Raw genomic sequence first — 288,358 nt, forward strand, 5'->3', positions numbered from 1 at the left:
CATTAATGTATGAAAAGTAAGAGCTGCATGCTGATTAATAATAATCTAAGTGATGCAGTTTTATTTGTATAGTCCTTTGGACATTGTCCCAAAGCAGCTTTGCAGAAATATATACATTCAGGAAATAGATTTTAAATGTATGAATTTAAATGTGATGCGTTATAGTGCTGCACAATGTCTGTCCAAATAGATATTAACAATTAATTCAATCACCCCACATGCTTTCAGCATGCCATTGATGTACTTGTTAATCCTGTACAACAGAAAGTGTCGTTTAATTTTACATCATATCAAACCACCGAATGCTATATATATATATATATATTTGGAAAAAAGCCACAACATTAAAATCTAAGGGTGCACCAATAGCAAAGGTGCTCTCACAGAATGTGGAAAATTCACTTCTGTGGCTTGAAGCACATTAATTTGGGACGCCCTGACACAGAAGCAAATGTTTGCTGCAGACCTCAGTGACAGTCTCAGGGCTCAACTGAGAGGTCAATGCACCGGTTCATTTAAAATTAAATGTTTTCAACCTTTGGTCGACATTCTCCAAAGGAATAATTAATAGACCGATAGGGAAGCAGTAGGCATATTTTTAAGCAATGTTTTCTCTTTTTGTATATTTATCAAAGCTTCAGCAATAGTTCAACATGTGTAAAAAGCACCAGAATCTGATGCAATAGAAACACTTATGTTTTTACAAGCTCAATTGCAACACTTCCTGTTGCTTAGCAGATATGCCTTAAAGATTTTTTAAAAATTCTTTTAAAAAGTTTTTAAAATCTCAAGGCTTGCTTGAACCAAATCCCCAGGCAGCAATTATCAACAAATTTCTTATTCTATAAATGATAGAATAAAAATGAGTTAGGAATCTGACCTGGAATGGCATGCCACACCATGGCCCGTACCGTCATAGCATGCACATTTTCTATTAGACTGAAAACAAACGTTTACTATATACAGTGCCCTCCACTAATATTGGCACCCTTGGTAAACATAAGCAAAGAAAGGCTGTGAGAAATTGTCTTTATTGTTTAACCTTTTGATCTTTTGTTTAAAAAATCACCAAAATGCTCTGCTCTCATGGATCTCAAACAATTGCAAACAAAACACAGGTTTATAAAAAAAAATCTTTGTGAAATATAGGTGTGCAACAATTATTGGCACCCTTTTAGTCAATACTTTGTGCTACCTCCCTTTGCAAAGATAACAGCTCTAAGTTTTCTCCTATAATGCCTGATGAGGTTGGAGAATACATGGCAAGGGATCTGAGACCATTCCTCCATACAGAATCTCTACAGATCCTACAAATTTCGAGGTCCACGCTGGTGGACTCTCCTCTTCAGTTCTCCCCACAGGTTCTCTGTGTGTTTCAAGTCAGTGGACTGGAATGGTCATGGCAGGACCTTGATTTTGTGGTCAGTAAACCATTTTTGTGTTGATTTTGATTTATGTTTTGGATCATTGTCATTTTTTGATCATTGAATTTTTTTAACAAAAAGATCAAAAGGTTAAACAATAAAGACACTTTTTCACAGCCTTCTTTGCTCATATTTACCCAGGGTGCCAATTAGTGGAGGCCACCGTAAATGTGAATGAAATATTATAATAAATCTGTCAGATTGTTTCCCCAGTGAAATATGAGCCGGACTACCACTTCAGCTACACGATGAAGGAAAAATGAAAAAAAAAAAACAAAAAAAAAAACCACAAAAAAAATAAACCATTTCATGATGGATGTGCTTTCACAGTTCTACTGAACCACCCTGATGTAGCACTTTGCATGGCACTTCACGTCATATGGCCCAGTGGCTTCCCTTGATATTTAGTATAATTATGTCATGCACATTATTGTAGGCCGAGGCCAAGCCCTCTTTTTTTTACTAGGCCTCACAGGTAGGGGCCATGTATTTGATATCACTGTCATGGACTTCCATTGCTCATTCGATGTTAATCTTGCATTAATGTGCACAAGCCACAGTACTGACCCTTCCCCCACCATCCTTGTTTGTTTTAACTGCTGCTTCATTATTAGAAGGCTAACAGCTTTACAGCGCCTCCTGCTGCTCTCTCTGGAGGAAACGTGGGTGTTTTCAGAATCTAGTTTTCTGATTAAAAAGCCATAAGAATGGCTGGTCTCATCACGTTTCAGATTTTTGTAATTTGGTATTATGTTATTTACCAAAATAAGCTGTGGTCAGTTCACTCCATGATATTTAATTGAATATTTTGTAATAATTTGCACAGATTTTTCAGTGCCTAAGGGGTTGTATGCCATGAGATATTGTCAGGAATTTGCTGATCAATTTCACAGCGGAATTTTTGTACATACTTTCACAATTTACAAAAATACAAGACCTCTTGACAACATTTACAAAAGCATTCCTTTTTGGGTAATGAATCTCAGATAATAAGATATGGTCATTTATTTATGGGATGGAAAATCATTTTATTATAAACTACAGACCAAATGTTTGATAGCAATATTAGCTTTTAAAAAGTAAACATACAGTAATATGTGCCTTTACACAAAAGGTTCTTAACAAAAGAATACCACTTGTTAAGTTTTTGCATTTTGCATTTGGAATTTTATTACATCTATTTGATCATTACTTTCGCATCCGCTTGAAGATTTGAGTAAAAAAGTTTTTTTAGTAAAACCATGTCATTAAATATTTTGTTTTGGTTGTTCAAAAACAAATTGAAACATTACAAATCACTTGCTTGATTCCATACTTTTAATTCAAATCCACACAGTAAGGGTTTATCAGGTATTTTGTTAATGAAGTCATGATTTTGAACTTGATTTTGAGTCTTCACTTCTGGCATATGTGAAATCACCTGTACTCATTGCAGTTTCAACAAATTTTGTGTGAAATCAGGTGGATATTGTAGCGCAGGTTGACTGAGCAGAGTGGCAGATTCAGCCATGCGTGATTTCTAATGAAGACACTGCCTGGTAGGACCCCATCACCCTGGCAACAAGATGTCACCATAAACAAGCTGCAGGATGTTGGCAGGCCACTTCCTGGTTATATAATGATGACCTGCTTTCTGCAAAGGCCAGGTCATAGGCTTCAATCAGAGAATCTGAACAAATTGAAGTGATAGATGAGAAAAGTAAAAGCAAAAAAAAAAAGTATGTATTTCCTTTAACACAGATTAAATAGAAATAACCCATTTTGTGTATGATTGCCCCATTAGCTTCCTTATCTTTACTTCTCAGCATACATAATTAATACATCTGGTGGTCTGTGCTTTTTCCTAAACACACAACCTTTTATGGAAATCAGCAGTCCTTACAGTGTAACTGCAAATGGACCTACTTATCAGCATCTCTCTCTTATTTGTTGATTTAACTTCTCCTCTGCTCAGCTTGTTCACATCCCAACATGTCACCTATTGCACACAGAGTGCTTGATATTAACAGACAATGAAAATGTGTTTAGGACAAATCTAAAAGAAGCATCATGGCGTCTGATGTTAGGATATATGGAAGCGGAGTCAAAATAGTTGAATAGGTGATTCCTCTCCCGACACATGCAACCCCTGGTTTACATTACGGCATGAGAAAAAGCAGTACCTGCTTTTAGCATCATAGTGGACTGAGGTCTTACTATAAGTGTGTTAGGTAGATTAATATTCACTTTGTGTGTGTTTTGATAAAGCCAGATTAGCTCTCCTTGTTTGCATCAACAGCGAGCCTGTTGTATGGAGACATGGCTTACAGCACCTTTACCCCCTTTTTTTTTTCTTTGCCTAATTTTTGTATTTGTTTTAAATTAAGCTAGGTAAATTAGATTAAATTAGACTTTATTTAAATGAGACCTTTAGTATTTGCATTTTTTGTGTACTGTTTTACATAAGAATTCTATCCTTTTAGAGTTCTACATTCACTGTAAAAATATCTAAAATAATAATAATGAAATATTGGTAAAAGCATCTTTCTGTAAATGTACTGTATTACAAACATGTAACTGTTGGATGGAACATGATTATAATTATTTTGTTTCTAATATAAATATTAATATAGTTGGTATAAGATATAAACTCCCTCTTATTTGTACTCCAACTCAATTCCTAATGAAATCAGGTTCTTAAATGCCATACACTGTAGTATACATTAATTCAATGTGTCTAATTCTGAACATTAAATTTTTTTTAATTATATTATATTAAAAAATTTAATATTTAATTAACCTAACAAAATTTTTGGGTGTTTGTATAAAAATGGATTTTAATATTAAATAATATAACATACAAGTTAAAGTTTATGCATGTAGTCTTTATCCTAATATATACACAACAAATATGTAGAAACATTTGGAGAATGAAGTGGTGATTTTATACTATATTACAACAGGGTTTCCAGTTTCTATGAATTCCTATAACCTATAGAAACTTTTACAAGCCCAAAACATGCCAACATGTCTCCTGTGCAGCAATAATAATAATGAATTAGTAAAATCTAATAAGTCAGTAAATTAGTTAGTAAATCTATTAAGTTATAATTATTAAAAATAACTATATATATATCCTCATATATATATATATATATATATATATATATATATATATATATATATATATATATATATATATATATCCTCATATATATATATATTACTTCTTAAGCAATATTTCAATTTTGGTTATAAATTCAAAATGTTACATCATTGTATTAAAAAAAGAAGTTTTGTTCTGGTAAAACCATGCTATCATAATTTGTATTGCAAAGAAACATTTTTTGTGAAATTTTGATCTTAACAATAGAACTATTGATCACAGAGAACACATAGCTTATGAACATTTGCTATGATAAGTTTTGGCTTATGATAATTCCACCCTCATTTGTTGCTGATGAAGTTCTTGCTCAATTTTTATTCTTTCTGAAGATTTCTGTGGATCAAAAGCTATCGAATCATTAGCTGTTTCATTTTGAGAGATCATTGAGAGAAGTTGTACATTCCAAGAGCATTCTTTAGTTTTTTATGAAGAGTAGTCATGCCTGACATAAGCTGATTCATAAATGAAATAAAGCATAAAGCTAGTGAGAAAGGCTGATTAAACTGCTATCACATTCTGTGGTCACTGTGAGTGAGAGTAGAGAAGCAGAGAATGGCGAATGAAAGTGTATCATCTGTTTTTACATGTTTCCTATTACTGGGGACATCAAAATCTCTTCGCTTGTTTTTCCCTGTTCACAAAATTATATAACCCATTGAAACATGTAGTTTTATTAGTATAGCAGCTCACTAATCAGTGCTAAAAACTAACTGATCAAGAAAATTATTCATACATTTTATGAAGTGTTGTACTTTTATTTTTATATGAAAAAATGACATGGAATCAGGCTTATGACAAAGAGGGAATGCAAGTTACAAAATTCCATATCATGTTAATAGACCATTTGTAGTCGTGTGTGAAAAGCTAAAAGTGAATATTATCTCTGCTGGAGTTTCTGTCTGTCTTGTCAAGTTCTCCAAACCTGAGAGCACTGTGAAAAGTGCTGGAGAGAAAGTTCCTACTCTTTTCATTTCCAATTACACCTGACTGTCACACGATTTCCCAAAGTTAATGAGGGAAGATATACAGCTCTCACCTTCCCCTGAATACTATTAAAGCTTTCAAGAACAAAGGCTGAAATATACTTTTATGTGAAGCGTCCATATCTTGCAAACAAATACACATTAATGAATGGCTACAGATGTTGGCTAATGTCGTCCTGTCTATACACTTGTTTGCTTTAATTTGTGAAAGATTGATACTAATGAAAAGCACGAAACATCTGTAAAGATAGAGTGTAAACATCTGATGATTACAGGTGAAAGCTACTTACATCTTTTTTGTGTTTCCCACTGCAAATATGGTTTGAGCATGTCTCTGAAAACATAAACAACAGAAATTTGCATAACCACCTTGTTGAATAGTAGTAAGAACTGACAGTGTTACCTGATGAGCCTTTCTGATTTCCAGTTCGAAAATCTGTCTTGCTAATAGGTTGCATCCTTAAGTCACTAAATCCTAAATACTTCAGCTGAACATAACAATGATCCAAAAATATGGTTATGTATGTGCCTCTGTGAAATAACATTTGAACTGTGAATGGAAATAAAACAATAGTAGATGCACTATTATATCCACCTACAATCCATAAAATGTTCTCTGCTTTAAACCTCATAATTAGTACGAGATGCACTATACTCCATTTCATATGCACAAATATAAGCCATGTTCACGTATATGCAAACAAGTGTAATTGTTTCACTCTGTCTTAATATGCATATATTCCAATCCAGCAAACTTGTGATTGTCCACATATGAAAAAATGTTTAGTCTGGAAATACAGCCTGTGACCATACATGTTTTTATAGCTTTCTTTTTGGATTTCCAAAATACATAATGTAATACACTCTGCATATGAGTGATGTCTGTGCCACTGCCTACGTGCCTCATTCGCTTTAAAATGTTTTAGACACATTTGAGCAACAGTCCGTCCCCCTGTTTCCTTTTTACTCACTCTTACACACAGGCAGACACATACAGGCATACTCCCATTTCAAAGCACACAACATGGGCTTAATATGAGTGTTAGTGAAGAAACACCTGCTCCCCCACATGTCCAAGTGCAACTGGGAGAAATTATACAAACCAGACACAAACCTGTAAATTCAGTATGAAACTGACACATTATTCCAAAATTGATCAAATTTCACAGTTGATTTATGGATAGATATGCAAGGTTTAGCATCCTGTTTTAATAGCCTTTCAATGAAGAAATGTTTTTTTCTTTTTTCTTTCTTTTCTTTTTTTTTTTTTGTAACAGCCTCTGCTGTTTGAATACTAGGAAAGGATAGTTTACTTGATTTTTTCTTCTAATGAAAGACTTAAAATCATTTTCAAATCCCTTTGAAAATGTTTCACATTTTTAATTAATTTTAGATCTGCCAAATTGCATAGGCGTAATGTCTTCGTAACTAGAATATATGAAAGCCAATCAGTTCATTTTTTATTCATTTTTCTTGAGGAGGTAGGCTAACTCTGAAGATTCATGATGATAAGAGAACAGCAAATTCATATGGCCACACACTTTTTAAAAGGATTTTTGACTATACTATACTAATATTCACCCCATTTTTATTTGTCTTCTTTAGTAGTTAGTAGTACATTGTAAGAGTGGTACACTCTTGCAACCTCTTGTCTTGCAACCTCATCAGTAATCCACAGGAACAGATCTGCTATGGAAAGCCTGTCATCCTTGGTGGAAATATAGGTGTCTGTTTCTCACAGACAGACCGACACACACACACACACACACACACACACACACACACACACACACACACACACACACACCAGCTAAACAGACACACAGACACATTTGCTCAGCTGCCCAGCTTGACCCAGCTTCACCAACCTGCTTAGCCAGGCCTGATATAATGACTCAAATACACAGCATTTTACTTAAGAATTACATCACACACACCAGCACTCACCTTGACCATGCGTTGTCATGTACTCTCCATATATGTTCTCCCTTTATTTTGAATTACAGTATCCATTATTATTGCTACTGGCTTTCAATAAAAAAGAACAACAAAAAAACCCAGATTGTGTTTATTTAATCCCGTTGCAATTTGTGAAAACCTGGTCGAAGTTGCAGCACCAAATCCCTTTGATATGGCAAATAAGGCAACAATCTGAATACTATAAACCTACTCAGGCTGAGCCAGCACCGGTGGGGAACGGCATGGGAGTGGCAGGCGATTCTCCACTGGCTTTTTTGGGGCAGGATTAAGGATTGAGATGTACAATTGAGAGAGTAAATTTACACTTGTTTATTCAAACTTTTAGGAGGTCTTTCTGCCTGCTGCTTGGATTGGACACATTTTTTCCCCAATCAAATACCATTCCAAAATCATATTTAATTTTTTATCACAGACTATTATTATCGACTTATGCTGGTAATAATCAGACAGTTTGCTTTAAGAAATGAGGTAATTTGAGGCTGTGTCCTTTCTTGCTTTTATGCTTTTCACAAAGAAATAGCGGAAGGAGGGAGGAAAAAAGCAGAGGATACATTGAAAAGTCATCATTCACCAAAGCTCCACGCACAGAGAGTGCAGTGTGCCCCCTTCTGGCTCTTCTTTTTTCTCATCCCTTTCTACTCACCCCACCCCTGTCTGGAGATGTCTTTTGATTTTTGTGCTTTTTTATCTGCAAAAGCATAGGCACTTACAAATGGCAAGAACGATTTTGCCAGCTGATATGGAGAGAGCAAGAAAAATCAAACTAATAAGACATTAGACAAAAGTGAGGCTGTAATAAACACTGTGTATGCTTGGTGTCACTGACATGATCCCCACTCCCCTAAAGCCCAATATCCTCCCCAGTATCGTCTGTGTTGCATTGTGATCTGTGAGATCTTCCTTTGAAAAGCTGTGGTGTAGTGGCAGAGCAATTCAAGGGGCCATCTCAATATTGATATGGTCCTCTAATCTGCCAGCTGAATGGAAATGAAGACGTTCCTCAAAGGAGTTGTTTGATCTTGCCCAAATCTGGAAAAGGAATTCATACATAGTTTATGTGTGGACAATCATGCACGAGAACAAATTGTTTTGTAAAAGCTCAAATATACTTCAAAAGACAAAATCTCAGTAATAAAGAAATCATTTTCTTAAGCAGGTAAATTATGTGAACCACAATACCTTTTTTCTTTATGACTGAGTGAACAGAATTATGTCCTCAGAAGGCCAGCTGACACACTGTGTTTTTGCTTTGTTACTGTGATAGAGATGGCTGCAGCAGCTGTGCCTTTCTAGTTATACTACATTTCCAACTAAAATAGACTCATCATCCCTGGTGTTTATGTGTGCAGTTTGTGTTGGGGCGTGGGCCGGGGGAGGTAGGCAGTAGTTGGGGGGATGGGTTTGGAATGAGAAATGGGCACCTCCCTCTGTCCTTTGGCACTACCAGTGCTCCAGGGCAGGACCATCCAAAGCAAGGCTTCTCTAGGAGCCAATGCCAGGCCAAGGACATCAGTGCCAGCATATGCTCAGGTTTGTGGGCAAAGGGACGGTGCAGCTGCATCAGACCTGGCCTGAGTATGGGTAATTACGACAGGGAGAAGCCGATTAGCCTGTGCCTGAGCAACACAGCGAGGGGGACGAGCCTTCCACAGTGACAACCAATCGAGTGTGAAGCCCAGCTCAGACCCCCAGCTTCCTTGATTCAGTGGGAAAAGGCTTGGCCGGGGGTTCAGAGCCGCGCAACTTTCATGGATTAGTTGAGACACTATTCTGGCGTCTGAAAAGGGAACAGCACGGGAGCAAAGCTTCAATGTGTGCTTGGGCCTTTACGAGCACAAAACCTCCCAACAGCTGGGAAGAGGGCCGGAGTTTGCACCATGGTAACGTCAGATCCCAGCTCCAAATCAAAATGAAGACACTTTAGGCGTTTGGAGTTTCACAGTGTTTCACCCTTCTAATGTGGCATTACTAAATTGCGTCACATATTTAGTAAAAGTGTTTTAACTCTGATTTGTAAATTACACAAAGAATTAAATTTCAATTACTGCGTGAATTGAAATTCAATTATACATTTGGAATGCATATAAAGGGATAGCAGAAAATAGGTGCAACCCTGAGACACTAATTTGCTAATGCCACAAACAAGTTATTTTACATTTAGCATTAACTTTGTGTGATTATTTCAGTAATTCTATGTATTCAACTATTGACACAGAGTTCTGACTTGAATGGAACACAGCAAATAACATTAATATGTAAAATAACTTGTTTGTGACATTAACAAATAAGTGTCTCAGGGTTGCACATATTTTCTATTATCCCTTTGCATTCATTCCAAATGTATAATTTCAATTAAACCTGGAAAAAGAATACAGTATGCCCACCCCCCTCCCCTCCCAATCCTATGAGATGGCACCACTTCTTACTTCTAAGGAAGCACCTTGAGTCCCAACCGTTCAAAGAAGACCTACAATCATTTTCTTACATCTGATAGGCTGAAATCAAAGTGCTTCATTTCTTTTTCAGTGCTATTTCTTTTTGCCAACATTGCTGAGATTATTGTCTTTTTGTTGCCATGTTGGAAATTGTTTGTTTTAATGGATGCCCTTACACTCTAATAACATTTCAACCACAGATGTATCAGCTTTTAGAGTCAAGAGGTTTAAACTAGATCATTGATTTCTAAACTTGCTTTAATACCTGATTGAGGAGTTGGGATTTATTTGTATGAGTGTTTCTTTCACATCATGTATTCAGAGAAACAGTAAACAAGCAGGTGGTGTTATTAGTCGATTTGAGTGTTATGCGAGAGTACCCCTGTTCTCACTCTGCTCCATTGTGTTTGATGGTGGCTTTTCAGTGAGCTGCTGATTGTAATTTGGCATTCTGTGAGATTAGATGAAGAGAGAGGCCACAAGCTTCGAGGGGGCTCCCTTCACTCAGTCCTAACATCATGAGCAGTGCTTTCTGTGTGCAATGCTCACTGCGCCCAGACTTTGAAGTACCATTGCGCTCTCTCTTTCTCGCCTTTCCCTCTCTCTCTCTCTCTCTCTCTCTCTCTCTCTCTCTCTCTCTCTCTCTTTGCCTCTCCCTCCAGAAGTCCCTCTCTCTCTTCTGCATGGCTTTGATGCGCTTACATTCTATGAATAGTTTTTTTAGTGCTTGCTTTTGCGTACTCCCTCCTCTCCCTGTAAAACAGTGAATTTCATTCCTTTGAAATGTCATCCATAAATTACAAGTTGTCAAGTGTCATTTCCCTTGTTTACTGCCATTTTGGGCATACCCCCTTCCGCTCTCCCAGTGTTTCACGTTTAATTGCTGCTTAAATGCCGCTTCAGGAGTGCAGCACATACAGCTTGTTGCTGCTGTTGAAGACGGAACCTATTAAAATATTTTCCAGCCTTCAAGTTTGCATGCATATAGATGTGTATTTGTGTGGCTATATCCTACTGTGTTACCACTAGTTATAAGCATGTAGTATAGTTTATGCAAAAAACCTCTGACACAGTAGAGAAAGAGGAAGGGAAAGAGAGAGGGAGTGAGTGAGAAAGAATAGGGGTCTACATGAGAAATTTGAGTATTTAGAGGAATGCTGTACCACTGCTATACAAACAGTTTCATTTCTAGCATATCAGCATTTTTCATATGTTTAGTGTATATTACGTTTGTGGGAACAGAACAGGGATAGAAAATGTCTTAGTGTTGGTGCATGGCACATAAAGACATGCAAGGCAAGGTGGAAATGTTCTGTTTCAGAAAGCAAGCTCCTACACATGCACTGTGAAAAATATTTAACCATATACTCTTTAAGGCCCAGGTTGGCAAGCTTTTAGGTTTTTCTAGCAAAGGTGCTTCTCTGCTTTATTAAAAAAAATTCTGCCTGAAGTCTTTAGTTTGTCCTTGCCAATAGTGACAAGTGAGGACAAGCTGAGTGACTTGTTGGAAGTAAGAATTGGGAAGCATTCGAGTCAGATGCTCTATTGTGGAATACACAGGTTTATTAGAGGGACACTGAGATTAGCCGTAGCTGGTGGTCCATGACACTGCTTTTCGGGCTAGCATGTGTAAAGCATAAACAGAAGGGGTTTGATCGAGTGGGACGTGACCTTCATCCGTACTTGGAAGAAGCAGGGACCAAGCCTGAGCTATTGAAAAGGAATCCTGCAGTGCTGATCGATCAGCCAGCAGCAGGGGGGCTGGCTGTGGAACATTGCCGTGCACTCCTGAACCTGAACTGACTGCCAAACATTCCTGATATTTCACAGGCCCTGTAGGTTAGCAGTTGAAAAAAATTAAAATAAATAAAATAAAACACATAATTAAAAAGTTATGGGTGCACACACATGCAAACATTATTTTGCTGAATATTTACACACATAGTAAAATAAATGCACGGATACACACTACTGTAGTTGCTGACAATTTATTAATGGCTGCCTGTTAAATATAAAATTCACATACAAAGACAAAAAAGAAAGAATTCAAGTATTAAAGAAAAACTCTTCTGCTGTGTAAGACATTTAATTTGCTACCTCATTAGGTCACAAAATGGTGTCATCTATGACCATCATGTTCACAGCACCCAACAGAAACAGAGCTCTGGTATTCAGTTTACAGTCCATTTCATCCAGATCCCCCTCTTGTGCTGGAAATTGTTCTTGTTCAATTACCAGACATGTACAGTAACTGCTGTTGGGTGTGTGCCAACTGTGCTTCAGCAGATGTCACATGACATGATGGGCATAAGAGTAAAACTTCTGAAGTTAAGCATGTGGATGTGTGGTAGTTTGAATCATCAGCTGCTGCTCTGAACATGACTCAAGCTGATGAATTCCTTATTCATGAAGAAATAAGTTAAGCCTTGATGTTTAAATCAGAGGGAGAGAGAGGAAGAATCTCTTATAAGTCATTAATGGACAGAATTATCTTATTATTGTTCTCTGAGGTGAATGTTATTGTGAGTATAAATAAGCTATGTTAATACACCTGAGTATAGTGGATGTTTCAAAATAAGCACTGCCTACAGAGTCTCACACGCCAAGATTAGAGCTTATCGTATTTTTAGCCTCTCACACATCACCCAGTTGGACTTGAATTGCTGTTGAATATCTTCTTATGTTTTGTGCCTTGCATTCAGACAGTATACTTTTAGTTCACATCTGTGTTGTAGTAAGGTGTAAAAGTGGCAGGCCTTAGCCAGGGTCATGGGGGAGTTTTACAAGCCTGATAAAATGAAACAAACAGGCTTTATTTGGCTTTTCCTACTGGGACACGGGGAAATTATTATTCTGAAAGTGTTGCAAGAAAGACATGATTTTCCAGACCTGATGAATTCAGCATATCCCAGCTGAGGCTGCTTCTCATGTCAAATAGAGGTTTTTGCAGACTGAGTGCAAGGGAAGTTGGAGCATTAAAAAAGCCTTAACATGGATTGTTTTGATGTCAGCAACCCCACCATGTGTTAAATTTTAAGTGGTTTCTTATGTCCATTTAGCATACCGATAATGTGTGATTACTGAGAATGTGTTGAGATTGTAGTTGCTAATTTTATTGACAAAGCATGGCAAGTACAAATGCACAAGTGCTTGTTAGAGGCAAAGGAATTATAGGCTACACTAATTTAAAATGAAAATGACAAATATTATTTATTTATTTAACTATCTCTATAATCACACATTCATAATAATAATAATAATAATAATAATAATAATAATAATAATAATAATAATAAATACATTACAGTATGAGTCCATTGATTCTCTGTCAGTAGTTTTCAGTTAGTACCTAGTTGAAGCATGTCTGTTTTATATGGAGTCACTGTTTCAATAGCCTTTGACATATACGTATATGCACACACAGGCTTACAAAAAACCCCAGCAACAACACAATCACAGCTTTAAAAACACATTCTGTAGAAACCATTCATGTTTCAGCTAAACATTTAGCCACTCTACATAATTAAGGACAGTGAATGAGCAGACATCAAAAGACTTGGTGAATTTGGAGTCCGTCATGCCTCCCCTTGGGTGTAGAGGTCAGCCCTCTTGGATAGAGAAGTTAGGATGTCCCAGCTCCTGCCCACCGCCTGCTAACCCCTCACCCCACTGCAGATATTAAAGCCTTGAGAGCAGTGGATATGCAGCCATCCGAGAAGAAAAACAGGGACACTATGAAGCGCCAGTTGGAAAAAGACAAGAGGGATGATAAGTGGAGAGAGAGAGAGAGAGAGAGAGAGAGAGAGAGAGAGAGCGAGCACGGTTGGATATTGTATTATTTTGAACTATTGAAGCATATTTCAGAAGGTAAATAGAATTAATCACTCCTATTACTGAGTATGAGATGTCCTATGTCTGAAGGGTTCTCTCTGAGTCGCAACCTCCTCAGAACACTTGAAGAGTATTATGTGACTATCCAGACCTGAAGATCCTGGACTGGGATGGAGAGAAGACGGCTTCTCCGTCATAATGCCACTAATGAAGTGGCCTTCAGCTGCTTGTTTGCAATCTGTCTAATGGTTGAGTGGGGGCTGTAGAGCTCACCAACATTTCCCAATGAACCACAAAGGGAGATCACACACCCCACACTGACCAGGCATCAGCTCAGTGAACCTGTCAGCCAACAGTCCATTTCCTTTGATGCTATTTCATTGTACTGAAAACGATAATTTTTCAATAGCATGTTTATTCTATCTTTCACATTTGTGCAGTCCTCAATATGGTGATGGTGAAAATAGGTATCTCAAATGTTATTATGTTGACATACACAATTGAGTGTGTAAAAAAAGTTTGTAAATGAGAGTGTATGCAGTGGCACCCGGCTACACACAGCTGGCTAAAGATGCAGCATCCTAGTGCTTTCATCTCTAACTTATGACCATAACATCTTCTTTATCCAAGCATTTTTATTCCAAAAAGCGATGCTTCCACTTCCCTTACCACCTGTTCTTAATATTCAGGATGCTACATTTACACATTAGCACTGATTCTATTACCAGATCAGTCAACTGACTTGTAGTACTCTATTATAAATCCTTCTATCACAGTGATGGCCAGACGAAAAAAGCAAAGCAAACAGTCCATTTTTTTCTCCTCCTTCAGTTCTTTTCTACTCATTGTTAGCAGTGTGTATAACATGGCACTGAGGAGGTGGGGGAGTGAGGGTGCAGCAAGAAGGGGGTTAAGAACCCGATTGCTTTAATCTCAGTGTTGTGTGGCTCAGGCCTTTCATGGGGTTGTGGGACTATGTGATTCAGGACTTGAGCCCTGGCTCTTTGCACCCACTCATTGTTCTCCACTGAAAATCAATTCCCTTTAAGTCCCTTTCTTAATCCCATTTTTCACCAGCCACAATGGTCACTTGTATGTGTGACCCTGCTGGACTACGGGCTGGGATGATGTGGCTGTCTGCTCGGATTCAAACCCTTTCAGGTAACGCCAGTTTGCCCCACTTTGTAGTGCCAAGTGCAGGACTCGACAGGAAGACATTTGTGATCATAATTTCCTGTTGAGCTTCAGCTGGCTCCTCCCACTGGTCACCCCATGCCCCCCAGAATAGTTTTAATTAGGCCCGACAGCCACAGAGAGGGGGATCAGCCTGCAACAATGACTGTCCTTTTTGAACAGGAGATGCTAGAGAGCTTTTACTCTATAGACAAACAGAGAAAAGAATTATTATGGACTTTATAACCGACATCTACAGAGGAAAAAAATACATAGATAAAAGGCAGAGCTGATAATGTGTGAGCAGAGTGGCTCCATAAATGAAAAATGAATCAGTAGATATCAGGATTTTCTCAAGTTTGAAAATATAGATGTGTCAGTTTTAAATTAGCCTCTCTGTATACACTCTGAGAATGTCCAGGGATCAAACACATTGCTTGAAAAATATAACAACACAAACCAGTCTTTGGAATGGTTTGGTGAGCTTGTTCATGTTTCAGGTAGAATTTTAAATGTGTCTGTTTGTCTTTTGTAGGAAGAGAGTCTTCTGGACCTGTCAGAATTGCACTTTTGAAACCACCTGATGCCCACTGCTCGAATTCATACATCAAAACCGGCAAAGTTTAGCAATTTCTGGGGTCTGCAGTCATCTCTGATTTAGCATTGTTCCAGCTAGGAAAGACTAGAAGAAGTAAAGAACATCACTGAACAATTCCCTTTAAGTTTTTTTTAAACCATTAAATACCTTAAAAAGAACCCCCAACCATGTTCAGGAAGAATAAGTTTTTATATTTCATATTTATATATTTCATTTTTTAAATATGTTTTCTATTACATTAGTCTTTTGTTTCCACCCTTACCAATGTTTATCTTATTATTTCCACTGTAATGAAGCACAAGCAGAAATCTACTGAATGAAAATGAGCAGTGAAGAAAATACAACTAAAGGAACGTGAATCTAGCATTTTTCATTTTTTTGAGATGGGAAAGGATGAGAAAAAGAAAAGGCAAACCCAAAAACTGATAAATAAAGATATACAAATAGAGGCAGTCCATACGCGTCCACACACACTTTTCTTTGAAACACAAATATAAAAGGTAGGGCTAGGCACCATTAAGTACCTTTAAGAAATTGATAACCATATAAGCAATAATTCATACTATACTGTATTATATACTTATTTGCAAGTGACTGTAATTTGTGTGAATCACACTCCATGGGAATTTTGTCATGGTGCAAGAATGGTGTATTGTGATTACGGTTGACCAACTGGCTTGTGAAGTCTTCAATGACACACCAGCTAACAAGACAGCCGTCCTTTCAGGCCCCGCCTGTACTAAGTGGAAATAATCCAGAAATACTTTGCACGCCTGGTCTGTCTTGGCCCTTTTCCAAATTGAGCTCTATTCTTTTTAATCTCCTTTAATAAAAAAGGAGGGAAGAAAGAAAGTGATTAACATCTGTGCTTCCCTTTTTTACTTGGCCTCATTTGAGTGGGCAAATGTGAATGTGGGGAGGTGATGACAAGCCCTTCTTTGACGCTGGCACACTCGAGTGTTCTACACAGCTGCCGTGCTGATAGGCGTTTGTAAAAGAAAAGTCAGTGGAGCATTGGGGTGTGTTGGAGGCTCTTCATCTGGAGTTAGAGCGTGACAGGTTGTCTCCAAAGGAAGAGAGTATAGCTTAGAGGTTACCACCAATCCAGAGATCTATAGCAGCAATCGAGGGCATGAGTAGTTGGTCTCAGTAACTCTCAGTAATAAAGTTAAGTTTTTGTAACAAAATACCAAACCACTTAACTCGAATTCTTTTGCATTGTTGATAGAAAAATAGATAGAAAGGGCTTCCTATAGCCATTTTACACATTCACAAGGTGCCTAATCGTCATATCACACTGTAGAAAACGTGGTCCAATGACCTGAAACCTGGGCTGATTCTAGCTCTAATATGCTGGTCTGGAACCAAGACCCAATGACCACAGGGGTTTAGGATGACATCATATTATAACCAAGACAGCAACTCAAGGGACTGCCATCAACAAAGATTTTGGAAGTTTTGAATTACTGTTGAAAAATGAACAATTGTTGTCTATGATGACAACAGTGATTATTAATTTTTAGACTATGAATAAACCATGAATAAACTACAGTGCTGGTTTGCTCCAGCACCAGCACTGTGTCAGTGATATACTACACCTTCTTATATAGAGAAAACCTTTACACAAGTAATATTAGAATATTCAGATAATGTATCTGATGCAGCTGATGGATTTGCATTTTTTAAGCAATGTCTGGAGCTACAGGTTTACCACCTTGGTATAATGGTTTACAATTTCACTATGGATACAACTGCAATATCGCTACTCAATAACAACGCCAAAGGACTAATGCTTAAATGTGCATACTTCCCATTTTTTTCTCTAAACTGAATGCATAGTTACATTTTATTAGTTTAATTTAAACGTGCAAAATAAAATACACTAGCTTAAAAATTATCATAAATTGCACATTTGTATAATATTTATTCACATGTTGCCAGGGTGATGAGTTTTAATTGCATGACATGATATGTTGATATAATATCTCACATACTGTATGATAAGCTCATCATTTAGCAGTTACAATGAATTTTTGTTCATCACTCAACTGCTATTTTCATGTAGCATACCAACAATTTGGAATTATATACAGACAATGTATATTCCTACTTAAAAAAGCTGTGTGTACCATACAGCTATAAGAGCTGAGGCGTAAGAGCTATTGGACATAAGAGCTATGGTAGAGAGTGAAGGATGAACTGTTGTCTATGAGTTCACATGATATGCATATGAATAGAATATAATATTCTAAAAATAATGCCGTTTGTCATGCTGTACTTGACTTACTAATAGTTTAATTACTAATAGTAAATCTAAAGATACACAAATATGGCTATTCATGCACACTAACAATGAATATGACCGACTATACTATCATCTAAAATCTCCTGGAAGAAAGTAAATGTTTCATTATATCTTTGACAGGCTTAAATTGACGGATGTTGCTGTTTATCATTTAACAGTTTGAGAACCACGAAGTGTCCCAAAAAGCACTTAGTGTAAGATTCCCATAAGACTGCCACAGGCTCAGTAGTCATTGCTACATCCATCCAGGATTGCTGACCTTTGAACTGCTGTCCTATTGTGGTGGTGCTCAAGGGACAACAGAAGTCTCCACTCACTGTGCTGACTAGAGAAACGAGTTTAGAGATATACTACACAGCACATCATGTAACATCCTCTCACAGTGGTGGGCTGTGGGTACCTCCTTAACCCCCCTATAAGCCCCACTTCCCCCTTGTATGCTGATAGGCACTTGCCTTGTGGCCTAAGGGGAGTAGGGCCAGGAGTCTAATGAACTGTAGCATCATGCACAGAGAGGAGGCCTGCTGCATAAGGGGAAATAGCAGGAAGCAGAGCTGCGTGGCTGGAGCTCCTGCAGTCAGGACTACTGGGGGTTTTTCCTCAGGGGTCAGTGTGTAGGAGGCTCAGTCAGCAAAGGTTCTCAGAGACAGGTGGCCCTTTTCTGAGATATCCACAAGTAGACTTTAGCCAACAAGCTTTCCTCTGCTATCAGAGAAAGGTGATGCTGCATCAGCAGACCAAAATGTCAATCTCTGTTTTTCTCACAATCACAGGCAAAAAGTGTTAAGACACATCCAGCAACAGCAAGGGTATCTGAAGGGTGCTGAATTGTGTTTACTCTTTATTACTTTGAACAAATTCATGAATTGCATGTATATACAGTAAGTGCCTTACATTTTTGTCACTGCTAACATTATCATAACACTGATTTGTGCAAAATTATTGCTTATCAATACTCATGCTCATTCACTATCCCAAAATGTTGGAGTAGCAGTGACTGGTTACTAATAGATAATATTTTTATCTTACTTATCAGTTACTTAATAGCGATATTCATTGTAATTGACATAGCAAAATACACAGCTTTTGAAATTTTTAAGCTAGTTTATTGCAACTCTTACTCTAACTCCTTTTCTCTATGCTATGGTCCAGCACAAAGTATAAGTATGCATGGGCACATGAATGGTTGCATAGCTATTTTTTTTTTCTAGTCTTACCAAGTGTTAGTTAGTGACTCATGCTACCATACATAGTGTACTGTAGATCTTTGATTATTGTGCAGTGATGTGTCATAAAAAATAGCTACTCTGGATGACAGATTAAGACGTAACTTACAATTAAAAATTTTGGTTCTTATTCATGCCAAAAAACATCTTGTGTCTGTGTTATTTTGAATGCTTGGAAGTCTACAGTCTGGCTAGGATAAAATGCTTCACATTAATAGTCCATTGTCTATGTAGAACTACATTTTCAGTTCCATACTTAAGCTTCACACATTATAAATGTCAGGGTAATCTACCTTGCATTGTTGTAATAGAGCAGAGCCAAAACCTCCTACCTAATGAAGTTGTGCTTTCACTGCTAGCAGACAATCAAAAAACAAGAGCACAAAAGCCAGAGGGTGTGTGAGAGGGAGTTGTGGGCAGATGGGTCACATGCTGTCTTTTGAGTGCACAGCCTATCAACCCCATTCACAGAGCACTATAAAACCGACAGCCTGCTTAAATACCTGACATAAGAAAAGAGGCAAAAACAAAGAGGAAAAGAGGAGGGAACAACAGTTAAAATAAATAAGACGGCCCTCTGTGACTGATGTGTATAGATAGTGTCTGATGTCTTAGTGACCATTAATAAATGTGGCTGCGCCCACAAAGGAGCCAGGAAAGAAAAAGAAAAAAGAAAAACAGTGAATGTTGCCTCCAGCCCTGAATTCCACTGCTTATTCTTCGTAGTGCAGGGAGCTCACTTTTTTTTTTCCTTTGCCACTCTTTCTTGGACTCTCTTTGTAGCCTTTGTTTGCCTTTTGAGTCCATGAGTAAAGTCAATTATGGATCAACAACCATACTTAGTTAACATATCATACAGTGATTTAAAAGATGGCATTACTCTTAATCATGCAGATAATGTCAGAGATGAGCTCTGGTTTAAATTATTGTGAAAGGCATTGAGATTCAGTGCTCTTTTTCCTTCCTTCAAATGAGGAGAGTAAGATGTTAGACACATCTGGGCCAGTGCACAAGGCGACATCAAACAGGGCGAGGCACAGAAAGATAAATACTGGCTAGCGATTAAAATCCATATTTATGCAGCCCCAATTTACTGTGCAAGATTAAAAAAAAACAACAACAACAAAAAAAACAGCACATTGGTTTGCTGGCTGTATTTAATCTGAGCCGAGGGGAGAGTTAAACACATGCATAAACCTCTGGGCCTGTGCACTAGACTAATGCACTGGCAAAAACAGTTAATTATATCGTAAATTGCAGGGAGAGGAGTATCAAAATGTTTGAACTGTAAAGTAACTCTGCAAATTAGCAAGGGCAGTTAGACGCATAAAATCTGAAAATAAAAATTCCGAGTGGCAATGAGGAGGCTTGTCTTTGGGACACAGAAACCCAGTACGAAAATGTTAATAGTACAAGCTCTCCAGAGCTTGAGCAGAGAAACCAGGAAATGAGCACAGGCAGTGTTCTGTACTGTAACCTGTAACTAAAATCTTAATTTCAAATGCCATACATTACTAAACATATACTGTATTTATACCATAATTAAATGTTTTCTGAAAAGAAAAACTACATATTAAAATAATGCACATTCAGTACAGTGATATATACTTAGTATTAATACAAATTAATATATACATTATAATTTCCTATCTTGCTGTGGAGGATTTGTATATCACAGCACACTACTGTTTTTATGACTAAGAGGCAAAATAAAGTTCAAGGGTTAAAAACAAGAAAAATGAAGAGTTTCCTTGTGTGCCATCCCTTTGAGAGCATGCTATAAATCAGAGTGAAGCTTCCATACGGCCCTGCAGAGAGGCTCATGCTCAGGCGTCACAGTAAACCTTTGCAGAATCCATCTGTGTAATCTCATCTTCATTATACCCCTGCTGCTAAGGGCACCATAAATCATCCAAACAAACTTTAATGTCGGAATTTGTCGTAGAGTCCAATCTGCTCATAGGAGTACATGCTCGGTGTTGTTTAAGATTTCTTTGAGTTTCTCTGTGATACTGGTTTCCAAGGATGCTAGCCGCTGAAACACTCTCACTGTGATCTGTTAGAGAATTTCATATTCGTTCTGACACTGTTGATTTTGAATAAATACAGTCATCCCCTGTCCCATTCAGAGCTCTGTAATTATACTCATTACGGTCAGAACTAGAGAGAAAATACATTGTCTTGGGTTTTCATATTATATTTCAGAAATTAATAGTAATTCTCCATTATGCTTAGTGTGCATTATTTCTACTGAAAGGCAATTTGGTTTCTGTGAAATGGAAATTTATTTTGGATTTCAGTGGATGCTGCAGCTTGCCTAATGAGTGCCAAAAGCTAAATTAAGCTAATGACCTGCTAAACGAAAGCAACCTAATGACTCACTTGTTTATTTTTGTCATTTCACTTGTGATTGGTGACATCCTGTAGTTTTCTTTTACTGCTTTGTTTTCTCCGAATAAAACTCGAAAACGAGAACCTTCTCATATTATGTATTTGATTTAAAGAAGAAAAAAAAATCTCTGCATTTGTATCTTTTTCATGGTTCAACGTGTATATTATGAGTGTGTGCTGAGATGGCAGACTCTCTCTTTAATTGGATGCTCTCGCTGGGGAAAACTAGATTGGAAGGTTCACAATATTGAAATGGTCTGTATCTCAAAGTGTGTTTAGTGGAAAATGGAGTTAAAAATGAACCTTTGCAGTGGGACCTTGAAAATGCACATAAGTAGATTAGTCACTGGAGGTTCTGTCTGCGATTAGCCTAAAAACCTCCAGCATAGAAAAGCTCTGCATTCAGTTAATGAATAATATTGCTAATGCTTACATTATGTTTTAAGCAGCAGTCAATCTGCCTCATCTCATAAACCAATCATTGTTCTAAAAAAATGAAGCAAATGAACTAGATATTAGTGTAAGATATGCACTTAAGATGGGGAGGATGTCTAAATATCATAAAGTTGTGAATTTCATGTAAAAAAAGAAGTTTTTTTCAAAAATATTTTGTAGCATTGAGACATACTGTAATTTAGTAGTCTGTAGTCTTTAAATAGCACAAGAGATATTGAATGAAACTGATTGAGATCATACACTGTGAACACCCTGTATGTTGCTGTATTTTAGTATGGAGGTGTATTTATTGGACCGATCTAGAATTTGTTACATTTATATTTCAATTTATAGCATTTGACTGATTCCCTAATCTAGAGGGATTCACAGAAGTGCTTTATAGTTTTCAGTGGAACAATAAGCTTGTACACTTAAGTCAGGGTCTAAGAATACTATCAAGATAAAAACCCTGTTTAAGCTTGTTAAATTTGTTTCAGTTTGTTAAGTTAAAATAACTGGCTGCAATAAAAAAAATTTAAATCATAGTATGGTGTATTTTTTCTTTTCAAATGTTTAAACCCTAAAACCGATGCTGAATTCAGATGGCTCACTGTCCATTATCCTGAGATTAGTTGTGATTCACACATGGTTGAGTCATGTTGAGTGTGCTGATAGTCTCTGTGCATGAAAACACTACACAGGTGTTGAGAATGCTTTGGACAGATTTGACATGTCAAAATACCATAATAACACAGAGAACCCAGTAGGGGACAAACATGCGTTATTGTGCCCTAATCCATAGGCTCATGAGTGTGAGGAGTGTGTGGCTTTGCTGTTTGTTCACAGTGCACATGGTGTGTATAGAGTAATGCTGAGAACAGTGTGTCAAACTCAGGCTTACTCTGCTGCCCCTCACTGGCCAACTGCGCTCTCTTCTGCCAGACAGGACGAAGGACATGATATTCTCATCATAGATTTCCATTCAACAGGCTCAATTACATTAAGGACAGATGACATGATGGAAGTTCAGGTAAACCATCATGTTGTTATTAACTTTAATAAACTTTAATTAAACCCCAGTGAGAATGGGAGTTAATTTTTCATTAGTGACAAAGTAAAGCAAGTAAAACATTTGTCTTTTTATATCCATTAATCGAGTTATTATGAATCATGGTATTAAGGCATTTAAGGCATTTATTTCGAATGCTGTTGTTTCTCAAGGCAACTGTTCAGCTCACACGTTAGATACTGGGGCATGTGCTAAGCGCATTTATGTTCATATAACACATCTTCTGACTTTTAAGTAAGAAAACAACACTTGCAATTGTTATGAGAAGTGTGCGCTGGCTTGGTACGTGTCATGTGTAACTTCCAAGTATGCACATCTTTCACAGTTGTAAAAAGGAAAGTTTAATGCAGAGACAAAGATATTATTCCAATGCCCTGGCCTTCTCAGGTAGTGATAAGAGCCTGGGTTTACACTTGACAGGTTAGAAAGAAAGTAGAGGTTGTGCTTTGTTCCCTGTTTCCACATTGTATGCAGTGCTTTTGGATCTTAGTCTGTTTGAACATGCAATATTTTAAAGCTGTGAACAGCATGGGGCCCCAAAGTGTGCAAGATGAGTGAGCAAGAGGAAGAGGGAGGTGTGTGTGTGTGTGTGTGTGTGTGTGTGTGTGTGTGTGTGTTTGTGTGTGTGTGTGTGAGAGAGAGAGAAAGAGAGAGAGAGAGAGAAAGAAAGAGAGAGATAGGGGGTAAGAAGGGAGGGAGGGAGGGAGGGAGGGACGGAGGGAGAGAGGATGATAGAGTCACAGCAGTGTTTATTCAAAGATGACTTGACATAAACTGGCTCCCTTGTTCCGTGCCTGTTAATGCATGACAGCAGTGTTATGAGGAGCAGGGGAAGACGTGGGAGGAGGTTAAAAAAAAAACTAGAACAGGAGTCCCTTGACTTTGACACTCAAGGAGAAACTAGAGCCTTCTGTCAAACTGCTGTCTCGCCCTGTCTCATCAGGAGTGCAGCTGAAAACATGACACACTTTTCCTCAGCTCACTTCAGGTTAAAGGCACAGTGAGCCATTGTACCATCCATCACATGGTCAGGTTAATTAAATTCATTTTTATAATTCATTGTAGTTAATTGCAATTCATTGGGAGTGCAGTCATCTTCATAATCAGAGATACACTAGTGATTCATATTCAGGTCAACAGCTTGATTACAAAGATCTTTATTGAACAAAATTTAAGAAACATCACACAAGCAGCTCATATACAAGTACCACACAAATTTTTCAGGTAAGGGCATGTCATGTAAGTAAGAGATACACTAGTGATTCAGAGATGTACTAATGATTCACGTTCATGTGAACAACTTGGTTACGAAGGCCTTTACTTATGAAACCTTGCACGTAGTGTGAGAAACATTAATTTACTTTGTGAATATTTATTTCTGTATGCTTTTGTAAAACCATTGTAATCGATGCCTATGACGTCCCCTCAGTCCCTAAATCCAAACCTCTCTCCAAAGCCTTGCTACGCAAAGTGTAATGGTAACCAGTATTACTGTGAGAAATTATTCCACAAAAGAAGGATGACATGTGGAAACTTGGCAAAACTGTCAGAAATATCAGCATTTTCTCAAATGGCATGAGTCTGATTCATGAGTCTGATTCTGTCAGAAAATTTTCACTTCTGAACTAGTGAGTAGCACAAGACTAGGCCATTTACTTGTGGCCTCCGGGGGGGGGGGGGGGGGGGGGGGGTTGGTTGGCGATGGCGATTGCCCCTTAAAACTTAAAATCTGGTTGTACCACCTTTAGCAGCTATAACTGTAACCAAATGCTTCAGATAACTGGAGATCAGACTTTTACTTAATTCTAGGGCTAGGGCTTACAACTATACTTTGATTCATAGTCTTGCTGCATAATCCAGTTGCGCTTGAGTTTCAACTTATGGACTGAAGACCGGACATTCTCCTTTAGGATTTTCTGGTAGAGAGCAGAATTTATCTTTCCCTTAATTACTGCAAGTTGCCCAGGCCCTGAAGTAGCAAAGCATCCCCACACCATCACACTTCCACCACCATGCTTGACCATATTATGTTCTTTTTGTGGAATTCTGTGTTTGGTTTACGTCAGATGTTACAGACCCACTGTCTTACAAACTTTTGAGACATCAGTCCACAGAACATTCTCCCAAAAGGTTTGAGGATGATTAAGGTGTGTTTTGGCAAAATTCAGATGAGCCTTAATGTTCTTCTGGGGTAGCAGTAGTTTTCGTCTTGCCACTTTTCCATGGATGCTATTTTTGCCCATAGTGTTTTACGGGGGAAGACCTTTAAGCAACTTCATGATGCTGAAAAAGTTCCATTTAAGTGTTGATTTGATTGAACAGGGTTTACAGTAATCAGGCCTGGTTGCATCTAGTCCAGCTGAACCCCATTCAGAGTGCAGTTTCATAGATTTGGAGAATTAGTAACTATGGGGCTAAATACATTTTCACAGAGGCCCAGTTGGTATTGAATAACTTTTTTGCTTCAAAAACTGTACTTTGTGTTTACTCGGGTTGCCTTTGTTTTCATCTTAGATTTTGTTTTGATTTCTGGAACAATTTAGTATGAGATATACACAAAAACAGAAGCAATCGGCAAATACTTTTTCCACAGCACTGTAGAACTTATATTGACTGCCCATACATGCTGAACATAATTGTCAAGCAGGGAGGACTGGCTTTTTGCAATAATGTTTTAAGGTGAATAACAGGAATTTGAAAATTTAGTTGCTGTTTACAGACCCTAGGACAATCACAGAGATGTGGATCAGGATATAAGGACAAAACATTTTGTTGAAATCTATTACCGCACCTTTAAGTTCATAAAAGCTCTTCTTTATTGTTTTCTCAAAAGAATAGCAGATAATTTGAAAATAGGGCACGTTACCTTTTACTTTCCTATTCAATATTACAAAATACTGGAGGCTACTTTACATATTCAAGAGTTTGATTTGACTATTGATTATTTGATAGTATAATATACATGTTTTCAAGGTGCTGAATATTAACAGTTGATTTTTATAACATAATTATTGGAAACATTGACTATGCAGACTAAATTTCAGAAATGTCATTTAAGGTAATGAAATTATTTGAAAGCACACATGGTGACTCAGCACTAGAGGGTGCTGAGTTAACACTGCAAAGGACATGGAAAATCATTTGGGCAATGCTTTTCCTTGTGTAGTGGTTTAAGCATTTCTGAAATTATACCTTTATGTGATTGAATTGCTTAAACGGATTTTTGTAGGTCATGATGTATAGCTGTGCTTGTAGGGTCATGGCTTGGTGTGATATATTAATCTGATATTACACTTTGTAGAAGTAACATTTTTAAGTTCATAAATGGCTAAATTAAGATGTTTCTGTTTTACTTTGTACTCCTTGCACAGCCTTGAACATGTGTTATTCACAGATGGATATGGTTTCAGTGCAGCATTTAAACATTTTCCGCAGATAAACATCACTTTTGTTTGGTTACATAAGAATACCCTATGTTTATTTAGGAATGAGTGCTCTGCTCTTGTATCTTTGCAAACATGTCCTATTGAGGGTTACTGTAATCGAGAAGTAGAGATATATACGTAGATTGATTGTAATGCAGAGGGCGTGACCACACAGCTGAATGCAGATTCATGTAATTGGATCAGATTGTTGACAAGCGAAAATGATCATAAGTACCTGTCCAAGACAAGTCTAATCTTGGTATATTAGAGCAATTCAATTCAATTCAATTCAATTTTATTTGTATAGCGCTTTTTACAATAGACATTGTCTCAAAGCAGCTTTACAGAAATATCAACATGATAAGCAATGTTTTTTGTATTTTTCCTTTGTGTTGACTGGATCACAAGAGACATAGTGATAATTAGCAATCGACCATGCTTTAACAGTGGAAATATCTCATTTGGCTTGGGCTTATAAGGTAGATAAGCATTTCACTCATCTCTTTCCCCAGCTTGCTGAAATTTTGTCACAATAAATAATAAGAGACAAATATATATTTTTCACTTTAACACTTAACTAGCTTTTATTATTTGCCTTACTTTGTACTGGCACATTACATTTATGTTAGTTTTATCCATCCATCCATCCATTTTCTATACCGCTTATCCTACAGGGTCACAGGGAACCTGGAGCCTATCCCAGGGAGCATGGGGCACAAGGCGGGGTACACCCTGGACGAGGTGTCAATCCATTGCAGGGCACAATCACATACATATTCACTATGGACCTGCCAATCAGCCTACCCTACATGTCTTTGGACTGGGGAGGAAACCGGAGTTCCTGGAGGAAACCCCCTCAACACGGTGTAAACTCCACACACACAGGGCAGCGGCAGGAATCGAACCCCCAACCCTGGAGGTGTGAGGCGAATGTGCAAGTCACTAAGCCACTTGCCTACTTTTTGACTAACTTTTGTTTCTTTCGTCCTATTTTTTATTTCACACTCACACAGTAAAACACTTTGAGCTGCATTTTAAATGAATAGTGCTCTGCAAATAAAGTTGTTTATTATTATTATTATTATTATTATTATTATTATTATCAGTAGTAGTAGTAGTAGTGGTGGTGGTGGTGGTAGAAGGAAACCACGTATGAAAGTGCATTCAAGAACTATAACATAAACACTTGTATTATTCAGCAGTGTATTACTGAGACTTAAGAATCAGACAGACGTTTGACATATGCCCCTCAAACATGCAGGTTTTATTACAGGCCAGGCTATTTAAAAGGCTTTTTGAGGAGGCAGACGGTAAATCAGCTACTTGATGCCAGTAAACATCTCTAAAAGCATTTGAGAATCTCTCCACTCTCATGCTAGCCAAAGCAACTGGAGCAGTTTACTACTGTGTGGAAACACATATATACATGAAAACTCAATCGTTCAAGCACAAAAGAAAGAAAGCTTGCAGTGTTATTAGCAGGTATATATATGAGTTTATAAAAGGACCCATTGTATCCTTTTCTCTAATCCAAAAGAAAAAAGAAACAAAAATTGCTTATTGTAATGAATAAATTCCCATAAATGTGTATACAATCTACAATTTATATAAAAATAACAAATCTTCCAGAGAGTATGTAACACTTACATTTAACAAAAGGTGGCAGTATTGCTCACAGTATCCGCTCCAACCCAAACAGAATCTTGCCTCCGGTTAGGAGATCCAAAATCTATAACGTTAGATTATCCATGATTGCATCCATCTAGCAGCCTATATTTATACTTTCAGCACCATCAAGGCAGATTGACATCTTGCGACTAAAGTAGTTTTGATTTTTTTTGTTCTATTGATATCTTTTCAGTGTTATACTGCAATATGATTGTCAATGTCAAACATATTTTAGGGAAGAAAAGAACACTGTAAAAAAGGAGCCAGAGTTATATCTCAGTTGGCTATAGTCCTGGGAAAATCAGATGTCTTAAGATCCCACCACTACATCTGAGCAAAGAAGGCTTGCAATTGTCTGATATCCATGACAGCAGAGTATTTTTGTGAATTTTTTTTTAACAAAAGATCAAAAGGTTATCCATTAATCCATTTTCTGTGCCTCCTATCCTTAGAGTGTTGCGGGGAACCTGGAGCCTATCCTAGAGAGCATGGGGCACAAGGCAAGGGACACCTTGGACAAGGTGCCAATCCATCGCCGGGCACAATCACACACACCAGAGACTTTTGGATTCCAGTCATCCTACAATGCATGTTTTTGGACTGGGGAGGAAACCAGAGTACCCGGAGGAAACCCCCGCAGCACGGGGAGAACATGCAAACTCCGCACACACAGGGACACAGCGGGAATCGTACCCTCAACCCTGAAGGTGTGAGGCGAACACTCTCTCGCTCTCTCGCTCTCTCTCTCTCTCTCTCACTCTCTCTCACTCATATCTGACAATTATACAATCTTTGTACTGGACTGATTTTGCTGGACGCCCACTCCCGGGAAGATTGACAACCGCCTTGAAGGCTTTCCATTTATAAACAATCCTTCTCACTGTAGCATTGTGAATTTTAAATTGTTTGACGATGGCCTTATAACCCTTCCCAAATTGATGAGCAGCAACACTTGCTTCTCTGGAGTCATGACTGATGTAATTTCTTTGTGGCATGATGTAGACACACACCCGAGTGCTCCAGAACAACCAAACTGCCACAAGTTCTGCTGTTATAGAGGAAGTTCTTCTTGATGATTAACTAATCTTGTGCATTTCATTAGTAACATCTGGCTGCTAATTTCTCTCTTAATGATTTGGAAGTAGGAAGTGTGTTCCCCAACATCTATTTGAATGTTGTTTTACTTTTTTGAGGGGGAAAATTATTGTATTTTTTGTTATCTGAGATTATTTGTTTGTTTATAGAAGTCGGTGAGGACCACACAATTATTAATTGGGCCATGATATATAAAAACATGGAATTGAAGGAGGGTGTACTTTCTTTTTCCCATGACTGTATATACAATATAAATATACAGGTGCGGTGCATCTAAAAAAATTGAATATCGTGGAAAAGTTCACTTTTTCCACTTTTAATTTAATTCAAAAAGTGTAACTTTCATATATTCTAGATTCATTACACACAATGTGAAATATTTCAAGCCTCTTTTTTTTTTTTTTTTCAAAAATCCAGTATCTCAAAATATTAGAATAAAGAATTTATAATACAGAAATTTCAACCTTCTGAAAAGTATGTTAATATATGCATTCAATACTTCGTTGGGGCTCCTTTTGCATGAATTACTGCATCAATGTGGTGTGGCATGGAAGCAAATCAGCCTGTGGCACTGCTGAGGTGTTATGGAAGCCCAGGTTGCTTTGATAGCGGCCTTCAGCTCGTGTGCATTGTTGGATCTGGTGTCTCTCATAGATTCTCTATGGGGTTCAGGTCAGGCGAGTCGGCTGGTCAATCAAGCACAGTAATACCATGGACAACAGACCAGTTACTAGTACTTTTGGCACTTTGGGCAGATGCCAAATCCTGCTGGAAAAGGAAATCAGCATCTCCATAAAGCTTGTCAGCAGATGGAAGCATGAAGTGCTCTAAAATCTCCTGGTAGACGTTGCATTGACTCTCGACTTGAGAAAACACAGTGGACCAACACCAGCAGATGACATGGGACCCCAAATCATCACTGACTGTGGAAACTTCACACTGGACTTCAAGCAACTTGAATTCTGTGCCTCTCCACTCTTCCTCCAGACTCTGGGACCTTGATTTCCAAATGAAATGCAAAATTTACTTTCATCTTCCCCATGATTGTGTTTGTGTGTACTGAACCAGACTGAGAGATTAAAGACTCAGGAAACCTTCGCAGGTGTTTTGTGTTAATTAGCTGATTAGAGCTCTTCTCGGGTCAACATTTCTGTATTATAAATTCTTTATATGAATATTTTGAGATACTGGATTTTTGATTTCCATGAACTGTAAGCCGTTATCATCAAAATAAAATTTTAAAAAATCTGAAATGTTTCACTTTATGTGTGATGAATCTAGAATATATGAAATTTCCACTTTTCAAAGTTCCACAAGTTTTTACATACCTGTTTTATATTATATTGAACAAATGAATGAGCAGATTGAAATCAGAATTGAGTGTTTGTGCACAATATTATGCACAGACACACATACACACAAAGAATTAATAACTGAAAGAATTAAACTAAGAAAGGAAGACACTTGTAAAATGCATTCAGCACACAAAGTGTATATTAATAAAACTGTTTTGTTTACCATCACTCCGTTCAATGCAGCATATCACAAAAACTTTGGTACTCTAAAGTAATTGTTTCCATTGGCAGATAATGTTAACATCAATCCAGCACTTAGTGATATGGGACCTGTTTTAAGCTTCCATTCCAGCAAGCCAGTGTGCAGCCACAGGAACCACCAGTTATCATGTAGCAGCTTAGATAACTCAGCTTGTATTGCAACTTACGGTATCTATTAGATATTTTAGCAGAAGGAACATAAGCATTTTTAAAGCTGCTTCAGCTCTGCATCTTATCTCTTGTAGACAGTGTTGACCCTATGTATGTAATGGATCTGCCTGTCAGGCGTGACTCCACAGGGAATGTTCCAAGTGATAGCCTGTGGTGGGTGTAAACGTCTCTTTTTCCCTTCTCTCAAGAAGTAGCCTGACTCAGGATGTGATTTTAATGTACCCAGTGGAGCCAGAAAAGGAAGTATGTGTTGGGGGGGGGGGGGGGGGGGGGGGTGTTTTCATATCTTGGTGGGGACCAAATTTCTGACATTTGGCTTGCCCCAAAAGGAAGATGGCTTATTAATTAATTTAACAAAGGTTAAGGTTATAGTTAGATTTAGGTGTAGCTGCATTAATAATTCATTCTCTCTCTCTCTCTCTCTCTCTCTCTCTCTCTCTCTCTCTCTCTCTGTGTGTGTGTGTGTGTGTGTGTGTGTTTGTGTGTGTGTGTACTTTCTCATATTAGTGAACAGTATGGGCAAAAATTTAGATTATGGACTGTGGTAATCCTTCAGCTTCATAAGGACCTGGTATTTTGGTATTGGCAGGTATCATTGTTGTTTAGTTACCTATTGAACAAATAAAAAAAAAAAACCCAAACTGAACTTAGATATTGCACAATAATGTAAACAAACGTGCATCACTTTTTAATCAGAAAAGACCTGAAACAACAAGGAACAACACAGCTCCACTGCTGAGTTGTCTTATTTCTAAATGACAAGAAGAATATTTGAAATATTTTGTGGATATAGACACCAATATGTTGAAATAACCAGTGCTGACTGGTGTTAAGTGTTCATTAAAGCTAATTATTTTACCGACTGTAACCTTTAGTGCACCCGTAGATAATGGACTACAGATCATTAGCTTCACCGATCAGTACGAATACATTTTGACAATATATAAATTTTGTTAGATCAAGCTGATTACTGAGTGATTAATGACACTACTTTAGGGTTTTAGAAACAAGAGTGTAAAGCCAACAAAGTGGAGTCAGCACGACGTGTGTGGAACGTTGCCACACAACCAGTGTGGAAAACGCTTTAGTCTTTTGCTGTCCCATTGCATCCTGGGGGATTATGTGTAATATGTTGCTTTCCCACATAAAAGTTTTCTATACTGGTGTAATGGTACACACAAAATCCATACTTTAAGAATCACCTGTCATACAGACCACTGCTACTTTATCAATCAGTCTGTACAAGATTTCACAGAGTTTTTTTTTTATGATTGTCATAGCCAAAAACGCTTGATTTTGCTTTTTTGTTTTGTTTTGTTTCACAGTGATGTTTGTTGGTAAACACGACCTTTTAGCTGTACTCATATACGACGCACATGAATCAAAGGGGACTTTGGCTGAATGCACATTGTGATGACGTCTCATGGGCATGTTGTGATGACATCACATGACGCATCTTGGCCCAAATCTGTGGTAATTTAGAAAAAATGCAAGCTCCTGTGAATATTGCGGCGTTTCCTTGATTTTGTGTTACTTTCTGCCATTGTAAAAATGCTAAATCCTGGAGGAACTGATCAATACATGGGTTTAATGACAGTAAGTCGGGCTGTATATCAGTACATCAACATTTCTAAGCTTTGTTGATCTTAATCACTTTACCAGGATTCATTCTTAGTTCTTATGGAAACATCTAATGCCATACCATTGCCCTAAGCGTGATGGAAAAACATGATGAAATGGTCATCTTTATCCATCACCTCCATTCGCCTTTCTTCCTCCTCCTTTCACAACAGAGGAAAATAAAACAGTCAGGTGACCTGGCACATCTGCTTATTTTTTTTGGCAAACCATTGAAGATGAAACATGCATTCTGAATCCTCTTTCCTATCCCTGGAGACACATTTTCCAGAGGCTTGAGCAGCAGCACAAAGCCAGCCCACATATTTACATAAATCCATCAGCATTGCCCCTCCAGCAATGTCTCTTGGGCTCTTGACATATTCAACAAAGCTTCCTGACAAGCAGAGGCTATTTAAAATAAATAAATAAATAAATAAATAAATAAATAATAAAAATAAAAGTTTGGGTTTTGTTTACTTTCTCTCACTAGGATGATTACAGAGACAAGCCATAGTGTGCTTTTCAGACATGAGTTTGAAAATAAATAATGACTTTTTATTGTGTTTAACCAGATGTCCCTGTTCTAATACTACTTGATTTTTTTATGTATTCATTTTGTATGTATCCAAAGAAGTCCACATTCATGTGTTTGAGATCATGTTCATGTATGTAGAATAAAAAGGATATTTTACCTACATGCAGTAGTTAATAATTACAAACAGGCCTAAAATGGAGCCATTTGTCTGCCTTTGTATGTGGCTGCATCTCAACTGTCATTCTATTCAGAATACAGTGAACAGCCTCATTGATATTTGAATTTTAAAAGACTTTTACTGCCCTAGTTTGTACACAGAGAAGTTACATGATCAAGATGTATCCCAGAACAGTGTATTTCTCTGTGAGAGGAACCCACACTTGCAATAACTTATTGTAACTCCAGTCTGTGAGTCAGTGCCAAAGAAAAGGTCTTTGGGCGTACTTGGCAGAGGATTATTTTGATTTTTACCAATGTCACTTTGAATTTAATCACCAGCACTTTAGATATTGAACTTCAAAACAGTTTTAAACCAAAACACCAATGTTATCTTTTCACTGCTATTATAATACAAGCAGGCACACTTTTAAATTAAATTACACTTTTATTTACGGAAAACCAAGTTAATTAACATTGTCAAAGAGATTTCCTGTTAACTAACTTCTTTTTAGTTTTCCTCAATTTCTACTGCAGCTCTATCTTGACCAGGTTTGAATTGGTATCTAATTTGTCCCCAGTAGTCAGTAAATACACTCACTTTATCATACAGCAGACAAAAGACCACAGTTGGTTCCATTCCTGTCAGCCAGTGAAATGAATCTGAAGCTACAGTGTGCAAAGGCTCACTGAAACTGGACAGTTAAAGGTAAGAAAACATCGCCTAGCCTGTTTCCAGTGTTCAACTTCCTAGTTTTAACGAGCCTATGCCCACTGTAGCCTCAGATTCCTGTTCCTGGATGACAGAAGTGGAACCCGATGTGGTCTTCTGTTTCTGTAGCCTCAAGGTTCGTTGTGTTTTCCGAGATGTTTTTCTGCTCACTACAGCTGCTGCTGCATGATTGGCTGTTTGTAACATTTGAAAATGTCCAGGTGTTCCTAATAAAGTGGTCATGAGTGTAGTTCTTAGCATGTGTCCAGTTGTTGTTTTCCAGTGTTCCTTGGCTAGCTAGTGTTATTATTATTTTTTTTTTTTAAATAAAGATTTCACACAAATGTGGAGTAAATAACAGCAACACAAAAACCATGGACTCTTTAGTGATAGATTATAAACATACAGATTCATTTCATTTAAACAATGGGCAGCTGGCAGTGAGACAGATCACCCACTTGTGTTCTGTCTCCTAAAGCTTATCAATATGAACAGCCTGCAATATCAAGGCTCTGTCAGGCCAGGCACACTGCAGTTATATAACTTCACTTTCCATCATAAGACAAGGTGAGGACAGAGAGAGCAGAGGTACAGGAGTGCAGAACAACACTTCTTCCTTGCTGTATATATAAATATATAAAGTTGACTGCATTTCACTTTTGCTGCATTTTAGAGTTTTATGTAAAGATTATGTAAGCTCCATTAGTAGACTCAGGAAGAGTATCGATATTTTTTATAATTCCAATATTGAAGTATTATATCAATTTGACGTTTTCCAAGGCTTTAATATATGGCGTGTTTTACCAAAAGGCTAACACAGTGATGTTTAAGTATTTGAAAAGCTGATATGAGTATTTATATTGCCAGAAAATTTCGAACACTTAAGGGTTCTTTGGTTGTCCATCTGGTAAATGGTTCTACAACATTGTACCTTTAGTTATCCAGTGAACCCTTAAAGAAGTATGAAACTATTTTTGAAAGTAGAGGTTATATAACTATTTATTACATAAGGTTATTACAGATGTAACTGGTTATTATTGCTGGTATTGCTTGAAAAGTTTTTTTTTAAAGTTTTTTTTTTATTGAATCTGTGACTTTTACACATTTGTATTAACAATACTATGGTGGTATTATCAGGATGTTGATTCCAGACTGGATGTCTGTTTTTGACCTGGAAAGAGTGTACAAAAGTGTTTCATTGATTTTCTGACCAAGGTTTTTCAGCAAGCAGTGGTCCATTTTTTTTTTTTGTTCATAACCTATTGATTAATTGCAATAACCTCCTTATGCAGCTGAAGCAGCTGTCAGCTTATTGCACAAAATATGAACTGCTGAACACAAGCTCTGCATTTACTGTGTACTGTGAATACATATTTATTCATTCATGCATATACTGCGTGTTGGTATATATTGTATGCTTAAGACTGTGTGTTGCATAACCCCTGTTCACAGCTTTGATTATAATCATAAGAAAATAACTCACTGTCCTATGGACTTTAGGTGAGAGCACTTTAGCCATTTCTTGTCTTTCTTCTGGCCAATTAGAGAAAGAATAGATCCTGAACCTTTAAAAATCCTTTTATCCCCCAATAGTTTCACAGAAGCTTCCTGTGCATAATATGAGGTCAGACATTAAGCACAGTCACATCCTGCCACTGTTCTCACTTTGTACAGAGACAGAGGCTTGGTGCATAAAAAGCTTAATCATCAAATTAACAACAGATATGACCAAATCCATATAGTCAAATGAAAAACACATTTACACAAACATAAAGCACATCATGAAAACCAAACACAAGCCACACGGCGGTGGTAAATCTCAGTCCTACCTCACCTGTTAATCCACTATCCGAACTCAGCATGCAGATCCATTCTGAAACTAGTGATTCACCACTGAGTCACACATTTCTTCTGCTTAGCAATTAATGATGCCACCTCAAAAGGTCAGCTAAGACCATTCATCCAAGAAGTCTAAGACTACATGACTGCGGTGTGCGAATTTGAAGCTAGCAGCAGGTCAGACTGATTACAAACGAGGGACACAGTGTTCTCTTGCCATGCTGCTTCACGATGACTGCCTTTCTGATGCTCAGTGCTTTTGCCTCAAACTTATCAAGACAGAAGGAAACAGCCCTCATTAGTTCTCATTAAGTAAAAGTCTAAGAAATAATTATGTGGTGCTTTTTCCTTGTTATTTATTTCAGCCTGATATGCCAAGGTGCTGAGGCAGTGCCATTGCCACATCAGGAATGCCACATGCAATTGTAGTCTGGATGAGTTGCAGTGGAGTCTTATGACCACTACTGTGTTCTTGGAACTCTGCTATTAGCTGACAGGGCATCAAGCTAGTAGAGAACATTAGTGAAATTTTATTCTTCCTAGTTAACAATACAGTGAGACAAGGAATACAATGTAATAAAAAAAGATGCTGTAACCAAGGACAAAAGCTTTTGCACAAATTGTACTGAGATGTCAGTCATATTTTCTCATACAGTACGAGACAAAGGGAAAAAAAAAGAGGGCTGAAGGAACATGAGGCTTATGGTTGACACATCAGTGGCATGCTCTGAGTTGATTAGTTTCTGGATGATTTGTGACATTTAGCTGGACTCTCTATTCACTGGTACTTTTCTAATTTATATCAATCTTTTGTTGATTTTGAATAAAACTAAATGAAGATATCATTAGCTTGTTTTACTGTTATGCTAAAACCTTAGGAACAGTGCAGGAAGTAATCGCTGCACTTCTAGACCCCATTGACCTAACGACATTGGTTTGATAAAAATATAGTTGAAATTAAATAGTAATAAAATATCTATCTATCTATCTATCTATCTATCTATATATATATATATATATATTATATATATATATATATATATATATATATATATATATATATATATATATATATATATACACTGTATCTATATACACTCGCTTGCCACTTTAATAAGAACACTTGTGCACATGGTCATTCATGCAAATATCCAATTAGCCAAAAACTAAAACAGACTAAAAACTTCACTTAATCTTCACATAAAACATCAAAATGGGGGAAAATGTGATCTCAGTGAATTTTACCATGGTATGGTTGTTTACTGATATTTATAGATGGGCTGGTTTGAGTATTTCAGAAACTGTTGATTTCATGTGATTTTCATGCACGACAGTCTCTACAGTTTAGACAGAATGGTACAAAAAAGAAAAAAAATGAGCAGCAGTATGTGGTTAGAAATGACGTCTTGACGAGAGAGATCAGAGGAAAGTGCCTACACGGGTTCAAGCTGACAGGAAGGCTACAGTAACACAAATAACCACTCTTTACAACTGTAGTGAGCAGAAAAGCATTACAGAATGCACAACACATCAAGTCTGCCTGGGGTTCTTCCTGATGGCAGATGGTATTTATGATGGTATGGGAGGTTTGCACGGGTGTAAGTGCAAATAGAAGATAGATAGAATGCAGAGGTGTAAAGTGTTTTAATTTCACCTAATACTTTAGACTTTTACATTTCGTTCTCACTACATTTTACATTTCACTCACTACATTATCAAACACTACAACAGCTTACTTACTGCTTAGCATTCAGCTAGTTCGTTTCATCAAGATTATTACTAACTAAGTTTTAGAGATTAGTAACAAATCTGAACAATGTTAGCTGATATTTTCCTGCATTCTTTGGCTCCTTGGCAAAAGAGGCACTAATTTACCATCAGTGTCAAAAATCAGTGTGCAAGTTAAGGCAGAGGTCTTTTTCTTTTTGTGAATCTTTTTTTCAACTACTACTTTTATACTTTAAGTAATTTTAAGAGTTTATACTTTTCTACTTTAGTGAGGAAAACATGGAACTCATGTCTAATCACACAGCATGTTACTAAATTGGTATTCAGTGTTTGTGACCCCTTCTAGGACCTTTACTATCATCTCTAGTTGGAGCAAGAAGAATCTGGCATGCAGTCACTCATTTCTCTCCTCTTTTCTGTCTCATTTGAGAGGGAGGGTTGTGTAAATGAAGTGATTAGGCAAATCATAATCAATTAAGTGGATGCCCCTACCTCTGAATGTTCTCCTCATTAGTGAGGAGCAGAAGGCAGCTGTGAGGGCTTGTACAGTGTCTGCCCAGGCACACTCCTGGTTGCAGCCATCTGTTCGTCTCTCAAAGGAGAAGCAAGGAGACTGATGTCACTGTCACTGATGTCATAACCCTGCACAGAATACCACAACAGCCTGATCTGAAGCACTTCTCACAGCTTTGAGCAAAATCACTGATGTTTTCATGCCTTATTCCTGCCTGCATGTAACAGTGAACAAACATTTCATGGTAATTTATATTGGAAGCAAATCCCGTGTTGCGTATTTTAAGAAATCAAGAGTTGCTTGAGTAGATTTGAATTTGGATCTTGATATAATATGTAATACTCAAGGAATCTCCAGAGTGATCAGTATTTGTTTTGAAAGGGTCATCTCTTTGGTCAAAGATGAATTCTTGGTCTAGTACTCTGCCCTCTTGTGGTAATATGTTATAGTGTTATAGCTGACTGTCTTCTATTAAACTTTAATCTGTCTTCTGTTATACTTTTGTTACAATTTAAACTTATTCAGAGTTTCTTGAATTCTCATACTTAGTAGAACACTTTCCCTAAACAACAGATGCCTTAGTTACAAGCATACCAACAAATACCAACATGTTAATGATTAAGGATTTGCACTCAAGTCAATATTGTCTCTGTATCCTCTCACTCCACTCACCAACTTTTTCAACCAGGGGTATGATACCAGACCATGAAATCAAAAGCTTCCAGACATAAAGACAGTTTCTTCACCTGAGCTGTAGCCCTGCTGAATAATGGACAAGACCCATTAACACAAACCAATGTACTGCTGAAATACTGCACTGTATCCTCACAACTCATGCAGATCCTCTTGTATGATGTGTATGATACTGTATGATTTTCTTAATCGCTCTTGTTTGTATAGGCTACTTATCTTTCTGCAAGATGTGTGGATTTGTTTAGAGCTCTAAAGTATTACTGTAATTGTACATCATTGTAATCAATACTCATTATCTGTTAAAAGAAAATATCATTTGAGTGTGACCCCATGCCACATGTATGCGAAGCATGGCCAATACTATTAATTCTGATTCTGATTCATGGATCTTACAGTATCTGTATTATGTTTGCCATATTACTACATTAAACTAATAACTTTAAGCAATTGGATATCAGTTCTTTCAAGGGTGTATTCCTGCCTTGTGCCCAGTGTTCCTGGGATAAGCTCCAGATCCTCCAGTTTCTGAAGATGAATAAATACATTTTGGATTGAAAAGAACAAATAGAAAGGCTCTGAAATGGGATACAGAACCTCTGTAATGCTTAAGCATCTCAGAAGCATGTTGTATAAAGTTTATAGTGTGAGGGTTTGACTGCTTGTACTGCATTTAGCTTCAAACTCTCTATTTGTCATGTTGCATAACAGATCCCTGAACCACAATCATTCATTGGGTTGACTTGCTGGGGATTTAGGTCATTTTAATTCTACTTGAAAGTGTATTAGAAAATAGAGGTGTAAGACATCCCATCTCGAAGAATGTCGATGGAACTCATTTGGAAATTTAGCAACGTTTAGTATGGCCAAAGTGTAACTATAGGTTGTATTTTCTGTGATTTTTCATGTACTGCAGCAGTGGTTACCTGTGCATGATGAGCTTTGGTACATCTTTGGTGCACACTTTGCATTTTCTACACTATTCTAAAGATTCTTCCATCATCAACTGCAATATTGTTTATTACTGTACTGTCCACCTTGCCACTGCTGAGCTCTGCAATGGATTCTCAGTTTATTTTCCCATCTTTGTTAATGAGAGTAGGTTTTGTTTTCTTTATGGGGTTTCACATCAAAGCAATAATATATCAAAGCAGATGGCAAAAACAATAATGATACTGTAATTCCAATAAACGTGTGATTTAAATGGTAATAAGATATAATGGCACTGGTTTGAATCTGCATGAATACAGTCGGGATGCAGTGACTCATTCTCTTGTACTACTCTCTCTGAAACACACACACACACACACACACACATTTTCAATATCTCTGTGGCTGGGTTGGAAAAATTTTCTTTGGCTCAGAAATGCAGTATTATATGATGAAAGGTGCCCCAAAATAGGAGGCTGTGGCAAAGGCTTTTTTTTCTTTAAGAGCCATGTTACTTGGGTTTAATGAACTGCACTTGCTAGTTTTTGATAATTGCATTGCAGAACTTGAACAAATCATTTAAACTGCCTATTTCTCTCTTTCTCTCACACACAGCCTAATACAAACATGCACAACTTCACACTCTCTCACACATCCTTTCATTAACTGCATTCCCTAGTGTGATCATTAAAGTGATGATTGACAGACCATGGTTTGGACCCTATTCATACAGTAGGTATTAAGAAGACCTTGCAGTCAGCTTCCTGGTTTAATTGGATGCTTATAATATGGTCATGGGAGAGGGACTAGGCCTTGCTCTGCATTTCTTGTAACTACAAGAAAACGGACTGAGGATAAATGACATGGCTATGCTGGAGATGACACTGCATAGTAGGATTTTAAGGGTCGTTTGTTAATTCTCAAAATATCAGTCTCTGTTGGTTGGAATATGCGAATAACCTGAATGTTTTGTTGTGTGCTGTGTGGATGCTGACTAATCATAGATACTCCAGTTAAAATGGGTGATTTTGATGAATCACAACTACGTCATCCAACAAATGTAAATCATTTTAGTCCCAGATGAGTTTTAATGTCATGCAAGGCATATAGCGATTGTTTAATAGCACAATAAGATCATAGTGTAGTTAATTTACACTAGATGCAAGTTAACATACACTTATTTAAAAGCCAGTTTTTCTTTTATTTAACACGGTTCTCTGACATATTCTTAAAGGCATATGCTCTGAGTAATCATCAGGCCAAGCTTTGGAATCAGCCTTGATTGAAAAGCTTTGTTTCATGAAAAGGATACTAATATAAAACACATCTGCCAAAATGTCCATGGATGATTAACACATAATATATTACTGAACTCTTTTCTTGCACATAGACCTTGACAGTCTCTGTTTTCCAAGATCAAGACTCCTGACCCTTTTCTTGTGACAGGGTAAGGAAAGGGTGGGGCATGTAATAAACGTATTCCCATTGAAAGAGTTCATTTATAAGGGATGGAGCATCAGTCATTACATTGAGGAATTAAAAAGGGTTCAGTTAGGCTAAAAACAGCAGCGTGGAGACAGAGATGGAGGAGCAAGCACAGATTCCATAATTTTTTTTTTAGAAATACATGTACCATGATACATTTACCGATACAAACGTATAAATTTAGCTATATACAGTTACACTGACAGATTCAGTTACATTGTATTGACCTGGTCATCCATTCACACTAAACAGTACCTTAGAAGAACTGCACAAAATTGTACAAAGATTGGTGAAACATGTCTTCTCATTAAGTGGTATTTGTAAGCTTGTATTAATGTGAAACAACATCTCAGTTTCTTATATGTCTTTTATTCTTGGACTAGTCCAGAAATAGCCTTGTGTTTGGAACTCAAGGAAGGAAATGATACTGCAGCTATTTTCTGGATGTAATGGTGCAGAGGGGAGTGAGTGGTATGTGGTTTATATGCGTTGTGTAAATGCATGTGCAGACCTGGGTGCGGATTTGTGCTTGTGTTTGACTCAAGACATCAGGGATCTCTCCATGTCTGATAGCATGGCAACGGTAGTGAGCTGGACTCTGCAGACTGTCGTTCGTGTTTTCTTGAATATATGCAGCACTGTATTCAAAATTTAGATGAGCCTTTAGAATACTTAAGCACTCTACCTATTGTATAATATTTCCCTCTGAAATATCAGGCTTATGCTGTTTCTTTCAGCCTGAGAGAGAGAGAGAGAGAGAGAGAGAGAGAGAGAGAGAGAGAGAGAGAGAGAGAGAGAGACACAGAGAACAGAGCTAAAATGGTTGAGACCTTGTGCGGTCAAACTGAGTTTTATTTCCCTCCTTCACTCAGCTAGCGCTTACATCACTGATGTAGTGTATCAGTGGAGTAGAGCCACAGAATCCATCAGAACTCAGAAAGTAATAGAAATCCAGTTAACCACATCTAACCCCAGTATCCCTATAACTTGGGGCCATATTCATAGTTGGTGACTTCAGTCTAAATGATACGTTAATATAAGTTAATACATGTGGAACATTTACTTTTATTCATAGATGGGAGCTCTATGAATTGATAGAGATCACGTCTCTGAGGTTTTCAGGTTTCTTGAGTAGAAGCATCCAGAACAATTTCAATAGAGTCTAGACCACTAAAAAAATGCAGACTGAAGAAGGAAATAGTGATTTTCTTATTTTGCTGTCAAATTTCATACAATGTAACATAAAAGCAAGATATAATGTAAAAATTTAAAACTTCACAAAACGATATATGAATGAGGCTATTACAATGAAGCGTTGAAATAAACATCTAATAGGAGTCTAGTATATTGCAGATTTGTAAACGCTTATAAACTAGCACTTGATCCAGCACATCCTTTATGATTTGCATTTTGTTTTTTATATTTTGCTGCAACAGTTCATCATGCACACAAATTAATGAAGCCACAGGATACTAAATTGAGGTCATGAAATCACATGTGAATGGGATTTATTTCTTTTACATTACATTTTAATTGGCTATTTTGAGTCAAATGAAGCTCAAATGAATAAAATTATGTATTTTTCTTTATTTAATGCACACACCTATTTAAAAAAAAAGTGTCCACGGTTTGAAGGCTAAGCCGAGTGATCTTCCACTCTTACACAATAAGTGTTGTTCATAATTTTATTCATTAAAAAAATGGTCATCAACATCAAGCAGTGTCTACAGTTTAGATGCTTTTCCCTCCAATGTTGCCCATGTGAAAAAAATAAAAATCCTAAAATATCATTCACAATCTAAATTTCAGTATTGTGGTTACATGAAACTGTCAGGCACTAGCACTGGACTGGATACTGCACTTCACATGAAAATAACTGTGTAAGAGTCGAGCATTCCAGACAAGACCATTATATTCCTTGGCGTTCCAGTTCATCTCAAAGGTGTTAAGTGGGGTTGAGGTCAGGGTTCTCTGCAGGCCACTCGAGTTCTTCCACAGCATCTTGGCAAACCATGTCTTCATGGACCTCACTTTGAGTATATGGGCACTGTCATGCTGGAACAAGTTTGGACCCCTTAGTTTAAATGAAAGGACTTTTCAACACATACAAACACATCCTATCCAATTGTGTGCTTCCAACTTTGTGGAAAAAGTTTGGGGAGGACCCACATATTTGTGATGGTCAGGTGTCCAGAAACGTTTGGCCATATAGCATTTGATAGAAATATTAGTTCAGTAGCTTAGCATTGGATCTTGAAAGAATTAAGGTTTAATCAGGACAAAACATGTGAGAAGAAAACATGTGAGCAGAGAGGGCTAGAGCTCTCAGAATGAATGAGTGCTTATTAAAAATGCAGTGGGGAGCCTGTGAATGTTAAAACATTAATTAAAGAGGGTTTATTATTCCTTTTTCCCCCCACTATGCTGGTTCTGCCTTTGTTTTGCCTGCTGTGCTAGACTACTACATTCTTTCAGAGCATTTGCATGTTTATTTTACAGACTAACAGCCTGTAATTCATAGTTATTACAACCTGATCTTTTTTAGAGGTTGGACTTACCCAGGACCTGTTCTGTTATTCTATTTCATTTGTGTCTCTGCCATTAAAACAGACAGCTAATACCTGAAATAGCCCTGTCTTCCTGACTGTGAACTCCATTAATCCATTTATGTGCCAGAACTGTACATGTTGTCTTGTAATAGTTGTTTATTTTTTCCTGAATGCAAAGTAAAACCTTGCACACGCTTTTCTGCTGTTTTTTATTCATCGCCCATTGACCTGACATAGTGTCTCAGGGGAAAGGCACAGAACAGTGGGAAGGGAGCTAGAGGAGCTGTGGCTGTGGTAGGAATGGAGGACTATGAAAGATGAGTGCTCTGTGCCTTTACCTATCAGTTCTGTATCCACCTCCTACAGTCAGATGTATGTTGTGGCATGCTCTCAGGTTAGAATTCAATTCAATTCAGTTTTATTTGTATAGTGCTTTTCATAATGGACATTGTCACAAAGCAGCTTTACAGAAATATATAAATTTCAGATCTAAATTTTAATCTAATGAATTTGTCCCTAAGAGCAAGCCAGAGGTGACGGTGGCAAGGAAAAACTCCCTGAGATGATATGAGGAAGAAACCTTGAGAGGAACCAGACTCAAAAAGGGAACCCATCCTCATCTAGGTGACACCGGATAGTGTAATTATAAATAAATCTCTTCCATAACTGTGTGCTATACGATAAAACAAAGAGTGCAACTGTGTAATCACGAGATTCAGCACAGTCTCAACATGAAGTTTATTCTGCTAAAATCATGAACTGTCCACCGATGGAGACCCGGGCGCAAAGTTTGTTTGTGCAAATGTAGTCCAAAACTGTCAACGCAACCACAGTCCCAAGACATGCACCAAAACTGCCCGCATCAAATGTAGTCCAATGGAATCTCCAAGTCTTCCGAGTGTCCCCAGGATGAACATATGGGGCCATCCTCAGCAACAGTGTCTGGCCTCCAAGCAACTAGAACTCCAGAAGCAGGGCACCAGGACAATCCAGACCGGCCCAGGGAGCAGAACGGGTCAGGCCCACTGCTTCCCCAGAAGCAACACATGTAGAGCTTGTGAGTGTGATGATTAGACTGCGTTGCCATCATCTGGAATCTTCGTAGAGGCTGGTTCTGAGCTGGAGCTGGCTCATTCACTAATTACCTCAGGATGGGCATCCCGAGGTAGGAACAGGAAACAAATGGAGAAGGATTATCTTAGCTGCAGTTCATTGAATTTCAGGCAGTGATGACCATGTGCATTTGTTATCATTTTATCATAGAAGACTGGAGTACCAGTTTATGAGATGCGTTATGTGAATGCTAGGCTAAAGAAATGTGTATTTTAATCTGGATTTAAACTGAGAGAGTGTGTCTGAACCCCAAACATTATCTGGAAGGCTATTCCAGATTTAGGTGCTAAATGTGAAAAAGCTCTACCTCCTACCTACTCCAAGTCCAGAGTTTTATGACCTTAAAGAGAGTGAAGGATTGTAACGTGATAGAAGATTAAATACAAAGGAACTTGGCCATTTAGGGCTTTATAGGAGAGTAGCAGTGTTTTATAATCAATATGGAACTTAACAGGTAACCAGTGTAGAGATGATAAAATTGGGGTAATATTTTCACAATCTTGTAAGCACTCTAGCAGCTGCGTTTTGGACTAACTGTAGCTTATTTATTGAGGAAGCAGGACAACCACCTAGCAGTGCATTACAATAATCAAGTCTTGAGGTCATGAACACATGAACTAGTTTTTCTGCATCATTTAGAAGCAGTCTTATTCTCAGTGCCCCCTCTCTGTCGTCACTGTCTGATTGAGAGATGGTCCTTCACTGTAGTGTCAGGGGACCCCTTTAAACATCCTCTGCTTAATGCCTTAATCAGCCCCCTGCTGAGGCTCTCAGGACCCCTGGAGAGGGCTGAGAGTGTGCCACACAACACAAAAGAGGCCATGTGTGCGTGTGTGTATGTGTGTGTTTGAGGGCTTTGTGGCACTGTGGAATGCTGTTGGGCTCATGGTGATTACCCTGACCAGGGGTTCAGTATTGTAGCGCTGCACCCAAGCACCTCACCTTTACAAGGCCCCCCTGCTGAGAACCAGCAGGATCCCAATGCAGCCCCGCCAATCATGGGCACTTAGAGTGGGCACAAACATTTATCTCAGCCACTTAAACAGTGATACGTACACTGAACACACACACAGCCACACAAAACGCGACATCGCTATTCACTGCTCTTTGAGCACACAAAGACATTTATCACAGCCACTTAGCCAGTGAACACACCCTAAACACACACGCACACACACACATGAGCGCACACACACACACACACACACACATACACACACATACCATAAAAATGGTAACGAAAATTCATAATATATAACTATTTCAATTATCGAACTCCTGGGAACAAGATACATAAAAATATTGAAACTAAGAGAAAACAAAAAAAGATAAACAATCCAGTCATAGTTTTATTTATTCAAATCAGCTATTCCTCTTCTATTTTGTTTTAATCATGCTTTCATTTCTGTTTTAGATTTAAATGACAATATTGCAATATTAATGTTTTAATTCAATGAAAGTTCTGAAAATGTCATCGTTAGATTTTTTTATTCTATGATATTTCTGTTGTAGAAATATTTAACACAATGCCATATTTAACACACTGCCAATCAGAGAGCTAACATTAAAGACTTGCCTGACTACTGCACAGCCTTTCATCATATGATCAGTCGGTCTTTTCCAGTTTTCTTCAGTGATTCTCTGATAGACCTCTTCTGGACCAGGTTGAACAGCTCTGAATCTTTTCCATCAGACAATTTGGTATAGAATTGTATAGAATAGTATTACCTTTTTTGTGAACTTTCTTATTGGATAAATTTCTTTGTACTTCAGGTTGAGGTGTGATAATGTGCTCGAGGCCTATAAACCCTTGAAAGTGCCTCTTTTCATGGATGACTTGGTATCTTCATCTGACTCAGGCAAACTGTTCTGTCTCTCTGCTGATGCAAACACAATGCAAAATCGCTGATGTTCTCCAGCACCTTGGTGGTGGATAACTATGTGCTCCCCCATTGACACCCATGCCCTCTAGACTGCCCCCTGGCATTGCTCAGCCACTCTCCCTCAGTGGTCTGTTCTGCTCCAGAGATTGTCCACACAGGTAGCGCTAATGAGAAGAACTGGTCCTCACCTACACAATTCAATGTCAATATGTGTTGCTCTGATGTGTGAAGTACTTGTACAACTGGCAGAACAACCTTTTCGGTCTGTAAAGTTGCTCCTATGCAGAATTAATTTTATTCTTTGTAAGTTAAAGGTGAGGTCAGTGAATTTAAATTTAGAATACTCCGTAATATTGGCAGATGTTTTCAAATTCTTGCAGCTGGGTGGAAAAACTTGGGTAAATTTTACCCCATGTTTTGTTGAGTAAGATTTAACTTATTTCATTAATTAATATCTGCAATGAAATGCAATGTAGTAATGTTTCTAGTTCATCAATACATATCAAACATGTCAGTTTTACATAAGCCTTTATCTACATAAGTGTCTTTATTACTAATATTACTAGTTACATAGGCTAAGGAGCAGTAGCTTACGAGCTATACATGGCCAAGTTAGTCCCAAAATTTAATGTTACATAAATATTTTACAAAGGCTCATAAGCTATTTATTTAGAAGTATATGTATAATTGACTCTAATTTTAGCCCAAAATAGCATACTATGTGAGTAGTCATGCACCATGAGAGGTAGCTATTTTAATATATCTAAGCTGGCTGCTATGCAAGCTTACTAAAGGATGGCAAATAGCATTAACTAGCAAGTTTGTGTTAGTTTATCCACAGTTGTGCTAGCATTAATTGACATTCGCAAATGAACTGAAACTATATTCTTTGTCACAGAGGCAAAACATCCCTTACCCTAAATATCACACTTTTGAATGTCACATCCTGTAAATATCCATTGTGGCAAAAAAATCCAACTGAAAAACTGAACCAGACAGAACCGGCTTCCATCATGATTACGTAATGCACATGTCTGCGTGATCGATATTTAATTGGATATATATTACAAGGCTTTTGCATGTGGTAGATTTTACTTGAAATTGTGTACTACATAATATGAACAATGTTAAGTACATTTTAATCACATTTTTAATCACATCAAGTGTGTTCTTACTGTACAAAATTAGGCAACTGGTGTGGATTTTACTCAATTATTTTAAGCAAAAGTTATGTAATGTATATGTGTGTGTGTGTATATATATATATATATATATATATATATATATATATATATATATATATACATATATATATATATATATATATGTATATGCACACACATACACACACACACACACACACACACACACACATATATATATATATATATATATATATATATATATATATATATATATATATATATATATATATATATATGTATATATATTTCCCTTTCCCCCTAACCAGTTCAGGTATTTCATGTATTCCAGCTCAGGCACACCTGGTGCAAATAATGAAGCCCCTTGATTACTTGCATCAGGTGTGCTTGAGACAACACCTATTTTGCATATTTGTGCTGTTGTGAGGTATTCTATTCAGGGGGTTGAATAATTTTGAAACTGGATAAATCATTATAAGTTGCATTTTCAGTTGAATTTGGGGAAACCACTTGAAGCATTTGTTGTGCTGAACTATTTCAGTTGCTTTTGTGTGATTTGTTCATTGCAAACAGCTGATAGTCTGTAAATTTTGACAATAAACCTGATTTGCAATGGGGGGTTGAATAAGAATGATTTTTTCACAATTCATTTAACAAAAAACTGATCAGTCACATGGAAAAAGTAAGTACACCAATACATTGATCACACCTTCAAATCCATAAAATTAGAATAAGGTTTTCACGATTGGGTATCAGTGATTAGAATGCTTACAAAAAGAAATTATTTCTGCTACAGGGGAAAATACTAGCTTCTGAGGTCAAGGGTGTACTTACTTTTTCCACAGAAGAATATCACATCTTTTGATATTTCTTTTGAATAAATAATTGAAAAAGCCAATGTTCCTTGCGTTTCAGCTTTATTAATAGGCACTGTTTCAAAGATGATCAAATGTTTGCTTGTCCAAATATGTCAAAAAAGCCATGGGGTGTACCCAAACACCTCACCTGGTGCTACACCGTGCTGTCTATCAAAAATACTGAGATTATTTTTGCACACTAAAAATAAGCCTGCTATCTGAGACTGGTCTGAACTTTCCACAACTTTTACAAACATTTTTATTTAAAATGTAACAAAACTGATCAAAACAGCACAAAGAAGAAATTCCAGAAATTTTCAAAGACCATCTCTAGGGCATCAAAAGTGAGAGAGAATAGAAAAGTTTGCCTGAATTAAATAATATCACTCTCCATGAAGAAGATGAATATACTGCATCCTTGCTTAGAAACACGGTTGTCTTCAGCATGAATACATGCTTAGTGCACTTGACTCAAGTGTTCTGGGACAAACATGGCTGTATTTGGCAGTGTGCTGGGGAAAATTTTGGCAGGCAAAGCACACTTCAGGAGCCTAGCTGGCAGGATCTAAACAGAGATTGTCATTATGCTAATGCCAAATAAAAGTCCAGTCCCCCACACTGTTTCTGTAGCGACTCTGTCTAATGTATCAGTGCCATAATGGAGGTCATCCTTCACTGCAGCCCACTCGAGCCGCTGCCATCTATGCACAAGCCAATTCTCAGCTCCTAACCCTTGTTGGATGCCAAATGGCTTTAAGTATCCAGTACATTTAGTTAACTTTGCAAAACTTCATTAAGTGGTACTCCAATGGCCTGATTTGCTTTGCTCTATGCTTACATTTTTATAGTGCTTAGTGGTAGGGGTGGAAAACATACTGAGAATTATACTTAAGTGAAAGTGTAGATATTGTGTCAAAATCTTACTCAATTTAAAGTGGAAGAATACAGCCAGAATATACTCAAATGAAAATAAAAAGTTGCTACTCAAGTATTTCAAAAGAAAAAAGTAAATGTGATTAAATTAAATAATTAAATGATGTGTTTTCATGTAAAAAGTAACTTTTATAACTGAAAACATGAGCCAATCCCTCTAAGTTTGCTGGCTATATGCATGACTAGCGATATATACAGTAATTTGAAAATGAAATAATCAGAAGTAAAATCTTTAATGAAAAAAAAACAATGAAAAAACAAAACAAATAAAAGACAGAAAAAGAACCAAAAACTAAAACACTGGACTAGACTATGGAATACAGGGCAAGGGAAATTCAACATGAAAACAAAAACTACTCACGATACAAATACAACAATACAGAGGTAACCATACAACATATAATGCTTATTAGAGGAACACAAAACAGGTGTGCACAGAAGCAGGAAGTGAGGCAAAGGAAGAAATGTGAAAAAAATGTGAGTGAGTGTGCCCCCTCATGGTCTGGGGGGGGGGGGGGGGAATTGTCCACGTGACAGCAAGAAGCTAGCCAACTAACTGTGATGAATGATGTATATTGTCAAAACAACAAACTGTATTGTCAGTGTTATAGATTTCCATCTATCCATTTTCTGTATCACTTATCCTTACTGGGTAGCTGGGAACCTGGAGCCTATCCCCGGAGGCATGGGACACAAGGTGGGGCATTCCCTGAATGGGGTGCCAATCCATCGCAGGGCACAACCACACACACATTCACACACTCATTCATACACTACGGACACTTTTTTTTTGACATGTCAATCAGCCTACAATGCATGTCTTTGGACTGGGGAAGGAAACTGGGGTACCCAGAGGAAACCCCTGAAGCACGAAGAGAACATAAACCCTCAACCCTGGCGGTGTGAGGCAAACGTGCTAACTACTAAACCACCATGCCCCCCTTTTATATCTGTATGTTGATTAATCTAAAGCAAATACTTGTATATACAACATAACCCATTTAAAGCTAAGAAGTGCTACTTTGTTTATTGTTGATGCTTTGTGAAGCCATGTTAATTTCACATCACTTATTGAACTCAGACAATCTTGAAGACCAGAATTGCAGAAACGATTCCGAGTTCCTAAGTAGGAATACTGAGTTGAGGGGGTGTTTTCTTTGGTTTTTACTGGTTGGAGGTCAGAAACCATGAGTTATGACCTTGAATGCAGTCAGTGCAGCATTAGCACCAGTGGCAGAACTATAAATACTATAAACAATATAATATCAATTTGAACTTTCTGGACGATGTCTTGAGCTGTTGCTTAACATAATCCAATCGAATCCAACATGATGCTGCCACCCCCATGCTTCAGATATGGGCTGATGTTTGTCTAATTTAAAGCCTTGCCCTTTATCTTCCATACGTGGCACTGACAATTATGGCCATACATTTCTATTTTTGTTTCCTCTGACCAGAGAACACTCCCACAAAATGCTAGGTCTTCATCCATGATTACATCCCTTATCACCTGCAAAGTTCCGTCTGGCTTCGTCCTTATGCAACATCCTTTCAGGGCATGACTATGTAGGGCTCTCTTTGGTATCTGATGCTTCCAACTCCTTAGTCAGTTTCTTTGTTGTTCAGTTGAATCTTTTGGACTAAAGTGCATTTATCCCTGGGAGTTAATTTGTGCCTTCTTCCTGAATGTTGGAGTGTCTGTGTGGTCCCAAGATATTTGCATCCAATTATATGTACAGATGCTCATGATACCTCCAGTTGTTTGGAAATTGCTCCTAAGAAAGAATCGAGGTCTTGGTTTCCCACGAGTTCCTTGGATTTTCCAATAGTATCAAGGGCAAAAAGCCCTTAAATATGTTCTAAAAGTCATTTCATACAGTACATTTCTAGTATCTTTTATACTGTTTAAAGAGAGAGTTTACTTGATGTATGTAAATTTTTTTCTCACTGAAATTGTGATTGAATTAAAGCTGAAATAAATCTGTGTCCTATTGATTGTTTTCAAATGGCCTTTGATGTGAACAGAGTAGATGTAGTAATTGAAAAAGAATAATGGTAACATGAAACATGTGGAGCTGAAAAACTGAGAGTGAATATGTTTAGCCTAGGTGTATGTAAACTTTTGCCCTTAACTGTAATTATTTATTGCTTACCTCACTTCGTTAATACATGGTTTGCATTTGCTATCACTCATGCATTCCTGTGTGTAACATATGTGACTAAAAACCAGAGGAAAAAATCCTTGTACTGACTTACCAGGTTAATGGAAAGGGTGAGAAGAAATTTCTTGACACAGCTTTTGAAAAAGTCAGGAGGTGTATTTGAAAGAGCATGTCTCATTTCAGCTGTCATATTCAGCTTCAAATGATATGTAAGAAAGAAAATATAACAGGGTGTGATGTTATGGGAAAATAGTCCATTCCAGGGTGGTGATATGTGCTTAGATGAAGTGAATTTACTGTTACCAACCTGAAGTGGATTATGTCCAATAACAGTATGGCCTGAAGTATATTATTCCTCTAATACCATGACAGCCTTTTGTGTGTCATTCCTTATTTACTACAGGTAAGGAGCACTGAATTCAGCCTCACACTGATATGAGTTTCCAAATGGGAAAATCACTTTCAGTGCATGCACAGAATTATCTGCATACTCTGCATACATTGTAGTGTACCAAAACTCTGCCACACATGTTTGTTTTGGCACATTTTTAAATGTTTTGTTTTGGCATATTTTTCCAAGTTAATTCTGTTTCTCCACTTAGTCAGTAATTTAAATGTGGCTTGTTTGACTATGACATCCAGAAACATTTAAAAATAGTAACATATTTATATAGAGTGATATTTGTAATATTAATCTGTAAAGTAAATCAATACAACAAATTATGCAAGTGTGTTTCTCTCATGACCCCATTTGTGAATTGAGTGACCCCATGTGGGGTGGTGACCCCTAGTTACCTTGGTGCTGGTAAATATGGTCTTGCTCTAAGCTGGACAAGCTTTATTTTCTGCTAAAAGAAAAGATGGCAGAATGTATATTCAAGTAACTCGACAAGTTACAGAATAAATCTGAGCAGTAAATATTTTTTTGCCATTTGTTATAATATTCATGCTTTACCTGTGTCAGAACGCACCAGCCACTGGCTAGTAAGTAATAAGTAAGTGATATTAGAAATGCAACTTTAACTGGGTTGTGATTTATAAATCTCATTGGACACAAAGCCACAGTTTTCTGACATTGTGCAAAAAATTGTGCTTTTAATGTAAATATATTTTTTGTTAAATGTTTTTTTTTTTTGCTATTTATTTACACATTGTATTGTGACCTGGAATGTTACCTCAAGAAATCTCTCTTATAGGCTTTTTATTTATTTATTTTTACATTTCTTTCTTTCCTTTTTTTCAGAAGCAATTTCAAACATAACCATAGAAGCAAGTGAAGGAATATGTATGTATGCAAGATAAGACTCACAAAGGCTGGGTGTGAGAGGCAAGGCAAGGCAAGGTGGGGCAGTAGCTGTTCTAATGACAGTTGCTCCTTGGATCTGTGCCGGACAAGTGATCCCTATGCATTTGCACTGCACCAAGCCTCATGAATGCTTCTTTAGCTCCTGGGAGTAGGGGGATTGGCTGTCTGCCTCTCTTACATAACCATAGTGCACTCTCACATTCTGGAACAATGGTTACGCAGACTGGGATTCCCTCTTGAACGAAGTGAAAGAGAGAGAGTGAGAGAGAGATGTTGATTAAATTGGGCAATGGAGTAAGTGAGATTGCAAGACGTGGGAACAGTTGGAGGCAGAGGATGGAGAAGCAGAGGTGACCAAAAGGGACTTCCATTGTATTCTGCTATAGTGTGCATTGTAGTAAACTCTCTCAGTTCCTCATCTGATATTGATGTGTGTGTGTGTGTGTGTGTGTGTGTGTGTGTGTGTGTGTGTTGGAAGATGATTCATCAGTGAAGATGATGAAACGGACAGTTTGTGAATGGAGCAGGAAGGAAACAGAGCTTAAACAGCCACACAGTGTTAATACTATGCTTTCAGTGTCATGATTACATGATTAAAAGGTTAGTAGTAATAGAGCAAGGAACAAGTCACTCCAATATTTAATTAAATATAGTACCATACTTTTAAAATTTAAGCTGAATTGAAAATCAGTGTTGTGTAACTGCAAAGACATACTATTAAACACATTTTGCAAAGTATTTTCCTAATTTTTTTTATATCCTTCCATCCATAAATAGAAACATATGTCATTACCCTCAGCAAATGAGCATAAGTATGTAAGTAAGTAAATTTTATTTATATAGCACGTTTCACACAGCAAAGCTGACCAAAGTGCTGAACAGAGTATGGAAAGTAAATTAGAAAATAGAAAAAAACCCAAAATAATAACAGACAATAGACAATAGTAAAAATTAAAAATTGGATTAAAACGCCTGGGAGAAGAGATATGTTTTAAGCCTCTTTTTAAAAGTGGTAATAGAAGGTGCAAGGTGGCTGTCCAGTGGCAATTGATTCCATAAATGAGGGGCAGCAACTGAAAAAGCTCTATCCCCTTTGTTTTTAACCGGGAATGAGGGACATGCAAAATATATTCTCTATATAATTAGGGAATGATTTAATATTCATGACTTTGATGAAGTTACAGAAGCATACTATGTTACACCCAATGTCCAATGCAGAATAAGTTCACAAGGAAGAGGTCAATTTGATTAACCTTGAATAATGCATTGAGAATGGATAGAGAATTTGTTCTGGATTAAATGACAATGTTAATCACTGCATCAAACAGAGATTTAGACAGACATCCATAGGACTCATAAGACTTAACCTGCATTAAGATGGCAGCATTCTGACAACTCAGGCTGGAGAATAGCATTAGCACTATGAAACACCCACTGAAATGCTTACATAATATCTTGAGGCAGAGGGAAATGGATGCAAGTACCAGCTATTTAACTAACAATGCAAATTGTTAAGCAAAAACATAGTCATATAGGTCAATCTGTTGGCAAGCAGTGCATGATAGAGAAGGCGATATCGAAGTTGAAGACAAAAACCAAAATCAAATGTAGAAATGCACAGTTGGCCAAAGATCTTGCAGGATTTAAAATTGTGTGGCGTAGTAAAAATACACAGAGTTGAGGGATAGGAATGAGAAACGTGTGTGAATCAGTATGCTGGTGAATGAGAGCATGTCCATGCTCAAGTGAATTGTAAAATCACACTGGATTGGTAGTGCATCCAGACGTCTCATTACATCATCCAATCTTACCCCACACCGACGCTTCTCTACAGAGGTGCTTGATGGTTGGATCGAAGGTTGGCCAATATGTCAGTCTATATCCAGCTTCTGTCTTCTGGGTCATATCCCATATTCTGGGTCAAAAAGTACAAGTATATTGAAGATGGTCCCTCTGCCACAATTCAACAAGGAGCAGTGGTGGAACTCATTCATAAGGCTGGATACTAATATGTCATTAGTCAGTTCCTCTCTTCTGGGAGGATCCCTCCTAGTCCACCAAGAACACTAGAGTATATGGCCAAAAGTATGTGGATACCTGATCAACACACCCATATATGGTCTGTCCCCAAATTCTTACCACAAAGTTGTCTAGAATGGCTTTGCTTGCTGTAGCATTAAGATTTCCCTTCACTGTAACTAAAGGACCCAAATCTGTTCCAGCATGACAATGCTCATGTGCATAAAGCAAGATCCATAAAGACATGGTTTGCCAAGGTTGATGTGGAAGAACTTGGTGCCCTGACCTCAACCCCACTAAACACCTTTGGGATAAATTGGAACGCAGACTGTGCGTCAGGCCTCTTCACTTGACATGAGTGCCCGACCTCACTAATGCTCTTGTGGCTGAAAGGGCAAATCCCCACAGACATTCTCCAAAATCTAGTGGAAAGCCTTAATAGAAGGGCATCTGTTATAACAACAAAGGTGGCATCAACTCCATGTTAATGCCTATGGTTTTGGAATGTGCAAATATGGGTGTGATAGTCAGGTGTCCACATATTTTTGCCCATATATTGTATATTAAAGACGTATACCCATTCAACAATGAGCAAATGGTGCAGGTGGTTGCCCCATATATGTTAATGGAGTTACTGCATTAATTCTATTTCTAATTTTTTCTTTGGATAGAGAGAAGTTGAAGATCCTGTGTTGACAGCCACACCCTATTACTAAGCCTGAACTGAGAATGTCTCCACTGGTGATCTGCCTGTGACTTGTGATGTTGTGAGAACCAGTCCTGGTGGGTATGTGCTCTCTCCCACACCTGTTCTGCCTTCTGGAACCACTTGTCTACCACTTGCAGGTGCTTTAGTCTGTATGAGAACACAGGTGGCTGGTACTTACACACTGGGAAGGAGTATGAAAGAGTGTGTACATACTGCCATGTTCATCAATAAGTCAGAAATCTCCAGAGTTTTTGGTTATTTATGTAAACTTGGAAGCAATGATACCCTGCTCAACACAGCATCACACTGAACTTTTCCTAGGAAGGCATGCCATAATCTGGATGTGAATTGGCCTCAGTTTGTGTCTATATCCTATGGAATGCCATAGTGACTAAATACTTCCTCAAACAACACCTTGGCAACCTGGAAAGCCAAATATAGAGTTTTGACAGCCATGCAGGTATGCATTTTTTAATGTAGGGGTTGTGGTTAATCTCTTCTTAAAGGTCTAGAAGACCTGAGAAACTGTAGGGATCATAGGTTTTTTGTTTTGTTTTGTTTTTTTAACAGAGAGCTCCAAGGAGCTGAGATGGTACTGAAGTTTCTCAAAAAGCGAGGATAGAAGTTTGCAAAGTGTAGAAACCTTTATAGAAGCTTCTTTATAGTTTGAGGTTAAGGCCATTCAGTTACTGCTGACACCTTCAGCTAATCCATTTGCACTATTAATCATGGATTAAATAGCTAAAAAAGGAGATCAAGTTTTGATGGAATTATTATTATTATTATTATTATTATTATTATTATTATTATTATTATTTATCAAACAAAGTTCTCAGAATCTTATGAATGGCTGGTTATCTGGTTATATTCAGACAGAAGAGTGAATTAAGATGTCTTCAATGTAAACTATCACCCAAGTTGTGAAAAACACCATTGACAAATGGCTGAAAAGTGGATGGTGCACTGATCAGTCTGTATGGCATTACTAGGTATTTGTAGTGCTCTCCTACTGGCAGTAAAGGCTGCCTTTCACTCATCCAATTTTCTAATGTGAAGGATATTATATGCACTTCTGAGATTTAGTTTGGCAAAGAAACATGATGTATTCTATATGGAAGAAGGTCCAAAGGAAGAACCTAGTATTTAACTGTGATTTTATTCAGCCTTCATAGTTGATACACAGAAACAGGCATCTTTGTGTGTTCTTGGTGAAAAAGAGTCCAGCTGAGTCCAGGGATGTAGAGAGGTGGAGGGGCTTGCTGAAGAGCCTCCCTAATGTATTGTTCCATGGCCTGAGTCTCCTCAAAGGAAAGAAGATTAATTTTGTTCTGAAGAAGCATTATGCCCTCTAACAACTCAATAGCACATTGTCACATTGGAGGCTCTGATTTTACTAAAGGCCATCTTGAGGTCAGAAAACATGAGGGAATAGCAACGCTGCGAGAGATTCTGGGCTTTCCAGGGAGGTAGTGGAACAGGGAAAGTTCAGAGATAATTGCAGACATTTAGTTTTATTAGAGGATAGCCATGACATTATGTCCTATAGTTTATAGTTGAATTGTAGAAGTGTAACCAAGACAGGCTAAGGACTACCACATAAGAGGCTTATTGTATAAAAAAAGTATAAAAAAGTATATAAAAAAATGAATTCTATTCACCATTTGTATTATGTTACACCTATTGTCAGACACAGAGTATCAATAAACTTTTTTTTTTGCTTTGAGCAGCAGCTTTTTTTTTCTTTTTGAAAAATCTAGTTTCATAATTTTCAAAACTTTACCATTTCAAATATTTCTTTGCCTGTATGTAATTCCAATGATCAAAAACAATTGTCTTAAATTTCATGTGAATGGAGAAAAGGACGACAGGACCTAACCCTAATTTTACACACTTGACACATGCTGATTTCAATTCATTTGGAGTACGGTTAGACCTTTTCATACGGTCGATAATGTGATCATTTATATGTGTCCCAATGTGTTTCAGCCTTAGAAGTGAAAGCACTTTAGAAAGGCTGGTCCTCAGAGATGTTCTTTACTTGAAGTGGATCAGACTTTGAGATGCTGGTTTTTTAGGATCCATGAGAAGAGCCTGTCTTGTTAGTTATCTCCAACAGAAAACAAGCTGTAGGAGAAACTTAAAATCTCTTTTAGTGAATTACAGACAGAGACATAATGAATAGGTTTGTGGAGCAAACAAGTGGAACAACACTAGTGCAAATCACAGTGAGATGAACTATCTTATTCACTGAACTCTATAATTAGCCTTCCTCTTGCTCTCCTGTCTATAAATGTAATGTATCATAGACTACCACAGACATAGATGACAGGAGAGAAGATGTTATGGTGTACAAGCTGAAGCACAATACCAAGCACACACCTGTATATTGTGTGCAAAAATTATTTATTTTCATTAATTCATTTATTTAGTATTTAGAGATTGTGGAATGTTTGGCTGAAACATTTTTTTTCTTATTTTTTTAAGATGGCTTTGCCTGTCTTTGCAGCACATTACTGGCATAATGATATTGATTGCATATGAACATATGCACTCTTTAGAAGCCTTGTCTCTGAAGGCAATAAGAGCACAGAGGTTTCTAGTGGTGATTCATCTTATGACGGCAGAGTCCACAATGATTTATAACAGCCAACTTTATTGAACCTCATAATGGGTAAACAAACCAAAATACAGCATCCAGGAAATATAGAAAGGTGGGATTCTTATCAGTGGTGGTTCATCCATAGGGGCACACACCAGGCACCATCAGTCATTCTCATTTACAACTCAGATAACATTTTAAATTCAGTTGAAATACTAATGACCTCTTTTGGGTTATCAAATATTAAAAAAATACTGCTATGTGACAGATATAAGCCAACATTACATTGATTTGTTCACCTTACTAGATGCCCCACTTAGTGCCATAGAGTTATTATTGCACCTATTTTATCAACTCTATACCTATTATGGGTTTACTCTAAAAATTCACTAGAGTAGCCTTTATCATTAGTCAAGTGTGATAACCTTTCAAGTTAAATTTGTTTGAGGCTATGTCGTTATTAATGTCATCCTGTCCCACTAAAAGCTATGGTCACAAGCATCTTCTGAACAATCAATCTGTTGCAAGTGACTAGTTATTCAGCCATGCTAATTTAGCCTTTTAAATTTTTTTGTAATATTAAATTTTTTAGATTTTAAAACAAAAATAAATTAAAATGAAAATTTTAATTTAGAATGAAAGAAATAGAGTACATTGGAAATATCAATTAGATTTCCCACTAAGTAGTTTAATAACTGTTGAGCACTGCATATCATGGGTTTGGCATTTAATAAAATAGAAATAGAATGAAAACAAATAAAGCAAGTACACATGTTTTAAAAGTATAGCTTAATATAAACATTTTATTCAGTGCATTTGGCGTATACAACAAATAAGAAACAACTGGAAGGTAATGGGCATAGAACCCTTAGGGACATGGTTTTCTGGTTTATCCCTGGTAGAACATGTAATCCAACATGGGTTTAATGCACATAGCCTACATCATGCAGCTCTAGTCCTCCAAATCCAATGTGTCCCATGCAACAGATATGTTCACCTAAAAAAAATACAGAAAAGCCCAGAAACAAACAGCCAAGAGAGTCCCCCAAAGCGATTTTGATTAAATTATGTTTTCAGAGTGAAAGAGTACATACAGTAGCCCAAAAAAGGGTCTTCATTTGTACACAACTTGGGTTTGTACATGCCCTGTACAAGAGAGTTTACTTTTTTTCTTTTTCTTATTTTGCAAGATTTTTTTTTTTTTTTCACTTTTACAAATAAGACATATAAAATGTGAAGCCACCTAAAATTCCACAGAATTTCTTTTCTTTATATAGAAAACCATCACCACAATAAGCTACTCATACACGAAATGGAGTCGGGGGTTTGAGGTGGGATATGTCCTGGCAGTCTTAAGTACTGATGACCAGGTTCAGAGAAAAAAAAGAGAATAGATATGAGCAGGCAAGGCAGACACTAGAAAGGGGCCGTAGACAAAGACTATGTAACCCAAAGAGACAAGAAGGCAAATGCATGTCAACAAAAGCACTTTTCCAGAATACTGTGCCCTCAACTCTACAATGCAAGTAGCCCACCTCAAACACCTTTCTTAGAGAAAAGTCAATCTTTCCCTGTCATGGTTAGACTTATTAAAGGGACTTTCTTACACTTCTGTCTTTGGTGTGCTGGAATCTCCATTTACTGATAGAACCATGAAGAACATTGATTTTTGAAAATGGTGAGCAACACAAAGGACAGAGAAGGAATAAATGTTAACGGCTAATTCAAACTATTAGTAAACAGCATTAAGTCACATATGCTGAATCTGATAGGCTGCACTCTACCTTTTTTTGTGAAGCAAGCAGAATATAGGCTTTAAGAATTCCATAGTTGAGAGGGCCAGTCTTCTGATTCACTGCATTCATATACAGCCCAGCTAGTGCCTGCCCTTCTGCATGACCACTTCACACACAGGAAACACGAAGGGCAATGGGGTTTTCTCCACTGCTGAACCGAAAGTAGTCACAGCCCTTACTCCCTGCCTGGAACTTTTAACAAGGACATCACTTGGTTGATCAGGCCCTAGATATGTCATCTAGTGATTCTCATAGACCAAAACAAGCCAAACCAAAACAAAACCTGACTCAGTTTGGTGCTAGAACCAACCTGAGAGGGGCTAATGCCCTGTAATATCAAAGGCTACAATTATCAAGGTTTGCTCATATGCAAGATGCTGTTACTGTGGTGAAAAAGTAAAAGTCTAAAAACTACAGCAGTCTAATTTCAAAACAAACCAATCAAATGTCACCCTAGGTTGAGAGAAGGTGTAGTGTTGCTATGTCAGCTGTCTTTGTTTTGAACCACCAAAAGTATCTTTTTTGTTACATTTATTTTTCTTTTGGAGAGAAGTCTGCGTGAAGTCACGAGCATCCGGAGATTTTGGTGAAGGCGTAGGGTTAGCGGGCCAGAGCAGCTGGGCTACGTGGACTCATTCTGACTCACAGCCTTGCCTCCATTAAGGACAGCTGATGCACTCCGGCTCTTAGTGGGCGTACCACTGCCAGAGCGCGAGAACTCAGTCAGGTCATGCAGAGAGGGCTCCCGATACATGGTCACTGCAGAGACACAAATTGGGAGAGAGTATTCTTTATTCAATGAATCCCACCAATATTACAGAATAACCAGAAAAATCAGTATTTAGAGCACTGTGACAAACGTTCAGTGTAAAGACATATGGCCACAGAGCAAGACTGCTGCCAGTACAACTGTCAGATCATGTATTTATCAGAAGCTCTCTGCCAAGAACAGTGTGTTTTAACGGCCTGTCTACACATTAACAGAAACACTTATTTTTAAGCGAACTTTGTACCACCCTCTTTGCAGGCAACATATGTTGCCTAAGCTGCTGGCTTCAGAAGCATAGTTATATCTATGGACCACTAAAGCAGGCATGTCCAATCTTATCCACAAAGAGCTGGTTGTGCTGTACATTTTCAATCCAATGAAGCAGGAGCCATGGCTCCTTATTCACCTATAATTAGTTCATCTAGGCCTTCAGTTGATTATCAGGTGTGGATCCCGCTTAGTTGGACTGAAAAACTGCAGCCATCTGCAGGCCATTTGAGGATAAGATTGGAGACCACTTTAGAGCACTGCCCTAAACTACAATAGATATGGACTGATCTTCTAAGCTACGGCTGCAGCACTAAAGGAGACTTACTTTAACCACAGTAAAAGCTGCCTTCCCTTCAACATGCAATCAATACAGCACTTCAGTGGAAAGCTGTTAGAATCAATACTTCATGTACTAGCAGGGTTGCAGGGCAACCATGCATGGAGCTGCTCTCCAGGGGATGTGGAGGAGACAGCGAGACTGGATGCTCATCATTATCAGTGCACTTAGTAATGATGTCTGACCACCATAGCGTCATTAAGATTAAGCCATATATCCTACTATTGGTATGATTTTGAGTGTTAGGAAAAGGAAAAAGCCTGCTAATTAATGGCTGAGGTGTAGATGGCATCCTTTGAAAGCACTTTTCTGGAGGTTTTTCATAACAGGCGAATTGCTTGAGCATGTGAGTACAGACATAGTGCAGAGTGGCAGCAGAGAGATAAATGCATTTCTTGAAAATGACGGAGGTATCCAAGAGCATCTTCAAACTCTACACTCAGTGACTCTTTCATACTCCTTGTAGAGAGAATTCATAATAAATTTCATGCTGCAGAACTGTGACAGTTCCTTAATTGGTATAACTAGAATACCAGCATAGTGAAAATTCATGTGCACGTTTCTGCAAAAATATCCTAAATAATTGTTTTTGTTACAATTTAGAATATAAAATCAGAATAAGGAAATGACTGGGTTACGCATGTAACCCTGTTCCCTGAGAAAGGAACGAGATGTTGCGTGAGCTTCACACTGTGGGGAACACCCTCACGCATGAACGGTATTTGAAGTCTGTGTGAAATCACACCTATTTATAGGCCTGCCATGGTCAGGTGATGTGGCATTTTGCATGTCACATGATTATAAAATGGTGCCTGTAAACAACGTCATCAGCCTCTATTATCTGAAGCGAAGACACGATTCACAGGCATGCCTCAGTATGACAAAGCTATGCAACACCTCATTCCCTTCTCAGGGAACAGGATTACATGCGTAACCCAGAAATTCCCTTTCAAAGGGAATTCGACATTGTGTGAGCTTCACAATGTGGGAATGAGTATACCCACTCAGTCATACTGAGGGTATGGCCTGTTAAAAAAGGTCCGAGCCTGAGGGTCACTGAATGACACTCAAGCCCAGGGTGGAATCCATGTCCAAACTGTAATATCGTATGAACGTGTGCGGTGTAGACCACCCCGCCACAGCACACAAATCCTGAAAGAATACCCCTTTGGATAACGCCTTCAAGGAGATGGCATATAAGCAATTGCATAAGCAATAGAGATTGGCCCCACTATCCAATTAGAGATGTGCTGCTTTGACACAGCATCACCTCTACTGTCTCTGCCAAAGCAGACCAGCAACTGCTCTGACTTATGCCACTGGCTGGAGGGGTGGACATAAGTAGAGAGAGGCCTTACTAGACATAGTAGGTGCAATTTCTCTTGTTCCGGTGTGAGTAACGGAGGAGGACAGAAAGCCTACAACACTACCGGCTGGGCAGCAGACGTAGGCACTTTAGGAATATAATCTGGCCTAGGATATAGGAAGCCCTTGGCTAATCCTGTCAAGGAAAGTCAAAGTCAAGGCTGGAAGGGGCAACAGAGAGAGCTTGTAGATCTCCTACTCACTTGAGAGATTCCAGGCCAGCAAAAGAGCTACCTTTAGAGCAGTGGTTACCAACTCTGTTCCTGGAGATATACCTTCCTGAAGACTTTAGCTCCAACTATAATTATGCCCACCTGACCATCTAATCATTGCCTTAGGCAGTTCCTGATCCACTAAAACAGGTGTGTTAGATTTTGGTTGGAGATTAAACCTGCAGGAAAGTAGATCTCAAATGAAAAGGGTTGGTGACCAATACTTTAGAGTCAAAAGCATATCTGAGGCTGACTCTAAGGGCTCAAACGGGGCACCTGACAGACCTTCCAGGACCACAGAAAGGTCCGAGGAAGATATGCATGGTTTGCAGATGGGCCTCAGCTACCTGACACCATGCATAAACCTCAATGTTAGAGGATGTTGCCCCACAGATGCTCTATCAGTAGGGACGTGGCTGGCCAAAATAGCAGCCACATAGACCCTAAGTCTAGAGGGAGCCAACCCTGCTGAGAAATGCCCCTGTAAGAACTCCAGGACTGTAGCTATTGCGCAGTTTACTGGGTCTAACTAACATTCCTCACACCATGAGACAAAAAGTTGCTACCTGAGCACATACAATTTTCTCATGGATGGTGCTCTAGCATTCAACATCGTCTCTACATCCTCAATTGAGAGACCAGAATCTATGAGCTAGTGCCCCTCAGGGGCCAGACCCACAGTTTCCATAGTTCCAACTGAGGGTGATAATCAACCCACTGGCTTGAGACAGTAGATCCATTCAAACGGAAATCTCTCAGGGAGTGCCGTCTAGCAGGGTTATTATCTTCCAAGAACCATATACGAGCTAGCCAGTAAGGTGCTACTAGCAGCAGTCACAGACAGTCTTGGCAAACTCTAACTAGAACTTGAGGGAGCAAAGAGATCGGGAAAGGCGTACAGACGTGACCTTGGCCACATGTCTACCATGGCGTCCAGCTCCAACGATGTGGGAGGAGTAAGGGTGAACCACCGCAGGCAGTGTGTTGTCTCCTTGGAGGCAAACACATCCATTTCTGCTTGGCCGAATCTCCACCATATGGACTCCACTATTTGTGGATGGAGCCTCCAATCCAGGAGCCTCAGTCACTATCTCAGCAGGATGTCTGTCCCCACATTCTGGTTGCCCGGAATGTACATTTGCACTCATTGACAAAAACTTTCTCTCCACCCAGAGAAGAATTAGTTGTGCCTGCCTGAACAGGGGGCGCAAACATAACCCTCCCTGGTGGCTGATATACTAGACCACTGCTATATTGTCTGTCACAACTAACACATGGTGACCTCTCAACTGAGGAAGAAAGAATTTCAGTGCTAGGAATACGGCCTGCATTTTTAGGTGATTTATATGCCACTCTAGATGAGGGCCGCTCCAGAGACCGTGAGCTGGACGGCCATCTAAGTCCACACCCCAGCCTGAGAGGAAGGTGTCTGTCATTACAGTTTTGCGATAAGGAGATGCTCCTAGAGTTTGACCCAATGCTAGTAACCGTGGTGAGCTCACCTCTGAACCAGGGGGTCGAGCTCGGAACTGAACCTGGTAACCCTTTTCTATGGTGGACAGAACCCATGGAGACACATTTGGCAGTAGTTTTTTTTCCCACTTTTCCACATTCTGTTGGAGGGAAAGCATCAGACTTTCATTGCCCTGTGACAGCTCACTGACCTGAGAAGATGACATTTGCTGGGGGGCCCTACAGTCATACTGGGGGCTAACTGCCCTGACAACCTAATGTCCCCTGATACCTCCTGCTGTGGCCCATCAGGACCTCTCCTTCTTTGCCTGCTAGGCATTAATGATCATTGTTAGTCTACTAGTAGACTGCGACTGTGGCCACTTAGTCCCCCTGGCTTTCCACGGGGGCAGGTGGGCCACAACAGTCACCTTCTGTGCCTCCCTTGCATTAGTGAGAGGTTGAGCTATAGGTGCCTCTCCGTGGGTTATAAATATGGCTGGTATATGGTTTTCCCCAGAAGCACGATATTTCATCATGCACTTCTGGGGGAAAAAAGGGGAGTTTTCTGCTGTGTAAGGGAGATTTATTTTTACTGGGGAGTAAGTGTTCATTCATCCTGCTATGAGCCACTTCCTCTTCCCTGGGCTTTTTATGTATTTTTTATTTATTAGTATTATTTATTTCTTTTCTACAGCCCTAATGATTACTTCAAGCAGCTTTTTATGTGATTGAGAGCTGCTCTCTATTTTTGGTGCACTGGCTCCCCCTCTGGCTCCTTGGAGTCAAGAGAGATAGAGAAGAGAGTGAGCTGAGAGCGGAGCTGCCTAATTGTGAAGCATTTATAATGCTCTTGGTTAAACTGTTTTCCCTTCAACTAGAGCTTAGATTATAGTTAGCCAATGTTGGGTGAGTAGATTGTACTGTATATGTGCTAATACAGCCCCAGGTCAGTGATGCATGGGTACTGCTGCTTGATCAGGCAGTCACAGTAAGACCTAACCTGCTGACCTGCTAAATCATAAGTTCTTGTTGACAGCTTTTGCTGTTTCATCTGGTACTCACTCAAACCAGCTAAGATCTACCCAAGATCTTAGAAGTTACAGCATTACACTGCAGTTGGAGTAAACACTCCTGTTCCCATCAGTTTTCCAATATGCTTATAACATAAAAAACTAACAAATAACATTTGTCAAGTAGTAAGCCATTAATATTTAATAATAATTAAGAATTACACATAAACTGACAGCAAACCCTGGGCAAGGTAATGTAAAAGAGCAGCTGACCTTTCAAAGGTTTGGGCAGGAAATGTGCGGCAGGCTTGTTCTTCTTTACATGGTTGCCCTTCATGATTTCGCCTTCTTTGTTCAGGCCCAGGTACCAGCCTCTGCCTGACTGCTGCTGTCTGTATATCATGGAGGAATATGTCACATAGTAGTTCTCGAACACTGATTCTTTAAATTTGCACTCAGGTGTGAAATGTTCCTGCAGAAAAAGAGAGAGTAGAAAAGGAGAGAGTAGAAGAGGAGAGAGAAGAGTGGGCGTGAGGGCCTTCAACTAACTTCAACAGGAGGTTGAAATCACATTTTTTAGTTCACCAGGTGAGATAGAGGGCTTCTCGTTCAAGGAAGAGGCATAGTATAGCAACTCAGAGGCATAAAATATGCATGTAGATCCACACACATGTTGGCACACATACATTTAGCTGATATGATTTCACCCTCTTTGTGAAAGATTGATGCTATTTTGGTTAACATTACTTTTTTGCTCTCCTTCACTTTTGGATTCCCTTCATATTACTTCTTGCTCTTACTTTTCCACTCTTTCTGAAAAATAACATCTCCAGTGTCTCGTAGCATTTTATTTTGTAGGATTTTATAACCAACATCTTCATTGCTAACTGTCTTCCTAAAAGAATCAATCCCCTCTATGGAATTGTGAAAATAGGTAGCACTACCTTAACAAACATAGCTTTGTTGAACCTGCACAACCACAGTTCCTCATTAGCACACAGCTTCCTTTCCAACAATGTTAATCTAATACCGAATCACTACTGCACTGAGCAACAGCCAGTCTAAGAAAAGAGAATGTTGATATCATATAGAGAGAAAAACTCTGCACTTTATTACCTCACATCCTCTCATTTACTTTTACTCACTAAAGCTTACCTGTCAGGAAATGCAGGAGCAAGTGGATGCACATGCAGAATAAAGTTTACTAAAAAAAAATAAATAAACACTGGAAATACCAGAAACTTGATCTATGAATATAAGGCATAAACACGACAACGAGCAGAGAGACAAAAGCAAGCCAGCACGAGAGGTGCAAAACACAACTTAAATACAAGTGCTGATTAACCAAAACATGTGAACAGGTGCAAGTGTTCATGTGACGTACTCCTGTGGTGCGCAATGGTTGGTGGATTATGTAATCAAGTCCCATCTATATAACAGAGCTAAAGGGAGGAGCGGCATTCTTTGCGAGGCAATAGGGCGAATGCTGTTCTCTGAAGCAAGAGGGGGGAGTGATATCCTTTGCGGTGCAAGAGCAGGGACTGACACATGCTGCATAACAGAGGGAAGGAACGTCCTCAGCGGAGCAGGGAGGTAGAACAAAATCCTCAGTGAAGCAGGAAGTTGGAGCAACATCCGAGGCTGAGCATGAAAGCAGAGCACCGACCACAGTGTAGCAAGGAGGCACAGCGATGTCCTCCATGGTGTGACAAGGCAGAGTGACGTACGAAGTGGAGCCTGGCATAGTGATGTCTGAGGAGGAGCAAGTAGGTAAAGCGGCACTCTCAGCTGAACATGGAGGTCAGAGTAATGTCCTCAGCCGAACAGTGAGGCAGAGCTACATCCTCACCAAAACAGAGAAGCTGAGTGACATCCTCAGTCGAGCAGGAGGCTGAGCGACGTTTTCCTTCGAACCGGTAGGCTGAGAAAAATCTGCAGTAGGGGAGGGAGGGAGGGTGGGGAAAGGTCGTTTGCATGGCCTCCAGCCTTGCCTCTGTAGCCCTGACCCAAGATAACTTTCCTTCCTGTTCTATTCTCTGGTGCTCTCTCTCCAGAATAGCTTCTTGGGTGGCCAAAAATTTTGCTGAATCCATTTTAGTTGGTCTTCTTGTCTGTCAGTGAATGCAGGAGGAGGCGGATGCAAGTGCAGAAGAAAGTTTAATAAATAAACAAAAACAAATAACAAACACTAGATATACCAGAAATTTAAGCTATGAATACAAGGCATAAGCAAAATAACGAAACGAGAGTTGAGAGAGAGACAAGACAGCGTGAGAGGTGCAAAACCTAACTTAAATATAAATGCCTATTAACCAATCTATGTGAAACAGGTGCAAGTGTTCATGTGACGTGCTCCTGTGGTGCGCAGTGGTTGCTGGGATATGTAGTCAAGTCCCAGCTACATGACGCAGCCCCCCTCCTAACATGCAACTCCTGACATATGGGACACAGTCTATAGGGAGTCTGGGACAGTCATGAACAGAGTTCATGTGCATACACAGGTGCTTATGTCCACAAAGTTTCTCAAAAGAAACAACCTTAGCATTGCAAGAAGAAAGCCCAATGTTCTTCAGTCAGCGAGGTGGAACGATTTCTTCTGCCTGGCTAAGGGATGGTGCGATGTCCAGGGTGAAGCACAGGCACCTGACAACGACCAATACGAAGCCTGAGGAGAAATGGATCACAAGGTGGAGCCAGAGAGTGGAGCGACATCCTCCAAGAAGCCAAAGGGGGAAGCGATTTCCTTTGCAGAGCCAAAGGAAGGAGCGATATTATTTCCGAGGCCAGGGGGGGGGCGCCACTCTCAGCAAAGCAAGAGGGGGAGTGAAACACGGCACATAACAGAGGGAAGGAATGACTTCCTCAGCGGAGCAGGAAGGTGGAGTGACGTCCAAAGCTGAGCATGAAGGCAGAGTGACATACAAAGAGGAGCCTGGCATAGCGATGTCTGAGGCAGCGCAGGGAGGTAAAGCCGCACTCTCAGCTGAACAGGGAAGCTGAATGACATCCTCAGTCTATCAGGGAGGCTGAACGATGTTCTCAGTTGAACCAGCAAGCTGAGAGAAATCTGCAGTAGGGGAGGGAGGGTGTGGAAAGATCTTACGTGTGGCCTCCAACCATACCTCTGTAACCCTGATCCAAGATCCCTTCCCATCCTGTTCCATTCTCTGGTGCTCTCTCTCTAGATTGGCTTCTAGATTTCTGCTGCATCCATTTTATCAGTCTTGCTTTCTGTCAGGGAATGCAAGAGGAGGTAGATGCAAATGCAGAATAAATGTTTAATAAAAATAAACCAAATAACATAACACTAGAAATACCAGAAATGTAAAGCTATGAATACAAAAGGCATAAGCAATATAACAAAATGAGAGCAAAGAGAGACAAAGGCAAGACAGCATAAGAGGTGCAAAACCTAACTTAAATACAAGTGCTGATTAACCAAAAGATGTGAAACAAGTACAAGTGTTCATGTGACATGTTCCTGTGGTGCACAATGGTTGATGGGATATGTAGTCAAGTCCCGGCTACATAACATTACCAAAGACAAACCAAACTAAAGCAACATTCTGTATTCAGATATTAGCTGGATGCCCATTCTACTGCCATCCAACCTTGCAATTATTTTCACATCTTAAAATGTTCCAGGATCTGCATCTCACAGGATCAGTGTTTTCCACCCACCAATTTTGTCACTGTGCACTGACACAAATGTATATGTTGTGGGGGGATCTGAATTCATATGAAAGATACAAAATGTACACGCTAATTATTCTTCCATTTAACATATTAGGCAAATTAGGTATTTTTTCAATGAATTTAATTCAGTTCTTCTCATTTGTGAACAGTTTTCATAAGAAAATAGTAACACAGGTGAGAAGGAACTGTAGTATGATGGTGATAGAGATATACAAAGAGTTAGTGTGATTAAATAGTTTGCAGCAGCACTATGAAAGGACATCATCAGCAAACAATAATGTAGTAGATAAATACATACAAAGAAACAATAATTACAGTAGATAAATACATAAATAGATAGAGTAAATGTGTGCATTTACTGTAGAGAATGTGCTTAAGGATCATAATGCATGCATTATGAATGGCTGTAAACTACTGTATACTACCAGTCAATTTGAGTGTCCCTCTAAATGGAACGTATTGAGACTGATTAATGAGATTGGAGAAAAAGCTGTTCATGTATTTTGTGGTCTTGTCTCTAATTGCCCTGTTATTGTTTCCAAGAAGTGATGGCTTGAACGATATAATAGCCAAATTGAATGAGATCAGCAGTGATTATGCCAGTGCTACTGGAGTGTGGGTGGTTGATTATTTTCTCTGCTCATACTCTGGATGCAAGTGTATTTCGACCAGACATCTTCCTTCTTTTTACTTTAAAACCTCTTACTGGTTTTTCAGTTTTTAAGAACCATTTCAGCAGAGTTAGAATTTAGAGAATTGATGGGATGTAAATTCAGGAAGTGATGGGATGTAATTTTCTATGGAATAAAAACTGAGCATTAATCTGTTGGAGCTATGATGAAATTATTAAACAGCAGTAGCTGGGGATTCATATACAGTATACATTATGTGCCTAGGCAGTTGGTGCACTACCTATATATCTACTGTACATATATCTGCATCGTGTACAGATGTGTGAGCTGTCAACAAAAAGTGGGAGGTCTAGCATAAGTCTTAGTCTTGTGGTAGAACAAGTTTCTCATATGTTATTACTATAGAAGTAGGATATTGTGATTAGTACTTAGTCAGGTCTTTGTTCATTTAGGCCAGGGATCTTGGAGTTAGCATACAGAGCCAGAAACTATACAGAAATTCAATAACTTGGATAGATGCCTGGGAAGAGTTGTGATCTTTGCAGTGCTTTGAAAGCTTTCCTGTTTTCTAACGCTTTTTTTCTAACATTTTTCTAACTACAGTGTTGGAAAACCTAATGCTATGTTGGTTGACTTACTATGTGATACATCACATACTGTAGATGCAAAGTGCTCTTTTACTGTAGTGTTCATGCACCCATAATGCTCTGTACCTTGAGGCTGGTTTACAGTAGATTTCTACAGAAGCAAGTTTCTGTATCTGTTTCAGAAAGTAATTTATTTGTGCTTGTCTAGTGTCTATGTTATAGACCACTGATGCCAAAGAGGAAGCAAGCATACTTGCAAGTTTTTTGTTACATTAAAAATATATATATATATTTTATGCCCCCTAGAGGACATGTCAAGTTATGTGCAACTTTTGGCAGCTATGTCACCGCCTACGTGAAACAGCCTCATGTTCACAGACTCACAGACATTAAATTATCTCTAAACATCCTTGATTGAAAGCGATCCTTCATTGCATCTCCTTAAGATGCTCATCTCTGGGAGCCCCTATTTCTGTCATGTCACTGGCATTGTATTGACAAGTGTTTCAATACCAGGTGTCGAGAGTACAGGCTGTTTCAAATTATTCACACATACGAGCCGAGCACCCACATTCCCTGACAGGAACACAGCTGTGGACATTTTGCCTTGCCAGAGACAGGCTTGTCAGATCTACACTGTGCTGGAAAATCCACAGGATTGCCTTGGACAGTATGAAGGGACACTGATAGGGAGAGGATGACATTAGCAGTAGCTGTCCTTTAGAGGTAATCTGCTGCATGAAAATGGTGTGCAGATTAAGAGGGACACATGTGAATATCACAGGCCAAATGCAGAGGTTCACCAATAACAGTTGTTTTTTTCTGATCTTCAGTACTAATGTGAAGTCCATATAATTCAGTAATACTGTTTCAGAAAATACCAAACTATGACAGTCTAAATATTCCTTTAGACAAAAATCACCCTTTAATATTACACTTTAAACATACTAGAGTACAGTCACAATTCTACTCACTGCATTTATGAGTGACTAAGAATTACACGTACAATACTAGAATTTGGAGAAAGTAGAGTCGGCTCTGCTTTGTTATTGTGTTGGTGCTGATTCTATCTGCATGCATAATTGTATCAGCAGCTGCAGTCACGCTGCTTAGAGCTTTGCAACCAGGGAAATCCTGCATTGCCCCTCCCCTCATTCATTCTGTCTGGTTACAGGGCTTCCCTAACGTCATGGCTGAGAAAAAATGAGGGTTTGTGTATTTGAGAAAGAGGTTATATGCCTGCATGGAGAAGTGCGGTGTGCTGTAAGGGTGGTCTTAAGATAGGAACAATGCATTTTCAAATGTCTCAATTTCCGTAATGTCTCCATCCCTTAATTTTCACAAATGGTGCTTAATACCTTTAGTATCTCAACCTTAGCCATTTTTCCCCAGCAGAACTCCCTTCTTGTTCCTCAATATCTTTTTCAATACCACATCCGCATTCAATTTCTCTGTGTTCTGTTCACCACTTCCACCATTCCACCTACATCACCATTCCCCATTTTTCACTTGCTCTATCTCATTTCTTTCTTCTACCCTCCCCCTCTTTCTCTCCAACACTCCTGTTCTCCAGTTTCCATCCAATTGAATAGTGAAAGCTGACAGAATCTATTCCATTCAAGAGCTGTACCTCTTGGTTCCCTCTGGCACTGCTGAAAGGCATCTCCATTTTGATCATTTACCACTCATACTAATTCTTCCTTCCACATAACCCTGTCTTTGGACCCACATTGTCTGGACAGACAGGCAGGCAGACACACACACGAATGCACACAAACACACACGCACACAGAAAACATGAAAAACAATCCAGTGACTTTGAAATTCAGCCCCAGCAATGGCCAGTATTTTAAAGCTTTAGGGCTCAGTGCTTTCAACAATATAGCCAGATCTGATGATCTCAGAGATATCACAGTGCAGTGTATTATAAACCAGGAGTGCTGCCAATAGTCTACAAACAGCTTCCTATATCTCTTTTTATGGTACAAACAAAATCTACCTTAATCGCTATATAAATTATCCATATCTGAATACATATTGTCCAGAAACCATCATATATGTGTATCATATATAATGCATCAAAGATAAATGTCCCCACCCCTGAATTGAATTTCTTTGTAAAATGCTGGGCAATTATATTTAATTTCATTAAATAAATCAAACCACTTACTTATACCTGTCAGAGGAGCAAACACATTAATATAGCAAACACAAACCTGTAGTTCCCTTAGCTTGTACATGTTTTTTCTAGTCCTATATCTGCCTAAGGCGATGATATTGAGCTGTGCTAATTGGTCTCACTTTCACAGAAAGATATGCTGGTGGGTGTAGAGCTGCACATCCACGTACACAAAACACAAACGCACAGAGAGAAGGGTGCTGCATAGAGAGCATGTCTAGCTCTATAGGGGAGGGCAGTAACTGTAAAGAAAGAGCAAAAGAAAGCTAAAAGGGGATCAGAATCATTTTTAATTGATTATCTCTCTCCCACTTGTTGTCACACTGATAGTTGAACACATTTGCATTGGGTACATTCTGACTCACCCACACATGTACTCTATCTGTTTCTCTTTCAATCTGTCTCTTGATTTTTTCAGGCTTTTCCTCTCCTTTTCACACATGCAAACACATTTGTGCACAGAGGCTGTATACAGAGAAAAGTATACAGACATACTGCACACTTAGATGGGAGGATTTAAAGTGTTTGCTGGTGGGCTTCAGCTCAGACTATTGGCACACTTAATGAAACTGAATTTTATTCAGTACATTTGAGGCTATGATAGTTTATTTCAAAACAGTGTTTTTTTTTTTTTTTTAGATGGTCTTGACTAATTCCCACCCACTGGACTGCTCTCGCCTATCATTCAACAGCACCAACCGGAAAGGGTGAAGGCTAACGTGCTTTCTTCAAGACACGTGAAGCCAGCCATACACATCTTTTTGAACTGCTGCTCATGCTGCATCACATGGCAGCTTAACACCCTCAGAGGAAATCGCTATCTGTTGTCTTCCACATATATGTGCTCACAGACACCCACAATTGGCTAGTACTGCTGTGATTGACAGGGAAGAGAGTATGCCGTACCTCACACCTAGAGATCACAGCCAAGTTTGCTCTCATCATCGGAATTCAAACTCATAATCTCCAGAAGATAGGGTGAATGCTTTTCTGTTGCACCACTCAAGAAGCCCTCAGCAGAGTATTTTTTGAGCATCTTCTTTTTTTGCAAAAAAAAAAAAACAAAACAAAAAACAACTGTTTTCAAAACTATACTCTCAATGACTATGTTTACATGGACAGCAGTAATTTAATTATTGACCTTATTCTGAATAAGACAATATTGTGATTAAAGTGTTTACATGAGTCGCGTTTAGAATATTCCTTTCATGTTCCTGTTTTACATGTTATAGAACATAGATCGATTAACAGCACACATCAATATGTCCCCACGCCACGCTGTCGACGTTCCCTCCAGAATTTCACGTATCAATATACAGTTCGTCTTCGTTATGGTACCGTATACAGTTTTGAGTGTTTCCTTTTAAATTTTACAAAAGCTTCAAGTGCAGTTAATTATTTGTCATGCTACATGTGCAAATAGACGACTGCTTAAAGCCGTGGATTGAGTCTGATATCGCGTACTTACCTACTATATAGTAGCCGAAAAACATGTATTTCACCTTCTATACAGTAGGTAAGTACGCGGTTTCGGACGCAGCTGTGCTCTCTTTTTTGTCGTTAAACGGTTCAGCACTGCTGTGTGTGTGTGTGTGTATGTGTCCTGTCGCAAAATGTTGTGAAAACTCCCACACGATGTTAATAGTGTGATTAAGGTGTGTACATGTCTATAATGCACTTCGATAATGCGACTAAAACAGGAATACTCCACATGTTTTAATTCAATTAGTGTTTACTTATAGTATGACTTTAGTTGGATTAAGGTAATAAATAATCACTGTTTACATGATAATTTCTTAATCGGGTTAATATCGGATTATAGGTGTCCATGTAAACGTACTGTATTTTGTACGGTCTAAAATGCTGGTACGCTTGTGGACTACATTTTTAAGCTCCTTTCATAATATGTTTGTGGACTATCCTCTTCAGTTTAGATTTCAGTTTTTAAATCTAGAGATTCATTGCTAAATGGCCATTGCTTAACACTGGTTGTTTTTTGGCAAAATGTTGGCTATTGAAGGGTAAAAAATATTTCTGGAGTTTAATCTGAGCTCCACACACACACACACACACACACACTCACACACACTCACAAAGTAGGTGTGAGCAACCCAGAAATCACTCCATTGGCCATGCTAGTGTGAGGCTTCATTGTAGCAGAATAAGAAATAAGAAGGCAGAGCAGACTCACAGAAAACACACACACTACAGACCATTTTCTACCTCTCAAACCATTTGAAAGCTCTCCATCCATTGAGCACCTGATCATCTCAGACCTACATCAGAGGGTTAAACAAAACTCCACAATCCACAATAATTCATTTTCAATCGACATTCAACAACAATGTATTATAGTTCTTACTCATTGGCGCTATCAGATAACTACTTGCAAAATTACAATGAAGGAACAGGACACAGTAGATGCTGAACAGTACTTTAAATGCAAATAAGGGTGAGCTTGTTCTATATATTCCCTGAGGATGATGAACAGAAACTGGACAAACTTTCTAATCCTTGTGTGTATCTTCACCTCTCATTGTATTGTTTAAATAATAATATAAATCATAAATACCTATATAATTGTCCAATTCAGTTGCTTGCTACACAGCTGTCAGGTAAATACAGCCTGTCTGTACCTAACACAGGGTTGTCCTGGTGTAGCATAATGTTGCAGATAAGGAGATTAGAGTGTCTATATTCAATTTAATGAGCATGTCTGCACATACAATTTATTCACCCACACTGCGGCTCACATCATTAAAAAGAACAAGGACTGGTGGTGTTAAGTATTGTGTGTGTGTATGTGTATTTTATTCAATTTCTGTTAGCCCATTTGTGTAGTACTGATCTTTATAGATGCTTTGTATAGATGCTTTGTTATCATTTATTGCAATCTGGTCACATGCCTTTTCACAAAATTCAGAGACAAGTCACAATACACTGCATAGCATATAGCAGAAATAGCATCAAAGCATCATGAAGCATCTGCAGCTCCATTAAAGTGTGTTATTGAGTTTGTAAGAGATGCACTAGTGCTATAATTAGATCAGTGTAAGGAGTCTTCACTCCTGTTTCCTTATACGGTAAAAACGCAAGCTGGTTATACTCCACTGCGTTTCAATCTCATCCACCTCATCACTCTGATGATTTATCATATGGAGGGTATTTATTAAATGTAGGAGAAGAGGGAAATAATAATGTGTGTATGTGGTAAGGAATAAGCCACTGCAGTAAACAGCAGCCACTTCGAGATCTTTTCTTAGAAACTCTTTCTGTGCTTCAGTCCTGTTAGAATCATGGCTTGCTGTCATTTTCTCAAGGTACGCCCACCACAGATGCATGGACGGAGGAAGTTCTTTGCAGTATGCAGGCAGATGATTGTACTATTTATGCCTGAGAATGTTTTAATCAGGCATGCAACGGTCACAAACTTATTCCTGGTGGTCTTTGTTATTTAAAAAGTCCTTCATCTTTTTATTGACAGTCAGCAAACATAGAGATGCATGGCAATCATTTTCAGTCATAGGAGAAATCGAGAGTCTGTGTAGGTCTTCATGAAAATGTGGTGCATGTTTGCATCACCATAGCAACTAGTGCAAGTGCCAGAGAGCCAACTTTTGCGCTGTTCAAAGTGTGCTTAAGATATTCATGTCTCTGTTTACTACTCCCTCCCTCTTGTTTCTCAGAAGTGGTGGTTCTCAGAAGCCAACCATAAACCAGGCTTCAGAGGAATCAAACAAAAAACATGGGCAGACATGAGTTAATAAACACTCACCTCCACAACTAGAAAAGTGCTGTGTGTCATCTACATAAATACCACCAAGATATAATGCATTCATATGACTGATGCTTAAAGGATTTGAGGTTGTTATGCAGTGCATCCATATTCTGATTCACAAACCCAGCTGTACAGTCTTCAGTACTGACTGGCAGACATATGGAGTGAAGGAGTAATCAGGAGAACATGCATCTTTTTTTTTTCTTTTTTACAGCGATGTAAATGCGTAAGTGAAGTGAGAGAGGGAGGAGTGTTTATAAGAGTCAGTGTGCATGTACACGGGTGTCACCACATTTGACATTTGCAGAATAATTTATGTAACCACACAGGACTGATGAATGTTTTCAATGCAGATATACCGTATGCGTATGTATGTTTGTTTTGTGTGCACATTTGTGTCTGTTAACAGGAGGCTAAACTATATCACCTAAAATGTCATTGGCGTGCATGCTGTCTGATGTTTTTTAATTTTATTGTATACACAAGGAAGACCACCCTGCATTACTTGCCTGTTGTGCACCTCCCATACGCTACTAATACATGCCTCTTGTTTAAGAGGCTGATGCTACTTACTGATGTGTACAGGTAGCCTTCACTGTTCATAGCCAGGTACAGTTTGGTCTGGACACCCTGGATGGCTACTACTCGCAGACCCACTGGGATGAGGTTGAACATAGCTATACAAGAGACAGAGAGACAGAGGCATTAACTAATTTACATAAAGAACGATTAAAAATAGCACACTTCCAACAGTACAGTCTGTGTCCATGTAGCTCTCAGTACAGAAGTGTTCAGGAGGCTGTAACACATAAACAGCCTGAGTAATTATCAAGTGCTGACATCCATATTGACATTCAGCTCATGGAAGGCTACATGCCCACTCATATAAACAGTAAACAAGATATTTTACCAAATGTTTCTCCGCATCATATTCCCACGAGTTTGTGTACAGTACAGTGGTACAGGTCTGTTCATCAAATCTTTCCGGTTCATTTAATCTGCATTGATTATGTACAGAGGACAGCAAAAATTTAACATATCCTTTGGTCAACAACAAAAGCAAAAAGATATTTGGTTTCACAGATGTTACTGTATAATCACAATTAGAAATAAGCATCAAAATGATGTAATAATAAACAAACATTCTCTAATAACTTTACAACCCTTTATCACCCTTCATAATTCCCTCCAACATTTTTTGTATCCTCCTTCTTAACACAACCTACACACATACTTCCTTACATATCTGTTCTAACTCTACCAGATTGTTTGCCAAGTTTTTACTTTTTTATGACATCTGTTATACTGTAACACTGCCATGTGTCATATAGCGAGTCATGGCAAAAGTCCTTTTCAAAATAGTTTTCTGTTGATTTTGACTTCATGTTGTAGTTGAACATAATTTTTTTTATTTATTTATTTTTTTTTTAAAGAAGTTGGAATTGTTGATGTGTTATGTGTGATGTGCCTACGAAATCTGTCCAAAATTATTTTCTTCCTTTTTATTCAAATATATTTCTTATAACCCTAGTAAAATAACTGCTTTATCGCATTTAAATAGAATTTAATTCACTTTACATTTGGCAAAGTGTTTTGTAAACATACTGAACTCAGATCCTAACAAGTATAGTTGTGCTCATCAATTTACATACCCCTTGCAGAATCTGCAAAATGTTAATAATTTAAAAACATTCAAATAAAAGGGATCACCAAACATCAAAACAGTCAGTGATCATCCAGGAAACAACACACAGTATTAAGAATCAAGGGTATGCAAACTTTTGAACTGGTTCCTTTGTGTACATTCAGTTATTATTGTGTCTTGTGAACTGTTAAAGGCAACTTGAGTAAACACTTTCGACTATAAAAATGTATTATATTTATTATTTAGTTTTTAGAGTTATTGTACATGTTTCAATTTAAATTGAGCCTAATATGTGAATAACTGAATTATGTTCTTAAATTTCTACTGAAGGGGTCCATGGAAAATATTGTCCACTTAAGAGGGTCCCCCTGCTTGAGTGAGACTTCAATATCAAAATATTAATATAAAAATAAAAACAACTAAAATGTATTATTATTTGCCATGACAGTGTACCTTTTTAACTGCCCCTTTAAAACAATATTATTCAGAGCCAACTTGTAGGTAAGGCTAATCCTTAGTACTTCAGTACGTAATAGCACTGTCCCACCAACAAGCCACAGTGATGAAGCAGCTAATTAAACCAAATTGATGCAGTCTGACAAGACATCAGCAGAAGAGATGAACAAAGCCAAGGCAATCAGGATTAGAAATAGGCCTAACGTAACACCAAGCAGAAAACAGCTGCTCCATAGAAAATGGGAGCCAAATGTTATGCTGGTTTCAGTTACAGTGCAGGATACATTTACAGTACATTTCCATCCATCCATTTTCCATACTGATAATCCTACACAGGCTCACTGGGAGTCGGGAGCCTATCCCAGGGAACTCGGGGTACAAGGCAGGAGAAACTCTGGATGGGGTGCCAATCTATGTGTGTCCAGGGCACAATCACACACACATTCACACACTCCGTACAATTTGGAAAATTTGGAAAATGCCAATCAGACTCATGAGTGGGGGAGGGAACCGGAGTACCTGGAGGAAGCCCCTGGAGCATGGGAAGAACATGCAAGTGCGGCACACACAGGGAGGAGGTGGGATTTGAGCCCCCAAACCCAGAGGTGTGAAGCAAACCTTTTAACGACTATGCCATCGTGACCATGAGCCCTGCTGGAGCTCTGCCTGCCTGGAATCACTGAAACTGCCAAATTGCCTTGCACCTTTGTCTGTCTCCCTTGCCATGAGCCAAAAAGCTAACAATCTCTCCCTTTCACACCGTCTCCATGTGCCAGGGGGGAAAGTAGAGCAGCCAGCTACCCAAGGCTGTGCTGGCATGCAGAGAACATTCAACGACTGACATCAGCTTCTGAGAAATAAGAACACATTACCATGTGTGCCTAATATGGATTATATAACATTCTAACCTATGAGCTTTATATAACAGAAATAACATCTTTGCTCTGGTCTCATGTGCCATTAATTGTTTCTCCTTGAACTCTCAAAAACCACCACAGCACAATAGTTAATGTATTCATGATTGAAAAAGCGTGAAAGCGCGAATCTCATTGGTCGGTGGAAGTTTTTGAAGCGGCACACCAAAAAAAAAACCTTTAAAAAAATTTGACGCTTTGACGCTACGTGTTTTACGCCTGGGTGTGAACACTCTCATTGGGGTATTAAACGGACCGTTCTCCCGCTGTGGAAATCGTCCCGGTGTGAACGGGCCTTCACCCTAACTATATTTTCTTGGCACAAGCTTTTATATTACATATACTATGTACATGTATATTGTAGTACTGTACACAACATATTTTGTAATATTTGGTGAATTTCTCCTAACATTCTGACAGCTGTCAATAAAAATATTTTTTCTATTTGCTTGTCAGTAATTTATGTCAATTCAGAAATGTCTGCTCTTACACTAGCATTCAGGCATTCTGGACAAGGATGAAGCTTTGGAGAGAACAGTGATGGGACTGTTGGTTTTGAATGATGAATTTCATCTCATTTCTGCTCACTTTTTTTTTTTTTTTTAAATAAAGTTCAACAATGCACTAATCAAGTTAAGGATAAAGCGGATAATTTTAGATTAATTACAAATAAATAGTCTTTTTCAGGACCACACCCATCGGTTCATCTCTTATGTCTCCTCTCTGTAGCAGCAGTTCATGTTGGGTTGCACCCGGCATTTATTTCCCCATAGCTTTCATCAGAGAGATGAACAGAACTGGTTAATATTTGATGCGGAGCGATGACTTCAGCAGTGCTGCTCTTACACACTGTGGCTGCATGCAGCAGCTCTACCCAGGCTACTGTTAGGGCAATTGGGTGGAGCTCTTCCCCCTTTTCAGCCTCAACCTGCTTCACTAATCCCACATCAAGAGCCTGTCTCAGCTGTGCTGAGCTCCACCTGCAGAGATCACTCATCTGTCTGGCCTGCCCTTTAGAGAGGCGAATCTCCCTGGACTGGGGAAGGGGGAGACATTCTCAAAAATGAATGAGCTATATAGGGTGTGGTTGTTTCATAGCAGCAGTTTCTAGCTAGCACTGACTGCTCTCATTCTGAATTACTTATACATTTACAGCATTTGGCAGGCAATCTTATCCAGGGCAACTTACAGAAGTGCTTTATAGTATCCATCAAACACATGCAAGTACAAACAAATCAGAGTCTAAGAATATTATCAAGCTGGAAACCCAGGTAAAAGGGGGTTAGTACTATAAGTTAGCACAGCAACAAAACCAGTACAAGTCAAGGTTTTTATTTTAATACAAAAATACAAAATACAACATGCAATAAACCTCACACACATACACACCACAGAGACGCAGGTGTATCTCTTTCTGGAGGGATTGCTATGGCTTTGCTTGTGGGGGATTTAGAAGAGAGAGTCAATTACCTGCAGCTAATAGAGCACCTGAGCACAAATTCAGCAGGATCTCCAAAGAGCAAGTAGAAAAGAAAACCGCCACATGCTTCCTCCTGTACCTCAGAAAAGCATCTACAAAGAAACAGCTAAGGGATATGACACACTAGTCCTATATCTCCAACACTATATTTGAATAAATCAGAACTGGACTGATTTCAAAATCTATAATAGCCCCACCACACATGATTACAAATAATGTTAAGTCTAGAACCCTTAACTTTTGGCACTATCCCCGTCTTTTTCAGATACACCAATCAGTCATAACATTAAAACCACTGACAGGTGACATGAATAACATTGATTATCTCGTTACAATGGCACCTGTCAAGGGGTGAGATATATTAGGCAGCAAGTCAACAGTTGGAGCAGGAAAAATGGGCAAGCGTAAGGATTTGAGCGACTTTGAAAAGGACCAAATTGTGATGACTAGATGACTGTATCAGAGCATCTCCAAAATAGTTAATATCTATCAAAACTGGTCCAAGGAAGGTCAACTGGTGAACCGACAACAGGGTAATGGGTGCACAAGGCTCAATGATGTGTGTGGGGAGCAAAGACTAGCCCATCTGATCCGATCCCACAGAAAAGCTACTGTAGCACAAAATACTGAAAAAGTTAATGCTGACTATGGTAGATAAATGAATCAATTAGAGAAAGGCGTTGGAACACACAGTGTATCACGGCTTGTTGCGTATGGGACTGCATAGCCACAGACCAGTCAGAATGCCCATGTTGACCCCTGTCCACTGCTGAAAGCGCCTACAATGGGCACGTCAGCATCAGAAATGGACCATGGAGCAATACAAGTGTATGGCCTGGTCTGATGAATCACCTTTTCAAAAGATGGCACCAGTATGCACTATGAGAACAGGGCAAGCCAGCAGAGGCAGTGTGATGCTCTGGGCAATGTTCTGCTGGGAAACCTTGCATCCTGGCATTCATGTGGATTTTACTTTGACACATGCCACCTACTGTAGCTAAACATTGTTGCAGATGAAGTACACCCCTTCATGGCAACGGTATTCCCTAATAGCAGTGGCCTCTATTAGAAAGATAATGCGCCTTGCCACACTGCAAAAATTGTTCAGAAATAATTTGAGCAGCATGACAAAGAGTTCAAGGTGTTGATTTGACGTCCAAATTCCACAAATTGCAATCCGATCCAGCATCTGTGGGATGTTCTGGAAAAAAAAGTCCGATCCATGGTGACCCCACCTCGCAACTTACAGGACTTAAAGGATCTGCTGCTAATATATTGGTGCCAGATGCCACAGCACACCTTCAGAGGTCTTGTGGAGTCCATGCCTCAAACAGTCAGAGCTGTTTTGGCAGAAAAGGGGGACCAACACAATTATTTAGCAGGTGGTTTGAATGTTATGGCTGATCAGTGTGTATGACCTCTAACAACAGAGATAAGATAGATGTAGAAACCAACATTACAAATGGTGAAAAATACAAGTTGGAGGGTTCCTCTGAGGGAACACTTAAATATTGAATCAGACAGGGTTCCAATTTGACTACCAAAGTAACCAAAGAACCTCTGACGTCCCCTTTTACAAATATACTGTACATTTAGACAATAAATTAACTTCAAACACACTGTATTTTGTATAGTGCATATTTTAATCACGTTTTATCTTCTGTTGTGCGTGTTGTTAATTTTTATTTTATTTATTTATTTACAGTTCCCTCACAAAGTATTGGAGCAGCAAGGCCAATTCTATTGTTTTTGCTATACATTGAAGACATTTCTGAAGATCAAAAGATGAATGAGACAATAGACCAGAATTTCAACTTTCATTTCCTCATAGTTACATCTAGATGTGTTAAACAACTTAGAACATGGCACCTTTTGTTTGAACCTACCCATTTTTCCGGGTGATCAAAAATAATGTAAACTATGAACGATAGGTGTCACTGGCTTCATGCAGTTATTGCCAGCAAGATATATGCAACCAAATAATAAGTGTTTTATACTTTTTGCTCGTATAAAAAATTGGGTGGTTAGCCACCAAAGGTGCCATGTTTTAAGTTGTTTAATACTTCTAGATGTAAATATCAGGAAATGAAAGCTTAAATTCTGACCCATCTTCTCATATTCACCTTGGGATCTCAAACCAAAATGTCTGCAATGTACAGCGAAAACAATAGAATTGGCCTTGCTGTTCCAATACTTTCAAAGACGATGGTATTATTTATTTATTTGTTTCTTTGTTTGTTTATTTATGTCACTTTGTTAGTAAACGTTAATTAGGGACAGACCTTTTAACATATGAGAGCGAAAAAACTGACATCAGAAAAGGTGAAAAAGACAAGTTAACACTAATTGGATTTCAGATTAACAGAAGGAAAGGCCTCTAGTCCAGACACATTGATTGGAAATCGAATTAAGTTCTCAGTAGAAAGAAACATAATGCAATAAAGCAGACAAACATGGCATTTAGTGACCAAGATGAGTGTTTGCTCTACTCCAAACACAAATCTAATCAGAGCTAAGGATGGAAACAGCTGACTTTCAGGAAGATTTCTTTTCACTCTTTATGTTCATTCAACATTCACTGGTTCAACTCATATAACCCTGGTTTTACCTATTCTGATGAAATAGATTGCTGGAGACCATGAACAAGATGTAATTGTTCAAATATAGGATTGCTTATTCATAAATACAATGCATTGTACAAACTAATTTAGGATTATTTAATTGAAAATCACTCATTTTAGCTGAAAATGAATTTGAAATGCTTTCTTAAAATACAAGCCCAATTCCAAAAAAGTTGGGATGCTGTGTGCAATGTAAATAAATGTAAATAAAAACAGAATGCAATGATTTGCAAATGTCATAAACCCATATGTTATTCACAATAGAACATAGAAAACAGACAAAATGTTTAAACTGAGGAAATGTACCATTTTAAGAAAAAAATAAGGTCATTTTGAATTTGATGGCCGCAACACGTCTCAAAAAAGTTGGGACGGGGGCAACAAAAGGTAGCAAGTAAACAAAAGTAAGTGTTACTAAAAAGAAACAGCTGGAGGAACATTTTTTCAACTAATTAGGTTAATGGCCAACAGGTCAGTAACATGATTGGGTATAAAAAGAGTATCTTAGAGAGGCAGAGTCTCTCAGAAATAAAGCTGGCATGGAATCTGGATAGAAGAATATCTTGCTCTAAAAGCTGTATATACTTTTCAGAATTGATGGTGCCTTTCCAGATGTGCAAGCTACCCATTCCATAGGCACTAATGCACCCCCATACCATCACAGATGTAGGCTTTTGAACTGAGTGCTGATTAAAATCCGGATTGTCCCTCTCCTCTTTAGTCCTTTAGTTTAGAGTAGTGGTTCCCAAAGTAGGGGTCACAAGACAACATGATTTCCAGAAATCAAATAATATTTTAAAACGATTAGAAATAGTATATTTTAGCCATAATTCTAACAAAAGATACAATAGTAATTAAATTAAAAAATAAAACCATGCAAATAAAATTTTCCTTGTCTCCTCATGACCCCGGAGGTAATTAGACAGATTAATGACATATTAGCATCAGCATCAGTTGCAGCAGGTCAATTTATGAAACAGCTCAAGAACAATATGACTGGATAAAATCACCATTCACTGTAACGAGGGCAAATCATCTGACATCCGACTTGGAGGATGCACTGGTTGAACTGTCAAGCGACCGAACATTAAAGACAGGGTTTAATTCCAAGACGCTGGCTGAGTTTGGGATTTCAATTAAGAGGGAATACCCACAGTTATCCAAGGCCGCTATGGATGTACTGATGCCGTTTGGCACTACCTACTTGTGCGAAAAGACTTTCTCGGCACTCACGTACCTTAAAAATAAATACATATTGCGATTGAACATAGAGGATGATCTCCGAGTGGCGGTCTCCAAAATTAAACCAAGAATGGACTTGCTGTGTTGCAAGCATTGTGCACACCCATCTCATTAGGTGAGGTTAACACTGAAATGAAAGTAATGTCTAAATTAGGCTACTTTTAAATAATATTATAGTTGTTAGGCTATTGTGTTCTGTTGTGTTGTTGTCATTATGCTGTTTGGGTAAGCCAATTACATTTGTATACTTTAACCACCTCTGAGGATAGTGGTGGGGAGTTGCGAGTCACTGGCACCGTAATTTTGGGGCTTGTGGGCTGAAAAGCTTTAGAGGATGTGGCGTCCATGGTTTCCAAAAGGAATTTAAAATTTCGATTCGTCTGACCACAGAATAGTTTTCCACTTTGTCTCAGTCCATTTTAAATGAACTTCGGCCTAGAGATGTTGGCAGCGTTTCTGGATCATGTTCACATATGGCTTCTTCTTTGCATGATGGAGCTTTAACCAGCATTTGTGGATGGCACGGCGAACTGTGTTCACAGACAATGAGTTCTGGAGGTGTTTCTGAGCCCATGCAGTGATTTCCATTACAGAATCATGCCTGTTTTTAATGCAGTGCCGCCTGAGGGCCCAAAGATCACGGGCATGCAATATTGATTTTCACCCTTGTCCCTTATGCACAGAGATTTCTCAAGATTCTCAGAACCTTTTGATGAGATTATGTACTGTAGATGATGAGATATTCATAGTCTTCGCAATTTTACGTTGAGGAACATTATTCTGAAATTGTTCCACAATTTGTAGACACAGTTTTTTGCAGATTGTTGAACCGCTACCCATCTTTACTTCTGAAAGACTCTGCCTCTCTAAGATACTCTTTTTATACCCAATCATCTTACTGACCTGTTGCCAATTTACCTCCAGCTGTTTCTTTTTAGTAACATTTACTTTTCCAGCCTTTTGTTGCCCCAGTTTTGCAACCGTCAAGTTCAAAATTACCTTATTTTCCTTAAAATGGTACATTTTTTCAGTTTAAATATTTGATGTTTTCTATGTTCTGTTTTGAATAACATGGGTTTATGAGATTTGCAAATCATTTCATTCTGCTTTTATTTACATTTCTCTACATTTCACACAGCGTCCCAACTTTTTTGGAATCAGGGTTGTAGAAATTCTGCTCAGAAAAAAAAACCCAAAAACACCATCTGACTGGGCCATTTTTAAAACCATCAGTAATACACTTGCATTTCTTTCAGTGTTACTTCATCAAAAAACTTATTTAATACCTGTAAAAAAAAAACCCAATAAAATTGATATATACTGATGTTTGCTAGCTGAAGTATATAAATATTATCCAACTAGAAATAGATGCTAGTGCATCCTATAGCACACTAGTCAGTTAGCTTACTAGCTACAGTCTGTACTCTAGCAGGCTGTGTATACTGGTTGTCAAGCATTAATGTTAAAAATATATGATAGTATTTTCTAAATAGTATATTCACATTTGTTCTTGGAATCATCAACCTTGTCAGGGTGAGACCTTTTAAATGGTATTAACCCTAAGACCAGTCTTGTGGGCTAGGTGAATTCACCTTTAGTCATCAAATCAGACACCCAAAGGAACCAGCTTCCTGTAATGTATACAGATTTGTATCATACTTGGAAGCATCAACTCGGTTAATGTTAGCTGCCATTAGGAGGCTTTTTATGTGCTCTTTAGTTTTATAACCAGCTTTGGAGGCCAGACACTTTTACATTCATGCTTGAAACAGATACTGCAATGAACAAGCTTCTTGTAAGGCACACATCATCTAAAATGGTCTTTGGCTTGCCGATCAGACTGTCGGTGTGCTTGCATTTCTGATCAAGCATAGAAGAATCTCCCTTAAGTTCATTGAAATGTATTTCAGCATCTATCTTAAATGTTAAGTGTAGTAATTACATTATCATGATGAACTAATTAACCAGTTAACTCAAGCAGTGCCAGTTGACTAACATTAGTGACTAACATTAAAAAGAGAGCTAACTACCAATCTTGTTGTTAGCCAGTTAAGTAATATAGGAGAGCACTAGAACACAGAAACCTATTAACAGTTACCTAATATTTAAATGTTTCTGGTTCTTTTACTGATGAATGTTTAGCTATTTTTACATGGCTATAGTTGATTTGTTTTCTAAGAACATTTTAGAAAATAGATGCAGGCCAGCAGCTTTGTCAAGGTTTTTTTTTTTTTTTTATGGCCCAGTCAGATTGGCTTTCATTGTATTTTCAGAGGTGATACAAAGCCATATGGTTGGCATTGATCTTTAGTGATGGCTTGCAGTCCCAAATGGCCAACTTGCAGTAATTACTTGTGCATGCCCCTGAGATCCACAAGGGTCGTGGCTGTTCTGTTTCTTGTTCTGGGGTTTGAAATGGTGTTGATATGTGTCCTCTGTGCCCGGATTTCTCATCTGCAGTCCTGGAGTCCCACTGCCACATAGAGTTTCAAGTGTTGGGAGCAGGAAAAAGTAAGAACTCCGTTGGGTGAGCCTCCAGTACTGAATTTAAGGATCCATGCTCTATGTTTATAGCCTGCATTAATATATTCCTGCATTAACCAAAACCTTTTCTGATATTCACAAGGACCTATTATAGCAGATATGATTAAACAGCGGAGAGCCACATGATGGATGTGACATCAAAACTAACTTTATAGAATAATATATTCAAATGTGTTTAGAAGTGGCTTTTGTCATTAATTGTACTTATCATTAAGCACCATTAATGTTGCATCTATAAAACAGGTGACTAAATAGAGCATGTTTTATTAACTAATTTAATCTATAGGTTACATCCTTTGATATGCAACTACAGTACAGCATAGACATATCCAATTTTGCCACGTCATTCATATTTGTCAGTGTGATCTTCTGTTTTGGTGAAGGGACTAATCCAAAAATATTTGGGCATTGTTATTGAACAAGTGATTGTTATTTTATCTGTATACCACAGGATATCAGAGTTGAAATTAAATAACAAATAGTGCAGACTTTCAGCTTTAATTTGAGACTAGTTTATAAAGAACCAAAAGTAATCGGTCAAACTAACATAGTCATAAATACAAATTTTAATACTTAGTTGCAAATCCTACAGTCAATAACACCAGACACTGGGTTTCTTCCCTGGTGATGCTCTGCCAGGCCTCTTCTGCAGCTGAATTTGGTTCCCGCTTGTCCTGCATGGTGCCTTTCGCATGCTCAATTGTAGTCAGGTCAACTGAGCGACTTGGCCACAAAAAAATCTTGGGTTGCTTTAGAGGTATGCTTTGGGTCATTGTCCATTTGCACTGTGAAGCACCCTCCAATGAGCAGTTCTTATCCTTCTCTATACTCTGCTCTTCCCATAATTCTGGTTCAAGTTCTAATTCCATAGGATGTTGTTGGAACACTAATTTTGAGGTTTACCAATGGTTTACATCTTGTGGTAAACCTTCTTTATTTACAGCGGTAATGTTTTCTCTGGATTGTTGATATCGACACAGATATGCCTACCTCCTGGAAGGTGACCTTAATCTGGCCAACTGTTTTGAAGGGTTTTTTCATTACCAGGACACCTGTAAATAAGCCTTTTCTGGACCTTTAGGTGTTTTTTTTTTTTTGGCTTGATCTTTTTGATGAGTTTGCTTTGGTTTTTCAGCCTAACGATGGCTCGCTTCACTACTAGTGACAGCTCATTAGACTTCATATGGAGAGTTAACAGCAACAAATTGCAAATGCAAATGTCACACTTGAAAACACCTCTATTCATCTCCTCATTTGTACTTGAAATAATTAGGGAATAACACACGCCTGGGCATGGAACAGCTGAGCAGCCAATTATCCAATTACATTTCGTCCCTTAAAAAGTGGGGACTGCACATAGAAAGTGCTGTAATTCCTACAATGTTTAATTGATTTACTTGTAGATAGCATCAAATTAAAGCTGAAAGTATGCACTTCAATTTCAACTCCTATATACTGTGGTAGACAGCTAAAATACCCAATAATTTGTCAATGTCCAAATATTTATGGACTTGAGTGTACGGTATATAGTTCACGTCTGTTATCTATCTAAACTTCTTGTTCCTGCATAACATTACACTTGTTGACAATCCTTGATGAAGGATTCATTTCATGATGAAATGAACTTTCTAACATTGTTATTATTCAAACTAGTCGATCACAATGAGATTTAAAAGTCATTCAGTTTTGCATCACGAGATATAACTGCAATGACTAATAATAATAATAATAATAATAATAATAATAATAATAATAATAAATAGCGATTATCCAGAACAAACATTAAATGTTACAGAATAAGGGTTGTATGTCAGCAAAGAAGGTCGTATATTATCTAATATACCACTTTTCAGACAAAAAAAAATAAAATAAATACTGGCTCTCAGGGATTATAGAACCTAGAAGCAAGTGTGAAAGTCAAAGTCTCCAGAAGAACTGTGGCAGGTTCTCCAAAGTGCTTAGAAAAACTTACCAGCCAACATTCTGAATGTTCAGAAAACTGTATGTGTAAACTGTAATATGTACCTGAGAATACTGACATATTTAAGGCAAAGGTTCATCACACCAAATATAGACTCATGTAGAAAATGTGTCATTCCATTATTTTTAAAGATATCTTTTCTTTACATGTGCCTGAACAGTACTGTATATGAAACATCAAGGTTAATTAATCACTGTGACAGACCCTGAATATTAATATTTACCTCTCTCCACATGATCACACACTAATATTTTAATGAAGAAGAGAACATGAGGATTAAGTAACAAAAACAAATACATTTGGTGCATGTGAGCAGACCCTTATCCCTCAAACACACACTCTCTCTCTCTCACACACACACAGACACACACACACACACACACACACACACACACACACATTCACACCAAGAGGACTAAATTGCTGTTGCTATGGAGACAAAGGCAGCCAGCTCCTAACAATGCTATTTTGGCAGTGTGAGAGATAGAAGCTATCATTTTTCCAACTTCTCCACTCTAGCAACCATGTTTCTGTCTCTCCATATTAGCATTAGCATGTTACATAATTCAATCATTTTCACTCCAGATAAATTGCCCAATCTTGTTCAAGGCTTATAAATAGGGAGTGGCTGATAATGAGGACAGACTTATGCATAAAGCCTCTAGTCATTTAACAAATACATGTAGATCCCATTCATCTCTGTAATATAATGCCTCTGGTAGGTCTAGTAGCTGTAGCCATAATCTAAAGTAAATAACATGGGCTTTAACATAAAGGCAGGTGCTATTTAGTGTTAGTAAAGCAGATTAGTCCAGGTACGAAGTCAGTATGCAATTAGTACTTAATTATAAAACAGCCATAAAACTTGATGAGCTCTACCTTTTAATGTTGTGAGCCTCTGCCTCCTTGTCCTGAGAGGAACAAAATTAAATACCCCATACGGCCATCTAATCTGCTCATAACCCATGTTTAATTGCAGAAGATAAGTGACATCATGGCTCAGGGAGCAACAAAAAAGCATCAGCTCATTTACAGGCTGCAGGATGTCATATCCACTTAGTGGCGATGTGATATAGCACAGATGCCAAACACAGGTGCCACTTGCTTTATGTCTCAGCCTGAGTGGCTCTCCTGTCTCTCATAGGTCACGTTCTGCTTTTGGGAGGCTGACAAAGATAACTGAAAGTGCAAGGAACATGACTCCTGTCAGTAAGGAGATAGCAGTCTTCACACTATTGACTACCCACCCAATGCCTAAGAGCTGAAATCAGCATAGAGCAGAGTGAAGAGTGACTTGGGGTTCTTTTTCTGGCCAATGATGCCTGTTTTATCAGAGTTGATAAAGCACTATGAATCGGTTTTCCAAGCGAATCAATTTTTCACATTTGAGTCATATTTGCAATATTTGCTCTAGACACATTGATCAATCAAAATGTAATGCTGGGTTTCTGAGCAAATATTTCCTGACATGACATCAGCAAACAAAAGGTACTGACTGGAATGATGATTACTTAAAATTCCTTTACAAACAATTTTTATTTTGGGTCAGTAAGGCTAGTGTTAAGCAATGTTAAGAGCAAAAAATATGCTGTAAAATGAAAAACCCCTTTATACCAGTATTTACTTTTAAATAAATGCAATTATATCATCTATACCCATAACTCTTTTAGGTTAATTCAGGTCATGAGAGTTTCATTTTTCTTTTGCATGTCTTCTGCACCAAAGTGAACTAATCTATAAAATAAAAAGACTCTTATTCAGCAATGCTCCAAAAGATCAATTTTGATTATAAAATAAGTATACACTCTAGAAGTGCTGGTATTCATCCATTTTTATCTTGGGCATATTTGTCTTTTTGAGATGAAGTCAATTTTAGTGCAATATTTTTTAAAACACAATTTAATTAGCTAGATTACCATTCTCATCAATTGCAAGATCAACAGTACCAGTAATCACAATAATAATAGTGGAATTGTTTTGAACTGCAGATTTATATAGAAAATATGAAAACTAAAATCTCTAAAGTAAATATAAAAATTTTGGTACCAAAATGAACATTTCTGCTGTTCTTAATCCTTCTTGTTTTATTCCTTTCTACATTTCTAATACACTTTTAATCATTTCTTTGATTTATTCATTTAAATAGAGTTTCTCTTCCATTCTCCCTTGTTCTCTTTCTTTTGAATAATATCCTATTGTCTTTTATATTCTTAATAACGAACTGTAAAGAGATGACATACAGTAATGTGAGCTTTTCTGCGAGTTTCATTGCAATGGCAGGCTGCTTTTTCTTGTCTGAACAAAGACCCAGAATCTCCCATAAGATTATACTGATAATACTATATATATATATATATATATATATATATATATATATATATATATATATATATATATATATATATATTCCCCTAGAAATGTTTTGCACCATGATTTCGGTTTTCCTACTACACTTTATAAATTAGGTCATGCTTTGTGTACATGATGAGGCATGCATGGTAAATGTGGCATAAGCATGTGACATGTAAATAAGGGACTGGTGGAGGGCAGAAATCTACTCCATATGACTGTTTCATGAGTCGGAGCTCACAATTAATTCCAGCACTCAAACATTTGCTTGTTTGATGAATAACGCCAGTGCTTCTGCCATTTAAGGGCAAAGGATTACATTTTAGCTATTCAACTGATACTGATAGTAGCACATTCACCTTAAGTATTTTCGAGAAATAAAAATGTTATGCATGTTTGTGTGAAGGTGTGTGTGTGTGAGACAGCATGAAAGAGAGAGTGAAATGGATGCACGGAAGAGGCAGGGCTCCCTTTCAGAGAAAACACCAGCACCACCTAACAATGCAAGGCAGACATATTAAAGGGAACCTCTCGCTTTTTTGAAGTACCATAAACTAGGTGTGTTTATGGGAAGTGATTACATCAGTGCATAGTGAACAATGGATTCAGAAAGCTGAAGGAAGTCTCTAGGGGACTTACTGAAACTGCTGTCCTCCTCTTTAGTTCCATCAATGGTTCCATCTGCCTGGAGTTGCAAATGGAAGCCCTGCCGACTGTACAGCTTCGTGACAATCCCCTTCAGCTGGGGCTCTAAGGGATAGACAGAGAGAGAGAGAGAGAGAGAGAGAGAGAGAGAGAGAGAGAGAGAGAGAAGGTGAGATAGGCTCTTTTGTATTAAGTGTTGAAGTGTAACTGGGTGTGTAGCATCAGGCAGAGCAGGATTACACGTGCTTTAGGGCAATAAAAACGGAACCAGAGCACAAACAAACCAGAGCTAGAGAAAGAAAAAAAATGTACATACATTGCATAATGAACCACAAATTTCAAAGCCTTTGGAAAGATATACAGCTTTTGCTTACTGTTTGCCTGTAATCACGTGAGTATTTCGCTACTTTTCACCATTTTTAATTGGCTTAACTTCCTTCGTTTTTCACATTGGTGTTTTCTACCATATTATTCAACCCCTTTTATATCCTGTCTTCTGTCCTACCTTTCATCCACTGTTTCTTCTCCAGGGAGACGCCCTGGTAATTCACATGCCCTAGCTACTTTCTGCTCCATTAGCTCTGTACAGAATCTTGCTCCGGATCTGAATAGAGGCAGATGTCTTTTCAAGTTCAGCTTTCCGTGACTGGGACTAAAATTCCAAGAGGAGCTTCAGACGACTTTGCTCCATCAGAAGTCCTGCAATTCCTCAGTAGGTACAAGTCATCCTGGACTAGCAGATGAAGCTGGAAGATTGTCTTTATTCTCTAAGGAGCTGACAGGACAAGCATCTACACAATTGCATTATGGTGCCTGCTTTTGAGATTGAGCAAATAGCATCTGAAATAAAATGCATAAGAAAATGTACTGTGCCAAGGCTTGTGCTCCTATTAACATGAGGCCTTAGAGAAAAGAATTGGTCATCTCAAAAAACCCTCACCATTCAGAACTGTGGGTGAAGTGGAGTTCAAACTGCGGTTTGCCAATCTCTGGGAATGTTTGTGCATGCATGTAAGCCTTGGTATCAGAGCCATGCGGGATGATTACAACTCACTTTCTATCTATGGGCTTGTACTGTAGATGTTAAATTTGTTTGTTGTTGTTGATTATTCTGATAATCTTTCTATGAGTACATAGTTCTGAATATGTTTACATGGCACAGGCCCAAATTTAGCATCATTTGCATGCCATTAGCATGGCATATTCATATAAATTTGTCAATGTCCAAATATTTATGGACTTGAGTGTACAGTATATAGTTCACGTTTGTGTTATCTATCTAAACTTGCTTGTTCCTGCATAACATTACACTTGTTGACAATCCTTATCCTTGGACAATGATGAAATGAACTTTGCTTCATGCTGCATGCTTCATATAGATGCATATAATGTTTAAAAAAAAGTGTTTAGGACCAATGTATATACTAAAAATAACAGTTTCAATACAATATTATGAAAATATGTTTGTATATGGAAATAATGGTGGAATTGTGGATACATGTGCTGTAAAATAGTAAACAGCAGCTTTATCAATGCATTCCAAAATGAGGACCATATTTTAAGCTACTCTAGTCTAGCCTTTACAATAGGAAATACAAGAAAACTCCTGTGTGCTGAGAGCTGAGAATAAAATTAACTCCTCTCCCCACGAGATACTTATGCCGATAGCCAATATATTCAAATACATGTTTTTTGGTTTAAACCCTAAGTTTACTACAATCACCTTAGATGTACAATGGAGGAAGGAAACAAAGATAATACTTTTATAATAGTATGCAAAAGATAATCATTTACAATGGCAGAACGAGAAAAGCTTTGTAATAAATAGCTTGAAAATGGTACGTGCAAAAAGGTCCAGTCACACCATTATTTGGCTCTGTATTAAATACCTGCCTTTTAATTGACACTATTATAGAATTGTGTAAAAAATAAATGGCTGTAATAAAACGAATGGCACTCAGTTTACCAAGTTAAAAGAGAAAGATGAGTCATACTATGAACTCTGCAGCACCCACTTAGCTACCTCAAGGAACCAGTGTTAGAATAATTAAATTGTGCTTTAACATTCTATAAGTGAGTTAACGCTGCCAGAGAATTCTGTACTAAACACACGGACACTGATGTGCAATATCTGTCTGTGTGTTTTATATTGGGAGTGTCCATGGACTGCACACTCTTAGGATAAAAACAGGACAAAAAAACAAAAACAAATTAACCCTCATTACATACTTTAATAAATCATGCACCAGGAGGGTAATCATATGTTTTTGAACCTGTTCAATTCTGAATAGTGCTGATCAAGCCATACATCTGGGGTAATTTTTGTCTCAACCTCATCTGACACACACACATACACACACAAACACATACACATACACGCACAAAGCAGTGTCCACTCCCTTTGCTAGGATTCTCCCTGCAACCAAACAACTGCAAGTGAACATTGTTTAAACTGCTTTAGAACAAATATTTATATATTGACTTTCCTATTTTCATTTCTTGTCACCCTGAGATTAGTGAAAGCTCTGCTTTGGCGTTACATAATATTGCTGCATGTTCTGCACACGGCAAGCAAGCTTTCACCCTCAATCCTGATAAAGTTTATGCTGTGTAAGTTCACAAGCACAAGCGAAACACTGCTACAGACAGAGAACTGATGGAGATGTAAAATGATGAGCTGAGATGGTGAGAAATTAGTAAAGAGAGGAGCTGTTGAATTGATGGGGATTAGTCTGGGATGAATTGACAGATGCACACATGAGTAAGAATGTGATGGTGTGTATGGGAAAAAAAAATGTAAGAAATCCCATCATGGTTATGGAGGTAATGAACAGGATGATGGTGATGACATGAGCATCTGAGCACCTGGTCGTCTCCTCCGGCGCTTCTTAGAACCGAAGAGCTTGACCCGGGAGAAGACGCTGAGGCGACTTGGTTTCTCGCATGCACTTTTGGCTTTGTTCGGGCTGCTGGCGCAGCGGCAGGCGTTGGACTTCTCGCGCTCCCTAGCCTGCCTTTTCTGCCGAATCAGGGAGCTGGCGATCACCGCCGCCATAGCCAGTGTGGCGACGAGCCGCCCAAAAGCGCGCGCTGAGAGAGGCTGATTTCGCCCCTCCTCTCTCCTCCTCAGCCGGATTTCTACACGGATCAGTTAACCCGCTCACATCCGACTTCGCATAACAGAGCAACCGGCATCGTTCGTTGTGAAAAGGGGGAAAGAAAATCAGACAATGAACTCAAAGTTGCGCCAGAACTGTAAAGTCTAACTAGTTTACACTCCTTTCAGAGGTGAAATGGAAACTGCGCTCGGATTCACGCGCGCGCCTTCCGAATTATGCATTTTAATCTTCTGGATAGGATCAACGCGGCGTCCACATTCAACACCCTGCAGCCTTCCACTCCAAAAGATATCACTCTCTGAGCACAGCAGCTAGGAACCGTGCTTTTGTTCTGTCCAGATCCCCAAAACGCGTTTCACAAGATGCCACCAAAGACATTTACGGCATCACATGGGAGGAACAGGAGCACTGAGGCAGAGGGAGTGAGCGAGTGAGAGAGAGAGAGAGAGAGAGAGAGAGAGAAGGTGAATGAAGCGAGTGAGGGAGCGAGTGCGCTGTAATGCGCAGCCACAATAAACACCTGTTAACGAGATCGCATTTTCTGCCGAGGTGTGTTTCCCCTCTATAGGTGGTTCTTATTCAGAGAATAAGCCTGTTGTTATGTTAAAACTACCTAACTCTAGCAAGAGCTTGAGGCGCGAGCGCCCCATGTTTGCATTAATATGTGCTCGCTCTCTATCTCTATCGCGCGCGCTGTGCGTCATGGACTCTGTGTTGACATTTGCGCTTCTCGCAATGCCTCTCCACTGAGGCATATCTGACTCTTAAGGCATGCACTAGTACTTCGCAGATGCGGGCAAGTGAGTGAGGAATGAGGACGCGGCCCCATATATAGCCTACAAATGCCATTTCGATTTTCACGCATTTAAAGTTCAAAGTTCAGCAGTCCCGAAGCTTACTGCCAAAGGGAGTTGTTTGCGCGAGGGAATTACAAAAGTGGAGCTCAAATGAAGATCTCAGATTGCCAGTGCATTCTTCTAGACGCATGAGATCAACTCGCCAGAACAGGAAATGAGTTGCTCCTCAAAAATGCTGTTTCTTGAGGTGGGAGTGGGCATGGTGGTGCTAGGCTTCTTCATGCCTTTTTTTTTTTTTTTTTTTTTTTTTTTAAAACTCTGTTATAACGCATGCACTTCAGTCCTTCATCATTACTCCAGTTATCCTGATATCATACCAGCAATCATTTTTCATGCCTCTAGTCCCTCATATCGCTTTACCACATTGCAGAACCAAAAGTCCATGGGGTGGAGCTGGACCTGATCCAACTCCTCATATAAGCTTAAACCTTCCCATGAAGTGCTGTACAACTTAGAATAACAACAACGTGATCCAATATGAAACACACTGAGGTGTCTCCACCCCTGGACTTTTGGTCAGGTAGGAGAACCGGGATCAGGTCCGACTCTCTGGACTTAGTTGCGGCGGCAGGTGTTCCTGTCTTTCAGTAGGACTTCTTGTATAGGATCCATCCATCCATCCATCCATCTTTTATACCGCTTATCCTTTTCAGGGTCACGGGGAACCTGGAGCCTATCTCAGGGAGCATCGACCACAAGGCAGGGTACACAGTGGACAGGGTGCCAATCCATCGCAGGGCACACAATCACACACACACACACACACCCATTCATACACTATGGACACTTTAGACATGCCAATCAACCTACCATGCATGTCTTTGGACTGGGGGAGGAAACTGGAGTACACGGAGGAAACCCCCGCAGCACGGGGAGAACAGCAAACTCCTCACACACAGAGCCACGGGAATCGAACCCCTGGCCCTGGTGGTGTGAGGAGAACGTGCTAACCACTAAGCCTTCGTGCGCCCATCTTGTATAGGATGTATAGGATATTTTATGTTTCTGTATGCTGTAGCATTAAAAATTCCCTTCACTGGAACTAAGGAGCCCAAACCTGATCCATTATGACAATACCTCTGTACACAAAGCGAGGTCCTTGAAGACATGGTTTGGCAAGTTTGGAGTGGAAGAACTTGAGTGGCCTGCACAGAGCCCTGACCTCAACCCCACTGAACACCTTTGGGATGAACTGAAACACCAACTGCACACCAGGCCTCCTCACCCAACATAAGTGCCTGACCTCACTAATGCTCTTGTGGCTGATTGAGCACAAATCTCCACAGCCACATTCCAAAATCCAGTGGAAAGCCTTCCCATAAGAGTGGAGGTTATCATACCAGCAAATGTAGGCAAACTATATTTTTTGTCTAACACATACAGTGGCGGAAATAAGTATTGTATTAGTATTGAAATAAGTATAGTAACACCTCAACATTTTTTCAGTAAATATATTTCCAGTGAGGCTATTCACATGAAATTTTCACTGGACATCAGTATTAACTCAAGAAATCCGGAAATATAAAGAATTCACAACATTGAAGTCCATAAATAAAGTTATGTGTAATAAAGTGGAATGACACAGGAAAAAAAGTATTGAAAATGCTAAGAAAAAGCAGTTTTCCAAGGCAAGGTAAGGCAAGGAAACAGCTGAAATCTGTAAGAAGTTAGAAAGTAATTATACTCCCTATCTGTGCAAATTAATATCAGCTTGTAAATTGATGGTCTATAAAAAGGCTTTTTATTACCAAGGTATCACACAAGAAACATCTCATGATGGGCAAAAGCAAAGAGATCTCCCAAGGGCTTCACAACCTTATTGTTGCAAAACATATTGATGGAATCGGATACAGAAATATTTCAAAACTTCTGAATCTTCCAGTAAGCACCATTGGAGCCATTATCCACAAGTGGAAGCAACGTCACTCCGTCATCAACCGGCCACACACATGAACTCCTCGCAAAATTTCTGACCAGGTAGTCAGAAGAATAGTCAGAAGAGTAGCCCAAGAGCCAAGAACCACTCGGAGCTCCAGAAACACTAGGAGGGAACAGGTGCCATCGTCACAGAGAAAACAATAGGCAATGCACTCCACTGCTCATGTTCACCACGCAAGACTCCATTACTAAAGAAAAGGCATGTCAAAGCTCGTTTAAAGTTTGCTACAACGCATTTGGACAAGCCTATGAAATACTGGGAGAGTGTAGATGTCCATGTTTGGAGAAGAAATGGCACTGCACATCATCCTAAAAACCTTATACCAACAGTGAAGTTTGTAGGTGGAAGCATCATGGTGTGGGGCTGTTTGTCATCGCATGTACTGGCAGACTTTATATAACTGAAGGAACGATGAATGGAGCCCTTTACCGGGAGATTCTTGAGAAGAATCTGCTGCCATCCACCAGGATGATGAAGATGAGACGTTGGTGGATCCTCCAGTTGGACAACGATCCAAAGCATACAGCAAAGGAAACTCTCAATTGGTTTCAGAGAAAAAAAATCAAGGTGTTAGAATGGCCCAGTCAATCACCTGACTTGAATCCAATTGAACCAGATTTAAAGACAATGTGTTTAGAAGAATGCACCAAAATCACACCGGAATACTGCGGCCGATTAATTTCTTCATACAGGAAGCGTCTTGAAGCGGTCATTATAAACAAAGGCTTCTCCACTAAGTATTAAATTAATTTCAGTTAGCATGTTCAATACTTTTCTCCTGTGTCATTCCACTTTATTACACATAACTTTATTTATGGACTTTAATGTTTGGATTTCTTTATATGTGTGGATTTCTTGAGTTAATATTGATGTCTGGTGAAAATTTCATGTGAATAGCCTCATTGGAAATATATTTACTGAAATAAACGTTGACGCGTTCAATACTTATTTCCCCCACTGTATAATCCATCCAGCCATCCATCCATCTTCTATACCGCTTTATCCTTTTCAGGGTCACATGGGAACCTGGAGCCTATCCCAGGGAGCATCAGGCACAAGGCGGGGTACACCCTGGACAGGGTGCCAATCCATCGCAGGGCACACTCACATACACATTCACACACACACCCATTCATACACTACGGACACTTTGGACATGCCAATCAACCTACCATGCATGTCTTTGGACTGGGGGAGGAAACCGGAGTACCCGGAGGAAACCCCCGCAGCACGGGGAGGACGTGCAAACTCCGCACACACAGGGTCACGGTGGGAATCGAACCCCCAACCCTGGAGGTGTGAGGCGAACGTGCTCCACTGTATAATAATACTCTATATTACTCATTACTTATATGTGGGTACATTGAAAAGCCAAGACTCCGTTTCCGTTTTCTGTGTTTCTATGCTAAAATCCCACAATGTTATAAACAGAAAAATCAGACAGTTAATCTGATCTTGCCAAGCTTCACAGACAAAACAAATAGTGAATGAATCATAAGCCAGTCACTACTGTGTGATAGTAGGCAGGTAAATAAGAAGACATTGGAGCTCATTTTAATGATAAGCGCACTGGTTATGCATGTTGCAGTGCTTTGCTCTGCTGTTTAGTGTAGCTTTTTAAACTAGTAAGGACAAAGTAGCATTGCACTGATATTTTACCTTATTTTGACACTTTTTTTGAGAACCATGCCAATAGAATTAAAGTAAAAACAAATGTGATGGTTAGTGATATACTGTACTGTATACTTTTTGTTATAATGACAGAGATTTAGTATCACAATTTTTTTTGTTAACAGTTGTAACTGGGTTGTGATGGATTTTAAGTTCATCATTCCATTTAAATTTTGGAAATGATAAATGTAGAAGGTGGGGCAGCGGTCTAGTGTGTGTATGTTCACTGGAAGGGTGGTGTTTGGGGACGAACTAGAGGGATACTGACTAATGTGGCACACCTGAGCACTGCTCATGTCCTATGTCTCTCTCTCTTTTTCTCTCTCTCCCTGAGCAGTGAGCTGAATGTGTGTGTGCTTTTGAGAGAGCAAAGCATAAAGCGGTGAGTGAGCTGTAAAGCTGCCAAGATATTTGCCAAAATAAAAAAGCTCACAAGCGTCTGCTGTGTTCTCTATACAGCATACTGCCAACATTGTTACAGTATGAAACCGTCATCTGATTCTTTTCTGGCAGAGATATGTGATACAGTAAAATCTAAACTATTGAAACCAACAAATCCTGCTTTAATGCTAAAGTATAAGCACAACCTTTAACAACTGCCTCTAATGAGCAGAACATTTCCAATCACACTGCCTCTGCCGGCTTAGCTTCTTCGCATAGTGCATCCTCATCCCATCTCTTCCCCAGGTAAGCGATGCACACACACCCGGCTGTCCACCTCATGTAAAAGAAAACGTGATTCCGTTATTCAGACCAGGCCACTTTCTTCCATTGCTCCATGGTCCAATTCTGATGCTGACGTGCCCATTGTAGGCACTTTTGGCAGTGGACAGGGATCAGCATTGGCACTTTGACTGCTCTGTTGCTATGCAGCCCCATACACAGCAAGCTGCGATGCACTGTGTGTTCTGACACCTTTCTATCATAGCCAGCATTAACTTTTTCAGCAATTTGTGCTACAGTAGCTCTTCTGTGGGATTGGACCAGACGAGCAAGCTTTCACTCCCCACCCACATCAATGAGCCTTGGGCGGCCATGACCCTGTTGCTGGTTCACCGGTTGTCCTTCTTTTGACCACTTTTGGTAGGTACTACCACTGCATTGTACTACCACAGGTACTACCACTGCACTGGAACACCCAACAAGATGCTCTGACCCAGTTGTCTAGCCAGCACAATTTGGCCCTTGTCAGAGTCGCTCAGATCCTTTTGCTTTTAAGAACTAACTGTTCATTTGCTGCTTAATATATCCCACTCCTTGGCAGGTGTGACTGTAATGAGATAATAAATGTTATTCACTTCACCTGTCAGTGGTTTTAATGTTATGACTGATCTCTCTCTCTCTCGCTCTGTGTGTGTGTTTTCATGTTGTATTTATAGCATTAGACTTCAGAGGGAAATCATACAGCAGATCAGTAGGCTATCCAGCTCAAGTCAGAGCTGGCTGAATACAAGAATATTAAAGTATTTGCTACCTCATTTTGTATATCTGTTTGGAAATGTTCCATGCCATCATTTTTGCAACTACAATTCACAGCTAGTTCACATTTCAAATTAAAGTTTAAAATGGATATTTTTCTTATGTGTGTTATATTTTCTTTCATTAATCAATATATAAATTATCTTCTTTCAGTAGTTCATTCAGTAGTAAATACAAAGATGCTTTGAAAAGGTGAAAGGAAAAAAAATAACTGCTTGAGGCAGATAGAGGCATACCTCATAGGCAGGATTGAAAAGAGCAGCACAACAGATAACACATGTCATTATGGTACAATACAGCAATTATGGTACAAAATGCTAATAACTGAAGAGTTGAATTAGAAGCTTCCCTGCTTTACCCTGCTCTATGATTGTAGAGATATATAATTGAGCTATTGCTCTAACATTGGGCATAATCAATACAACAATTTGGAATGTTCTGAAAAAGAAAGAAACCACTGATGTACTAAAAACCAGACGTGGAACAGGTTGGCCAAGGAAAACAGCAGCAGTCATTGCGAGAGTTGTGAATAAAACCCCAAAAACAACAGTTAGTGACATCACCAACAACCTTCACAGGGCAGGGGTGAATGTATCACAATCCATCATTTGAAGAAGGCTTGAAGTGCAGAAATATAGAAGCAATTCCACAAGATGCAAACCACTCATCAGCAGTAAGTTTCAGAGCCACAAAAGTTCTGGAACCTCTACCAAACCTCTACCAAAGTGATGGAAAGGCCAAAGTGTGGAGAAAGAACAGATCTGCTCATGATCCAAAACATATAAGCTCATCAGTCAATAGTTGGTGGAGGTGGTGTCATGGCTTGGGCTTGTATGGCTGCTTCTGGAACAGGCTTGCTAAACTTTTGATGATGTAACTCATGATGGTAGAAGCAGAATGAATTCAGAAGTCTACATAAACAATCTGTCTTCCAGAGAAATGCATTCAATCTAATTGAGAGGAACTCCATCATGCAGCAAGACAATGACCCAAAAAGCACTGCCAACACAACAAATGAACTTCATCGGGGGAACAATTGCAAGGTTTTAGACTGGCCAAGTCAATCACCAGACCTTAACCAAGTTGAGCATGTATTTCACCTCCTGAAGAGGGTCTGAAGGGAGAAATCCCCCAAAACAAACAACTGAAAGATGCTGCAGTGCACACCTGGAAAAGCAACGGAAAAGAAAAATGCAACAATTTGGTAGTCTGTGGCTCACTGGCTTGGTGCAGGTATTGCAAGCAAGGGATACGCAACCAAATATTAAGTGTTATTTACTTCCATTTAATTTAAGACTATCTGATCCTATATTTTTGCTCACCTACAAATTGGGTGGTCTGTCATCAAAGATACCATGTTTTAATATGTTCAACACGTGTATATGTAAATATCAGAAAATGAAAGTTGAATTCTGATCGATTTTCTCATATTCTTCTTTTGCTCTCAAAACCAAATGTCATCAATAGCCGAAACAATAGAATTGGCGTTCTGAAACTGTTAGAAACTGTTCCAATACTCTTGGAGGGGACTCTAATTATAATAATATAAATTCAAAATCAATCTAATCATATAATATTGTGTATTTTTTTTTTTTTTTTTTTTTTACGTTTTTTGCTTGGAAACACAGCCCTTCTCTACACAGCCCTGCTGAAATCACTTGCAGTTCTATGCTGAATCCAACCTTTCCTTCCCTGGTCACTTCACTTGGGATCTAAACACACAAATATGTGCATAAGTGAATTCTTCACCTCTATCCACGAAGAGTAGTTAAGAAGTTCTGCTATAGTGCCATCTACTGTACAAGAAAGCATCCATTAATTTGAAGGCCACTTGCCTTTAACCCACAGCATTAGTGATGAGTCTGTTTAAACAGACAAATCTGATCACAAGTCTAAGATCACTTGCTGAGGGGTTTCACTTTAATGATTGTTGAAATTATATCTAATTTTTGTCCCAATCATGCTCTTTTAGTACTGTTGCACTGCACATTGTAATGTTTAGCTGATAAACAAGCCCTTCATGTGTCTGAGCTGAAGAAGGGTGTGTTTGAGCAGCAAATAGGAAAACATGCTGCGCAGGGATACAATAAGGACAGGATTAACGAACACTGAGGAAAACAGACAGTGCATAGAATATGACTAAACAAGGACACACTAAAACGCACTTGAAATTAAATGGAAAATAAATAGTCCTATGCATGATCACAAATTTCAGAGATTCCACAGATTCATTCCCTACTACTACCACACAATGAAAGCATAATTAAAGGTTGGAAATTGGTCAATATTTCTATTTCGAAAACAATTTGAACTCAATAGGAGATAAATAATTGATCTATGGACATAGCTATAGATATTTATCGTTAGATATATGAACTTTAGATAAACTAACTTCCCAGTGTCCTAAAATCGGATAACATGAATGCCAGCAGAGGTGCAGTAGCTATGTGAGGAGTTCTTTTTCAGCACCTTGGACAGCTACCCCGAATCTCACTGTTTCCACTGCTATGTGCGCATAATGTTTACAAAAAGTTACAAATAAGGACATATTGGTCAGTATAACCTCACTGTAAGAAATGTAAACTACGTGACCATGCAACTATTTAGAAAGTCGTATTTCTCATCTGAAATAAACATTCGTTCATGAGATGTGATCATCATTAGCTACTTCTCAAGGTTAATTCTTCGGCGTAATATTTTACAGCATGTAAAACAAGTAAAGTAAATTCATACCTGATGTAGATTTTCTAAGAGGAAAAGTCATGTTTATCGGTCAGAAAGCGAAGACGATGTGTGGAAAGGAAAGAACAGTCCAGCGATGGTTCACTGCGAGCAGGATGTTTTCAAAGTTTTAACCATATTAAAAAAAGTCACAAGGGACCAAGACGAGAAGCCATCGAGGCGGGGCCTGCTGCATTCGGAGATCATTAATGGACATTAGTGACATGCCATTAGGACTTCTAAAGCGATCATTAAATATTCATTGGGGAAGCGTTGTGGATGCGGCGAGCGCGAGGGCACGCGTTCACTGAAACTGCGGCGCTCTGGCTCAAAAAAACTGACAGAAAGCAATTGAGCGATGCGCACAAACTGGGCTTCCTGTTCAAGAGGAGCCTCCTCTCTTCTCCTCTCCTCTCATGTTACACACAAACGACTGTAAAGTGATCCGTTAATGCGCCGCATAAACCAGTTACGCTGGAGCGGCCACTTTGCGCTCAAAAACATCAGCGCCTATATCTATCTGGCGATATGACAGCGGCCAATCCCTGCTACTTCAGTCAACTCATCCTTTCACTCAAGCAACAGTCCTCAGGATTGACAAAAACATGTATTATTATTATTATTATTATTATTATTATTATTATTATTGACGACTAAAAATCAACAGAAGTGAGAGACCGAGTTTTAAACTGCGTTTAAACTTTTGTGTTATCACCACTAGATGGCGCGAAAGAACCATACTTTTCAACTCGGTGTGTTTCCCAAATGTAAAACGCGTCACATTACATGGATTTAAAATAAATAAATATATACATAAATAAATAAAAATAACATTGGATGCAGGGTAAGATCTGGGGAAGAGAAGGGAGAATGTTATGTTTCATGTGAGCATTAATATTACTTATATAGGCTACTATACTAAATTATAAATGACTGTAATCTGAGGCTAAGTATAAAGTAATAGCAGGGGGAGAAACGCTTATGTACAATAATTATAAACATAGCCCAAACCAAAACATAATAATTAGACATCAACCAAAACATAATTAAAAAAAAATCTTAAGAATATCTTGGTCAAATCTCTTTCTGTCATATTTTCATTTAAACAAACTGTTTCCTCACTTTTCTCACCATTTGGTCTTTAAATCTTTCATTAACTGATAACAGGACAGGCATTAAACATTTGAGTCATAGTTTAAAAGTCAAAGGATCTGACATCGGAAATCTGGACTAAAGACACAGACATACTTCAATCAAGTGACAATGAAAACTCCTTCTCCATCCATCCATCCATCCATCTTCTATACCCCTTATCCTGTCCAGGGTGTACCCCGCCTTGTGCCAGATGCTCCCTGGGATAGGCTCCAGGTTCCCTGAGGCGAACGTGCTAACCACTAAGCCACTGTGCGCCCAAAACTCCTTCTTTAAATGTTAAATAAACTTCTTCTTAAAGCTTAATAAAGATATTCTACAGTTTTAATCATATTATTTTATAACATGGTTTTAAACCTGTTAACCATAGGCTTGGATTATGTGAAGTGTCTTTCATACAAATAAACATGTGCTTTGCCTTGCAGCCAGAACTATTGTCAGAGCCATGCTCTTATAGAAAATTTGTCAATACCTTCTGACCAATCAGAGTCCAGCATTCAAGAGTGCTGTGGCATAACAGAAAGTAATTCTAGACAACCTCACAGTTCATTTACTTCAGCACCAAGCTGCAAGTTCACTTTGCCAGGCACCTGCACCCTTTCCCGAGTGAAAGAATGCCAGGCCTGCATGATGCTTCCTGATGACACACACAGGCACACAGATGGCCATATTGATCTCTCCTACCCACAAATTCCCCACCCCCTCTATCTCTCTCTTTGGGCCTCACATTCTGGGATGTCTTTTCAACAGCTCCTGCTGCCAAGAAAGGATGACATCATCCTTGATAGTTTAAGCATGTGAGCACCCTTGCTAGTCACTAGATGGTGGCATTGTTAATGGTGGACATGATGGTGGACATGTTGTTATGTGACATGATATGATGTCTTAAAATTCCGGATGATGGTGATGGTGAATATTATTATTATTATTATTATTATTATTATTATTATTATTGGCTTTCAGGCTGCTAATAGGGCATATTTTGGGGATATGTGTATTTTGAATATGAATAAGAAATATATATTATACAGCCAAAAGTATGTGGACACCTGACCATCACACCCATATGTACTTGTTGAACAGCCCATTCCAAAACCATGAGCATTAATATGGTCCCCAATTTTGCTGCAATAACAGCCTCCACACTTCCGGGAATGCTTTCCAGTAGATTTTTGGGACATGGCTGTGGAGATTTGTGTTCATTCAGCCAGAAGAGCATTAGTGAGGTCAGGTATTCATGTCAAGTTATAAGGCCTGGTGCATAGTTGGCATTACAGTTCATCTCAAAGGAGTTCAGTGGGGTTGAGATCAGCGCTCTGTGCAGACCACACCAGTTCTTCCACACCAACCCTGGCAAACCATGTCTTCATGAAGCTTGCACTGTGCACAGGGGCATTGCTATTCTGGAACTGGTTTGGACCCCTTAGTTACAGTGAAGGGAAATCAAAAACTATACCATAGAAAGACATTATAGGCAATGGTGCACGTCCAAATTTAAGGCAACAGTTTGGGGAAGGTGTCTACATACTTTTAGCCATACAGTATATAAGGCAAAATTCTGCTGTAAAACTAGAACAAGAATTCACTCCTCTCCAAAAGTGAAGTCTAAATGTGCATTAAGGAAACAGGTTTTAGTGCATCTGCCAAGCTATTAAAGTCACTCTAGTGAAGTGATATCAAAAATAATTTATGTTCATTCAACATCTACTTCTTAAGCACATGAAATCACATGATGTAAGGTTTGCTTGCATGATCTGATTGTGGAAAGATCTAAAGAAACACGTACATTTTGATTAAATAAATATTTAAAAAGCTGTCACACAGTATCCAGAGCAACTTAGTCGCGTTTTCTCTAATTAGGATGAATAATTTGCTATACTTATATAGTCTCTGTCAGGGATCACTGCTGTGGTGGTATAAAGGAGGATCTATGCTGTAGAGCACTGGCCACCAGTGCCATGGCAATGGTTGAGGTTGTCATAGAGACTGTGTCCATACGCAAGAAAGGAGAGCATGTGTACAGTTCCCTCCACTAATATTGCCACCCTTGGTAAATATGAGCAAAGAGGGCTGTGAAAAATTGTCTTTATTGTTTAACCTTTTGATCTTTTGTTAAAAAAAAATTCACAAAAATACACTGCTCTCATGGATATCAAACACTTGCAAACACAACACAGGTTTATAAAAAATATCTTTGTTAAATGTTGGTGTGCAACAATTATTGTCACATTTTTAGTCAATACTTTGTGCTAAATCCCTTTTCCAAGATAACAGCTCATTACAGGACAGTCTTCTCCTATAATGCCTGATGAGGTTGGAGAATACATGGCAAGGGATCTGAGATCATTCCTCCATACAGAATCTCTCCAGATCCTTCAAATTTCAAAGTCCACTCTGGTGGACTCTCCTCTTCAGTTCACCCCGCAGGTTTTCTATGGGGTTCAAGTCAGGGTACTGGGATGGCGATGGCAGGACCTTGATTTTGTGGTCAGTAAACCATTTCTGTGTTGATTTTGATGTATGTTTTGGATCATTGTCCTGCTGGAAGATCCAAACACGGCCTATTTTAAGCTTTCTGGCAGAGGCAGTCAGGTTTTCACTTAATATCTGTTGATATTTGATAGAGTCCATGATGCCATGTATCCTAACAAAATGTCCAGGTCCTCTGGCAGAAAAACAGACCCAAAACATTAAAGAGCCACCATCATATTTAACCGTGGGCATGAGGTACTTTTCCATATGGCTACCTCTCTGTGTGCACCAAAACCACCTCTGGTGTTTATTGCCAAAAAGCTCTATTTGGGTTTCATCTGACCATAGAGCCCAATCCCATTTGAAGTTCCAGTAGTGTCTGGCAAACTGAAGACTCTTGAGTTTGTTTCTGGATGAGAGTAAAGGATTTTTTCTTGAAACCCTTCCAAACAACTTGTGGTGCCGTAGGTGACTTCGGATTGTAGTTTTGGAGACTTTCTGACCCCAAGACACAACTAACTTCTGCAGTTCTCCAGCTGTGATCCTTGGAGATTTTTTGCCCACTCGAACCATCCACAGTGCGTTGAGACAAAATAGACACATGTCCAATTCCAGGTTTATTCATAACATTTCCAGTTGACTGGAATTTCTTAATTATTGCCCTGATGGTAGAAATGGGCATTTTCAATACTTGTGCTATTTTCTTATACCCACTTCAGATTTTCTGAAGCTCAACAACCTTTTGTCGCACATCACAGCTATATTCCTTGGTCTTACCCATAGTGATGAATGACTAAGGGAATTTGACTATGTGTTACTTCATATTTATACCCCTGTGAAACAGGAAGTCATGGGTGAACAATTTCCTGTTCCGAGTCACAAAGTGTACTAAAAAAAATGTCAAATAAAAATGGGCATATACTTCAAATATATTTTTCCTCATATGAATTCATAGCATGCCAATAATTGTGACAAACATATATTTAACAAAGATATATTTTTTTGATATACCTGTGTTGTGTCTGCAATTGTTTGATATCCATGAGAGCAGTATTTTTGAACTTTTGAATTTTTTTAACAAAACATCAAAAGGTTAAACAATAAAGATGATTTTCACAGCCTTCTTTGCTCATATTTACCATGGGTGCCAATATTAGTGGAGCCTGTCAGCTGGTGTAGAGGTACTGGGACTGGAGCCATTTGAAGCCGTGAACAAAATGTGGTTATCAGACATTCTACTGTGACACTACAGTAGAACAGTGGCATTTAAGGTAGGAGAAGAAATGAGACATAAAGAAATGAACAAGGAAACAAATTTTAAAATATGTCCACATGTGACAGGTATAAGAATAAGAACAAAAAGGACAATGGAGTAAGGAGGAGCTTCAGGAAAAGATCTACTCCACTATCCACATACTCAGTTTGCTGGTTCGGGAAATCATATCCGTAACAGAGTTAACACAAGCAGGCTCCATTCTGAAGGATAGAAGTGGTGATCAGGGTGAACTCGAGGGCATAGTAAAACTGGCAGATGGATCTAATACCTTCCTCAGCCAGACAACAACAGCTATTTTCATATCTCAAGAGACCTCTGGGTTTCAGCTTTACCTTGAAGTAAAGTACCTTTTGTAGTTGGATCCCTGGTGGCATCTCAGCCACGCTAAGAATAATTATAGCAGCTGCTGTCACACAGTGGAGACATCAAGCATCTATATTCTGTATGACTTAAACCCTCTTTAACACTTTCTTCCTCACTCGTTCTTCCTACAAGTTCCTTACTGAATAACTCGAGCTTTTATTGATCTGGATCTGGTGTGCCATTCTGAACTCCTGCCCTGTGGGATCGATTTATACACCCGTGCTCTCTTTCATGAGTCTTAACCTGCATCTGTGACTGTGAAATGGTCCCTACAGTGCAGCTCCATGCTGGAGCCCACATGACCAGAATGAGTAATACGAGAGCTGCTCTTATTGCACATGCCAGTGTGAGACACAGTTCTCTACAGGGACATTGTGTCTTTCTCTCAACATGGTTTACACTCAGATGGTTTGAACTTTATCCCATCAGAGGTGTTTACTATAAATGTAGTAAAAAAAAAGATTATATTATGGCATAACATACTGTTGCACAGGCTGACCTGATGGGCAGCTTGCATGGCAAATGAGCTTAAAATGAAAGTCATATGTAATGTGTTTCTATGTCATAAATATGTTCTGTTCTAAAAGGTAAACGTGTTAATGAGCTTCATGATTGCTATAACCCAGTCTAGCAGGAAAGAAGTGGACAGAGTTGGCATCTTCAGTAATGCAGGCCTGAAAATTGGGGCCACAAGCCCAGATCCTGCCTGTTTCTGGGTTGCCAGTCTACCCTACTTTACCTTTGTGAGCTGAGTGAAGCACAGGAATATTGAGACACACATCTCACGGAGCATGACCCACTTACCAAAACTCAACCTGATGGACCAAGTAATGGCTAAATAAGTATAATGCAATGATCTACAGTTACTCAAGAGTACCTAAGAGACTATTTCTTACTCATGCTTACAGCAAGTCAAGAACTACTAAGAATAAAGGTTTAATTTCGTTTCCAGTGTCATACATTTGGCAAGTGCGACATTTTTTTTTGACAAGTACCATGAGATTTTAAGTGAAACATTTATGTTCAATAATCCTTAGCATGAGAGTGGAACGACCTGTATAATTTACTTAGCGGTCCACCACTGGAGTTAAATCCTCTCTGGCCGCAACACACTGTGGGTCACATTGAACACTTTTTCTACCAGGAAGATCGCACAGCTGCCAACAGAAAGATCTCCAAATGTAGGAAGGGCTTTTTGGAGTCCATTTATATTGATACCATCATATATTCACACCCTGCACTGCACCACATTCCCTCTGATCCTCTAGCACTGCTCGACTGGCCCCACCATCTCTCAGGGTACAATGAAGACATACAAGGAATTACAAGGAAGACTCTTCTTCATTCTGGGACCTATGTGTTGGAATGAACTTCCCCTAGACATCCAAACAGCCGAGTCATTGGCAGACGTCTAAAGACCTAACTCTTTCTGAAGTACTTAAATTAGCACTTTAATTAAAAAAGAACATTGTGTTGTCTGTGTGCTTTTCTCACTAAATTACCCCCCATGAGTTTTTAGACTGATGTTATTCTTATCCCAGGACCTAGTGAACCAGTATCAGGATGTATTTATTAATTGATATAGACTTCAAAGCTGTCAAGTATTAAACGTGATGAAGGTTAGGATGGATGCAAGTGCAGATAAGAGCTTTTAATAAAGAGAGGCAGGCAGTCATATCCAAATAACAAGACAATAGCGTAGTCCAAAAACAGGCTATTGGTCAGGTGGTCAACAAACAGGCATGAACTAGGCAAGGCAAAAATCGAGAACAAGGAACAAGAAGCAAGATCTATAAACATAAAACAAAACAAGGAAACGGGTGCAAATACTTGGTATGGTGAGAACACAATACTTCGCAAAACCATTGTGTTCAAGCAGTCTCTTTATACAGTGGTTGTGAGTGCGTGAGATTGGATGCAGGTGTGCATGATTAGAATGAATAAGTGTTCTGGGAATTGCAGTCCATGGTGGCCATGTTTGTAGGCCACAGTGCATGATGGGAAATGTAGTCACTGGTTTGCTGTTTTATGATAAAAGTATTCTTTAAGTCACTCTGGATAAGGGCGTCAGCCAAATGCTGCAAATGTAGATGTATACCATCATATATACATATTTATATTCATAGCACTGAAAAGATTGCTTAAATTTCAATTTTAGCATTTTTATGTATTCCTTAAAATTCTCTGGTTTCCTCAGACCTCCCAAAAACATGCTGGTGGGTGGAAAGGTTACTAGGTGTTACTGTCAGCATGTTCTGCATTTATGCTTTACATATTCGCACGTTCCATCACGACCCTGACCAGGATAAAGCGATTACTGAAGCTTTCATCTTCAGTTTGAAGATCGAACCTGCATTGTACTGCTATGAATTCTAAAGAGAATGTTCAATGAGACAGAACATTTTGGTGGTTAATATTAATAAAATTTATGGGAGGGGCAAAACCTGTCCATAATGTTATTGTTATCTCAGGTTACGCATTAAGCACACTTCAGTCAAACTATTATTAAACACTTCCCTGTAAGAGGTATGCAAGATGAAAGACACAACACAACACTTTATAAGCAAAAACAGTCAGTGAGTTTGTGAGCGCTGGGATGCGACGAGAAGAGAATAAGCAGGGCTAAGTAAGTGACAGCCCTTAACACAGCCAGCTGTCAACACATTTAGCATCAATTCAGTGCACTGCAGTGTGATTGCTACTACACTTAGCAACTGCAATGTCACATACCCAAAAATATCTCAAATCGCGACCACATTGCCCTTAGCACTCAAAAATAAATAGAATGGTTTTGCAAGCTGATTAGCTCACTAGCATTAATGTGAACGCTCATATGCGAAATCTATTAAAGAGAGCATGCCGTTTTCATTTCATTTCCACCATTAACACCATGCTTTTTTTAGGAGCTATCGGGTGTTTCGCTCTTGCTTAGTAACACTGTCTGGTTTGGCTGTGGTGATGGCTGACCAGGAATTAGTACTGTAGCATAAGCTTGGAGGGGAGCAGACAAAAGCAGATGTATTCTTCCCATGTGCTTAGTCATTCACATTTGGAGAAATGAAACATGAACAAATGGTCAGCAAATTAGAAAAAAAAACTCAGTGGGCTTAAAAAAACCAACATTTATACTGAAAACCTTTTTGTGCAAATGTAATGTTGTCAAATGAAGTTACAAAGGCTGAGTGCAAGGAATTGACTGGGAAGACAGGTCTGAGCTATGAGCAGCTTTGATTTTTATAGAACACAGAGCAACAGCATAGGCTCAACCTCCTCAATTATTGATGCTTTTTACCTTTTTCCTCCACCTCAGAACAGTATTCAAGAGTGATCCAAAGCACTTACATCTTCACGCTGATGTGCCTGCCCTGAGTTTCTGTGGTCAACAGACCTTATTACTTTAATCTTATTTCTGGCAACATCCCATGGTGATTCATCTTGAATACAGAGAGAGCCACTTGCTTCCCAAGTGTAAGAAAGGAGAAGGGGCTGTAAAGGGACCAAGGGGTCACCATGGTATAACATAGTGCCAGGATCAATTCAGATTCACTCCTTCATTCTCTCTCATCTCTATTTAAAATATAAAGAGAGGTAGCCAAGAGACACAAATAGCATCATATGAGGTTAAGAAGCCCGTTGTTTTTTCTAAGGGTAAGAGCAAATGATATAATTCTTCTTCTTCTGGGATTTGCTGACTTCTCACTGGTGTCTTAGTCTACAGTGCCCACAGAATCTCATTGTACTCAGTAAAGTCATTATACAAAGTTTTGGGCTTATATTATTCTACCTTTCCCTGCTTTTATTTTCTCAGTTCCTCCTTTTATGTATATTTTAAATCCCTCAGTGTGTGAAGAGAGGAATTGGTTGCATGGAGTGACACATCAAAGGTAAATGCATATTGATTTCTATTTACTCTGTCATTCCGTGGCCTGCTTTGACATTTCACCCAAACAAAGCAATCTTTTTCACTGCAGACGCTATGGCTTCTGAAACCAATAAAGTAATAATACGTCTTTGCACACTGATGAAGCAGAAAGAGAGGGGAAAAAAATCCATGTGGCTAAAAATGATAATCAGTATGAATGTCATTCAGTTAGCAAATAAATCAGCGAGGCCTTTCAAGTTAGGTGAAAGGCTTTGATGGCCTAAACCTCATCTGAAAAGCCGCATACCTGTCTATGTCTTTTTAAAGGCATGCCGCATCGTGAGCTGGACTCCAGTAAGGCTACTGGAGTCATTTTGAGGTTTAGGAGTTTGTATCCATGCTAGTCCAAGAAGATCGTATGATTAAGGTTTGTTCCCAGGCATCATATTTCAATGGTTTACTTGCTTAAGCAGGGTGGACTGAGTTCCACACTGAATTTTGAATCAGAGATGGTCATCTGACCCTGTTTTGAAAATAGCAAAGTCATTAAACTAGCACAAGTCAAATACAGATCATCACACTAAAGCTACATTTATTGTGAAGTCCCTATTAATCAGCAGACTAAATGTCTGGCTAAGGACACAAGGTCAACAGAGAAACGTTGATGGTGGCTACTGCTATTGGCTACTGCTTTTGAGACTTTTGATGGCTATAGAACATTATACACTGTACATTATAGTAGCATTCATACAAAACTAACACACACACACACACACACACACACACACACACACACACACACACACAGAAGTGCTCAGTGTGTGCATGCAACAGTGCATAAGCTTTGTCACAGGCTTTGCTTGATAACGAATGAGTACAGTATTGAAGCTGTCTAAGCATGTTATGTCCTGACTTCCTCAGTGCATTGATATGTGAAGAGTTTGAGTTTGAAAAGTTGCTGAGACTATATTTATCTGTGCTTTTGGAATCAAGGGAGCATTCTTATAATAACTCATTCTGAGCAAGCAGATTTTAAATCCATCTATTTGTGTAAACAGTCCTGCATTTAAATATATTATATATATATATATATATATATATAAAATGACAGCACTATTTATATAACAGTTACAACTCTGGGTAAAATGTAAAAAAAAATATTTTTTTAAAAAAATCATGTCTTTAGCAAAAGATAAAAAAATAAAAGCATTTCTATTCAAAACATCATGATTTTTGCTTTAAAGATGCCATGTCTTAATTTTTTTCAGACATTTTTATATTATTCCTGAGTATTATCTTGAGTGTTTTATATGTTTTAATAAAACTCTTATGGACTATCTTCTTTAGCTGGCCCCAGAGGTTTTCAGTGAGATTCAGATATGGGGACTGGGACAGTCATGACAAAAGCTTGATTCTGTGGTTTTGAACTATTTTTGTGTGGATTATGAACTTTTGGACCTTTTTCCATTGTTCTTTTCAAAATAACCAGAATTCCATTCAAAATCTCTGTAACGGTGGTCTAACCTACTGTTAACTATTTCCTTAGGGTGGTTGCTCGCAGTGGTCATGGGACACTGTTAACTTGTATACATAAAGTCTTTACTTTCCATTTGTTCCAAAGCTAAATAAATCAAACGTCCAGCATAAGAACTATGTACAGCACATTTCGAAATAAAACCTAATTGCAGTAAACATACAGTGACTACACTGAATACAGTCAAAAGACTGTCTAAGAACCCTTCTTCCTCAACTTCTGTTCTATATATAAAACTAACGGTTATTTAGTTAGCGGGGGCTTATATAATTACTTGGCATAAATTCTCTGTAACATTTTACTGTCAAGTTAAACACAGAATATCAACTAATCAGTAAGTAATATGAACTTGCGTAAAATTAGAAATCTTAAAATATTCAAACTACACTAAATCCTTATATGGCTCTAATAATCTCCATGATGGACTCCATGGACTCCATGATGCCATCTACCCTAACAAGGCTCTCAGGGCCTTTGGAGACCCTTTAAAAACTATGATACAGAGATAGAGAAATAGATTCTCTTTTCTAGGAGCAGGTCCAAAGCACAGCACGGCGAGCTGTGTCGATCTAGTGGTATAAACCGGGCTGCTTTGACCAATTCTCTCTCTGAAGATTTAGTGCACGCATATAAGCTTGCTGTAATCAGTCACTGAAACAAGTCAGCCATGCAGCGGCTAGCTCTTATGTCGCCTCTCATTTGTCTTTCTGTGTGTCTCTTTCTCTCTCTCTCGGTCACTCATTTAGTTACAGGATATGTCACAAACAGTCAGCTGTAGAAGCCAACACACTTGGACTACAGCCAAAGTTTGTACTTAGATAAATGTTCCTTTAATGGAGTTCAGCACTTGCAGTCATGCTTTTACACAATGTCTTATTAACACATCATAATAACAATGACAAGACTGACATAAAAATGTACTGGGGTTCAAACAGATCTTCAATACTCACAAAATAGATTACTTAAGCAACTTCTTAGTAATAAATCATGAGAATGTGTTTTGCAAGTGATATTATGTAACTTTCTCTGTCATATTCATCTGCTACCCAATATCCCCTGTATCTCCTGGAGTCGGCCAGACCTGCAGAGGATTAGCTATAAATAGCTTTCTGAGAATTACATTACACTTAAGCTACTTCTCTCTGTAGCATAATTGGCCCTGATTGTCTTAACTTACTGCAACAGGCAGATTCACTCTTTCCCTATGAGAGGGAAAGAACATCTTTTAATGTGGGATGTTTAAGTAAAGAAAGACAGACAGTGTTGCTAACTGCTGAACATATCCCATATTCTACAACCCCAATTCTGAAAAAGTTGGGACAGTATGGAAAATGCTAATAAAATTAAAGAGGGCTGATTTTTAAATGTAGTTTTTTGACAAAAAAAGTATAAAGACAAGGTATTTTATGTTTTACGTAGTCAACTGCATAGTTTGAAGGTAAATTGATGCATGCAACATGTTCCAAAAAAGTTGGGATGGGACAAGTTAAAATAAGGTGATGTGAAACAGGTGAGGCAATCGTCTAATCATAGTATATAAGGAGCCTCCAAAAAAGGCCTAGTCCTTCAAGAGCAAGGGTGGGTCAAGGCTCGGCAATCTGCCAACAGATGCTTCAGCAAATAATCCAACACTTTGAGAACAACATTCTCCAAAGACAAATCGGTAGGATTTTGGGCATTTCACCTTCTACAGTGCACAATATAATTAAAACATTCAAGGAGTCTGCTCAAATCTCTGTGGGTAAAGGGCAAGCCGAAAACCACTTCTGAACGCACGTGATCTCCGATCCCTCAGACGTCACTGTCTTAAAAATCGTCATGAGTCTGTAATGGAGATCCAGACATGAGCTCATGAATACTTTGGTAAACCTTTGTCAGACGACACCATTCGCCACTGCATCTACAGATGCAGGTTAAGGCTTTACTATGCAAAGCAGAATCCATACATCAATACTGTCCAAAAGCACCGCCGACTTCTCTGGGCTCAGTCTCATCTGAGATGGACAGTAACACAGTGGAATCGTGTTTTGTGATCCGATGAGTCAAAATTTTAAATGATTTTTGGACAAAACAGCCGTCGTGTTCTCCGGGCCAAAGAAGAAAAGGATATTCACTGTCAGGTCCAAAAGCCAATGTCTGTCATGATGTAATGTCATGGGTAACTTGCACATCTGGGATGGCACCATTAATGCAGAAAGATATATACGCATTTTGGAGCAACATATGCTGCCGTCCAGATCAGGACAATGCCAAACCACATTCTGCCCTGATTACAAGCGCAAGGTTGCATAAGCAGAGAGTGCTGTCTCTGGTTGAGAATGTGTGGCGCATTATGAAGCGCAAAATAAGGCTATGAAGGTCCGTAACATTGCACAGCTGAAGAAATGCATAATGGATGAATGGGGGGAAATTCCGCTTGTTAAACTTAACCAACCATTGTCTTCAGGGCCCACATGCTTAATAAGTGTCATTAAAAGAAAAGGTGATGTTACACAGTTGTAAACAGTCAATTGTTTCTCCAACTTTTTTTGGAGTGTGTTGCGGCCATCAGATTTTAAATAGTGTATATTTCCAAAAATAAATTAAATTCACAAAGTAAAACATCAAATAATGTGTTAATAATGTGTTTTCAATATAGTACAGGGTGAATTGAATTTTCAAATTACTCTTAATTTGGTTTTTTTTTTTGGTTTTTTTTTGCATTGCTGCATTTTCCATACTATCCCAATTTTTTCGGTATTGGGTTTGTAATACAATACTGAACACTAGGGGGAAAGTGCTGAAATACAAGAACAACAAGAAAAATAAAGAAAAACAAATCTTAATAATATAAATATGTATAAAAGATGGCACTGTGTAGGTTTTTACTATGAAAGTTTCTGCAAAGTCTCAGATCTCCTGTAATTAAATGCATCTACAGTACACTTATGGCTTCTAGCTAGAAGCAGACAATGGCATATTAGACCACAGCAGCTTGTGAAAGCAGTGGTTATGGAGTCAACCATGTGAATTAATTGGAGAAATTAAAGTTTAAGTTCAATTTTAAGTTCAATATTTCATATTAGTTTAAAACATCCAACCAATAAGCTGAAACACTTTCCAAATGTCTGACCTTAAAGCCGCTGTTATCGATGTTGATGAGCTTGCTTAATTCTACAAGATGTAGCCATTAAAGTATTTGCACTTCCACTCTTCAGTTCCACTCACTCCATCTAAAACTCTCTCCAAAGTCCCTCCATCAAAGACATGTATATGTACAATGTAATCTTATCATGAACCAACATTATGCTGATGTCAGTACAGGCTTTTGTTCGCTACAAACACTTCAGATCAACAAACTTAGCTTAACTCAACACAGCAGTACTTTTTACTAATCTACACATCAGCCACTGATATTTATAACTGCAACTAAGCAGTTGCAGGCAGATTAATAATCTTTTTTTGTCTTTCTAACTTTGTTGTGTGTTTCAAATATTTGCATCTATGGTGGTGCTTGAAAGTTTGTGAACTCTTTAGAATTTTCTACATTTCTGTATAAGTATGACCTAAAACTTCAAAAGTCCTAAAAGTAGACAAAGAAAACCCAATTAAACAAATAAGGCAAAAATATTATACTTTGTCATTTATTTATTGAGGAAAATGGTTCAATATTACATATCTGTGAATGGCAAAAGTATGTGAACCTCTAGGATTAGCAGTTAGGTGAAGGTGAAACTTGAAGGTGAAATTAGAGTCAAGTATTTTCAATCAATGGGATGACAATCCCATTGCAAAGTGTGATCTTCATGTTGGGCGACCAACTAAGATCACTCCAAGAGCAAGACGTGTAGTCATCCATGAGGTCACAAAGGAACCTAGGGTAACTTCTAAGCAACTAAATGCCTCTCTCACATTGGTTAATGTTAATGTTCACGAGTCCACCATCAGGAGAACACTGAACAACACTGGTGTGCAGGGCAGGGTTGCAAGGAGAAAATCACTGCTCTCCAAAAAGAACATTGTTGTCCATCTGTAGTTCGCTATAGATCATGTGGACAAGCCAAAAGGCTAACAAAACAAAACAATGCTTTGTGGATAGATGAGACCAAAATAGAACTTTTTGGTTTAAATGAGAAACATTATGTTTGGAGAAAGGAAAACACTGCATTCTAGCATAAGAACTTTATCCCATCTGTGAAACCTGGTGGTGGAAATAATTGATGGAACAATGAATTCTGAATTATATCAGCGAATTCTAAAGGAAAATGTCAGGACATCTGTCCATGAACTGAATCCCAAGAGAAAGTGGTCATGCAGCAAGACAACAACCCTAAGCACACGTCATTCTACCAAAGAATGGTTAAAGAAGAATAAAGTTAATGCTTTGGAAAGGCAAAGTCCTGACCTTAATCCAATAGAAATGCTGTGGAAAGACCTGAAGCAAGCAGTTCATGTGAGGAAATCCACTGACAACCCAGAGTTGAAGCTGTTATGTACTGAACAATAGGCTAACATTCCTCCAAGCCCATGTGCAGGACTGATCAACAGTTACCAGAAATGTTTAGTTGCAGTTATTGCTGCACAAGGGGGTTCACATACTTTTGCCACTCGCAGATATGTAATATTGGATAATTTTCCTTAAAATAAATAAATGACCAAAAATAATATTTTTGCCTCATTTGTTTAATTGGGTTCTCTTTAGCTAATTTTAAGACTTGTGTGGAAAATCTGATGATGTTTTAGGTCATATTAACGCAGAAATGTAGAAAATTATTAATGGTTCACAAACTTTCAAACCCCATTGTACACTGCAAAATGAATGCCTTTCAAGCAGAAAAGCAAATTAACTGTAAAGTCTTTCGATTTTTCAAGTCTCCAGACTGAAAACTCAGGACTAGTTTTCACTCCTCCTTCTTTTTGGTCCCATTACTGTCCATAACTATTCAAATATCAGGCTCTTTATGTTATTTGTGTAGAATATTATTCTGGCTATTCCTTAACTATTTATAGGCCTACTTAAATCGCAGACCCCTGGGTATGCTTTATGGACCCTAGTATGAGAACCATTGATCTAGACAAGCAGCCACTACTGGACACTACTGGACACTACTTGAGCAAGGCCCTTAACCCTCAACTGCTCAGTTGTATAAATTACATAAATGTAAGTCACTCTGGATAAGGGCGTCTGCCAAATGCCATAAATGTAAAAATAAATAAATAAATAAAATACTTTAAATATTTTATTTATATATTTTAAATAAAATTATTATATGTATTTATGATGATGATGATTATGAAACAGTAGAAGGAGAAAGGTCAGAGGCATTAGTGTAGCATGTACTTGTCTATGGCTTACTTAGTCATATAGTTAAATGGATTTCATGATGATTGCATTAGAAATGTTTTATATTTTCAACAAATCATTATCCAGTTATTAGGATAATCATTCCTATAAACCAAAGGTGCTGGAGCTGTGCTCCTTTCTTTTTTGACCTTACCCATCAGGCAGCATCTGGATTCACACTTGTGATTAGACAGAATTCACACAAAATAACAGAGAGATAGAGGACTACTTTCTTGCAAAGAAACATTTAATTATCCACAGCACATCCACAGCACACCATGGTAAAACCTCTAATTGGTTATTACAGAGCCTGAGTCAGTCACAGAAACTTTTTTCTGTTTTATTGAGATCTTTAAATACCTTTGATAACTTTAGATCATTAGTCACTATTAGGTTGAAAGCAGTATAATAGCCAGTGTGTAGCTGGGAATCTGCCACAAAGATGTAAATGGATTTTCTGCCTCCTGACATTCCTCACATATTCCTCCCACAGGCTGGCAGCTGAGGTGATGCTCAAAACTGTACAAATCAGGGATGACAAGGGCACAGTGTGCCCTAACTGCTGTAGCATCAGACACAGCCTTACATGGCCTCCTCCACCCTGAGCCCATATGTCAAAGTGATTTTCAGCCTTGCTATGCTTGCTGTGCAAGTATGTGTTTGTGTGTATACTGTGCAAATTATCTCTATCATCCTCTCGTGTGTATGAAGACCATGCCCTTGAAGGCGAGATTAGCTGAAGATAAACATCTATAAGAACTGGCAATCCCCAATACCCCATGGCTTTACGTTACAAAGAGGCTGACCATGGCAGCAGCAATACGTTAAATATATATGATTTAGCTATACAGGCACTTTGTTTCATATCATGTGCAGTTTTTCCTATTTGTATTGACAACGTTAATATTAAGCTGTTTCTCGACATACTCTTTTGTTTGTTAGTTTATTGTTGTTTTACTCTGATTGTATGTGTATATTTTAATGTGTGGTTTCTTCTGTTTGACATGGTTTGAAAACATGGTCTGTCACGTGACTTCACCTGTCAGCTGTTCATGTTCATATTGATCATGTGACTACTTTTTAACATCTAGAAGAAACAGCCGAAGAGCACCCATGTCGACTTGCCCTGATGAATGGCTGCAACGCACAGTTATATGTTTTAACTGTAACTATGACTGAGTAGCCAAGAGATATTAAAGGCTTTTTAAATCAATAATCATTCTGAATGCCTCAAAGTTCTTCAATAACACTCATGGCCTTGAATACTTGTTTATGTATGGACAGATGGGTTTGGAAGGGTTTGTGTAAGTGCAGTGTTATTTGTGCGTCTCCACCAGTGTTGGGTAAGTTACTCAAAAAAAGTAATCCACTACAAATTTCTAATTACTACTTTAAAATTGTAATCGGATTACATTACTGATTACTGCATGTAAAAAGTAATCAGATTACTAATTACTTTACTTACAAATTACTTTCAAAACTTATCAAACCTACACTACAAAGTGAAACTCATAGTTCTTTCAGTAATTTTAGAATGCGTCAATGTATGACATGATTAGAAAAAATGTGGATTTATAATAAAACTTGCCTTGGATGTCACTGTGTGTAGGACTACCAGACTGATAAAATATAAAACTTTTCTAACTAGGCTAGTTTGGTATCGCTAGACAAGGGGAGGGACAACTAAGCTATCATTGTATGAGTTTAGCTCCTACAGTGCCTCGCAAAGTACATTATCTTTCCTCATGCTCTGCTCATATGTTCATGTAAACTGGAACTCGTATAGACATTTACACACCTTGTTTTCCTGCTCAGCATCAGAGGATGTTACTGTTTCAACCCATTTACTGGTTTAAATAATTTTTAAAAAAAATCAGAGTATATCCATTTTTCCTCACACTGACTGTGAGCTAGCATTTGGCAGAATTGAGAGCTGTCAGCTAATAAGACACAAGCGTTTCCACATATTTTCCTGTAAACTCTGTCTGATTGACCTCGCCTCCGTTCGCTGAAGATATAAAATTACAGGCGGTCTTCTTTTACTGACTTTCAGTTACGCAGTGACAAACCGCTCCAAGTGGAGAATTATTTGGGGCTAAAGAAAAAAATCTTCAGGGTTACAGCCCCGATTGCTCAGGCCAGGTTACGCCCCTGGCAGCCGTGCAAAACATGATTTATTTTAAAAATGCATTTTTACTTAATATTGTTTTCTTAACAATAAATTTGTAATGCAAGTAACGTAATTTTATTGACATCAGTAACTGTAATCAAATCATATATATTTAAAATATAATACGTTACATTACTGCGTTATCAGAAAAAGTAATTATAATACAATTACGTGTTACTTCATGTTAATTCGTTATACCCAACTCTGGTCTCTGTCACAACTTCCCCTTTAAGCAGCGTGCTGAAGAGCATGTGAATGCACGCTGCTGTGCAAGGTGCGCGAGCACCTGCTTTTTCGTTGTTGACATTCGTGACATTTGGACACGTGCATTTGTTATGTTTTGTTATGTCTCCTCCCTGTTCCGTCATTGGCTATTGTGTCACGTGTGTCCGAATTGCCCTCAGCCGTCAGCCATTACGAAGCTGATTATGTATGTATATATACCGCGCGCCTCCTAGCACACGGTGGGGGGAATAGTAGAGTAGTTTGGATGAGTGAGTTACTTAGTTTAGCGGCCTCACCATAGTCTACCATAGTCTTAGTTTATGACTAATGTAACTAATTCATGTTTCATGGTCAGGTTAGTTAGTTAGTTTAGTTCACGCTGGTTTCTCCGCTACAGTTCATGTTTCTTGTTTTGTTCCTCGACCCTGTATTTCCGTGACCGCGACTTTGATCCCTGCCTTGCCCCTTTATGCCTGTTTGCCGATTACGTTTTGGATTTGTCTGCCTGTCTCTCTCTTAAATAAGCCTGTTTTACTGCGATTGCATCCTGCTTTATCTCCGTTACGTCACGACGCGTGACAGTCTCCACAGTATCTATCAGTGCTTATACACACATACACAATGCTATGATTCTTATGAGACCAACTAAGCCACAACGATGCATAATAGACATGAGGCAACCGTGATTTTCAAGTGAACATTTAAGATTAAGAGAAATTCAGCAGAGGAAGTGGCACTGCTTACATGGGATCTAAAATGGATCTGCCAAGCTTTTATGTATCGATCATCACTCTATGAAGTGTCTCTTCCACTCTCTTTGGCTTCTCTGTCTGTCAGATAAAGGCTTCTAGCTTTTTTTGGATCTACTCACACCAAGTGTGGAGAGGAATTAAATAGCACTTCCCAGCCTCTCTCTCTTGCTCTCCATCCTTTCACCAAGAAACTGTGTGAATGGAAGATCATGTGCAGGCAGTGTGGTACTCTCTCTCTCTCTCTCTCTCTCTCTCTCTCTTTCTGTCTTTCACCAGGGACAGGGAGTGTGAAACAGATTGATGAATAAGGGGACCAGCTGAGAACATGTGGGGAGATGACTCAGGTTAACAGACTAAATGGATATCTGGAACGCAAGGGTGCATGTGGGAGGAAGAGACTTACTGAGTGAGAAAAGAGGCAGAAAGAAAAAAAACAGAGAGAGAAAAAGACAAATGTTCTGTAGTGCTTTTCAGAAATCACTTTTGATAAAGCTGATCATGTTAAACTCTAGGAACTGATAAAAGCTTAACTCTGGTGCACACTGCAATCTCTACCATTACAGACAATAATGAGGAAACCTGTGAACTATTCTAGTTTTCATCATCTTAAACCTGTGAGTTTTTCAGTATAACTCTGCAGATAATATTTAATACTTTCACACATGCAAATATACAGCATTTAAATAGTACTTTCCTGTCATGCATGCTTTCGCATTTGCCATTAATATTGTGTACTGTGTAACACCATTCTCCACTGACATCAGTTATTTGGGGAAATATATCATTCAAACACTTCACTTGTTTCATCCAGGGTGTAGTCCCACTCTCCAGATCCACCGCATACATTTCCTTCTTTTCTTCTACACTAAAAACGCTTCGTCTACAGGCTTTTCATCTGCTTTTGCTTCACTGTGCTATTGATTTAAATCATCTGTATTTAATACTGTACCTACATTGTAGCATACATACATAATCAAGAAGCCAACGTCTTTCTTGTTAATGTATTGCAAAGCTTTTTTCATATCAGGACTTTATTATTTTCTAGAAATTATAATGCCTGTGGATAACTGCATAAATTTTACCTCTGGATTGAATTCATACTTTCAGATATACAGCTTTACATGGTACTTCAACAGTAATTAATCAGGTAGGTTATGAATACTAAATGTTAGTTTTTGATGGATTGTGTCTGTAGCGTTGTTTACACTCCAGCTAATGTACAAATATCTGCAGAAAGCACAGTAAGTCCGTAAGATCCATCACTGGAAACTGCCGAAAGCTCAATAATGTGCAGCGCAACCCAGTGCTGGACCTGTGGGCCTAACTGGTACACCACCTAATTCTGGGCATTCATACCAATAAATAAAACAAGCAGAGTGTTTAAATTAAAAAAGAAAAAGAAATCTGATGCCACATGGGTTATGTAAGATATATGGAATGGTTTTGCACTGGAAAGGATGTGTGTATCACAGTCTGTCCGGATGGTAAGTGACTGTGTTAGAAAGTGGGTCAGTCCAGAAAGTGCTAGGCAAATTCTCTGGTGCCAGAGAGGCTTCATAGGATCCCTGGGGAAATAAAACAAGGCTTTTTAGTTTTTTCCCCCTAGTATTGTTTTAGTTATGCCTATATATATATATATATATATATATATATATATATATATATATATATATATATAAAAAACTGGTAACTGTAATCCATTACAGTTATGTCAAAAAAAGTAATCAGATTACAGGTACACTTTTTAAAAAATATAAATAAAAAATACTATCAGGATTACACTTTTTTCATTTAATACCAAAGAAGTTAATCTTTTGACACAACACAGTATAGACAGCTGCTTGATTATAGTTCTGGTTCTCTCTTGCTAGTTGTGGCTCACATGAACAACCTCCTGGTGCATGTGCAAATAAATTTTGCACAGTTAATTTGGTAGAAATGAACAGAAGAAATTGTTCAGTATTGTCAGTAGAATTGTTCTCTGAAATGCTTTTTTAGGGTGACTGAACGTCCACTTCTTCAGACCTTAAAAAACATCCGGCCGGGATTTCTAAATTTGAGAAAATGTCTGGGATTCGACTTTAATTTCATTATGATGTGCTTATGGTCTAATACTGCATCATATGTGCTCATATTTGCATCGCTTTAACCCCGTTCTGTAATTCCCACCTTTTCACACACCAATTGGTCGATTATAAAAGGCTTGCAGCAACTATTGGCCAAATTCCTGTCTCTCAACCATTAGCCTACTCTCAGTGAGCGCACGAAGGTGAAGTGCTGTTGTGTGCACCATCAAACAGTTGCTTGACAACAGGGGCGCCATAACGGGGGGAGTTTAGGACGATTCTAAGGGCCCTGGTCAGACATGGGGCCCAGCAGAACCGCATACTTTCCTGTTTGATTTTGTAATTTAAATGCCTTTTTGCTAAATATTCTATTAAGAAGCACACTATAATGAATGACCTCAGACTGTGCATGTGTGTGTCCCTGTAAGACTATTCAGAAACGTGGCACTTTACATGCATTGGGTAGATGGCAAGAGATGGCACACACAGAATTTGGGATACCAAGAGAGGAACGAAAAACATGAAAAAAGGAGAGAGCAAGACAAGGAAGACAGCTAGTCACCCAGTTTTTCAAAAAATAAGGTGATTTATGCTCCCTGTTTTGTGCTATGATTCTGAACCTAGCCCGTATGAAGCTGTTATAATTAACATAAAATAGAAATGCTATCAGTTGCTCACCCTGATATTTATCACACAATATTTCAAAGAATGTATGTTTTTCCAAGGAATCGAGCAATAGTAATGGAGCATTGAGCTTCAAAAGGACGGAAAAGCACCAAGCGACAATAGAACTACTACAGCATTGTATACATTCAAGCTTTCCGAATCCTTGCAACAGCTTTCTGTAAGGAATCAATCGAAATTTTATGTAATTATAAAAATATGCTTTAATTGTCCCGAGTGAGTTTATGAGAGAAGTGTTGTTATGATGTCCGATTCCTGAGTGAATCGTTTGTTTCAGTCGGTTCATTTCAACGAATTGGAGAATCCCGTTGATAAAACCAGTCTGAATGATTCATTCATGAATAGAACCGATTTGATTCTTGAGATCAACTCACTGATTCAATGATCCTGTAACTGTTTTAGCCAATTTCCACATTTCTTTCTGGGGCAGCTCGTGTGGGAAAATTATTCACTCAATGAATAATAATAATAATAATAATAATAATAATAATAATAATAATTTTAATAATAATAGCAAATTTTATTGTTCTTGGTACTTGGGGAATAAGAAATTACAAGTCGACAGCTTATAAAGACATCCAGACAGAGCTTCTATATTGTCTGTGTATGAGAAAGAGAGAGTACAATAATGTTAATTACTTGTACTGTATATATAGTTATTTGTATATAGTTATAAATGCATCATTTCAGTTAATTTAATAAACTGTTCAATTTTAGTTCTTTATAGTCTCTTATTGAATATGCAATAATTGTTATGCTTATTGTTAATGATTGTTTTTACATGTGGCAGTAAGAAAAGGTAATTGGGGGGTGGGGGCTTGGGGTCCGGAGTACAAATTAGCCAGGGGACCCAGAAACCCTAGCGGTGCCCCTGCTTGACAATAGCAGCAAATGAAGCTGTCCTGAGTCAAAACAATGCCAATTTTAATTTAATGTTATCACATTGCTTCATATTACATGGCCATTCAAATGTGCAAATGATGGCAGAAGGGGCAGAATGTATACTCTGATAATTTAATTTTATTCCATGGACATTCAGAGGAATGTAGGGATTTATATATATTTATGTGATGCTAATAGTGCTAATAGCAGACATCCCAATTGAAGTTGCGGTGTCACGATTTCCCCTCGTGCAAGCGCTGGAGCACGCAGCGCTCTGAAAGCCGAGCAAAGCTCGCAGCGTGAACGCGCTTCCGTTTTTTTTAGTGACATTGACTTTGTCTATTTTCTACACGCGCATCTGTTACGATTTCTGTCCTGTCTCCACCCCTGTATTGTCATTGGTTGTTTCCCGTATGTGTCATCATTAGTCTCAGCTGTTGTGTTCACCCTTGATTAAGTTTGTCATTTAAACCCCTCGTGTCTCATTGTACTTCACGAAGTATTGAGTGTCATCACCGTGCCAAGCCTTTGTTCCTTGTTTCTGTGCCATAGTTTTGATCCTGTTCTTGTCCTCGTTTTTCCAATTCTGTTTTGCCTCATTTATGCCCGTTTTTCAATCGCATGACCATTTGTCTGTTTGACCATGCCTATGTTTCACGATTTGGATTTGTTTACTTATCTCTCGTATAATAAAGCTCTTATCTGCACGTGCATCCATCCTAACCTCCATTATTTGATTTACGTGACATGCGGGAGTATCCCACATTTTAATAGCGGCTCCCTGACGCCTGCAAATTATATACAGTATCCCGGAAATCGATTTGTTTTTGAGAACGAGCGAGAGAGAGTTCTATTTCTAATGGTAGATAGTCTCTAGAGAAACCGAGAGAGCGAGTGTTAGACAGCGCACTGTGAGAGAGTGGCACAGCGTGCATACTGATTGGTCTCTCTTTGTGTCAACTAACATCAGTTTTCTCGGTAGGCGGGCTTTACAGTCGGTCGATATCTCTCTCTCTCTCCCTCTCCCCAGGTCATCCATCAGTTTGGTTCAGTTTAGTGTCTGCAGCACCATGACAGAGTGTCCAAATAAATAAAAAAAGAAATACAAAATACACTTATACCCCAGACTCCACTAAAGTGTACCCATGCACAATAGGGGTAAAAAAAAAAAAAAGAAAAAGAAAAATGACAGTGTAGCAATATGTTGTTAAAGAAATAGTTGTGTTCTGTTATAATAAAATGATTGGGGGGGGATCATTTAAAATGATTAAAATCTGCATTCACAGTAACACTGTTTTGAATGCTATTAAGACACGAAAAAAAAAGGTTTTCCTTTTTTTGGAAAACCAGAATATGGTCACCATAGCTTTTGTGATGTAATGTTCCCCGCTTCAGGGACAGTGATCTTTTATTTACTCATTTATTTAATTTTCTTAAAACAAATTGAAACATTGAACATGTTTTTAATCTCTAAAATAAGTTCTAAATAAAAGTATTTTAGATCCTATTGCTTTTCTCTTGACTTTATTTACATTGAAGTAATTTGTAACTGTAACGGAATACATGTTTAAAGTAACCCTCCCGACCCGGTGTATAAATCTACATTATATCCAAGTTTTTTTTATATACAGATTTTGTGATATATTGTTTTTAACTGTCCATCTAGCCATCGCATATAATCCATATTTGCAAACCTTTAAAATGTGCGCTTTGCTGTTCCCTTTCAAAGGGAACTTCAACGTTGCATTTAGCATAACACTATGGGAGTTAACGCATGACCGGCATCTGAAGCCTGTGTAAAATCATGCCTATTTATAGGCCTGCTATGTTCAGGTGACATGGCAATTAAGCGCGTCGCGTGATATAAATATGGCACCTGTGAACTGCGCCATCAGCCTTTATTATCTTCAGCGAAAGACTGCATGTCAGTTGTTTGTGTAAAGAAACAAAAAGACACTTAATTTCCTCGCTATCTTTTCTCAAAATCTCAGAACTTTTCTATCCCTTTAAAAAAAAAAGAGAGAGAAGAAAAAAAAGGAATGAGCGAGAGAGAAAAATGAGTAAGAGAATTCATGAAGTGTGTTACAGCTTGCTCCCGTTTCATCACGTGGAATAGTGCACACTTTCTGGGTGAAGTGTCTAGGGGTGTAGCATGCGATGGCAGCCTCGAGATGCTGCGCATGGTAATGCCTACATTAAGCAGCTCGGCTCGCGACTCATGCTCTTCTCGGAAGCCGAAGCGAGTTGGGTTTCAGAGCCTCGCGGATCTGGGCCGGCCGCTGCCGAGGCAGCTAGCCGTCTCAGGTTCGGGGGATCTCTTATGGATCCGGAAGAGGAGCCGGAGACAAGCACTGCTCTATCTCGTGCTCTGTCTTCCGGGTTCGGCTCTCCGCTGGATTTTGGAGCTTGCGTCGCGACTCCTCCTTCCGCTATGGAAAGCCAAAGGGAAAAGAAAAAAAAACACATACACACAAAAATAATAGTAATAATTCCTCTCTGACTCCAAGGAGCCAGAAGGATGTGCCAAAAACTGAGAGCCGCATATAAAGAGCTGCTTGAAGTGATTACTAAGGCTGGATGAGCCTTTTTCTCCCCAGTGAAAGTAAATCCCTCACAATGCAGAAACTCCAGAAGTGTGTGCCAAAATATCAGGCTTCTGGGGGAAAACAATGCATAAGCTGTATTTATAACCCCGCGATGTTGGATGATTTGGCCATTGTGGGGAATGAATGGCATGGCTATTTAGCTATGCTGAAGGTGGAGGAGGCGCTTGTGAGCTACCTCTCTCCATCGACGGCAGGTAATTACAGGGGCCGGCTTTGCCATCCAAGCCACCGTGTAAGGCCACCGTGGCATTGGTGGGCAAGGCCTATGCGGTAGTAGTCTTGCTTGTGGGTCACTGCAGACAATGACACTGTTGCAGGCCTACCAAGCACTCCTGCTGAGTGAGCTCGACATATGGCGGCATTCAGCCAGTTCCTTCCTTGTTGTCTCGAGTTCAAACAGGGAATCCACGAGTGGAGCCCGGGCCAGCACTAGTGCGAGGGAGACCCAGAAGACGAGTATGGCAGCCTGCCAACCCCCACAGACAGCCAGGGGAACTGGGCGGCCACAGACATGGCCTGCTACTAGGTCTGATCTGAGAATGGTCATAAAGGCCAAGCAGGCAAAGAAGAGTGGTCCTGAGGGGCCGTGGAGGGATGTATCAGGGGACATGAGGTTGTTGAGGAAGTTAGCCCCCAGTGCTACTGTAGGTTCTCCCCTAGCCATGGCGGTCCCAAGTTTTCAGTGTTCTCTGGTCAGCGAGCAGTCAGAGGGCAACGAAAATCTGATGCTTTCCCTCCAATAGAATGTGGAATAGTTAATGTCACTAAAAGACCATCTGGCAGCATGGAAACTACTGCCAAAAGTGTCTCTATGGGTTCTGTCTACCGTAGAAAAGGGTTCCCGGGTCCAGTTTATAGCTCGACCCCCCCGGTTCAGAGGTGTGCTCACCACAGACCAGAGCCCAACGTTAGCACAGGAAGTAATATCCCTCTTGGACAAAGGGGCTATAGAACATGTACCCCGTTCCCTGAGGGAGGGAGGTTTTTACAGCCGTTATTTCCTCGTCCGCAAAAAATAGGAGTATGTGGCCAATTTTAGATCTGTGTCATCTGAACTGTACTCTTCGGACATACAGGTTCAAGATGCTGATACCCAAACTTATCATTCCACAGAATCGGTTTGAGGACTGGTTAGTGACGATAGATCTAAAAGGTGCATATTTCCACATAGAAATATCACTAGCTTTATCCCCTCGCACCTTCACAAAGTCCATGGATGTCACTCTGGCTCCATTGTGACTCCAGGTCATCCGTGTACTAAACTACCTGGACGACTGGTTAATTCTAGCACGATCCAGGGAACTGGCGTTTCAACATCAAGATGTTGTTTTCGCCCACATGAAGAGCTTGGGGCTCAGGTTGAACCTCAGAAAAGTATGCTTTCCCCAGTGCAGTGGACAACTTTTCTAGGGGTTATAAGGATTCTACGACGATGAGGGCGTTTCTATCCCCAACATGCGTAGGGTCAATCCTATCAACACTGAGCAAGATAAAGCTGGATCTTGGAAGACTATTGGCGCTTACGGGCCTATTGTACAGGAGACCATTCAGTGGTGGCTGAGAAGTCGGGGGTTTCGTCCAAGGACGAAGGACGAAACCTCTGAGAATAACCAGTGTCACGTGGAGATGCCTACGTGCTCTGAGAATTTGAGTGTCCCCGGTTTCTAGCCTTGGGTCACACTTTAGGGGTGTCTCCTTAGAGCAAGACGGTAATGACAGACACCTCCCTCACGGGCTGGAGCACTGTCTTAGACAGCTGTCCAGCTCACAGTTTCTAGTGCAGCCCCCATCTGGAGCGGCATATAAATTGCCTAGAAATGTGGGCCATATTTCTACCACTGAAATTCCTTCTTCCTCAATAAAGAGGCCACCATGTGTTTACAGACAACACATCGGTGGTCTCATATATTGACCACCAGGGAGGATTATGTCCGTGCCCCCTGTTCAGGCAGGCGCAACTAATTCTTCTCTGGGCAGAAGGAAAGTTTGTCAGTGAGTGCAATGTACATTCTGGGAATATGGGGGCAGACATCCTGTTGAGGCAGGGGCTGAGGCCCAGGAATTGGTGGCTTCATCCACAAGTGATGGAGTCCATATGGCGAGGTTGGCCAAGTGGGACTGCATGTGTTCGCCTCCGAGGAGACAACACACGGCCCGCTGTGGTTCGCCCTCACTCCTCCCACACAATTAGGGCTGAATGCCATGGTGCACATGTGGCCGAGGTCACATCTGTACACTTTTCCCCCGATCGCTCTGCTCCCACAAGTTCTAGCGAGAGTTCGCCAAGACAGTCTGTCTGCTGCTAGTAGCACCTTATTGGCCAGCTCAAATATGGTTCTCAGAGATAATATCCCTGCTAGATGGCACTCCTTGGGAGATTCCCATCCGCAGGGATCCACTGTAGACCCAGTGAACTGCGCAATAGTTACAGTCCTGGAGTTCTTACAAGAACATTTCTCATCGGGGTGGACTCCTTCTACAATCAGGGTTTACGTGGCCGCCATTTCGGCCAGCCACGCCCCTGTTGATGGAGCCTCTGTGGGGCAACATCCTCTAACTTCGAGGTTTATGCGTGGTGTCAGGCGGCTGAGGCCCATCTGCAGGCCGCGCATACCTTCCTGGGACCTTTCTATGGTCATGGAAGGTCTGTCAGGGGCCCCATTTGAGCCCTTGGAGTCAGCCTCCGAGAAGCTTCTGACTCTAAAGGTAGCTCTTCTGCTGGCCCTGACATCTCTCAAGCGAGTAGGAGATCTACAAGCTCTCTCTGTTGCCCCTTCCTGCCTTGACTTTGCCCCTGGATTAGCCAAGGCCTTCCTGTATCCTATGCCAGATTATATTCCTAAAATGCCTACATCGGCTGCCCACCCTGTGGTGTTGCAGGCTTTCAGCCCTCCTCCATTCCCCACACCGGAGCAAGAGAGAATGCACCTGCTGTGTCCAGTAAGGGCTCTCTGTACTTACATCCACCGCTCCGGCCAGTGTCGTAAGTTGGAGCAGCTGCTGGTCTGCTTTGGTGGTGACAGAAGAGGTGATGCTTTGTCAAAGCAGCGCATCTCTAATTGGATAGTGGAAGCAATCTCTACTGCTTATGAGATGTGCGGTCTCGCTACGCCTCTGGGCATAAGGGTTCAGGGCTCACACTAGGGCGGTGGCCTCCGTGAAGGCTTTGTCCAAAGGGGTATCCTTACAGGATGTGTGTGCTGCTGCATGGTGGTCTACACCACACACATTCATTCATTATTACAGCCTGGATATTCATTGCACCCCAGGCTCAAGTGTCTTGCAGTGACCCTTGGACTTGCGTCTTTTTGAACAGGCCATACCCTCGCTATGACGGAGTGGGTATTCTCGTTCCCATAGTGTTATGCTAAACGCAACGTCGAAGTTCCCGTTTCCGTCTGACTTATGCATGTAACCCTGTTCCCTGAGAAGAGAACGAGACGTTGCGTAGCTTTGTCATACCAGGGCAGGCCTGTGAATTGCGTCTTCACTTCAGAGAATAGAGGCTGATGGCGCGGTTCACAGGTGCCATATTTATATCACGCGACGGGCTTAATTGCCACGTCAACTGATCATGGCAGGCCTATAAATAGGCATGATTTTACACAAGCTTCAGATGCCGGTTGCGTGCAAGAGGCGCTCCCATAGTGTTATGCTAAACGCAACATCTCGTTCCCTTCTCAGGGAACAGGGTTACGTGCGTAACCCAGATGATTTCTATACATCTCCTAAAGTAAGTTCTGGTCTTTCCAGAAACAAAATAAGTCACATCATTTCATTGATGGAGGGGAAACAACCATAAAGCAAAAGGCCTTGGTTGGAATGGAGAACTCACATCTTGAGAAGAAATTGGGTTATTCTTGACAGATTTGGGGGGTGTGTGTGTGTGTGTGTGTGTGTTGTGTTTAATTGAGGATGAGAGTGAAGGATTAAGTAAACTGTAATGAAAGGTAATAAGCCAAGTGCGTCCTGGCTGGTACCCGTAGATGATGAGATGCTATGAACTGCAATAGTCAGAAGATGATAGCTACAGAAGATACTGCCCTGAATTGCAACAATAGCTTATAAACTACACTCGGTGTGTGTGACACACTACAGGGGACATGTATCTCAGCTTCCTGCTTGCAGAAAATCTGCTGACATGACTAACAGCCTCTGTCTCTATTCCACTACCATCTGGCCTTCCACTGAGCTCATGTGGTTTACCCATATTACCACAGCCATAACTTTTCTCTGTTTGATAACATCATGACAATTAAAAGAGTTGAGAGTGGTGGGTGAGAGTGACAAGAGTGCTAAAGGTTTTGGATTGGTAAAGACTGATAAAAACTGAACCACCAGTGTGCACCGTCATCAACATCTTTACAGACAATAAGATAGAGTATAGAGCTTTAACTTATGGATATCGATTTTAATGTTTGATCTCTCTCTTCTCAGACTCTTCTGAGCTCTGCAGTGTCCAGTAGGGTGTTTGTTTACACTGTGTACTGTATATGTATGTGCTTGTGTGACCACTAAGCTCACTTTTAAATTGCTGTGACGGTAGTCAAGTCAAATTTATTTATATAGCACAATTAAACCAACAGGAGTGTTGACCAAAGTACTGCACATCATGCATAATAAGAAATGTTGATTAAGAAACAGGACACTGTTTTGTCTAATAATTGTAATGAAAAAGCGGTTAACAGGGGGTGGCTGGGTAACTGAATTGAAAGCAAAGATGCTAAGCTCAGCGAAGCTGTTACAGGAGGTTTGAACAGAGGAGACTGACTATAACTTAATTACAGAACTCCTGATCCAAACAATATTGTTTACAACAAAGGCTGCAAAACTATGGAAGAGGCTAAACAGATCATTAAATCGTGCTTGATAGGTAACATTGTAACTAAGTGTGTAGCTGCATCCGAAATCACGTACTACACAATAGGCGAAAAGCAGTATGTCAGAGGGGTAGTATGTCCGAATTCTTAGTAGGCCAGAAACAGTAGGTGAGAAATACCTGTATGGCGTACTGCTTCTGGCGAGATTTTGCAGTTTGCAACCCATGGACACTATGCGAGTCAAAAATCCCATAATGCAACAGGACTGGAGCGGACGAGCTAAAAAAATTTTTTTTTTAAATGGCGGAAGACATCGTGTTGGCTCTTTTTAAGTACTAAAACCTTGGTTAAACAAGACTTCTTTAACGATACTCAAATAAACTGTTAACTTGTTGAACGTTTAAACAAGAAAACAGTTGTCACAGCATTTGAAACCTTTTTGTGATCTCGTTCAAGCCTTAGCCGTCCAAGCTAACGGTTTTATGAATTTACCTCAGCCTGTTAACACTGCCCACTTTAAATTGCGAACACTTTCCTAATGTGCATTTTACCGTTAGTGCGGTTACTTTAATCTGGTGATCCCTTTAAGATTTTTGTGTCTATGATGACATCAAAGGTCACATGACAATGCCACATGAATGTAAACAGATATGACATTGATATGTTTTAATCAAGTTTAATTGGCTGCTTTCCGTTTTCTGTGTAGAAAAAGCATAATGCATACACTGTAGGCATAACAACTTGCATGTCTAGCATCGTAATTTGGTTCATGCTCTCATGCGTGAGCACGCATTTCATGTCCTACAGCTTGACCCTTCTCTCATTTTGCTACACATCACTTTCTGGATGCTTTGTGCTCATTATAGTGCTGCATTGGTGCAACACTAGGTTTGCCAGATTAAAGAATTATATTCACGATATTACCCATAAACCACCTCTCTGTATTGTCAATGCAAATATACAAATGTGTTTCAGTGCAGAAGGTCCTGTTTCAAATGGCAATATAAGCATTGTGGCCCTCCAAGTCAGCACTTTTGTGACATCAGGGAGATGTGCACTTCTGGTGTGTGAGCGATCAAGGTGTGGGGATGTAAAAGGAAGCATTTTGGACAGTCCTAAAGACATAATTTTTATTCCAGTTGGCAGTGATACTGGAGAGTCAGAAACTCAGTGTTATTACTCACTGAAATGGTTGTGCTGGTTATATGACGAATAGAGATAAAGGTTGCAAAGCAATAACCAATAAAACCTTAAGCTTTATTTTCCTATCTGAGACAAATGAAGTTCATAATCACCACCAACAAATTATATAAACAAATATATACATAAAAAATATATATAAACAAATATATAAAATCACACAGACAAATTAAAATGATTTCCTGTGAGGATTGCATGCAGTAAATGCATTTTAAATGATGTAATTAAGCGATTTTGTACAGGATAAGCTGTTACTCTAATGCTGCTTGATGACAAGTTCAATTAATAACAAATGACTATATTTGAATCTATGCTTTGCTAGAGAAAGAGATGAAAAGGGGAGGTGACATTGTGAAGAGATAGAGAGAGGAGCTGCTGTGGTTAGAGGAAGCTGATGTGAACTTTGGATCTGTGAGGAGCTGGATTAACAGTCTGTGTGTGTGTGTGTGTGTGTGTGTGTGTGTGTGTGTAGCTAGAGGAATATATTAGGAATCAGTAACACAGGCATATTCTATTTCTGGTAGCACAATCTGATGCCTTTATGTGCCCATGAAATATATGAAGCTACTGTGAATATACTGCTTGCTTTCCTGAAGTTGAGCTGCTGCACACAGACCCCACGCTCAGACATGCATCAGTCTCCACAATCTTAATGACACCATCAAGAACGTTACATAAGATGCATGCGCCCTCAGTTGGAAATTTAGTCACGTCTGAGCACAGCCAGAGTTAAACTGAATAATAAATCTGTAGTCTCTCACTGACATGCAGCCTCATCCACAAAATAATCTGTTTTTAACAGCTTAACTAAACACTGAAGAAAACACTGACATGAATGACACACGCATTCAGCGATTCCCTGCTAATCATCACCAACAGTAATATAGGTAAATAGAACTCATTAAATATGCAATATACAGGGTTGTTTTGAAAGCTAATGGTTTATCATTCTAGATTTCCATTCCACTTAATGACATGTGTATTTGCAAGTGATTTCAATTATAAGCTGTGATGGCTTACCCAGAGGCCTGAAACATCTGAAAAGGAAAACACTTTCATATTCAGCCTTAAACTCTACAGGTCTCTAATGCATACAAAGCTAACACATAAAGCAAAGCTCACCTTCTCTGGCCATCTTGGAACATGCATGACCTCAGCCACATGCCTATCCTGTGTTCTAAGCCATCACGACATTCATGAGCAAACCCTCATGCATCTGCAAGCACTGTGAATAAAGGGGTGCAGGGAGAGGGAGGACAAAAAAATTCCTCCTTCCTTTCAGAAGTGCAGAAGGCCAACATAGATGTGCTACATTACATTTGTTTGTATCTCCCATAAGAGAAGCTGAAAGGAATAGCCTAATGGAATGGGATATTTCATGGCAGAGGGAAGTAGCAGCCATCAGGTAAACTATACGCACATTGGAGAAGAGAAGGGATATAAGCAAGAGGAGAAAAATCAGGGTCAGAGACGGTCAGGGGATATCAAATAGAGAAATAGAGGATGTTGACGAATATAAAACGGTTCAATTGTAACATTACGCACAGGCTGTCTGCATGTACCCTCAAGTAAGATTGAATATTTTTGAAGATCTCATCAAATGGTCATAGTCGTGTAACCTTAAAAACTAACCGCTCAAACTGCCAGAGGGTCGGTGGCTCTGAGCTCACAATCCTCGCTCACATACTTATATACTTAACGGATAGTTTTACAGTAATTCCTAAACAATAATGGCTTAATAATATAACTTCAAATATATAGATGCTTTATATACTCTAAGATAGACTGTAAATATGTATATCTTTTGACAGCGTAAAATTTTGCAGTAATCCGTTTTCCTCAACAGACTGCTGCAAGTAGTAGTGCATTTTGGAAGATTCAGAATGTCAGATTTTACAGCAAGTAGCTGTAATTAGCTGAAAGCATGTGAAAGTGGCAGCTAATTATATATATATTTATATGCACACCGGGGAGATGTCAAATTCTTTCACAACAGGTTTAATTGTACTGTATATGACAGGATACAATACCAGGATAAGGCATTTTATTTGTATAACAAAACAAAATAAGATTGAAGCACCTGCAGACACCCTGAAGGCAGCTATAGCTTTATTTTATAATTGACAGCTGTCCAGAAAGGGGAGAGCAGGAGTGGCAGAAAGGGGAGAGCAGGAGTGGTAGGAAGGGGAGAGCAGGAGTGGTAGAAAGAGAGCAGGAGTGGTAGGAAGGGGAAAGCAGGAGAGCAGCAGTGTTCTGTGACCCCCGTGATTCTCTCTGGCTTTTGTTTATTGCTGCATGCATTTCATGGAAACCACAAACCTAAGGCCTACATTTGCCTGAGGGAATGTGGCTTCAAGGGACATACGCGCATACACACATTAGACGCATACAACCTCCAGACAGTGCAGGCTTGAAGCCCTTGCTACACAAAAGCATACATACGCAACACAGAGGGGTTTTTTAAATATCCATGGATGAGTTACAAACAAACCTTCAGGCTCTGCGTTCTCTTTGAGGACAGCTTGCTTCAGCGGGCAGCAGAAGATTTCATGACACTTAGCACGAAAGGGGGAGCCTTTACTCCTTATATCCGCTGAATGGATGGAATCCTGCCGCAACATAATGTACTCCTGGGTACCTGGGGCAGCGTCATCCTGGACTGCGGCCGGGCCGCAACAAAATGAACGCAGGGTTAGAGAAGGGGAGAGAAAAGCGCTCAAAGCAACAAAACCAATCTCATCACAACAAACAAAACAAACAGAAAAAAGGATGAGAAAGAAGCAAACCAGATAAACACAGTATCATAAGCAACAACAGTAAGTACTGTACAGCAAAACACACTGTAACTGTAGAGAGAGAGAGAGAGAGAGCAAGAAACAGAGAAAGAGAGAAAAAAATAAAAAGAGAAATGAAGAAAGAGGGAGAGAATATTAATGTTAATACACAGTAAATCACAAATGAATGAACCCAAAATGAGAGCAGTTAGGCAATGCAGGAAAGGACGGAAGGGGAGAAAACTGAGCTGAGCTCAGTATAAGGACTTCTTCCATCATCGAGCCCCATATTACTGAGCATCATCCTATGGGTAACGAGCATGGCTATGAGCATGGCAGTGAAGAGATGTACACTAACCCCCCACCTTCACTTGTTCAGAGAAGTCTGTACATTCATCACCTTGCAGAGGGAAAATAAAGGCAAATGCAGGCCATGCATCAGCTATACAATCAAATCGAGTTGCATATAATACTTCAGGGGCACCTCGCATGCACATTCTATAGAGAGCAATTCATTTTTGCATGACGCAGAGTTTTTCCATGCACAAACAGACAGCTGTCATTGCCATAATGGATTCATGCAAGGCATTCACTTCTTAAGCTTCTTTAGGTTTGTGAATTTAAACAATCTTCAGTTTATTGTCCCTAATCTTGTGTTAATAATTGGTAATTATTCAAAGTTCTCTGTTGTCTTGTTCATTTAATTCTTAAGGAGCTGAATGACTCAAGTTGTGTTTTGGAAAAACATCAACGCAAAGAAAAAAAAAGTTACATTGACTTTTGAACTTTAATAGACGTTTAAAGCAGATCACTTTATTATTTGAGGTACTTAAGAGGACGGTATCAGAGAACTATATAGGTGGTACCTTGCCCTTTTCTCTGAGATTATATGTATTAATTCCTACCTCTACACAGACATTCACTACTGCTGCCTGACAGGATCAGTGGTTCGTTCCACAAATTTTACTCAATGTTTGAAAGGTCACATCACATGACTGACACTGGTGGAAAACGAAGTCTACACATGCCCCGCCCCAACACTTAAGATATTACATGCGATTTATGATAATTGAGATATTATATCTTTTTACACATCATTGGTAAGTATCTCAACAAGCACAATACTCACCGCTTCATCTACTATGGTATGAACAGTACCTCTAACTGAACCATAACAAAAAGGACAAAGACTGACCCCTACTGTTCAGTTCATCCCACCAGGGCAACTGGGTTTACTTTAAATCCATGTTCTCACACATAACATGCAGCTTATCTCATATTCAGGCATAAAGCACACATATCTGCAGTAGTGATGCCAGCTCCTGCAACATTCAGCCCAGTTTTCATGAAGGTGCAGAAATAGCTGCACTGTAAACCATCTTTCTGCATTTGGTGGCATTTTATAACACTCCATTCTCTATCCATGGAAAACGCAAGACTTTTCTCAGAATCCTCCTAAATGCGTAATTCCAGCCACGGTTATTAATGACCGTGTTAACTGCAGGCTCAACAGCGGCTATAAAAATGATATGCAGCCAGACAGGTTCTTTATGGCCTGGCAGTGAGATGGAGAGTAGCAGACTGTGTCAGGACTGTAGAGAATATGGTTAAGCCATTGGGGAATCTGATGGATAGATAGTTCAAGGGAGGTCTGTACTCCTCCATCAGCCATTTCTCCTAAAGTCAGCTGTCAGCCTATAGCCTGCCTGATCAGCCTTGATCTAGTTTCTGGCCCTGCTACATCAGTCAAGTGTGGACAGATGGCCTTGCCCTTGTGGCGAAAGCCTCTTGATACCATTACTAATGAAGATTGTGGAAAGGTTGAAATAGTGGACAGACAAAACCAATATTCGCTGCCCCAAACAAAATCACAACAATCCTACAGAGAACTTAATAAGAATAGATGATGGTGTAATTCGATATTCAGTGTGATACATGATCTATAAAGTGTCAAAGATCACAACAGGCAATTTGTTTTTGCTTCAAATGGCAAGCTTCATGGATTTAATGACACCCATGTTAAGCCTCAGAATAATAATTGGGTATTACTCATTCATGCAAACGGTCTTGCAGGAGATAGAATTTAGTGGTATGAATTGTCTCAATTTGTACAATTTACCTACAGTATGTCAAGCTGTTTTCCATTGTAGCAATTTGTTAGGGCTGCAACAACTAATTGAGAAAATCGACAATAATCGATAATTAAAATCATCTACCACGAATTTCATTATGGATTAGTTGGGTCTGTGACATCACTTCACGAAGGTGAAAAACGCATTTGTATGAATAAAACATATGGAAAACAGCAGAGGTCACAGAGTGAGGTGCTGCGTGAAAAGCGCATGATTGTTTTACATGAAGCTCTTCAAACAAACTCATAAGTGTATTAACGTGGCTTGTCATGTCAGATCCTGCGACAGATGCGTGTGCTGTTTAATGTGTTCCAGACATGTTTTCTTTAGTACAGAAATGATATTTTTACCTTTATATCCTTATCTGTAAACGTTAAAAATTCATGCCAGTATTTCATTTTACATAAAGGCTCGTCCTGACAGCGAGTGAGTCTCCATTAAACTTCATTGAATGAGTGCGAGTCCACGCATGCGCGTCAAACAGCGTGCAATAGAAAGGAAGTGCAATAACTCTGACTAAAATATTAATTTTGATCAAATATGTAGTTTGATGCTATATTTAGAAACAAAAGTAATTGTGTTTATGAGAGCAGTAACTATAATGGAGTTATAACATGTAATTGTATATAAATGTAAGAAGTGTCATATTTACAGAATATAGTAACATGTTACTGTATTCAGATGAGTGAATGTGTATGTTACTGCAGAACATTCAACCTCTTACCAGTTAACACTTAGTTTGTACTTTTTTTTTTTTTGTTTTTTTTTTAGCATTTTTAGTATAGTGATGTAACTTCTGCTTTAAAACTTGTGAACAATCAGGTGTTTTTTTGTTTTCAAAATATAACGTTAATATTTTTTTTAAATCCTTTGCACAATGTATAGCATAGCCCACATAGATACATTTAATACCTTTTTCACAGCCTTCAGTTTGCACAATATTTGTAGGACAACATCGGGCAGTATGTTAAATAACTGGGTTTTTTTCACCAAAATTTAAAAAAAAAAATTTTAACCCAACTAATCAATTAATCGAAGAAATAATCGACAGATTAATCGATTATCAAAATAATCATTAGTTGCAGCCCTAGACTCAGTTAAAAAAGTAGGACAGAAAAAGCATCAAAACACGTATGGGCCTTTGAGGTGCTAGTACATGTTGACTCAGTTCCCAGTGCAGTTGCAGCATTAGAGATGAGCATGTGGGTGATGCAAAAAAGAGCTTTCAAGAACTATCAAAGTCCTTTTCTTCCCTACACTAGGAATCCTCTGCTTACACAGGTTCTCTTGCCTACACACCAAGGAACTGAGTGACGACAGCACATGTGCACATCCACTCCAGATTCAGATAGAACAAAAACATTAGGTCATGCTAATGAGCTGTCTGATCTGTTGGATGAGCTCACTGCAAATCTGCTGCACTGACAATCTGTTGGCACTTTATCAAAACAAACTAAGCATTCTTATGATGAGCTGGAACATTTTGTAGTGGAAATGTAGACTTTAGAAATTTACATGTCACCATGGCAACTTGTTCATTTCTGTACGGTTGTCTATATACACCATTATTGCAAAAGTGAAGGCGATACTTCACGTGACACCTCATGCTGAACAAACATGTCATCCTGGCATACACTCTTCTCTCTCCTACTCCTACCGCATCAACTCCTCCAGCTTCACTTCCAAACCTCAGCCTTCACATTCACACTGTTCCCTCAGTCAATCTCCTCAAATAAAAAAAGCTCCCTTAGGAATTAATGTACAACCCCAATTAGGAAAACATTGGGACAGTATGGAAAATGCTAATAAAAAAAAAAGAGGAGTGATTTATAAATGTACTTTGACTTTCATTTAAACAAAAATGTATAAAGACAAGGTATTTGATGTTTTACCTATTTAGCTGCATAGCTTTTTGAAGGTAAATGTTTATTTTGAAATTGATGAATGTTCCAAAAAAATTGGGACGGGGCAATTTAGGACTAATAGTGATGTGACAAGTTGAAATAAGAAGGTGATGTGAAACAGGTGAGGTAATCATCTAATCATAGTATATAAGGAGCCTTCAGAAAAGGTCTAGTCCTTCAGGAGCAAGGATGGGTCATGGCTCTCCAATCTGCCAACAGATGAGTCAGCAAATATCCAACACTTTGAAAACAACATTCCCCAAAGACAAATCGTAGGATTTTGGGCATTTCACCTTCTACAGTGCACAATATAATTAAAAGATTCAAGGAACCTGGTCAAATTTCGGTGTGTAAAGGGCAAGGCCGAAAACCACTTCTGAATGCGCGTGATCTCCGATCCCTCAGATGTGACTGTATTAAAAACCGTCATGAGTCTGTAATGGATATCCTGGGAATACTTTGGCAAACCTTTGTCTGTCATCACCATTTGCCGCTGCATCCACAGAAAGCGCCGCCGACTTCTCTGGGCTCGGTCTCTTCGGAGATGGACAGTAGCACAGTGGAATCATGTTTTGTGGTCCACCAAGTCAACATTTCAAATAGTTTTTTGTGTTCTTCAGGTCAAAGAGGAAAAGGACCATCCAAGCTGTTATCATCATCAGGTCCAAAAGTCAGCATCTGTCATGGTATGGGGGTGTGTCAGTGCCTATGGAATGGGTATCTTTTATATCTGTGAGGGCACCATTTATGCAGAAAGATATGTACACAATCTGGAGCAACATATGCTGCCTTCCAGAGCAGACCAATGCCAAACCACATTCCCCCTGGATTACAAGCGCATGTGTGCGTAAGCAGAGAGTGCGGGTGCTAGCATGGCACCGATTAAGAATGTGAGGTGCATTATGAAGCGCAAAATAAGGCAATGAAGGCCTGTTTTTGGAATTAAGGTTGTACAATGCTTATTCATACAGAGAAAATTCCTTTAGCATTTCCATTAAATTATTGGCAAATTAAGTTGCCTTAGTTTAACTTAGGCCTACTTAAAATTTACAGTGCACAGTAAAACTGTACTTTACTGCAAAATCCTATAACTTCACACTACAGGAAACTATTTAACATTAGCACCAATGCAATTGTTATGGCAAATGTGTGGTATCCTAAAAGAAATCATTTGCAGTCAATTACATTTTATAGTATTATATTGTCAAATTGAGTAGCCATAAAATTACTTTAAATCAATACAGCTTTTACTGTATGTAAACAATAAAATCCATCCACCCATCCATTTTCTGTACTGCTTATCCTACACAGGGCTGTGGGGAGCACGAGTCTATCCCAGGGGACTTGCAGCTCAAGGTGGGGGAAATCCTGGATGGGGTGCCACACATTCATTATACACACATTCACACATTACAGACAATTTAAAGACTACAATGCATGTCTTTGGATATTGTAGTCTGAGACCAGTCAGACAGACTACAATGCATGTCTTTGGACTGGGGGAGGAAATCGGAGCACCTGGAGGAAATCCCTGAAGCACTCCATGTGCACAGGGTGGAGGCGGGAATTCAACCAACAACTCTGGAGGTGCGAGGCAAACATGCTAACCACTAAGCCCCAAAAATTCATTACAAAAATATATAATATTAAATACACCAATAGAAACACAGACCAGTATTTAAATAATTAAACTCACCATCTTCAATAATTTAATTTAATTAAACTAGTATTAGCATATCTTGCATAACAAATAGACATTAAACTAGTTAATATTAGACTAAATTTAGCTTTTGAGTAACAATATAACATTGTAAAAAAATAAATAAATAAATCACCACAAACAAGACCAACGCAATCCCACAGTATTTTCTATAAACAATTAAATACCTGCTAATATATAATGTTACTGTAATCTATTCTACATTCGTAAGAAGGGAAGTTATTGTAAAATCGTGCTATAAAAATAGTTTACAATGTAGGAGCAGTCAAGGAGAGACATGCAAACTGGGGAAGAGGCAACAAAAGGTTTCACCAAGTGAGAAGTAGAAAGCTGTTCAGTGTGAAAAAGGCAATTACAACTCTCAGCTGTGGTTAACCAGCTAACACTAAGGAGAGCACATCGATGACCCATTACATTGAGAATGCAGCACAGAACAAAAGCAATTAGCACTCTGTCGACTCGCTGCAGGCTCTTCAGAAGTAGTATCAAGCTCACCATATGCTCACTTGAACAAGTGAATAACATTTTCCAACTTCAGTGAAGTGTTGAATGGTACAAAGGAGAAGATGGGCAATGCAAAGTCAGAAAATCAGTGTTCTTGTAATAATGAATAAGAATACATTTAATTATAACACTAAATAAAAAAGTTTTTAGGTGTAAATACTTATACTTATGAGAACTAACCTTAATAAGATACAATGACAAAAAAAACAAAAAAATATGCTTAATGCATGAGTAGCATTAGCAAAGGTCCTGATAGGCGTCAGTGGATTACCTTATACTAATTTATCACCCTGAAAGTTTCATATCGCCTACAGCATTGCTCCTTTGAGACTCACCTGCTTGTGTGTGTGTGTGTGTGTGTGTGTGTGTGTGTGTGAGTGATGAACCAAAAAGAAATAAATCAGAGCACCAATTCTCTCTCTCTCTCTCGTCTTATGAGGTCAAATGATCACAGAAGCACAATATGAATCAGGCAATAAAACTGTTTATTAGAGGTCATTTTTTTCCGGAAATGTTTAGCTTGCTGTGCGTGTTCAGCATGAACTGAACACACCAAAACTCTGCTCTAAATTCTGTCTGTACTTGTAAAATACATTGCTTCAGAAAAAAAAATCTTTTTATATTGTTCTCAAAAGTTACATGTCATTGGTTACAAAAAGTTACATTTTCAGGTTACGTTATTAAAAAGGCCAATAAAACATGTCTGCAAGCAGAACAAACAAGCTTAACCTCACTGAATCATTCATTAAATCCACATGGAATATTGTGCTGGCACATCCAATCTAATGTACCAAAATAATTGAATATAATGTTTCCCTTATACATTTACTACTGGTGATATTTCAGGCTGAGGTAAATTATATCACAACCCACTGTGTACTGCAAATTTGTGTGCTGATGGATATAAATGAGTTGCTCCTCCACCAGTGCCAGAGGATTGTGGAGGAGTAGCATTTAGAGCTGAGAGTCACTGCTGAGACCCCAGGGACTGGCAACCTCCCAGCCCTTTCTCCACCACTCACCAATGCAGTGTAAGACAAGCTACTTTAAAATATACTTAGCTAAGCTCACAGATGGAAACTAGGGGAGTTGGAAAGGTGATAAACATCCAGCTGACCTAGATGTAGATGAGCTGGGAATGGTGCTTGTTTATTTACAAGTATTACCAAGAGCACAAAAATATTCATGGTCCAGTTAAGTTGACAACTGACAAATGCTACATTTAAAAAAAAATCTTCATTCATTCATTCATTCATATTCAGTAACCTCTTTAACCTGGTCAGGGTCTCAGTGAATCCTAAGTGCAGGATAGAACCAGTGGCTCTGGAACTGCGACAAGTCATTGCTACTCTCTGTGCCACTTTGCAGCCCCTTAACAATATACTATCTTATCTTAAGAAAATAGAAGTATATATTATGTATTATTTATTGCCATTACAAGCTACCTAATGTTAAAAGGTAGCAACGCTACCATTTTACTATTTGAAAATGTAGTGTTATAGCAACACTACTACACAACAATGCCTGCATGCTTCCTCAGCATGTAACTATTATATTGCACATTCTACAGTGGACAACTTGGACAAACATTCATTAGAACCCAAAGCAAAACCGTTCTTGCAAGAGAGATAAAAAAAAAAAAGAAAAAAAAATATACATAAATGCATTATCTAATGGCACAACATGATAATGATTCCTGCTGCAAGAAGCATGCCACAAAAAAACAAAAAAAAAAACAAATGACAAACAGCAGCATGGATCCATCCAATATGTGAGATCATGGGGGAGAAGACTCTTACGCATGTGAAGATAAATGGTCTGAAGGCAGTGCTATTGGCTTTGAATAGTACAGTTTTTAATCTAACGGAGTTATTCTGCCAAAAGTGTCAAGTGTCAAAACTCAACACAGCTGATCAAGAAAGGGGATAGAAGTGTCAAAAGCTAAGCATATGAAAAGATGGAACAGTGTTAAAACAATACAAATCACTGAAAGAGCTCCTTTTGTGTATGTTCTTTTCTGTGTAGACATGATGGCTAGCCTCCTCCAGACCACCTTTCACATGATGCATTAATGAAACTTCTATGAAGCCCACGCCATGCCTTCTTTATGGACAGCATGAAAAGCTGGCACGGAAATGTCCACCAGCCTACATAACTACATTTTACTTTATTGTCTTAAATAAGGACTCAAATTTAATGGCTGCTTCATACCAGCTAATTGGAGTAAAAGCCATATTCTTCTCACAGAGCTGATTTAGGTTTACGGATTACTGTCTGGGACAGTATTTACTGTTTAATCAACAGATGATAAAAGCTAATGGGATTCTGTACAGTTAAAGCCTGATTAATGCATTTGTGACCTGACATGTGAACAAATCAAATGTTGGCCTGAAATGTGTGCTGGAGAGGGACAGAAGCTGAGCTTTCACCCATATTTTTTAAGTGGATTTTACAATATTGGATCAAATTAGAACATAGTAAAGTTTTTCTGGTGAGAAATACATTCCTAATACATCACCATGTGATGAGGGACAGTGCTTCATAAGCCCTTCTTAGATTTTTAATAAATCAATCGATTATGCAGAGCTTAAAAAAAAAAAAAGTAACACCAACACTGACTTGATAGATAGCTGACTTGATGGTTAGCATTTTTTTCTTCCAGTCTAGATACATATTCTCTGTCTCTTTATGCTGTTTTTGTGCTCCTATAATACAGTATGGAAGCACAGCCTTTTGAATGGGCAGGAGGACTACGAATGAGCAATCTTTTATATAGAGTGCTCACCAGTAGCACATCAGCTCTCAATAACTCACCCCCAGATGCCCTGCTTTTCAGCATAACTTTATCCTATTCATAGAGTAGAATAATAAAAGAACACCTTCTGAAACCCACCCATCAAATGACTCCACGTCTAACCATCAGCTCACCAATCAAAAAGACTTTGCAATAGCCCGTCACTCAATTTTTACAGCATGCTAGTTATAGCTACTTACAATAAGAACTAGTGGTTATTTATATTTAAAATAATAAATAAATAACTAAATAAATAAATAAAATGGATCAATACATAATTGTTAAAAAATCTCTAAAACCAAATGAACATGAGCAAAGCAGTGTAGAAGCAGAGGATAGTAAAGACCCAGATCATGAGACAACTGCAAATCAAACAGCTAGTAGTGTACCAGTTGCACAAGAGGTACACACAGTTTCATGGTAAGTGGACTGGTTAATTTGTATCTATTCTGTGTTTAATATGCAAGAACGGGGATTTAGTGGGTTAAGGGTTCAATCAATACAAATAACACCCATGCACTGAACCATGCACAAGAAATTCAAAGGAAAACTAAAATGGTCCAGCTTTCCACTTTGCTTTATGAGCAACAAGCCAAGTATTTAAATAAGTAAACCTTATTTAAGGTGCAAGGCTTAAGTGACATACTGTATGGTTTCAAATCAGATTTGAGCTTTTTATTTATGCGAGGCCCTACATATCCAATATACTGTATGTCCATACAACAATAAGTGACAACACATACCGGTCATTTCAGAGCATAGATCTGGTCACATTAATGACAATACATGCATCACTTCCAAAAACAAATGTAATCAGATTTAAGTCTGAAAATGGCTTGATTGCTTTATAAGGAGTTGAACAGACTATACTGATAGTGAAGTGGTAGATTTGTCTTCATTGTGTTTCATCCTTGAGGTTAACAAAAGTATAGACATGAGTAATGCTGCGTAGCTGTCTTTTGGCAAGGTTTGTGGTTTGTAAAAAAAAAAAAAAAAAATATTGTCTTTAGAGATAAGCTGCCAGAGAACATGCTGCATGCTCTACAAGTCTTCCAAAAAACAGCACTATACTGTACAGGTACACTATCAGTCAAAAGTTTAGACACACTCATTCTTTATTTTTGACACCCCCCCCCACACACACACACACTTTAGAAGAATAATAAAGTAATCAAAACTCTGGAGTAACACAAATGGAACTATGGGAATTATGTTGTGATAAAAAATCAAAAATAAATCAAAATAATTTTAGATTTTAGCATCTTCAAAGTAGACCCCCTTTTTGCCTAGAATTTCCAGAAAAGTATTCTTGGTATTTTCTCAACCGATTTCTTTAGGAATCCCCCTGAGATGCTTTTTAAACAGTATTAAAGGGAGTTCCCACCTACGCTGGACACTTATTGGCTGCTTTTTCAGAATATTTTGCTCCGAGTCATCTGTTTAAAAAAAAAATTTTTTTGTAAATTAATTGTTAGTTTTCTAATGAAAGAAATGAATATGCTGGCACAATTATATTTGTGTCTACAACACCGATTTCAAACGTTTAATCATACAACTTCAGATCAAAAGATTTTTAAGATCATGAGAAACATTTCAGTCAAGTGTCTCCAAACTTTTGACCAGTAGTGTATATAGCTGACAAAGAGCAATTACACTTCCCAATCCTAAGCACTAACACAAATGATCCAGCAATACTGTAGCACATAACAGATTTGTTGAAATGTTTGAAGAACTGGGGAGAGAGTTTCAATCCAGTTTCAATGATGTATGAACATCTTTCCTTTCATGTAACTGTATCCACCCTGACTGCCGCTATCTTACAGCTCCTGCCATCTAATTGCACTGGACTTGAAAGTAAAAGGTGAACTGGAAGCAAAGGACATCTTAAATCCAAAACTCAGGAGGTGTTGGCCACCTTTTCAGTTTGATGTCTGTATCAGAATTTGTGCCAAAAGTGATGTTCTTTTTCTGAGCACATAGTAGCGTAGATGTAATTTAAACATTATGAAAAGGAAATAGACACATACTGACGAACAGCTGAAGATCTGAAGTGTCTCATAAGGATTGCAACATCCATCCATTTTCCATACCATTTATTCTACACAGGGGCACGGGGGAGCCTAGAGCCTATCCCAGGGAACTTGGGGGACACCCTGGATGGGGTGCCTACCCATCGCAAGTCACAATCGCACACACACACACACACACACACACACTACAGAAAATTTGGAGATGCCAATCAGTCTACAACATGTCTTTGGACTGGGGGAGGAAACCAGAGTACCCTGGGAAAACCGCTGAAGCGCAGGGAGAACATGCAAACTCTACTAATCCACTGTGCCCCCAGGATTGAAACAATAAACTAGAAATATAAAATGAGGGCAGTCAAGACAAGTCCCTCACTATTTAGGTACATTTTAGGTTGCATAAGAGTGTGTTATGTATAGCCATGAATACACTAAACAAATTACACAAATCAATGTGTTGTTATTGGTCTTACAACAATTTTCATTCATACACCTTCAGTAACCGTTTTAACCTGCCCAGGATCATGGTGACTACTGGATGCGAAGGAGATATTGACTCTGCATGGGACGCCAGTCCATTGAAAGGCACCATGCACACACACACACACACATTCTCACAGTCATTCTAAATCTATGGGCTATTACGTGTAACCAACCCACCTACTTTCATGTTTTTGGGAGGTGGGAGGAAACTGGAGACACCAAAGGAAACTCATGTAGACACAGGAGAAATGTGAAACTCAGCACAGACCGTAGCCTGAGCTCAGGGTCGAACTCAGGACCTGTGTGGTGACACTACCTGCTGTGCCACCATACCACCATTAAAGTAATGTATGAATTAAAAAGCATCTCTGGTGCTGCAATCAACATGATACGCATAAGGCCTAGAATTGAGCATGATTCAAAATACAAGTTCAGTTCTGAATTTGCCTTCTCTTGCCATTGGCACATAATTCCTTGCTGAGAAAGGCAGCTTGGAACAGCATAAATGCGCTGTCCATCCCATCTGGTGTGTACTGAATGGTGCTGGTTTAGCTTTCTAACAATCCACATACTGTAGATCCGTAATGTAAAATGCACAGTTGGGTTCAGTCATAATTTGATGCTAAACACTAATCAATGCCTTCCCTCCCTGGAGCTCCACTGACCTTTAATATGCACCTCCAAACAACTTTAAATCTATTGCTGAGACAAACCATACCCTGAATATACAGACCTGAATCCAAATCCCATAAAGCCAATGGTAATCACTCTGGTGCACTGTTCCAGCAAAGCTTATATATTCCTGTTTCTGCATGCATTTTATTTAAAGCTGACTCACTCCGATGAGATTTAGCAGTTGAGTCTGATTGGCAGGTGGTTGGAAGAGATGGACTGACCTCAAACCCCAACATGATTTGACTCCAGGACTTTTCCTGAAGATATAATGAGTTGGAAACATTCCAGTGCTTTCTGAGCTTAGAAGTCCTCCTGTGATAAACAATTAACAGCCTTTCTCTGATAAGTGGCTAAAAGGCTTATTTCTACTGACAACACATATCTAAAATGAGGCCAAAGAGATTATTACTTTGGTTTTGCTTTGTTACAGATGGCATCATTCTCACACATGGTCTGTGATATTTTTGGGAGTACAAACTACGCAGTAGGTGGAGGTGATTTTTTTTACATTTTCTTTTTTCGTGCCTGCTGTCTGATTTTTCCATTTAAAGTCAATATACCAAGAAAACTCTTGGCCTGAAAGCTGGTAGCACATAAGGCTTATTTCACACCTGTTTTATTATGCAGAAACTAACACAGTGTAAAGCAAAAGGTGTTACTTTAGCTCACAACAATATGAACACAGCAAATGTCAAGACATATCAATGAAGCAAATGTCAAAAACACTTTGTATTGGTTTTGACAAATGAACTGAATTTACTACCACTGAAATAATAATAGTTGAATGCAATGTCCACATCTAAGAGTGTGTAATTGATTTCTCTTTCCATATCTCCTGACACCATAGAACATCCCATAACATCCCTAAATGAGCAAAGATTAAATCTACTGAGGCGAGAAACACCACAACACCATAACACTACACAAAAACTATTCTTTAACAGATTAATTACAAAAATGGATGCTCAGGGGTGATGGGTAGTGATGTCGCTTTGTTGTATGGTCCCACACACACACAATCTTTAAGGAATCCCCCATAGGGACAAACCTAAGGCTCCTTAAGGTTTCTAAACTTAAATTTAAAGTGTACACATACATTAAACCGTTTCCTTTGGACCACAAAAAGCAGATGTTGTGATCACTTTGCAATAAGCCAGCAAAGTGATTATGGCCTAAATTCTTGTCTGAGTGTCCAGGTAGAAACCTTCCATGGCTGTGTGATAGCTCAGCCTATCCTTTGATAGTACGGAGGCAAATGTGGGTAGTTAAAGATAAGAGACAAGTTCATATTTACATTGTAAGGCATACAGGGAAATGACATGTGCACTCCAACCTCATCAACCTTTCACCCTCAGCCCACGTTTTCTGTTCTGTAGTGAAAAGAAAAATCCCAGACAGCATCAACATAGCTGTCCCAGAGCACTGAATACTGTTATAGGCTGCAGGCTGAGGAGCACAAACAGAGCAGAGATGAGCTGCCTCAGATGCCTTCATGTTGTCACATAACTGTTATGAGACTGCTGCCTGAAGAGCAAATATACATTCCCAAACAAACACACACAGTGGGGGTCTGACAACAGGCCAAGTCACCTTCATTAAACAAGAATCCATAACCACAGGGGATTCAGCTTCATAAGCACCCACACTTGTGTCGCTCAGCAAAGTCTTCACTATTAATATAGAATTTCCTCATCACACTGATGCTGGAGTTCTTGTTTGAGGGAGCATGCAGCAGCATCACATTTTTCATATTTTGTGAATGACCCAAAAGGGATATAACAACAGCATGCTTAGGTGAGCCCAAGACTTGGACAACTGCCTAGAATGTTTTTTTTTATATATACAGCTCTCAGATACAGATATGTATGTAAGATCTGTTAGGTACAGGCTCATAATTGCAGGTTTGCTTGGACAAAGAAAAAGAAATAAATAAAAATAGATTGACAGCACAATTCAACATGCCACTTGCTCACATGTAGGTTAACAATATGGAAGACACTAGGTTTGTTTATTATTATTATTATTAATAGCCTTTGGTACCAAAACTCATTGCTTTTTGGATGCATAACTTGTCATGATGCAGGAATACATGCAATCAAATAGCTATTCTTGTATAAGAAGATTTTTAGCCATGTAGGCCACCATGAGACATGCATTTTATTTACTTATTTTTTTACATTATTCTCAGTGCAAGCACTTGTACCACAAAGGTGAGCTAATTACAGTAACCTTGTTCCAGTCCTATGAAAATTTGTGTTTGTTGTGTTAGGCCTCTACTCATTTATAATAGTGATAATTTTTTTTTGCTTGGCTTCCCATTTTTCTCAAGGAATTACATACTTTCAAATACTGCTGTCTGGGTTTTTTTTTGTTGTTGTTGTTCTTTAGCTTGACACTAACCAATTGCTCAAGTGAAGCCTTTGAGTTGAAACTGCTCACATATATAAATTCACAAAGTAAAACATCAAATAATGTGTTAATGTGTCTTCAATATAGTACAGGGTGAACTGAATTTTCAAATGACTCATTTTTTGCATTTTCTATACTGTTTGTAAACTTTTTTGAAATTGGGGTTGTATAATTTGATTGCAGCTACTAAAGTCAATAAAATGTTACTTGCATTACAAATTTATTGTTAAGAAAACAATATTAAATTAAAGTGTATTTTTAAAATAAATCACATTTTGCATGGCTGCCAGGGGCGTAACCTGGCCTGAGCTGTAGCCCTGAAGATTTTTTTTTAAGCCCTGAATAATTCTCCACATGGAGCAGTTTGTCACTATGTAACTGAACGTCAGTAAAAGAAGACGGCGGTGTTGTAATTTTATATCTTAAGTGAACGGAGGCGAGACCTGTCAGACAGGGTTTACAGGAAAATACTCGTGTCTTATTGGATGACAGCACTCATTTCTGCCAAACGCTAGCTCACAGTCAATGTGAGGAAAAATGGATAAACACCGATTTTTTATTTAAACCAGTAAAAGGGTTGAAACTGAAACAATAACATCCTTTGACGCCGAGCAGGAAAACAAGGTGTGTAGATGTCTATATGAGTTCCAGCTTACGTGAACATGATATAAGCAAAGCATAAGGAAAGATAATGTACTTTGCATTTAACCTAGTTAAAAAAATAAATAAAAAGTTTGATTTTTTCGGTCCGGTAGTCCTACAAACAGTGACAACACCTGAGGCAGGTTTTATGATAAATCCAAGTTTTTCCTGATCATGTTATACATTGACACGAGCTAAAATTACTGAAAGAACTACGAGTTTCACTTTGTAGTGAATTTTTGAAGGAGTCATAGGTTTTGAAAGTAAAGTAATCTGATTACTTTTTACATGCAGTAATCAGTAGTGTAATCAAATTGCAATTTTAAAGTTGTAATTAGTAATCTGTAATGGATTACTTTTTTGTGTAACTTACCAAACACTGACTGTATGACCTTAGTAAACGCTTGAAATATCTTGGTAAGATTAGCCAGGCACTCATTTTTAAATGAACATCACTGACAGAATGAGCAAAGCAAACAAGATCACTTTTCCACCCAGATAGTAACTTAGTGCAGGTGTCAGAGTTAGATGAAAATCAGGGAGAGCAGCATTCCCCGGAGTGAGAAGGTGGACCGGAATCCAAAGAGGAGCCTGGCGTAGTGACATCCTCAGTTGAGCAGGGAAGCAGGATGACTTTCTCCATAGAACCTGCAGGCTGAGAGAAATCCACAGTAGGGGAGGGAGGGTGGCGAAAGATCTTACACTTGGCCTCGAGCCATGCCTCTGTAGCCCTTTCCCAAGAGCCCTTCCTCTCTTGTTCCATCCTAAGGCGATTCAGAATGGCCTCTTGGGTGGAGAAAAATTCTGCTGCATCTGTTTTGTAGGTCTTCTGTTCTGTCATGTAAAGTGGGTGGAGGCAGACGCAAAAGCAATCTCAAATTTTAAAGTTTAACAAAACACAAAACAAGAACTATGAAACTCATGGCTAGGTACAAGGTAAAGAAACAAAAACAACAAGGCACACGCGCACACATAACATGGCAAAGAAAGACAAACCCAAGATAATGTGTGCAGTGTAAAAAAAAAAAAAAACATGACTTATATACAGGTGCTAACTAACACCAAACATGAATCGGGTGCAGACAGTCATGTGATGTGTTCATGTGAGGTGCAGTGGCTGATGGGAATCATAGTCCAAATGCCGATTCCGGCAAATCCATTACAGCGTCTTTTTGTGAGTTGTGAATGACTCATCATTTACTCAACTGAGTCGTTTCGACCTTTTTAAAAAAAAAAAAAATATATATATATATATATATATATATATATATATATATATATATATATATATATATATATTACTATTATTTTTTCATTTATAGGAAATAAGTTCTTCTGCAGGATAGATTATGTACTTGGGAACTTTAATTTGTCTCTGAAGGAGGTGTGCAGCAGGGGTGCTGGACATTCCTGCATGTTTCTATATTTACTGAAGGCTCCATTCTAAATCCTATAGGAATATCCTGCACAGTTTGTCAATGTACCCTGCAGGTTTTTGTTAGTCTTTCAGGATACCAGCAGGATTCTTGTAGATTTTATTTTGTAAGGGCACCCTTTTAAAGAGGACCAGGGACTGCTCTCCAACTCAAAAACAACTTTCATACTGTATCATGGTGGAAAGACTTGACCGCATTCAAGCATCCAGGACTTTCCATTCAACACTGATACTTTAGAGGCTTTACAACAAGCAGACAATGAATGCTAATGACTAATACATTTCTAGCCAAGTGCTCATGCTCATTCAAGTCCTTTTCAGTATTGTGTGTGTGCTTTTCATCTAGAGTGTCAAGGACATGCACAATCCACATGGGAGGTAAGATGAGAATAACGCATGATAATAGCTACTTGGTTAGACTGTCAAACTTACAGCCACATATCAGAGGAATAGTGGAATGTGTCTGTCTAATATGCATGTGGAAACAACAATGAACATCCACAGCCAATCCTGTGGAGGTTGATCATAACTCTGTTCAAAAACATCTGTCCTGTACATAGTCCTATTACACAGAGCCCAAGTAAAAGCCTTTAATTTTCCTTTCAGCTTATCATTTTCCGTTTGTATTTCTATTTGAAAAATTAGTTGATAGACTTTAGGCACTTATTAATGTGTAGTCTTATAGTATAATAACTGGGCCAACAATGACTAATTCTACCAATTATAATCCATTAACAGAAGTGACAAAATAGAAATAGCTTTATTTGTCACTTCTTTGCATAACCATCTAAAAAAGATTCCAAAACTGTTCCAACTTCGCACTCTTATTAATAGCCCCATTCTGTCAGCCACTGTGTACCTATAACAGAAATAGGACATACTGTAATGTGTTGTCCTAGACAGAACCACACACTCAGAAACTGCAACGGTTCTTTAGACGTAAATATCTTTACCTGTCTGAAACCTAAAGTATACTTAATTCTCCCTTGTCTATATAAGAAAATATATATACAATCTTATTAAGACACAAGACACTCTTAATAAGACAAAAGGCCAACATATGTCTTAAGACTTTTGATCCATCCAGTGGTTGTTATACACCCTATTACAAACAGAAGTAATAATGTCCGGCAAACCTTTAAAGCAGGGTCACTTCTTTCCAAAAAAATTGTTCTGAAGGAAGCTCTATCTTGAAAATGTCTGCCATGAGTGGTGTCAGATTTGGTTTAACTACTAGCATTAGCTCAGTCTTTCATAGCTCAGTCTCTACTAGCATTAGCTCAGTCTGTGGTGAACAACACCACAATAAACCACAACACACAGCGGAAAAAACATATTACTCACCCAGCTGGTTATTTTTGCTAAGTTGCTATGCTTAATAGCATTTTCCCAACTGCTTGGCTCAAATTTATGAAAAGTCATTAGCTTCTTGCTAATGATTCATAGCTACCAGAGTTTGCCAGTCGTTTCATTAGAATTGAATGGAAAATGGATAGCCGCTTTCAAAGACAGGGGAAAACTGAAGCTTTGATTTATTTTGAAACATGAAATGCTTTTCATGCATTTCATTTATAAACCAACTAACTGTAAATGTTCATCATTAAACAGAACCTACCTAAGCTAGTCTTACCGAAAGTTCCCATTAAAGGTGTGAGTCCACAATTGGGCTGCCATTTAGTTTTTGCACCTCTTGGAAGTTTAACTTCTAACTTTAATTGTTTAAACATTTATCAACAATTAATCTAAGAAAGCATACATCTAACAATTCAAAATATTTTAATCCATCTTAAGCAACAATATCATACATTTACAAGATTTAATTATGCTGCATTAATGCACTTGCAAAAAATTCAAAGCATTCTGAAGTATTTTATTTATTATATTTAAGGATAAAATGTTATAGTAGGTATAGTAGGCTTGGGTAGGCAAAATGCTAGTTTCTAAGTGGTGAAGAGAGGTTTTATTAATGTGTTAAGTTATTTAAGCACATAGGTTGTTGGGAAGGACTCTTTACCTATGTTTAATACATCTTTTGCCTTTACTTTACATACATATTTACACATGCAATATCAATGGGACACAAATGGTACCCCAGCAAATCAAATCATCCAGAGAATATCCCTGAGAAAAACTAGCCAGCTAACTAGAACTGACAACCTAGCTAGCAAAGACTTTCAAAGACTTTCAGCTCTAGTCTTGCTTGTTTCTCTGCAGCCTGCACTGCAGAGTTTTCCCTGCAGCTGACAGACCTGATCCAACCCTTGACTGTGGTGTCTGTGTTCAACTGGTCAGGTCTAACTTCCTGATGAATCCAAAGCCGACATTTTGGTTTATTTGTTTTCAGCACTCAAAACGGGTATGAAACCCTATTACTAGTCCCCCAGAGGCATCTTTTGACCTTACTCGGAGGTTCAAGTTCAGAATATGTCCACAGAAAATTTGAGCAAGAGACAATAAGTAATGATGAAGTTTACAAGTATTTCCATAGGATTTAGAGGTGGGACTTCAGTTTGTAGACATTGAAGACAAAGCAGACACTGCTTCGTAGAATGAGTGAGAGGCCAACACATTTACACAATCACAAAATGTCTCTTTCTAATGGCTCAACAGTTAAGGCTCTGGGTTACTGATCAGAAGGTCAGGGGTTCCAGCCCCAGCACTACCAAGCTGCCACTGTTGAGTTCTTGAGCAAGGCCCTTAACCCTCTCTGCTCCAGGGGCGCTGTGTCATATGTGAACCTGCGCTCTGACTCTATCTTCCTAACAAGCTGGGGTATGTGAAAAAATTTTTTTGACTGTGCTATAATGAATATCTGACAAATAAAGGCTTCTTCTCTCTCATACACACACACACGAAATAATGTAAAGTATAGAGATTCTTTGATATAATGCTCAGAATAGATTTTGTCAACAGTTGTGATAATAGTCTCTGATTTGCACTGATCCTCAGAACAACATCGTTGGATGTGTTCAATCATCCTTTCAGAAGATTGTCTGAACAAACAGAATATCAAGTAATATTCCAAATGACAAATTGATCTTGTGATAATTCTGTTCTGTTCTGACATAAACCTAATCTCATCAAAACGTAGTGTAAATGCACATATAATAGTCATCTGTTATTTATGCTCAGACTGACAAGGACAGCTAACTGATTTAAGGACTGGTACAAATATCTGTTACCACTAGTGTGTGTGTGTGTATATATATATATATATATATATATATATATATATATATATATATATATATATATATATATATATATATATATACACACACACATATATATATATATATATGTATATATATATATATACAGTAGCTTTTCCATTCTAGATAAGTCACCTGCAATCCTGTACAATGCAGCTTGATGACTAAGCGGTCAAAGCATCACCAAGGGAACTGATCGCTAGGCACATCTGATAGACAAGTGAAGCAGAGACTTGAGAAGGTCAACACACACTCGGATCTCATGGTCTGGAAGCAGAACCACACTGCACATGCCAAGTGTGCAGATATTAAAACGTTCTCTATTAACACTGCAACATTGCACAGATCATTTACCAACTCAAAATAGAATAAGACACAGACTGTTTACATTAGCCAATTCAGGGAGACTTCTGTAAAATGCCGTAAATGTAAATGTAAATGTAAATGTAAAATGCGGAGAATGTGTGCGTGTGTGCGTGTGTGTGTGAGTGAGTGAGTGAGTGAGTGAGAGAGAGAGAGAGAGAGAGAGAGAGAGAGAGAGAGAGAGAGAGGCAGCACTTCTGATCCTCGTGTGAAAGTGGTAAGGGACACCAGTGGATCTGCCCTCCCCACATCTCTCTAGAACAGTCCAGCACAATTCAATAGTGCCAAGAAATGAACTATGAAACTGACTCTGATTGAGCAAACGGGGAATAACATCGACTTATTTTAAATCACACCATAAAACTTTGTATGCACAGCCATGCCACGCAATTTTTATTTTTGCTCTAATGTGTGTGTTTAGAAAAAAAAAGTATAAAAATAAATGAAATCAGCCCATGTTATTTTCTTGGCACATGTGTACATGAAGTGAATTGAGTCTTTCTACCTATGTTTCACAGTCAAACCTGTCACTCCAGCCAGTAGGACACAGCTTTGAGGATTTTTTGCTGTTTTATATACCCATCAACATATTGTCCACAAGAGACCATCAAATAAGAACATGAAGGCAGCATGCAACACAGGGTCTGTCAGGACCCAGGTTCAATAGCCATTTAGTTGAAACCAAACATGTAAATCAAACATTAATGACTACATCACTGCTCTCTGGCTGACTACAGCAGCTGACTGAATGCTGACAGTACGATCAAAAATGAAGTATTCATAGAAAGGCCTACTGGGTCCTTAACCACATGTCTGCCAACCCAAAAGTATATGTGTATTACTGCACGACAGGCTATTCTCGTCAGCAAGGATTTTAAACAGACCATATGAACAATTTGAATGAGCAATTAGTAGAAAGTTGGGAAGGTGAAGCCTCACAGTTTTCTCTTTGTCTCAGTTAATGAAGAAGAAAGAAACAATTCCAGACGGAGAACTAAGATTGCAGCAGTATGATTAAAACTGCTGAACTGAGCCTTTTGTTTCACCCAAACTTCAGTATCTTAGCTCTGGGCAAGAGAGAGTTCGGCATTAAACAATTTGTTCCTAAATTAGGCACTGAGGTAGATGCTATTAAAGTTGTCTCTGAGGGCCCATCCATTGTTGGAATGTCATGTGACTATATTGCATTTATACTGAATTGTTTGCCTTTCTACAAGCAAACACACAAACTTCATTTAAAAAATCTACTGGAAAAAAAAACCCCAAGACATGTTTGGTGTATAACATTGCTTATTTAATATTCACAGGACCTGTGTAGCTAATGCAGCCAAAATCTTTGCTGTAAATACATGTCCAAATCTTACTTACTGAGTCTGAGTCCAGTTGGTGTTCAGGACTCAGACATAGTCTCAATCTTTAAGTCTAGGCTAAAAACCTATTTGTTTATTCACACCTTTTGTTAATAGTGTTAATAGTGTCTTATTGGAGCACAACAGGCTGAGGAGAAAGAAGCCGAAATCTTTTCAGTGGATTTGTGCCATTGGTGCAGAGGAGTCATAGAGGTGTTAAATTGTTTTTTGGAAGTTGAGGGATTGTGCCAGACATAGATGAAGATTTTAGTTCATCTGCCATATTTATGTCCGTCCTCTGAACCCAATGTCATTCCTAAAGAAAACCTCAAACGGAGATAGACACACACATACATACACGGAGGAAGATTAGACTAGATTACTGTTTGCACCAAACAAGACAGCAAAACTACACATTATCAAGACAAACAACTGTTTAGGGAATCAGGCCAACCTCTGCATGAGGCTATTAAGCGCCCTTGAGCTTAAGGCGCTATATAAATTAAACATAATCTATATTTTTATACATTTATTTCTGTAAAGAAATACTTCACAAAATCACAAACAACTAAAGTGTTTAATGCGCCTAATTAATGACCGACGCTTAGTAGTGCCTACTCAGCGTGGCTCACGGTCCCTTTCCAGAACCTTCACACTAACTGTCCCTCGGTAGTGGAATGAACTTCCAACCAAAATCCGGACCGCAGAATCTGTCACTATCTTCAAAAAACAGCTGAAGACCCACCTCTTCCATGATCACCTAGCCAACCCCTAAAACGCCAACCCCACATTATCCTGTAAAAAATAAAAACTTACTCTGGCACTTAAACCTCTACTCTGCACACTTTGCTTTTCTAGAACTCAATTAAAAGATCTTGTATGGTAGCACTACTTGTATTGTTCTCCGCTTGATATATATCAAGCTTTGCTTGTATTTCCTCATTTGTAAGTCGCTTTGGATAAAAGCGTCTGCTAAATGAATAAATGTAAATGTAAATGTGCCTTAGTTCTGTGCTTGACTACAGAGCAAAAGACATAAGCAGTAATGCAATTACACCATTGATACATAATGTATAGTAATTTTACCTTTGATTTCTTCATATTTACAATACCCTTGCTTAAGGATAAGGCTCAGCAGGAACTGAAGTCTTACACTGCAACCTGAACCTGCAATCTAACTGCCAGAGACCCAGTGCAATAAATCCAGAGATAATTTCATAATCTGGCAAAGGCCTTGTGCTGGGACAAGGGCATATACTGCCGGAGAAGTATAGTTACAGCCAAGATAAATAAATACACGAGCAAAAGGGCTTGCAGATGACCTCTGCTGCGAGCCTGCCTCAGGCATCGCACTGCAGATAGAGAGATAGATAGAGAGAGAGAGAGAAAGAGAGAGACAGACAGACAGAGAGAGAGAGAGAATTTTGTAACTGTATTGTTGAATGTTTTGTTCCCAAAGTCTGTATCCAAGCTTTGGCAACACAAATGTTAATATCTGACATGCTAATAAAGCGACGAGAGAGAGAGAAAGAGAGAGAGAGCAAGTCTCTAGTCTACCTCATTACTTTTTTTAGGGGGAAAAATGTCTGTTCAACAAGAGGAGAAATAATAACACTAAGCACTCTAAGTGCTTTTGTGTCCTCCATTATTGATTGACACCCTTCGTAAAATAATCAGTAAACATTACAAACAATAATTCCACTTAAACAACAGGTGAACTGTCACGATTTCCCCTCACGCTAAGCGCTGGAACATGCAGTGCGCTCCGATGAGCAAGCACGCGCTTCCGGGGTTTTCAGTCACACTGACTTTGTTTACTTCTGACACGTGTTTTGTCGTGACTTCTGCCCTGTTTCAGCCCCTGTATTGTCAGTGGTTGTTTCCCGTATGTGCCATTAGTCTCAAATGTTTTGTGTTCACCCCTGATTACGCGAAGTATTACGTGTAAATGGTCTGCACTTATATAGCACTTTTATACAAAGTGCTTTACACTGTGTCTCATTCACCCATTCACACACACACACTCACACCAATGGTAGCAGAGCTGCCATGCAAGGCACTAACTTGCCATCGAGAGCAACTTGAGGTTCAGTGTCTTGCCCAAGGACACTTCGGTATGTGGAGTCATGTGGGCCGGGAATCAAACCACCAACCCTACGATTAGTGGACAACCCGCTCTACCACCTGAGCCACAGCTGCCCTTACGTGTATTGTCGGTATACCAAGAGTTTTTTCCTTGTTTCATGTGTTATAGTTTTGATCTTGTTCTCGACCTCGTTCTTCGATTATGTTTAGCCTTGAATATACACTGTTGGTTACAGAACCAAGATAGTTGTGATAATAGCTTTATGCATTTCTGCACCCTTTTTTTTCAATCAGCTCCTTGTCCTGTACATCCATGTATGCTGGCGAGCACTGAGACAGTTAAAACACACACACAAACATACACACACACACACACACACACACACACACACACACCAGCCATTAGGTAGTATGTAACGCAACAATGGAAAGCACTGACATCTGAATCTAATGCCAAACCTCCCTCATAGCCATTACCATCATGCTAAAACATTATGACATCATGCCTGTGTGACTAAGCATGAACTTGGGACCTGTCTAGATGATAAATAAACCTGGGCAATTGTGACAGATCTGTCCACAAGACAGATGAGTGGTTCCTGTCATACACTGTAAAATAATTACCGTAAATTTACAGTAAAATACTGGCAGCAGTGGTTCCAGCCATTTACCGTAATTTTACAGTTTCAATACCGTTTTTCCATATTACATCTGTACCATAATTTCACAGTAAAGTACTGGCAGCAATGGTTCCAGCCATTTACTGTAATTCTACATTATTTACATTATAATTCTACAATATAAAAACTATTATAATACAAATATTATTTTCATTTACTCTATTGTCTTATGTCTAGACCTCTAGTATATGTAGTGTATATTGTATAAAAACATATCAAACAGATTTTCACGAGGTGGAGAGAAAATAAAGGAAAAATAGATTATGGTACATCATTTGCCATTTATTAAAACACAGGTAAAACATTAGTCATTGTCACATTGACTCAAACTGAATCTCAGCATAAATACAAACAGTAAAAAAAGCAAAATTGTGCTTGCTTTAACCCACAAAAAACCTTCAAAGGGCTGGTTCAAAAATGAAAATTCTCATTATATACTTACCCTGATCTTTCTTTAAAAGAACACAAACAAAGATTTTTTTAGAAAGATATCCAAAATCTGTAGATACACACCACACAAATTAAACATTTTACTTATTGATTTATTTCTTACATACACTACCAGTCAAAAGTTTTAGAACACCTCTATTTTTTCCAGTTTATATTGAAATTTATGCAGTTCAAGTCTAGTGAATAACCTGAAATGGTACAAAAGTAAGTGGTAAACTGCCAGAGGTTAAAAAAAACATGTAGGTTACCAAAAACTGAAAAATTAACGTACATTTCAGAGTTATACAAAAAACTTAAAAACTTACAGCTTTTCTGCAGCAGTGGAAGCAAATTAAGCCTTGAAAGTTGATGCTAACAATTCGTACAGGTGTCCCAATTTTGTTAATTACTTACAAACTCTCTGTCTGTATAAAAGCAGTGTTGGAACAGACTGTGTTACTACACCTTCTTAAGCATTATTTGGACAGTATTGTACTGCAGGAAGTAGTACATTCCTCTCATAATGGCGAGAAAAGGGCAATTAACAAAGGAAGACAGACAGACAATTATAATGCTTAAAAGTGTAGGTCTTTCCTGTAGAGAAATTGCAAAGAAAGCCAAGGTGTCAGTGAGTACAGTTTCCTACACCATTTCCTACAAAAGGCACTTGGAAACTCTGACAGGAAGAGGTCTGGCAGACCCAAAGCCACAACAGAATCAGAAGATGAATTTCTGAGAGTCAACAACTTATCTGATAGGTGGCTCACAGGACAACAGCTTCAAGCACAGCTTAACACTGGTCGACGTAAGCAAGTCTCAGTTTCAATTGTGAAGAGAAGACTTGGAACTGCAGGTTTGACAGGTCAAGTAGGAGTAAGAAAGCCATTGCTAAGATGACAAAATAAGAAAAGATGCTTGCCTGGGCCATGAAGCACCGCCAGTGGACTACTGAAGAGTGGAAGAAGGTCTTATGGACCGATGAATCAAAATTTTAAATCTTTGGCTCATCATGCATGGTTTTTGTACGCAGTCGAGTAGGTGAAAGGACGGTTCCTCAGTGTGGGACACCAACTGTCAAACATGGAGGAGGCAGCATGATGGTCTGAGGCTCTTTTGCTACATCCAGAATCGGTGACTTGCACAGAGTGAGTGGCACCCTGAACCAAAACTACCACAGCATTTGCAGCGCCATGCAATACCATCTCTGGTATACGCCTAGTTGGTCAGGGGTTTATCCTACAGCAAGATAATTACCCAAAACCTACCTCCAGGCTATGTCTGAACTACTTTAGAGAAAAAACCAAGATGGTATCATGTAAAAATCATGTAATGGCCAGCAGACTTAAACCCCATTGAGCTGGTTTGGGATTAACTGGACAGAAGGGTAAAAAGTAAAGCAACCTACAAGTGCAACACATTTGTGAGAGCTTCTGCAACAGTGCTGGGAGGAACTTCTCAAACAATATTTGATTTCCATTGTAGAAAGAATGCCACGAGTGTGTACGGCTGTTATATCTGCAAAAGGTATGCATCCTACAGATATGCATACAATGCATACCTTATGCATATCCTACAGATATGCATAAGGTATGCATTGTATGCATCCTACAGAGCTTGGATTTCCTTATTTAAAAAAATCTGCATTTGTGTTCTGATGAAGTAAGTCATGTACACCTTGGAGGGCATCAGGGTAAGTAAATAATGAGAGAAACTTAATTTTTGAAACTACACTGCCCTCCACTAATATTGGCACCCTTGGTAAATATGAGCAAAGAAGGCTGTGACAAATAGACTTTATTGTTTAACCTTTTGATCTTTTGTTAAAAGATCTTTAATATTTTGGGCTGTTTTTCTGCCAGAGGACCTGGACATTTTATTAGGATACATGGCATCATGGACTCTATCAAACATCAACAGGTATTAAATGAAAACCTGGGCTGTGGTTGGATCTTCCAGCAGGGCAATGATCCAAAACATACATCGAAATCAACACAAAAATGGTTTACTGACCACAAAATCGAGGTCCTGCCATTGCCATCCCAGTCCCCTGACTTCAAACCCATAGAAAACCTGTGGGGCAAACTGAAGAGGAGAGTCCACCGGTGTGGACCTTGAAATTTGAAGGATCTGGAGAGATTCTGTATGGAGGAATGGTCTCAGATCCTTTGCCATGTATTCTCCAACCTCATCAGGCATTATAGGAGAAGACTCAGAGCTGTTATCTTGGTAAATGCAGGTATCACAAATTATCAACTAAAAGGGTGCCAATAATTGTTGCACACCTATATTTAACGATGATATTTTTTTTTATAAACCTGTATTGTGTTTGCAATTGTTTGATATTCATGAGAGCAGAGTATTTTTGTGAATTTTATTTTTAAAAAGATCAAAAAGTTAAACAATAAAGACTATTTGTCACAGCCTTCTTTGCTCATATTTACCAAGGGTACCAATATTAGTGGAAGGCACTACATACTGTACTTTTTTTTTAAACATCGTGTTAACATTTTAAGAGGAAAAAACTGTCAAAGAGAAAACTGTAAATTGTAAAGTCCAATGAGAGGAACCAGTGTGTGAATCAACCTTAAGAAGAGGCAAAAAAACAGCCAACACGTCACACCAAGTTTGGATCTGGTAAGAAGTCTGATGAAACCCGCCAACATTTCACACCAGCTTTGGATAGATCTCGCAAGAAGTCTGATGAAAACTGTCCAGGCCTGAGAGAAAAACATTTTTAAAAAATGTTAGTGACTAAATATAGCACATGGCAAAAGCTATTGATCATATACTCTGCAAACACTTTTAAATGAGACAGAAAATGAATGTTAGTTTATGAACATTTTTAGAAACTTAGAGAGTAAATGAGGGTGTATGTTTGTTACAGTAGAGAAAACAAGACATAGACCCAACACGATCCTCCATAATATGCGTCTTTAGATGTCGGTACAAACTCTTCAATGACTAGGATTACATGGACAGCAGTAATCTAATTATTGATCGTATTCTGAATATGACAATATTGTGATTAAGGTGTTTACATGAGTTGCTTTTATAATACTCCTTTCATGTTCTTGTTTTACATGTTATTGAATATAGATTGATTAACGATTCATTACGTCCCCACGCCACGCCTTCCAACGTTCCCTCCAGAATTTCACGTATCAACATACAGCTCGTCTTCGTTATGGTACCGTATACAGTTTTGGGTGTTTCGTTTTAAAATTAACGAAAGCTTCAAGTGCAGTTAATTATATGTCATGCTATATGTGCAAATAGACGACTGCTTAAAGCCGTGGGCTGCGTCCCAATCCGTGTACTTACCTACTGTATAGTAGCTGAGATACATGTATTTCACCTACTATACCATAGGTAAGTACGTGGTTTCGGACACGGCCTTGCTCTCTTGTTTGCCGTCAGACGGTTGAGCACTGCCGTGTGTGTGTGTGTCCTGTCACAAAATGAAGTGAAAACTCCCACACGATGTTAATAGTGTGATTAAGGTGTGTACATGTCTGTAATGCACTTCAATAACGCAACTAAAACAGGAATACTCCCCATGTCTTAATTCGATTAGTGTTTACTTTGAGTATGACTTTAGTCGGATTAAGGTCATCAGTAATCACTGTTTACATGCTAGTTTCTTAATCAGAGTATCGTCATAATCGGGTTAATATCGGAATATTGTTGTCCATGTAAACGTACTGATTGTCTCACACCTCACCTGACATAACTCAAAATGACACGTTATAGCTCAAATGAGGTGAAGGATCTAGAATTAACTCATTTTGCCCTCACCATGTATATAGCTGTGAGATTTAAAGCCTTCAAACTTTCAAAAGGTTTTCTTGCAACACAGCAGAGCACAATTAAAAGTTGCACTGGAAACATGCATGTGAATTCGCATGTTCCTCACAAATGCACGGATGGTACTGCATATGTGTGCACAAAGTTTGCAAGTATACTAGACGTTAATCTACTGTGAGTTTCATGACATGTACTGAATCAGAAATACATGTAAATCAAGTTAACGGTTCCTATAAAAGAAAACCGAACTAATTTCAAAATATTACCTCTTTTACCAAGTAAAGAATTTGTCGTTATAATTCAGAGTTCGGAGAACACTGACTAGCAAAATGCCTCAACCGTTAAGAACTGTCTGTTAGCAACATACGATTCACGCCAAATTGCACAGTCAAAAATATCATGAGAGAAAATAGATTTTACACGTTGAGTGAAGCATAATAAAATAACAACAAAGAAATAATCTTACCTTGAACAGTGTCCTTCTTTAGCACTCAAAGTATACGCAGACTGTAAGAGGAGAGTTGAACTGAAGAAATTTCCTTAACCACTTTCTGTAGAGAAATGAGGATTTGTGTTGAAGATTGCCTCTTCCTTTTGTGCTTCTTTTTACAACGCCTGACCGTCTTTTCAGGAACAAACAGGTTTACTGTTAAATGCTATAAATTTACAGTACGTGCTTAATTTATGGAACATTAGCTGTAAATTTACATAATTAAACTGTTTATTGATATAACAGTATTGTATTGTATAAAATTGCGTGTATTTTTACAGTGTATCATTGACCTTCAATCATTTACGAGCAGGCTGAGAGCAGTTGCGTTTGCTGATCATAAACCTTTTTTTAGAGGTTAAGTAATTATAGACCAGCGCATGAGAAAGTTGCACAAAGCCCAGCATAATAATTACATCTCATGAGATGACTCATGAGCCACAGGACCAAAGGCGTTAGGTTCAATCACACACCTGGGCATTGATGTACTAGCAGATGAGAGAGCAACTAAATCATTCAGTGACCTACAGTGGGGAAAATAAGTATTAAACACGTTAAAATATATTTCCAATGAGGCTAATCACATGAACTTTTCACCAGACTTTGGTATTAACTCAAGAAATCTACACATATAAAGAAATCCAAACATTAAAGTCCATAAATTAAGTTATGTGTAGTCTAGAAGCCTTTGTTTGTAACGACAGCTTCAAGACGCTTCCTGTATGAAGAAATTAATCAGCTGCAGTATTCAGGTGTGATTTTGGCCCATTCTTCTAAACATATTGTCTTTAAATCTCGTTCAATTAGATTCAAGTCAGATGATTGACTGGGCCATTCTAACACCTTGATTTTTTTTTTCTCTGAAACCAATTGAGAGTTTCGTTTGCTGTATGCTTTGGATCGTTGTCCAGCTGGAAGGTCCACCTGCCTCTCATCTTCATCATCCTGGTGGATGGCAGCAGATTCTTCTCAAGAATCTCCCAGTAAAGGGCTCCATTCATCGTTCCTTTAATTATATGAAGTCTGCCAGTAGCATGCGATGAAAAACAGCCCCACACCATGAGGCTTCCACCTCCAAACTTCACTGTTGGTATAGTGTTTTTAGGGTGATGTGCAGTGCCATTTCTTCTCCAAACATGGTGTGTAGTATGACAGCCAAAAAGTTCAATTTTGCTCTTGTCTGACCAGGCTACACTCTCCCAGTATTTCATACGACTTGTCCAAATGAGTTGTAGCAAACTTTAAATGAGCTTTGACATGCCTTTTCTTTAGTAATGGAGTCTTGTGGAGTGGAGTGTATTGCCTATTGTTTTCTCTGTGATGATGGTACCTGCTGCCTCCAAGTGTTTCTGGAGCTCTTTCCGAGTGGTCCTTGGCTCTTGGGCTACTCTTCTGACTATTCTTCTGACTCCCTGGTCAGAAATCTTGTGGGGTGTTCCTGTGCATGGTCGGTTGATGACGGAGTGATGTTGCTTCCACTTGTGGATAAGGGCCCCAATGGTGCTTACTGGAGGATTCAGAAGTTTTTAAAAATCTGTATCCGATTCCATCAATATGTTTTGCAACAATAAGGTTGCAAAGTTCTTGGGAGAGCTCTTTGCTTTTACCCATCATGAGATGTTTCTTGTGTGACACCTTGGTAACGAAAAGCCTTTTTATATACCATCAATTTACAAACCCAGCTGATATAAATTTGCAGATAGGGGATATAATAATATAATTATTTATGGATTTTAGCTGGTTTGTTGACTTACCTTGCCTTGGAGAACTGCTTCTTCTTAGCGCGTTCAATACTTCTTTCCTGTGTCATTCCACTTTATTACACATAACTTTATTTATGGACTTTAATGATGTGAATTCTTTATATTTGAGGATTTCTTGAGTTAATACTGATGTCTGGTGAAAATTTATGCAAAAATCTGATGATGTTTTACATCATATTTATGCAGATATATAGAAAATTCTCACAAACTTTCAAGCACCACTGTATGATATATATGATATGATAAAGAGATGTATCATAAATAAAGAGAGATAAAGAGAATGATCTGCAAGAAATACTCTTCAGTTTTGAGGATGATAAAAAGCTAGGTTTCAATAAGTAGATAAAATACATGGTATATTCTTGAAAAGGACCTCCTTTTTCAGAAACATAAATGCAAGTTTCAGAAAGAATGTTGAGCAATGTCCTCTTTTTAGAAATATAAGACAAATATAAAACTTTGATTTCAGATCTTACTTAACAAGTGACTTTAATCAGGCATGTGTGTGTGTAATCGTTTGCTCCTTACTTTAGATAAGTGGTGTCTGTAAAGGGCCTAATCTGGCATTTTCACGTAATCCGACCTTAGTATCTGTAATCATATTGGACATATGTATAGATAATATTTAATCAGATAATGTTTACTCTTTAGGGACCTTTATTGGATAATATTTTTTTTATGTCAACGAATCATAACCACTTTTTTTCAGTGTAATTTACCGAGGCTTACATAAAAAGCTGCATAAAAGCTGTCACTACAATTCTATTGTTTAGGGGCAGTGGTGGCATGGTGGTTAAGGCTCTGGGTTACTGATTTGGAAGGTCAGGGGTTCAAGCCCCAGCTGCCTCCTTTGGGCCCTTGAGCAATGCCCTTAACCCTCTCTGCTCCAGGGGTGCTGTATCATGGCTGACCATGCGCTCTGACCCCAGCTTCCTGATATGCTGGGGTACACAAAGATTAGAATTTCACTGTGCATATGTATATGTGATAAATAAAGGCTCATTATCATTATGTACAGGAGAGTTCCAACTGCTTATAGTAAAAATACAGAATGTTGCATAACAGTTTACTGTAGTGAAGAAATTACAGCCCCTGCCTGAAAAGTGGGTTTGACCTGGTTAATTCTGGTGCTTGAAAGGACTATGCCGCAGGTGCCGTATCAACACCGGGAATCCGGATAAGCTGTGACCCCACCGATTCAACTGATCAATTAATTATTTAAGTGTGCACTTAAGAATTCTCTCAAACAAAGCAGACTATATCTTCATTATCACACAGAGAGTAAAATTCAAGACCAATAACTAAGTAGGGAGATTTGCTAAATATAAAATTAAATTTGATATTATAATATACCCTTTCAAATGAAGTCTGGCAGACACGGACATCTTTTTCTTCTGAACAGAGGGAAGAAATATCCTAATAATTACACTTTCCTTAACAGCAGGATGCCTTTAAAGGTTTGGTGGGTGTTGTCTGACTCCTTTGATAAAGACTTTCCCTCAAAGAAAGCAAAGACAAAAGACTGGGAGGTTCTGAAAAATGACACAAACTAAATCATTTGATCAGTAAAAACAACAATATTTTATTTGTGTAAGAGCAAACGAGTCAAACAGTTCTGATATTGCTCTGTAAAGTATGCCAACACCACCAAGCCAATCATAACACAGCATGTAGTTCCACTAGCCAATCACAACACAGCATGAAGCTCCACTACTGATCACAACACAGCGTGCAGCTCCATAAGCCAATCACAAAACAGCACGAAGCTCTATAAGCCAAGCAATTTTTTCCCTCTTTTTTTTCTGAAAGAAAACGAGAACCTGTGTTTATTATGTTTATAGTAAAATATTTGGTATTGGAAAGGTCATATCTGGAGATCCCCCAATTGCTCTTACAACTCATTACATTTTCAGAACAACTCTTTTCTCTCAGTACTGCATCGAGAACACACACAGGTCAATGCGACAAACTAGAATTCATTTATTTTATGGTTTTATAATTACAACAATTAAATAATTGGTATATAATTAACACTGTGTTTTCCTGCTGCAGTTTTAGACAACAAAAAGATATCTGTACATTTATTAAAAACCATACTGTATTATTTTATGCAGAGATTTAATGAAAGAAAATAAATAGTCTAAAAGTAACCCGATAAGATTAAACTATCTAATTTATCTCAAAGACTACATTACTGATTTACGCATTTAATCTTACATAGTGTAATCAGTACCAGATTACATTTCCCCAACACTGGCATACTGTATATTGCACACTGCTATACAGCAGCTCCAGGAGTCTGGGGTCTAAGCAAGAAAGAGGGATAGTTAGATAAAAAGAAGAGAAGAGATGGAGGAAATGGAGATCAAGTGAAAGAGAAGATTAAGGAGAGGAGGATGGAGTGGAATTGCAGTGGGAGGCTTGACGTTAAGAGTCTGTGAAAGCAAGGTGTGTGCACAGGTCAACACTGATGCTGGTAAACCAGTCTTCCTGTCTCTGTGAGTGGCCTTTCAACCCCCCTTTAAAACACTGTCTGCACCCTCACAGGTCAGCTTTGCTATTGTATTATCAACCTTGCACTGCCTCATAAACTAACACAACACTTTAATGGCAATTCTCAAGTTACCTCATATGTACTCTCAGATCACAGCACATAAACAGGTCATCAGAAACAGTAATGGCTGTCTTTATAGGAGTATAACAAACTATTCTGACAGGCAGACTGCAAATATAAACAATTCCAACATAACAGAACAACAGGGGACAATAGGGACCTTCTGTTGTTTGAACTACATCTAAGGTTATCTAAGAGCACTGACACACCAAGATGACTGTCAACCATGTTATTGTCATTTGAGTGCCAGTGCTTACTGAGCTCGAATCAGCATCAGGGGCAGAAGGAGAGAAAGTTCTTGGATTGGTTGTACACAGAGACCAATCTTAAAGCTAATGTACATGGTACAGACTTGCCATGAATGAAACCATTAATTAGGGACCATGAATTCTGGGAAGGATGAAGTCCAGGTGCAAGAACTGAGTCTTTCCATAGTCCAGCTGCAAGACAGTAAATACCACAAGGCCAGAAGGAACTTGTTGATCTAGAGGAGAAGTCCTACATGGTAAATGTGCAGAGATCAGAGAGATAAAGAGTGTTCACTAAGTACAATACCAATGAGGCAGAGTCTGAATTCTCTGTAGCCATTCTACCGACTCTGATCTTTACACCAGTGTTGAGGAAGCTACTTTGAAACTGTAGCTTTTCAAGCTACAAGCTGCTCATAGTTTGAAGTAATTAAGCTACAGTCAAGCTACCCTTTAAAAAAAGTAGTTAGCTACACTACATGTTACTAACAAAGAGTATTTAACTACATTGAAGCTGCTTAAATGGGCAACATGTTTAGTATGTCATGATTGTGAATCAGCTTAAGAATAACTGGGTATAATTTTGCAAAATAAGTTACAAACAATTTTAAAATAAATCAGAACAACTAAAAACAATGGACACCTTCTGGTATGGAGACTTATTACCTTTAACACAGGAGCAGAATGTATGTGCATGCTTAGCAGTGTGTTTGAGTGCAACTTTTAACAGAAGATGAGAGATGATCACATTATCTGTAAAACATCAGTAATCCATGGTTGGTGCAGGTTTGATATCCACTTGGTGTCAAACAAAACAGTTCATGCTGTGCATATAAAATGACCACAGTGTTATGTGTTATGCTGGTATAGAGTCTGTGTAAGTGCATATTTCCATGGGTTATCTGCAGATCAGAACAGCAGCTGATTCCTTTTCCGGCAACATTCTCACACGCCCTCATACACAAATCAGTCTGCTAAATCAACAAGCAGCAGTTCTTACACAGGTGTACAGCATGCATAAAGCCACTAAGATTCATTCATTCCACTAAGATTCATTCGCAGATTATACACTGCATGCTTCCAGCTGCATGTACATGTATTCGGAATAATGTGGATGAGGCTCACACTAATTGCACACCATCAGCTTACTATGTAAGCAATATTGTTTTTTATTTGTATGCTTTGAACCTCAGCTTTGTTCACGTGCGTTTTAACACAGGCGTGTGTGTAAGAGGAAAGGAAAATTCAGAGTGTTTGGCACTGCCCACTGTGCCCCCAAACCTTCTCCAATGAGGCCAGAGCTAAAAATAAACTTCTAGGTTCTGCATTGAAATGTGGTCTCTACTAGAAGCGAGCAAAATGATAATATGATATTGATAATTATTTCACAGCAAACATTTCGGAAAGTATAATCCATATTGCCAGTATTTAACAGTAACCAATGGCATTTTCACTCACAGTTACCATCAGCTGATTAGACATTAAAATCTAGTTTTTCACTAGTTGTTTGCTTTTCCTTCATTTTACTTGTTAATAATAGTAGACAGTATGGTGGTTGATCAAATATACAAGTTGTAATTCTTCTTAAGGCAGACTCTGTCCATAACAGTTTACCAGTATGGAAAACACTTTTAAGTTAGAAAACCACATATCCACATAACCCACACAATACAATGTGGCATAATGGCATAGCGAAAGACTTTTCTTGTCTACTTTAATCTATTGCTGCTGCTAGTACTCAATCTATAAATACATTTATATGATGAAGTGTTATAGAGACAGACTGCTGCATAAAATTTTATTAATTGTCAATTCAAATTCAACAGGCTATTCCACTATATAGCTGGACTACAAATGTTACTGCCAGTAAATAAACAAACAAACAAATAAATAAATAAATAAAACATGTTGGCCATACTACCCAGTACTTCTTGTTGGCAGAGGACATAAAAGGAGGAACACTTTTGCTTCCTTCTGGACAGTTTATAGTTTTTATATAGTTTTTACAGAAAGACATTACAGACTCATTCTACACCACTCATAATGCGCAGAAAATAACGTAGTACAGTACATATCCAAATAATCCAAATCCAGAAATGATTGTTCCCTGGTTAAGTACCTGTGTACATTACCCTTTGTATTTCCATTTCATCCATTATGCTTTGCATTTCCATTTCTCCACTTTTTATGTAGGTTTTCATGTTTCCTACACAATTTTGGTAAATATTATCAACAATAGCAATAATGGAGTTGGTAATGTAACTTTTACTCTGCATTTCATTTTATGTGAAGAGAAAGAGACAAAAGTTTTTTTTTTTTTTATTGAACTTGATGGGATTGTTTTCAGACATTACTACAGACGGTTGCTGTGCCATACCTTCTGCTGGTGACAATTTGACAATTCTGTGATGTCTGTGTATGACTGGCATCCATATGTCCCAATTGGTATTTTTGGTACTTAGTTATGTCATGAGCTTGTGAAGAGACAGTAAGACAGCTTTTAGTGCCATCATGCATATATACATGTACAGTACAGTTAAAATCTTCACAAATCCTACTTTGGAAGGCGCAAGGGTCAGAATGCAGGGCAAACCATGACGACAAAATTACAAAATGTGGGGGTCACAGATTTCTTTCAATGATTTCTGGTTAGGGACTGGTGGAAAAGCACTATTAATAACAAAAAGCCTTTGCAAAATTTAGTGTTTGAAGTATCACATTTTATTCCAGGTGTAGTAAATATGGGAAAACATTGCAGTGACTCCTTTTCTGCAGTGCTTTAACATCTTATTAACCCAGAATCACTTCCTGGACACGTAATTTAATAATAGTATTTTAACCTCAATGTTTAATGATGTGTTTAGGCTGCTGAAATGTCAAACACGAAAAGAGCCATTAGTCTATAATTAAAAAGCAGTCTCTGTTGCTAGGCCTGCATTACAATTGTGAAGACTTGTGACTTTGTTGGGTGAACACAATGGGATATTACTTCTCTCACAAATCATTCTATACTGCATAAGATATGGATGGTCACAACAGTAAATAGTTTTTCATTGAAACACAACTAGTTCAACAGGGTGTTGTGATCCGTTATCACCCTGGAACTGATTATTTTCCAATAACAGCACTTCTTAAAGTGCTTTATTCCCATTATATTCCCATTATATATAGCAATTTGTCAGTGATGACATTAAAAAAACAAAAACAAAACAAAAAAAAAACAAGTCATACTTTTTAACAGTTTATAATTACATTTACAGTTTGTAGAATGTCAACAAATCAGTTCCTGTTCCTGTTATCACTAACATTATAACAGCTATAAAGTTATTCCTTCACTAGCCTCTCATTTTTCCTTCTCCTGAAGATACTAAGACAAGCAAAACGCAAAAATGAGAAAACTTATTCACCGTTACTCACACTAGTGAGTCCTTCCATAAATGCTAAATAAACATGTCCTTACAGATAGCTTTACCATATCAATAATTATGTTTTTCTTTGTTAATTAGTGTATACGTTGGTACTATAGAAACAACATCATATTAGAACAAATGCCGTAAAGTGCACCTATTATGGTTTTGAAACGTGCCTAATTTTGTTTTAAAGGTCTCATACAATAGATTTATGTGCATCCAAAGTCAAAAAACACTTTAATGTGCTCATAATATAAATTGCAGCATTACCTTTTTTTTCCCCAGTGTCAAAAACGACTCCTTAAATGATCCATTCTAAAGGATTCATTCTAAACTCCACCTTTCAGAGAGCATACTCTGCTCTGATTGGTCAGATGTCCCAGTATGTGGTGATTGGTCTACCACTGTCAGCAAGCAGCCAATAAAGACCAGAGGCGGGGCTTTTTGTTACAAACCTAGTAGGTTTGTAGAGGAAGTAAGTCTGGAATTACTGACGTCTCCTTTCAGCTGTTCAGAATCGGTTCCTTCTTTTGGGAGTCAATAACTCAGTTTGTCATGCGCTTTGATTTTTGAAACTTTGCAGACTTTTTACATTCACAAACCTCTATAACACACTATATGAAAGGTAATATAAAAAAAAAAACCAATAATAATAATAGTAATAATAATAGGTGCGCTATAAAATAAACCTGTGATTTGCCTTGCAGCCATGACTACTGTCACAGCCATATTGTTATAGAAAATTAATTGACACCTTCTCATTCACACACTCACACCCTTCCAGTAGAACATGAAAGGTGCTACTAGAAGTGACCCTCTTTCATCAGAGCCCTAGAGAGGCATTGAGCCCATGCCTGTAGGAGAGGATGTCCTGAGTCAGGACACTGCTGGGAGCGCGTTCTCATCATCTACAGAGCCCTATCAGACCACTGTTGTAATAAACAAGCGGAGATGGTGGTTTTAAAAAACAGAAGACAAACAACTTAATTAGTCACAGTGCAGTCTTTAATAAGTTTGCCTCAAGATAGTTTAAAACATTATGACAACATTTCTGTAATTACATCCTATTTGAATTTAAGGCACATACTTATTTTTTTGAGAGGGTGTGGGCATAATTGAACATTGCACCTCCCTGTGGAGTGCAATATGGACTAAAGCAATGATACAAGGAGCCATGCTGCCTTTGGTCACTGTGACAGCAAACAGACAGCAGATACATGATCAAGGCTGCTGAAAGGACAATTACCCATTTGGGCAGGCAAACCAATTGTGAATGTTCCAGTGATACAGCAGCAATTATGTGAACAGCAATGCAAAATTCCCTTTGTTTACCATTATGGAAAGCAATGATAAACAATCCTTGAGGAAGTTACAATTTTTTAATGGTATGCAAAGGTTAAATTGAGCTGGTTGCAGGCTATACAGTACACTGAGAGCTCAAGATCTGGTCTTGTGGCACAAAAGTTGAACAAATAATAAGAGAAACTTTGATCCATTCTCAAGCTGGTGCTCATGCAGATAGCAAGGCAAAGAGAGAAAGAAAGCAGTTAATACAGAAGGATGTGAAGGAGAGACAAAGGGATAAGCTGTACGCCACCAATCCTGATCCTCCTGTCACTCATACTGTGCTGTAGTGTGTTGTTGTAGAAGGGCTTGAGGTTTCACTGGCTGTGGTCAGTGCAGCAAGAGTGAGCCCTAGTCATCAATTCATGTACAGCCTGTGAGCACAAGCTTTCCTCACTCATTGCAGCTCCAGCATATTAATAAATCATGCACCTCCCATCTCAGCGAGTGTGTCTATATTGCCTCACTATATTTATACTTTCCACACATCAACATGTGTAACACAATTGGACCATATGCTAGGTGGAGAAAAAACATGGATCTCTTTAAACTTTGGGGGTTATGCATGTATGATTCAAGGTTGACACTAAATAATGATGGTAATATTATTTAACTCTATGTATGGGCTGGTAATTCAATATTGTGTTTATATGGCTTAGTGGTTAAGTCCATTCTTCTTTAACCATTTTTTGGTAGAACCACTTGTGTGCTTTTGGTCATTGTCTTGCTGAATGACCCACTTTCTCTTGAGATTCAGTTCATGGACAGATGTCCTGACATTGTTCTTTAGAATTCACTGGTATAATTCACAATTCATTGTCCCCTCAGTGATAGCAAGTCGTCCTGGCCCAGATACAGCAAAACCATAATACTACCACCATCATGTTTCATAGATGGGATAAGTTTCTTATGCTGGAATACAGTGTTTTCCTTTTTCTAAACATAACACTTCTCATTTAAAGCAAAAAGTTCTAAAGTGGTCTCATCCATCCACAAAATATTGTTCAAATAGCCTTCTGGCTTGTCCACGTGATCTTTAGCAAACTGCAGAGGAGCTTTATGGAGAGCAGTGGTTTTCTCCATAGAACCCTGCCATGCACAGCATTGTTGTTCAATTCTCCTGATAGTGGACTTATGAACATCAGCATTAGCCAATGTGAGAGAGGCCTTTAGTTGCTTAGTCCCTGGGTTCCTTTGTGACCTCGCGGTCTATTACACTTCTTGCTCTTGGTGTGATCTTTGTTGGTCGACCACTCCTAGCGAGGATAACAATGGTCTTGAATTTCCTCAATTTATACACAATCTGTCTGACTGTGGATTTGAAGTTTCCAAACTCTTTAGAGATAGTTTTTAAACTTTTTCCAGCCTGATAAGCATCAATAACTCTTTTTCTGAGGTTCTCAAAAATCTCCTTTGTTCATGCCACGATACACTTCCACAAACAAGATCAGACTTTGATAGATCCCTTTTCTTTAAATAACACAGGCCACTCACTCACACCTGATTGTCATCCGATTGATTGAAAACACCTGACTCCAGTCCTAGAGGTTCCCATACTTTAGCCACTCACAGATGTCATATTGGATCATTTCCCTCAATAAATAAATAACCAAGTACAATATTTTTGTCTCATTTGTTTAATTTGGTTCTCTTTGTCTACTTTTAGGATTTGTGAAAATCTGATGAAGTTTTATGTCATATTTATGCAGATATATAGAAACTTCTAAAGTGTTCTCAAGCACAACTGTATCTCACAACCATAACCACATATTATTTTCACCATGAAATACATTTAGTCAAAAACAAAGTTAGATGAACTGTATTGTGTTGCAGCTGCTGGAAAAGCCAGACTGTAGAAGACTTTATGTCAGAAGCACACTCATTCTGTGTATGACAAGAAACCTAAGGCAAGACTTTTTTTCTTGAATATTCCTGTGTTGCTAGCAGTGCTTGACTTCCTCTAACCCCCTAGTCTACAAAGGCAATGTTTAACATGCCACACTGAGGTTGTCAGTATGGTTTGAGGCATTACTCAAGGCAATCAGGAGAAGGGATCAGACTCTATTTATCTGTCCATATAGACAGTGCCCATTTCCACTGCTTTTTGTTAGCTATAATGTAGCATTACAAACCCATTTGAGAGTCACTCCTCGCAAATAAGGTCATCAGTCCCAAGCACTGACTGCATAAACTGTACCGTCTATGTCAGACAAGAAACTTGGACTACACTAGCTATCTATGCTAGCTATCTCTAACAAACTACAGTTAGCAAAGATGAGAGAGATAAGATAAGATAAACTTTACTGATCCCACACTGAGGAAATTCCCTCGTTACAGCAGTTCAGTTACACAAAACAGATAAGAAAGAAAACAAATTACATAGGAATAGAATTATATATATAAATTATTAGAAAAATAAGAATAATAGTAGTAAAAAAAATAATAAATAAAATAATAATAATAATAATAATAATAATAATAATAATAATAGTAATATGTGCACTATGAACACCTCAATGTATGTACAGATGAATAAGAATATGAATATATACAGATGAGTAACAACTCGTTTATATATAGATAAATGACAAATGAAATATTGCACAGTTCACAGTAGAGGGTGAGCAACAAATAGTAATAAATGAATAAATATACATAGTGCAGAATTTTATGTATGTGTTGGCTGATGTTGCAAAAAAAGCTAGCAGTGCTACATTATGTTGTTATTGAAAAGATACAAACGGAATATTGCACAGTTCACATAGAGGATTCTATATTTATGTTCCTCAGTATCTGAAGGCTATCTTTCCCACGTAATTATGAACCTGAGATACATTGAGCTTGAGAAAGTGCACTGATTGATTTTGTAAACACTGGTTTTTCCATGCAATTTAGAGAAGTGATTTATGAAAAATAGCTTTAGAAATAAACAACGTAGTTCATTTCTTAGGTTAGCATTAGTGGCAGGAGCCTGTGACTGTGGGTCAGGCCATCTGGAGCAGTGTTCATGTTGTGTGGGTATGTATGAAGTTAGGAAGCTCAGAAAAGAGAGAAGAGCTTGAATTAATGTGTGCCAGGGCAGGATGAGAACACAAAGCCAAGAAGCAGAACAAGCTGCAGGGGAGCAGAAGGGCCATCTGTCCTCAGAGTACAATGCACAGAACAGGGACAGATAATGATAAGATCACTGTGAACGCTCTCTTTGTTCCTGTGTTAACACCTTTTCCTCTTTGTTCCTCTGTTAAGTCTTCCCAACCAGGTACAGACAGATAAAATCCATTACCATTTGCGCATAACTTTGGCTCCCTGAATACCATTTGCATGCATTTACATAGCTTCTAGAATAACATTTGCTCGTATTCCTATGACTTCCTGAAAACCATATATGGAGTTGTTCCTGTCTTAAATTGATATGCTTCCTGATTTATGCAAAGATGCCCTTCCGCCTAGCCAACCAATAGTTAAATCCATTGTCTTTGTTGTGTGTCAAGCATGATATATACTCTGCCTTTCTTAGAATAAATCAGAGATCTTGCCATTTGAACTTTGTGTCTGTGTGTTATTTGGCAAACTCTCCCAAGCGTTTGGTGCAGGAAGCGTGTAACGGGGCGAGGGCTTGTGTACTTGCGCATTCGCTCTTCTTAATAATCGTAACCCGAAGATTCTCAAATCCTAACAGATAATAATAATTGTTATTCTTTTTTTTTTTTTAATAAATAAATTTCAGTAGCACCTTTCTTACAACCAAGAATGCTTTACATAGCAGAACATTATTGAAATATAAACAGTACATACATGTTTGCCTGGTGAGAAAGTGCTTGGCAGGTGCAGTGAGCAACAGATATGCAGTATTTTTTAATAGCAGGCTATGTGTTTTGTTCAATAAAGAGAAAGGTCTAAAAGACTGAATTTATTTTAATTAAATTTTTTATTTAATTTTATAATTGATCAAAAAGTGATAATGTGTTGCTGCAGTTGATGCTTATTCAAGAGTATACTGTCCTGTTCATACACCAATTGATTGATATTTTTAAACTGTTGTGATATGTTATATTTAATTTAAGAATTAATGTGCTTGTTCTAATAAACTGTCATTTCTTTAGTTACTTAAACATTTCTTTACAACTTACAAAATGACTAGTATCGTGGATGCGCCACTTGATGGGAAAAATTGTAATTGATATGGTTGAAATAAAGAAATAAAAAAAAATCTGGACAGAAATTTTTCAGCTTGGAAAAGTGTTCAGGTCAGAAGGCTTTGCAATTTTGTGGTATTATGACAAACTGCATTTATTAACATGAGAAGCCGGGGAGGGAGTCTTGAGAAATATATGTGTATATACACTGGGGGAAGTAAGTATTGAACGCGTCAACATTTTTTTCAGTAAATATATTTCCAATGACGCTATTGACCTGAAATGTTCACCAGACTTTGGTATTAAATCAAGAAATCCACATGTATAAAGAAATCCAAACATTAAAGTCCATAAATAAAGTTATGTGTAATAAAGTGGAATAACAAAGGAAAAAAGTATTGAACACACTAACCGAAATGTATTTAATACTTAGTGGAGAAGCCTTTGTTTGTAATGACAGCTTCAAGACGCTTCCTGTATGAAGAAATTAATCGGCCGCAGTATTCAGGTGTGATTTTGACCCGTTCTTCTAAACATATTGTCTTTAAATCTGGTTCAATTGGATTCAGTTCAGGTGATTGACTGGGCCATTCTAATGCCTTGATTTTTTTTCTTCTCTTAAACCAGTTGAGAGTTTCCTTTGCTGTATGCTTTGGATCGTTGTCCTGCTGGAAAGTCCACCCACGTCTCATCTTCATCATCCTGGTGGATGGCAGCAGTTTCTTCTCAAGAATCTCGCAGTAAAGGGCTCCATTCATCATTCCTTCAATTATATGAAGCCTGCCAGTACCATGCAATGAAAAACAGCCCCACACCATGATGCTTCCACCTCCAAACTTCACTGTTGGTATAGTGTTTTTAGGATGATGTGCAGTGCCATTTCTTCTCCAGACATGGACATCTACACTCTCCCAGTATTTCATACGACTTGTCCAAAGGAGTTGTAGCAAACTTTAAATGAGCTTTGACATGCCTTTTCTTTAGTAATGGAGTCTTGCGGGATGAGCGTGAGCAGTGGAGTGCATTGCCTATTGTTTTCTCTGTGACGATGGTACCTGTTGCCTCCAAGTGTTTCTGGAGCTCTTTCCGAGTGGTCCTTGGCTCTTGTGCTACTCTTTTGACTATTCTTCTGACTCCCTGGTCAAAAATCTTGTTAGGAGCTCCTGTGCGAGGCCAGTTGATGACTGAGTGATGTTGCTTCCACTTGCAGATAACGGCCCCAATGGTGCTTACTGGAAGATTCAGAGGTTTTGAAATATTTCTGTATCCGATTCCATCAATATGTTTTGCAGCAATAAGGTTGCTAAGGCCTTGGGAGAGCTCTTTGCTTTTACCCATCATGAGATGTTTCTTGTGTCACACCCTGGTAACTTTTTATAGACCATCAATTTACAAACCCAGCTGACATGAATTTGCACAGATAGGGGGTATAATTACTTACATATTTCAGCTGGCTCCTTGCCTTACCTTGCCTTGGAGAACTGCTTTTTCTTAGTGTGTACAATACTTTTTTCCTGTGTCATTCCACTTTATTACACCTAACTTTATTCATGGACTATATACACACACACACACACACACACACACACACACACACTTATAATAGTGAGGGTGAAAATAGTGGTTGGTATTTGTGGACGAAAGCGTGTATATGTGGGTGCACAGACTGGGGGCTGGTATGCATTAATGAGGATCTCCAGCAGAGAAATGTGCTGGATCACAGTGTGAAGCTCAAACAAAGGCCACCCACACCATAAAGAAAACCATCAGTCATTAAACCATAAACAGATCCTACTGCAACTGTGGCCTCCATACCAGCAGGCACATCAAAATGTGCAGGCTCAAAGAACCATGCTTTTATTCCCAGCTTTAGCACTGTTTATATGTTGTGTTTTTACATTAATGCATTGGTTCAAAAAACGACACATGACAATCTGTGCAGCTGGGTTGCTTGCCACACATGCAACCATTTTGCTATACCTGCCAACATACATTTAAAATTATGGTGGTGGCTTAGTGGTTAAATCCATGAACGTGATCATTAAAGTTGTCAGTTTAAATCCAAGGACTGCCAGAGAACCAATATCGGTCCACTGAGCAAGGCCTTTAACCCTCAACTGCTCAACTTTATACTTCAACAGCTTCATTTAACAGGATGACAGCTGCAGTAAATGTGTGCATATATACAGTATGAAAGGTTAGTCCATTACAAAGTAAAGAGTATTTTACTTACTCAGTTACTGAGTACTCATAAATAAAATGTAATTAGATTATATTTCTCAAGATTGCAAGTCATAAAGGTTTATTAGTATTTGCTGAAATCAGTAGTGACAATAACACATGGGACAGAGTACTAATTAAAACTCTCCAGAGCATAAACACATTAGATTTTGAATTAAATATATGCTCTCAGCTCAACTGAAAGTTTCGGATATGTTTTAATTTCACCTGGGAAGTTCTCAAAAAAAAAAAATCATAGGTTAATATAAGTAAAAATGTGCATGTGTGTGTACCCCATACCAGCTACTATCCCTTAAATGTTTACATTCTTCTCAATCACAACTCCTTCTCTTGACCAAGGGATGCTTTTTACATGAATTTCAACCATGATGAAGTTGCAAGTTCCTCAGATTGGCCAAGCAGAAGGATCCTTCCCACTCTAACTTTTCTGACAGAGAGTTTTCACACAGTGAAAACTCAATTATAAAAACCCAGGGAGTTAGCAAACAGCTTTCTGGGACCTTGTTACCTCTCTAGCCACAAAAAAACAGCATAATTTTAGAATCACAGTGTAAAGATTTTGCTCTAGTATACACAATGCAAGACAAGGAATGTAAATAGAAAGTAAAAAAAGGAAAATACTGTAGGTACTTCAGAACTGCAGAAACACAGATGATTACACTCCCAAACTTCTACATCTCATTATGGGTCAGTAACAGCTGCACAGGAACTTGCTTCCTTCCCACATGCAGACACAAATACTGATCAGCTATTAAATCCAGCACTTATAAATGAATGGATCTGGCTTTCTGCCTTTCGATCACTGAGCACTACTTTCGAGTAGCAACAGTAAATGACTTGCAGATGTCTGCTTTTTTCCATTCACAGAAACATAGTCACTGCAGAAGCTTTAGTAACACCATAACATTTTGCTAAATGTTCATGCTAAGCTGGCCAAACTTATTACAATGCTGTTTTGTCCATTAGGTATTTTAAGTCTATTTTGACTGCTTTCTATGGTATATGAGCGACACTGGGCTTGCAGGAAAGCATGTCATATTCATGCTTTATAAAAAAAAATGGCAAAACTTACTTAAGTGCCATGTGCCAGAGACTTTTGGGATACAAACTGAAGACGCTAATGTAGCCATAACATAGTTTCTGATGGTGATTCAGTCATTACTTGTATCAATGCCAGGTTTTGGAGTGAGTATTACATGTACTAGTTGTTATATTAGACAATCTGACACATTCCGCAGTATACAGTTTCCCTGAAGAGTTGAAACACGATTCTTCTCAGCCTTGTGTCCAATCTGGCTAACATGATAGAACTGTAATTGTGGCTGAAATTTTAGCAATACCAAATCTTGATCATTGTCAAAGAGGAATCTAACTTAAACAATGTTTACAAGTATTCAGATGGTCAGCCCAACTTGTAAAATGTCTGATGCAGACATTGTGATGGCAATGCAATCCAGTGGAATTTTCAGGTTGAACTCCGACAGCTAGAAATAATATTTTGAGAAAACCTTCATTTAAATCTCCATTCAAGTCTCCATGTTGTACCTTATTAAATAGCAACAAAGAAGATACATTTGTTTGCCGGTTTGTGTCACAAAACTAGCCCAATGGTCAATATAACCAGTCCAGTAGGTAGTTATAACAAAATCATACCTACCACTCCCAAATGTATTGCAATATTTGAAAGTTAATGAACATTTTTCTGAAGCAGTATTAAAAATATGCAAAAAAATGTATTTAATAAACACCAAGGTCATAAAATGTTCATTATTACAGATACTGCCATAAATGAAACTGAGCACAAAGCAATTTTTTTTAATTTCATATGCATTTAACACAGTTATTTATATGTTTACTGTTACAATATACACTATATTTTAATCATAACCACATCCAACACATGCATAATACACTGTGCTTTTACCATTTACAAAAAAGCCAAACAAAACAGGATTTTGGCTTTAAAAAATATTTACATGCTTGATTAGCCTAATACAGTATATGCAAAACCTCAATCCAGTGACCAGTTTCAGAAATCAACCCAATCAAAAGTGATCCACTGAAAAACGTCAAAACTGTGGGTCTGACACAATACATTCAAATATATTCAGTACCAATGTACAGTAACATCAAATTTCATGTATTTTCATTCATGTCTCATATATTCAGGGTCAAGTTCTGGTGAGTCTGACTTAATTCCATAGGGGCCATGAAACCCACCATGCATGGCTTATTATTGCTTGGCTACATCTCATTATGAAAATGATTTACTCTCCTGAGAGTGTGCTTGTACAACACTGGAGCACTGCTGCACCCGTCATGTGTATCACTGAGGACCCTGTGAAATTAGCTTTAAAGAAATGGATGCTGGACAGCTATTTATAGCAACTGTCCCTCTCACAATGCCTCATTGCCCTCTGACAAACACATGGTCTCATCACAGTTAACGCTCCATTGGAGAGACACATGCACACACAAATAACACTTAAACACATAACACATGTTCAGGCACATCTACACATATCTAGTGGCAAGTACTCTGAATGTGATGGCTTTAATGTTATTATTAATACATTTAGCAATGACACAGAAAAGCAGATTGTTAGCATTTAAACTATAAACAGACTCATCTCTTGGAATTACTTTTAAATACATTACTTCATAGTACTATGCTAGGTGTACCACACAATCTGATACAGTGGTGCTTGAAAATGGTTTCTGAACCCTTTAGAAATTTATTTATATATGCATAAATATGACCAAAAGATCATCAGATTTTCACACGAGTCCTAAAAGTAGATAAAGAGAACCCAATTAAACAAACGAGGCAACAATATTATACTTGGTCATTTATTTATTAAGGAAAATGATCCAATATTACATATCTGTGAGTGGCAAAAGTAAGTGAACCTCTAAGATTACCAGTTTAAATTGTAGGTGAAATTAGAGTTAGGTGTTTTTTCGATCAGTGGGATGACAATCAGGTGTGAGTGAGTGCCCTGATTTATTTAAAGAACAGTGACCTATCAAAGTCTGATTTTCAAAACACATGTTTGTGGAAGTGTATCATGGCATGAACAAATGAGATTTTTGAGGACCTCTTTTTCTGAGTTGTTGATGCTCATCAGGCTGGAAAAGGTTACAAAACCATCTCTAAAGACTTTGGGCTCCACCAATCCACAGTCAGACAGATTGTGTACAAATGGAAAAAATTCAAGAGCACTGTTACCCTCCCTAGAAGTGGTCGACCGACAAAGATCACCCCAAGAGAAAGACGTGTAATAGTTTATAAGGTCACAAAGGAACCCAGGGTAACTTCTAAGCAACTAAAGGCCTCTCTCACTTTGGCTAATGTTAATGTTCATGAGTCCACCATCAGAAGAACACTGAACAACAATGTATGCATGGCAGGGTTGCAAGGAGAAAACCACTGCTCTCCAAAAAGAACATTGCTGCTGTTTGCAGTTTACTAAAGATCACGTGGACAAGCCAGAAGGCTTTTGGAACAATATTTTGTGGACAGATGAGACCAAAATGGAATTTTTGGTTTAAATGAGAAGATTTATGTTTGGAGAAAGGAAAACACTGTATTCCAGCATAAAAACTTGAGCCCATCTGTGAAATATGCTGGTGGTAGCATTATGGTTTGGGCCTGTTTTGCTGCATCTGAGCCAGGACAACTTTCTATCATTGATGGAACAATGAATTCTGAATTATAACCCTAAAGGGAAACATCAGGAAATCTGTCCATTATCTGAATCCCAAGAGAAAGTGGGTCATGCAGCAAGACAACGATCCTAAGCACACAATACCAAAGAATGGTTAAAGAAGAATAAAGTTAATATTTTGGAATGGTCAAGACAAAGTCCTGACCTTAACCCAATAGAAATGCTGTGGAAGGTCCTGAAACAAGCAGTTCATGTGTGTCAACACACCAAAATCAGTTGAAGCTGTTCTGTACTGAGGAATGAGCTAAAATTCCTCCAAGCTAATGTGCAGGACCTATCAACAGTTACCGGAAACATTTAGTTGCAGTTATTGCTGCACAAGGGGATCACACCAGATACTGAATACAAAGGTTCACATAGTTTTGCCACTCACAGATATGTGATATTGGATAAATTTCCTGAATAAATAAATGACCAAGTATAATATTTTAGTCTAATTTGTTTAATTGGGTTGGAAAATTTGTTTAATTGGAAAAGTAATGATGATGTTTCAGTTCATATTTAAGCAGAAATATAGGACATTTCTAAAGGGTTCACAAACTTTCAAGCACCACTGTGAGTGACAAGCACTGAATAATTTAGAGTGACAATCATAGTATATGTGACAAAGAGGACATGGTTTTAACTGTGCTAAAACAAAAATATGGTTCTACTATAAAGAACTCAAAAAAAAAAGGTTCCTTGATTACTTTAATCAAGCTGGTGCTTCAATCCTCTACATTTCTGATGGTGATTTCTAGAAGTATCTTCCAGTACATCTGTGTTAAATGAACTAGCCATTTTAAGTGAGTGAGACACAGATCAATGTTGTTATGAGCAATTTACTCTCAAGGTAGTGTCCAATGTAGGCCATGCATGACCAAACCTAAGCTTTAATTAGTAGTCAAAGCATTAAGGCTCACAACCTCGGCAAAGCATGGCAGAGGTCAAAAACATGGGCATAAACTGTTAAATATTTACTTCTCTGAGCCTGGCTGAAAAGAAAAATCATTTCAGTGGACAGTAAGTAGTGAGCCGCATGGAGGTGTTTAATTGGGCTTGTCTCTGAAGCTTGTTTGAAGCTGTTCCAGGAACTTATAAAATAAATTTACACAGGCTTTGCTCCATCCAAATGTGCCAGGCCGAGTACTGATGGGAGTCAAGGCATCAAATCCGATTCAGGAGTTATTATGGTCATTATAAGTTAGTCAGAAAAAGCATAACTGCAACACTGTTAACAACACTGTTAGTGTGCTTCGTATACCCTGGTTAATTTTACCTCTGAACTGCCTTTCATACAATTTTCACCCACTCTCCTGACCAATAAACACTGGCACAAAATGGTCTATGCTTTCCCAGCCACTTGTTTATGAACAGCAGTCAGGCCTTATTTTCTGACTTTCTTACTTTATGCTAATCATTTTCATAGTTCATAGCCACACCATGTTTTTTTCCTCACACACACACACGCACACTGAGCTATATTATTTGTGTTCAGTTTAACTGTCTAGTCTAACACCTGTTTGTCATCATAATGTTTCCGCCTAGCTGCTTGACATAGACTTTGCCTCCTTCCTGCAGCAGCTACAGCAGAAGCTAGCATCCTAAAGATACTGCTGCAATAGTAGAAATTTCAGGTTTCCTCATAATTACTTGTATGACCTCAGTTTAGCCTTTTGCAGGTGCACGAACTTTAATGAATCTTTAGACCCTGCAGCAAGTGAGAAGTGGCTTTTAAGGCACAGGGCTGATTTATTGATTACTCTATTGAACTCTAATACACAGGAGTGAAAGAGATCTATGTAGCAGGCAGCATGGCCTGAGGAAGCTTTACTGAGAGGACAGTAAGAGTCATTTGCTGTCCTGTACACTGTGGGCTCAGGATGTATTTTTAGAATAAAATTGTACGTTAGACCTAGCCCCACAGTAAATTGGCTGGAGTTGTTTAAACAATGCTGAAGGAATCTTTCGACCTCAAACTGTCCTCATTCATTCATATCCTTTTCAGTAACCGCTTTAATCTGATCAGGGTCACAGTGGCTCTGGAGCGTACAAGCCTAGCAACACTGGGCTATGGGTGAGAATACACCCTGGATGAGATACCCGTCCATCGCAGGATACCATGCAAACTACAACATGGTCAGCTTACCTAGGGGCTATTTAGAGCATGTTTTTGGGAGGTGGAAGGGAAACTGAAGAACCAGGAGGAACTCCAAGTGGACGCAAGAAGAACATGTGAAACTCCACAAAGACTAAGCCGAGCTCAGGATGTGTCCTGGAGCTGTGAGGCAGCAATACCATCCACTGCGCCGCCATGCCATATTTTTGTGATATCCTATATGACAACAGTTTCAAATGTATTTTTCTGTAAATATGTCCTATTCTCTACATATTCCACTATTTTTGTGGGACATACTGTAGCGGAGAGTACCCAGTGCCCTCTTTGATACCTACAATACACCACAGGCGGTACACCAATTCTGTACGCTAGCGGCCCTTGTACAGTATACCCATAATGCACTGTAGTATTTGGTTTGAGTCATGTGTAGCTTCACTGAGGAAGACAGTGAGATCTTCAATCTCACTTCAGATCTCCACCGATTTATTGTCATAAGTCATTTGAAAAGTCACATGTTTCATTTTTATTTAGCTTGGTTACCTTGTCCTTCAGTTTGTATGGATAGTGTTTTGTGCATGTTTATGCAACAGAATGTGACTATTGTGATGAGCCAACCCATTTTAAATAGCAAAATCATTGACTTCAATCAGGAATTCTGTTTCCTATAACTATGTAGTGTTCCACAGGGAATAGTGAGTAAAAGACCATTTCAAACAATTGATTCATTCCCATAGATATCAGCTGCAATATATACAAACAGTAAGGAGAAATTAAAGCTTTGTCAAAATGAAAATACTGTCAGGCAACAGCTGAAATAAAGGGCAATGAGCCAGTTTATGAGTACAAGCGTCTTGCTTATTGGCCACCAAATTATCATCTTGACCAGCTTTTCATAAACAGTTTGCGTCATTATACTGTAGCTTCGCTGTACAGACTATAATCCAGTTATGCTGTGTAATACTAATCCCTGTGCGCATTGCAATTATACAAATACAATCTTGGCATCATACTCTAGGATGGAACAATGGGTGCAGCATCATCACTGCTAGAGAGATGACAAGCAACAAGTCAAAACTGATGTAAATTTCATGGATAATACCAAGGAATGGTATGGAACAGGAAGTTGTTATGCACTGTTAAACTGCACCTAAATGTAGTATATGACTGTAAGACATGCCTTATCATATCATGTCACAAACATTAACATCTCAGTAGCAGTGAAACCAATATAAAGTAAAAGCTGCAGTATTATGAGGTTTGTATGACCTGTTCATTCTCTGACATGCATGAGCTATATGTATTATTGGTAGTAACATGTACTGAACTTGACCTTCCTGCTGAGTCGCTGATTGGCTGGAACAAAACAATGTATTCTGAAATTCCCAATTCTAGAGTAACCTAATGAAGATCTCACCGGCCATATTTATCTCCACCTTTCCTAGGCCACTGATAGACACATAATATTGCAAATTATTATGACTTGCATAAAAGCACAAAGCAACTGTTTCTTCATCATGAACAATGCTTCTCCATAATTGTGCTGAATTTAACATCTTTTGCTTTGGCAAAGGGTCCAGGTCTAACTCTATCTGGTACCATCCACCATTTTTTAAAAATGTTTATGGTTGATTTATATTATGTATCTACAATTAAAATTAAACAAGTTCACAATGGTAGGAGTGTAATGATCCAAGGATTTGGATTGATGTATCGATTTAAAAGGTAATGACTGAAATTAATTGATGCAATCGACACTCATAAATCAATTATTATCACAAAAGTACAAATAATTCATATTTTTAAGCTGATGTGTAAATTATGTAAGTAGCTATTAAGGTGATTTGCCCATAACCTTCTAAACATCATCATAATTCACAAATTAATGGTAGGCCTACATCAGATTCTGAAGTAAATCAGATCACAGTATCGATTGGAGGCTACTAAACCAATCTGAGATGTATCATACCACAGCAGATTGAGTGGTATCTTTAAATATCAAACTGTTGCCTTATGACTTGAAATTGTACTGTGTGGAAGCTTGAGGTTTACACCCCTAAAACATACCGCCTTTTATTTTTTTAAGCTATTTTTGTTGTTGCTGATTAGGCCATGCCATGGTTCCAAGCAAACTTATACATTATTGCATTTTTAATATGTTTCGAGTGATTATTGTTAGTGGTGTTCTGTGAGATTGCATTTAAAAAACATGGTTGGAATAACACCGGATTGGTTTACAGCATACAATGCTGAGGTAAGAAAGAAAAAAGGCCAATTTGGTAGTACTATGCATGACTGCTCTGATTGCATCTGACATGAGATATTACACACCAACGATACCTCGTTAACCGTGCCGATCTTGTCTTAAATTCTTTCGTGTAATATAATTTCCACTGGGCACACTGTGCAATATAAACAGTTCACTACAAATCACAGTAACTGTGATGTCTTGTCACTACATAAACAAATAGTAGGGTAAAGGTTTCTAAAATTTAAACAGTCACTTAAACAGTCAGTTTACCAATCACTAAGAAACAAAATATCCACTACTACTAATTGGTGGGTATTGAAATGTACATAGATGCAAACTGTGTAAAACCCATTACTGTGATTGTCTGAATATCCTGTAATCCTCTTAATAGTTCATACAAACAACTGTACAGTACTATGGAAAAGCACATGTACAAATCTGTAAAATGAAGATGCTATCAATAATCATCACAAGTTTCAAAATATATTTATATAAAAAAGGGCAAAATCATTGAAAAGCTAAATACATTCCATAAGCGTGTGAACACCCGTTGCTTCTGTCTGAGAAATGATCTTTAACTTACTATGTATAATTTAGCAACATAATTTAGCTTTCTGAATTTGTTAAATTATTTTTTTTGATTGAATGTTTGGAAAAGTAAAATTTCCTCCTTCCTTTGATGCAGAAAACATCTTTGTGTACAGTACCTTGTGATGAATTTCAAGATGCTTGCATAATCTAGACTAATGGCCTAAATCTTAAAGCATTTCTATAATTTAACCCAAGAAAGGTGGCTGAAGACTTTACTTAAGTTTATGTGAAACCTATGCTGTTTTCTAGTACATTCTGTATTAAACGAAGTCCACATTTCCTAAGTAGTATACAGAGTAAAGCTGAGAAGGACAGAAGGAGAGAATATTAGGTAGTGATCATTAAAATGAGGGATATGGCCTAGTAAATTGTGCTGTGCCTCATCAAGCTGCTCTGAGACTGCGAGCAGAGACTAAGTTCAGGGCTGCTTACGTCACTGTTCCCAGCAGAAGACATGGAGAGCTTTTCAGATTACTACACCCACATTGCCAGGCAGGTTTTTGCAGAGTTTAAGAAACCCCTTTGCAGAGAAATAATTCTGACAGATGACAAAAATAATTAAATGTTCCCATAAAATACCTGGCACTGATTCTACATACTTTTATGTTTCACTGAGCTCAGAGACAGGATTTATAAGCTCCACTTTAACTTGTTTGGCTGCAGCCCACCATAAATAAAATGAAATAACCACACATTATTTAAGCAATATTGCACAAGCAAGAGTGTGGTTACACTGAATATCAGCACGACATGCCGTAGGCATGAAGATACAGGTAATCACAGCCAGGCCAATATTCAGTATAACAGCACAATTGCACACATGATAATGCTTTTATACAGCAGTTTTATAAATATAAAATTTATATTAAGTAAATGTATTATTTGCCATGTCTGATAATGATGTCGCTAACTCTACTGTAGTAAGGATTTCAGTAGGATGGTTGCTAGAATTGTAATTTTAAATAGCAAACAGAGATAAGTGGAGTGTTACAGTGAACAGTGAAATGTCCCAGTTATACTGAATGTAAACACTCTTGGAATGACACTCGTCCAAACAAATAAGTGAACCAGAGAGCAGTGAACCAGTGATCCATGAGAGCAGAATATTTTTGTGAACTTTTTAAAGAAAAGATCAAAAGGTTAAACCATAAAGACAATTTTTCACATCCTTCTTTGCTCATATTTACCAATGGTGCCAATATTAGTGGAGGGCACTGTATGGGTGTTATGTTTAGGTGTCCCCATACTTTTGGCCATACAGTGTATGTATATTGGTGTTTAATTTTTGGGTTCTTTGCAATAGAATGGCACATCTAAAGAATTTTTTGCTAAAATAAATTAAATGAAAGGATTAAAATAATGACTATATTGAACAGTAAACAGTAAATCAACCAGTAATAATAAGAAGAAGAAGAAAAAGAAGAAGCAGAAGGAGAAGCAGAAGAAGAAGAAGAAGAAGAAGAGGAAGAAGAAGAAGAAGAAGAAGAAGAAGAAGAAGAATTTGCCTTGCATTTATAATTACATACATTCTCTATGTAAGTTGTTTCATTTGAAGAATTGTTACAGTTTTTTCCCTCTCAACATGTAAAATCCTAGACAGCTTCCATTATGTTATTAACATTATGGAGATGTGCAAAGTAATATCAAGGCAATTACAAGCTAAATGAAGCCAGTATATTATAGGACTTCACAAATTTATAATAAATAAAGCTGCAACCACAACCCAAAAAGTGATTTGCTGAGGGGCCTTTTAGAGCTGCTCCTCTCAATATGGACCATTACTCAACAAACTTCCAAAACAATTCTCTGTAACAGTGATTAGTTTAAAAATAAGAAAAGGCAATTAAGAACATATTTCCATCATATACTGTAGGTTGCCTAAGACCTTTATACGGCACTGTAGGTGGTTTACTTTCTCGAAAGATGAAGAACCAATGAAGGATTACTTTAGTTATTTGGTATGGATTCTACATCTCTACATCGGGTTATTCTTTCAGTTTGCTAGAACCCCAGTGGCTAACCTACAGACTAGCATTATAGTAATTATAGTAAGTACATATTATAGCAAGTACAGTGACATTACACAATTACTTCAACTAAGCAGCCAGTTGTTGAACTTAAAGTGCCATATTGTGGCATTATTAATATAATTTATGATGACAAGTGCTAAATCGAAAGTAATAAAGGTATAAGATGTGAATTAATCAAAATGGACTATTTTGTGGTTTGTTATTATGAGGCAACATGTAAAAAATTAGCTTCTTAACTTGCAGGCTAAACAACAAGTGTCCTTGCTGACTGGTTGTAGGCTACTCAGGTAAAAATGAATGGCAAACACAGCAGTACCGTTTAAAGAGGAGGGAATAATTTACTCTGTCAAAAAATGAATGCTTGTCATTTCTGAACATGTATTGGAGCTTGAGAACAGGCAGGTTAAAGACATGAGCTACTGATAGAAGTGAGCTTGTATTATAACCTTGCCTACACTGACAGGGTCTAGTGATGTGCAAAAGTGACAGGCCCAGAAAATTTCCCAAACATTTCAGTAAGCAGGGTGGTGATGCAAAGTGGCAGGTTTCTGAAGCAGATGGAGTCTTCCTCAAGGGCTAGACAGTCAGATTTACATCAGCTCTGATGAGGCTTTGCAGTTTGAGAGTTTATAGAAATGGCATAAAGGAACAATTAGCTCTCTTCAGTGCTTTTCTGTAGTAATACAGACACAAAGTCCAAAATTTCACCTTAGGTGTTTCTTATATACCCACAGCAGGAATTAAATTCCACTGAAGCAGCAGCCAGCCACTCAGCATGGTAGATTAGAACAGGTGTCAGAGCAGAATATAAAGCATCTCTGCTGCTTTATGATTAATAAAGCTTCTGTAAACTGTGCTAGGAATATCTATTGCTTTGGCTCTGTGTCTGTATCAATTCATCAACCAGAAAATATGTGACATGTAAGTCTGCCCCATGTGCTGTCAGCCCAAATAATCATACCTCCACTGCCCGATTCCTTACCCATCCACTCTAGAGCATGCAGGTTTCCGTGAGATATTAGCTATGATTATAGGTGACATATTTGGATTGAATATGGATTGAAACTACTTCATTAATGCTGTTGAAAATACAATATATTTTACAAATACAACAATTCTATTAGGCTATAACTGTGTGTTTGTAAGTACACCCTATTATATATAACAGTGAGAAGAAATTCAATTATAAAGGAGAGTGACTCTAAAGAAACCATATTGTAAAGGTTTCAAATAATCGAAGCTATTTTCAAAGGCCACAGTTGCTGTTTGGAGAAATAGAGACATTGACTATTTCAGCAGTTCCCTGGGGATACATTTCTACAGTAGCTATGTGCCAGCAACAATATGGATAAAAATGCCACAGTGCTGTGTGTGAGTACACTGGTGTTTTCCATGAGTCCACAGCAATTCCATCAAGTCTTGAGTATTATCTATAGTCTGAGCAGATAATGTGTGCTGGCCTGTAAATAGATAGTGTTTGTTTTTATTGCAAATTTAAGTACATTTCAAAATCCTGTTTAAACTGACATCATCATGACTATTGTTGTTGTTGTTTTTTTGTCAATGATTGTAACGGGTCAATGACTGTCGGGTCAGTCGTGTCCTTTTATTTATAACGAGCCAAAAAAATGTGTTTGAAGAACGCACGAGGTGGAAAAGAGCCTCGGTTTCTCTGGCAACCCCGCAGCCTCCCCGTCGCCATGGCAATGGCTGGCCAGTTTACGGTCGGCTCGCGCGACGCGTTTGTACGCAATGGCTCATTGCGCAGTAAACACACAACGTCATCGCACATCAGCGCGAGTGTGATCTGAATTTTTATTATTATTATTATTATTATTGAACAGCCTGGTTACCAAAACCTGCGTCTAAGTGCGTAAAGGGCTTTGCGGTGGGAATTCCACAGGGTTGTCTACCTGTGACATTAGAGCCTTTCGATTAAAGCGACATCACAGTGACGCTGTCATCTTCCTGCATGCTACAGAATGAATGAGTATTTTGGTGTGCGTGTGTGTTTGAATAAATCTAACTAAACACAGAAAGCCAATAGGTATTCAATTAGCCACCCTTTGCAAGTTAAAAATAAATGATCGCTGCGTACAAAAAAAAGGCATGTAGTACAGATAACAAAAGCCTGTATTGGTTGTTGGTGTGTGTGTGTGTGTGTGTGTGTGTGTGTCTATGTGTGTGTTCAGAAGCCTGGAAGGACAATGCAATGAAGTTGGGGGGGGGGGGGTGATAAACCACGGCCGCTTTAAACCGAAGGATGTAGAGGATGCGCTCGAGCATCGCAAGCCTCGCCTCTTACCCTTGGAAGCATCCTTTTCTTCTTTAGGTTTCGCCACTTTTGCGCTCATAGATCCCAGTTTGGACGCGTAATTCCCCGATTTAAACTGGAATCGAAATCCCCCCGTTGTTTGAGCTTGTTCTTCGATTAGATGCTTGCCAAATCCAAAACAAAGGTGCCAGGTAATCAGAGAAAGGCTCTGCGAAAACAGATTGAGAGATTATACGAGTCGTTCATTTGTTTTGACATTTGAAAGAAAAGGCGCAATGTAGCGCTCAGTACCCAGGAATCTGCGCGAATACAGCTTTTACGTGCACAAAAACGGCGAGTTTCAAAAGCGCGCCTTGCTCTCAAGTCAACAATCAACACCTCTAATGGACATTAAACCCGTGTTTATTATTTTTTTTTACGTGTCAGAAACAATGATCTTACCTTATCCCGTCCACATTGCCTCCTACATCAATGCACATTCATATAAAAAAAGACGCATCCGCCGCGCACGTCGCTCTGTTCCATCTAAAACCGCGACCCCCTCTCCGCTGTTGCTAAAGCGAACAAAAAGCGAGAAGAGGAGGAAAGAGGGGGGTTCCACCGAGTGTCAGCCGACGTAAGCTATGACACACGAACCAAAAAACAGAGGAACCACCTTCTGAATTTACAGAAGGGATGATCTCATAGCTTGTACATGGACTGTAACATAGCCTACTACTGAGCGCCAATTTGCACTGACCTGTTATATTGGACATGCTTTGAGGGATTCCAGACAATGCAACAGGGTATTAATCTGCATCCTAACCTCAATGATTTACGCATCGGCTACAGGAAAGACAATGATGAAAGAAGAGATGCGAAATGTAAGGTCATTGGTGGAATTTTAACAAGCTGCGCGTGGGGAATTGAGGATGGGGTCTGCAAAGCGCGTTGCATGAGTCAGAAGCGAGTATTCCGAAACAGATGTGCTGTACCACTAACAGTAATGACGAAACAGTGTGATCTACTCTATACATTACTCACAATGGTCGAGATAAATAAATGCGCAACATGTGTCTCTTCCATTTGCGCTACACCGCAGAACAAAGCGCAGCCACTAAAACACCTAATGCGTAAATAACACTTCAATCATGAAATCGTTCTTCTGATCAGTACAAATAGCCCTCTACTGTACTCTAAGAAGGGAGAAATGCTTAAAAATGGATTCGGAATCACTGATCAGCAGGTTTACTCGCAGAGCTCCGTTTTACGAACACGTTGAGAAGACGACCTTTTTATTCTTATTTCACTCCCAACTTCCAGATGCAACTTCCAGATGTTGGAGAAGTTATTAAGCATATACATGAAAGTAACAGACCTCAAAACGTGTATGTAGTGCATTAAGGAAGTGATAAAACTACAGTCAGTGCCTGACATTTACAGCCAAACCCATTCGTATTAAGCAGACAGTTTAAAAGCCGTATTTAGATCTGGACGTTTTTCTCCTTACCTTTTGACTTAATGAGGAAACGGCTGCAGTTCTTAAGATGCTCTATTTAAAAAAAAATACACAGAGAAAGACAGATAAATGTTCCTCTTTTCTCTGGCCAAACTGGTAATGGCTATGATTGAACAAAATACTCAGCTTTCTACTCTGTCAGCATTTGACAAGTACAGGACAATGTAATGGGTTGTTGAAATCCTGGTGAGAACTACTCCACTTTCATCACCTGACTGGATTGGTGGTGGGTTTTTTGTTTTTTTGTCCTCCTCTGGGTGTGAGGAAACGGTGCAGGATCCGCATGCTGCTATTTTTAGGAGTAACAAGACGCCTGCTCAAGTCTTTTCCCTAAGGCGCCTTTAGGATTTAAACTGGCAGCAATAGTCCAGAAACTGAATTTCCAGATGATATCTGAAACATGCCAAACTACTAGGTATTTGACCTGAACCAATAAACAAACAAAGGGATGATTTGGTGTGGAAGTTATATAAAAAAGAAAGATAAAGAAAAAGAAAAAAAAACCCAGGTGTTTGAGAATGTTGATATGAAATATGTATGTTAACAAGTGGAACAGACATTATGCACAAACCTTGTGCATTGTTTACTGTGTAATCCCAGCAGCTGCTGTGTATAGGCTCTATACAGTATGATTTTTCTTTACATGTTGAAAGTTCCTTATAAATCTACAGTATCATACTGGAAGACTTGGAAGGTATTTACTGTAATTTAAATGGGCTGCATTTGTTTGTTTGCTGTAATGGCACATTGTACTGTATTTTTATACACATTGATGACAGTACAGTAAAAACCACCACTTCGATTTTAATTGGAATGTTGTTTAAACTGTTTCACTGGCAGATATACATCTTAAATAAATCTGAAAGAGTCACCAATCCTAACAAAATAATGTGATTAAAAATGTGCTTATTACAGTAATCATTTCATTTAACAAAAATATTCTTATTCTGTAAAATGTTTGTCAGTCTAGAAAATTGGCAAATAATGAAATAAAAGTGAATCTTAATAGAACATGATTATACAAGTGCAATATATCAAATTACGCACTGAGAAACTGCTAACATTAACAATAGTGACATAATCAATGGGCCAAAGTCATGAATGCCACAGAAAGGAAAAAATAAGTTTCTTCTCAAATACATCCTACAGCATGCTGGGATGCATCCTCTGTGATGTTTCTGGGGTCTGTGGGTGTTTTGGATCTTTTGACATCAACGAGTTCTCCTCCTTGTGGATCCAGACTCCAGCTGTGCACCTCCACTGATTTTTGACTCTTCCTCTTCTCCAAATCACTCTGATGATCTTCCAGATTTGCTTGAGGAGTTCTGGACAGCATTTGTACATCAAATATGGTCAGGCTTGGGGAGTAGCAGAATACATGTAACAGTGTTACATAATCAGGATACAGAAAACTGGTAACTGTAATCCGCTACAGTTACGTCAAAAAACAAAGCAATCAGATTACAGGTACATTTAGTAAAAAATGGAAATACTGTCAGGATTACAATTTTTTTTTTTCCATTTAAAACCAAACAAATTCTTTTGACATAACACAATATAGACAGCTGCTTGGTTATAGTTCTGGTTCTCTCTTGCCAGTCGTGGCTCACATGAGCAACCTCCTGGTGCCTGCGCAAATAAATTTTGCACAGTTAATTTGGTAGAAATGAACACACATTGTTCTCTGAAATGCTTTTGTTAGGGTGACCACACGTCCTCTTTTTTCCTGACATATCCACTTTGTCAGACCTTAAAAAAGCATTCGGCCGGGATTTCTAAATTTGAGAATTTGTCCAGGATTCGACTTTAGTTTCATTATGATGTGCTTATTTTCTAATACTGCATCATGTGTATGCACAAGTTTGCATTGCTTTAACGCCGCTCTGTAATTCCCGCCTTCTCGCACACCAACTGGTCGATTATAAAAGGCTTGCGGCAACTATTGGCCAAATTACCGCTTCTCAACCATTAGCCTACTCTCAGCGAACGTGTGAAGGTGAAGGTGAACTGCTGTTGTGTGCGCCATCAAACTTGACAATAGCAGCAAATGAAGCTGTCCTGAGTCAACACAATGTCCATGGCCATATAAGGTCATTTTTAATGTTATCACATTGCTTCGTATTACATGGCCATTCAAATGTGTAAATGATGGCAAAAGGTTCACTTGTGGCATCTTATATTTTATTTTATTCCATGGACATTCAAAAGAATGATGCTAATAGTGTGCCTTTTTCAGTCTATTAAAATCTGCATTCAAAGTAACACTGTTTTGAACGATATTTGGATTATGTTACTAATGACATTTTTTATGAAGTAATTTGTAACTGTAATGGAATACATTTTTAAAGTAACCCTCCCAACCCTGGAGCGGAGGCGAATCTTGCTCCTCTAATTACCTCCTGAACCTCCTTCAAACTGGGCTCTCTCAGGTCAAAATCAAATTTGGGGGGTAGTGAACAAATTCAGACCCTTATGTTGTTCAAGTATCTGGTCTCTCTCTGGGTCACTCGAGGTGTTCTTTAGAAAGTGATCAACTTCATCTGAAGGGTATGAGTGACAACCACTACACTTATCCCCAAGCAGCTGTTTCACAAAGCAGAAGGGGTTGCAATGTCCATCATCAAATAAGCTATATAGATTATATACAGTATTTAAAGTATCAGGCTAGCTAGCAAATATTAGCTACCTAGCTAGACTAGTTTAGCTACAAAGCATTGCCTAACCAAACCTCTGGTTTACACTTTACAATTTACACTGTTTTGCTAATGTAATTGTAGCGAAGTTGTTTTTTGGGTGAAAACTTATGTTAATGACAGTAAAGTTAATGATACACACAGTGTGGTCCAAAAGTCTGACACCACATTACAAATCCAGGAGTTTTAGTAAACACAAAGTTTTAGAATTTGAAAATTCTAAAGCAAAAAAAGGAAATGACAACTAAGAAACTCTGAAATTCATGGATTTCATATTTCAAAGATTAGACTTTTCACACGATTATTTGTAATGAAAACCTTTGTGTTAAATAAAATTTTTAATAAATAAATAAATAAATAAAAAAGCCAAACAGAAGCATTTTCACCACTGGTCTTTGACTTTTGGACCCCACTGTAGTCACAGCAGTCTCTCTATAGCTATACTGCATAATCCTTTGATACAGGACTGTAAATATTTTCCCAGAATACCACATAATTTCAAATATCAACCTATAAAACACATTTACATAACAGTTAGTTCTGATTCATTAATTTGATTGGACAGGTTCCGCCCAATCATTATATATATATATATATATAATATAATATATAATATATATATATATATACACACAGTGGCAGGAAAGAGTATGTGAACCTTTTGGAATTTCATTGTTTTCTGCATAAATCTGTCAAAATGTGATCTGATCTTCATCTAAGTCAAGGGTATTGACAAATATAATGTGTCTAAAATAATAACACAAAAAAATTGTGAACATTGTTATTGAGAACAACCAAAAAAACCTCATAGTGCTTGTGGAAAAAGTATGTGAACGCTTGAGTTAATGACCTCAAAAACACTAATTGGAGTCAGGTTTTAGCACATATGGAGTCTCGTTATGAAAATGAGTTTGGAGGTGTGGACTACAGCTACTTTGACTGATAAAAACCCCTCAAACTTTTGGAGTTTGCGCTGCACAAGAAGCACATGCTTATGTGAGCTATGCCTCGCCAAAAAGAGTGTTCAGAGGATCTATGATCAAGAATTGTTGATTTGCATAAAGCTGGCAAGGGTTACAAAGTGATTTCAAAGACTTTAGAAATTCACCACTCTACAGTTAGGCAAATATTCTACAAATGGAGACACTATGGGACTGTTGCTACTCTACCAAGAAGTGGGCACCCAGTCAAAATGACACAAAGGGCACAACGAACACTCATCAATGAGGTGAAAAAACAACCCCGAATGACAGCCAAAGATTTGAAGGCATCAGTGGAACCGGCTAACATGTCTGTTCATAAGTCTACAACACGTAAACCATTGAACAAGCAGTGTATCTACAGCAGGACACCACAAAGGAAGCCACTGCTTACTAAAAAGAACATAGCTGCACGCCTGAAGTTTGCAAAAGAGCACATTGACACTACACAGCGGTATTGGCAAAATGTTTTGTGGACTGATGAAACTAAGATTGAACTGTTTGTGGAAAACCACACAGCACTACATCTGGCGTAGAAAGGGCACGGCATATCATCATGAAAACATCATCCCAAACGTAAAGTATGGTGGAAGAAACATCATGATTTGGGCCTGCTTTGCTGCATCAGGGCCTGGCCAGCTTGCAATCATTGAGGGGAAGATGAATTCCCAAGTATATCAGACAATTCTTCAAGATAATGTGAGAATGTCTGTATGTCAGCTGAAACTGTGTAGAAGTTGGGTGATGCAACAGGACAACGGCCCAAACACCGGAGCAAGTCCACAACAGAATGGCTTCAGAAAAACAAAATCCACCTTTTGGAGTGGCCAAGTCAGAGCCCAGACCTCAACCCAATAGAGGTGCTATGGAAAGACTTGAAGAGAGCCATACACATGAGACGTCCAAAGAATATGACAGAGCTAAAGCAGTTCTGCCAGGAAGAATGGGCTAAAATTCCTCCTGAACGATGTGCAGGTCTGATCCACAGCTACAGGAAGCACCTGGTTGAGGTTATTGCTGCCAAGGGCGGGTCAACCAGTTGATAATTCTAAGGGTTCACTTACTTTTTCCACTGCCATTTTGAATGTTGAATGAGTGTGTTCAATAAAGACATGAGGGATCAGAATTTATTTTGTGTTTTTATTTTAGGCACATTATATTGATCAATACCCTTCACTTAGATGAAGATCAGATCACATTTTATGACAAATTTATGCAGAAAACCATGAAATTCCAAAAGGTTTACATACTTTTTCTTGCCACTGTGTGTGTGTGTATATATATATATATATATATATATATATATATATATATATATATATATATATATATATATATATATATACACACACACACACACAAACACACTCTTGCTTGTGCTATATTGCTTGATTAAATCAATGGCTTATTTAGTTCAAATACTTAATAGAAACAGCTAAATCATTTGCTTATTTTCCAGAAAAGTACTGAAAAGCATGCTGACATTTTGAGGACACATACACTGCAGAGTCACCTTGGCAAATTGGGGGAGACAGGAGACAAAAAGGAGGTCATATCAGACATTCAGGTACAATATAACAGATTGGTGTTTAAAAGTATGGCTTTTAAGATATCAGATATAAGCGCCCTTGAGAAAAAGGTTATTCCTGTCACCATTCTGGTAAGTGTATTCAGCTTTTCCTTAGAGGTCTTGCCCTAGTCATTCATGCTTACTCAATGAGAAAAGGCTAGTAATCATCAATATTTATATTATACTGTATCTTCAGTTTTAGTATTTTAGCATTTCAGTTTTAGCATTTCTATTATCACTGATATCACTTTCAAAATATTACCAGTGTTAAACCAACTGGTAACAAACAAATTGTTTTCAAATGCACTAATCTTATTTAACTATGATATGCTGGTCAAAACAGCTGCTGTGGAATCAATAATTCATACTACACTAGCTGGCCATTTCATCAGCCATCTTTAAACATCAATTTGGGCATGAGAGAAAAAGACGGCTTTCCCAACATTGTCAGGGATTATTGCATGTGGTGTAGATAAAATTCTCCTGCATAACAGCATTGAAAAGAATGATAGAATGCATAGCTTTTTCTTTATAAATTGATCAGTTTTATTTTTGTTGGCATTATTTTATGTTAGATGTAAGCATTTTTATTTATTCATTCATTGGTATTTTCCACACTAACAAAAATATGCATATCAGAAAAATAAGAATTCATTTTATGCAATTTTCACTAATTAATGTATACAGCAGTAATGTATATATACACACACAGAGTATTTGATCATTTGATCATTTTAGGTTAGTAAGTGCTTTGTACAACTCATTGTGTGTCTTACACACACGCGCACACACAGAGTGTGTATGCTTGGCAACCTGTGATGAACTACATTCCCATTCAGTGAGTGTTCCCGCTTCACATCCATCATTCCTGGAATAGGCTTCAGATCCACCGTAACCTTAACCAGGATAAAGTGGCTACTGAAAATTAATTAGTTTTGCTCATTTTAATGAAGGATGCCAATAGTTCTGGAGTTCTGAGCATGCAGAGTGCTTGTTTTATTTGTCCCGTAGATGCATGTCTGCACTATGCCATTTTCATAAAAGTGGATTTTACTTTATAGGTTGAATGAATGACCTGCTCCTCATTAGTATTCATTGGAATGGAGTGGAGTATAAATGTTTTTGCAGCAAACTCAAGCGATAGAGATACAGCTGTGTGTGTATTTACTCAGGCAACCTGAGTAAACACAGTACAGTTTTTAATCTTTATTTATTTAAAATTGAAGGAAAAAATGTTATTCACCACCTATCACCCATGTGAAAAACTAATTTCCCCCTTAAACTTAAAATCTGGTTGTGCCACCTTTAGAGGAATAACTGCAACCAAACACTTCCGATAACTGGAGATCAGTCTTTCACAGCACTGTGGTGAAATTTTGGCCCACTCTTCTTAACTGCTTTGGTTCAGTCATACTGGAGGGTTTTTGAGCATGAACTGCCTGTTTAAGGTCCTGCCATAATTGGTTCAAGTCAGGACTTTGACTGGGCCACACCAAAATTTTAATTTTGCTTTTTATTTGAGCCATTCAGAGGTGGACTTACTCCTATGCTTTGGATCCTTGTCTTGCTGCACAATCCAGTTGCACTTGAGTTTCAATTTATGGACTGAAGACTGGACATTCCCCTTTAGGATTTTCTAATAGAGAGCAGAATTCATGTTTCTCTCAATTATTGCAAGTTGCCCAGGCTCTGAAGCAGCAAAGCATCCCCCCACCATCACACTTCCACCACCATGCTTGACTATAGGTATGATGTTCTTTTTGTGGAATTCTGTTTGGTTTACTCCAGATGTAACGGGATTCCTATCTTCCAAATAGTTCCACTTTCAACTCATCAATCCACAGGACATTCTCCCAAAAGGTTTGAGGATCATCAGTGTGTGTTTTAGCAAAATTCAGACAAGAATTAATGTTCTTCTGGGTCAGCAGTGGTTTTCACCTCACCACTCTTCCACTGATGCCATTTTTACCCAGTGTCTTTCTGATAGTGGAGTCATGAACAGTGACCTTTATTGATGCAAGAGACACCTGTATGTCCTTTGATGTTGTCCTTGGATCTTTTGTGACTTCTTGGATGAGTAGTTACTGTGCTCTTGGAGGAATTTTGGAAGGTCGGCCACTTCTGGGAAGGTTCACTTCCGTGCCGAGGCTTTCCATTTGGAGATAACGGCTCTCACTGTGGTCCTTTGAAGTAGCTTTGTAACCCTTCCCAGAATTATGTATTTCAATCACCTTCTTCCTCATCATTTCTGGAATTTCTTTCAGTTTTGGTATAGTGTGTTACTGGGTAAGACCTTTTAACCAACTTCATGCTGTTGAAAAAGTTCTATTTAAGTGATTTGATTAAACAGGGTTTACATTAATCAGGCCTGGTTGTGTCTAATCCAGCTGAACCCCATTATGAATGCAGTTTCATAGATTTGGGAAATTAGTAACTACGAGGGCAAATACAGTTTCACACAGGCCCAGTTGGTATTGGATAACTTTTTTGCTTCAACAAATAACCATCATTTACACACTGTATTGTGTGTTTACTCTGGTTGCCTTTGTTTTATCTTATATTTTGGTATAATTTCTGAAACAATTTCTTATGAGATGTACACAAAAGCAGAAGAAATCTTTTTCACAGCACTGTAATTCAGAATGTATACTGATTAAGTATATAGATAATCAGGAAATGATGTGACAATGTTATAAATATATACTGAAAGAGTTCTGCTTAAAGATAATGTTAAGCATGGACTTGCTCACTGTATTCAATTACAGTTAAACTACCATGTCAATATGAGGTTTGTTGTCAGTGGAAGGATGCCACAGAGAAAGACCACCCAGCATGTTACTTCCGCAATGTTATGTGGACAGGTGAGAAATAAAGTTTAACTCTTTGTTTTTTTTTTGTTTTGTTTTTCAGAACGGAAAGAAAAATGCATTGCACTCCAACACCAAAACCTTGATCTAGCTGTGAAGCATGGTGGAGATAGTGTTATGTTTGGGACTATTTTGCCTCAAGGGAACAATGAGGGAATAATTCAATGAGGGAACAATTAATTCAAAATTTTAACTGGTGATTTTACAGGTAAATGTCAGGGTTGCTTAATGGAAAGTGGAATACAATTGTTCCTCAATGTTGTCCGTGTACAGGAAACATTTTGTGGATGTCATTGTAGCTAAAGGAGGTTCTACCAATTATTAAATAGATCACATACCCTTTTCAATTTGGACTATGAATGATCAATTAATAACAATGTTCATCAAAGATGTGGAAAGTATGGTTGTTCAGAGAGAATATGCTTGTCTATTATTATGACTTGGATAAAGATCAGACCACAAGTTATGAATAAGTAATGTGTGCATTCATTACTTACCAGAGTAAGTAATTGCCATCAGAGGTTGTCACTGGCTTAGGCAACATACAGTATATGGTCAAGGGTTTGTGGACACCAGACCAGCACACCCATATGTGCATCTTCCCAAAACTGTTGAAACAACGTTAGAAGCATACAATAGTATTTGAAGTCTTTGTATGCTGTAGCTTACAATTTCCCTTCACTGAAACTAAGGGATCCAAACCTGTTTCAGCATGGAAATTCCCCTGGGAACAAAATGAGCTTCATGAAGACATGGTCCACCAAGTATGAAGTGGACGGGTTAGAGTTGAGTGGCCTGCACTGAGCCCTGACCTCAACACAACTAAACACCTTTGGAATGATTTGGAACACTGACTGCACCCCAGGCCTCCTCACCTGACATCAGTGGCCAACCTCACTAATCCTCTTGTGGCTGAAAAGGCTAAATCTAATGCTCCAAAATCTAATGGAAAGCCTTCACAGACGAATGGAGATTATTATAACAGCAAATGGGGACTACATCTGGAATGGGATGTTTAAAAAGCACATATGGGTGTGATGGTCAGGTGTCCATAAACCTCTGGCTATATAGTGTAGGAAAATATTTTGGCATTGAAGTGGTGAAGCTAGCCTAGGGCTCCTAAATGTGCTAAGGTTAGCACTGATCAACATGCAACTAAACAATAATGCTATGTGTGTCTTACAAAATTCTCAGATTCAGATATATGAAGATAAATGTGACACTGACAGCTCCTGGTGAAACTACAAGATGTTTGTTTGTGATGGAGTGTAGCCCTGTGCGAGTCGCTTCAATCTGCAATCTGTCCATCCCCTCATCAAGAAAAGCAGAGAAAACACACCAGACAAAGCATGTCTTACAGGGGTGTAATGATACTTTGTGACAAGATGTATCACAATGCAAAAATTTAATTATGTGCAAACTGGAAATGTGCAGGGTCTGCATTCTGTGATTTATGAATGTGATGCAACTGCACTGTTTAAACACCAGAGGTCCCAAATGGCCAAAATGCGAACTGTTTTTCATAGTTTATTACACAGAAATAATAATAATAAAAAAAGATTATTCTCAGTCATAAATTTCTCAGTTCAAATTTTCTGAGAATCGAATAATAAATACAGTATAGTGAATGTATATGTGTATCGATACACTCCTAGTGTCTAACACATTTGATCATATGTTTTCTTTAACGCCACTTGCCTATAGTGAATGCTGAGCCGACTTTAATACACAAACATGCTAGGCTTGCTTGGGCATGCAGCTGAATCTGTTCAATTTTAGACATTAACCAAAAGGATGATCCCAGTGTGAACTGAAAGCAGGTGAACAAAAGTGGCCTTTATGCATGGCAGAAGATTGACCAAATGACATATGCTGATTTGGCTGTTGGATGAAATTACTGTATGTCTTTCAGAACAGCACACCTTTATTTGCTAGAGTATATCGTGGTGCAGGGTCATAGCTGACATGTTCATTAACAGCATGTATGCACACATACACAAACAAAGAAATTTTATGTCCAGGAGTCTTTCTTTGGACTAATTTAAAACCAAACAACAGATGGAGACAAATTAGTGGCCTTGACGTTAGACACAAGTCTTCATTATATAATACTTCTGATAAATTTCTGAAAGGACGCTATCACATAAATGAAGACAAATTGGATGCTAACATGGTTGTGTGGAAAATAAGCTGCTGATAACACATTTTTATTTTCCTATCAAAATGTACTGTAAGCATGCAATTTGTCTTCATTTATATGATAGGAATCCTTTGTCAGTCAGTAGACTCATGTTGCTACTAGACAAACTGTAACTTTGTTAGAATCAACAGTCTACTCTGTAATAGCTGCAAAATTGATATTTCTTTTGTAGAAGTCTAATTTGCCATGTCACTCTGTTGCTGACATGACATAGTTCACTTATTAAGAGCAGGATGACCTGCATGACACTTAAACCATATTGATTCACCATCTCAATGTAAGACAAAAGGTCACAATAAGCTTTCCTGAGTCTATGGTGGACATCACCAGTATATCTAGAACTATCTCTCTCTCTCTCTAATATATATATATATATATATATATATATATATATATATATATATATATATATACATATATATATATATATATATATATACAGCATGAAGTTGGTTAAAAGGTCTATCAAGTTACACACTGTGCCAAAACTGAAAGAAATTCCAGAAATTATGAGGAAGAAGGTGATTGAAATATATCAGTCTGGGCAGGGTTACAAAGCTATTTCAAAGGCTCTGGGACTACAAAGTACCACATTGAGAGCCATTATCTCCAAATGGAAAACCTGGGCACAGTAGTGAACCTTCCCAGAAGTAGTCAACTTTCCAAATTCCTCTGAGAGCACAGAAACGACTCATCCAGCAAGTCACAAAAGAGCCAAGGAGAACATCAATGGTCCTACAGACCTCTCCTGCATCAACAAAGGTCACTGTTCATGACTCCACTATCAGAAAGACACTGGGTAAAAATGGCTTCAATGGAAGAGTGGCGAGGTGAAAACCACTGCTGACCCAGAAGAACATTAAGGCTCGTCTGAATTTTGAAGGTCTGAAAACACACCTTGATGATCCATAAACTTTTTGGGAGAATGTTCTGTGGACTGATGAGTTGAAAGTGGAACTGTTTAGAAGACGGGGTCTCGTTACATCTGGCGTAAACCAAACAGAATTCCACAAAAAAGAACACCATACATCAAGAACATCAAGTCAAGCATGGCGGTTGAAGTGTGATGGTGTGGGGATGCTGTGCTACTTCAGGGCCTGGACAAATTGCAATAATTGAGGGAAACATGAGTTCTGCTCTCTATCAGTCTGTAAGTTGAAACTCATGCGCAACTTTATTATGCAGCAAGACAAGGATCCAAAGAATTAGGAGTAAATCCTAGTCGTAGCAGGAAGTGAAAGACTGATCTCCAGTTATCGGACACTTTTGGTTGCAGTTATTGCCGCTAAAAATGGCACAACCAGATTTTAAGTTTAAGGGGCCAATTCGTTTTTCAAATGGGTGATAGGTGTTAAATAACTTTTTTTTTTGCTTCAATGAAAAAAATAAATAATAAAATCTGTATTGTGTGTTTACTCGGGTTTGTTTTAAAAAGTTTGTTTTATTTTATATTTTGCTTGATCTAAAATTATTTAGTATGAAATATACACAAAAACAGAAGAAATCAGGTTGGGGGCAAATACCTTTTCACAGCACTGTACAGTCCCCTCTTAAAAGTATTGGAACTGTAAGGCCAATTCTTTTCTTTTTGCTATATACTGACTACTTTCAGAGGGGACTGTATATAAATGCTTCTTTTTTATTTCTTAATTTTTTGTATGATTAATTGTTTGAGCTTCTAGTAATAAATGAGTAGTAACAAACTAACAATAAATTCACTGAATTGCAGCAAAATTGACAATTGCTGCAAAAATTTTAGAAAACTATTATTATTGTAAGGGTAGAAGTATGAGTTTGGAGGCGTATGGGGTTGTTCTTAAAATACTGGGACGGAAGAAAAGTACTTTTTTAAAGAAATAAAAAAAGAATGGGATGTTTTATGGCTAATGTTGTGCCTGGGTTTGGGTCAGATCAACTTCTTTGAAAAAGTTCTGTGTTCTGGGAGAAGCTGATAAAAATAACAGTAATATACATTCTGCAGATCTTTATCCTGTTTGTGTTCTGGAAGAACGAAAAGACAACAAAGAATAAAATGGCTGCTGCTTCATTTTGCTAGGCTATCTGATTGCCCTATGTAGAACATTTTTATAGGTCTTAACTACGTTAAATAAATATTACATTTTCTCCATGTGAGTATATTAATGACTATAAAAGGAACCATATAAAACATTCACAAGTGACAATGCCATTCCATACCTGTATATAGAATTCTTAACTTGATTTACTTGAGGATCAAGCCAGTAGTTACTACATTCTGTGGGCATATATACCTCAGACACACAATATAAAGCCAAAGATATACTAATTTCCATTCGGGGATCTGGAGATCGATTGATCGAACCATCCATCCATCCATCCATTAACCATTCAGGGCTTCATCAAGAACAGACGGACTCCCCTCACCTATACATTCATCTCCCACTCAGCAAAAATCATGTATAAGGCTGACATACCCCCCTAAACACAGAGTATAAAAAATAAAAAGACACACAACGGAGGCTTGACAGATTCTTCACAGATGTCCTAAGCATTTTCAAAGTATATAGTGTATCTGTTTCTTTTCATCCTTTGAATAAATATGAAACAAACTGTTTAAATGTCAGAGCTGCTAGCACTGGGATGGGTTAGACTGGCAGTGAGGGTCTGTGGGTGTAAAACATTAGCCTTTCAGGCTCACAGAATGACTGCACTAATTAACAGAGGTGTACTTTTTCAAATACCACATTAATGTCAATGCAGGGGGCCTGAAGCATGAGGTAAAGCTCTGAAGTCTGCAGTATTTCCATATATAACTGCAGGGGAGAAAATAACATTAAACGACTTCAGAGTAACAGACTACAGTGTCATGTCTGATTATGAGAAACAGAACACCCTTGTATGCAAGTCTTATTTACTATTGCATAGGAATTTGCATGTATCAAACAGTGATAAGCAGTCCAGAAGACAATTAGCTTGAATATAAAATCAATATCACTCATTAACCTAATGAGACACTAACCCTGAAGCAGAATACAAATTCAGTCCAGACAGAGTTCAAACCATACCACATAGTTCATGATTGCAGGCATCTAAGAGTAAAGTAATACCACTGGCTCAAATTCCTCAACCATCTATATATTCTATATTCTATATATTAATATAACACTTAAGTCACCAAAATCTACAAATCTACAAAAAAATACTGTACATTTTCACTTAATTAATAAGCGGAGCTCACTTTTGCCATATCACAGCAAACCTCTGACTACATTGCCCATCCTGCACTGCAGCCTACAAACATGGCCACCATGGACTGCAATTCCCAGAACACTCATTCATTCTAATCAGGCACACCTGCATCCAATCTCACACCACTCACACCACAGTTTAAAAGGACTTTCCAGGCTGTCACTCTTTGCAAAGTATTGAGTGTTATCACCATACCAAGTGTTTGTACCCTGTTCCTTGTTTCTGGTTTCTCGTTCTCGAGTCGTTTGTAGATCGCCTGACCAACTGCCTGTTTTTGACCATGTTATTGTCTCATGATTTGGATTTGTCTGCCTGCATCTCTTTATTAAAAGCTCTTACCTGCACTTGCATCTGTCCTAACCTTCATTACGTTAATATCGTGACAATTTCAGTGCTGTGAAAAACACGCACAGACGCTTTCATGTAGCCGAATGCCCCGTACAACATTTAATTCCTTATACTGAAAAAAAAAACCAAAATTCTGCTTGATATTCTCTTGGTGTACATTCAATATGGTGAAACTTTATTTGTACATCCTTTCCATTACAAAGTTTTACTTTCAAGCACTTTAGTACAGCTATTTATTTTATCTTGATTTTAAGCTGATCTTTAGATTTACTATCTCCAGAGACCAAAAATTCCATCTTGTAAAGTAAGTAACAGACTTGGAGCCATGCATAAAACGTGACATACTTTACCAGTCAAAAGTCTGCTTGTAGAAAGGTTTTCTTCATTTTTAATATATTTTATTATTATATAATAATAATGTAGACAATACCACCATAAAATAATATATGGAATTATGTAGTGACCAAGAACAGTGTTGTTAGTGTTCCTGAAGACGTTTTGCACACACTTGGCATCTTCTCAACCAGGTTCATGAGGGAGCTTGACTGAGAAAGCTTTTCTTATACGTAGTTCCCAAATAGGCTGTGCTTTTCACTGCTTCTCCTATGATCTAAATGAAAAGGAAATGTTTTTGAAAGCTATGTCATTTTAAGACAAACTGTTTCAAACACTTTGATTCAGAAATAAATGTATACATTTGTTCATTTGTTTAGAAACAAAATGGCATTAAGACAAGGAAATATGTATATACATAATGCCCAAACCTTTGAATGGTTCTGTATGTTGAGGAGAGAGCTAGGCATACAAGGGGCCCACCTCTTCTGGTTAATAGCACATTGGGACCACCTACAAACTTCACACACCTGAGGCAGAATGCTTTAAATACCCATAAATCTCTCAAAGTGTGCCTTGTGGTGAGGTATGCCACAAAATAGGAGTTGAGAATGTGTCGTCTAATACTGCCACTGAGTGGACATGCTGATATTACTCCTCTGGATATGCCTGAACGACCATTAAGAGATAAAGTACACAGAGTAGTGTTATGTTTAGGAAAGTTCATAGGCAGTGGGGCTGCATCACCATCATCTCTCTCCAGATACCATCAGCAATGCGACACACTGTACACCACAGACAGTCTCACAGGGCCATGAAGGCTTAAAGATATACTCCAGCATTTTCAAATTTCAATCTACACTGTTGTTCAAGGCAGATGTGCAAATTTGATCTGACAACAATTTAAACATGAAGCTAGTAGAGTTACCAGATTGTCATTGTACCAAACAAACTACAATATTAAAACACAGATTCACTATTTACTGTTACTGTGTATTATTCTTAACAATTACTATTTTAACAGAAATAACCCTTACGAAAACATTCCATGAGAACATGTTATTTACACGTGACAGCATGCACATTTATATGATCACATGTTGTGCCCTGAAATTGCATGTGATCTCAAGTAAACACGTGACATCATGCAGTTCACCACATTCAACATTAGGTAAATAATCACATACTGTAATAACAATGTTAAATGTCTAAAATAACATTACATTTGAAATTCATGCAACTTCTCATTTTTTACCTCATGGTAAGGAGTCAGAGTCAGTTTATCTTCTGATAAATATTCAATAGTATAAAGAATCACTTTCTTGCCTGTTGGAATGGCAGGGTGTGTTTCTTCCCCCATTCCACTGTCCACTGAAAAAAATGACCTGTAACTGGTTTGCATGGAAACAGAACAGTTAAACGGATTTGCATTGCTTCAGCCGGGCTGACACTGTACAAGAAATGAGTTTACTAAAGTTCACGCTACATGACTCAATCTCGGAGCATAATAGCAGAAACCGCATGACAAATGCGCTCACGCAGAGTCACTACCATAAACAATCCGGTTTAATCTGACCAGCTGCCAAAACACAGGCAGACCTGGTAGACCATCTTTGTCAGCTGTGCTTGTAGAAAGGATAGAAAAGAATGGCTTCTGAATTCTACTGCTACACCATACACAAGTTATTTCAATAACTTGTGTATGGTTGGTGTAGCAATAGAAGCGATAATTTAAATTTCTATCAGTGATAGCCCAGTTACTGGTGGATTCAAACTTGTTAACATTCACAGAACAAAGTGAATTTGGTTTTTTGCATGGCTTACAGCACGTTGAAATGATTACTAACCCCCCCCCCGCCATTTTCTCCTCAGTTTGGTCGCCTGCCAATTCCCATCCACCAGCCAGGTCTCTGCTATCAGACGACAGCTATTAAATAGGGAGGGTGAAGGGGACCAGTCAACCACATATTTTTGAACTGCTGCTCATGCTGCTTCATGGGGAAAGTGATGCCCAGGATTGGCTTGTGTCATTGTGATTGACAGGGGACAAAGAGTATGCCATCCCTCCCACCTAGAGTGCATGGCCAATTTGCTCCTTTGGCTCCTGGCCACAGATCGTTGTGGCATTGTCAGGATTCAAACTTGTGATCTCTGAAAGATAGGTCTTTGGTGTAGTCTGTTTGCTCAATTACAAAAGTTTGTGGACACCTGACCATCACACCCATATGTGTTTTTTGAACATCCCATTCCAGATTTAGCCCACCTATTCTGTTAAAATAACCTCCACTCTTCTGGGAAAGTTTTCCACTAGATTTTGGAGCATGGCCTAATGCCTATTCAGCCACAAAAGCCTTAGTGAGGTTGAGCACTGATTACACTGTCAGTCGTGGAGGCCTGGGGTGCAGTTGTCATTCCAGTTCATCCCAGGAGGTCAGGGTGGTTGTTCCACTCCAATCTTGGCAAACAGTGCCTTCATGGAGCTCGCTTTGTGCACAGGGGAATGGTCATGCTGGAACAGGTTTGTTCCTAAGTTCCAGTGAAGGGAAATTGTAATGCTACAGCATACAAAGACATCCCATACAATTGTATGCTTTCAACTTTGTGGCAACAGTTTGGAGAAGATCCACATATGGGTGTGATGGTCAGATGTCCACAAAATTTTAGCCATGTAGTGTATGTTAATCATATGCCACATGCCATGTTTAGCATAGGTCATATATATTTGGTGAGAAAAATGACCAAATAGCTTTAAGTAACTTTTGTTTAAAAACACAAGCGAGGCAGAATGTTAGTTCCATACTGTATGTAACCATGTACTATAAACAGTGGATAATACATGAAGAAGCAAGTCAGGAGTGTGCACACATGCTGAAACCTTCAACAAAGTCACAAAGTGCCCACATCGTGTATTATTTGATATAAATATTGTTGTCATATGGTCACCCTTCCCCTGAAACATTCTCATCACTTTGAGCTGAAGTGATAAAATTGCGGAATAACATGGTAAGATATAATCTCATGTCTGCCTCCTTCTACACTTTTATTATTAGAATTTTTGATAGTCACATATTTTAAAGAAATGCCCTTAGACTTCCATTATAAATGATTGCAAGTAAACAGCTTTTTTGTACTTTTCTCATTACAGAGAAATGTGTAAAAATGTGTCAGTGGTAATTGCATATGTTAAAAATAAGTGGTGTAGTACACTTTCAATGGTTAATGATTAGGTCGAAAAACACTAAAATGTTCCATTAAATACATTGCTAGCCAAGTTCACAAGCCTGAAACAACAGCCACCGTTCCTTGCTGAAATCCTCGATTAGAGAGGCACAAGGAAACATACAAGGAGCAGATAAGACCAGTTGCTCTGCTCACCACCTGCTTTTCTCTGGTGAAGAAGTGTTGTACTATCAATCTCTCTGGTGTTTATCATCTACAGGAGCAGGCTGCCGCCCCCGGCCTGGCCACTGGTCTAATTGGAGACGGTGCCAAAAAGATGTTGCTTTATAAATCAAATCAACCTCCACATATACATCCTGACACATATACAGTCTTCCTGAGGACATGTGCATCAGTACTGTACATCCAATCTGTACTGTATTCTACAGCTACATGGCCTTCACCCCCAAAGAAGAGGTGAGAAGGGACAGAGTATTAGGAACACGCTTTATACTCCTGTGTGTCTGCATAAATATAGCTAAATAGAGGCTTCAGCTCTTCTCTGATACATTAGCACTGCTGTGATCCTGCACGTCAGTCATTCCCTTCACCTTTTTTTATATAGAACTGCCAACCCTGCTGTCACGGCTGGTAGTTTAATGGTAAAGATGTGCATGTACTACTCTCTGCATTACATAACATTCAACCTCAGGATTCAAAGGCAAGCTTATTAAGTGATGCAATTTAAAAAAAGTTTGGAGTGATGTAGTTCTAATTACTGACGCCCTCTGAAATGGCCTAGGGCTACAATTACACTGTTTGTTAATTGCTTCCTATGAGAGGTACTTATCAACACCCCCTCTCATGTCTAAAAAGTTTCTGCTACTGTTGCTTTCATAGATTGAGTGGCTCTCACAGGAGGGTTGATGGCCAGCGTTAATTGCAAGAATATGAATAATTTAGCTCGGTATTGGCTACATGAGATGAAAAAGCCCACAGTCGATATGACCACTCCATCTGAGAAGCATAGGGGATCCCTAAGGTGAAGGCCTGGGCGATCCTGTGTTAGACACTAAGGGGTTTAAAATTGCTGGTTAAAAGTGGAATTGAACTGTAGCCTCCAGGGTTCTCCTCCAGTGTGCTTATTCAGCTCCTTCCTTGCTACTAATGACACTAATGGTATCTATGTTTCTTGGGGTTCAGTTAGTCCATTTTTAGGCCATGTTTAATTTTATTGCACTCATGGAGCCTCAGGTATACCCATCAGTGGCGCTGATGGAGAGTTTTAATTTTCTGAAAAAGGCAAAGGAGAGAAAAAATGCTTATAAGCTAATGATTATAATGGGAAACTGCACACAACTGCACACAGTATATGACCAACCTCATTTCTGAATTTTGTAATCAGCTCATTACCAATAGCATAACTACAATACATTATTAATTCTGGACCAGATCCCGAGCCAGCAAATATTGACTTATTTATTTATTCATTTTTACCTTAGAGTACTGCACGACCTTTTCTTTTCTTTTTTTTTTTTTTTTTTTTTTTTTTTTTTTTAAAGTTGCAAGCCTGCCATCTAGTGGAGGACAAACGTATTTAATCCACTCAGAAAATACTAGATGCTGGTGAGGATGCTATATAAACAGTACATGACATTATTAGCATTTAGGGGCAGTGGTGGCTTGACGGTTATGGCTCTGGGTTATTGATCGGAAGGTCGGGAGTTCAAGCCCCAGTACTGCCAAGCTGCCACTGTTGGGCCCTTGAGCAAGGCCCTTAATCTTCTCTGCTCCAGGGGTGCTGTATCATGGCTGACCCCGCACTCTGACCCCAGCTTCCTGACATGCTGGGGTATGCGAAGAAAAGAATTTCACTGTGCATATGTAAATGTGATAAATAAAGACTCATTATTTAGTAATTAGTACATGAAGAAAACTATACATTTGATAACTTTTTTGTTTTAATATTTCATGTATGTTGCATCGATTACTAAAAGCATTTGCATGTTGGCTAACTGTCCTAAATGCACAGATTAATAGATATACTTAACCCCCCCCCCCCCCCCCAACAGCTAAATTAACATGTTTTCAGCAAAGATAAATGATAAGCCCCATATGTACTTGAACGTGAATAAATTTCTCTCTCACTCACTCACTCTCACTCAGTCAGTCAGTCAGTCAGTCACTCACTCTCACACTCACTCACTCACTCACTCTCTCTCTCTCTCTCTCTCTCTCTCTCTCTCACACACACACACACACACAACTGCAAAACAGTGTGGGTAGAACAAACATGCTTTTGCACTTTGGAGTGCTGGCTCAGGTTACTTAGCCTCTGACCGAAGCGTGGAATAAATTTGCTCTCCGCAGTCATGGCTGTATTCTCTGTTCTTTTCATTGTTTGGGTTTTGCTACAGCAAAAGCTGCAGATCTCTGCAGGTAAGACATCCAGTAGCTCACAATGCTCAAACTAGGACAATGGAAGACATGAGTATGCGATCAAAATGCCTCTTGGCTTTCCATAAATAACAATACATGCAACAATGCTTTAAAGACTAGTAATGGAAGAATAAGTGCCTACTGTAAATATGGTTTTAGAGATCTGTGCTTAGTACTAATCACTTCAAGACTCTATCTACCCAGGGCCAGTGTTCCTGGATAAGTGGGAGGCAGATACTGTTTTGCAGAGGTACAGGCGTGCAAACACAGGTGCCTTTGAGGAGTTTTTTAAGGGGAATTTGGAAAGAGAGTGCTTCGAGGAGAGGTGCAACGTGGAGGAGGCCAGAGAAGTCTTCGAAAATGATGAGAAAACAGTGAGTAACTGAAGAACTCACAATACTACACGTATCACAGAACTCTGTACCAATCACTGTACTGTACAGCACAGGTGTGACATGACTAAACTTATGGGTTTTTTGTGGGTTTTACAGATGGAGTTTTGGTCAAGTTATGATTGTAAGTTATTCCTATAATTGTTTACTGCAGCTAAAAGTTGTTTATATCTTGAATACATTTAAAAAAAAAAAAAAAAAGAAGAAATTTGGATCAAAGAAATATTTTCATATTACAGACGTGAACCAGTGTAAAGCAGCACCGTGTAAAAACCAAGGCACATGTGAGGACCAAAAGAGTACGTACATATGTCACTGCCAACCAGGTTTCACTGGACACAACTGTGAAATAGGTGAGACCAAAGATCTCTCTCTCAAAAAAAATTCCCATTAAAAAAACAGCACAATGTCACAATGTAATTTCCCAACATGACCAATGAGATCCATGTTTGTTTACACTGCTTAGTGACTGCCCGGCACTGTGATGTTAACAACGGAGGTTGCATGCACTTCTGTTCCACACTGGAGACTCAAGGTGCAGCGTGTTCTTGTGCTACTGGGTACAAACTAGTGGAGGAGGTCAAATGTATGCCTGAAGGTAATCTAGTATATACAGCTTTTACAATGACTGCTGAGATTCTCTTGCATCATCTAACATTTAAACCTTCAACACAGAGTGCAATTAGTCAAGGCAAATAGCACATTTAAATAGCACATTTCATACACAATGGTAATTCAAAACGCTTTACATAAAAATTATAAAGAAAATACAAGGTCTTAAAAATATATCAGAACAAGAAATAAAAGTAAATACAAAAATGCATGAAAATGAGCAGGAGATAATGGGTAAAAAGGGGAAATTTTACAGCGCTGAAATGATGCAGCTCAATCAGTAAAGTGCAGCATAGTGTTCAGTCAGTAAATGTGAGGCTAAAAAGACCTGAGGACTGGAGTTCTGATTTTTGGTTCGGGTGAGAATCCTGGCAGCATCATTCCGAATGAGCTGCAACTGTCTAATGGTCTTTTTGGGAAGACCGGTGAGAAGTCCATTACAGTAATCCACCCTGCTGGTAATGAATGCATGAACAAGATTCTGTGTCTTGACTGGAAATGAAACACCTACTTCTCGCTATATTTTTGAGGTGATAGTAGGCTGATTTGATTATTGCTTTCACTTGACTACTGAAACTTAGATCAGACTCCAAAATGAAACCAAGATTCCTGATTTGATTTTTTGTCTTTAGACCCCTGGAATCAAGGTACAAGTTCAACTTGAGGCTGTCATCTTTGTTTCCAAATACAGTGACTTCTCTTTTGTCTTTATTTAACTGAAGGAAGTTTTGGCACATCCAACTGTTAATTTCATCAAGGCACTGGCACAGGGAGTCTATAGGGTGGTAATCATTTGGCGACAGGGCTAGGTAGATCGTGGTGTCCACTGCATAGCTATGGTATGCAATTTGGTTCCTCTTTATAATTTGGCCTAGTGGGAGCACATACAGGTTTAACAGCAGCGGTCCAAGGATTGAGCCTTGTGGGACTCCACATGTCATGGACGTCTACTCAAATTCATAGCTGCCTATGTTCACATAGAAACCCCTCCCTTCTAGATATGACCTGAACCAGCCAAGGACCGCCCCAGAGAGCCCTACCCTGTTTTCCAGTCTGTCTAGGAGTATATGTAATTGACAGTGTCAAAAGCAGCACTGAGATCCAATAAAACCAGCACCATTATTTTGCCTGAATCAGTATTTAACTCATTAATTATCTTTATGAGTGCCGTCTCTGTGCTGTGATGCTGCCGGAAACCAGATTGGAAATGATCCAAATAGCTATTAGAGGATAGAAATCAGTTCAGCTGATTGAAAACAACCTTTTCAATGATCTTGCCTACGAAAGGAAGATTTGATATTGGTCTATAGTTGTTTAAAACCATGTTATCCAGATAACCTTTCAGAAGGGGCTTAACAATTGCGGTTTGGAAAAGTGCCTGAGAGTAGTGAGGCAATTATTATGTCTAAGAGATCTTTTCCTAAACACTTAAAACATTTTTGAAAATGGATGTAGGGAGTGTGTCGAGACAGCAGTGCATCAAGACTTGGCAGAAATTTCCTCAACAGTAGATATATTGACATAGTTGTGAAGTTGTTGTGGTGGGTGCTGTCTAATTTCAGTGAAACATGAGGACGAGCTGATCACCATTCTAATGTCAATTTTTTTTTCTTGGAAAAAAAGATCCAAACTCATTGCATTTGCAGTCAGAGAGCATTTCACATGGAATCTGAGTTGGTGGGTTTGTTAATTTCTCTACTGTAGCAAAAAGACTACATGTGTTGTTGATGGTGCTGTTTATAATGTTTGAGAAGTACAGTTGCAATCAAAATTATTCAACCCTAATTGCAAATCAGGTTTATTGTCAAAATTTACAGATTTTCAGCTGTTTGCAATGAACAAATCAAGCAAAAGCGATTGAAATAGTTGAATAACTGAAAATGCAACTTATAATGATTTCTCCAGTTTCAAAATTATTCAACCCCCTGAATAGAATCCCTCACAACAGCACAAATATGCAAAACCGGTGTTGTCTCAAGCACACCTGATGCAACTAATCAAGGGTTATTAGTTGCACCAGGTGTACTTGAGCTGGAATACATGAAATTCCTGAACTGGTTAGGGGCAGATAATTAATGAAATACCTGGATAGGGCAGAAAAAGGAACCAGATTTCTGAGAAGGCAGGTTCTGAAAAACCCTTGAGTGACTGCAAAAGACCTGTAGCAAGACTTGGTGGCAACAGGCACTGAAGTTTCAGTGAGCACAGTAAGGTGCATACTAAATGCAGTTTACATGCCAGAAATCCAAGACATACACCACTACTGACCCAAAAGTACAAGAAAAGTTGGTTCAAAATCATATAAATAAGCCACAGAAGTTTTGAGATTCTGTTCTGTTTAGTGATGAAACAAAATGGAACTTATCAGCACAATGGATCAGCGGTATGTCTGGAGGAAGAAGAATGAAGAAAGAACACACTGTCCACAGTCAAACATGGTGGTGGCTCAGTGATGCTCTGGGGCTGCTTTGCATCCTCTGGCACTACAGGGCCAACACAGTCACCTGACTTGAACCCCATAGAAAATCTCTGGTGGGATTTGTAGAAGGCGGTTGCAGCACGCAAACTCAAGAATATTACTGAACTGGAGGCCATTGCTCATGAGGAATGGATTAAGATTCCTCAGGAACGCTGCCAGAAGCTATGCATCTCGTTTGCAGCAGGTCATAACAGCAAAAGGTGCTCTACTAGGTAATAAAGATGTGTGCCATGAAGGGGTTGAATAATTTTTGAAACTGGAGAAATCATTATAAGTTGCATTTTCCGTTGAATTTGGGAAAACCACTTGAAGCATTCATTGTGTTGAAGTATTTCAATTGCTTTTGTTTGATTTGTTGTACATTTTGACAATAAAGCTGATTTGCAGTTGGGGTTGAATAATTTTGATTGCAACTGTAAGTAAAGTTTGTAGGGGCCGATTCATTGAGGATTGTTGCACTACAGCAGTCATCTAACCAAGTTTCATTTAGAAACATAAAATTCAAGTTGTTTGTGGTGATGAGATCATTGACTAAAAGAAGAGATGAAGGTGATGTTGATGAGAGTGAGAAAGTGTCACATGGGAGTGACTGTACATGAGGCTGAAGCATGATATCTTGACTTCCTTTGCTTTCTTCCAGGAACTCATCCTTCAGTCCTGTATCTTGGAGCCATTCTAATTCATCACAGTCCAACTGTTGAACACTCTGTGGGTGGGGCTCAGCCTGGGTTGAGTTCCTAAGCAGTGGGTGTTTTGGCTGTGCTGTCTCCTTGTGGGGTGTGTTGACCAAATGTCTGTCCAGATATTGAAGTGTGGACCTGTTGTCATCCAGACACTGCAGTGGTGTTTGTGTGCTATTCAGTTTGAGAGGATTGGCACACGTTGCAGATGGATGAAGGAGGGAGAAGAGGATATCATCATTTAACACTCTTGCTCCAAAAGTCTGTTTGGGTGCAGGCCTTCAGATTTAAACAGATCACTTTAACTCCAGAAAAGATTAAAGTTGTCGATGTAGTTCAGTCCTTTCATGTTGCAGGTTTTGTGTAGCCATGTATTTAGACCAAGCAAATGAGAAAACATTTGTTCCTCTGGCTGAGAGTGGTCCACTTATGAACGGCTGAACATTTAATCTAATCAAAGAGTTACTTGAAATCCCTCTTCAGTAGTTCTGACTGCTCTTTCAGAACAAAATTTTTCCCAACATGCATTATAACCCGATTCACAGTTTTATGCTCTAGCAGAATGCTCTGAAGTTCATTATTTACCTCAGAAACCATTGCTTAAGGAAGGCAGCAAGTGGTAGTAGTGCTGCTGCCAATGTTTCTGATAATGGAGTCCCACACTATCAGAGTGCTGGGCTCGGCTGTGGTCTCGGCAGATCGCCGCTGCTTGCTTGACCTTGAGTGCTTGCTAGCTGACGTGTTAGCTGCTGGCTGCTGTAATTATGCCTGGGCATATATGGGGTTTCTTTGTCCACATTCATTAATGGTTCAAATCTATTTTGAAGACTAATCGGGGGTGGAAGAAAACCAGTATTGGTTTGTCAAGTCATGTCGGGAGTTGAACATGCCCTTGCTCCAATCTGCGATGCCGGTGACAACCATCTGATATCTTGAGCATTTTTGGGTTTAGCTCCCAGTTTATACCATCAGTATTTGCTCATACTTTCATCAGTGACTTTTGTCACCTGTTCTGCTGGGGGTATTCTAGCTCTGTTTCACATGTTTAGGAGCATTGGAATCACAGGACTCACCGACTGTAGGCTGAGGGGGTCCACGGTGATGCCCTCCTATGTGTTCTGTCGAAGGTGGCAGTACCGCAGGTAGTTTTGTTTCAAGAACTACAATCCTCTGAAGAAGGGCTTGGCATGAGGCATTTTCTTTCTCATTTGTCTGTGTGGAAGCAGTTGTGTTGTGTCTCTTCAAAAAAAATTTATTTCTCTTTACAAGAGGCAAGTAATCCGCTTTCAGAGAAAAACCCTTTTTTGTTGTAATATTTCAGTCTCAAAAGTCTTTGGTTTTAATGTAGCCACATTTAGTGTGAAATTAGGTTGTTTTGAGCACTTTGCTGAACAGCTGATGTGAAAATATGAAGTTAGAATGTAAATGCAAGGGAGCAAAGCACAGAAGGGTAAGCAAAAGCGTCCAAAGAGTAGTGAAGCAGGAAGTAAGACCTTAAAATATATTTAAAATAGATATTTTTTGTTTGTGTGTTTGCAGTGAAGTTCCCCTGTGGTGTAAGAAAAAAGAGCACAAGGATCTATGTGAGGTCTTTACGCTCCACTTTGACTAACAGAACAGAACCTGACAGAAGTGTACACCCAAGTGTTCTCATCACTAACCAAACCGTAAGCCACAAGAAGGGCAAAATCACACCTTCTCGTACCAAACTACCCACGTGGTTCTATAACAACACAGAGTCAGTCAACAATAGGACTCGCATCATTGGTGGAGACTCAGCATCGCCTGGAGACATTCCCTGGCAGGTACAGTGAGAGTGTGGGCAATTTCACAACAGCTGTTACTTATGAGCCATCAAGGATGTTGGAATAAGCAGTTAAAATGCAGCATATGTTATTTTGACAATGTATAAGCATGGCTTTGCTGACTGGTGTACTGTAGGTGGCGTTGGTGCTGCGCTCCACGCAGCAGGTGTTCTGTGGAGGTTCTATTCTAAGCGAGCGGTGGGTCATAACTGCAGCACACTGTATACAAGAGAGCAAGCAGACAGCGTTCTTCATCAGAGTAGGTAAGACTCCAGTCTAACAGCAACAACAAATATGTTTAATTTAGTATTTATACAGCATGATTTACAAAATTTTCAAACCTAGTCAGTTGGAAAGTAGAATTAAAAATTACTAATAAACACACAAACACAGCAGGTAATTAATGCTATGTATTCACCTAAACCTCAGTAACTAAAAGGAAACTTTTTGTCTCTTTACTTTTTAAAGAAAAGGTTTAACTAAAGAAGGGTTTTCATAGTTATAATATACAGTACACTCACTGAGCACTTTATTAGGAACACTACTAATACTGGGTGGGGCCTCCCTTTGCGCTCAACAGCCTCGATTCCACAAGCTTTTTGGAAACATTCATTTGCGATTATGGTCTATGTTGACTTGATTTCATCACACAATTCCTGAAGATTTTTTTTCAGGTGCACTTTCATGCTGCTAATCTCCCATTCTATCATATCTCAAAGGTGTTCAGATCCAGTGACTGGGAAGGCCACTGAAGAACAACTCATTGTCACGTTTATGACACCGGTTTGAGACGACTTTTGCTTTGTGACATGGTGCATTATCATGCTGGAAGTAACTAATAGAAGATGTGTAAATTGTGGCCATGAAGGGATGCACATGGTCTGTAACAATACTCAAATAGACTGTGGCATTCAAGCGATGATTGATTGGTATTATCATGTCCAAAGTGTGCCAAGAAAACATTTCCCACACTGTTACACCACCTCCACCAGCCTGGACTGTTTACACAAGGGAAGTTGCGTCCATGGATATAAATGATGTTGGTGCCAAATTCTGACCCTACCATCTGTTTGCCTCAGCAGAAATAAAGATTCATCAGACCAGGCTATGTTTTTCTAGTCTTCAACTGTTCAGTTTTGGTGAGCCTGTGCCCACTGCAGCCTCAGTTTTCTGTTCTTGGCTGACAGAAGTGGAACCCTAGGTAGTCTTCTGCTTTTGTAGAGCATCTGTTTCAAGGTTTGACATGTTATACACTCTGAGATGCTCTTTGCTCACCACAACTATAAAGAGTGGTTTTCTGAGTTACGGTAGCCTTTCTGTCAGCTCGAACCAGTCTGGACATTCTCCTTTGAGCTCTCTCATTGACCAGGCTTTTCTGTCCATAGAACTGACACTTATTGGATGTTTTTTCTTTATTCTACCATTCTGAGTAAGGCTACTGTGCAGGAAAAACCCAGGAGATTAGCAGCTATAGAAATAATCAAACCAGCCCACTGGGCACCAACAGTCATGCCACAGTCAAAATAACTGAGATCACTGAGATTTTTTCTCCATTCTGATGTGTGTGATCATCATCCGAAGCTGCTGGCCTGTATCGGCATGATTTTATTCATTGCACTGCTGCCACATGATTGGCTGATTAGATAATTGCATGAATGAGTGGGTGTACAGGTGTTCCTAATAAAGTAATGATTCATAAATTAGATCTAAATTAAATTTAGTTAAAATGATCCAGGTCATTTGGAAGGTGACAAATCCAACGCTGTTCTATACTAACATGCTGCATGTCCCACAGGTGAGCACAATGTCAACAAGAAAGAAGGCACAGAGCAGGACCTAGAGGTGGAGAAGGCTATAATGCACCCTCGCTATGACCCATCAACCAGCCTATACAACCATGACATTGCTCTTGTGCGCCTACGCAACTCCATCCTCTTCACTGACCATGTGCAGTCCATCTGCCTAGGGCCCAGCAGCTTAAGCGAGACCCTGCTTCAATCTGGCACACTGGCCACTATTAGTGGTTGGGGCCGGCTGCTCTTTAATGGGCGAACTGCAGAGACGCTTCAGATAGCTGAAGTGCCATACGTGGATAGAAGCGATTGTAAGGAGAGCAGCAGTGAGCGGATCACACACTACATGTTTTGCGCTGGCTATCAGGACGCATCAAAGGACGCATGTCAGGGGGACAGTGGGGGACCCCATGCCAACCAGCATCAAGGAACTTGGTTCCTTACAGGCATTGTTAGCTGGGGGGAGGAATGTGCCAAGAAGGGAAAGTATGGCGTATACACACGGGTAGGCAACTACTACAAATGGATACAGTATGTGATGGGGATCACAAAAAAGAAGCCATCTAATGATGTTGAGTTTTAATTTGAAGAGTTTTGTCTCTCGGGACTGATTATTATTATTATTATTATTATTATTATTATTTCAAGATACTATTGAGCACCAGTGTTGGGTAAGTTACTCAAAAAAAAGTAATCCAGTACAGATTACTAATTACTACTTTAAAATTGTAATCGGATTACATTACTGATTACTGCCTGCATGTAAAAAATAATCAGATTACTAATTACTTTACTTTCAGAACATATCAAACCTTCAAAAATACACTACAAAGTGAAACTCATAGTTCTTTCAGTAATTTTAGCGTGTGTCAATGTATGACATGATCTGAAAAAAGTTGGATTTATCATAAAACTTGCCTGGGCATTGTCACTGTGTGTAGGACTACCAGGCCGATAAAATATAGAACTTTTCTGACTAGGTTAGTTTGGTGTCGCTAGCCAAGGGGAGACACAGCTAATCTATCATTGTATGGGTTTAGCTGCTACAGTGCCATGCAGAGTACATTATCTTTCCTTATGCTCGGCTCATATGATGTTCACGTAAACTGGAATTCGTATAGACATTTACACACCTTGTTTTCCTGCTCAGCATCAGAGGATGTTAGTGTTTCAACCCATGAAAAAGAAAAAAAAAATCTGCATATACCTATTTTTCCTCACACTGACTGTGTGAGCGAGCGTTTGGCAGAGTTGAGACTGTCAGCCAATAATACAAGTATTTCCATGTATTTTCCTGTAAACCCTGTCTGATTGGTCCATCCTCTGTTCACTGAAGATATAAAATTTGATACTTTTGTAACGTAATTTTATTGACATCAGTAATTGTAATCAAATTATGTCAATTCAAAATGTAATGCGTTACATTACTGCATTATCAGAAAAAGTCATTAGAATACAGTAAAGCGTTTCTTTGTAGCGCGTTATACCCAACTCTGTCGAGATGTAATTTCAAGATGTTAGTCCATGAGAGGTAATTATTGTTTGAGCATCTAGCTCAATATAGCTATTAAGTGTTTCTTTTGATGCTTTTGTTGACTGTTTCAAAGAGACAAACACAAGTACATTTCTATGTAATGCATCTATCATCTTTAGATCTAAATGCTGAATAGACCATAGACTGAAAAAGTACAGTTCATGTTATGCTTCTTAAAGGAGTTTTGTTGGAGTTGTTGACAACTTCTAAATATGAATGATTTATTAAATTAATTGCAGTTTTAGGACTACTGCCAGCATTTGTGACAATATTTAATAAAGGGGGGGAGACATAAAAAAATTATTACTCATTTTTTCCTGTGATACAGAATGATACATAGCCATCAAACAGTGTCCTATATTTCCAGTACTTGATCACCAGAAACAAAAAAAATTCAAAATAGGGTAATGTTAATGTAATGTGTAAATGGGATCATTTTCATATGTCAAAAGAACAAAAATAAAATGTATATTAAGACTTGAACGGCTTAGTCCCCATTCAACTGCTTTTGACTATGACAGACAAAATACCAAAGTGTACTTAGCATTTCTTTAAAGCGAGCATAAAAATAGGACAGGATTCAAAATGCATGTCATGCAACACCCCTCTCCCTTCACTACTGGACTGGCAGAAATCACTTGATAAATTCATCTCTCAGAGCCCAAAAACCACGCAGTGCTGCAGCTTTGAACTCACGCACTTCAGAGGAAGAGAAGAAATGTGGTATGCTGAGAATATCTGACACTCTAAGCCTACTTTTTGATTATGTGTGCCTAAAAAGACTCTTGGCCCAGTTCTGAAAAACCGCTGGATCTCCCCCATCACCGATCAAGGCCTTTCAACCATTTCAGGGGCTTTTCAGAGGGGGAGGGGGAGAGAGAGAGAGAGAGAACTCTCCAATTAAAACTGCATTTATAGAAAATCATTTATTTAAACATATATATTACAATTGTCCATATAAAAATTAAGTGCTAAAGTTGTTACATTTACAGTGTAGTGCATACTCAAAATGAATGATTTATTTACATAGTTCAAAGCTCTTCAGGCACATTAAACTGGAAATAATAGTGTGCAATGTCCATGTGACAAAGATGTTATAGATTTTCGGGGGCTGGCACAGCATTCTGAACTGTAAAGTAAGAACGTACTAGCAAAATAAATACATTAGCACCGTAAAGATATGTGCGCTTTGGAGTCAGTCCTGCTGCTTCACCAAACTCATTTCCACTTCAAACGCCAGCATATCAAAGACAGCCCTCCAACTGGGGGCTTGATTTGATGTGGTAAATTCATATAAGTCCACAATCAATATTTAATTATGCGCTGAACCCAGTAGGCACATTTCATGTCTGCGGTAGAACCTTCTCTAATAGTAAGCCGAGATGTATTAAATAATTTTAATTTTTTTTTTTTTTTTTTTTTTTTAATAAAGTGTGCATTTTTCATTTCAACTTGTAGCTCTAATCTCAAGCCCTCATGACTTAATTAAGGATCTTCATGCATACGTGTGTTAATAATACACCGAAGGTCTTCCAAATGCTTATTCATTAGGATTTTTTTAGGCAGAAAAAAATAATCCGAAGATTCTGTGACCTTGTTTAAAGTGCTTTTAAAATGATCTGGGGCCAGAAAAGCTACAGTACTGCTCACCGATTCCTAATGAAATGCTGCATTGTGGAATAATATGTTATTGTCCCTAAATCTCTCAAAGAACTTGAGAAGGGTATTCAGCCAAATGTACAAGAATCAGCACCTCAGATCCATGTTTGTGTAAATGGAAGGCCATATTATAGCCAGTCTATAGACACACAATTATTTGTCAACATTATATTTTAAGTCTGTTCAAAAAGAATCGAGAATCGGGTCACACCTTTGGTTTTCTTTGACGACCAGTGTGTGTGTGTGTGTGTGTGTGTGTGTGTGTCCATCAGAGACATTTAACCTCTTCTAGGTGGTGGATGAGGAAAATGAAAAAGCCATGTAGCTCTTGACTCTTGCTGAAATGCTGGTCCTTTTTTTCAGTCCTTGGAAGACGGATCTTGGAAAACATTCAAAATTAGAGAATGTAGAATTAGTGGTGGGTATTGTATCATAATGAAATACTGGTAAAAATCCTCATATATATTTTAACTGGTGCCACACAGTGCTAAAGTGCCTGGCTGCAATGTCCATTTGTCAGCGCAAATCCGTCAAGCATCAAGTCCAGTCACCATGCGGGGAAACAGAGAGGCTGTGGGTCTCTCAAATCCACAAGACAACTAAACTGAAGACAAAGCACTTGTTAGGAAAAAAATCTGTATCCTCCATCATGGGCAACTGATTTGGGGGTGATTTATACTATATACTGTAGACCTTTAAATAAGCACAATGCCGTAATTCTCTCATCAACTCCATCTGCTAAAGACTCCAATAACACGTCAAATACGGAAATATTTTGGAGACAATTTTCAACAGCAATTGCAAATACAGTTTAATCCTAATTGTGGACGCAGGCACAGATGATTGTGCCGAACCATCAGCACGTTTTCCTTCATGGCCGTCGAATGTGACTGACGTCATCTCCAAATACAAACACGCCCCGTAGTATACTCACACCCCCTTCACTGATTGACAGGTTTCTGTGCAAGGCATTGGAAATGCAAATACAAAGGGATTTGAGATTCCGTTTGAAGTTTGTCAAGCGCTGTACGCAACCCTGAGGAAGTGAAATAGCAAACGGGGTGAATGCTATTGCTATTTTGATATGACAGGATCATAACTCGTAAGACATGAGAAATGCAATTGCTAATGGACTTTGCATCTCCATTTGAAATTTGGCAGACACTGTATGTTTGTGTAAACAAAAACGCAAACAGTAATACATGATTTACATTTTCATTATACCACGATTTATGCATCCACAATTAGGAAACGCAATTGCAAATACAGTTTGCAATTGCTTTTGAAAATTGTCTGCAAAATACTTCCATATCAAACATGTCACAGTACTTTATGTCAAAGACTTTTTGAATATTTTTGTTGGATGCAGCAAACAACATTTCCATAAGTTCCAAAATGTTAAAAATGTCATGATAAAAATCTCTGGCTACAGGGCCCACCCCTGTGTAGAACAGAGCGCAGCCGTTGTGTTCAAGTGTCGTGAATAAAGCTGACATATCCATGAGGCTGAACATGCCAAAAGACAGACAGCGTGGAGTCTAGAGGGAGCTGAGCTTCCATTTTTTCAGTTTTCCTGGTTCTGTAAAGGACACAGACCAACATAGAAGATATAAGACTATACACAGAATCAAAGATGAAAAGTATGAAAGCATAGTATATATATGTGTGGCGGTCTGGGAAAACATGTCACTGTGACTGAAGTCCGGCAAGCAATATTTCTGCATATAAAAGTAAGTTTTTATTTAGTTCATAACCTTGACTATGCTTTGTGAATGCAGAGATGAATTCAGATTGAACACAGGGTTTATGTGGGATTGCATGATTTACAAACTGGGTTGTGAAAGAAAATCACAATCTTCTCTTTTGTTTTATATTGCTCTAACTATGAAGATGGATTTTGTGTTCTACTAGTTACTGTGAGTTGCATTCAAAAAGTCCCATTTACTCTGAGAGTACATGCTATTTTTTTCTATTCTGACACTGCACTACATTGGGGGTTCATCAGTAAAAATGGACAGATTTCTCAGTCCATCTACCTTCTTTAGTATCTCAAAAATTAACAGAGAAATATTCAGGTTGGTGGTAAATAACAAAAAGCAACCAAAATGACAAGGACTTGAGGTCACAGAGAATTCATAACGTCAATTTGGGCAAAAGTTTGCCCAAAAAATGTGGAATTTTCAGTTGAATTTGGGAAACCACTTGAAGCATTCGTTGTGTTGAACTATTTCAATTGCTTTTGTTTGATTTGTTCATTGCAAACAGCTGAAAATCTGTACATTTTGACAATAAACCTGATTTGCAATGGGGGTTGAATAATTTTGACTGCAACTGTATTAACATTTGCACCAAAACAACTTTATACAGGACACTACTCACCTTGCAGCTGGTTGGCGCGCCCTCTGCTGCAGCTTCCCAGAATGCCATGCAGGCCTGAAGCAGAAAGCCTGTCCTTCTGTTTCTTGCTCAGGTTCTTCCCCAACCTACAAGAGACCATGGACCAGTTTCCAAACACAAACACTTACTGATTTTATCACAGGAGAAACAACACCATAGCTCTGTTTATGACACTGTTCATTTGTAAAACACCCAACTGAACACTGTAATTCCATATTTGGATAAAATCATGTACCAAATGTACACCAGTACAAACATGATAGATCAGGCTGGTTCTTCAAATCTGGCACTCGAGGTCCACTGTCCTGCAGAGTTTACCTCCAGTCACAAACTCACTTATTTCTGTGAAAATTTCAGGTTCGTATCTGGTCCCACACCAGAGATATTCAGCCCGAAAGCGAAGGAATTTTTTTTTAATTTGCACGTTATTGCCCCCATAAAAACCCCGGGAAGTCTCAAACCTGAAATGTTCTGCATGCTACCACTATACTTACCTAAGTACCCTCTAAAAAAATAAGACTGAAACTTGAACCCTTCCCATTATAAACTGACAATAAACATAGAACTGTGAGCAATCTTGAGCATTACATTTGGACTTAAGTTCTAAGTAAGTTTCTAAGGAACAAGAATGTGCAAAATGTTTATATATACACACACATGTCCCTTGTAATGTGCTCTAGAGATCAGTTTTTGTTACAAGTAGGCGAGTTTTTGTTACCTGAGGCGAGACATTGAGGTTTCTGTAAACAGCTGTATAACCAAAATTTGTTGTGTGCCATGACACAAAGATGGCTGCCGCAGTTAAACCAAGTGAAAAAAAAACCTGGTGGTTTTGTAATGCCAATACACAAGTAATCACTCAAAAAAAAAATTAAAAACGGTCGAGCAACCAACTTTGTAATTATTGGTCCACTCGAGATGGAATGACCCCTATCTAAATTCATAAACACAAATGTTAACATGAAATGAAGAAGTAAACAGAACACACCAATGACCGTCATCCTCCTCCTGCTGCAGCTGTATGACATCACCACACTTAATGATGAGGTCATCTGGACCGTATCTGTGAGAGCCTGCTACAGCCTTGCATTTCCTTGGGGACTGGTAGATTGTGAAGGGAAGTGAATGGCAGGGAATACAGGAAAGAGTATTAAGAAAATATTTCTGGGAATAAATACACTGTGCCTGTGTTGGTCATTATGGCTGGACTCTGGAGGGTGAGATTGAACACACTCACCAAACGAACAGTGTCCTCCTCTTCAGTATCAGATATGTTAGAGAGATTAGCTCCACTCCAATCCTCCAGATCCTCACAGATATCAACTGAGTGAGTGGCACCTGGCCAACCTGAGACACACACACAATCATAAATGAAGAGAGAAGTATTAAATAGAAACAAACACTGTGTCCTCAGAAACAATACATGTTACTAAGCCCAGCTGGTGTGTACGCACTGTGTCTGTTGTCTTGGTGCTGTGGAGAACGGCTACATGGGTCTGGACTGCTGTGGCCCGACTCCGTCTCCTCCGAGCTGACTGACGCTCTTTGCTTTTTGCTGTGTTAGGTGAGGAACAGGATACACTAAAGAAGCTGAATGAATACTCTCTCAAACACACACAATTTAACCAAGGAAACTAGCCATGTTGTCCAACAGCCCAGCATAAACTGCACCAGAAGATACAAGCCTGCATTCAGATTTAGGAACATACTGAACTTATTAGAGCACAGCCACATGCTTAGCCAAAATGAAACAAAAGTCATTAAGATGTGGTTTGTCAAGATTTGTCAAGGATTTTATTCAAAGCTTATTTGTTCACCACTTACCTGTGAGTGATTATTGCACTTTTTTTTTCTAACAAAAAGAAATGCTTGTATTGGCCTCCATTTCAAAAAGTGAGGGATATTTCATTCAAACCCTGATAGGACATGATATGGTTAACTATCAGTGAAAGCTGATTTTGACTAGATACTAAGATCATGCCAAACATCAGCTACTTTTTCAAGCATTGTGACTGAAATACTGCTTCTAAGCATGGTTTCAGCAGACACAACCATGGAGCCAAACCCAGTGCTGTTGGTTTTCTCATCATTTGCTTTATCATGCAGAACAGCATTATGGATGAGCATGTAGAAGGTTTCTAATGGTAAGCTATGACATGAGGGATGTGCAGCTGCAGCAGCCCTGTGTGTGTGATGAAAGAGAATCAGAGCGGCCCGCTTTACCGCGGAGCGTCAGTGGCGCTGGGAGGGGCGAGCGAGGCGTGGGCTCCGGGAGCGCAGACAAACACACGCACCCGCTGACACGGACACAAGGTCCAGATGTGGCAGGCAACCTGTAAGGACCCCACGGGAAGGCCGCATGGCCCTGCAGGAGGACAGGCAACCACACACAGTGCAGTTTCATCCTCCCCATCATCACCACCACCACCAATACACACTTTCACCTTTTATCATGAATGTACTTTATACTAACTATAAACTATCATACTAACAATATACACTCAACGTCCAGTTTAATAGGAACACCTCTATCCCTGCACATTCATGCAGTTGTCCAATCAGCCAATTATGTGGCAGCAGCACAATGCATAAAATCATGCAGATACAGGTCGAGCTTCAGTTCACTTCAAACAACAGAATGGGGAACAAATGTGATCTGATTGACTTTGACCTTGGCATGATTGTTGGTGCCAGACAGGTATTTCAGAACCTGCTGATATCCTGGAAGGATTGTTTTTACACACAGAAGTCTCTAGATTTTACACAGTGTTAATGATTGAGAATGGTCAGACTGGTTCAAGCTGACAGGAAGTCTATAATAACTCAAATAGCCACTCTGTACAACTGTGATAAGCATTAAAGCACCTCAGAACACACAACACCCTGAAACTTGTAGCAGATGGGCCACAGCAAATGTTCACATGATCGGTTGATAATTGCATGTATTAGCAGATGTACAGGTATTCCTATTAAACTGGACAGTGAGTGTATTTATTTATTTATTTTAGTTTGACCGGTTAAATGGACATTATAATATGTTTTTTTTTATTGCAAGTTTATTGTCTGGATAGGGAACGGCATATTATTGTGCTTTTCCTTGTGCCATTTTAAAGATGGTTTGTAATGCTACAAGGGTTGTGAATATACTCAGTATATCTTTCATATCTACACGCTATTCCTATTCTGTTTCTACAGTATATATTCAATGTATAACTGAAGCATTAGGCAGTGTAAGAGCAGGACAGGGAGATGTTTGGAAATCAAAGGCTAAAGAAGCTGAAGAGTGGGAAAACAGGTAAACAGCTGCTAATTGTTTAAAAGGGTTGAATTTATCAAAAGTCTTACCTCTCAGAGAGGGGCGGAGACAGAGGAAACTGCTCAGTCTGGTTGGGGTGACAAAGTTCACCTAAGCCAATCACATGGTGGGAGAATTCATGAGGAATATTTTTTTAATGTAAAAAAATAAAAAATAAAAACATATAGTCTTTAATGCTAGATATTTATACTCACCTTTGAATAATTTCTGCTGGTTGGTGAGAATTTTTCTAATTGCATTCAACCAGGCAAGTTTCACCTCCACTGTAGGGGCCTTATGATCACAAAAAGGCAAATTATAATCATGTAGAAGATTTTTTTTTTTTAAAGCTCATATTAACCCTTGACACAAGCTCTTCATGAGGACCTCACCTGCACCATGTATACCTCCTCTCTGCCACTGTACCAGATCTCAAACTTTTTCACATCTCCTTTCACATTCTCTGTGATGCCCACAGCACTCATCTGCAAGAGGACATGCAGAACCACTTTCAATTATCACTTCACTGCATGCACACACACACACACACACACACACACACACACACACACACACACACCAGGGGAGGCAAATGATGACCCGCAGCTTAGATCTTTATTATAAATCGAAACAAACCAGATGGGACATCTTTCACAATATTTATGAAGATGTCTTTTAAGTCAAAAGAAGTGAAAATAACTGGAATACCAACAGCACTAGCTGCTACAGCTGTACTCAAATGAACCACTACATTTCTCTAAGATCACACCATTAGAACAGACACCTTGATTTCTGCTAGAAATTCAATCTACAATGCATTTTTTCAGAATACATCTAACTTCTGTTACATATATAAATACGGTACATACTGTAAGAGTCTGGTTGGTGATATATTTTGGGTCTTGCTTTGCACATGTACAGGGAATAGGACAAAAAAGTAAACTTGGAGAACACACACACATACATATATATATATATATGTATACATATATATATATATATATATATATATATATATATATATATATATATATACATACACACATATATATATATTAAACACACACAAACAGAGAGAGAGAGAGAGAGAGAGAGAGAGAGTGTACTGTGCAAAAGTGTTAGGCACCTTTTTTTTTTTCATACAAACATTGTTATAGATTTTTTCATTTCTATATTATCGAGTCAGTACAAAAAAACATTTTAGATTTCCAAACATTAGTTTTCCAGCACAAAATAAAATGTTACAGAAAAATGTTTGTATGTCAGTAAAGAATGCAGCATATTAAGTGGTTACACTTTTCAGATTAAAAACACAATGAATGCTGCTGGATTTTGCTGCAAAAATAAGAAGCAAGTGCGACAGTTAAAGTCTCCAGAAGAACCGTGACTGGTTCTGCAACATGCTCAATAAAACTTACAGCTTATTTCCTTATAAAACTGCACTAATTCTACCTGAGACTACTTTTTTTTATTCTTCTGTCACACCAAATATTGACTTTGTTTCATTTTACTACTGTTTACTGCTCTTTACGGTATTTAAAAAAAACAAAACACTAAAAACATTTAATTTCATTATTTTGAAGGCATCTTTGCTCTAAGCATTTCTTTGCATGTGCTTTAGTGGGTAATGTCAAGGGATTTCAACTCATGGCCTTCCAAACAGTGTTCCAACATGTTAACCTAATGTGCTAATGCATCTTTTCCCATCTTACTCAATAGCTGTTACAATTTTTCTCTCCAGCTGGATACTGTCATTCTGACATTTATGACATCTGTTGTTATTTTTCCCCATGTTGACTATTTTTCTATATTTGTGATTATGCTGTTCTTTTCAGCCATCACTTTGGCTTTGACCCCAGTATAATTCAGTCATTTAAAAAACATAACTGCATTACTATTGCATTTTTTTATTCTGTTGCTGGTACATAAATGAGCAAATAAGCTACGGGTTTGCTGGTTGTAGTTGTAGGAAATTTTGTTCTGTTACACCGAAACATTTACTACTACATATGCTTTCACACAGACTCCTACAGTTGCACCTACATGTAAGCCTGCAATGCGTGAAAGGTCCTAGCTATGACCTACTGTATTTATCAATTATGACCAAACTGGTGAAAATCCTGTAGTTGCAATCATCCCCTGAACTGGTGCTTCTGTAAACCTCTATTGTAACCAAATAAAATCAGTGACTACAATATGTTTACATGCACATTAATATTCCGATATTAATCGGAATTTGGCAGCATTCAAAATTACTATCGAGACATGTAAATGACGCAATCCAATTGCCGATTCAGATTAAGACAATATTCTGATTTCCACCCCTGGAATATGCCTTTAATCGGAAATTTATTGCATGTAAACACCTTATTCAGAGGAATTGTGGGCACTAACAGATGCTTAGTTGTGTAGTCTAGGTATTTATGAACGGCAACTCAAGCTAAACAGACATATTTACATATACAGGAATATTCCGATCCCTGTACGCATATAGATACGTCGTATTTGGAAAATGGCTGCAACCAGAATATAGACCTTCAACGGAATTTGATGTGCATGTAAATTTAGTCAATGTCTCATTACTGATGATAATTTCTTGAGTGAGTATTCTGAATTAGGATTATCTGAGACAAAATAAAGATATGAATTCTATGTTTCACACAGAGACATGCATATTGCCATGCAGGGCTAGGATTTTTCTGCCAGATTGTGAGCGTGTGTGTGTATGCATGTGCATGTGTACTCTATACCTTTAGACAGTGTTTGAAGCTGTAGGATGACGTCTTATTAGCATGCTCGCCATGATCTTCCCTGCGCTTGCAGAAGAGGAGTGCGCGCTCATATAGGAACAGGTGTCTTTGCATGGGTTTGAAGCGTGCAAGCTCCTTCATTCGTGTTGCACCCCTCTTATGACTGATCCACACACTAAAGGAGCCCTGCATCAGGACCCGGCCCAAATCACAGAGATCACCCTATCTCACACACACACACACACACACACACACACACACACACACACACCCTTGCTTTAATCCTGACCAAAGCACAATGCTGATGTGAGACAGCATTAACATCATACTGGATAATGCATAACATTTTCTCTAAACTGCATACAACACACAAAAAATGCAGATACACAGTGTTCACCTCATATCCTGTGATAGCGATCTGGTGCATAGAATCATTAACTGATTTGAGCAAGTCCAGCATGGCAGTTAGTGCACCCTGCAGCTCAGAGACCCTCTCACAACCCGAGCTGTACTTCAGCAACTCCTGTACAATATACACACATTGTGATACAGATCATATTCAAATTTCATCAGTACACTGAAGATGTGTTCTGTAATCAGTGAATGTGCTCAGCTGACTCTATTCTCTATATCCAACAGTATATATGGTCTGTGTGGAGTGGAGTGTATGGAGTGTGTGATAATGCTTGTGCCCACCTTCAGAAGGAGTTGGTACTTGGTAAGACGCTGAACTGGTTTCAGCAGGTATGAATCCAGAGCAAGTTTGTGCTCTAGCTTCTTTTGGCACTCCTGAAACATGGGTGAACACAAAGCAACACATCTCAACACAGCCTAAATGTTTAACAGACCATTCACATCATCAAACGATAGACATCTTGCTCTGGTTTTCTTTCTGTTGTCAAATTACATGTTTTTGTAAAACCACACTATAAAACAATTTGCCTTAGCAGGTACAAATATCTTGAATATAGGAAAAAAAAAATCAACCAAGTAATTTCTTTAGTTAATCAATTCGGGGTTTTTTTTGGTTTTTTTTGTTTTTTTTTTAAACAAATATAAGTAATATTATTTAGCCTATTTCTAAATATCTTTACATCCTTGAAATTTTCCATTGGCAGATCATTTAGCTTATTTCAAGTGTTAAATTGTAGAAAGAAGCCAAATCTGCCAATAGAAAAAGATTGCAATAAGTAAATATCTCTAAAAATAGTCTTAATTGAGTTATAACAATCTCATAATGAGAATTAGATAACATTTCCTGTATTCAAGATATCGTCACTAAGAAATTATATTTATTTTTTTTGCAGTGCACTGCAAGTGAAAATATTCAGAAAAATGGGTGTATTGAATTAATATTTCTTATTATGAGATTATAATAAATCAAAGATAAGATTATTCAGCTTGTTCTTCGATACATTTAGTCATTTTCATATTCTATTAGCGCATAATTGTGCTTCTTTCTAGAAATAAATACTTAAAATTAGGAAAAGCATCTGCCTAAAGAATAAGACAATTTAAAGCTTGAAATGAGTATTTAAAAAAATTATAATAAACTAATAATTAGTTTATCGTATCTAACAGGCAATACTAGATAAATTTGACTGTACTCAAGATATTTTCACTTGCTAAGATGTCTTCTTTTTTTTTTTTTTGCAGTGTGCACCACATCAAACAATTCATTATTTAATACAGAAAAATTGTAGTCTTCAAAGCTTTTGGGTGAATTAAGAATTTAAAGCCATTTTGCATGAAACGTTATAAATAGTTAAGGGTTAGTGGTCACCGCCTGTCATTAATATGAGATCCAAACAAATTTCAAATACTTAGTAGAATTCCATTAAAACAAGTTAGTTTAATACCCGGAAAAAGGCACAGTCAGAAAATTGCTTCCATAACGCCTCTGATCGCGGCTTATTCTGACAGTAACACTCGTACACCTGGAAGTTCTCTTTCTGAAACGAAATACACAAAATTTCCATACACTACAGCACAAAAACAAACCAAATGAATTATGGATCCATCATCAGATTACACAGAAATAGAATATCACAACAGGTTTTGACATGCTGTTGTTAAGCTACAGATGTTATGGTATACCCGTTCTAGAAAACATGCTCCCACAGCTTCAGGCGTGTCCAAACAGCTCTCCAGGTCTTGCAGGAATACTCTAGAGAAAACAGGCCATTAATCTCACACAGTCATTTTGGACAAAATTTAATTAAACTTTATCTGTCCCCAGAGGGCTGACTGGTTGCTAGACATATTTCATAATCATAACCAACACAATATTACTAGTGCCACCGGACATACTCATTATCAAGACATGCGTACATAAATTTGGACCAAAAACATGTATGAAATTAGGACCAGGATTTTTACTATTGAGTTGCTTTAAAGCTCTTAACATTCTGAAGCATTCACAAGCAGCAGTGTGCCAGAACCCCCAGAACCCCCAACCCCCCAACCACCCCCATCCCCTCATGACTGCTCTACACTCCTCCAGCTGTTTTCTCATTGGCTTGCTCAAATCCGTATTTCACCAGCAGCTATTAAGTGATAATTAAGATGCTTTAATTGGCAGAACATCTTCATGCAGGCAACCAAATTGCCAATCCTGCCCATCAGAGCTAAATACCCAGCGGGAGAAACTGGTCTCAAAGGCACTGACAAATGGAGCTGAGCAAACATGATAAGTTGTGTTTGAAAGTAGGGGAGGAAAAAAAAAAAAGCAATAAAGGTGTGTGAGAAAATGGGATGCTCTGAGCCACTGAGCTGATGTGTGTGTGTGTTTTTTTTCTAACAGCCTGTTTTATCTCATAGGAAACAGGGATTACTTATCATCCATGTGCTAGATTAGTTTACACGCTGCTCATCAGCTGTGGCATAATAAAGTTTGGAAGACGATGTGTGTGTTTGTGTGTGGTCTTGCCTGCTGTGAAAATTGTAGATATCAGGCAGGTTTCCAAACAGTATATCTCTCTTGTTGCGTAGGCTGGTGGGCAGGAGAGAAGAGAGGGAGGGGTTGTCCATCTCTGCCCTGTAGCCCTGCAACACAGTTCCAGTTTGTACAGAGCAGCACAATCTCAGCTCGCTGGTGCAGCTCTTTTTCCGTGCGTAATTCAAGCAAAATCAAATTTCACCAAAACTCTTTCATCTTAAGCATTCTTACCAGCAACACAGTCAGAAGCTCTTCTACATATATTCTTTCTGTCTCGATCATCTCCCTCATTACACGACTAGAGAAAAATGCACATAGACACACAAACATACAATGACATACACACACACAAGCAAACACACATGCACATCCAGGTCAATGAACATTTCTATATTTGCTTTTCAGTACACACTAAACAGAAATGGTTCCACTTATTCATTTATAGTCTTCGCAATTTTACGTTGAGGAACATTGTTCTGAAATTGTTCCACAAATTGTAGATGCAGTTTTTCACAGATTGGTGAACCTCTACCCATCTTTACTTCTGAAAGACTCTGCCTCTCTATGATACTCTTTTTATACCTAATTATCTTACTTGCCAATTAACCTCCAGCTGTTTCTTTTTAGTAACACTTACTTTTCCAGACTTTTGTTGCTCCTGTCTCAACTTTTTTGAGACGTGTTGCGGCCGTCAAATTCAAAATGACCTTATTTTTTCCTTAAAACAGTCAATTTCCTCAGTTAAAACATTTGATATGTTTTCTATGTTCTATTGTGAATAACATATGGGTTTATGAAATCTGCAAATCATTGCATTCTGTTTTTATTTACATTTTACACAGCGTCCCAACTTTTTTGGAATTGGGGTTGCAGTAATTAGAAATGAATTACTTTGTTAAGTAATTAGTTAGTTACTTTGAAGTAACTTACCCAACACTGCAGCTATAAATAGGACATTATAGCAGCTACAAACATTCATTCTTGCTCAGTTTCTCTTTCCCTTAAACTTAATAAGAGGGGAATAAATGCAGCTGGCAATGATACCAAGAAACTAGAAGGCGCAAAGTCTTAAAATTCCTAAGAGTCTCCCGTGGTGAAAACTGACTGTTCCAAAGCATGGCACTAGAGACTCTTTCCATAAATCTTAAACAAATGTGTCCTTACAGAAAGGTTTATCATATCACATATGTTTCAAACAATTGATTATTCTCCTTAGCTTATACGGAGCGTCCACCATACAAGTCACTGTGAATCATCAATCTTTTAACCAATTCAGATTTGGGAATTCAACAGTGCTGTGGTATAATATATTTTAACAATTAAAGACTAACTTATTTCTTCTGTCAAGCACAGAAAAACAGAGCTGACTCACTGTTTCAGCAGGTCTGCTCCATCCTCACCATCCACTACGTAGGACAGAAAGTTGCGGTTCTGATAGTCGTGCAACACCTCAATCTGACACAGAGAAAAAATCCATCTTATTATATTTAGACCCAAGTCACATGAGCGACAATGCCTAACATACACATATTAAATGCTAATCATGCATGTATTGTATCTGTATTGTAAATGAAGCAGCCAGCTGTACTGTATGACACACGGTACTTCATTCGGACTCCTTTACCTTCCTGGAGTTTGGGCTTTTCCGTGTTGTTCTTTTGCTTGAGAAGTCAAAGGTGAATTTTATACTTGAATTGAGATCTGTGGAGCAGGAAAAATATTGATAAAATAAATTCACCACAGAAAAAAAATAAAAGCTGGAGGAAATAAAAAATCGGTTCTTGTATGAGTAAAGACATTTTAATAGCACAACATTAGCCTGTTAATACTAAAGATGTTCAGTGTACTTTTACATGTACATATAATTTGTACTCACACATATTTGTGTACAGAATTGTAAATATGTAGTTAAGAACAACGCTTCTGCACAGAGCAAAGAATTAGGAGATAGTAACCAGCTACTCTTGGGTATGAGAGATCACTCAGAAAGAAGCTTTATAGCTGCCTGGTTCTGGCTTTGATGTGTTTTTTAGATGTGTGGAACAAGCAGGGGTGATCCTGTTGTGATCCAACACAGCAGGGGTCAGTATCTGCTCCTGAGATTAAGACTGATTGGATTCTTCCTAACCTCCTGGCACTGAGCCCTGCATATCTGAATATGTGCATTAACCACAGCTCCACTAAAACTCTTCACTTTACACTATATGTGACTGTTGACTGTGGTTTTTACATCAACTAAGCAACATCCACCACGATATCCTTTTGATATCTAGCAGCGCTTTCCTTCCTCACTTTAATAATAATAATAAAAGATAATGGTGGTCGTAAACGTTCAAGAGCACTTACTGCATCCTGTAGATGGCTTTGTTAGAGTTTACTGTATCTGGAGTGCATTTTCTCTAGGCTTAGTACATACGCTATTTAATAAAGTGGTGTTTGAGTTCCTCTGTGCAAGTGTTAGTAGGATAGATATATCATCAGTGTACCAGGTTTGGGGGAAAAGACTGGGGACTTGGTACGTGTTGGATTTTCTGGTCGAGGTGCTACTAGCTGTACTGGCCGCACATGTTTGTCTGCTAGTTTCTTCAGACAGGTCTGTCTAGTCTGGAATAGATTCTGTACAGAGGCATACTTCTCAAATGTCTCCTCTATATGAGTCTGGAAACAAATGGACACAGGAGACATTGATGTCAACCAACTCTCCCTGCTAAATCAATCAAGCAAACATAGAAAATGATATATTTTGCTTTAAATCATGTACAAATATCTCTTATACATACATTATATATATATATATATATATATATATATATATATATATATATATGGCAAAAATTATTTGCAAATCATGGGTCATCAGATTAACTATGAAAATAAAGGATTACCTGTAATTGAGGAGTGAGAACGCACTCATATTCCATAAGCAGCAAGTCTGGCCCAGCATTAAGGAGCGCTGGCGCCCCCTCCTGGAACTTCTCTAAATCACTCAGAGCTGCCTGAGCACCTTCTTTAGAGTGAAATTTTTCCAACTGCTGATTGGCCAAGAGGTACGTGCCATCATCACACCACTTCTGGGCCTGCACACAGGAAATACAGACAAATAGTTCAGCTTATGGATTTGGAATATGAACAAGTCATTCTTAAATCTTTGTGTAAGATGATTCCTGTGGAAGAGTGTGTTAATCTCACCTCCTCTAGGTGTTGCAGTAAGGTCTGCACTTGTATGAGTGTTTTGCATTTAGCACTGATGGCAGAGTTTAGTGTGTCACAGCGGTGTCTGAGCTCATTACAGCGCTGTACGATCAAAGGCGTGGCATAATGATGACCTGCAGCCAACTGGTGTCCAAGCAATATCATCACCTGGGCCCGAGTCATTTCCTCCTTACAGGAGAGAAAAGAACGTCAGAGTCAAAGATTTGACATTTTTATTTTTGGCATTGTCATTTTTGGCATCAGAAAGTTGTTGAAATTAATAACATTTATAAATATAAATACTCGTCTGTTCTCTCATAAAAATGTTTACAGAAAAACATATAGTTAGGTAGAAATTAAGTTCTAAGTATATTGTTATACACCATAGTGGTATAACAAATTTTCTTCTGTTTTTGCAAACACTTCTAATCTTTCACTCAAATACACTACATGGCTAAAAGTTTGTGGACACCTGTCCATCAATCCATATGTGTGTCTTCTCCTAAAGAACTCGAGTGGCCTGCACAGAGCACTGACCTCAACCCCACTGAACACCTTTCTGAGGGATTAACTGGAACACTGACTGCACCCTAGGTCTCTTCACCCGACATCAGTCCCTGACCTCACTAATGCTCCCCACAGCCACGCTTCAAAATCAAATGGAAAGCCTTCCCAGAAGAGTGGCAGTTATTATAACAGAAAAGGGGGACTCAATCTGGAATGGGATGTTCAAAAAGCACATACTGTATGGCTGTGATGGTCAGGTGTCCACAAACATTTGGCTGTAAAGTGTACAACCCCATACAAACCCTTTTGAGAACACAGACATACACTCTTAGGCTGTCCTTCTTGGGGAACCCTTAAAGGGTCTATGTAGAACTTTACAACAGATTTTCTTCTCATCAAAACGGCTCGTTAGAAGAACCCTTTAAGGAAGCTAACCTTAAGTCTTCAAAAGAACCCTTTGAAGAACCCTTTTTCTAAGAGTATATTTAAGCTACCTGGGCTCGTTTCTCTAGAATATCCAGCTCTTTGATGATCTGCTCGGTCTGTGCCAGTGTTTCTCCTGTAACAATGAGCTTCCTCTCCTGAACACTCAACTTCTCCAAAGAACCCTCCATCTGTGAGAGACAATACAAGTCAAATATAGTCTTTTCTCCATCACATTGTTTTTGTGCACAGAAAACCAGCCTACCTCTTGAAAGCTGTGCTCATATCTCAGCAACTGCAGGTACTGCTGAAGTTTGAGGTGGTGCTTGTCAAAGAAATCATCAAACGCCATCTCCATATCTCTCAGTTGGACCAACAGTCTGTAACAGCATGCAAAAACACAAGTTCTATATTTTTTCCCTAATACTATATTACAGTGGGGGCCAACAGTTTACATACACCTAAGCCAAAGATATTCAATCTCAGTTTTGCACAATTCCACACATTTGATGTTACCATGCATTTCTTGTGGCAAGTCAAATAGGGTATCTACTTTGTTCACAGCAGAGGTCCATTTAAACCAATCGGATAGAGACAGATTTATTTCAGCTTTTATGCACTATATCAGAATTTCAGTGGGTCAAATGTTTACATACACCAAGTTGACTGTCTAAACAGTCTGTCTGAAAGGCTGTTGCACAAGGAAGAAGCCACTATTCTAACACCGGCATAAAAAAAAAAAAACAGACTGAAGTTTGCAGCTGATCACTAGCATTTTGGAGGAGTGTTCTCTGGTCACATGAAACCAAAACTGAACTATTTGGCCCTAATTATCAGTGTGATGTATGAAGGAGTGACGCCATGCATACTATTAAAGTTGTAACAGAATGGTTTCAAGACAACAAAGTGAAATTGTGGGAGTGGACATCATAAGGCCATTTGAGGAAAATTTGAGGACTGAACTGAAAAAGTATGTCAGTGCAAGGAGACCAACAAACCTGACTGAGTTACACCAGTTCTGTCAGGAGGATTAAGCAAAAATTCGAGTAAAGCATTGTGAGAAGCTTGTGGAAGGCTAGCCTACAGTAAGTGTCTGATTCAAGTTAAAGAATTTAAAGGCAATGATACCAAATGGCGATATGATATAGTAAATCAAAGCTGAAGTAAATTTCTCTCTTTTAGTTATTTTGAAACTACCTCTTATGGAAATAAAGTAGATTACCTAAAACACTTAACACAGGACATTCATGTTAACATGGAATGTGTGGAGTTGTGAAAATTAGAGCTTGAATGTTTTAGCTTAGGTGTATGTAGGTATAAGTTTCTAACTGAACTGTATATAATTTTTTCCAAATTCTATAAGTGTAGTTCTATTTTCCTGTTCCTAATACTCCTGTCTGTTCAGGTCTACAAATCATGCCACCTTTATTGTTATCGCATCCATTTACATGTATACAGAGGGACAAAAGCTCATGCCTCCAGAGCAAAGCACAATACACAAGACAATAATGAGGCTATGAACACATGAATACATAATGTGTACATAATATGAGTGGAAGTAAATAAAAGTTTAGTACAGAAAATACTAAATGAAAAGTGTAAATAACTGCACAGTATTTAATAACTATATAGCACTTCAGTACAACCTAAAGTCCAATAAATAAAAAAAAGAATATAATATAAGAATAAAATGAAGTACACTTTGTTCAGCTGTCATTTCTGAGAATATGACACTCATTGTATCTTTGTTTTTCAGAGAAGGTCAGAGTCAGGACAGTAAATTAGTCATGAGGGCTGCACACCTCTGCACTGTGTCCCAGTCCTGTGTTATATCCCAGTGTGTATCTTTATTCTCCTCCTGCCCAGAAACCTCCAAGCTGGAGAGCAGGTAGCGTCCCTCCCTCATCACTGAGCTGATAGCATCCTACATTCACAAAGAACAACACAAACATCTGTCACAGTCCCAGCACAGGCACAGAGAACAGTATTACATGATTGGAGTGGCAAAGACAAAGAGACACTCAAGAGACACTCAAGAGACACTCAAGAGACACTCAAGAGACACTGCAACTGTTTTGGATCTAAAAGAACGTTGAGCCTTAATTATCTAGATTTTTTTATTTTCTTATAGCGTTTTTGTATTATTTAGTAAATTATTTCTTATAACTTATGCACTATTCAAGCTGGATTGGTTTTGCCAGAGGAGGTTTGTTAATGTAAGTTTTTAAGAGATTTCACTTGCTGATTAGAACAGGATAAAATATATCGCAAAGTTTGCAACCTTTCCTTAACGTCACAGTATCAGGCAGGGGGTGAATATTTCATACAAAATGTAAAGTCAATGAATACAATATTACCAAAAAAAAAAAAAAGCCTTTACTCCTTAAAACAAATAATTAAAGCTTTGGTCTTTAACTTTATAACACCTCTAAAAGGACAATTTATCAGATAGATGGAGAGACAGTAATAAAAATGTATCCTTATAAAATGGAAATAAAAAGTCTACAGACCCCTGTTAAAATGGCAGGTTTTTGTGATGTAAAAGAAATTAAACCAAGATAAAATCATGTCAGAATCATTTTCCCACCCTCAGTGTGAAATTACAACGTATTAAAATTAAGTGAAAAACAATCAGAAACATTTTAGGGAAAAATAAAAAAAGTTACTATAATCTGGTTGCATAAGTGTGCACACTCTTTTATAACTGGGGATGTGCCTGTGTTCAGAATGAACCAATCACCTTCAATCTCATGTTCAAATGTAATTATATCATACAGCTGTTACAATGAAATTATTCTGATTAACCCCAAATAAAGACCAGCTCTGTCTGTAGGATTTTCGTCACATCTTCGTGGTTTCATCCGAATGGCGCCTGTAAACCATGCCAAGAGCGTCTCTATGTCTGAAGCAAAGACGCAATTTACAGGCATACCCCAGTATGACAAAGCTACGCAATGTTTTGTTACCTTCTCAGGGAACAGAATAACATGCATAACCCAGATGTTCCCTTTCAAAGGGAACTCAATGCTGCGTGAGCTTCACGCTCTGGGAATGAGTATACCCAAAATGGCAGCCGAAATGGCAGCCACGTAGACTCTAATTGAAGAAGGAGCCAACCTTGCTGAGAAACATTCCTGTAAGAACTCCAGGACTGTAGCCATTGTACAGTTTACTGAGTCTCATTGACATTGCTCGGATTAAACACGGTCTCTACAACCTCGGTTGGAAGACCGGAATCTTTGAGCTGCTGCCCCTCAGGGGCCAGACTCACAGTTTCCACAGTTCTGGCCAGTGTTGATAAATCAACCCTTTTGCTTGTGACAATAGATCCCTGTGGATGGAAATCTCAAAGGGAGTGTCGTCCATCAGAGATATTATCTCCGAGAACCAAACTCGAGCTAGCCAATCATGTGCTACTAGCCGCAGACGTAGCACGATCTAGAGCTTGTGGGAGCAGATTGAGCACCAGAGAAGAATTAGTTGAGCCTGCCTGAACAGGGTGACCTCTCAACTGAGGAGAAGAATTTCAGAGCTAGGAGTATGGCTCACACTTCTAGAAAATTTATATGCCACACTAGATGAGGGCCGCTCCAGAGACCGTGAGGGTCCGACATTACCATCTTGCAATAAGAGACACCCATAGAGTGTGACGGAGGCTAGAAACTGGGGACACCTCCAAGTTCTCAGAGCACGTAGGCATCGCCGTGTGATACTAATTACTCTCAGGGGTTTCATCCTTGGAGGAAACCTCCGACTTTCAGCCACCACTGCAATGGGCCCAATGGTATAATATTTGCTGCTGCTGCCATAAGCCCCAACAGTCCTGTAGAAACTGGAGGGGATGCCCAGACCTAACTTTATCTTGCTCAATATTGATAGGATTGCCCTACGCATGTTGGGGATAGACATGCCCTCATTATATTTGAATCCCATATAACCCCTAGAAAAGTCATTCTCAAATGGAGAAGCAACTTTTTCTAAAGTTCACCCTGAGCCCCAAGCACCTCACGTAGGCAAGAACAACATCTTGATGTTGAATCAAACTTCCTGGACTATGCTAGAATTAACCAGTCGTCCAGGTAGTTTAGCACATGGATGCCATGGAGTTGCAAAGGAGCCAGTGCAGCATCCATGCACTTCATGAAGGTGCGAGGGGATAAAGCTAGCGATAGGAAGAACTGATATTGAACCTCCGGAACTTCCTGTGACTGGGCAATGGAATATGCGTCTTTTTTAGATCTATAATCACAAATCAATCCTCAAACTGAGTCTGTGGAACGATAACTTTGAGTGTCAACATCCTGAACCTGTATGTCCGAAGAGTACGGTTCAGATAACGCAGATCTAAAATTGGCCATATACCCTGTCTTTACTGTGGACCAGGAAATAATGGCTGTAAAACCTCCCTCCCTCAGAGAAAGGGGTGCATGATCTATGGCCCCTTTGTCCAAGCGAGATCTACTTCCTGGGCTAACGTTGGACTCTGCATTGTGCTGACTACTGTGGTGAACACACCTCTGAAATGGGGGGTCGAGCTATGAACTGGACCCGGTACCCTTTTCTATGGAGGACAGAACCCATGGAGACACATTTGGCAGTAGTATCCATGCTGCCAGATGATCTTTAGTGACGTTAACTTTCCACATTTTGTTGGATGGAAAGCATCAGATTTTCATTGTCCTGTGACAGCTCGCTGACCAGAGAAAGCTGAAAACTTGGAACGACACTGACTAGGGGAGCCCTACATTAATACTGGGGGCTTGCTGTCCTAACAACCTCTCGTCCCATGATAACTCCCTCTGTGGCCCGCTAGTTTTTGCCTTTTCGGTACTGATTATCATTTTTAAATCAGGCCAACTAGCAGGCTGTGACTGTGGCCGCCCAAACCCCCTGGCTTTCGCCACACTCACCTTCTGTGCCTCCCTCAGCAAGTCAGCCTGGTAGGCCTGCAACACTGCCACTGTATGCCGAGACCCACAAGCAATACACGCTGCCACATAGGCTTTGCCAACCAACGCCGAGGTGGTCTTACATGGCCTGGATGGCAAAGCCAGTCCCCCTGATTTAGCTGCTGTCTATAGAGAGAGGTAGCTCGCAAGAACCTCCTCCACCTTTGGCATAGCAAAATAGCCGTACTGTTTATCCCTCATGATGGCCGAATAATGAGACATTGCAGGGTTGTAAACATGGCTTTCCCCAGAAGTGTGACACTTCATGCTGCACTTCCAGGAAAAGGGGATTCTTCTGTGGTGTGAGGAACAGAGAAAGATGGTACAATAGAGACGGATCCAGGGGAAGGAGGGTTTTTTTTCCCACAAATCCCCCTCGAGAGCTACTGCAGCATGCTCCCCTCCCATAAGAATTATGCACTGGCTCCTACCTCTGGCTCAGAGAGTCAGAGAGGGTGGGTTGACTATCCATACCAGAAGAAGAAGTTGCTTTGTGAGCTCCAAAACCTGGAAGCAGAGAGTTGGATCTGAAGGGAAAAAGTGAGAGAGAGCATCGCTGGTCTCTGATTTCCCCCTCCAGATACATATGGGACCCTCAGGACCTGAGGACCACATCATTGCGAAGCATTCACAATGAGGACAGTCAGCCCCCTCAAGGGCTAACACAGAATGCTCCACTCCCACAAACTTCAGACAAAAAAAAGTGTCCACCACCCTCTGTAATAAAACACGAGCAGGAAGTAAATAACTTTCTGAACTCTCTAAGGCTCATGCTGTTTGCACAGGATAGCAATAGAAGAGAAAAGATATATATTTATTTAGCTGCTGGATGGAGAGAGGTAGCTTGTAAGCACCTCCTATAGGCAGGCATATAAATAGACAAGGTTTTACACAGACTTTGTCCCACAGTGTGAAGCTCACCCAATGTTGAATTCCCTTTCAAACGGAAAACAGATTTTGCTGGCAACCATCCCTCCCTCCCTCCCAATGAAACAAACAGGAAGTCACTGTTGAACAATTGTACCCAGTTGTACTATTATTTATTTATTTATTTATTTATTATTTTTAAATATCAATGGAAATATACTATTTTTTTTAAATATATTTTTCTCATATGAATGCATGGGGTGCCAATAATTGTTGCACACCTATATTTAAAGATTTTTTTTTTGATAAACCTGTGTTGTGTTTGCAATTGTTTCATATCCATGAGAGCAGAGTATTTTTGTGAATTTTTTGAATAAAGGATCAAAAGGTTAAACAACAAACACAAATTTTCACAGATGCCTTTGCTCTTATATACCAAGGGTGCCAGTAGTAATGGAGGGCACTGTGTCTTAGCCAATCCACCTAGTGGCATGTTTTTGTGAAATGGGAGAAAATCTACCACTGTGCCACCCTAAATTAAATACTGTTCCAATCAGTGTTCCCTGTAATTATTTTCCTGTGATCAAAACCTATTTCTATTGGGCAGGCTCTTCTGCTATTTGAGCAGAAATACCCCATGATGTGCACAAACTGTGGCTGCTCTGCCCTTGCCTGATTAGCATTAGCATAAGTCTTGGCAACACCATTTAACAGGTGATTGTCAGAAGTGTTGAACAATTAACATGGCTCACTATGCTAAAAGCTAATATAGCTACAGTGAGGGGAAAAAAGTATTTGATCCCCTGCTGATTTTGTACGTTTGCCCACTGACAAAGAAATGATCAGTCTATAATTTTAATGGTAGATTTATTTGAACAGTGAGAGACAGAATAACAACAAGAAAATCCAGAAAAACGCATGTCAAAAATGTTATAAATTGATTTGCATTTTAATGAGGGGAAATAAGTATTTGACCCCCTCTCAATCAGAAAGATTTCTGGCTCCCAGGTGTCTTTTATACAGGTAACGAGCTGAGATTAGGAGCACACTCTTAAAGGGAGTGCTCCTAATCTCAGCTTGTTACCTGTATAAAAGACACCCGTCCACAGAAGCAATCAATCAATCAGATTCCAAACTCTCCACCATGGCCAAGACCAAAGAGCTCTCCAAGGATGTCAGGGACAAGATTGTAGACCTACACAAGTCTGGAATGGGCTACAAGACCATTGCCAAGCAGCTTGGTGAGAAGGTGACAACAGTTGGTGCGATTATTCGCAAATGGAAGAAACACAAAAGAACTGTCAATCTCCCTCGGCCTGGGGCTCCATGCAAGATCTCACCTCGTGGAGTTGCAATGATCATGAGAACAGTGAGGAATCAGCCCAGAACTACACGGGAGGATCTTGTCAATGATCTCAAGGCAGCCTGGACCATAGTCACCAAGAAAACAATTGGTAACACACTATGCCGTGAAGGACTGAAATCCTGTAGCGCCCGCAAGGTCCCCCTGCTCAAGAAAGCACATATACATGCCCGTCTGAAGTTTGCCAATGAACATCTGAATGATTCAGAGGACAACTGGGTGAAAGTGTCGTGGTCAGATGAGACCAAAATGGAGCTCTTTGGCATCAACTCATCTCGCCGTGTTTGGAGGAGGAGGAATGCTGCCTATGACCCCAAGAACACCATCCCCACCGTCAAACATGGAGGTGGAAACATTATGCTTTGGGGGTGTTTTTCTGCTAAGGGGACAGGACAACTTCACTGCATCAAAGGGACGATGGACGGAGCCATGTACCGTCAAATCTTGGGTGAGTACCTCCTTCCCTCAGCCAGGGCATTGAAAATGGGTCGTGGATGGGTATTCCAGCATGACAATGACCCAAAACACACGGCCAAGGCAACAAAGGAGTGGCTCAAGAAGAAGCACATTAAGGTCCTGGAGTGGCCTAGCCAGTCTCCAGACCTTAATCCCATACAAAATCTGTGGAGGGAGCTGAAGGTTCAAGTTGCCAAACGTCAGCCTCGAAACCTTAATGACGGAGAAGATCTGCAAAGAGGAGTGGGACAAAATCCCTCCTGAGATGTGTGCAAACCTGGTGGCCAACTACAAGAAACGTCTGACCTCTGTGATTGCCAACAAGGGTTTTGCCACCAACTACAAAGTCATGTTTTGCAGAGGGGTCAAATACATATTTCCCCTCATTAAAATGCAAATCAATTTATAACATTTTTGACATGCGTTTTTCTGGATTTTTTTTTTGTTGTTATTCTGTCTCTCACTGTTCAAATAAATCTACCATTAAAATTATAGAATGATCATTTCTTTGTCAGTGGGCAAACGTACAAAATCAGCAGGGGATCAAATACTTTTTTCCCTCACTGTAGTTAGCATTATTTGTAATTGGGAGTGAATTTTGGTGGCAGCAGGGCTTTTGACATGCATTCCTGTTTGGACTTTCAACACATAGGGAAAACGCAATGCTGTTATGAGAGTCAAGTGTACCTGTGGCTAGTCTGAACTTCCACTGAAGGGAACAGGGATTCCAATTAATTAAACATGTCATTCTTTTTTTCCATTTATCATCACATTTAATTTTGTGGAACATCCCCAAGACAAGTTACTTCCTCTTATCACTAACATTAGGGCAGCTATAAACAGCTGCTCCCTCATCAGTCTCTCTTTTTCTAAGTATTTTTTTTTTTAACAGCTTGTCAGGATACTGAGAAAACAGAAGTGTTGCCTTGTAGCCAGAATTAGTAACGGAACTACTGTTATAGAAACCGATAATCAACACTTCCTTACCAGATTAAAAGATTCAACTGCTCTGTGGTACAAATATAGTTTTGTTTTTGTTAAAAAATACTTTGAATATACACACAATCAGTAATTACTGTAATAATTTTTTTCCCCACACACACACGTACATTTTGATTTTCAACAGTACCTTCAGTCTCCTGTACTTCTCAGTGTGTGACAGCAGCAGCAGCTCGATGGCATTGCTCTCCTGTGATAATTCCATCTCTGCCAACTCTGTGCCAAAAGCCTGCAGCATCTGAGCAATGTCCTTCACAGTCACTGCGAAACTCTCTATAGCCTGTAGAAAGTAAAGACGCTTTATCAGTAACATCACCATCTGTTATCTGTAAATAGAGGGGGTGTAAGTGGCAGCGCAGTACAGTTCTGAGGAAGATCCAGTCGCTATGGCAGTAGTCCAGAGTGCCTCCAAATTCAGAAGTGAGTTGATTCTCATCAATGTAGCGCAGTAAGTCAGTAACCGAGCTCAGCATCACAACCTGACACACACACACGCACACAACACACAGTCTATTAATACAGGGACAGGGGTAATTATGGTGTAAGGTATATACTGTGCAGTGTTGTGCATCTCCAGGAGCAGATCTGAGTAGAATAAGTGTAGACGGTCTTACAGGTAACTTGAGCATAAAGTCCTCTTGGCTGAAGCGGAAGACGAGGTCCGTGAATGTGCGCTGGAAGAAGCTGGTTGGTCTCAGTACTAATACCAGGTGAAGGTTTCCTGGAAAAGATGCCTGAAGGACAGAAAAGAAAAGCAAAAAAAAAAGTATCATGGACCACATTGCAACAATATGCAAATTAAAAAAATGTTTATTAACATTTTTAAAAAATGTGTGTGTTGATTGTGAATCATAATTGTGTCAAACTCTAGAAAACAATATTTAATCTCATGAAATGTGACATTTCTATGTTGCATGCACTGTGGTGGGGAAAAAAGGTAATAATACTAATAAAGAGCAGAAACATTTCAGGAAAGGTTTATTTTGCCATGTAGGGCTTTGTTTTTATTCATTATTTGTTGTTTCTGTGGAATCTCGGAATCTCACGGCTCAACTGGGTCATGAACGAAGACGTAAAGAAGATGATGGGAGTGGAACAGAAGCACGAGCTGAAAATATGTCCGCTTTTTAGCTGTTTAATGAAAGGAAACGGTCAATAATCATTTCAGATTGCATGTTTTGATTATAAATATTTATCCCTTCTTGGTGAATACTCAGTCAAGGTATGATATTTTAAATAGATTATCCATGCATGATCCAGTAAGTTAACATTCAAACTAGGCCTAGTGATAGCTATGAGTTAAGCATTATTGTATTAGCAGGCCAGCCTACGTCACTACAGGAAAACAGAAAATTCCTGCTTATGAATGAATACAATTTCAACAAATACTATTCTGAATTCACAGATTATTAGGAAACAAGTTATTACAAGCAAATTATTTCCATCCCATTTGGGTTTTGTTGTCCAGAGCTAATTGTATGGAATTACAGTCTGACAGAGAAGACCACATACACACATTTGAGATTATAAAGGAGCTGAACATGTTCTGAAAGTGGACCAAGATCCCTCCTCAAAAGTGTCCAATGTTTTTAAGACATCACAGACAGAGACTCAGTGCTTTTCTTCTCTCCAGGGTCAAGGGCACAAAATATTAATTGTAAGGTTGTAGAAAACATTGCACTAGATTCAATAAACCTGTTTGTGTCTGAGGGGAAAAAGGACACATCAATCAAACTATACAGTACATGTCCTTGTATGTTTGAACTCTAAATGTCACTTACTGTATTGCATATTGTATTCTTGTCATATAGACACCACTACCGTCATATTTATTATCTACCTTCTCACGTGGTACATTCCAGCTGCTGCTTTAACACTTTCATTTCCCCATAAAGGATTAAAACAAGGATATCATATGTTATTTTTTATATATTAAATTCATGGTGGGTGCCAATAATTCTGGAGGGCACTGGAGAAAGAGTTTATTTCTTCCTTTGACACATCGTTAGCAAGAAAGCTATTTCAGTTAATGTGTTAATGAAAAAAGACCTTCGCTTTGTCCCCGTTTAGTTGTGCCGGTGTTGCTCAATGCTGCTGTTATTGATCCTGTAACGGGATGCAAACCGCTGCAGAGATCAAGTCCATCCATATGGTGCATGGGAAAAGGACAAGAAATGAAAAGCTGCCACATGACCAGCTGATGACAACCAAGCATGAAGTGTAAATCTCTGCAGAGTTCTCTCCACAAAACAAATCCGACCCAACATTAATAACACTGCTTACAAATAACGCTTACAAACCAAACAAGCAGTTGTGAACAGTCGTTCGTGGAAACATGTTTTAAGGATCGTCTCAATACAAAGCAGGGCTTTCTTTAAAGTCTCAGCTAAAACACAGATTCAAGCCAGCAACGGTATGAATAAGCTAAATCCACTCTAACCCTTTAAATGCCGGAGTGTTACCATTGCAGTATCCTCATTACACTTGCGCAGGACTCCGTAGAAGGAACAGGGGACACTCATGATCGCAGTGGTTTAAAAAGTACAGATAATCCCTTAAATCAGCTCGTCCTCTCCTGTCATTGCATGCATGATGCAGTACTCTGGTGGCTGCAGAACCACCCGCAGTCCCAGTCCTTCCTTCTCTCTCTCTCTCTCTCTCTCTCTCTCTGCTTTCTCCACACAGCACAATCTCATCATGTATAACCTGCACGTAGCGCATGCTGTCTAAACTCAGGTATATCTGCGTGCAGCAGCTGGCCAATCATATGCGAGCCTCACTAAGCTTTTTTTTTCCCAGGTTTGCTCCATTGCGTCAGTAAAGTGTTTCATCACTGCATTTTTGTGATTTCAGATTAGAAGCTGAAATTCCTTGCTGCAAGTTCTTAAAGCTAAAAATGTTCAACACATACACCAAAGTCCTGCAATCTAAAGATTACAGCTTCAGCACACAGTATGCTGTTATTATCAAGAGATAACTAGGTATAACTTGTCCTCTAACTGTGATATACAGTCTCTGTGTCAGTCGCTGTGTCAGTCTCAGCTTCTCTGTCGGTCTTCCAGTCAGTCTCTCTCTGTCCCTGTGTCCGTCCCTGTGTCCATCTCTGAGCATCTCTCTGTCGGTCGTCCGGTCAGTCGGACCCTGTGTTGGTCTCTGTGTCGGTCTCTCTCAGTCCCTGTGTTGGTCTCTGAGAGTCTCTCTGTCGGTCTTCCAGTCAGTCTCTCTTGGTCCTTGTGTCTGTCCCTGTGTCCATCCCTGTGTCCATCTCTGAGAGTCTCTCTGTCAGTATTCCTGTCCATCTTTGTGTCTGTCTCTGTGTCTGTCTTCCGGTCGGTCCCTGTGTTGGTCCCTCTCAGTCTCTATGTCGGTCTATGCGTCTGTCTCTCTATCAGTCTTGTCAGTCTCTGTCCATCTCTGTATCTGTCCCTCTCACTGTCAGTCACATTGTCTTTCTCTAAGGTAATTTCTCAGCCAATCTGTCCATCAACCTCTCTGTCAGTTCCTCTTGCAGTTTGTCCAACTCTCTGTCCATCAGTCTCTCTGTCAGCTCCTTTGTCAGTTTGTCCATCTGTCTGTCCATCAGTTTCTCTGAAAGTTCTTAAGTCAATATGTCTGTCAGACTGTCTGTCAGTTTGCCCATTGCTCTCTCAATCAGTGCCTCTGTCAGTCTGTCTGTCGCTCTCCATATCAGACTTGGTCAGTCTCACTGTCAGCCTTTCCTTCAGCCTCTCCATCATTCCCATTGTCTGTCCTTCTGTCAATCTCCCCATTAGTTTTTTCTATCACTCATTCTGTCAGCTTTTCTTTCAAGCTGTCCTTCAGCTACTCTGTCAGTCTCTCCATCAATCTTTCTGTCAGTATTTCCATCAGTCTCAGACAGTCATTCTGTCATTTTCTCCTCTCTTTCAGTCTCACTCTCAACTACTGTCAGGCCATTAGCCTGCAATAAGGCCCAATGAAAGCATACATTTTTTTTTCAAATATATTAAAAGTACTATTTAACTGTTTACCAGTTAATACACCAGTTTTCACATGATGAATGTGATAAAACACCAATAACGACAGGCCCATTTCCAATGGCTAATTACAACATGCTGAAAAGGGTGACAAGTACTTCAGTAGTTCTAAACTTCGCTTCCCTTTCTGCCAGTAGCTTTCAATGGTATAACATTTTTATATTTGTTGATAAACATGCATCAATTGACAGTAAAATGAAGCAAAATCAGAGGCCAGAAGAAAATTCAATCAAATCAGCACCATGAACAAATACGAAGTGATTATGGGCCTAAGTGTGCAGCCCCAATAATGATGATTTATATACAGTTGCAATCAAAATTATTCAACCCCCATTGCCAATTAGGTTTATTATCAAAATTTAAAGACTTTCAGCTGTTTGCAATGAACAAATCAAACAAAAGCAATTGAAATAGTTCAACACAACAAATGCTTCAAGTGGTTTCCCCAAATTAACATTTGCATCCAAAACAGAGCTTATATTGGAGCGCAATATACTATATATATATATATATATATATATATATATATATACATATACACACACACACACACACACACACACACACATATATACACACACACACACACGTATACACATACAGTACTATGCAAAAGGCACATGCAAATAAAAGAGTGAAGATTCCTTCAAAAAAAATAATTGTAATATTTCTCTATTTAAAAAAAAATACTATAAAGAGCAGTAAACAGTAATAAATGAAACATCATCAATATTTGGTGTGACAACCCTTTGCTTTAAGAGAAGAAAAAAAAGTAGTCTCAGGTAGAATTAATGCAGTTTTATAAGGAAATAAGCTGTAAGTTTTATTGAGCATGTTGTAGAACCAGACACGGTTCTTCTGGAGACTTTAACTGTCGCACTTGCTTCTTATTTTTGCAGCAAAATCCGGCAGCATTCATTGTGTTTTTAATCTGAAAAGTGTCTCTTACCACTTAATATGCTGCTTTCTTTACTAACATACAAACATTTTTCTGTAACATTTTATTTTGTGCTGGAAAACTAATGTTTGGGAATCTAAAATGCTTTTTGTACTGACTGATAATGTAAAAATCATAAAATAAAAACCGATAACAGTTTGTACTAAAAAAATAAGGTGCCAAAGACTTATGCACAGTACTGTATGTATATTACAATCCAAACATTTCACCACTAACATGCATGTATATGTTGTGAACCGAGGTAGGATAGGGTTGGCTGAATATGTTTCATAAGTTGTAATTTCCCACCGCTATCCTTGCAAGTGCTGTTTTGATGGAATTCCAGGTATCCAGTCTTCGGTCCAGAATGATGATAAACTTTACTCCAGGTTGCCGTGCTCTGAAAACATCAGCAGTTGTACATTACTGTAAGCAGTAAATGAAAGCAGTATAGAAACTAAAGAGTTAATCTTTTAATGCTTACCAACTGGGAAATGCTTGTAAATAATACTGTATATAGTATGCTGCTAAATAACATGCATGCTTAAATAACAACTACATGGCAGAGAAATGATTAAATAGGTTTTAAGCATATGGTTACACAGTAAAATTAAGATTACTGAAATAGCTAGAGAACTGAGAAGAGGTAGCTTGTATTGATTTAACATGGACAGAATATATAAACTAGCATTGTTGTGCTGCATTGCAATGAGAGAAGGAAAGCAAGAGGAGAAGATTAATCAGTCTCGCATACCGTGGAATCAATGTGAGATATGAGAGGACTTTAGCCAGAGCTTCCTCTGGGATATCACTGAAATCTGAGCATTCTGGGAGAGTAATGATGACACTCGAATCCTCGCCACGGCCCCCTGAAGAGACCAGATCACAGTGTTAGTATGTCCTTGACCATGCTAGTATGTTGTAAATATGACTGACAGTGCAATAGGTGTAAATGGGTAAGCTTTTTGTGTATATATACAGTAGAAATGAATATCCAAGTCACAACTTTCTGCTTGGCTGACTTTCCTAATAGGGGAAAAAATAAAAAATAAAAATAATAAAAAAAACAATGCTACATTGATACACTCATCAGTCACTTTAATAGGAACACCTGTACACCTGCTCATTTATGCAGTTATAAGTTGTCATAGTTATTTATGACAGCAGCACAATGCAAAACATCATGCAGATACAGGTCGAGAGCTTCAGTTAATGTTCACATCAAGCATTAGAATGAAGAAAAAATGTGATCTCTGGGACTTTAACCATGGAATGGTTGTTGGTACTAGACAGGCTGGTTTGAGTATTTCAGAACCTGCTGATCTCCTGGGATTTTCACACACACAACAGTCTCTAGAGTTGACACAGAACTGTGCGAAAAACAAAAAAACTACAGTATGAGTGAGCGACAGTTCTGTGGGTGGAAACGCCTTGTTGATAATAGAGGTCAGAGGGAAATGGCCAGATTGGTTGGAGCTCTTTACAACCGGGGTGAGCAGAAAAGCATCTCAGCATGCACAACACCAGAAGACCACATCAGGTTCCAGTCCTGTCAGCCAAGAACAGGTATCTAAGCTCATCATGGGCACAGACTCGCCCAATTCAGACAGTTGAAAATTAGAAGAAGAAAAAAAAATCACTTGGTCTTTTTCCAGTCTTCAGCTATTCAGTTTGGGTGAGCCTGTGCCCATGATAGCCTCAGAGTCCTGTTCTTGGCTGACAGGAGTGGAACCTGATGTGTTCTTCTACTTCTGCTCAAGGTTTGATGTGTTGTACGTTCTGATGCTTTTCTGCTCACCACAGTTATAAAGAGTGCTTATTTGAGGTACTGGCGACTTCCTGTCAGCTCAGACCAGTCTGGTCATTCTCCTCTGATCTCTGATCTTATTTTTCCCCCCACAGTTCTATGTAAACTCTAGAGACCCTAGCCCTAGGCACACAGATCACATTTTTTCCCCATTCTGATGTTTGATGTAAACATTTACTGAAGCTCTTAACATGTATCTGCATGATTTTATACATTGTGCTCCTGCCACGTGATCGAAGGATTGGATAACTGCATAAATGAGCAGGTATACAGGTGTTCCTATTAAAGTGGACTGTCAGGCATTAATATCTGCATGCTTTGAGTGTATGAGCAATCATCTCTGAGTAATGCAAATCATTAGAGCAAAGACGAATGGGATACCATGAAGACAAACCTATTCAGTCCCTCACCTGATAAATAAGCCACTTGCTTCTCAATATAGCCAGCCACCTCTTTCAAACTTACAGGAATCGCCACCTCTGGATAAAGGATAGAAAGAGATCATTTTCATCGTACTGAAAAACTTCACTGGTTTGGTGGCGGTTAGGCACAACAAACCAATCTTGACATAATGAAGATATTTTTAAGATTGTTCCAATGCCATCCAGTGTCCACATGGCAAAACAACAAAGTTAAGCAGGAATGTTCAGCTTAATCACATTACTGACTAAATTATCTCACGCATGATCAAAAGTGCAGTATGTTAATCACATGCACTCTTGCAAAATAGTTTGCACTTCTGTTTGGAGCTTTTCTTTTGAGAGGTTCAATGGAATGTTAGGGCAGTATCATAACAACAACAGAAACATTGAAGTTCAAGTCACGAGGCATTTTCTGTAGAACCAGCAGCTTTATACGCCAATGGCTTGTAATTATTGTGCTGGATTTCTTAACATCTCTTAACTGGATTTACTGGATTTCTTAACATCTCTTAGTGACATGATGTACATAAAACATTATGCCCAAATCTCATCTGAAACACTTCCTTTGGAGGATTTAAACATAATCGAGCCATTCCAGGAGAATCTGAAAGGGATATACTGTTATCAATGTACCATAAAATATATCCAAAAGGTTTTGTCAGCCAAGTAGCTTGGAGTAGCTCTTTCTGTTAGTAGTTGCAGGGCTGAAAGGTCTGCCTGTGTTTCTGCTAAGTGGTGTTTTAGTGAGTCCAGCTGTGTGGAACCAGTCCTAGACCCAAATGCAGAGCCACGTTCTAGGATTGCAGAAAGGTTTCTAGTGATAAATGTAAAATCTCAGGCATGTTGTTGCAAAGGTAACATGATTGCATCCTCATCCAGTCAGATATTTCTTTGGGAAGCCTGTGGAGGTATGGAGTTTAAGGTGCACACCTATTGACACTGCAGCAGCATTCTTACCTGTGGAACGTATTGCAAGCAGATGTGTACTTAGTACCACTACTGTGCAATTAAGTAAGACAAAAGAGAAGATATCAGTAGTAATACCCCTTTGCACAATGGTTAAGATTTAGGACTATTTTATCCTTGAAGATAGGTTTCATACTTTTTGCTTTGCACCCATAAAATAAATTTTAAAACACTAAGTGTTAAGATATCTTACTCTTTAATACTTATTTTATTTTTATTTCAATTCTGGTTTACTACTGTAACTCTTTTGAGTTAGGCACTTGTTTGCATTCAGTTTCTTTTTTTTACCTGTACTGTAAAAAATCTCCTTAAATAAACTCTTTTGTATTTAAAAAAAAAACAAAAACAAAAAAAAAAAAAAACACCTGGAATGCTGTTTGGTTGATGTTTCTTGATTTGCTAGGTAATTGTATTGAATGATTCATCGATCATTTAACTTTAGCCGTTATGTCGGCATATGACAATGTAGGTGATAAAAAAACAACAAGGTAAGATAAATGTCCTTAATTTGTAATGGTTGTCAAAAATAGATAAATATGTAGTTATTATATATCACCATTGTTTGGTTAATTATTGCATTAGGTTGTTGAATTTAGTATGTATTTCTTTGTAGTAATGCAGTTTGCTTTGACCTACTGTACAATACAGTCTGTTTTTTTTCCCCTCCCACAGCAGTCACCTAATACCTCTCTCTCACAATTGCCAGTCATTAACAAATGAAAGGCCCTCACACAGCTGGACAGCTAGTGGTCCTCACAACTAGCTGAATTATAACCGGAATAGTAATAGTTCGTCGAACTTCATCCACATTCGACTCTTTTCATGCACGGTTTGTCGCTGTGATGTCACTTTATTTAGAGGAAGCTTTCATGTGCTTGATTACATGATAACCCATTAAAGTCACGTATTATCTTGAAGCATATAGTTCAGTAGCTACTATGATTTATTCGACAATTACAGCGAAACTAATAGCAAACGTTATGTAGTTACATTATGCAGAGTGAGGAATAAAAGCCTAGAAAGACTGATGAATTCCCATGGCTTGTGGCCACATAACACAATGCTCACTGCAGTGTTCAAATTACACACACACATGACCAGCAACCACACTTCCTACTTATGATTTAAACAGTAATGTACCAGTTCTCAATGAATTGAACTCTAATGACACTAAAGTTGCTGCTTAAGACTGTACTTGCATTTCAAAATATCATGATTGACTTTTATGAAAACACTGTATATTATACCATTTAGAGCAACAAGTGACCAATACAAGGTAAAATTATTTTTTTATCAATCATTTTCCTTGTAAAGACTTCATCATTGATACTTTGCTAGAAAACTCTCAGTAAAACTAAATATCATGGTACATACATGGTACGAGAACAGTACGATGTATTCTTAATATGTATTAATGCATTATGATATTTTGCCTTATACAACAATACTATTTAATTCTTTGATTGGTCAGAAAGTGCTGATTTTTTTTTTAATATTTTTTTTATAACAGTAGCTCTATATGACAGTATAGTTCTTGCTGCAAAGTATACCACAGGTTTATATTAATGCGCTTTTCTAATATGTTATTGTTTCTATAGTAACAACTTACACAGGAACTTGTATGGTGGACGTTCCACAGAAATGGATTTTATCAATTATAAAATATTTATAATTTTTGATAGTGATATGTTCTGTGAGGGGACATTTAACATTTAAACTGCACCTATTATGGTTTTTTTTAGACATTATCTTTCATGTAGTGTGTTATAGAGCTGTGTGTGAATGTAAAATCATCTGCAAAGTTTTAAAAAATCTAAGTAAAAATAAAAAATAAAAAAAGTGCACGACAAACGGAGTTATTGACTCCCAAAAGATGAACCGATTCTGAACAGCTGAAACGAGTCATCAGTAATCCCAGACTTACTTCCTGCACTAACCTACATAGGTTTGTAACAGAAAGCCCTGCCTCTGGTCTTCATTGGCTGCTCGCGAACAGACGGAGCTGAAACTTGTTATGGTAGTGGGAGTTCCCTTCTCGGCACACGCTGACAGCGATAGACCAATCACAACAGACTGGGACATCTGACCAATCATAGCAGAGTATGCTCTCTGAAAGGAGCAGTTTAGAACAAATCCTTTAGAACGGATCATTGAACGAGTCATTTTTGATATGGGGGGGAGGTAATGCTGAAGTTTAAATTATGAGCATGTTAAAGTGTTTTTTGACCTTGGATGCATGTAAATCTATTGTATGAGACATCTAAAACAAAATTAGGCATGTTTCAAAACTATAATAGGTGCACTTTAAGCTGTTTCTTTAAGTTTTCTAGCATGGGAGAAGATCGAGGACTTTCTGGTGTCTTGGTAACATGGCATGTCTTATTAACTCCAAGTAGGAGAGAGGGGGAAAAAAAAAATCATAAAACAGGGTTAAAAACAAAACAAAACCTAAGTGATAACAGAAGTAAATTTATTTCATGGAAATTCCACAAAATTAAATGTATCTAGATTGTAAATAGATAAAAACATTCTAAGCAATGTTCTGTAATAAATGAAAATATGTTGTTTTAGTTAGAAGAATAAAACACTGTAGGATATAATGTTAAATGCAGGAAAATAATCAAATTCAGGGTGGTAACAGTAATTCTTTATTATTTTCCTATAACAACTTATAAAAATGTTATTATTTTCCTATAACAACATGTCCTGTTGTGTTTTATTCTTACCACATTGCCCATGCCTAATATTAAAACATATTATAATATATCAAATCTGTACCTTATTACTCAAATCACTGGATTTTCCAAACAACATGCTACAGAGGTATCTGGTACACTAACAGAACAGTTTTCATTTCTACCTAGTCAGTTTTGTACAGTAAATACGTTTATATCAGTTTAGCACATGTAACAGAACACTAATACAGTATATTACTTATTTTACAGATGACGAAAACAGGTGCCACTCATTAACATATGCCTCTCACTGTTAAATAATAAATGTAGGACATGAATACTGTATAAGCATCTAAGAGTCAATGTAATTATTTGTGCATAGAAGGCTGCCAGGGCCAGTGGAAAGGTTTGGCAGCAGGAGCGGATCATGATGAATGAAGTCACTCAATCAGAGATAAATATTTAATGGTTGACCAAACAAGACATTGTGAGCATCAGTGCATCACTACGTGGATTTATTTGATCGTTATTTTTAAGTGGATGTATGAAGTCTTCAGAAACCTTATAAAATTGCAGGTTGTTGTGATGTATAAATGAAACCAAGATAAATCACGTCAGATCTTTTTTCCACCTTTAATGTGATATAGCAACCAAAAAATTCAAGTGGCAGTGGTGGCTCAGTGGTTAAAGGCTCTGGGTTACTGATCAGAAGGTCAGGAGTTCAAGCCAAGTTACCACTGTTGGGCCCTTGAGCAAGGCCCTTAACCCTCAATTGCTCAGTTGTATAAATGAGAAAAATGTAAGTCACTCTGGATAAGGGTGTCTGCCAAATGCCATAAATATAAAAACAAATAGAAACATTTCAGGAGGAAGAAGAAGAAAAAAATCGTACAATAACCTGGTTGCATAAATTTGCACACCCCTTAACTAATTCTTTGTTAAAGCACATCTTGCTTGTACATGTAATACAGCACTCAGTATTTTGGGTAAGGGTCTACCAATTTAGCACATCTTGATTTAGCAATTTTGTTCCACTCTTCCTTGAAAAAATGCTCCAGATCCATCAAATTGTAAATGGATCTCCTGTGCACAGCCCTCTTTAAGTCATACCATTCCATCTTCAGCTGTCTAACAGATCCCTGCAAACAAAATAGATTGACAAAAAGATTGACATTTGGAGTGAGCTGTGATTCCTTCTGTCTTGACTAGAGCCCCAGTCCCAGCTGAAGAGATGCAGCCTCATAGTATGATGCTGCCACCACCATGTTTCACCATATGCCATTCTTTGAGTGATAAACTTTCTTCTTTTGTGCTTATCATTTAGAACTTTGCTAAAAGTTCTACCTGTGTCACATCAGACCAGAACACATTTTGCCATATGGTCTGGGGTGAGTGTATGTACCGTATGTTAAGGCATAATTAAGGCAGGATTGGATGTTTTGTGTGTGTGTGTGTGTGAGAGAGAGAGAGAGAAACCACTTACAATCTAGCCACACCACCCCATGCAGGGAGTGTAAAAAATTAAATTCTAGCAAGAAAAATATCTTTGATATCTTAAATATAGGCATACTAAACCAATATCTCTCTTTAGTAAACAAATATAAGATTGTAAAGCCTATTTCTAGATATTGTTTAGTCATTTTAAGCTATAAATCTATAAATAAGCAAAATTAGCTCCCAAAAGACATTATGATGCTTAAAATTAATAAATGTCTAGAAATAGCCTTAATGGTCTTATATTTGTTCAATAATAATCTCATAATGAGAAATATTAGATAATTTTTCCTTCATTCAGGATATCTTTGAGTTTTACTTTAAATTTTCAACTTTTTAAAAAAAAAATATTTCTATTCAAATGTATTCATTCATCTACTACTACAACGTTTGTCATTATGTTAGCATAATCAGAATTACTATTATTAGTTCATAAATGGTGGTTTAATGTTTAGACACATCACCAAAAAGGTGAACAGAGAAAATGTGTGGTGCGATGAGAGCTCTTGACAAATTCAGTCAGTTTAATCATGCAAATTATTTCTAATAATGCAGACAATCAAATCTGCCGTTTTAAAAGCAGTCATTGTAAGAAGAGATAATGGTTTACATGCATGTTAAAATGGGGGGGGGGGGGGGCAATTATGTTGCTCTGCTCATTTAATGTTTGAATGTTATTCCATGTTTGTTCTCCCATGCCAATAAAGCGCCTTTTATCTGAGGATCCAGTCATGACATTATGTTGGCTTTACCCACATAGCCCATGGCAAAACACATAGACCTAGAGACAGTCTTCTCATTTATTACTGAGGGTGGCTGCACAGATGATGTTTGCAGAACCATCTATTTGCTCAGTATGTGTACACTTATAGCTCAGCTGAGTGAGAACTGGTTTTCGGTTTGTAACTTTTCGTGAACACATTTTCAGCTCAAAACAACTTAACATTTATCTGATATCTTTTAAACCTTGGCCTAGATGTTGGGAGATACAGGATATACTGTCGCTTCCTCCCACCATCCCCTTTGCCTTTGTAATTTAGGCAAGGAAACCCCTTAGGTGATCTGCCTAAGTGTTTTTTTTTTTTTCCCTAAATGGAATGTACAACGTCATTATTTTAATCTATCCCCCAAAAAACACATTAAAACCATTGCAGTGTACCACAACAGTGTTAGATAGCAAATGTTATTAAACAAATGAGGCAAAAATATTATACTTGGTCATTTATTTATTGAGGAAAATGATCCAATGTTACATTTCTGAGAGTGGCAAAAGTAAGTGAACCTCTAGGATTAGCAGTTAATTTGAAGGTGAAATTTGAGTCAGGTAATTTCAATCAATGGGATGACAATCAGGTGTGAATAAGAGCCCTGTTTTGTTTAAAGAACAGAGATCTGTCAGAAGTCTGATATTCACAACACATGTTTGCGGAAGTGAATAAAGTGCATCAGGCTGGAAAATGTTACAAAACCTAAAAACTAAAGAGTTTGGACTCCACAAATCCAATGGAAATTCAAGACCACTGATCACTCAAAGAGAAAGACGTGTGATAGTTTACAAGGTTACAAAAGAACCCAGAGTAACTTCTAAGCAACTAAAGGCCTCTCTCACATTGGCTAATGTTAATGTTCATGAGTCCACCATCAGAAGAACACTGAACAACAATGGTGTGCATGGCAGGGTTGCAAGGAGAAAACCACTGCTCTCTAAAAAGAACATTGCTGCCGTCTGCAGTTTGCTAAAGATCATGTGGACAAGCCAGAAGTCTATTGGAAAATGTTTTGTAGACAGATGCGACCAAAACAGAAATTTTTGGTGTAAATGAGACGCGTTATGTTCGGAGAAAGGAAAACACTGCATTCCAGCATAAGAACTTTATCCCATCTGTGAAACATGGGGGTGGTAGTATCATGGCTTGGGCCTGTTTTGCTGCATCTGGGCCAGGACAACTTGACATCATTGATGGAACAATGAATTCTGAATTATACCAGTGAATTCTACAGGAAAATGTCAGGACATCTGTCCATGAATTGAATCTCAAGAGAAAGTGGGTCATGCAGCAAAATAACAAGCCTAAGCACACAAGGTGTTCTATCAAAGAACGGTTAAAGAACAATAAAGTTAATGTTTTGGAAAGTCAAAGTCCTGACCTTAATCCAAGAGAAATGTTGAGGAAAGATGTTAAATAAGGAGTTCATGTGAGGAAACCCACCAACATCCTAGAGTTGAAGCTGTTCTGTACTGAGGAATGGGCTAAAACTGTGCAGGACTGATCAACGGTTACCGAAATGTTTATTTGCAGTTACTGCTGCACAAGGGGGTCACAGCAGATACTGAAAGCAAAGGTGCACATACTTTTGCCATTCACAGAAATGTAATATTGCATCATTTTCCTCAATAAATAAGTGACTGAGTGTAATATATTTGTCTCATTTGTTTAATTTGGTTCTCTTTATGAGATGATGATGATCTGATGATATTTATGCAGATATACAGAAAACTCTAAAGAGTTCACAAACTTTCAAGCACCACTATAAATAGGTATGGGGGGAGGGTTAAATCCCAGCAAGACTGAGCTGCTGTATATCCCTAGAGATGCATGACCACATCAAGATCATGTAATTACTCTGAACAACATTCAGATCATACCATCTGATGCACGCAGCCTTGATCCTTCGCGCGTCATGTCACTAACCTGACCTATTCATGCAGGTTTCTTCTTTACAAACTCAAATCCTTCTTCCTTGCCAATGCCAAAATACAACCTTTCATACGCATTACTGTGTAGGCATATCTGACAACCTATCAGAAAAACAGTGCATCACACCCATCCTCTAGGCATACACACACATATGGCCAGTTTTCATAGCTGATCACATTTTCTTTCCTGAAAAGGACACTGGTGTGAGGGCATTTTGTGTAAATAGGATTAAAGGGGATTAATGGCTTGAGTGATTGTAGGGGAAGCATATGAAAGAAATGAAGTCTGCTGGATAGATTTGTAATTGTGAACATGTTCTAGTATTTCTATTATTTCATTTCCTGATTCTGTCTGTATCTCCAGTATGGTGAGCCTTATGCAGACAATCAATACATTATCCCTTGTCTAGGCTTGACATGGCATTGTTCTTAGTGTGCTTAAAAATAACCACCTTACTAGAAATGAGGAACCACGTTAGAAATGAGGACTTGGACAGCAGGAATATGGATTCTAATCCTGGTAGTCTTTACTCTGGGGTACAGTGATATATAGGACAGTGAAGATTTAAACTGACTCTACATACATTACAGAACTGCTACTAGAAGGATTAAAGCTCAGGGAAACAACAAGCCAGTTAAATATTCAAATGAAAACACAAGATGCTTTTACACCAGTACATGGGTTTCTTTCTACACTGAACCAACCCAAAAGTCTGAGAAGAACAGCTGGATCATGTTACCCTGGTCATTAGACAGCACTAACCATAACATCAGGTAAAAATAGATGTGCATAGCTGCAGAATTACCTTCAAATGGAGCAGAGGCCAATAAAGTAGAACCACACACAGAATCTGTGTCCTAATCAGCATGTGTTACATTTTGACAATAAGGTCAAAGCTTGTATATTACTTTTGAGGAAGCAGAGCATTCCTTCAGGTCACTGATAAATTTTTTTGTTCGTTTGTTTGTTACAGAATATGTACTTATGGAAAGGAAAGGAGAAAGTGAAGTGGTCAGTGAAGCTAAGCAGTACAGCACTCAGATGCTGAGTCACTGATTGAGGCAGAAGCCATGTTTTGGGGCTGCAGGGGGAAATGAGGAGACGGAGATTCAGAGCAGATGGGTAACTACTGTATCGGTGGTTGCTCTGCCATCTGGTGCAGCGCAATGTGATCGGAATGTCATTCTCATCATCCCATCCCACATCCTCCAACAAACCGCTTTAAATCACATGCGTGATGAGAATGGGATTACACGATTGGCCAGCCAGGATGGTCGACGAAGCATTATCATGATAAAGCAAATGCATTAACAAAGCAGTACAGGTAACAGACATTTAAGGGTGGGGGAATGATACGTCATACTATCAACACTTTCACGATACATATCATGGTATTTCAGTTTTGTTGGCGTGAGAAAACCAGTAGTCGTCTTAAAAATGTTGAAAAGCTTATTATCATTTCATTATTTTATTACAGCAAGACAAGAAAAGCATGGGGAATGAAACACTGGGTGCAAAATATACTTACTGTCCAATCAGCTCTTTATTACCATAACAAAGGAGTTGGTTAGTGTTATAAATATAATAAATGATACCCAAGATACTCTCAGAAATGTGTATTGCGCTGTAACTTGTCCAGACATTGATACTAGATCAAATTATACTATATGGAAATATGATCACTGCGTATAATTAAGCCTTACACATGGCATAGCCACTACATTGTATATGCAGATCATAAACAAATTCAGAATCTGGGTCGAAGTTGTTCAGGGTTTAAAATAATCCATGCTGCACCAGTATTAAGATGACTATCCAGATGAGCAAACAAGCAGCAGTTAAACCAGCAGGTATATGGCTGTGTGATGTCCACTAAGCCATACACCCAGGACGAGTTTGTGTGTGATGAGTACTCACGCTGTAGTGTGTTCTCCAGCACAGTGCCAGCCTGCAGAAGACCATAATAGCCCTCCATGTCTCTCTGAGGCTGGGGAGGACAGCCTGGGCCCATTCCCTAGCCGTGCTTCAGGGTTAAAGACCACAATGTCGGGCCTTCCAGACCCTCACATCCTTCCTGCGTCTGGATCCTAAAAGTAATGAAAAGTACCAAGCATAGAGCTGGATCAGGGCTCCTCTCCTGACAGTCACTTTGAATGGAGCAAAGTGTATATTCCGGCTTCTCCAGCTCAGGGTGCCATCTAGGAAAATTAACACCAAGCACACACACACACTGCTGTGACCAGGAGAAAGTCCAGTTCACCCTATGCTAAACACATGCACTACAGAGGTAGAGAAGTGCTGGATGTCAGGACAATCCAAACTGTAATGACTCGTCTGTGAAGTATCACTCCATAACAGTCCTCTTCTTCTCTCTACACACCACTGCCTCTGTGGACGAGAGTGCGTCAGTGCTGCAGCTCTGTGTGAGGCTGCTAACACTCCATCTCCAGACTCCTCCCTGTACTGCTGTCTCAACTCCCCTCATTGGTCAGACTGGCATAGAGGGAGTGGCAAAATCCCTCCACTGTTGTTGTGTTGTCTCAGTGGAAGCTCCTGCATCAGACTGCTATGTCAGTACTCTCACTCACACAGTGTAGATCATTACATGGGAAAGAAAAACATTTGTTCTTCTCTGCTTTGCACTCACCATTCATATCATAAAACAACAGAGCAGAGCGGTACTGGAAACATAAACGGACATGGAGAGCAAACGTATTGTCAGAGAACAATTGCAGATATGTACCTATTTCCAGTACTACTCATTTTTCAATATCCATGTTTATTACAGTTTCCAGACTTTTTAGAAAATCATTTTCCATAACCTATATTTATGACAGCTGCTCACTGAGGGTCATTGCAACATCTGCATATACAGTGCCCTCCACTAATATTGGCACCTTTGGTAAATATGAGCAAAGGCGGCTGTGAAAAATTTGTTTTTACTGTTTAACCTTTTGATCTTTTCTTCAAAAGATTCACAAAAAATACTCTGCTCTCATGGATATCAAACAATTGCACAAACACAGGTTAAAAAAAACCCCCAAAACATTGGTAAAGAGAGGTGTGCAACAATTATTGGAACCTTTTTAGTGTTACCTCCCTTTGCCAAGATAACAGCTCCGAGTCTTCTCCTATAACGTGAATTTTGTGAGATTTTTTTTTTAATACAGAAGATCAAAAGGTTAAACAATAAAGAAAATTTTCACAGCCATCTTTGTTCATATTTACCAAGCGTGATAATATTAGTGGAGGGCACTGTACCTTTAATGTTAAAGTTACTGTGAATATAAAAATTCTACACACCCCTGTTAAAATTGCACGTTTTTGTAATGTAAAAAAAATGAAACCAAGTCAAATCATGTCAGATATTTTTCCATTCAGATATTTTTAATGTGACATAGCAACCAACAAAACAAACATTTTAGGGGAAAAAAAAAAAAAAGAAACAGAAAAACCATTAATATAACCTGGTTACATAAGTAAATGGTATGCCCTTATATAGCACTTTTATCCAAAGCACTTTACACTGTGTCTCATTCACCCATTCACACACACACTCACACCAATGGTAGCAGAGCTGCCATGCAAGGTGCTAACTTGCCATTGGGAACAACGTGGGGTTCAGTGTCTTGCCCAAGGACACTTCGACATGTGGAGTCACGTGGGCCGGGAATCGAACCGCCAACCCTATGATTAATGGACAAGCCACTCTACCACCTGAGCCACAGCCAGCCAAGCATAAGTGTGCACAACCTTTATAATGGGGCATGTAATGATGCTCAGAATTAATCAAACACATCCAAACGCATGTTCAAAAGTGTTTATCATACACCTGTCATCAATGATGTGAGTATGATTAACCCCAAATCAAGATCAGCTGTTTCTGTAGGATTTTCTTAACATCTTGGTTTCATCCACGTGCTAACACCATGGTCTGTGAAAAGCTTACAAAGCATGTACGGGATCTCATTGTTGGAAAGTATGAATCAGGAGAGGGGTAGTAAAGAGTTCCTAAAACATTAAAAGTACCAAGGACATCAACAAGTGGAGAAAATGGGGCACCGCAGTGGTATTACCAAGAACAGGATGTCCCTCCAAAATTTTGATTAAAGCACAAGAATAAAACTTACCAGGGAGGCTGCCGGTAACATTAAAGGAGCTACAGGAATATCTGTCAAGTGATGATCACTCCCTGCATGTGACAGCAATCTCTTGTATTCTTCATATGTCTAGGCTATAGGGTAGAGTGGCAAGACTGAAGTGCATTCCCAAAGTGAATAAACAAATAAAATAAATCACAAAATTAGGCAAGTCCGCCTATATTTTGGAAAAACATACACTCACTGCAAACCATGTGACAAAAAGTTTTTTTTTTTTTTTTTTAGATAATTCTTAAAGATATGTTTTGCACAAAAATAAGACAGAACACCATGCTCACAGTGAACCATGATGGTGGCAGCATCACGCTATGGGGCTGCTTCTCTTCAGCTGGGACTGGGGCTAAATTAAGATGGAGGGAATCATGGATAGCTCTAAATACCAATCTAATTTAGCAAAACACCTACAGGCCTCTGATAGACAGATGAAGGTGAAGAAGAATGTCACCTTCCAGCATGATAACGACCCAAAGCACAAATCCAAGTCAGTAAAGGGATGGCTTAATAATAAGATGATCAACATTGATTTGGGCTCTGACCATTCCAATCAAAAACCTGTGGAATGACTTGAGAGCAGTGCACAGGAGTTCCCATCGCAATTTGACAGATCTGGAACATTTTTTTTATTATTTGAATTTTTTTTTTTTTTTTTTTTACAAGGAAGTGTGAAATAAAATCGCAATTTTTTTTTTTTTTTTATATCCACTGCACCAATATGACCCCTAATTACCCTGTGCTGATGATTGAAACACAGACATGTGAACTACTCATTGACTGAATTAAGTTCAGTCACGGATGTTCCTGAAATATTAAAAGAAAAGAGCACAGGGTTAGTCTTACCCATCACGGGATAGTAAGCATACCTAACAATCTCCCCCTCTCTTTCTGTCGAGCCACACATGATATTATGGAGATGCCAGTGATCCTGGCCCTTTCTGCTCTCTGGACCTGCCTGATCCATCCTGATGCCCTACTTTTGGATGGAGCTCTCATCAACTGGAGGCTACATTGTGCCACTGAGGACGACCCCAAGCAGTGCAGCCTGGAGATTGCTGAGGATGGTACCGCTTGAAGTACCATGGAAATGGTTTTGGACCTCAATTCCACATGAACATTCTCGCTGGAACTCAGGGTTGTGGAACTACGGTTGCTACTATGGCCTTAGGACTGCAATTACCACATGCAGTGTTGCACTCAAGTCTCCTTTAGTGAACAGTGGACTAGTTCAACAAACAGACTTCATATAAAAACCATAATGAACTTTCACTTCCACACTATCCGTTGTTACCCAGATGAGGATGGGTTCCCTTCTGAGTCTAGTTCCTCTCATATCATCTTAGGGAGTTTTTGCTTGCCACCGTCACCTCTGGCTTGCTCAATGGGGATAATTTCACACACTTAAAATCTGTATCCTGTGTGCATATGTTTCTGTAAAGCTGCTTTGAGACAATGACCATTGTTAAAAGCACTATACAAATAAAATAGAATATAATTGCTTACTCGAGTAATGAGTTACTCTATCCTCACCGACAGAGGTGATACCAGAGAGTGGAAAATATGGCCCTTCTCAACAAATAATATTGATTTGTTTTAGTGCCTGAACCTGACACACTTCTACTGCTGTTTTTCTACTGAAAAAATTTCCTAAAACAGTTTATGCCCATGTCTCACCCTGTCTTCAGTGGATAATCACACTAATGCATAGTGTAGACTTGTCCCTAAGAACTGCTGCTTCAACCTAAAGAAAGTGATGCGCCACTAAACACCCTGTCAACACACTTAATACTGTTTGACTTTGTAGTATACAATTGTAGAAGAGTAATAAATTCTAATAATTCTGTGAAAAATGTTAAAAGTGCTATACAAATAAAAAATTTTTTATTGAACTACTTCAAATATTTAGGAGTCACTCTGTTCACTTACTTTGCCTTCTCTACACTCTTACATATAATATATTAAAATGTAATATAAAATTAAATTTGACTTGTTTCTCAGACCTTAAAAGAAAAAAAAAGTTGGTATCTAATTTTTTATACCCAGACTATTTTTTTTTTTTTTTTTTAGGATCTTTGATTCATACGTTTCTGGATTTATTTGGAATATGAATCTGGCAAGTATTTGTAGATTAATCTTGCTGAATCATAAACAGAGGTCTGGCACTTCCTAATTTTCTGTTCTACTACTGGACAGCAAATAAACATTGTTCCTCGTATTGGTGACTGGGTCCTTACATGGGTAGCAATGGAAGTGTGTCATGAAGACGGTAAGTTATGCGTGTCATGGCTTTACTCGCCTCAAGCTTGTTCTCATCGTGAAACTACTGTGTAGGTCATTTGGTTGTTAGGCGATCAGATGTTTTAGGACAGTCAATATTTGAGCGCTTTTCTACTATTTTTAAGCTTTGCCCTTTCATTGCCTTATTAGGTTTACATTTTAGAGATGTCTCCACAATCCAGCATTATAAACTTTCTGTATCCTCTTAGCCAGATGCTTTATTGTATTCAAGTGGAGAAATTATACTCCTGTGATGATTGGTTCATTTTCTTTATTTGGAGAAAATCAGGTACACACTCAGGTCTTACACAAGAGTATTTTTGGGAAACTCCAAAACAACCTTTTTTTTCTGGCTTTACCGTGCAGCTTTAATTTAATTTGATACTTTATCCCTTTTTCCTCTCCTCCCTTTACATTTGGGTTGGTCATGAGCAAGCTGGATGGGTGGGTTGATGGGGACAGGGGTTTGGTCAGCTGTTAAAGGTGTACTTGCATGTTTTCAACTGTTTTACAGTTGAATTCTGCAATCAATAATTTTCTCTTTCCTATGAAAAACTGTTGGGGATAGGGGTGCGGAAGTGCTTTAAATGTTTTCTTGATTTTAGAATAATAAGAACATTACCACTATGAAATAACATGATAACAAAAATATACAATGAAAAACTAATTTTAAACAACTTGAAACTATGTTATATTTCAGTCTTAACAGTATTCTGATGTAGCTTTACATACTCGCGTCATCTTAAACGGATTCATAGGGGAGCTTCTCCAAGGAGTCCCCTACTCGACCAAATAAATTTTGGCTGCCTCTCATAAGGTCTAAATAAATTGTTTCACAAAAAAAGTAATTCATTTCAAGTAAAAACTACTGATTAAAATAATATGATTAATAAAACAATTCGATTTAATCTATTTGCCATTAAAGAAACTCAGCCAACAAGAAATTTGATTTCAAAACAGTTTTATTATATAAAGATTTTTTTTTTTTTTAATATATATTTGGAACAGACCGGTGTTAAAGAGGTACATTCAGCTCAGAGGGTCAGCGCCTGAGGGTCCTGACACGGAGGACATGGCTGCCTTTGTTTGTGCTGGACTCCAATCAGCACCACATCCTGACACTGCCACAGTGCTCAACCCTCAGGCAGTCTTACACCTTTCTGTTTTTTGTACATTTTAAACCCATTTTCTTATAAAATAAATAGCTTAGAAAAAAGGGTGCATTAAAAATACAGTCAACTGTTTTCCCCTTGTTTTCAGGCAAGTATGACAATCAAACAGTTATAAGCTGTGAAAATAGCATCTCTGATGTCATTTAAAGGTATTTGAAACATTGCAAGCAGGTCCCATTCACCCATCTCTATTCTGAGCTCCACACACACACGGAACTGGTGTATGTGTCCGCTGTGCACACATGCACCGTGACTCAGACTAAGACGACTTTATCTCAGAATGTCACAGCTAAATGGCTGTGTAACCCGGACATTTCCAAATAAATCTTTCAATCAAATGAAATTAAAATACAATATAGAGCTTTCACGTATATTCTTTTCTGAAAATAGCAAGTAATGACAGTATTAGAAAGTGCTCATAGGCTAACTGAAATCTGGGCTTAAGATGCTCGGCATCATGACACAGTCAGAGGTCTAACACGCGCCACCGCTCTCACAGTAATGCACATGTAAGCTGGTTTAAATCGGGTTAAGCTGCAACGGGGCACGACGCCTTCTAGATCTGAATGGTTTCAAAACATGACCTAATTTTTGTAAAAAAACAAAACAAAAAAACAAACAAACAAAAAAAACAAAACAAAAAAATAAAAAACAACCCCATGCCAAAATTGGTTCTCCATGCCCACTTTGGGCTACTAGCAAATACATACAAACATAAATAGTCATTCAGCATCTATTAAAGGGCGTATTGAGATTTGACCTCATGCACCGTTCCAACTTTCAACCGACTGAGGAAAAAGTGTGAAGCGCTGATCGAACAGCTATCCCTGCTCTCAAACATCCAACGAACCCAGCATGTGGATTACACAGGCTAAACTTACTGTTCCTGATGATAAAAAGATATGCGTCCATAAAAATATAACATTTGTGACTAAAACTACTTCAATAAATATGTCAACTTGATTCACACAGTCGAAGGGGGGGGATTGACAATGATCGAGAAAGTGACTGAAACGATGGCGCAAAGAACGTATGGAATGTATGAAGAAGCGCAAAGTAGGAAGGGTAGAACAAAGGAGCCAAAGACAATTGCTATGATATGTAATTGAACAATAAAAAGAGTGGAAACTAACCCCGTGCCGCTACAGAGAGAACGCTCTGGCCACTCTGTTCGAATATGTGCTGGCTTAAAAGTTCCCCTCGGTCTGTCTCACAAAAAACCACATTCATACACCATCCCATGTGCTGGGCTGGCTACAGACAGCAGGCACACCAGAAGACTGTTTTTTGGTTTTCCAGGAAACGTTCGACGGAAATACACGTCCACATATTAACAAGTAGTAATCCATAGTCCCATGTCTCAAGTGATCCCTGCGTCATTAGAAATGATGATCTGCAGCCAAATTTATAATGGAGAACTAAAGAAAGAGCTTACACACTTTAGAATATGCTTCTTGACCCCCCCCCCCCCCTCCCCACACACACACACAACAGGAAACACATGCACACCTCTCGCTTAACTCAAGTGGACACACAGCGTGTTGTTGAAAGGCAGATTTGTAAACCAGTAGGGTCAGGACCATCAGTACAGCATGTTCGAGAAATCCCACAATCTTGAACATCTGACACTAGCTAAACTAAAACCTGGAAGAAGGAGAAGAAAAAAAACTGCTGGGATGACTGCGTGGGAATGTGGCACTGGTGACAGACGTGGTGGATGGGACATGGGACATCGTGGTCGAAAAGTGGCACATGCTGTGAGGACCAGCGACACAGTGTGCATATGTGAAGTCATACAAGAAAGAGTAAAGGATGAACAGGAGAGAAATAAGAGCTGGAGTGCTGCCAGACTGCTGGATCCAGGCCTGGTATGAGAAGGCTTTGTTGGTTTGATTCTTGTTCTCTTTTGGTTGCTCCCATTTTCTTTCAGTTTTTGACCAGGCAGGAGGACATGCAGCCAGTATAGCTCACGGTTCTTTCCCTCCAGGCTTTTCCATGTTCTTCAGTAGCGTTCTTTCAGAAGCTTGTAGGACAATGCTGTGATGGTGGTGATCTGTAGTAAGAACAGAAACGCACAGCGTGACACGTCATTCCTACGCAGGGCATGAGTTTCCGAGCTGAACTACCACCGATAATATTCACATCAAACATCAGAATGGGGGGTTGGGTAATGGGATCTCAGTGACTTTGCCGTGACTTGGTGGTTGGTGCCAGACAGGCTGGTTTAAGTATTTCAGAAACTGCTGATGTCCTGGGATTTTCATGCAAAAAACAGTCAAATAGAATGGTGTGGAAAAAAAAAAAAAAAAATTCTGAAATAAATTTGTGGTTGATGAGAGGGGTCAGCAGAGAATGGCCAGACTGGTTCGAGCTGACAAGAATGCTAAAGTAACTCAAATAATCACTCTTTACAACTGTGGTGAGCAGAAAAGCATCTCAGAAAACACAGCACATCAAACTTTGAGGCAGATGGGTTACAACAGCTGAAGCCCACCCCTCAGGTTCCATTCGTCAGCCAACAACAGGAATCTGAGGCTACAGTCTACAGTTAAAGATTTTTCTGGTCTTCTACTCCGGTAGTTCATCTACCTCAAGGTTCAGTGTGCATTTTGAGATGTTTTTCTACTCATCACTGTTGTAAAGAATAGCTATTTGAGTAACCGCAGCCTTCCTGTCAGCTGGAACCAGTCTGGCCATTCTCCTCTGACCTCTCTCATCAACAAGGTGTTTCCACCCACACAAGTGCTGCTTAATGGAGATTATATATATAATTTTATTTATTTATTTATTTATTTATTTATTTATTGCATCATTCTGTGTAAACTCAATTTCTGAAATACTCAAACCAGCCCACGTGGCAACAACAACCATGCCACTGAGCAGAGGTATGGGTGTTCCTATTAAAATGGCCAGAGGATTATTTAATGTATTGCTGTAAACTGAGAATTGTTTAAATGTTTAACTTGTGTGCATGCTTGGGTTCATTTACATCACACAGCAACCATGGTAATGTTTCAAGTCAAAGTTTGGGAAAAAAAAAAAAAGGAAAAAAGAAAAGAAAGAAAACCATTGTGGTTTAAAAATGAACTAAAAAGTCAGGTGGAAACAGTATGACCTACAAAGATATAACACAAATAAAATGTTATATATATATATATATATATACACATACACACATATATATATTTAAATCACCAGCATCCCAAATCAAAACAACACGTGAAGTTAATCATTGATCCAAATGATTCAGTTTGTTTATACTTTATTGGAAGTGATTAGAGCATTGCTTGAGTTTTGATTTGATTTTCTTAGCCAGGCTGTGGGTCTGAGGTCTGCGAACATTGTGCTCATTTGGTTTTTGTTTCAAAATGTTTTTAAAAAATAATAATAAAATTAAAAAACGGATTTTTCTACCTTAGACCAACCAACAAAATTTAAACACAAATAAAAACATTTTAAGAAAAAAAAAAAAAATACAATAACCTGGTTGAATAAGTGTGCACTACTCTTAACTAATATTTAACCCTAACCCAGAAACCCAGTCCCAGGTGAAAAGCAGCAGCCTCATAGCGTGATCCTGCCACCATCATGTTTCAACATGGGTATGGGTGATCAGCTGTCTTCTTTTAGCATCAAACGTCATTTTCTTCTCGTCATTCCATCAATATTTGAGTGCTGTCCTGCTCTTGGTAATGCTCCATTTTCTCCATTTGTTGATGTTCTTCACAGCGTTCCATGGAATATCTAATGTCTTTGGAAATTCTTGTGTATCTCTGCCCTAATTGATGCATTTTGACACGGAGATCCTGCACATACTTCGCAAGCTCTTGTAGACCATGGCTTCAGCAGTCAAACAAAACTAATAAGATACGAAACAGCTGAGATCTTGATTTGGGGTCAATTTCACTGATGACAGGTACACGATAAATACTTCTGACCATGAGTTTGAATGTGATTGGTTAATTCCGAGCACAGTCACATGACTCGTTACAAAAAGGGCACTTATCAAACTAGGTTACTGTAAGTTTGTGCATTTTTCTTCACATTTGTTTTTCACTTGAATTTTGTTGGTTGCTAGATCACAGTAAAAGTGGGAAAAAGATCCGCCATGATTTATCTTCGTTTCCACTGTACAGAAATAAAATTAAATAGCTGTTGCATTGTTTCCCCCCTCTCATTTTGAAACAAAAACAAAAAACGAATGAGCACAACATACACGGACCTGCTGAGAGCTGATCGTTGGCATCATCGGCCATCGATCATCAGTTCCATCGATTTACCTGGCTGTATGAAGGAGGGTGTCCTCGAACAGCTGAGAAGAACAGAAAAGCGGATTTAATGCTGGTGAGTGAGCCATGCATAGTTTCATCTATAGCTGACGCAAATCACCATGCACACATTCACAGCAGGCAGAAGCACATGTGTAACAAATATTCAGGGTGCAAAGTTTCCGTTAAAGGCCAAGTTTCTGCAACCAAATACACAACACACTGACCAGGATTAGGCAGGTTAGGTATTGCAGGGATGACTCATGCAACACGGAAATGAAACAAACAAAAAGAAGACAAATTCCAACCCACATTCAAACACTAACATCACAGACAAGGCCACTGACGCACACAAAGTATATAAGTATAAATCGGCAAAGTATATACATATGTGAATGACACAGGACATCCACACACACACACACACAGAGAGAGAGAGAGAGAGATAACCCTGACCACAGAAAAGATTCCCAGACCAACAAAGTTGAACAGGGTTTAGTCAGTTATAAATCACATATTAGTCAAGTACCCAATCACAGGGAATTTTCCAATAGAACAGGCAAGAGCTTTTTTGACAGAAGGGATTTCTCTAGAAGGTTGAAAGGAACATTCTGCTTAACCTGCCAAAGATTTCATTTCAGATCCCACCTTAAGCCTAAGCCTTCAATTTAATTCAGTTTTTGTTTCTAAGAGTTAGAGGTATACTTTACCTGAGATAATGGCAAAACTAATGTAAGAGAATTTCGCTGAATCCAGATGTAAGATAGCACATACATGTTAAAACGTATCTACAGATGATGTTCCTAGGGCTAGGCGATATGGACCGAAACTCATATCTGTCATTTGAGGCTGAGTGGCGATACACGATAAATATTATCAATATATATTATCTATCTATCCATCTATCTATCTATCTATCTATCTATCTATCTATAGATATACACACACATTTTTCGGTATTTTCTACGAAGTGGGCTAAACGTTCAGTTGTAAGTTAAAGTCACATGTGAGATGTCGCAAGCACTTTTATTAAAACGGACTGCGTTCGATATAAAATGCAAAGACAGGGTTTCCTTCCCTGTTTGGAAATATACAGTTGCACAATATATCAACATGTAAATGAAAAACTGTATAAAATAAATAGCCTATATTAAACAGAAATAGGCCCATCTCTGAGAATGCGCCTTTAGTTGTTTTCAACGATAACAGACTGATTAAAACGGTACAATTACAGGTTCCACTGTTGCAACAGGGCGCATATCTATAGCGCTGTATGGCCACCGACTTGGTTATATTGTGCCACTTGGTACTGTTCTTTTCATAATGCACAGCACGGGTAAATGAAGCTCGCACGGTACTTTGTTTCGAGGAGGCAGAAGACTTTCCGGGCAGTGACGGCTTCGTGTGTGGGGTTGCTGCAGCAGCAGCGTGAAGTTTAATGCACTCTTCGTACTGCAGTTTATGGTGCTGTTGTAAATGGTGGACGAGATTTTACATTTTAAAGTGTCCTCTACAGACGACAATTGTTTTGCTGCTCATCTGACCTTTTAAATCGGAACCATCTCCACATAATTGAAGCATCGCTTTTCTTTTAAACTAACCAGGTCTTCTTCGGGAACGTGGACCGGCACGGTGTCTCCCTCCATGTAACAGTAACAGGAGAAATTATGAGCGAGTGGGTGGGGCTGATTTTACGCACAGAGCGAGAGTCGGGGCAACAACAATCTATATCGATATAAACTGTATCATCCTATATCTAGCTTGAAAATATATCGATATACCGCCCAGCCCAGCTGTTCTCATCAATTTTACAATGTGTAATTTCACTTGCAGTGATAAAAACCATGTATTTTCAGCCAAACAACACTAGCTGATGAGGTGAAGGTTGTAAGTACAGGAATTTACCAGAAGACATGACTGACCGCCCGGTTAGCTTAGGGCGATAAAAAGGGCTGTGATTGGTAGGTCTGGTACCTGTTCATATGACAGTATTGGACTCGTCTGAAAAGGTTCTCATGAGCAGAGGCCTGGCTGAAGACTGGGAGGACTGGCTGCCCCCCGCACCCGAGAGAGACGGCTTCTTCTGAAAGGGTGGGGAGTGTATAGGACACTTAGGACACCATGGAATAAATGTATATGCGTGTTTGTAAAGTTTAACCATGACATACAACCACACACACACACACACACACACACACACACAAACAAACAAACAAACAACAGTTTGTTGGCTATAATGGCAATGCTATAGTTCTTATTAGTCTGATAAACAAAACCTTACACATCCTTTTCACTGCTTCCACCCACTGACTCCAACAGTCAGAATTAAAACCCGATGTTATACTCTCTGGATGGGTGCAAGCATTCAAGCCAGGCTAATCATGAAGTGCTTCCCCATGACATAGGAAAACAAGCTTGGGTTTAAAAAAAAAAAAATTGTTAAAAAAGTAATTCTTTTATTATTTAAAATAAATTAACATTTAAAAATGTATTTAAAATAAATGTTTACATTTAAACTTTTTTTTTTTTAAGCATGGAGGGAAGTTAGTGATGTGTGTTCGCCAGGACCTAAACACAATGCTATTACCTTTACAAAACACACTACTTACTGTAACTAATATCATCAACACCAGATGTCGGGAACCTTTTCAGCTGGCAGAGCCATAAAAGCCACAAGAAAAACCCAAACGTTTTATTTAAAGAGCCAGAGAAAATTTAGCGCATCTTTTAACGTTTTTATATGCTTATTCGCATTATTATAGTTATTATCTTTACTATTATTAAAGTGGTAATGTAATAAAGGCCATTTTCACATTTGTCATGTTCTTCATCCAACAGCCTACACTTCAGCTAATAGGCCTGTAGGTGGCACTTGCACATCAAATGCTAAAATCCATCAATACAAAATGCAGTTAAAGCTTGCAGCAAACGAGACAAACTGCAGATCCAGCTCGCGGCACAAATGCAAAATTGTCTTCCTATTCGGACTGGAAAGAACGATACTCGTCGTCTTTTTTCTTTTAGCCAGTTCACCTTTGTTAAAAAAAAAAGAAAAACGAGAACAGACAGTGGCTACTGTAATATTACATGACTGTAATATTTTTTATATATATATATATATATATATATATATATATATATATATATATATATATATATATATATATATATATATTTATTAATTACACTTATTCCATAACTGTAACCTGCATAGATATTGGAACAAAAATACATCTGAAATTTCTCCACTGAAAAATGTGACTAACGTTTGTCAGAAGCAGTGAAAAGAAGGCTTTTGCATGATGTGTAAGATGAGGAATTAAGGTTTCATATCCTGACACAGTCTGACCTGTTCATAATTTAAGGCATGTAAATTATACCACCTTGATAGCAATAAAGCAGTTCAAACTAAACACCAGTGTGGGTTTCAACCAACACATACACACAAACTCTGTAACGTTCAATGCACACACTCTTGATGACCCACAGTAGCTGTGTATAGAACAGTGTAGACTTGGCTCACACATGCAGGTATAATCTGTGCATATGCATGCTGTATTCACCTGATTGGGCATGCACAGACAAAGCGAGTGACTGGGGAACAGGCAGCTGAGAGAATTCTCACACACACACACACACACACACACACACACACACACACACACACACACTGCAGCATTCTCACAGTGGCGAGCACAGGCTAACCAAAATGACATCCATCCATCACAGAGGGCCTGAGCATGAACCCATGGAATTCCTTTGAATTCCTTCTACACACACCCAAAAACAACCAGCATTCGAGCTTGAAGAGAAGCCCATCAAGCGTTCCTCTCGGGAATAAATGCACCAAGCACCAGCCCAAGAGACACTCTTGACTACACACCCCAACAAATGAGGGGGAGACAAAGACAAGTATGGGGAGAAGGCAGGCAGAACACAGGGGGAAGAAACGAACATAAAACACAAAGAGCAGACCAAGAGACCTCAGTCACTCCAGGAAAAGCTGTGAGTGCTGGTAGTCTGCGACAGCATGAAGATAGTGGAGGTCCCAGAGGAAGGAAGCCGCTGCTTCTTCTACAGCACCGAAACAGACAGGAGGGAATTAGAAGGAAGGAAGGAAGGAGTGATAGAGAGAGAGAGAGAGAGAGAGAGAGAGAGAGAGAGAGAGAGAGAGAGAGATCAAATAACAAAGAAAGGTGATAGGAAAAAGTAATAGACAAAGTAAGGAGAGTGAAAGAAAGAAAGAAAAAGAGAGGGGGCGGTAAAAGTAGGGAGGAAAGAAAAAAAAGGGTCAAAAGTTTCAATTTAAGTGTGTTTGGGAAATTCGAAATTAAACAGGAACTAAAAGTAAAAGGGCAAGTTTAAAAAAGAAAAAAAGGGCCATATCTGGCCTACAGTTTCCTGTATATGCAGAACCATCACACCATCCTCGATAAGAAACCTGTAAAATATCATCAATGAGATTTACACCTTCATCACAATTGAGAACCTGCGATGGAATCAAATCAAAAGCCTCTGAGAGGTCAGGGAATGTGACAGAGCAATTAAACATAAATCAATCAATAAAATGGGGCATTATTCATAGTAAGTTATAATAGTGAGGAAAGCTTGGTGTGTGCATTTGGGTAGCCTAACTCTTACTAACTCCACACAAGATCTTCATGTTTATACTGTACCATGGCGCTGCTGAACTCTGTAATATCTTTCGCCAGAATCCGTCAACGAATTTTCTACAGCTACTGACATTAGTCCTAGGCTCAAAGCAAAACTCGGGTTTACATTAATGTGCTTTTGCTAATACATTATTGTTTCATTAAAGTAGCATGTAATTTACTTGGACTTGTAGGACGTGCCACATAATCTAACGCTAATGCTGATCAAATTAAAATGTGTGCAGTTATTTAACAAATAAAAACATTTTAGCGTTGATATGGTGGCATTTTTTATAAGGAGATGATCATTTAACATTATGAAAGGAGTCTGGGGTGTCAGCATCAGCTGAGAGTTTTCCACCATAGGCAACTATGCAGAACAGACGACTGTGTGTTTTTTTGCCTAAACATTAAGGGAGAGAAACTGTTTACAGCCGCTATAACTAACTTGCTGGTAAATTGCTGCGGTGTAAGACGAATTAAAAAAAATAATTAAAAAAATCAGGGTTTGCCGTTACATAATATTCAACTTCAAAGTGGTAACACATCACCACACATTGTCGTTGATTATTTTCCTATAACAGCACACCCGGTCATGTTTTATTCTTTACTTAATGGAATTAATCGCAGCTTACAATTAAATTGAGAACATTACGTCTCAGAAATGTGTCTCATACAGAAATATATAATGTGCCTCTCAATGTTGATAGAAACACAAGTGGATACACTGGCACAAAAAAAAAGCAACCTGCATGTGTTGTATCATCAGAAAATGGTGAGATGAAAGATGTGATTATTTATGAGGTTTATATTGTATTACAATTTCATACAAGTAGTGTTAAATTATACGAGTATAATAATCCGATTCAGTGATGGGTTAATTGATTCGTTTGTGAATTATGTAATTATCACTTGGACTGCATATGCCATTTCTCAACGGTTGGCCATTTTAGTCGACATGCTTGAAGAGGCTGGAAAGGCTGTGTGTGAGGGAGCAGATCGACCCCATATGTGCACCTCCAGCCTCAAATCAAATCAGGCCTGGAGATGTCGCTAATTAGCAAATGGTCACTTTTTAAAAGGGTTCTGCGGGTAAGTCTTAGTTTGTTTATGAGTTTATATCAGTTACAGTGCGGCTCACTCTGCGTTCGTTAGAAGGATCGTGACAAGAGAAGACGACGCAGAAGAAGAGAGATGCTTAAAATTATTCAGAATTTCTGGTGCTTGGGCTGACTGCTCCGTGATGAAAAGAAAGAAGATCAAGAGAGAGAATTAAAAAAAAAAAACAAACAACAACAAAAAAAAAACAACAAAGGGGAAAATAGGGCAAATTGGAATTCCAGTCCATGATGGATGTTCAACGTTGTATAGAAAAGAAGAACATAATGAGATGTGCAGAGGATGGATGAGAGAGAAGTCTTAAAGACTGTGGACTGGGAAAAGATGAAACTGAATGTGGTTGTGAAAGGGGGAAACTGAAAGAGGGAAGTACCTGTTGAGTGCGCGGGCCTTTGGGCTTACGCAGGACTGCCAAAAGGATTTCAGGAAGAAGACTGAGTAGGATGAGGAGGATGATGACCAGCCAGGCCGACACCGAGCTAAGCATGTTAGCGAAGACAAAGTACATCCGTTGCTGTCTCAGGAATGGCCTAGGAGAGAAAACAGGAAGTGGATGGGAGCATGGTGGCACAAGTATTCTGTTATACATCACAATTCAACAAGCATACTATTGGACAAATATTACTACCCCTGCGTTCATTAGGAATATTACCTATATATAGCCAACACTCATGCTGCTGCTACTGAGGAGTCATTTTGATCAGTAAAGCAATATTGTTTAACATCAAGATAATATTAAAAGGACATGATATAAGGTCAGGTAGTTAGCATGACGTGCTAATAGTTAATATCAGCATAAACCCATATCCTATAGAAATCGGGTTGAAACGCTCAGCACTAAAAGAGATTAAGCTTTATAGTGCTTTCCACATTCACTCACCAGATTATGCCTCCATAGAAGAAACTGAAGAACACATAGAATGCCAGCGAGCCCCAGATCACAAAATGGTTGATCCACGTCCAGTGCCGTGTGTCCATGGCCAGCTGAAAGAGAACGAGTACGCAGAAAACCGGTCACGTACAACTCATTCTAATATACACAGACAAATCCAAACTGATCAAAATAATCCAACAGATGTTTGCTCGTTTCCTGTGCTCACCTTTAGTGTGACGGTAAAAACAAGGACTGTAAAAACGGTTGTTCCATAGGACCAATTCCCAAACACCTGGCAAGAGAGAACAGAAAAGTGAAGATAAACGGACCATGCCGTCGCTGTATGCGGCTTGAAGAACTGTCGGAGTAGCCAGAAATGACGCTGACCTGGCCGTTGTCCTGCAGTGCTGGGTTGGTGTACAGACATTTGACACCAAAGAAGAAGAGAAGCCCCTGGAAAATCCCCAATACGGTCCAGTAGAGGAAGGGACCCCAACGTAACATAGCGTTCTTTGCTATCTCCCTAGAGAAAGGGTGAAGACAATAATTTAGAGAAAAAGAAAACTGAACCCTGTACAAACTATAAACTTATAATATCAAGTCAAAGTCTAGTTTAAGGAAACTGGACTCTGTCTTTCATGCAGCGTTATGCTTTGTTTGATACTCATCACTGTATACTATATGAATCATTGGCATGGACATCTTTGCATCATAGGAGGAAACTGCACATGCATATGTTCATTGCTAAGGCACTTCTAGGTAAATTGCCCTCTTATATTTCTAATCTCTTAACTTTTTATACAAACAGTTATTGTACTAGATCTCAAATCACACATTTGGTTAAAAGTCCCAAAGGTATACTCAGAATTTGGAAAACATGCTTTTTCTTTTAATGCTCCCTGGGTCTGGAACGATCTGCAAAATGTAGTTAAACTAGAGATATTGACACCTCCGAGTACTTTTAAACAGCTTTTGCAAAGGAGTGTTGTAAATGCTTTTCCTCTTATTAGTTGTTTTCAAGGGGTATAGTTATCTACTCTGAAACATGATCATAATCTTGGGAGATGACATGCTACTCTTAAGCATTAAAAAAGTCCTTTATAAATTATTTAGACCAGAACAAAAGTGTAGCTTGTTATTCAGAGCTCAGAAGAAACTATTGAGTTATTCGCTTAACTTCGCTCGAGTTGGACATGAGTCGTACGAGTGAGCCGTGAACAGAGGCATGTCTCAGCTACGCACAATCCTGAACAGAATTTTTTTAGAATAAAACGATAAACTACATCTTAGTTAAAGTGAGCCCCAGCCATAGCAGATGACCGCACGGTCCGCTTATCCGTTAAACGATGGGCATTACAGCTTTCTTTAGGTGTACAAATGAACCATTTACCAATTCAAAATGAAGCAAAATTTGTCAGTGACTGTTTTTATTTCACCTCTAGAGGATGCTCTTGTACTATATAATGACAGAGAATCCTTCACGGATGCTCCTTCAAGGGACGCAACCGGAAAAAAATAATCAGTGTAGAATTTACCGCTAAACGATAGTTCTAGCGATCTGCTAATGGTTCCATCAGTATGGCTAATGTTAAAGAATTAACCAAGTGTCTGTATATGAGCTGATGTAAAGCCAGTGCTGCTATAGACTCATTTAAAAGTAGGGAAGGGGTATTGTTCCCCTGTTACACAGTGTGAGAAGCTATGCTGATCTGACGTCACTTGGTAAACAGGGAGTGAACCGCTAGTTGAGAAGACTTTCACGAGGCGGGGAACTATAAGCTGCAACCTGAACGCAGTGTATTGCCGTATCGTTAATCGAGTTGCCGACGCAAGTATCAAAATCTGCAAGTGACTGCTTGTTTGAGCCCTTTTTTTTTTATTAACTGTAGTTGATAATTTTATGTGGTTCATAAACTAAAAGATTTAGTCTTTACTATGTTCCAGCATATTAAGAGGGCACAGTCAGCTAACAATTTATCCATCACAACACACTGCCACGAGCTTAACTGGGAACTGTACTATTATGCAACAATAAAAAAAAAAAATTAAAAAAAAAAAAAATCATTTTAAATATAATGTAAAAAGATTATATTGTTAAATAGTATGTAAAAAGAAGCAAACATTGTGTCTTACTTGTAGAGAGTGGCGTTATGTAGCAGGACCTCAATGGCTTTGTGCTGCTCCAGCAGACTGTATGCCAGGATGGGCATGGAGGTAAAGCAGATGTTGTACATCG

The 288,358-nt window shown here is 38.6% G+C and overlaps 4 protein-coding genes across 15 annotated transcripts in view; 1 reads left to right on the forward strand and 3 right to left on the reverse strand.

Annotated features, from left to right (window-relative positions):
• Window positions 1-59,109: 59,109 nt before the first annotated feature.
• On the reverse strand, window positions 59,110-196,974 carry fgf13a (fibroblast growth factor 13a). Of its 5 annotated transcripts, XM_053630850.1 has the most exons (7): window positions 196,627-196,974; window positions 196,216-196,393; window positions 138,040-138,207; window positions 92,370-92,480; window positions 77,072-77,175; window positions 65,900-66,098; window positions 59,110-60,967 (listed from the first exon to the last, which is right to left on the reverse strand). In XM_053630850.1, exons 2-7 carry the CDS (start codon window positions 196,262-196,264, stop codon window positions 60,831-60,833), a joined length of 768 nt encoding a protein of 255 aa, XP_053486825.1. In that variant the 5' UTR covers window positions 196,265-196,393; window positions 196,627-196,974; the 3' UTR covers window positions 59,110-60,830. The 5 variants fall into 5 exon arrangements, with proteins under 5 accessions (XP_053486825.1, XP_053486828.1, XP_053486827.1 ...); XM_053630853.1 differs by lacking the exon at window positions 138,040-138,207 and having other exon boundaries at window positions 196,627-196,966; XM_053630852.1 differs by lacking the exons at window positions 196,216-196,393; window positions 196,627-196,974 and adding an exon at window positions 95,241-95,545 and having other exon boundaries at window positions 138,040-138,087.
• Window positions 196,975-217,370: 20,396 nt separating this feature from the next.
• f9a (coagulation factor IXa) lies at window positions 217,371-227,278 on the forward strand. Of its 2 annotated transcripts, none has more exons than XM_053630866.1 (8): window positions 217,371-217,500; window positions 217,690-217,874; window positions 217,992-218,016; window positions 218,132-218,245; window positions 218,359-218,490; window positions 223,203-223,468; window positions 223,605-223,731; window positions 225,264-227,278. In XM_053630866.1, the coding sequence occupies exons 1-8, from the start codon at window positions 217,434-217,436 to the stop codon at window positions 225,842-225,844; spliced, it is 1,497 nt and encodes a 498-aa protein (XP_053486841.1). In that variant the 5' UTR covers window positions 217,371-217,433; the 3' UTR covers window positions 225,845-227,278. The 2 variants fall into 2 exon arrangements, with proteins under 2 accessions (XP_053486841.1, XP_053486842.1); XM_053630867.1 differs by having other exon boundaries at window positions 217,705-217,874.
• Window positions 227,279-227,654: 376 nt separating this feature from the next.
• Window positions 227,655-269,888, reverse strand: mcf2a (MCF.2 cell line derived transforming sequence a). Of its 3 annotated transcripts, XM_053630860.1 has the most exons (30): window positions 269,524-269,888; window positions 259,761-259,829; window positions 258,298-258,412; window positions 257,853-257,943; window positions 253,205-253,324; window positions 252,953-253,069; window positions 252,721-252,870; window positions 245,759-245,880; window positions 244,222-244,336; window positions 244,028-244,147; window positions 243,024-243,215; window positions 242,720-242,911; window positions 242,321-242,492; window positions 241,459-241,535; window positions 241,207-241,289; window positions 240,066-240,132; window positions 239,826-239,941; window positions 238,994-239,063; window positions 238,756-238,848; window positions 237,593-237,685; window positions 237,294-237,419; window positions 236,897-237,118; window positions 234,539-234,631; window positions 234,362-234,440; window positions 234,197-234,257; window positions 232,306-232,406; window positions 232,089-232,198; window positions 231,840-231,952; window positions 230,834-230,937; window positions 227,655-230,033 (listed from the first exon to the last, which is right to left on the reverse strand). In XM_053630860.1, exons 1-30 carry the CDS (start codon window positions 269,615-269,617, stop codon window positions 229,993-229,995), a joined length of 3,318 nt encoding a protein of 1,105 aa, XP_053486835.1. In that variant the 5' UTR covers window positions 269,618-269,888; the 3' UTR covers window positions 227,655-229,992. The 3 variants fall into 3 exon arrangements, with proteins under 3 accessions (XP_053486835.1, XP_053486834.1, XP_053486836.1); XM_053630859.1 differs by having other exon boundaries at window positions 252,953-253,324; XM_053630861.1 differs by lacking the exons at window positions 257,853-257,943; window positions 258,298-258,412; window positions 259,761-259,829; window positions 269,524-269,888 and adding an exon at window positions 254,640-256,351 and having other exon boundaries at window positions 252,953-253,324.
• A 5,093-nt stretch (window positions 269,889-274,981) lies between these two features.
• The window catches only part of atp11c (ATPase phospholipid transporting 11C), a 79,736-nt gene continuing 66,359 nt past the window's right edge, over window positions 274,982-288,358 (reverse strand). The window contains exons 24-31 of one of the 5 annotated variants that reach the window (XM_053630863.1): window positions 288,256-288,358; window positions 286,510-286,645; window positions 286,349-286,414; window positions 286,129-286,232; window positions 285,622-285,778; window positions 281,452-281,560; window positions 279,490-279,521; window positions 277,209-277,262 (exon numbers count right to left, since the gene is read on the reverse strand). The exon at window positions 288,256-288,358 is cut by the window's right edge and continues 25 nt beyond it. In XM_053630863.1, coding sequence (XP_053486838.1) covers window positions 281,456-281,560; window positions 285,622-285,778; window positions 286,129-286,232; window positions 286,349-286,414; window positions 286,510-286,645; window positions 288,256-288,358 — 671 coding nt within the window. In that variant the 3' untranslated portion in view covers window positions 277,209-277,262; window positions 279,490-279,521; window positions 281,452-281,455. Of the gene's footprint in view, window positions 277,263-279,431; window positions 279,522-281,451; window positions 281,561-285,621; window positions 285,779-286,128; window positions 286,233-286,348; window positions 286,415-286,509; window positions 286,646-288,255 lie in introns of all 5 variants that reach the window. The other 4 variants (XR_008386556.1, XM_053630864.1, XM_053630862.1 and 1 more) reach the window with 4 other exon arrangements.

The sequence above is a fragment of the Ictalurus furcatus genome, chromosome 8 (assembly GCF_023375685.1).
Source record: "Ictalurus furcatus strain D&B chromosome 8, Billie_1.0, whole genome shotgun sequence".
Classification (NCBI taxonomy): Eukaryota; Metazoa; Chordata; class Actinopteri; order Siluriformes; family Ictaluridae; genus Ictalurus; species Ictalurus furcatus.

Bases quoted from the DNA above. Each gene is read 5' to 3' on its own strand.
- fgf13a (XM_053630850.1), bottom strand. From the start codon at position 196,264: ATGAGCGCAAAAGTGGCGAAACCTAAAGAAGAAAAGGATGCTTCCAAG. The intron at 77,176-92,369 runs GTAAGTCCCCTA...TCTCTTGTATAG, and splicing joins AGAGGAGGACAGCAGTTTCA to CTATGTTCAACCTCATCCCA. The intron at 66,099-77,071 runs GTAAGTAGCATC...CTTTTTCTGCAG, and splicing joins AAGGCTACCTGTACACATCA to GAACATTTCACACCTGAGTG.
- f9a (XM_053630866.1), top strand. From the start codon at position 217,434: ATGGCTGTATTCTCTGTTCTTTTCATTGTTTGGGTTTTGCTACAGCAA. The intron at 218,017-218,131 runs GTAAGTTATTCC...TTCATATTACAG, and splicing joins GTTTTGGTCAAGTTATGATT to ACGTGAACCAGTGTAAAGCA. The intron at 223,732-225,263 runs GTAAGACTCCAG...CATGTCCCACAG, and splicing joins AGCGTTCTTCATCAGAGTAG to GTGAGCACAATGTCAACAAG.
- mcf2a (XM_053630859.1), bottom strand. From the start codon at position 269,617: ATGGGCCCAGGCTGTCCTCCCCAGCCTCAGAGAGACATGGAGGGCTAT. The intron at 244,337-245,758 runs GTGTGCAGCCCT...ATGCTGTTACAG, and splicing joins GACTGGGACACAGTGCAGAG to ACTGTTGGTCCAACTGAGAG. The intron at 234,258-234,361 runs GTGAGTATAAAT...TGATTGGCTTAG, and splicing joins CCAGCAGAAATTATTCAAAG to GTGAACTTTGTCACCCCAAC.